General features: G+C 40.7%; 3 protein-coding genes and 1 long non-coding RNA gene across 4 annotated transcripts; 2 read left to right on the top strand and 2 right to left on the bottom strand.

Moving 5' to 3' along the window:
* The first annotated feature begins 18,890 nt into the window (after nt 1-18,890).
* Nucleotides 18,891-63,411, top strand: INPP5F (inositol polyphosphate-5-phosphatase F). The gene is made up of 20 exons (XM_061364203.1): nt 18,891-19,037; nt 33,371-33,451; nt 40,608-40,744; nt 41,054-41,182; nt 41,908-42,075; nt 42,426-42,482; nt 44,098-44,296; nt 45,962-46,141; nt 48,439-48,506; nt 48,942-49,066; nt 50,177-50,254; nt 51,025-51,145; nt 53,174-53,302; nt 54,971-55,088; nt 56,218-56,416; nt 57,425-57,496; nt 57,591-57,664; nt 58,874-59,002; nt 59,698-59,785; nt 60,746-63,411. Exons 1-20 carry the CDS (start codon nt 18,941-18,943, stop codon nt 61,878-61,880), a joined length of 3,384 nt encoding a protein of 1,127 aa, XP_061220187.1. The 5' UTR covers nt 18,891-18,940; the 3' UTR covers nt 61,881-63,411.
* Nucleotides 63,412-65,450: 2,039 nt separating this feature from the next.
* On the bottom strand, nt 65,451-83,070 carry MCMBP (minichromosome maintenance complex binding protein). Its single transcript, XM_061364252.1, has 14 exons — nt 82,936-83,070; nt 80,133-80,273; nt 79,778-79,819; nt 77,338-77,554; nt 75,811-75,962; nt 74,689-74,789; nt 73,087-73,256; nt 72,589-72,712; nt 70,596-70,713; nt 69,438-69,603; nt 67,833-67,966; nt 66,677-66,841; nt 66,187-66,275; nt 65,451-65,831 (listed from the first exon to the last, which is right to left on the bottom strand). Exons 1-14 carry the CDS (start codon nt 83,068-83,070, stop codon nt 65,705-65,707), a joined length of 1,881 nt encoding a protein of 626 aa, XP_061220236.1. The 3' UTR covers nt 65,451-65,704.
* A 124-nt stretch (nt 83,071-83,194) lies between these two features.
* On the top strand, nt 83,195-108,807 carry SEC23IP (SEC23 interacting protein). The gene is given in 20 exon segments (XM_061364206.1): nt 83,195-83,377; nt 83,379-83,670; nt 88,196-88,722; nt 89,191-89,386; nt 89,887-90,080; nt 90,411-90,500; nt 91,388-91,508; nt 91,838-91,927; nt 92,095-92,236; nt 93,237-93,445; nt 94,092-94,210; nt 94,805-94,972; nt 95,342-95,437; nt 95,977-96,183; nt 96,793-96,948; nt 97,687-97,789; nt 98,628-98,813; nt 101,308-101,470; nt 105,016-105,115; nt 108,239-108,807. Coding segments are annotated over 19 exon segments (3,321 nt in total). The 5' UTR covers nt 83,195-83,197; the 3' UTR covers nt 105,098-105,115; nt 108,239-108,807.
* Nucleotides 108,808-146,244: 37,437 nt separating this feature from the next.
* Nucleotides 146,245-147,629, bottom strand: LOC133218126 (uncharacterized). The gene is made up of 2 exons (XR_009727059.1): nt 147,388-147,629; nt 146,245-146,687 (listed from the first exon to the last, which is right to left on the bottom strand). It is a non-coding gene; the product is annotated as an uncharacterized LOC133218126 (long non-coding RNA).
* Nucleotides 147,630-243,937: the final 96,308 nt, after the last annotated feature.

Below are 243,937 nucleotides of genomic sequence, written 5' to 3'. Positions count from 1 at the left end.
CTCACCAGCAAACTGCAGGACAAGCAGGAGTAGAGGATCTGATGGTGAATTTCAGATTAGAAAAAGTCCATTTGGTACACATATTTCAGGAAAGGATTCCAAAGGGCACCAACTAGCAAAGACACACTTCATGTTTCAGAACTAAAGATGGTACATGGAGTCCTTAATTTCTGGTCCCATTACATTTGTACTGTCCTGTTACACAAGGACCATGTAGTGTTCTGTGATGTGTTCTGCAACAAATACAGAAATCACTGTTAGAATTTGCACTAACTGATAATGTTATCGGAGGTCTCAGTAAAAAGGCTGGAGACTTGAAGAGACATGAAAATAAGTAGCTTCTAATGAGTAATGGTACTTGTTCCAACAAACTCTGAACTTCTGTTGTATCTACTGCAGATAGAGGATGTGTTTGCAGGGCTGTTCAGCTGCCTTCACAAATACAAGATTAATTTTAAGAAATGGGGGTTATCTTCGTTTTAAAACACTAACAGAAATACACTGAATTTAGCAGCAATGGCTCTGGAACTTTGCCTGGCTTTACTGTATTTCTGCAGCACCTGACAGTGAACAGATTAGATTTGCAAAACCATCAGCATGGGTTACCTGAAGCCCTGATTTCTGCTTTTCAGCATTTGGTGAACTTTGAGTTCCCATCCGTTTGTGTCTTGCCAGGAAAGCTCAGCTTTCAGTTGCAGACATGAGCACTGTCTGGAGTAATTCCCTTCTGTGTTTCCCACAGGCTTGGTAGGTAGATGATGTATGTTTTCTGCAGCCCACATAGATCTGTGGCAAAGAACATGAGGAGTCAGCAGAGTCTCTTGCCTCTCCAAGTGCAAGGTCAGAGGACAAAACCTATTAGCAAGAGATACAACATTCATCCCAAGTTAAATGTTTTAGACTTTTTCTATTTTATTTAAATAAAATTGAGATTACAGCAAGGAAAACCTGCAGCAGTGTTGCCCAGCAGACAAAAATATGTTGATTTTACTTCCAAAGGACTGATGAAATGATAACACATACCCCTAGTTAAACATTTCAGTAGGTGTTGGTGATTCCTTGGTCCTCAGGACCTTCCTTAAGAGTCACTATTTATGATGAGCTCTTGTCTCATCTCCACTCCTTCTCTATTTAACTGCCTTTCCAACTACCATGAAGCCTCTTTCCTTCTCTTGGCCTCTTAGGAACAGGTCTGCATGTGAAGATTTCTCTCCAGCTAGAGGTAATCTTGATCCTCAGCCATTAAATTCAACCGTTTATCACTATTTCTGCATGCCTGCAGACTAGGTAGAAAGCCAACTGTAGAGATGCAACATGCCTGGAAGCATGAGAACGAAGATGAAGGTAACTGTAATTCAGTTCAAACCGGGCTTCTCTCCACCCAAACCACTGATGATTTACTTTGAAACTCTGGAATTTTCTGCTTTTGGAACATGTAAGCATTTGCAATAGGTGCTGAAAATGCACAGCAGCATTGCCAACTAGTAAATGGCCTTATTTAAGTATTCTGTTCACTTTTGAAGTGTACTAAGAATGCTAGCAGTACATCCTGACAAAGAATATATCTACGTCAGAGATATTTTATCATTCTTAACAGTAGCTTCAATACTTTAATATGCTACTCTGTGAGAAAAACAAGTCTCAGGACCGAAATTTAAGTGTATGGGTTATTATATTAGATTACACTGAATAAAGGCTGTAAGGTGGAAAGGGTTGTATAGCAATATCATAAACAAATATTGCTGCCTAGAAACAACAGGCACAGATACATTAAAATATTTAAGCTACCTTAAATATTAACTACCTAGCAACAAGTCCCTGATTACTTCAAGGAAAATATGCACCATGAGGGAAGGCAGAAATCAGAGCAATCATCATTATTATTATGCTTCCCTTTGTGCAGTAACAATTAGACACATCACTCTTGTTACATAACACACAATTAACATGCATAGGGGATCCCTGCCTTAAATAGTTTATGCTTGACTACACTAAGAAACAATATGAGGCTATGAAATTACAGGATACTTATTTGATAGAGCTGAGAAACTGGCTCTCTGCATCACTTGAGTTCTAGTTCCTCCTCTGCCTCTGATTTACTCTGATTTATCAACTCACTCATGTCCACACATTCCTGTTATGGTGCTTGTGATCAGAATGTAGTTATGCCATAGCAAAGGTACATTACATGACGTTTGACAGGAGAACCAGGATAGGCTGTGAGTCTGACTTCCCTTGACATTGCTCACATCACTTAATGCTCGTGTATGTCACTCTTACAGTGACTTAGAGTGCACTCCCATCAGGAGCTCCCCCTAATTCTTCCTGCCCCACCATGGCACGTTCCAAGCCTATGCGCCCAAAGGCAGAATTTCCTCCTGCAGTATCTGTAAAACAGCTGAAAGGACTGTGATGGAAAATGGTTTCCAGCAATAGTTAAACAAACTTTCTAATTGTGCATGTGTTCATTACAGCAGTGAATAACCATGTTGGCAGGATGCTTACATGCTGTGGTGGCAGGCTTTAGTAGATGCCGACATTCCTATGATTTTTTTCCAGGCTTATAAAAGGTGTCAGGTTAATGCAGGTTTGCAGGGTGTTGGAGGCCCTGGGTTCCTGCAGTCCTACTTGTAACAGACAACATTGGCATATCCAGCTTTTTAAAACCCGGGATACTTTCAGATTTGACTGCCAAACTAGGTTTTGTGGAACCTCCCTTACACACGATGCTCTCAAGCTTTGCATAAAACCAATGACCTTTTCCAGTCTGGAACCTACATGAATCATAGAATGAACTCAGTTGGAAAAGACCTTTAAGATCATTGAGTCCGACCATTACTCCAGGCTTGCCAAACCCACCACTAAAGCAGATCACTGAGGGCCTCAACTACACAGTTTGTGAACACTTCCAGATCCCATCAGGAGCACCCCCTAATTCTTCCTGCCCCACCATGGCTCCAGCTCTATTGCCCTTCTCTGGCCCCACTCCAGCACCTCAATGTCTTACTTGTAGTGAGGGGCCCAGAACTGAACACAGGATTCCAGGTGCAGCCTTACCAGCGCCGAGTGCTGAAGACATCAGTCTCTTAGCAGAGGGATTAGAGTTTGGTTTTCTGTTTGTAAACCAAAAAGAAAACCATTGGCTCATACCTGCACCTCTTTATTCCATATCCACAACTCTAATTCTCACTTCAAATCTGAATTCTAACAACAATCCATCAATCTCTACCTGCCTCAAAAGAAACACAAGCCTGTAGCCTCAGGCAGCACAAGCCTTGGATGCTTCCAGCAGCACTGGACTGAACACCAGCAGCAGTTCTTCAGCTCCTGCAGGCTTAGAACTGAACACAACCCAGCTAAGGGTAAAGGTGCTAAGTTAAAGTGGAAAAAACACTTAGCAAAGGTGCAGTTTCGAGTACCTTCTTCTCAGCAACACCTACTTTTGAGATTTAACATGTTTGTTTTTGTATGGCAGGTCTGGCTTTTCAATAGGAAGGAATGAGTCAGCCCATTATAAAAGCAGGCCCTATGTTCATCTAGAAAAGGCTGACAGCTTTTACTCACTCACTTGAATTTGTGCTTTTATTCAATGAGAAACATGGAATTTAGCCATGTCTTTATTATTTGTGAATCATTTCAGCTTTCCTGTGATAAACCAGTACTTTATTTTTTGGTAGTTCTTGAAAGATGCACTAGTGCATAACTCACAAGGGTGTTTTAGATGCTTAGCTCAGCTGGGAGGTACAAACTGCCCCTCCTCTGCCTGTGCTTTGTTACCTTTAGGACACACTGACCTTTAGGATCTGTATATAGATGGCATGCCGAGAAGGGTTATGGAAGAAAACATGATGCCGGTTCTGGTTGCTTAGAGAATGATGTGTTCCTTATACTCACCACTCTAAGAAATCACCTTAGATTGTTGTAATTCCATTCAAATAAAACATGTTCTCAGATTCTTACAGGGAGGCTCAAAGCACTTATTTTGAAATGGATGGAATCAGATTCAGTGATTCAGATTTTGCACCATCCAAGAGAGATGCTCCAGTGTCATTCTTCCAGTGTCCCCTGGTGATATCTCTGCTTTTCATCCGTAAGTTTTCCACTGGGAACTCTGTGAGTCTCCAGTAGTTGTTGACAGAGCCTGATCTCTCAGCCTGATCCACTCCTGAAGCATTCTTTCTTCTGCATCCAGAGGCAGGAATGTCAGGGAGCTTTGTGTGCTTGTAATTTTCCCTGTTCTCCTTGGTGGATTTTCTGTCTCATAGATTGCACAACTGAAGCTTCTGTTGTTGCCAGAAGTTGGATCAAAATCTGAGCACATTTATGTAAATGATGGAGGAAGAAAAGACCAATTTTTTGTATGAGTTCATATGGGTATTTCAGGTGTGATTCGAGCAGGTCATGTGCGGAAGGGCCATCTTGGCACAACCAACCTCTGAGAATCTTTCAGGTTTAGAATCTAAACCCCTAAAAATCCAACATTTACTTGAGTTTGAGCCAAGAAACAGGATTCTAATTAAGTTTATTTGCTATATGGTGCTCTGGTAAAGGCAAAATCCAGTCAGTGGAAGAAACTGACAATGTCAGTACGTGGTAATTTAGCATTCATCATACAGCCAACAGCAACCTACAGAAAATGGGCTGTTTAACGGCATTAGCATTAAAACCCGCATATATTGTGTAATTTTATAAGGTCACAAATTATCATTCTGATACACTTGCATTACTACAAGTGGCAAATACTGCCCAGCCGCTCGTTCCGGCCAAATGTCGCCGGTACAGCTTCATTTATGACGTTATTATCAACGTGACGTCGAACTGGGGACGAGCAGGGTCCCCATCGAGCAGCAGAGGGCAGCAGAGGGCCGGGGATGGGGCTGCTGCCGCCGGGTCCTGCCCCGGGCAAAGCCGGGGGCTCGCTGCCGGCTCCTGCCGCTGGAACTGGGGCGGGGGGGTCAGGGACCAGGCATCTTTCTAAACCAGCTGCTTTGAGTCACAGAATCATCGAACGGCTTGTACGGAAGGGACATTACAGCTCATCACGGGCAGGGACACCTTCCACTAGCGCAGCTTGCTCCAAGCCCCATCCAACCTGACCTTAAACTCTGGCAGGGATGGGGCAGCCACAGCTTCTCTGGGCACCCTGTGCCAGCGCCTCAGCACCCTCACAGGGAAGAGCTTCTGCCTAAGAGCTCAGCTCAGTTTCCCCTCTGGCAGGTTCAAGCCATTCCCCTTGGCCTGTCCCTACAGGCCCTTGTCCCAAGCCCTCTCCAGGTTTCTGCAGCCCCTTTAGGCACTGGAGCTGCTCTAAGGTCTCCCCTTCAGGAGCCTTCTCTTCTCCAAGCTGACCCAGCCCAGCTCTCTCAGCCTGGCTCCAGAGCAGAGCTGCTCCAGCCCTCGCAGCATCTCCATGGCCTCCTCTGGCCTTGCTCCAACAGCTCCACGTCCCTCTTGTACTGCTGCCCCAGAGCTGGATCAGGGCTGCAGGGGGGGTCTCCCCAAAGTGCAGCAGAGGAGCAGGATCCCCTCCCTCGACTGCTGCTCACGCTCTGGGGATGCAGCCCAGCAGATGGGGGGAGGAGGAGGGAGGTTCTGGGCTCAAGTGCACACAGCTGAACCAACACCCCCAAAACCTTCTCCTCAGGGCTGCTCTCAATCCAGTCTCTGCCCAGCCTGTGTTTGTCCTTGGGATTGCCCCACCACCCAGGTGAAGCATACTTTTGATGAAGGACAGAGGTTTGTATTGCTGGAACGATGAGCAACACAAGCTGCCAAGAAATGAGCAATCATCTGACTGTAAGAATTGCTCCAACCTTTTTGCTCCAATAGCTGATGCAGCCTTATCTTTAACACATAGTGCTGTAAGAAGAGATCATGTAAAGCACAGAGTGCAAAGTGGTCTTTGCATAATGGAGCACCATCCACATAAATCCCTCCTATTATCACAATGGTTGGGGATTATTTTTCACCTAGTTTCCATCTCAAGGAAATTTGCTCTTATGTGTACTTATCTAATATTTTAATTATATGATTCCAAAGTGCTTTCCAGTCATAAAATACTCCACAGGGACAGGTCATACACCTATTATTTGAATTTACAAGTGGTAAGGTAATTTATTTGCAGTATCAGTAGCACAATCCAGGAGTTTTAATTCCCAGTCCTTCCCAAATCATTTTCCCATAGGCATTATACTGCTGTGACAGGAGATCAATTTTTATCTCCCATAAGCTGAATCCAAATACATTGAAGAAAACGGAATGTTACATGACTATTTAAAATGACATACTCCAACTGAGAATGAAATCTGTGACCACAGCTGGGTTTGGTAGTGTTAAATTGCGTTTGCCTGTGGATGCTGTGTTGGATTCAGAGTAGGGCAGAAGCATCTATTTTTAAGATTGTTAGCAAATTTAAATTGAGTCTGTATTTAGCTTTTCACTGTAATTAACATTGAGGCTTGAGGCAAATCAAATCAGCCAAACAGAACAACCCCATGCATAATGCACTAGTTAGTCTCAGAAACCTGATTTCAAACCATTTTAGTTGAGCAGGAAAGATATTTGCAGTCTGGCTCACATTTGCTTTCTTCTTTTTGAAATAATAGTGTCCTCAACATAAGAAGGACACAGAGGTGTTGGTGGAAGTCCAGAGGGGGCCATGAGGATGATCAGGGGCTGGAGCACCACTTCCTATATGGAGACAGGCTGAGAAAGTTGGGGCTGTTCAGCCTGGAGAAGCTGTGTGAGGACCTCATAGCAGCCTTCTGGTATTGAAGGGCACCTACAACGATGCCAGAGAGGGATTCTTTATCAGAGACTGGAGAGGCAGGACGAGGGGTAATGGGTTCAAACTTAAACAGGGTAAGTTTAGGTTAGATATGAGGAAGAAGTTCTTTACCGTGAGGGTGGTGAGGCGCTGGAATGGGTTCCCAAAGACGTGATAAATGCTCCACCCCGGCAGTGTTCAAGGACAGGTTGGGCAGAACCTTGGGTGACATGGTTTAGTGTGAGGCAACCCTGCCCATGGCAGGGGGTTAGAACTGGGTGATCTTAAGGTCCTTTCCAACCCAGACCATTCTGTGATTCTATGATTTTTTTAGGGGTTTGGAGTTTTTTGGCACATTCAAAGTTACTGCTTCTGTAAAGAAGTAAGTATGGCTGAGTGGAGAAAAATGGAATGCCAGCCTTTTTCTCTCTTTTGTCCTGTTCTGTGTGTGAACCTTTTTCTTTACTTTGCTCATTCATTGCCTTTTTGTTTGGGTAAAAATTGACAATAACTCCCTCAAGTTTGAAAGTACATTTGGACAACAGATACAAAGGAAAAAATCGTCAGTAAACAGCACAGAAAGAAACAAAATTCCTGTGAAGGAGGTACTTTTTCTTAATTAAAACAAGAAATTGGGACACTATGAATCCTACTGTTTCTCACGTGGATCTGGAGCTTAAGTTCAGTTTATTTATAATGAGGCAGGTTTAAACTGAATAACCTCACAAGACCTGAGCACAGGACATGACACTAAGGCCATCGCTCTGAAGACTCAGAACCCAGCTGGAAGGGCAGCAAGCAAAGAGAGGTAAGCAGGATGAATCTTGAAATTTCTGATTCAGTAGCAAGTGGTTGTAGTTCTGTGGTGTTGAGATGCCTTGACGGGAGCTTCTGACACTGCTTGATGACACATGCACTGACACTGACACATGCACAAGAGAAGACAGAGTGTGATGGATGAAAAGAAAGTTGAGGCAATGTGGAGATGGGCAAAGAGACTGAGATTCAAAGAAATAAGGGTGCCACAAATCATCCTAAATTGTGACTAGGAAGAGAACATTACGTCATTCCTGCCTTGCTTGACCTGTTCTTAGAAACCACTAGTGGATATTGGCCTGCTAATGTCAGTGAGCAATCTATTCCCATGCTTATTTATCCAAATTCTTAGTTGCTGCCGATTATGCTGGCTATGTCTTATTTGGGATAAGACCTGGGATTGTTTAGACTCAAAAAGAAATGGCTCAGGGGGGATCTTATCAGTGTGTGTAAACGCCTGATGGGAGAATGAAAACAAGATGGGGCCAGATTCTTCTCTGTAGTATTCAGTGACAGGACAAGAGGAAATGGGCACAAACAGAAATACAGGAAATCCACTTCAAGTTAAGAAAAAACTTTTTCACTGTGAGGGAGGTCAAATACTGGCACAGGCTTCCCAGAGTGGCTGTGGAGTCACCATCTGGAGACAGACAAAACCCCACTGGACATAATCCTGAGCAACCTGCTGTAATTGAGCCTGCAGTGAGCAGAAAGGTTGGACCACAGGTTCCTTTCAACCTCAACCATTCTATGATTCAGTGACAGTGAACAAAGAAATTATTTTTCTCCTCTTTCCAGCAATTTTCATGTATTTCCAGACTGTTTTCCTGTTTCCCATGAGAAACTAGTCAAAAGAATATGAATTTTTCAAATCATAAATCATAGCTTCTAAAATTCAGATTATTCTGAATAAAAACAGGCCTTTGGCCTGTTTTTCAGTTGGTAGCTATTGAAATGGTTGTATCAAACTGAATATAGCATTCCCACTGAAGTCTTACTCACAGTAAAAGGATTACTGCATAGGTCTTACGTGTAATGCTACTGTGAATTCATTTCAGTATAACTGGATTATTTATTTGACCGTTTTTGTTCCTGGTTGCTTGATCAATTTATGATCTGGGATTACCCCAGAATTCCTGATTATCCACCTGTTCCTGAGCTAACATTGATGAGGATGATCATTCCTCTTGCCAGTAATTTCATTCATTTCAAATAACTTCTTCAACTTGCCACAGTAATCTGATAATGGAATCCTGATACCCAGTGGGCTCTCAGGCCCTTCTAACTCAATAAGTACACTTGTTATTCCGTTATTTGGGCCATCGGTAAAGAGTAACTCAGGAGTTAACCATTAGTAACCACCCTGCAAAAAAAACTTCCCAACTATTTGGGACTGTGGAGGTGTTGTCACTGCAGGCTTTGTCCTTAGTCAGTCATGGGAGAACCGTAAGAGACAGGATCAGAGGTCATATTAAGTGCAGATATACACTATTGCCCAGGACTGGCATAAGAAGAAAGGGTATTGATTCCATCTTAAATTGATTATGTTAACTGGTTCAGATTTCACTGACAGGCGCAAACAATAGTAAATTAGAAGCCCAAATACATTTTCTGCTTTCTGTGGCTTCTGTTAGTATTCAAAGATCAATACTTACTTCTCCAAGGTTATCATGTCTCCACCTGGTCCTACTGGATAGATGACATAGTGTAGGCTCCTGCAACAACAACACATGCTTGTGATTCTTCCCTTCAGTAGTTACTCAGAGATCTATTTCCTCCTACATTGTGTATGGTGTAATGGTGTATATGGCAAGCTTATGATGCCTTAATAAATGAAATGGGGTCTTGTAATATTTTGTATTCCTCTTCACCCAAAGAGGTCATTGACTATTTATACGAAGTTTCTAGGAGACGTTAAGGTTTTGTTCAGGAATGGCATTGACCTTTTCTTAGAAACATCTCCTGGTAAAGCTGAGTTATCTGTGTAGCTATCAGTCACAGTGTTACAGTTCTCTCATTTATCACACATAGTCATAGGCCTAAGGTGTAAAGCTATTACAGATATGCAGTATATATATTATTCAAATGTATATATATGTTGTAACATGATTAAAATGTCAAACAAAATGAAAAGCACATTAGTAACTGCCAAGTGTTACATGTGGCTCTGATTCCACTTTCAATTCTCACTGGCATTCCCCTTCATCAAATGCAAAACCTGACTGATTCCAATGACAATCCAGAACTTCCCTGGTTTGTCTGAGGTATAGTTTAATTTTTCCATAAAATATAGAGCTTGCCTTCATTCATCTGCATATAAATATGGACATAAACTCTTTCACCATAGCAGTTTAAAACATTTTACATGTATTAATATAGTCAGGCTATAGCACCTCCTATAGTAGGGGAAATACTGCCTTTAGTCATATATGCTAGAATGAGGTACAGAGAGCTTAAGATATTTATCCAAGGCCAGGCAGCTTGGTCAAGGATTCAGACTTCCTGATTTTCAGTCCCACATCTATCTTCTTTCCTAGGTTTCACAATGACCTATGTATCATTGCTCAAGAAATGCAAAGCCAGCAATAAACACTTCTAGCCTCTCTATCATCTCTCTATCAGCAATCATCATCTCTCCTAGTTATCCAAGTATAAAACATATCCTCTCACAGGAAAAGAAAGTTCTTTTAATCTTCTGGTTTAGCCCTTTGAGAGTCATAAGAATTCTAATTACCGGTACAGTACTTAACGAGCATCAAGAGCTTGAGGACTGCAGAATCTATACAGGACTTTCTTATCCACATGCCGCAGATGAGGAAAAGCTGATACAGTGGTTTTGACCTGAATTATCTCTTAGCAGCTAGAGATTCTGCTCTTGGGAGAAAAGGATTCAGTGTCCCTCTTAGAACTTCATACATTCCTACTCTTAAATACTTGCATGTTTATCTGCAGTAGAAACATAGCTTTATGTAGAGGTTGGGGTTCTGTAAAGATGAGTTTTACCTGAAAAGAGTGAATATGAATTTCAGTAAGGTTTCATTATGGCTTTAGATGTCTACTAGAATAACTTCACTAGCAGTGTTAAAAAAAATCAGCCCTCCAGCCAGCCTATCTGTGCCGGTGAATCTGGCTGAGCTACAGCAAGTCTTACAGAAGCCGATCCTCACTATTCCAGCTTGTGTCATTTGGGAAGGTGATATAATGGTCACTGGAAAAGCTCTTTTGGATGGCACCTCTGTGTCTTACCACAGGGTTCTGCTGCTCCAAGTCTGGATGCGCACATGGAGTCCTTACCGCTGAAACAAAACCGGAAGATGCACTCCAGGATGGGTGCTCCAGTTGGGGAGGGGACAAAACTAGATCAAACCTTAAACTCAGAGTGAATTGCCAAGTGAATGAAATTCTAAGCCTAAAAACTTAGGCTGTTTCTGTTCAATAAGGACCAGGCAAGTTTACTATTACTCTGGTTACTGTTATTTGGAGTCCAGTTTCATAAACACTATTTTAGAAGGTTATTCTGCATCTGTATTAGTTCCCTGAATTCAGTTCACCATGTGCTGCACAAATGCTTGTGGCTGTACAGGGCAAGGCATGGTACAGGAATAGAAACACACAGCTGGGAAGGAGGAAATGATTATTTAAGCTGCCGTTAGCAGAATCATTGCTGAATGTCACAGCATGGCAAACCTTACTCTGCAAGTTCACTCTGGAACATCTTCTGGGGTAAGGAAAGAATTTTACCCCAAATTCACTTACTGCATAGACTTTTGCTGTAACTATATAAATACATCTGCTATTTAAGAAGCATGTTAGTACAGTATAGAAAATGAAGTCAACTAGAGTGATAGAAATGTTTTGTATTAAAAATGTAATAACTGAAGTACTACAGTATGCTTTCCATCACAGCTTGGTAGTGCTTAAAATCCTGGAGTGCTGAAAGCACTGGCTTCCAGGCTGATCAATAATGTCTCATTAGCTTGTGTTCCATCCTTTAAACCTCTCTTTCTCTCCTTGTTCCTTGTCTTTTGTAATGGTTCTGAATCTCTGGAATGTGAACAGGCATTCCACACTGGCTTTGTAAAGCATAACACATCAGGGGTCCTTATCCATAACAAGAGTTCCTGGGCACGAGAGTAATGTAATTAATGCATAATAACTAGTAACTATTGTACAAAAGAGTAAGTGCCATGATAAAGGGGAGCAAGAGGAAAGCAATTTTAAAAGAAACCAAACCCAGGGAAGGTAAAACTTATCCTGCATTTATTCCCATCACGTTCAACTGACAAAGATTTTTGCAGTGAATAACTAATAAATTCCTTTTACATAGCACAGCCAAAAACGGGGTGAAAAGTGACAGAGAAATGTAACAACACTTCGGTACTTGGCAACTATTGCTATTCTTCAGGCAATACTTGATGCTCAGCCTCAACAGTATACACAACAGGGGGAGTTAGTTATATGAAGAATGGAATACATCTATTCTGCTATTTTACTACCAAATCGCTGCAATACTCAGAGAAACTGAGTAGTCATATTTATAAATAAAGACATAAAATAAGCTAAATCTTTTGGAAAAATCTAGATTCAATGAACCCCAATAGCATTATAAAGATAACTGGGGCTTTTTTCTGTAATATTCCATCCCATTTTTACTAAATGTATTCTGCTCCACTCCCAAGACACAGAGTTAAATACTGATTTGTAGCTGGAACCACCACCAAGACAAAGTTGGTTTTGGAACATTTCCATAGAAGCCCTGACTGTGACCTTATGCCACACTAATGAAGATACATATGGTTGTGAGGAAGCCTGGTTTAGAACCACCCACACTTAAACTTTCTGTGATCAAATATAGCTCTAGAAAGGAAAAGTCTCTTGTAAGGCAAATGTGCAAAAACCCACACTTTGGAAAAATGTTGTACAGATTTCCTTGGTACTTTCTAGCAAATGGGATTCATCAACCTTTAATCAATGAAAAGGCAGAAAGTGGAGTAAAAAAAATACAGTCTACTTGGTGAAGGATTTTCTGTGTCTGGTCTACTTGGTCCACTTCTAAAACCACTGTGAAAACAGCATGCCCAGGTGATCAAAGGAGGAAAAGCAGGTAGAATCTGTTTTAAATTAGCTGTGATGTTTATTACAATGGCCATGAAGAGCAGCCTGTCAGCTTGGAGCCTCCTCCTTCTTTGTCAGTCTCCTTTACCTTGGAGAAATGAGGAATTAAATGTGGCCTTAGTATACTATAAACAGTATTTTAACTGATGAAGGCAGATCAATAACACAGTAAGGAAGCTTTTCATGTGTCATTGTGCTAGCCAGATAGACTGCAAAGTGAAGTTTGCAATTGTAGAATAAAAGAATTGTAGGCAGTCAAAACATTCTCATTTCTTTTTGCAAATGGTCTCATTGATTTGATTGTAACAGTAAGTGCAGCAGAGGGAAATCGATACATTACCCACAAGCCATGTAGTACATTGCAGATGGTAACCACATACATATGGCTTTGAAGGGAAAACGTTATTGTTTTCCTCTGTGCTCAGGGAAGATTGTGAAGTCAGTGGAAATTTCTCATTGGCAAGCAAGAGGTTTTCATGGGGAAGGAGGAAATACCAATGTCCCTCTTCTTTTAGAGATAACAACTACAGCTGCCATATGAAAAAGTTATTTCAGTGGAAAGAAAGCTTAAAATAAAATCAGGCAGAAATCTGTATGCTGAACTGCTTTCCCTGGGTTTGAGAAAGTTGTCATTTTCTTGCCAAAAGCTCATATTCATGCCAGTGGTTTTGTATTTTTCTGTTCTAAAACACAGCATACAAGTATTTTTCAGAGTATTTAATACTGAAAGTACATTTACAGGTACTTCAGAAGTATCCTGGTGGCAACTGTTGGCTGTCACAAACAAATCTCTTTTTATCTGCTATATTGCCAATGTGCAGAAGTTACTGTTACTTTTGTTCCGAGGAGGCTCCTTCTCAAAGCAGGCTTTTCAGAGTGTCTGGTTAATAAGTGACACAGCCTCTTTAAAAGCACATAAAAGCCTTAAAAAACCCTATTTCAGAAGAGGAAGGTAACCCAAGAGTCCTTCTCGCATGATAATTTATCAACCATCCCACACAGCTGGGGAGCTATCAGGTTAGTAACTGTGATGAAGAATAAGGGATATTAAAGAATCTGCTGGAATATTGTAGAAGCCCTGATCCATGCATGTGATTTAAGATATTAAGAGTACAGCATCATGAATTAATTACTCACATTCCTGTATTAGTAGGAACACATTAGAACCATCTGAGTTAACAGAATCAGGCAAACCAGTTTGTCTTGTCTGCAAGATAACCAGCAGGCATAACAGGAGGCTGAATGGGGACAAGTGAATGGAGAAACCTAAGCTCAGTTAAGGAAGTATAAAGGAAGCATATGGAAGCATATGGGAGGCACAAGTGGGTAGAGACTACTCAGAAGGAATACAGATGCATTGCCTGGGCACACAGGGATGCAAATAGGAATGACAAAGCACAGCTAGATTAAAAACTGGCAAGGAGTATGAAGGGGAACAAGGCAGGCTTCTATAGTTAACTCTGGCATCAAGAGATGACCAAAGAAAGCTTAAGCTCAGTGCTGAGCAGGGTGAGGACACAGAAGAAGCTGAGGCCTTTTTTGCCTCAGGTTTTACTGGATGATCTGCCTTCAGGCCTCCCTTTGCCTCTGTGTCTAAGAGCAAAGGTAGGCTACAAAAGTTCTACCAGCAGTAGAAGATGACTGAATTAGGGGTTACTTGAACAAACTGACATCAAATAGTCCTTGGGACCTGATCAAATGCATCCAGAAGTGCTGAGGGAGCTGGCGATGTCCCTGCAAGATTGGTTTTTGTCATCCTTATGGCACTTAATCCTGTAAACAACTAGACTAAATATACCTCCAATAACCAACAAGGCAGCAAAAATTCTTTACTCTCATTGTGGAATAGATGGCTTAACCAGTCAGGTGAAAGAAAAGCTGCAAATGTCCATAGTATAAAATCTCCACCAACTCCACCTGTGAGTTAGTATCTCTAATAGCAAAGGAGTAAGCTACCTATAAGGATATTGTGCAGGATGACAGGAGTGCTTCAAATACGTTATAGGTGTATTCACTGTCAAGGAAGATTTTTCTGATGGAAAGCTACCAGGAGCATGAAAGCCAAACAAAAATGCTCCCCACCTTCTCAATCATAGACATTTAGAAATAAAGATCATCACACTCTCCACAACATCATTTCCAAGATGGGTATTCTTCACCCCAATAAGATGTGTATTTGTTCAATCTATCCAGACAATTGTACTTTCAAGCAGAGAGTGTTGCTAAATCAGCACTTCACATTAATCAACATTTGAACTTGAAATCAGGTGATACTGAGAGTGAGAGCCCATGACTAATCGTCAGCCTCTGCATTTCCTCACCATTAGCTATTGACAATGAACTGCAAAAATGAAAAGCTCCCTTTCCAAGTCTTCTTTTTCTATGCTAACTGCAGCTGACAGTGTCACAATCACACTGACCAGCTGTGAATCTGTGGAGAACATACAGAATGTGAACAGAAAACTAGCAAGGGAAAAAAAAAAAACCCCAACAACCCAATCAAAGGGTGAACAAGAGTGAAACAAAATCTGTTCTTCAAATCTCTGCAAGGAGCTCCAAATTATTTTAATGGCAACTCTCTGCATTACACAACACCAAACCATTTGGAAAATGCATGCAGGATAGAGATGATATTGCAAGTGGCAGTGACAAATACTTAGTAAGATAGTGCAGACTGCATACACTTAAAACGCTTTTCTAGACTGGATGCTTCGAAAATCAAGCTCTTGCGTGGATCCTGAATGTTAACATTTAGTAAGGACGTTTCTCATTTCTTAATGTCCTGTCATCACATGATGTTAAGGTCTTTTCCAATCCTAACCATTCTGTAATTCTATAACTCATATATATATGAATAATACACTAATAGAGAAACATTGTATGAGAGAGAAACCAATCTTTTTAAAGAATGGTTTCAGAATAGTGCTGTACAGTAGTGGGTAGTTTAATAACGGTGAATCTGTTTGTGAGTTGAAGAGGCTGACCTCTGCAGCCACCCATACCTCTCTGTCAGCACTCTTCAGTGCTCTCAGCCAGAGCTGTGTCCAAAGGAACTTTTGATTTGGCATGATAAAGGGAAGCAGAAACTTCTGGCAGGGGGATGAAATTCCTAAATTGATCTGCCACTGACAGAACAGGCTCGTTCTGGAAATCTCTGCCCTCAGCTGCTAGTTCCCATGCCCCAGCTGGAGATTCCCACTGTCCTGTTGTGCGACAAATGCCAAGTGAACTGTTGACGGAGCTACTCTGAGTGGGTGGAGTCCGTACTAGGGGCAGGACATCTTTCTTAATGTCATTTTCATACTGATTATCATTTGTTCTTACAGGACAATATTAACCACCTTAGTTAAGTCTTTATAGGTTTCACAGATAATTCAATTAAAGTCAACTGCTGACATCTGCACAATGAAATGAAGGAATGGTGCCACTGCATAATGTGTTTATTTGCTCTGTCCAGGAAAAGACAACAAAGTATACAGGCACATATGTACAACTGACAGCTAAAAGAGATTCTTCTACCCAAGAGAACTTCTCAAAAATCTTCCTCACCCCCCATGTTAGTAAATCTGTATCACTGTAATTCTCAAATTTCTTTTTTCCTTAAGGTTTCACATGTGTCTCTATGAAGAGGGGATTGCTGCAGCTACTGCCACTAAGATGCCTGCTGCCTGTGACTCATTTAACTGACTGCTGTCCCTCTGCCCTTTATAGTGCAAGGCAGAGAAGAGAGAGTGAGAGCAAAACTCAAGAATCTCTGTCAGCAGACAATTGCCAGCTTTCTTGCAGGGTCACAGAGGGACTTCTCTCCAGCAGAATATGCACAAAGGATTGTACTAAACTGAGCATTTGAAGAACCTGACGCTCTTCCCGCTCCTCATTCTTCCCTTCCGACAGCTAAAACTAAAAGACGGACACTGGTTTCTTTGCACACCAGAAGCTTTCAGTTAGAGACACAAAATACATCCCATTGTAATCACAGCTCTGTTCTCCACTTATTTGACCTGAAATTTCACAATGCCCTCTTCACTTGGGATAGGCTTCATTTTATGGCACTATAAATGTATTGATTTACAAGTGAGGAAACAGCACTGCACTGTTCTGGTAGGAAACAAGCCATGGATCAATCCATCCCTGTACTGCATTTCTGTGTATGTTTGATACAAAATCAAGAAGTAATTAATTCAAAAGAGATCTAGTTATTAAAATGCTGAGAAGCCATTCAAACTCTTTTCTTGCCCAGTACTCACAGGAGTGATCTGAATTACTAGCATTCTGCCAGTGGCACTGATTGTCTCATGCAACAACTGGCCAGGACAGTGCTACACTGGAAGCCATAGGGCATTCACGATCTGTAAGCATGTTTAAAATCAGGATCTGTAGCCAAGAACAGTGCATCTTTTGTATACCTGCCCCAGGGAAAACGTTAAGAGATACCAGCCTCTATTATCAAATCGAGTTCCAGTTTCATTCATGTTCCTATACTATTTAAGTATACTTAAAAAGCAACATCAGAGGTCAGACCTTATATTTGAAAGAAAAACCTGAAACTGCATTCAAAAATAAGATAAATCCAGTATAGTCATTAAATTCTTTTAAGAAGGGTAGATGGAAATAAATGAAAATATGGGAAAATTGGTTTCCTGGTATAACGTAAAACTACTTACTTGCATGCACCATTAATTTTCACGATATACTGAAGTTATTTTTTCAACAACCCAAGCTGCTCCCAAATAGCTGTAGTCATGATGGAATGCTATTTGTCTATGTCCACGTCTACTTCAGTTTTACAGGGAGCGGGACTTCAGCCTCTATAAACAAACAAAAGCTCTGGAAGCCTGTGGACAAGCAGCCAGTAAGCCTGTAGCAGTGACAGGCTTGCTGGTATGCTTTCCAGTCTTGTCTGGAGAGGAGAGAGTGTGTAACTAATTATACTATACTAATAACTTGTATTAGGAGGGGCTCCTCTCCGTATAAATATTTAAAATCATGAGTGCTAGATATTGAGATTTCCTATGACCACTGTATCGGCTCCTGCCTGTTTCCACCACTTACTAAAGTTGCTCCCTCTTGGGGAAAGCCGGAAAACCTTGGGGGATGCCGGCTTGGTTGTTATCACCTCGCCTGTAGCGGCCGGCTACGACCCCCTGCGGCTCTGCGGGTTGGGCTGCTGAAGGCTTCCAGGCCCTGCGGGGGTCCGGTACCACTGCACCCATCGAGAGAGGGCCAGAACGGCCGGGGCCAGCCGGGGCCACCGGGGAGCGGGACGGGGCAGCGCTCCTCCCTCAGACTCAGCCCCAGCCGCTGCCGGCACAGGGGTTATCACAGAATTATTTACGTTGGAAGGGCAGTTACGATCTCCACGTCCAACCATTCGCCAGCACTGCCAAGGCCACCACTGAAGCATATCGCTGAGGGCCTCATATACAGTTTGTGAACGGTTCCAGAGATGCCGACTCCACCACTGCCCTGGGCAGCCTGTTCCAATGTCTCACTACTCCTTCGGTGAAGAAATTTTTCCTAGTATCCAATCTAAACTTCCCCTGGTGCAGCTTGAGGCTGTTTCCTCCTGTCCCATCACTTGTTACTTGGAAGAAGAGACTGACCCCACCTCAGGACAATTTCCTTCCAGATAGCGAAAGGTCCCCCTGAACCTTCTCCACACTATACCCCACGCCCGTCCCTCAGCCATCCCCCATCACACTTGTGCTCCAGGCCCTGCACCAGCTCCGTTGCCCTTCCCTGGACCCGCTCCAGTACCAGTTAACCCCGCCGCAGCACCTCAGCCCTGCCCCTGCCCCTGCCCCTGCCCGCTCCTCACTGTGCGCGCAGTCCCGAGCCGCCTCTCTCCACGGGGCTGAACTGAGCAGAGCAGCCGGCTGAGGGGTGCGGGAGCTCCACCCCTCGCGCTCCTCAAGCCCCGCCCCTGTGCCGCGCGGAACCAATGAGAGCGCTGAGAGGCGCTGACGGACAGCGTCACGTGGGGAGAAGGAGGCGGGGCCGGAACCCGCGCTCGTACCCGCCCGCCCGCCCCGGGGAGCGAGCCTCGGCAGAAGCGGTGGCGGCGGCGGCTCTGGTACTCGGCGGGCTTCGTGCGGAGGCGCGCGTGCGCGCACCCGCTCTCGCCTCGGGAGCGCGCCCCGGCCCTCCACACCTCCTACCGGCCCCTCCGCTTTCCGCCCGGCGCACACGGGTGCGGAGCGGTGGGAGTGCCCCGCTCGCCCTCCTTCCCGGCTGTGTGCGAAGATGGAGCTGTTCCAAGCCAAGGACCACTACATCCTGCAGAGCGGGGAGCGGGCGCTGTGGTGCAGCCGGAGGGACGGCAGCCTGCAACTGAGAGCCGGTGAGACCCCGCCGCTGGCGCTGCTTCCTGTGTGGGGAAGGGCCGGGGTCCTCTCGCCCGGGGGGCGGTGGCTGAGAGCGGCCGGGGAGAGGGTCGCTGAGGGAGGGGCAGTGGCGGTGCCGAGCCCGGGTGAGGAGTGGCGGGGCTCTGTAGTGGTACCGCGGGTGGGTCCGGTGGGGCTCAGCCTCCCGCGGGCGCGGGAACCGCCTCTGCCCATCGCCCGCCCAGCGGAGGGTGAGCCCCGGTTGCTGCTGGCCTCGGAGCCGTGCCCGCGGGGCGGGAGGTCACGCGTGTCTTGGCCCTGCGTGGAATTCCAGTGAGGAACTGGGGTTTTATTGTACCGTGTGTTTGTTTCTGTGTAAAATCAAGTAGGGCTGCGTCTGCCACCACCCCCCGTGGGGAGCCTGGGTGGTTCATGATACTGGAAATGGATCTGGGCACCCTCAGGGGAGCATCACCAAACCAGAAGGGCCATCTTGTGCTGGTGTCAGCCTTACGTAAGGGATGCTGGCCACTGTTCCCGGCAAACGGTGATTGCGTCTTGGGGCAGTTGTGTCCCCGTGTCTCCTCTTTGAGGAGAGGTTGAGCAGGGCTCTACACTTTTAAATTGCTCTCAAATTTCATTAGTGTAAGTGGTGGTTACAGTGGGGTTAAGTGTATCTGTATCAGGCTGAAGAGAAGGAAGGGGGATCAAAAATTGTGGATTTGTGTTAAGAAAAATGTTTGCATAGGGTTGCTTTACAGAAATCTTGAAACAATGGTAATGGTAATACCCTGTCCTGGAGGTGTGTCAGTAAAAGTGTCTATAAAATGAAATACCATCCTTAGAATGATAGAATCCCAGAGTGGTTTGTGTTGGAAGGGAGCTTAAAGCTCATCCAGTTCCAACCCCTGCTATGGGCAGGGACACCTTCCACTGGAGCAGCTTGCTCCAAGCCCCTGTGTCCAACCTGGCCTTGAACACTGCCAGGGATGGGGCAGCCACAGCTTCTTTGGGCAACCTGTGCCAGTGAAATCAGCTTGCTTTGAGAAATAGCCTTAAATGTAGAGGACAACAGTGTACCTGCTTAGAACTTAAAAGTACTCTAAATAGCTGGATGTTTCACCAAATGAAAAGTCTTCTAAATTTGGGATCCATTTGTGCTGATAAAGCCAGTTCAGCATGCATATGACCAGGTTGGCTATCTGAGCAGAGCACGCTTCATGATCCCTGTCATAAAAGGCTGGAAAAACTTTATACATAAACATCAAATACCATTGTTATCTGTGTTTATCCAAAGAGCTGTTTTCCAGACTGGTCTGCCTTGTGTTATGGTTTTATACTTGGGTCATGTCTTGTCAGTGCAAGTGTTTTGCATCTCTTAGATAAAATTACAGTCTGCCTCAAGTGACTTATTCTTGTCCATCAGCTTCACTTACAGTTGAAAGTCCAGTAATACTTTGGCGTATACATCACCTTACAGAATACTTGATGTTAACCTAACAAACAATACTGCTAGTCAGAGAAATGTGTTTTTGTGTATGTGTGTGTGTGGAAGCCTTCAGGTTTAGGTTTGCAAGTTATAGCCATCTGCAAAAGCATAAAAGCTCTTGCTTGACCCAGACTAATGAAAGCACAAACTAGTGAACTGTAGTTATGGGGACTGGGGTTTGAAAGCTTTAATTTTAAAAGTATCAATTTTTTGATACTTTTATCAAAATAATGAAAAATCATGAACATTTATTTTTTATCAATTTTTAACATTTTATCAAAATCTCAAAACCAAAATCACTTGTTTTCATGCAGCCATTGCTGTGATTTTTTAAATACACTTTTGTTTTCTCAAAGTCCATGAACCTCATGGAGGCTTTGCCAGTGCCCAGCAATGCCTCTGTGCTGCTCAGCAGCGTTTTGTCCTTAGCTTTCCTTTAGGTTTTCAGCCAGTATACTTGTGATCCCTGACCTACAGATGAATGAAAGGTGACATGATATCAAAATATCTTAGTCTGCTTGAAACTCTTGACGTTAGTCATGCTTTCCTGTTTCAGTGTGTTTGTAGTCTTGTTTTTCCAACGCTGCCTGTGGATCATCTTAATGGAAGTGGGCTCTAGGGCTGTGAAATGAAATACCTTACAGTGTTGAAAGCAAGCCCAAGACAGAAATGGTTCTCTGACAAGAAGTCTTTCTTGGCTCGGTAGCTCTTGCATGTATGAAAACAAAGCTGGATATCCTCAAGTTTACAAGTTTATTACAGCTTAATTTCATTAATCAAGGCCACTGACCGGAAGTGAGTAACTGGATTATTGTGTGATGAGTCACTGCCGCATTAAAAATCCTAAAATCATAACTTGTGTTCATTGACATGTTTAATAGTCTGTCAAAAGGCTGTAATTTAACTGTGTCTTTGCTCGGCTTTGGAGGCCTTGGTTTTATTCGGTCCCGCAGAGGCTGCTCTGAATTAATCTTCATACATTCACAGATTGAAATAGATAACACTGGCAAACCTTGCAGAGTGCTGTTTTCTATGATAGGTCTGAATCTAAAGAGCTGATGCTAAGCCTTATAAAACTCTCCTCCCTGAACTGCAAAGGCATGTTCAGAAATGTGCTGATTTTTGAAAGCTGTATTTCTGACCTCTTTGAATCATGGAGAGAACAGCTTGAATTTAAAAAGGCAAAAAAACCCTTGGTAAATATTTGCTAAAAGCAAAATCTGAGGTTGGCCCTGGTTTGAAGGATTTCTGCCTATGTTTACAAGATGTTTCTGGTGTTTTTTTCCCCTCTGAAGTGAAAGCACTAATGAGTCACCTGCAGGAAATCTATGAATCACTTTGGCATCATAGATTTGGTGAGGAATTTAGCAGTCTACAGTGTACTTTCATCAGTGTTATGAAAAAACATGTGCTGTTCAACCATGCTTTAAACACCTTACATCAGCTCTTGATCGTGATTTCACTCTTGGTTTACTCTGTTTATGCTCTGTTTGACTGCTCCTGCCTGGTAGTTCTATGCAGTTTACAAACATTGTTTTATTGATGTTGTTGGTATAAATTATGTATTTATAGACACCTGTGTATACACATATAGAAAAGAGTGAAAGTCTTGAAGACACTGAATTCTTGCTGTTTCCTTAGCAGCAGGAAAAGGAATGGAACGATTTTATGGGGTAAACACTATTATAATCATGTTGGCCTTGATAATACCCTGGATAGTAATGCTACACTCTGTAAGTTTCGGAGTTGTTACTAAAACTATTACTAGTTCTTATGCTGCTTCCCACCACCTGGCAGGAAAAAGCCTCCAAGGTATTTTGCGTGATACATGGTTTGGAATTACCTTAACACAACTTCTGTGCACTTACGCTCAAAGACTCCATCACCTCTGCCTGCAAGAGTAAGGTGCTGTTAAGGTGTGTCCTACTTCTGGAGCTATAACTAGAAGCAAATGAGCATGTTTGTTCTAAATGCTTTAGGAAATTAGTGTTACAGCACTGACTTTCATCTGTTGTGAATCAGCAGCTGAAGCAATGCCTCTTCAATGTTTTGGTTTTAATGAGAGGCATGTTACCAAACCGCATGTCAGAGTATTGGAGGACAGGTTTCAGGTTAGGTGTCTTACTGTGATAGTGTGAAATCTCTGCATAACAAACCATAAGGCCATCTAGTGTGTTACGTGTGCTTGCCTTACTCCTCAGAGACGTTGCAGGAGTCATGTTGGAATTGCTTGTCAGAATTCCTGAGCTGCTGTTCGTGATTGTAGACTGGAGAAGAGGGGTACCTTTGTTTGAAGTTTGTACATGCACAGGTGAAGGCCTTGGTCTACTGAACAGTATAAGGAGTAATGCCACAGGTACCTGTAGGTGGATTGGTAGGTGTAAGCCTACAGAATTGTCCTGATGATGGCCTGAGTGTGAACTCATGCTACTCAATTAAGTATTTCATACAAAACTGACTTCCTGAATTTCTGTATTATGTCTTAGGAACCGTCTGTCTGTTCTGGAAAATGAATTCCAGAGGAGGCAGCTGTAGCTTTAGGAATAAATCCATATTCCAAGTTACTTGTTAAGGAATCTCAAGCTGTTTTTTGACACTTCTTTAGCTGCAGTGGTTACTGAACTGTTTCTCCCCCTTGCTGGCTCATTCTGTTCCTTCTTTTCTTTACCCTTTCTCAACTGTCAGCACAACGTATTTGTGGCGTATGTGACAAACCAGATGTTAGATCTGATCTGTATTAGCTGCAACCCAGCAAGAATGTATGCTTAAAAAAATCTTCAACACTTAGTTTCCTGTTGCTGCTTGCTCCTTCTTGCAGAAGAGAATAGAAAGGACTAGGGTAGAGGGGTGGGCTGCTGTGAGTCCTTCATCTGATTGAATATTACATACAGTAGTCCTTTTTTTTTCCTTGCTTCTGACTGTGAGGCAGGCATTTCAAATATATTTACCACAATTAAAATAAATCTGTAATTCAGGTGGATTTTTGTGGCTCATATTTTAGCAGAGGTTGGACTCGCCTTTGATCTCATGGCTTAATATGAGCTAAATGGTGAATAGGAAATTACAGACTACCTACAACTAAAATATTTAGAACAGAAGGCACTGACAAGTAGCAGCCCTTCAGTTAAGAAGGTCTGTATCAAAGGCTTGTGGTTTTTCTATCTGTGAACGCTGCGATTAGGTTCTTTCACAGTTTAGCAGTGTGGGTGATATTTCAGCTGTATGTGTAAGGAAACATTAAAACTTTAGGTGACTTACGTTTTGAACTGCAGTAAAAGGCGACTATTTATTTGATATGCCACTTATGTTCTTTCAAAACAACTGCTGTAGATTGGAATGTGTTTTATTTAATGGTGTTTAATTGATACTGTTCAGCATACAGGAGAGCTCTTACCTTGCTGAAGTTATGCCCCAGAAAGAATAGTTAATGCTGTAGCTTCTTAAGGGACTCTGCAATAGCTTCCACCAAATAGTTCCCTCGAACTATGAGTTTTCTCAACTGGTGGGTTAGACTTTTCTTTTAGAAGCAAATCCCTCAGTGCAATATCAAACAGGTCTCAAATATAGCTTAATTACATATTCAATTATATGTTTCAGAAACTCTTCCTGTTAGAGCTGTCTATTGAGACTTGAGGCCCAGAGTTTGGCAGACTCTACTTTTTTCTCTTCAAATGTCTAGAAGGTTTGAGACTATTGGCAAAACCTTTTTTTTGACATTGTTTAGAGGTTTCATGCTTAATGTTATAAAGAATAGGGATTTTTAATATACATGGAGGTTTTTAGAGAACAAGGTGCAAACTTGGTGCTAAAATTTGCTTCTCAAGTGTTAAACTTGCTATAAACTTGTGATTTAAAAAGTAGTTCTGTTCATTGAGTGTTCTGGATTTGTTATACTAATTGGATATGGATCGATATATATATTTATATATATTATATATATAATTGGATGTCCAATTTGGATATGATTATTCCAATTGAGAAACTTTCAAAACCAAATCTGTCTTGAAAGCCCCCCGTCCTGCTGTGGCAATTTAACTTCACCTGTATGATTTAACTCTTGACTTAAACAGCAAGAACAGCACTTTTCCCAGTTTATTTTCAGTTGTGATTGAGCCATATCACTCTTGCAGGAATCACTTGCAACAATTTTAACCAGGAAATAACATTTGTTGTAAGGTAGAATATGAAAACAGAGGCCACGGGGAAGTGGTGTGCTTATGGGTATGTGCAGGTTTTTCTTCTCCTTCCATCTGTTTAAACCTTTTGTGAGGTGCTTTTACTCCTGTCTGTGGAGCTAACGCTTCCAGCTGATGGTCATTGGATCTATCAGCTGATCATGTTCTAATTATATCCTTATTCGTTAAAATCATTTCACATGTCTTCATAGGAAACAAAGTCATAGGAGCTGAGTATCAAGGAGAGAAGAAATTGTTGGACAGGTTTCTAGGGGAGGAACTTGGAAACAATACAAACCCCTGTTCTTTTTGAAGGTCCTGCTTTAGCAAACAGGAGTATTAATACTCAATGATCGGTTGTGTATTCTTGTTCCAAACATATCTGATTTCTCCCCAGTGAGAACTGGGAGAGGATTTCTTTTCCTGAAAAGCTGAACCAAAATGAATGGGATTCCACTTGAACACTTAAATTTCTTCTTTAAAAGGAAAACCCCTACTTGAATAGAAGCCATGGAACCGTGTTTATTGTGTCTTTGGAAACCTGCAGACACGGTACTTTAACATACTTAGAGCTCAAAAACCTATGCTCTGTTTTGGGTAATGAAATAAGCCTTTATCACTAATAAATTACAAAGGATAGTAGGTAAGATCATATTGAGATGCTGAAGTCAGTTGCATAAAAGATGCCAGCATTGTGCAAAACAGAGTTCTGAGCCAAATTTAAACGTATATGGCCTTGCCTGAGAGCTGGTTGCAAAATGTACATGGCAGATGTGCTGCTCTATCATTAATTGTTAACTTTCAGTTTGTTTTTTCCTGTCTGTTTCTCAGTTTAGGAAAAACAGCAACACATGGCTGATGCTTAAATGTTTTTCCCTATCCTGACATGTTTATGATACATCGCTTGTTGTCATTTGATTAGATAGTCAATTTGTTCCCAGCAGTTAAAAAGAGGGAGGGAAGGAAGGAAGCAAGCATGTGGTGCTTGTGGCATGAAATAGTTTGTTCTCTGTTCCTGAAACACATATGCCAAGTTCTTGAGTGTAACTCCCTTATTCAGTGTATGAAATGGTTGTTCCCAAGCCATAATTCTTTATCTACTTTGAGTGGGATTGGTTGTGTAGTCAGGAAAGTTAATTATGGAGTGAGAAGGTAAGGTGACAGGGAAAACCTCACCTTACTTAGATTTGGCTTACCACAGCTTGTACCAGTATTGCTCTCATGGCTCTTAAGAAGTGTTAACATAAATCACTTCAGTGATAAGTAAAGGAGGTTATTTTTCATAGTCATGAAATCCTTCTGCTCAATTAGTGTTTATATTCAAACCTTTTGAGTATAGGTGAAACTGTTGAGCAAACGTTTTAGAACAGCATGTCTGCAGAAGGACTGAATGTAGTGTTTAAACTGTTGGTTTTAGAAGCAGGTAAACCTTCCTCTTGCCTTTGAGAGTTTCCTTCTTACAAAGTAAATAGGATTAAAATGCAGACAACCTGCTGCTTTCCTGGTTTGAAGGTATCCTTACCAACAAACAGCTTGAGCTTTGTTGGAATACCAGCTGAAGATAGGGATGGTGCTGGTCTGTAATAACATTATTAAGCTCTTGTTACTTTGGGAAAGATGAAAGATATTATTTCCTTTGTCAGAAATGATAGAGGTTATGTTTACTAGCAAAGTTCAGCAGTGGAGAAGAATAAAAGGAAATCCTACAGTAAAAAAAATGGCAAAACCCCTGAGCTTCAGTGGCTTAGTGCCTGTCTGCATTTAAAGAGAGTCACTGCTGAGCACTTACCTGAATGGGTTGAGGAGGTGATTCTAATTTCAAGTGGTTGAAACTCATCTTAACAGCTTGCTGCACAGTTTGGCACACCTTTTGCCTCCAAAGTGGGGTGCACACACTTACAAGAGTGCACAAGGCAACACATTGAGGTGTGGGAAGAAATATTTTGTAGCATTAATAACATAATTTTAAAGTAGTGTTATTTTATCTTTATTTCCTCCATTTAAACCTTGTATTTATGTGTATTTGTTGTAAATGCATTTAATATTAGTGCAGTAGAACTTGTATATCACTTAGCAACCTGGTCCTGTGGAGGGTGTCCCACGTGGCAGAGCGGTTGGAACTGGATGAGCTTTAAGGTCCCTTCCAACCCAAACCATTCTGTGATTTATATATAAATATATGTATATTTGGAATGCATGTTAAACTGATTTTTACTGATGTGGTGTGTGGTAAGAAAGTTTGGTGACCACTGACCTAGAGGGTCAAATCCCATTTGGAGAGATGTTTCACCTGGTAACAACTGCTGACAGTTTGCTACCACTTCTAGTACAGGAGTTGCCTGTGCAATTACTTGTAATACTGGAAGCTCTCCAGGCTCTCCAAGTGTTCAGAGCTCTCTGAACGTTTTCCGTATGTTTTTAAGTTTCCTGAGCAATGCCTGGTGACTCAGGGGATTTTATGACTGCAACAGAATACAAAGAAGTGTTCTTCATCAGAATGAATGGTAAGGATTCACTTTTGTTAGGGACTTTCTCTGGGACTTGCATCCTTGTGTTGTATACTCCCAGCTCCACTGCTTCAAATCTGTTGCTCTACAACTTGAATTGTATTTGAACTGTTCCTGTTCATTTAGTCTAACTTGGAGATACTGAAGCAAAGTGTCCAAAGAAACTAAACTGTCGTCATTTTCTTAGATACAAGTGGGTGGATGTGTACTTTGTAGTGTGCTGTGCTTCTGACGGGGGAGACAGGCACTCTGTGAGAAACCTGCATTGCATTGCCGTTTGGAAAAACATGCTTCTCGTTACTGGAGATTGGAGGATAAGCAGTCTTTCTAGCAAGGCTGTAGGGTATAGTAGCAATGAGGAGACTAACTGGGATGTTTTGAAATCCTCCTAGTGTAGCCTAGCTGGAGGCTGCTTAAAGCTGTGAGGATGCAGGCAGAATGGAGAGCAGTGTTGTTTATGTGTCTCTAGTTTCAGTATCTGAAGGGGAGCTATAGGGATGCTGGGGAGGGACTCTTCATTAGGGACTGTAGTTATAGGACAAGGGGTAATGGGTTAAAACTTAAACAGGGGAAGTTTAGATTGGATATAAGGAAGAAATTCCTTACTGTAAGGGTGGTGAGGCACTGGAATGGGTTGCCCAGGGAAGCTGTGAATGCTCCATCCCTGGCAGTGTTCAAGGCCAGGTTGGACGAAGCTGTGAGTGATATGGTTTAGTGTGAGGTGTCCCTGCCCATGGCAGGGGGGTTGGAACTAAATGATTTTAAGGTCCTTTCCAGCCCTAGCTATTCTATGATTCTGTGATTTCAATTCAAACTGATTGAGGGCTCTCAAGGCTGTAACAGAGTGCAAGCTGTATAAGTGACAAGGGTAATTCAAACAGGTGATTAGCTGAAGTGACAACTTGTTCAAAGTTTGGGGGAGAATATGCAAGCAAGTGAAGTTAACACTTCATGACAAGATCTTGTAATACTAAATGTCTTCATACTCCACCATCTTTCTGTGATTATAGTAGCTAATATAACCTTAGAAATCTGTGCTGAAAGGAAAACTCAATTAGCCAAGTTTCATTTGGATAAGTAGTACTTTATTTCCTACTAGAGAAAGAAGTTCAAGTTTATACGCTTAAGTCTTCCCAGTTAATAGATAATCTCTTAATCCTGGCTAATAATTCAGAACACAGTTCAAAGATGAACTGGAACTTGGAAGCAAGCTTTCTGTTGAAAGAGGTCATAGGGGTCAAATACTGCTAATAATAAGTTGTCTCTGATCTAAAGCAGACACAGTTATAGAAAAACCACTCCATCTAAAAATAGTATTGAAGTTGAGTCCCCCCCCCCCCCCGAAGTTAATGCTTCAGGTGTCGAAAGTTATGTTAGCAGAGCTGAAAGATTTACATCGGTTATTTACAGTGAGTTACTCAGATTTACTTTTTGTATATAAATGTCTCTTGCTTGTGTTGAATCTTGTGAGTTGTGAATTACTGCTCTGTCAAAGCCATGGAAGGAATTCCTGAGAGATAACGTGTCTGTGTTTATACACTCACATATAAACTGAGTTTGAAGCTCTGTGATGGTTTGTATGTTTTTGTACCAAGTGCACTGACAGGAAACACTTTCTAACCAAGGTGCATTCCTGAAAGCCAACAACATTTGAGGAAGGTAAGAAGAGTATGCTCCCTGAGCTATAGCAACATTGGAAGATAAATAGTTAAAGCTGTTTGACGAACTGAACCAGGCAGTGGTTCACTAGTAAGGGCTGGATTCAAGTGATTACAAATGAAACCTTTTATTCTTCCTGCCTTTTCCCCAGCAGCCTGCCTCCTTAAACCCGTCAGGCTTGCATAGGGTCATTCAGTGCAGAGCAGAAGCTTGTTTTCTTATCAGAATTTATGCCTGACCTAGGATCAGTTCTGCTGATGGCAGATTGGAGAAAGAACTCGAAAGTACTTTTGGCTTTTGACGCTCTTCCAACCTGCTTTTGAATCTGGTTTTTCAGGGTTACATTTGTGTAAACACGGAGATTTAAAGAAACCTGATTGGGCATTGCATGGCCCTGCATCACTGCTGGTAAGCTCTGAGGGGTGGTGGTGGAAGTAATCACATCAAAGTTGGTTTTGTTCTGAACTGATGACAGAAGTTCTATTGTGCTGCAGCCACAATGCTGATACAATCACTGTGACTGGTAAATGTATCTTCAGTGATCGTTAATCTCTAACAGGAATTGGCAGAAAGAGGCGATGCTTATTTCAATAGCTTGAATTTAGTTATTGGGATAAGGGAAAGGATGAACAATTTTGTATGCAGGATGGCAACTTGGTAAGAAAGTACATACCTCAGAGTATTAAGGGCATGTTTAAGACCTGTCAGACTCTGGCAGTCCTCTCAAATTAAAACATATTGAGGACACCAGTGAACTCCCCATGTCAAGGAAGATGCTCCATGAGGCTCAGCTCTCTGCTTGTAGTGACTCTTTCTGCTTTTGACTATTTTGACAGTGGTCATTATCACCAGCACAATGCTGCAAGACATCTGTTTCAGCAAGATTGTGTTGCAGTTTCAGGTTGAGAAGTCTTTATTCCTGGTTGGCTGAGTTTTGAGGGATCACTAGGTGACTAGTATGACATCTATAGGAAGGTAGGTTTGTGTGGGGAAGGAAGAATAACTGTATTGATAAGTTGTACTTAATATCTCAAAGCATTCAGTCTGTTTTGTGTGTAAAAGCCAGTGTTTCCTTTGATAGAACCTTGTGCTAGTTAATTCTTATTGATAAAAGCATTTATATGAGAAAAATCAAACTTGACAAGTGTTGTTTCAGCATTCAGTAGTCAGAAGTGTGGCCAGGTCTCCTATATATGCTATCCAAAAAATATTAACTGAGGATTTTCAGGTTTGTCTTGTATGGTTACTTTCCCCTTTGGCTTTAAAAAGATCTAAATACTTTTTGTAACATGTCTCACTGGCTACCAACTTATGCTGCCTCTTAAATTCTGTTATATTTTGCAAAGACTAATCTTCAGGCTTGCAGTTAGCTTATTTAGATTTTTGTATATTTAACATTGTGACTTAAGCAAAGATTAATTGGCTATAGTTTTCAAAGATACAGATGGTGGCTGAAGATGCTGCTGCCTGAATTGCTGCACAGACTAAATGACTGCAAGTGAACAGACTTGAACAACTTTACAGGGTTAGACAAGAGATGGAGACAGCTTCTTTGAAACCAAGTAACTAAGGCCGTGCTCAACACAAAAGCCCATCTTTGAAGGTGGATGCGTGAATGATGGTTAAACCTTTTAACTTGGTTCACCCATCTCCATTTCCAGAGTATACTCTTGAAGAGCAAGAGGTTCATCAGTATGTACTGTAGTGATGTATATTCAGCACGGCTGGGGGTTGTCTCTGAGTTGAGATAAGGCTTTCACACAGGAAACAAAGCTGTAACCAGTAACCAAGTTTTAGTCAGAAGGTCAGAACCAGATGTGTTATATTTAGTTAAAACAACTTGCTTGCCTCAGTGTTGTCACAGGACAGAAAGTATGATGCTGTCACCAAAGAAATCCAGTGCTGCCCAGCTGGTGGATCTATAGCTGCTGTCTTTAAACTCTCCAAGTGCAAAGTGCATTTAACTCCAAATGCATTTTTTTCCCAAAGCTCACTTGTACTTTAAGTGAACACAGGAATCAAAGTTTAGAGCCAGTTCTCATTGTGCCTTTTTACTACTAGGGAGATGTATTCCTATGGATGTTCTGTATGCTTATGTCTAGGGCTACATCTGTCAGAGTAACACACAAAACTGATAGAACACCTATGTAAGACCCACTTGCTCTACAGTCCCTGATACCAGTTTCCTTGTGTCCTTTTGCAGGCAGGTTGAAACGATCATTTCCTCATACCTATAATTAAAACAAAGTCTTGTTTTCTCATTTAATATCACTTGTAAGCTCCTAGAAGAAAGCTTCACTTACTATGCAGAGATTTCCTGTTAATATCTCTTATCATGGCAGGAAATCAGTGGTTTAAAAATACTTCAATGGTATTCTAGATTGCTGGGTTTGTAGCAGCAGTGGTGAACCTTCAGGGGTTTGGTTCTTTAAATTCCTCCTGTGCTTAGCTTTTTTTGGTTGCTTGATGTATCTAGCTGGTTTCTAGCTCTCGCAATGGAATATGAATGTAGAAATCAATTGCAAAGACGGCAAAAAGCAGATGAAGTCTGAGACAGTACAGCTTTAGAACCAGGGAGGAACACAAGATTCTGGGATTGTGTGGATGAACTGGGAAAGAAGGTGGTAGATTTGACTGAGGAAGCTGCTTTTGTCCCTCTTCCCTGTAAGTTTGATAGTGCAGATTTCCCATTCAGCATCTTATCCAGACTGAAACTCTGAGCTCAGGCTGTCCTAAACTTGTTTTATATGAGCACAAGTCTCTGTCATACTGATACAAAATGAGTTTGGGTACTTCAGCAAGGTTTAAGGGTAGGTTGAATTGTTCCCACTCTCATAGACACTTTTTTCTTGGTGCTCATCTGTCTGTGTTAGTCTCCTTATGAACTTCATTTCGTTATGGCATGATTCATACTGGGCTCGGCTCTTTACAGACCAAGTAACTGTCTGTAGCATTCTTACAGTGAAATGAGAAGAACCAGGAGTTTCTTTGCAGATACAGCCCATTAAATGGTACAGCATGATTACACACATGAATTGTATCTCTGTACTGCCTCCTGAAAACATTGCTTTGAATTTTGCTCCCATGTGCTCTTAGTTCTTTCTTGTCTATATACAAACACGTGGTATATCCCATTTAAAGCAGCTCAGTTTAGATCTACCTTGACTTCAGCCATTTCTACTGTATCTTATCTAATTGCTTGTATTTAGTGGTGAAATTAACTGAGTCTGGTTTAAATGTGTAATGCTGAAAGCTAGGAGTAAATGTATGTTCTGGGAATAGCAAAGTCTGAATTACAAAAGTTTCAAGGAGGATACAGTGCTTGAGAACAAGTACATAAAAATTATCAGACTATCAGTTGTCACTTGTGGATCTTGGACTTCCAAGAGGAAGCTGAGGCCTTGTAAATAGTGTGTGCAGGTGATGATTTGTACCCTTCTGTGTCTGAGAATGTCATATGAGTTTGTTCTTTTGAACATTCATCTACTTACACTGGGAGCTAAGATATTTAATTTGCCTGCATGTAAAACTGGAGAAACAATTCCGCCTAGGAACAGGTAGTTTTGGTAGATAACTTGTCCTTCTTGGTGTAGAAAACCCCTCTCTTCTTTGCCTTTGTAACTTTGTTCTCTCCTATGCAGATGTTAATTGTTTCTGAGGACTTGTTTTCACTTTAAGGATTTGCTATACAAAATTTGTTCTTTTGCAGTCTTCAACAGGTACTGCTGTACTGTTAGAAACTCAGCAAGCTGAGTATCAACAGTGTGTGTCTGTGAGACCACAGGAGACTTACTCTTCATGTTTATACTACGTTACTGACTTGAATCAAATGATGGCTTGAGTGCATCTGAAGAGGAGTAGGCTTCACAAATCAGACAGTTGATAGTGTTGCCTTCCTGCTTTCTCTTCTCTTTCTTATGAGGTTCACTGGAAATTCTTAACACTAGGAGAACTAGAAACCTAAACCTCAACTTTGTATACTTTGGTATTCCATGTAGTTGTTGAGAGTGTTTTAACAGAAGAGGAAGTGTGTGTGTGTACGCATGTATATAGAAAGACGATGTGAAACTAATAGTAATGGGATAGGTATGTGAGAGAGCTGGGGCTGAAGGTTAACAGCTGCTAGGTTTTTGAAGCTACATTACCACCTTAATGACCTGTATTCAATTTCACTATAGCCATGTAAAATTTCAGTTAAGCTACAAATTCTAATGGTTGTTAGAAGAATTGAGCCTCCTTTGAATTGGATTCCTGTAGCCAGTATAATCACACATATTTTTGCTGAAATATCCGGGGCAGGGCTTTAAATTAGTACTTAGTACGTATTAAATTAGTTAGGAAGTTAGTCATTTGGTCATAGTTACTTGTTAATAAGCTACAGTTGAACAGCAGATGCATCTTATTGCAAGAATACTGATGTTTTTCTACCCTCTAAGGTAGGTAGAGAGAATGCCCATCACTGGGTTATCTGTCCTGTTGAGTTTACTTTAAAAAACCAGGTGCTTTGTTCTTTTTTGCAGCCACTGATCTCCTTCTGGCTTGGAATCCCATTTGCCTGGGCTTGGTAGAGGGAGTCATTGGTAAAGTTCAGCTCCATACAGGTAGGTGGTTCATGCTGGGTTTTTGTTGCGTATTTTCCTTACAGTGCTAATATACTTTGTTTTGAGGTCAGTGATACTACAAACAACACTGTGTAGTTCAAATGCAATTACACAGTGGTCTTTGCAATGGAGGAGTATTCCCCAACCATATCAAAGTGAATATATAATAGCTGCAGATGCAAATCCCCTCTACTTTCCAGTGTGTGTATTTTGGTTTGTCACTGCCTTGTAAAAACGGGAGAGCTGCATCCGTAAAGTAGAAATTTGTGTTTGAGGCATGTGAGAGGTGTAAAACTCTTGCACCTTTTTGAATCATCCTTTCAAGTGGATTTTGTTGTTCTGCTGTGGTACAGTGCAAAAACTAATGATGGAAGTTTTCACAGAGCTATAAATCGTGAATTCTCAATGCTGTATGGAAACCGCAAGAACAATTACTACCTTGGTAGGTGACTATTTGAAAGCAAAAGGAACACTTAAATTTATTTGTAGTTAGATGTAGGACATAGCTATGAAGTGAAAGAGAAGTAGGATGTATTGTGATTTAATGTTAACTGATCCAAGTCACTTCTTCCTGTGAAATAAGGTCACTGCTCCTTTAGCTTTAGTCAACTGCAAAGTCCTGTAGCCATAGCAAATATTTATTTTGATATATGCCAACTTTGTCTAGAAAGATTCTTTTGCCAGCAGAGCTCTGGATATCTGTTTCCTGACAGGTAGGAAAGTCGGCCATAAACTCTGCTTGACTTACTGTGTGCTTGTTCTTTTTGTGAATGCTCAGACCCTGCATTTAAAGTAGTGCCTGGCAATATGATCAATACAGGTAAAGTTTCAAGTGTGTTCCAGGCTCGCAGGATGGATTAAGTGCTGAAATGGATCAGATGTTTCATCTGTCGAATAGAAACAGATTAGTCAAGATGGCAGTGGCATATTAGCATTAGGGGAAGAAAGAAAACAGGGACTGGTGCACCACTGCATGAGCTTGTGACAGATCTGGTTCTGGGAAATGCTTGGCTGCATAGTTACTGTCTCGTTTCTGAGAGTATTAGTTGAGAACCCATCTCTCCATAAAGTTTAGAATCATGTCCTCTTTCAGCTGTATCACTTCATCTTCTTTGAATTTCACCAGATAATTTTGTCTGTGCTCATTCTGCAGACCTATTCAGCCATCCTTTTTCAGATCTGATGATATGAAGGGGCTCAGACCCTGCCATTTCACTTTCTCTTCTCCCCATCCAGGTTATCTGTACTGTTCAGCATGTGCTGTTCGTGATGAATGATGGCTAAACTCCAGCAATGACTTGTTTCTGCTGTGGAAAAATACTCAATGATTGTTTTTAGCATGGTTTTTAGCCTTTTTTCAAAAACCCAAGCACTTGGGTACACAGTGGCCTTCCCCCGCTTCTCCCTAGGGAGTCCAGTATAAAAGCCTTTGAAGAGAAAGACCTTATCAAATCCTTTCTGGAAGGTCGAGTATGTTATGGCAACCAAATATCCTTGCATGTGTGCTTACTGTGAGACACTTCCTCTACTTATGAAAGCTGAGTTAAAACTTCCTGCAGTCTGTGATACTTCAACAGGTGCCCACTTGCTATTGTAAATAAGGTAAATTAAGATCATCAGGTAATAAACCTGGTCGTCTTTCCACATGTCCTATAGAGCTGCTGAATCAATGTTGCTCATCATTTGGTTGTTGCTTAGGCCGGTGGAAGCATTTTGCTTCCTCTCTGCTTTGTTCAGGTTACATGGTCACAAACTGTTCATAGACTATCCTTGTTGTAGATGCTCTGATATTTAGGGGTGCAACTCTCCTATGAACAGACATTTATTTTCTACCATGAAATGTCTGAAGGAACAGTCTCCAGCTATTTATCCTTACTCTTCTTCTGAGAAGTACTGCTCCCTCAAGTTTGCTAACACTTGATGTATGCCTTCCAATGGGCTGAAGTCAAAACAAGAGGGCTGAGTTGTTTGTCAGAAGTCTCTTGGAACCTGTTATTTCTGATGAACTCTCCCTTGATCAGATTCAAGTGTAGCTTCATGTAATCCTCTAGCTGAATCATCTAGCACACTGTAACAGTAACCTGTCTTCATTACTTATTCTTCTATCAATCTTTGTCCCCTGGAAACTTTATCAGCAGAAGTTGCATAAATATTTAACATTGCTGGACCATTATCTCTGGACCTGGTAAGAGAACTGTGCTGCAGAAGCTGGGCAAAATGCTTTTTTTCCCCTCAGAGATGATCTAAGACAGAACTGTTGCTCTGATTATTTTCTTTCCTGCCCCCAGATTGTAAGGATCAGAAAACTTAAGCTCTTTTGACTAACGAGAGTCCTGTATGGGCTTGCCCTGCTCAGAAACTTGTTATTAGCTATTGCTGGAAAGAAGTACTGATGTCTTAAAATGCTTAGCACACACTGACTAATGTTAGAAACTTTCAATACCTTTTTAAGCACTGAAGTTTCTACCAGTACACTATAAATCTGTCACTAAGCCTATGTATGTTTTAATGTCTTGGGCATAGATAGATCCTTTTATGTTCTTGAAAGATTTGCTTAATGCAACAATGCTGGAGTAGCCTTAAAATGACCTTGAAATGTCCCATAGTCTGGCTTGGGCTCTCCTTAATTTTGCATTGAATTACCCTTGCCAAAATGCTGTAACTAGGGATGGGATTTAATTTACTTTTAATCTTGCTGGTTGCATTGCTGGCCTAGTACAGCAGAATGGGTAGGAAAGCTTCTGTGGCAGAGAAGCAGTCTCATAGAAACCAGCCAGACAATGTTACATGGCTTATTTTTGAATTCTTTAAAGAGGTTTTGCCTTGAAAAGGTCAGTTGTACATCTGGACATAACTGTACACCCACACTGGAGGTGACAATCTACTTCATGTATCAGCTGGCTCTTCCTCAATACTGAATTTTCTTAAACATTAAGATGCTTTTGGGGGAAAAGGAGGGGAAGCTAAATAACAAAACTTTAACTGAGTATCACAATGCACGTATATGGTTTTTTTTTCTGGCTCATCCCAAGATGACTTGTAAGAAAACGTGGGATAAAAAAAGGGAATAGAAAGAAAAGGATTTTAGGATGTGTTGTGGACATATGTTACTGAAACAGAACATTGCACATATTCTTGTTACAGATGCACAGTCAAGATTGCCTCTGCGTGACCTTCCCATACAGAGGCAAACACATAAACTGTGTCTCCTTTACAGGATATTAATATTGTTTTATGTTTTAGTTAATATGAATGCATACAAATACAAATGTAGCCACTCACGTTCTTTTCATCAAAATCCCAATACAGAACTAAAAAGGTGGTTTTATTATTTTTTTATTAGAATGAGAAGTAAATACTTTAATCCACTAAAATAGTTAATGGTAGGCTGAAGTCGAATCACTTTTGATCAGAGACTACTTAGTAAGTTGACCAAACACTGTAGTGCTAGCATATGCCCACAGTTAATACTGTAGGTATAACTATAACCAAAGCTGGATTTCTTAACCAGTTCCAGCAACTTCCCATTAACTCATTCATTGCCACCACATGTTTGTCTTTCTTGATCAAAGCACCTCTCCTGTGCAATTTAATTTCTGTACTTGTGTCAATTTGGTGGGCTCTTCCAGTGCTGGCTAGGTAAGACCCAGATGAAATGCTGCTGGCAAGGTTCTATAGACTCAGAAAAGAGAAGGGAAGTGGAATTCTTCCTTCCCTATCCCTAGGAAAGGAAAGCTTTTTTTTGTTAGCGTGCCTCTAATTCTTGATAGGAACAAAGGGGGGGTGGTGGTGGTTCAGCATCTGACATAACAACCTTCAGTGAGATGTAACTGCTCCGTTTCAAACTTCATCCAGTCAATAACTTAAAACATGCTTTTTGCATGCAGCTGATTTCTAAGTTATTCAAGTAACAAAAAGTAAGAAAACGTAACATGAAATTTCTTGGCTAAACTCACAATACTTGCAAAAAGCAGCATTTATAATCAACTTCAGCACAGTTTAAGAAAAGCTACTGCCATAGCATTTGGAGAAGCTAAATAATAGTTTAGGAAGTGTTAGAGCAAAGCAGCAGTGGTGTGCTGACGGTGTTGAAGCAGAAGAGGAGTTAGGTTTCTGTTCTAGTGAGGAATGGGAGGGAATAGCTTACTTTAGATGCAGTACTTGAAATCATTCATTGTCATCTGTTCTGCCATAGTTTGTAAAACACTAAAAAAGAGCATCAGGTGTTAAGAGATGATTTAAAGTGTGCCCTTTTCTGGAATGACGTAACTGTAGTGTGCTGTGCACCCCATACGTCCCACACTGAGTAGACAGTAATTAATTTTTTTTTTTTGTTTTAAAGCTATTCTATGGAATTAATGTGTTTTTTTTAACTGCAGAAGCACACACTCTGTTTAGGGGTTCAGTTATTTAGATAGTGCTGGCAATTTTAATGTGCTGCTTCTATGACTATTGTTGAAGCTTTCACTTTAGGGCATACTTTATCTGCATAATTACTTCCTGACTGTTCTCTTTTGATCCGCAGGGGAATTCCTGTTTTCTTTCAGTGTTCTGTGGCTCTGGCTATAATACAAATAAAGTTTAGAAGTGTACACCAAGATGACTTTGAGTTCACTTTTAAAAAGGATAAAAGGCTACAGAGCTCACTTGGCTGTATTAAGCTCTTTTGTTCTTATTTACTGCTACCAGGGTTTGTTAATATGAGGGAAACTGAAGAGTACCCAGAGGCTTTTTCTTTGCCAGTTTTCACTGAAGTGAATTTGCTTAAAATGTCTTCACATTATGCGTTTGTTTTCCAGTGGAATCATATTGATTATTTAACTGAAGCTCTGGACGGTATCCTTTCTCAACAGAGGATCTGTTTAGTTTGTTGACATACATTGGTGATCTCCTCGTAGGAGTAAGTAGCATAGCTAACCTTCTGTAGGTGGGAACAGATGAGATGGTAGGACTAGGAATAGCTGTCTGAATGCCCTGTTGTACTACCCTTCTGTTAAGCTTGGATTGCCGTGGGTTTCCAGAGACTGTATTGATTTTGCCTATGGAAAGCAATATGGTAGACCTTCATTTTCAGTGAAGCAGTAGTCATCTTCATCTGTTGCTGGTTGCTTTGGTAGCTTTTCAATTTCCTCTTTTTAAAAGGTTTTTCTTACCTGTTCATTGCTTTTCTCACTGTTGCATAGAATCTGCCCTGTTTTCCTCAGCTTCCCTTTTCTTGTTTCCCCCTAGTTGCTAGCTGGAATGGTGGAGGCAAAGGTTTGTCAGATCCTGTTGCTTGTACCTCTATATAAAAGCTGTTCCAGCATCTGCTGTCAGTGAGGAAACCTGTCTTGCTGACATTTGCTGTCAGTCTCTTGCCCTTATTTGTTATTCTTTGACCAGTGTTTAGGAGACTAGGCTCGTGTCACAGCTTTGAGTAACCTGGTCCAACCTGAGAGCTGACCCTGATTGAGCAAGATGACATCCTGAGATCCCTTCTGACCCGACTTATCTCTGTGATCCTAAAGACCCTGATGCTGTGTTCAGGAAGCAGTGCAGGACTCCCTACAGAAGATCACATATGTTAAATATGATGTCCTCATTACCTTTCCCCTTCTCCCATTATGGGGGGCAGGCTCTGCTTCTCACAGTGCATTTGTAGTCATGAGGATCTGTAATTTTTAAAGGCTTCTTAGTACCCAATATAAGCACATCCTTTTTCTAAAAATAGTAATATAGAATCAAAGAAAGGAGTGGAATGTCATAATGCACTGTAGCCTGTTTACAATGATTATTTGTTTCCTTCAGGTAGAAGAAACTGCTGCTTATATATATCTTGTCAAATTTGGGTTGACGTGTTCAAGGTTATTTAACTGTAGTTATTCGGAAGATGTTCACAACTTTGATAGAGTTTTAATTATCTTTTGAGACTACATTGGAAATTCTGGGAAAGAGAACAATTCCGGGTGTGCTGGGGCTTCGAACAAGTTATCCTGACTTTTCCTTAAGCACTCAGAAGACAAAGTATTGGTTAGAATTTACCGAACAAGGAAAACAGATGTGTTTGCTATAAAGCCTCTAAATAGGCTTTTCAAAGGCTGTATGTTATATTCAAAGGCATAATACATGATACAATCTACTGTCCTTAAGTGTGGAAGCATATTTAAGTCTGTTATAGTGCGTAATGCCGGTATATGACCTCTTCAGTTAAATTCGATTGCTTCTGAGCTGGGAGAAGTAGTGTATGTGTGTGTCCCTAAGATGTTCTGTGCCTTTTACATCTGTCTCACCAGGACTTTCACTTTTGACTCATAAAAGCCCAGCATGCCACTGATCTAACCAAGGGATTAAAATCTAGGAAGCTCATGTCCAGACACTGTTCATCAATGAGTGGGAATGTCAGTTGTTCTGTTCCTGTCTGTTTAAAGTGTCAAAGCTAGATTCGCAGATGTTTTAGATTGCACGTGTACATGCTAATACCTGTTAGCAATATCTTCATTAATCATAGAATGGTCAGGGTTGGAAAAGGCCTTAAGATCATATACAGGCTTTTGAAGCCTGCTATGACAGATTTAAATATGCATTCACACTTATGCCAGTAGATTGTGCCTTGTTTTATGCCTTTGAAAAGCCTACCACTTAGATGTGTATACTTCAGGAATGATGTTGTGAAGCTTTAAACATACACGAGCTGCTTTGTTGTATAGTCCATGTTTGCTCACCATATTTTTTAAGTCATGAATCTTGTAATCAGATGTTACCTGTGTCTGTCTTGTTTGCTGTTTTATACACAACAGAAGGTACAAAGGGGAAGTCTTAGCTGTTGAGTTCTAGCTATTCTTGTCAAACTGTACCGCCATTAGTGACATTGGTGGGAGTATGCATCATCCTAGAGATTGCCTAACTGCTACAGATGAAACAGTGCTAACTTTACCTGCAACAAATAAGTCTATGAAATAGTTTATCTCCTTGTTACATCAAAGACTGAATAAGTATTTTTAGTGTATTTTTATTACAGTGCATAACAACACAGCAATAGTCAGTCGTCATTCACTGAAGTTTTCTAGTTAAATGGTTCCTGGCAAGGGTTTTACACTGGGGAGAAGCTTCTGCCAGATTAATCAATGTAAATGCCTGACAAGACAAATCAAAGCATTTGCTAATCTTTTATTCCCAGATTTACCCTGGTGGCTACTTTTAATTCGTCAGAAAGCATTGATTGGGAAACTTCCAGGAGACCATGAGGTCTGCAAAATAACAAAGATTGCAGTGATTCCACTTTCTGAAACAGAGCCTCAGGATCTGGAATTAGAGGTATGACTGTCTTCTATGAACTCTGTCTCCTCCCCTTCTGCTTCAGTGAAATTTGAATGTGAGACATAATAGTTAAACAAATTCATCTTATCTCATGATATACACAGACATATTAAATACTCTGTGCTTTTTAAATACCATGTTATTTATTACACTGGAGATGAAAATCTGAATGTCCCCCCTGTATTTCTGAGTGTCTGCCCTAGGATTGTGGATGTTCCAGTCTCATTTTATGGACTTTAAAGACAATTTCCTTGAACTTTTTAAAGTGCATGTAAGTACTGGCTTTAATTCAGTATCATTATTTAGCTTTGTAAAAAGCACCATTTTGGGATAAACAAGCCGGAGAAGATTACGCAGTCCCCAGATGACACAAAGTTTCTGCTGAAGACTCTTACTCAAATTAAATCAAATGTGTCTGCTCCAAACAAAAAGAAGGTAAAGCTTCCTACTGTTTCCTTGTTTCTTTCCCAAATGTTTAGTTGATAATTCAAAGGTTGTGGTGGATGATCAAATGGAGCACTAAGACCTAAGAAGAGAAGTAGTGCAAAACTGCAGGATGTGCAGCTGCTCTGTCTTGAAGTTCTGTGTAATTTTTGATACTTTAACTGTGGCTCTTTATGATCTTTCATTTTGTAATTATAGAATTTGGGTAGAATTACTCATAAAGTGCATTTTTTTAGGCACTTTTAAATTTTACCGGGATTAGGCTCTAGTGGGATTCCAGTCCAATAAAAATCACTCTGCATAAGCATCTCGTATAATGTAGAATTAGAGACAAAATTCGGTGCACAGCTCCTCAGAGAACGCCATTCAGTCTTACCAAAAAGCTTTTACCACAATAATGGTTTGGATTAGAAAGTCCAAATATTCATTAAAATTAGAACAAGTAAATGCAATATTTCTTAAACTCTTGAGATTGAAACCTGCTACTTGAATGTAAGCTCCAGAAGTCTGAGTGCTTTGAATGCCTTAACTGCTAAAAGTAACAGCGTGATATTTCTGAGGATGCCATTCCTTGTGTTTCTCTCTGCTGGGAATTTTAAGATCCTGCTCCTCAGTGGGAAAATGCTTGACCTACAAGGCTAGAAGTGGCATTTAGTAATATGGCTGGAGTCTTTTTCAAAGCAAAAGATAAAAGAAAGCCATTGCTTTTCTTTCAGATTAAAGAAAGCAAAGAGAAAGAAAAGCTGGAGAAGAGATTATTAGAGGAATTGTTCAAAATGTTCATGGATTCAGACTCTTTTTACTACAGCCTCACCTATGACCTAACAAATTCTGTGCAGAGGCAGAGTACGTGTGAGAAAATCAACTTACCACTGTGGCAAAAAGTAAGTTATGGTTTGGGTTTGGTGTGTGAGTGCCTTCTTGTTTTGCTTATTCCCCTTCTTTTGGGATTTATGGTGTTCAATAATGTATGTGGTCCAAACTTGACTGGTCACATTCTCTGCAGATATAGTTTACTGCAACTGAAGATCTTGCCCTGTATGAACCCACTTCTGTGCAAGGAAATGAAACAAAACCCTCCAGCAGCATGTCTTGAACTGAGCTGTTATGTTCAAATGTAGTGAACACTAGACTTGTGTGTACAGTTGTAGTGAATAACACTGGTGTCTTTACCAAAGATATTGCCAGACTTTACTGAAATTATTGCAAAATCTGCCGTTTTTGTTTGAAACAGGTTGATGACAGATTCTTTTGGAACAAGCACATGATTGAAGATCTCATCACCATTGATGTGAGTCTTATTCCGAACAATAGCATGTGTATGATGAGAACCTTTACTTTTAGTTGAAATGTTTACTTAAGGCTTCTCAGAAGTTTACTTACAAACCTGCTTGGCAGATGGGTCAGGATCAGGGCTGTGCCTTATGCAGCTGAGTAGCTGGCATTACTTTCTTCCCCCAGCCAGCCTTCCAGCAGCCTTTTGGTTGCTAATGAATGAACATTAGCTGAATTAAACATTTTAGTACTATAAAGCAATGCAGGTGTTGGCAGTCCTGGGGTAATGGTTGGATTTGATGATCTTAAAGGTCTTTTCCAGCCTGTTTTATTCTAAGATTCTATGTGGGGTACGACTGTGCTGATTTCTGAATCCTTAAGATGTATTCTTTTGTGAAATGGATTATCCCTGGGCAAAGCTGAACTTGGTAAGGAGGAGCCAGAAAAGAAACTCTAAATTCTGGCTTTCTTGAGCTAAGATTTTTGTCTTCCTAAGTGGAGACTACTTTTTTCCCTCCTTGACCAGGGCAGCTGATTGATGTAACAGTAGCATGGAACAAGTTGTTCTGAGCAGTTATTCAGAGTAGGTAAAGCATTTTTCTGGTTAATGAGCACATGAAGAAACAGAACAACCACTCTTCTCACTCACTCATGCACTCATTCCACTGATAAATTGAGATCAATATATGATCTCAGTTCATTTTAAATTAACCTTGTAGGTAAAGTACTGAGTTAATAACTACTGTTTGACACTTTAGGCCAAGTCTTAGGTTATTTTAGATTAGAAGGCATTTTAGTCTATGCCCTGTAACTTTCATTAATAATTTTATATACTCTGATGATTATAGTAGACAGAACAGGGTATGATCAAATGATTAAATCCCAAAGGATGCTTTGGGAGAAGTTATGTATAATGCAGGAGTTTAACTAGTTGTATTTTTCATTCTGTAAGGTATAAAGGGATAACCTTGAACTAGGAGGGAATTCAGGTCTTGATTCTGCTTGAGAAATTGAGGTTTTAGGGTGACAAAGCACTGAACCAGGGGTTTGGGTACTAGGTTGGCCCATATAAAGCTTTTGCTAGTATGTTTTGCTGAAGTCAGGGTAACAACATTACACATATAAGTAATATACTCTATGTCCACACAGAGGTTGTAAAACTACCTTAAAGCAGAAACTAGGTAGGAACTTACCTGTATTTCCTGTTATATGTGAACTGCCTGTCCTTGTCTTTGAGATGAGAAGTTACTGCTTAAGCTTTCAATGTTCTTAAACGTCAGATGTACCATTGTACTGAAAAATCCCTCTGTGGAAAGAGGAAAAGAAGCTTTTAAGTATTATAGGAGTTTCATCTATCCCTAGATAGCTGGGAGTACACGAGGGCTTTTTGCCTTGCCTTGATTGAGCTTGCTTAATCTCCACAGAAAAGTCTCTTAAGTTGCTTTCTCTTTCTTAAAACCTCTATGACTAATGGAAATAAAATACTTACAGAAATAAGACAAGGATATGGCAAAAACTTCTTAAAATATGAAAAACGTGCAAAGTAACTGTTTATGAACATGTGAAATGGCAGAATTATTGTAGGTAATGTAAAACCAACAAGAATGTAAATGTTTTTTTGTAACCTTTAGAATGCTGAAGTGGACTTCTGGATTATACCCATCATACAAGGATTTGTGCAGATTGAAGAACTTGTAGTAAACTATAGTGAATCTTCTGATGATGATAAGAGCAGTCCTGAAACTCCTCCTCAGGAATCAACTTGTGTAGATGATGTTCATCCAACATTTCTGGTGGCACTTATTTCACGCCGGAGTCGGCACAGAGCTGGTAGGCAAACATAGTTCAAGGTATTGGGGTTGCTCCTGAGTGCTGGAGAGGGTTGCAAAGGATAAAACTTGCCAGAATGCTGTTCCTCATCAGATAGTCAACTGTTACCAAAGTATACACTACAGCCATTCCTGTTCATAGGAGGAAAAGAAAAGGCTGTAGTACATATAGCACTACACAGCTGTTACTTAAAGCAGTTACTAAGTGAGCTTCACTAGCCTCCTCTGGAACACTGAATGCATCTTTGGAGGTCATTGTTCTGAGATAAAGTTCCATCTTTGCAGTAGGTCGGGCGGGGAGTTACATTTTCGAAGGTCTTCCTTTGTGGACTGTGACAGCAGCTCAGAGACTTGAAAAAGCATGAGTGTTTGTGTGAGTGTTTACATCTCGAGATACTTACGTAGGGACAGGGCGTGAAATAAGAACCATGATTTGGTCTTGCACCTTATTTGACTTGTTCTAACAGTAGCAAGGCAAAGAAATTATTCCCTGTCCTTAGGAGCACAGAAAGAAAGACTGAATCCCTTTACAATTTAATAGGTCCTGTTAACTCTAAGCCTTTCAGTCTATCAGATTTAAAAAAGCACTCTCCACCATTTCCAGCTCCTTTCCTGCATGGTCAGATGTTTAACATGTCAAAAGAAGCCAAGAGAAAATAAACTGGTGAGCTGACCCTGACATGGCACTTGCCTTGTACCACAACTCACTTTCATGCATTAACTTCAGTTCCCACTGTAAAACCACTATTGGTGGTGGGACACAAGTAAAGGGTGTCTGATGCCTTAGTCTAAAAGCCTCTGCTGCTTAAAGGCTGTAATACTGCTTTGATGTTTTGTAACCCTATAAAAGTACCTAAGAGAGATATTTTTCGTACCTTTTGCTTCCTTGTTTCTACCCTCTTCTTTCCCATAATCCTTACTTAGTGCTGTGAGATTCAGGCGCTACTTCAGGGCTTGGAACATAGTTGTTCCACTTCTGTGGAACTGAATTTCCATGCTACAAACTATGGTCTTGAATCTTTCTCCAACCCTTTTTACTTACTTCCTTCTCATCCATTGCTGCCACCTGCATCCTCTCTGAAATAGTGATGTACTCTCCTTTGAGTAAAACAAATGCAAATCTGTTCTGCTTAATGATTATATCAGAGACGGCTAGGCAAAAACTGTGTATTTGCAAAAGTAGTATCTGTTCTTAACATGCGGCATTAGCTATACAGGTTAAAACAAGGTGGGGAAGTGTTCTGTTTTGTGGAACATGCAAGTCATCTTGGGCTGTTTGTGGGATCTCCTATTGTGAGAAGTAGAACATCTGTTGGTAAAAGTGGCTTTTAGTGCTCAGTATTTTCCATGAACCTAAAGTAAAGCTTACTGCTAAACTTGACAGAACAGGAAGTAATGTATCCTTTAGGGTGGATGAAATGTATTTGTGACTTTATAGTGCCAGTAGATTGCCTTGCCCTGTGAACTTTCTGCTGCTCATAGGATGTCGGCAAATAAACTTTATCCATCTAGTCAACATAACTTTTGGGGATTAGTGTTAGATAGGAGTTACTTTTACCATTAAGCATGGCTTTTGGCTAGAACTATCTTCTGTTGTCAGAAATGGTAATAGAAGTTATTAATGCTCAATAGCTAAATATGAATTGATCATTCTCATTCCTCCTAGGAATGCGGTATAAGCGAAGAGGTGTTGATAAAAATGGAAATGTGGCAAACTATGTTGAGACAGAGCAACTGATTCATGTTCATAATCATACTCTTTCATTTATACAAACAAGAGGCTCTGTGCCTGTGTTCTGGAGCCAAGTTGGATATAGATATAACCCACGGCCCAGGCTGGACAAGAGTAAGTATTGAGTGGAATATCTGAAGATCAGAGTTCCCTTAGAAATAGGCTCATTGGAGTGTTGTTTTACCTGTAGCACTTTTACCTGTGGCACTTTCTAGAAGCCAGGAGTAGCAGTAATGACTCCAGTTAACTCCTACTCTAATTCCAGTTATGTAGAGCTCTGACTTCTTATCCATTATAAATTCCAACAGGTCTTGGACATCAGTATTTAATGAAGAGCCTGGTTTATGTGTAGTCTTATTTGTTGTAGTGCTTTCTGGGTTGGGAACTGAGACAACCTAGTTTCCTCTTTTGAAAGGCTCATTAGACATTGGGGTCTTACAAATATCTTTGTCCACAAAGGGAACTTATGCTGAGGTTCCTTCTGCATTTTGAACTGCTGTTTCAATGTGGGAAAACAGACATTTCCTCTAACACCAGCTTTGTCTTAACATTTTCCCCTCTGGTACTTCACACTGGGAGGTCTTTGCCTTCACTGTCATTGACTTTTGGAATCATTTGTTCCCTATTGTGTAAACTGTACTCACGGGAATATGTCATCATTTTGCACACACCTACCCTGCTATCTGCAGGAATCATATCCAGTATACCAGGATTTTTTAGCCTGGATATTCTCAGTAGGACACTTAAGAAACAAAGTGAAAATCAAGTTGAAAGACCTTTAGTTGCTTGACCTGGAAGCTTCAAATGTAAGTGCCCCTCAGCAGAGTCTGTGTGCCTTGGCTGCATAAATGTGTTAGCAGTCACTGGCATCAAAGGCTGGCTCTGGCACTGGTTTTTGACATGCTTTTGTCTTCTCTGAAATGAATTACTATGTAGTGGGTTTGTCAGATCTAAATTGCTTCCTTTTCCACTTAAAGGTAATGGAAAAGCCAAAACATGTAAGAATATTTATGAGACAGTGACAAATCGGGATGCTTGTGTGAACTAAGCATTCATAGTCTGTACTTCCTTGAAACAGAGAGGTCAACAGAATCTTCTGTAGGGTTAGCATTGTAAAGCAGAAACTTTTCTCAGAAGGAATCTAGTATGCTTATGATCTCCCACTGGATGAGGTTGATTGGCATCCTAGAATCATACATATGTATTTCTGCAAGTTCAGTTTGTGTATTGGCTTTGTGCTCCCCACCAGCACTAGCAGGTCTGGTCTTCTGCCATTGATGACTATTTTTAGGGCTGGAAATATTCTGCTTTTCAGAGGGGGCTGCTATGTTGGAAATTAAAGGCCTGTTTTTCCTGTGTCTTGGGTAAGACCTAGTAAAACGGTCTTTCAACTTGCTTAAGAACTTGGGCTAAGCACCTAAGTTAAGTTGCCAAGCAGTTACTGTCATTGCAAACTTAAGAAAGGTGTATCAGTGTTTGAGCTTCTTGTGATTTTCATGCCAAATAACCTGGAGGTGATTGAAGAGGGATGTCTCTTTGCCACACCATAGAGAGGGAAATACTTAGTAAAAGACAAGCGAGGGAAATAATAATGAAGTAAAAATTAAATAATAAAATAAATGAACAAAATAAAGAATAAAAAGTAAATACCTCCACCCCCTTGCCCTGATATTTGGAAGCAGCACTTGGTTAGGTCAAACTGAAATGTTGTACCATGACATCCGTTTGTAGAGCTGAGCAGTTCCTTTTGACCATATTATTATATTATAATAATTATTATTAATATTAATTATTATTATTATTATTTTCTAATAGGAATAGTTTAAAAAATACTGAGGAGTTGCATTAAATTTGATAGATTTACAAGTAGGAATTAAGACCTCAAGGAATTAGTGGTGCCTGGAATCAACTGGGGTTTTGTGGGTTTGGGTTTTAGTTGCAAGTAGTTTCATCCTCTAGAGCTGTATAACACTTTCAGTATTATCCCCTGTCCTGCATCTCCCCCTTTGCAAATTGCAAACCTTCCTTGTACTTCAGTTTGCTTTGCCAAAAGATGCAAAACAAATACAAGCACTCTTCTTTTGGAAGTGATGTTCATGTGGGTGTGTGGTGCATATATAGAAGGATTAAACAGGCTTATTAAGTTAAATTTTTATCCTATCTGCAGAAACCCCCTAAATAAAGCAACATTTAAGACTGGTGTTTCCTTTACACTGTAGTAGTAGAACAACAGAGTTGGGCAAATTGATGAAAGACCCTTAAAAGTAATTCTGTCCAATGTGTTGTGTGTCTGAGTAATTTAAGTGAAGGTATCTTAGTTTCTTTAAAGTATAGATTTGGGCATGATGCAATACTTCAAAGGGGACTTGTTGCCCATCAGGCTGTTTCTAACAATTCTCTCTGCCTTGTAGGTGAAAATGAGACAGTGTCCTGTTTTCGTGCACATTTTGAGGAGCAGCTGAAAAATTACAAGAAGCAGGTGAGTACTACATGATAAAATAGTCTTCTAATGGAAATGCAAGGGATGAAAGTTACTGGTTTAGTTTTTCTTGTTGCTGATATGTTATGTATGCGTATTACGGTTTAGAAGCTGTTGACATTGGAAAATTGCTACATGAACAATTTCACTAGGCTTTCCAGTATCCTTGTAAGTAACTGCTAGAACCAGCAATAACTTACAGATATGCAAGACCAACTCTGTGTACCTGTCTTGTGAATGCATAGCTTCTTTGCATGAAACGTTGGGTAGGCAGGTAGCTGTTGGAGCTTATTTGATCTTGAGTACAAGCTAGTGAAGATTGTAACTTCAGTAAGACTGCTTACAAACCCCTTGAGCTGTTTGTGATTCCATGGTATCTATCTAAGCAAGTCGTGTAGCAGATGGCAAGTGTTAATTATTTAAACTTTTGAACAGGTTATTATTAATCTGGTGGATCAGACTGGCAGAGAGAAGATTATTGGAGATGCTTACCTTAAACAAGTGCTTCTGTACAATAATGCAAATCTGACTTATGTTTCGTTTGACTTCCATGAGCACTGGTAAGAAACCTTTTACAAAGGTCATTTTGCATCTTTTTTTGTTAGCATAAAGGGAGAGTAGAAAAGAGGAGAAGCATTAATATTATTATTCTATTTCTGCATGAAACATTTCTTTCAAATAGGAAAAATACATTTTGTAAACCAAATCAGTATAAAAGTTCAAGTTTGGGTTCTTTCAGGAGCCTGATGCTGTTTTTCTGTTACACACTGGATTTTACTTTAATCTATTAGAACTAGCTGCTGTTTTAATAACTCCACTCTGATGTTGACATTTTCCTGTGCCGTGTTCACATGCCCAAGCATGTGACCTCTCACACAGGCATGTATTTCTCCTGCTTCCCTCCAGCAGGCTGCATTTGTGTACTGATATGGGGTCTAAAAACTGTTTTAATCTTCAGTTCCTGACTTAATCTTGGGATTGCATCTGGCCTGGGAAGGTATTACTGCCTGAATCAGTATGTCATTAGTAGATATGGTCTGAGAGGGGGAGGGAAGAGCAAAAACCCCATCAAAATAGTGATGGCCTTTGAGATGCCTTTTCTAGGTGACTGTTGGCATCCTGAATTGATTTGATGCTTTTGTTTAAATAAGCGTTCATTTTTGTTTGTTTGCTTTTCTCCTAAGGACTGCTGTAGTGACCAGGACTCCTTCTTTTTGTGCTGTTAGCATAAGTGAATTGAGAACAATGCTGAAACCCCCCTGGTTGGGTGGGAAGAGGAGAGAATGTTGTGTCTGTAGGTGATTTTTCCGTAGAAACAGAGGTCATGCAGAGCAAGCCATCCCAATTTCTATAGTGGTTACTTTGGTTGAGACTGCCTAAAAGGAGAACAGAATGTTGCACATGCTTGAAGAGCTGTGCACTTTGTCTTCCTTATGGAAGCAGCATTCAAGAATGCAAAGTCTTGTGAGTTTAAACAGCTTAATTTCTTTCCTTGGATTTCGATATTCAGCGGTGCTTTAAAATAGTTCAGAATATTGGCTGTGATTTAAAGGGGAATGTCTGTGTCTCCCACTTAGCCAAAAATACTTGGTTGACATTACAAATAATATAAGTAAGAAAAAAACCACTGCTCTAGTCCAAACTAACTTCTGTCAAATTCTGTGTTTTAGCCGAGGAATGAAGTTTGAAAACGTTCAAACACTGACTGATGCCATTCATGATATTATTCTTGACATGAAGTGGTGCTGGTAGGTACTGACCTAGTATGGAATATTTGTATTAAAAAATAAACCAGTACATATTCAGAGGCCTTGATTTTTGTCATATCTGGTCTGTTTTATATTCTTCTCTTGATGTCCAGCCTGTGTCAGAGTTTCTGTGGTCTGAAGCAGTGGTGTTCTGCACAAGTAACAGCAGAAGTTCTCAGATGCTGCATTCTGCCTGGGGCTTACTGCATTTAACACTGTTAGGGTTTCTTATATTTAGTATAAAACACTATGCATTTGACCCACAAACCCTAGAACTCCAATCTTCCTATTGAAAACCGTAGGCATGTTTGACCTTTAGTTTCTGATGATTAAAGTTCATGCATTTCGGTAGTGAATATGGCTGCAGTTTTCACTTACCATATATATTATGATTCTATGATTCTATGATACAGTTCAATGTATTTTGTGAGTGAGGTGTTGCTGTCGTTACTGTTGGCTTCTGTGTTCTTGAAATTAAATGCTTTTTCTCTTGAAAGCTCATATTATATAGGTATGAATTGAATTCAGCATCTGATTATATATCAAGTTTATGGCCCCAGTAGGATGCACTTTGGATATCTAGTATAGACTGAAGAGGAGGGTAGGTGGGAACAAGAGTAGCTAATTCAGAATGAGGTGCGGCTGGGGTGATGGATGCAACGATAAATAGTACCTCATGTGTAGAGTTTTCTGCTGTTTCTAGGAGCTGATAAATTGCACTGGATTTTAAGTGTCTCAGTATGCTTGTGCTCTATTTTTTCTGTTGGAAGGGTTGACCAAGCTGGTGTGATTTGTAAACAGGAAGGAATCTTTCGAGTTAACTGCATGGACTGTCTGGATCGTACCAATGTTGTACAGGCGGCTATTGCAAGAGTGGTCATGGAACAGCAGGCATGTATACATAATGTACTTTTTCAATTCATTGTTATTCACTGGCAAATCTGCGTGTTTGAAAATGCTGAAGTAACCTCCACTGCAAAGCACCTTTGCAAACTACTTGGAGAGCTAAGAAACTGGAAGTAGTATGTACAACTAGGAATCATTCCAAACCAGTGATGCTCAATGTCCTGCTTCAGAGAGGAGATGACTGGTGTCTGTCCACATCTTGGAGAGAATATTCTCCTTTTGATTTGGTCAATTTAGGTTATGTAGTAATGCAAAGTTTGAAAACAGACACCGTCCTCCCACCCCCAGTGAATTCCTGGCCCAAACAACATGTTAAAGGTCTAAACTCTAACTACAAGTTGGATGCAATCTTAGCTGCTCTGAAGTGAAACACTGGTGCAGCAGTTAGGGAGGTTAGTTGTCTCCTCTTTGTGTAGGGGAGTAATTAATTCATGGTGTAAATACCCCAGATGGGTGTGACTACTATGCTCTGGAAGAGTTTTCCCTGTATAGAAAAGGCATTTCCAAACAGACTGAGAGTCCTTCCTTTAGTCTTTCTCCTCTGTGCCTTTCTTCCCCATTACTTCCCTACTACTAGCTTCCCTAGCTGCTTTCTGATTAGAAGCTCAGTGATGATATCTTCCCTTGTGAAGACTTACATAGTACTGTAACTGAAACTTTGAAGCATCAGTTACACGTCAGCCCAAAATGAGCAAACCTGTCTATGCTTGGAGTGAAGGATAAAGAATGAAGTGGGTCCTTCATAGGAAGAAGGGTGAATGGCTCCAGCCATTGTATCTGGCAGTTCCTGTTTGTTATCTGCTTTTGAATTCCTGATACAGAAAGAGTAATGGGGACAAGGGGTGGGACCAGCGATTCTATGGTTGTTATTTTAGAATAGGATTTCTATATATATATAAACTCCAAGAGTTCAAGAGTTGCATAAATTGTTGTGAAGAGGACTTCAGTAATCATGGCTATAGTATTATCTTGTGTTGGGTTACATCATTCTCATAGCTGAAGTACTTCCGAATCAGTTCATAACTGGGAAATGTCCTAAGCATTGGAAGGTGACTGACACAAAGTGGAAGACTGAGGGTCGCATGTACCTTACCTTTCCACTTCCTTGGAACCACAGGACTTGTTTTCTCTCAGCTGGAAACTTGATAAGGTTTTCAAAGTCAATCAACAGATGTGTATCAATTTTCATCTTACTTGCAAAGAGTGCTTGAATGTTGTTTTGTTGGCTGTAAATTGGGGTTTGCCTATGATTTAGTCTAAATTATCTGCAGTTTGCCTAACATTTAGTGACTATATTGCAGTTACATACGTGTTGCTTTATCAATTTAGTATGTGTAAGAAGACTAAAATTTGTATTGTACCCAGCCTTATCCTGGGAAAACTGAAGTACTGCTTCTTCTGAAGAGTAACATATCTTAGTTTTGGTATCAAACACTAACTGTCCAAACTGCACAAGCATTAATAACAAACACAACATATAAAATTGTTTTAAGGCTTATTTAGGGGGAGGAGTAAGTTTGAAGATGGAGCTGCTACATTTGCTTTAGTGTCTAGAAGCAAAAGATTCCAGTGTGCTTTTCCTTGTAACTGGAAAAAGATTCCATTTCTTTATCTTCAGACCTTTGAGGTCCCAAATGCCTTTGCAATAGGAGATATTAATTTGTTTATCTGTGATGTGTGTTCTTTTGATAGCTCTCTATAGAGAACAGGAACATTTCCTGTCTTGAGTAACTTAGAGCAGCTTGTTTTACCTGAGCAAGTCCTTTTGAAGATTAACTCCTACATTCATAATTAATGTATTACTGCTGCATCCAGTGATAGGATGTTTAACAACGAATTAGAGATTCATTGCTAACAATTAATCTGACAAATTAGCAGAATGGGTTTCTTTTTCAGGTCTCGTAAAATTGAACAATGAACTGCTTGGCAGTGTTCCCATTGCCTTTATCAAGCTCTGCTATTGAGAATGATTTTTATCTTGAACCTTATATTAATGTGTCTGTCAAATTCCAGCTCAAAAAACTGGGTGTGATGCCACCAGAGCAGCCTTTGCCAGTGAAATGCAATAGAATCTACCAGATAATGTGGGCAAACAATGGAGATGCCATAAGCCGGCAGTATGCTGGCACGGCAGCCTTAAAGGTAAGGGGTGAACAGTGTGATCTGTTCTGATGACGAGTAGTACCTTATCTGAGTGGTTTTATGTCCCATGGAGGACATGTAACAAAGTTAGCCAAATATTCTGCCTGGTTTTGTCTTGGAGAGACATGAGACCTTTCATTAGAGGGGTATTTTGTATCACACTTGGTGTGAATTGCAGAAGAATTGGGTGTCCAGGCAGTGCTGGCTGTCGTTTTAACCTCATTCTGTTAGTTTTACACCGAAATACAACGCTGGTTAGATACAAGGAAGAAGTCCTTTACTGTGAGGGTGGTGAGGTGCTGGAACAGGTTGCCCAAAGATGTGGTAAATGCTCCATTCCTGGCAGGGTTCAGGGCCAGGTTGGACAGAGCCTTGGGTGCCATGGTTTAGTGTGAAGTGTCCCTGCCCATGGCAGGGGGGTTGGAACTGAATGATCTTAGTGGCTGATGGAACAATTTTTAGTGTTCCTGGTATTTGGCATTGGAAAAACCTTTACAGTGGAAATGCTTACCCTTAAATATCTCTTAAAATCTCTCTACTGAACTGATTAGTCTATTACATTAATATTTAAAAGAAAATATAATAAAACCCAGCCTGGCATAGAATCATAGAATGGTTTCGGTTGAAAAGGACCTTAAGATCATCTCGTTCCAACCCCCCTGCCATGGGCGCTTGTCTTGACTGTGAATATTTAAATCTGAATCATAGAACTCTATTTATACATCTACATTTTCAGCCATCCTGCTTGAAGATTTCTCTACTCCCTCTTGAGGTTCATGGATTAAATATATTTCCAGTTTGTGATATTTCTTTTTAATTTGAAAGTGAAACACTGGAAATGTTCTTCATAGTGGTTGTTGTGGCTTTTAAAACTGCACTGTGCCAGTGTTCAGAGCATCTCTGAAAATAGAATCCTCTGATGGAATGCAACTACCAAAACTGCTTTTTATGCCATTTCTAAGCCTTCCATGATTTAGAAACTCTTGTTTTCTGAGCTCATGAGGATATGTTCTGTATTTTAGTATGTTATGCTTGTCTTGTTTTGGTAGCAGAAGCAGAGATGGTAAACAGTTTTCAGTAGGTTCCAGTCTTCTTCATTGCTCAAATAGTGTTCCTTTTACATTAAAGGCCAAAACATAATTCTTTTTGAGGTATTCAAGTATTGCAGTGACTGATGTCTTGAAAGCTCTATCTTCATGTTAGCTGGCATTTATGCCCATATTACTGTTTTCTATTAGGACTTCATATAGAATCATGTCTGTCACAAGCCTAAGATTCTCAGGAGAGTCAAACGCCATAAGAAGCAGATGCTCTTTGAAAATCAGTATTTTTCTGTACAAAATAGTTACTTGAACGTAACTTCTGAGCTGTCATCTGTTCAGTTCAGAGTTTCATAGAATCATAGAATAGTTAAGAGTTGGAAAGGGCCTGAAGATCATCCAGTTCCACCCCCCCTGCCATGGGCAGGGACACCTCACACTAAACCATGTCACCCAAGGCTCTGTCCAACCTGGCCTTGAGCACTGCCAGGGATGGAGCATTCACAGCTTCCCTGGGCAACCCATTCCAGTGCCTCACCACCCTAAATTTCAGAATACCAAAGCTTTTCAGCTGAGGCTGTTCCCTCCCAGCTGCCTGTGTGCATGACTGCCATGTTCTGTGTGACAGGGTGACTTCACAAGGACCGGTGAAAGAAAGCTGGCAGGGGTAATGAAGGATGGAGTTAATTCTGCAAACAGATACTACTTGAATCGTTTCAGGGATGCTTACAGGCAAGCAGTCATAGGTGAGAACAGAATTTCAACTCCGTTCAACTATCTGTTTAGCAATCATCTTGGCTTATCTTTTTCACTGACTTTTACTTTTCCTGAAGCTTAAAAGCACCTTGAGTGTATATGTTGTTCAAGATATATGTACAGAGACGTTTCAGTGAGTGTATATGTTGTTCAAGATATATGTACAGAGACATTCAGTGAGTGTATGTGTTGTTCAAGATATATGTACAGAGACATTCAGTGAGTGTATATGTTGTTCAAGATATATGTACAGACATTCAGTGAGTGTATATGTTCAATATGTATGTAGAGACATTCAGTGAGTGTATATGTTGTTCAATACGTATGTAGAGACATTCAGTGAGTGTATGTTGCTCAATATATATGTACAGAAACATTCAGTGAGTGTATCTGTTGTTCAATATATATGTAGAGACATTCAGTGAGTGTATATATTGTTCAGTACATATCTACAGAGACATTCAATATGTGTATATATTGTTTAATATATATAGACACATTCAGTGAGTGTATATATTGTTCAATATATATATACAGAGATATTCAGTATGTGCATGTATTCAATATATATATACAGAGACATTCAGTATGCATATATATTTTTCTATATATATACGGAGACATTCAGTGTGTGTATGTATTGTTCAATATATATATATACAGAGATTCAGTATGTGTATGTATTGTTCAATATATAAGGAGAGAGACATTCAGTAGGTCTCTGTAGTGGACGCATTGAGCAGTCACTCTCCATGTGGAGATTAAACAACACTCAATTCACAAGGATTACATGCAGTTAATACACCTCAGAATTTACTCCTGACTCCATTTTAGCATTATCTGTCTTGTATCACCTCTCCTTTAGACAAAGTTAAATTTATGTAGCAAGTGTTTCTTAAAATGATAAGTTAGCCCTTGCTTTTCACTGAGAGAAAATAGTGTTCCACCTACTGAGTTTTCAGTGTCAGGCAACATTCTATTCAGAAAGAATAACCATTTCCCAACAGTATCTTTAACCATGAAACATTGGGAGGAATTTACAAGGTACTCAACAAACTGCTGGTGTGCATCACTTTTAACTGCTGGTCTTTTGTTTGGTATCTCGTGGGATTCATTTAGATTTGATGCAGGGTATCCCTGTGACAGAGGATCTTTACTCCATATTTACAAAAGAGAAAGAGCATGAAGCTCTGCATAAGGAGAACCTGAGGAGCCACCAGGAGTTGATCAGCCAGCTTTTGCAGAGCTACATGAAACTGCTCTTACCAGATGATGAAAAATTCCATGGAGGATGGGCTCTTATTGACTGTGATCCAAGGTTTGTCAAAGTCATAATTGTTCAGCTGCCACTATGGCACCTCTGTTAAATGCTACTGATGCTAAATGATTCTGGTAGCTGATGAGTTAACACAAGTGGGCAGTTTTGTGGAATGACTAGAGTTCTTAAAGGGATTGAATCCTTGTAGTTGTAGAAGTAAAGGTTACCTAAACATTTACTTTTCCCAAAATGCCGTAAGGATGGTGCATGCTGGAATTACCTGCATTGCCTTGGAGACAACACCTGGAAATGCGTGCGTTCAGTTAATATTGCCAAAATGTGGTAGGCATCATGAAGAGAACTTCTAACTCCCCTTTGCTGTCACAGAGGCTGTTTGAGGAGCTGTTGTTCCTCACCGCATTATAGGGAAAGTGTAACTTAACTTCAAAGCCATATCTGATCAGATTAAATTCTTGTGTAATGAGTCAGTAGTAGGAAAGCCTAGGTTTCTCTTCATTAAGAGTAGTGAGCGTGAATTCAAACTTCACTCAGAAGTCTCCTTATCAAGTTCAGAGTTCTCTAACTAGGTAGTGATCAGATCTTCAGCAGGTTATGTTGTAGTGTCTAAAAATAGCAAAGCAGGACATTCCAACAGCTATTCAAAGCACACACTCATCATCCTAACAAAGTCTGAGACATTTTTCCACTTCTCTGTTAGCATTTGCAATAGCTTGTGGGTTTCCTCTTTATTTTTGGACCTGCTACTGACCTATTTGAGCTATTGGGTAACTCCAGGTTTTAGAGGGAGTGTTGCTTATGTGGATTCACTTATTCTATGGCAGTCTAATGACACATCACAACTTGTTAGGTGAGACACTTCACAAGCCTTGGTTTTTCAGTGGCTGTGAAGAGGCAGCAGCATCACATAGCTACCATACCATAATGGAAACTTCTTGTTGTAAAGTGCCCTCAAGTGTAAGAGTGTCCTTAAAATACACTAGGGGTGGGTTACAGCTTTGTGAATACACTTCTCTGTATTCATTCCTTTTTCTTCTTCCCCTTCCTTAGTCTCATTGATGCCACTCATAAGGATGTGGATGTTCTGCTGTTACTTTCTAATTCTGCTTACTACGTGGCCTAGTAAGTTACCGCTTTGCCTTACTATGTGCAGTTCATTTCTAGTAGCTCTGTTTTAGAATGGTAAAGGCATTAAATTCTCATTCTTTTTTTCTAGTTATGATGATGAAATCGACAAGGTGAATCAGTACCAAAGGTTAAGTCTTGAAGCTCTGGAAAAAATAGAAATAGGTAAGAATGTAATCACCAGATACCTCTATTGAATGCTCTTAACAATAGCTTGAGCACTTATCAAAGCATCTTATAAATGTATTGAAACAGCCAGCCTCACTGTATACCCTGCGTGGTCCACCACAGCTAGAAAGATGCTTTCTTGCTGATAATGGATGCAAGAGTTGAGCTCGTGTTCTCTCTCAGTCCTGTCTTTTGCTACTGCTTGAAATAGAAGCTTTGATCAGTAGGGGGGATCTGATAGTTTTCCCTGTTTCAAACTCTTAAACCCATGGATTCATCAAAACAGACTTCACAGTTTATTAAATGGCAGTAATAACTGCATCAACTTCTAGAATAAATCACAGGTTTGTGCACTCTTTGATCCAAATACAGCAGCTGGTTCTGAATTGTACTTTAGATCTGGTTCATAGCTTTCTAAGACTCTTCTTTCTCAAGGTCTTGTAAGAAACGTGCTGTTATGAAATCGCCTTGTTATCCCAATTTAACTTAGTGGCTAAAGGCTAACATCTGCAGGCTAAATCCAGCTTTTTAAGCTGAAAGTATTAAAGATGTAGTATTTTTGACTTTCTGGATGAAAGTGGTGTTCCTGCTGGAGAGAATGAAGGGATATTTCTGTGGCTCCCAGTGTTTGCCCCCCTCCCTTTGATAGTTTACTCCTTCATTACACAATGCATAGTGTTTTCATCATCTCCTTATTGTAACTTTCACTCTCTTTGTGCAATTTCTAACAGCTCAGTGGAAAGGGGTCTCACTTGTGTGTTGTAGAGATCTATAACACATCCTGATGTACAGAATACAGATGAAACATCTAAATACCTTATAAAAGCAAGCAAAGGTATAATACAGTGCACTGAAGAGTGGAAGCACTTCATTTGGTAAAAATTGATTAGCTTTGCCTTTAATCCATGCAGGAGCATACCCTAAAATACAGGATATAATAGGTGTACTTTCTTTCTCTTCTATTTGAAAGGGTGATCTGTAATAAACAATCAGGCTGAGTATAATAGACACAGAGAGAGGCTCTGATTACTTTGTGTAAGTGCTTGTTTGGCTGTTGTGACAGTCATTCAAAATGTCTATGCTACTCCAAAGACAAACCGAAGCCTTTTATGCTGAAAAAGACTCTCAGCACCTACGTTTATATACAGTCTTTGCAACATCTCCGTGTTTGGTTAAAGGTTTCTAACCTCCTGGTTTATTTCTCAGGGCCTGAGCCTACTCTCTTCGGCAAACCCAAGTTCTCTTGCATGAGGCTGCATTACAAATACAAAGAAACGAGTGGCTATTTTCACACTCTTAGAGCTGTGGTACGCAGCCCGGAAGAAGATGGAAAAGGTTTGTTTCATATGGGAAAGCTTTATACATAGAAGCATATTCAAGTGTTCTCTAGGAAACACTTTCCATTGCTCTTAGAATAACTTCTAAAGGATAGATTTTAATATAATCCAATTGTATGGGGAGGGGAATCCACAAACACACTGTATGTGGCTTTTAATACAAAGGAAATTGGTTTAGATATGGATTTAAAGCAACATGTCTCTCTAGGATGGAGACGTTTCCATGTCCAGATCTTTCCTGCTCCAAAACCTGATTAAACGAAATTAAAATTAGCTCCTAAAGAACGGAAGGAATTGATTTGTTTAGTGAAATCAATGGCTGAAAATGTTCTTGCTTGTTGTTTAAGTGAATTACATGAAAACTAATAAGGAAAAAATAGCACTTCTGACCTGGAGCACTGCATTTTGTGAACAAGGATTAGAATGAGTATAATTGCTTCTCTTCCTTCCACAAATGGTGAATCGTGGCAGTGATTCACTTACACACAGTATTTAGAGCTTAAGGAGTGTCTATTCTCCAAACTTTGTAATCTTTAAATCACAGTTACAACTTGTAGGGTGAAAGAAAAACCCAACCAGCAAACCCAAACAAATTTAATTACATTAGAATCAGACTTATTTCTCTGTGGCTTTTGGGAACAGGGGGTTTTGAGGGTTTATTAAGGGTCTGACAGACCGCTGCTTGGATTTCAGACACTCTTCAGTGCATCGCAGAAATGCTGAGAATCACAAAGCAAGCGATGGGATTAGATGTGCCCATTATTGAAAAGAAGCTGGAGAGGTGAGTGCTTCAATGATGTGAATCTTCTGTGTCCTACTTTCACTCTCTTCTCAGTGACTAACAGTACCTGGTAACAGCTGTGTATGTGCTACCTGAAAGGAACATTCAGATCCAGCTACAGTGCTGGGAGTTAATTCCTCCATGTGCTGCTTCCAATGGTAACAGCCTGCAGGTGTTTATCTAGAAGTATAAGCAAGAACACTGGTTTATACTTGTGTGCTTATAGACAATAGACACTTCCAAATGTAAATAACACACTGCAAATCATGGTTAATACGTCAAATCTCATTTTTTCCTATCTGAACTTGATTGCTTCTGTCGTAAGAAGGCAAAACTGAAGGGTGAATCTGGTTTGGATGCCACTGCAGCTGAGTGTTTAACAAATCAGGATCACATTACAGGTCTTGTGTAAGGAAATGGCTGAAGTTAAACTTCTGAACTCCTCAGTGTTAGTCAGAGGGGAGCAGTTCTTGTTGTGCAAGCCTGTTCAGACAAGAGGGCACACAAAAGCTTAACAGCACTTGACAAATACTTACAAGAACCTTTTAGTTTCTAATAATAACTCAGTTGTCTATATATCAACAGAAGTAACCTGTATGTACAAATACTGCTGAGGTGTTAACAGTGAGGCAATCATTTACATATTAGTTTCTGGAATGTCAGATTTTTTCTGCTTCCTTTTCACTTTGGGCCTCTTTTCAGTAGCAAAACTAGAAAGGGCAGAGTTTGCCAGGTTGGACACTGGGGCTTGGAGCAAGCTGCTCTAGTGGAAGGTGTCCCTGCCAGTGGCAGGGTTGTTGGAACTGGGTGAGCTTTCAGCTCCCTTCCGACCCAAACCATTCTGGAATTCAATGAAAATGTCCATCTGTATTATGGAAACAGACTGGAAGATGCTAAATAGTTGCTGTTTATGAGACTGGCTTGATTTTTGCATTAGAGGTTTCCTTCTTTTTCTTCCAGGAAGAGCAGTAAACCTCATGAAGACATCATTGGCATCCGGTCTCGGAACAGAGGGTCCCTGGCCCAGGGCAAGAACTATTTACTGAGCAAGTTCTCATCTCTCAATCAGAAAGTGAAGCAAACCAAATCCAATGTGAACATCAGTAACCTCCGGAAGCTGGGCAGCTTTACCAAGCCGGAGGTGAAAGTCAACTTCTTAAAACCAAATCTGAAAGTGAATCTCTGGAAATCAGACAGTAGCCTTGAAACGCTGGAGAATCCGGTGGGAGATGCTAAAGTCCACACGGAATCTGATACAGAAGGGTCAGATAATGACTCCTTCCACTCGGATGACTTCCTGACCAATTCTAAATCCGATGAGGACAACCAGCTGACTGACTCCCTGGAGAACATAGGGCAGGCAGACTATGTGCTGCCCAGCTGTGGGATCATTGCCTCGGCACCACGGCTGGGCAGCCGCTCCCAGTCCATCAGCAGCACTGACATGAACATCAGCATTCACGTTCCATCCGAGATCCACGTGTCCCAGGGTGACCGCTCTGACTGTGAAGATGTAGCCATGCCTTCTGCTGACAACGTGGAGATGGAGTTTGCTAAACCGATGGATGAGTACTGCCAGAGGTTTGTGCACGATGCTCAAAACAAGGTGTCCGATGTTTTGGAGGCTGAGGCTGGTTCTCAAGAGCCCCATCACATAGTAAATCAAAGCAGCAATAATACATCTAAGGCAGCAGAAACCAAGGCTGAAGCTGTCGGAGATGCTCCTTCCAGGCCATCCAAGCTGGATGTACAGTCTTCTGAGCCAAATCCTCAGCTCTTAGCTGTTGGTGGGTTTGACTTCACCAGATCTCATAAGAGCCCAGGATCTGCATCTGGTAACCCCGAGACAGGACTCCACATGACTCCCTCTCCAGCCGAGAGCAGCAGCAGCAGAGCTGTGTCTCCCTTCGCTAAGATCCGCAGTTCCATGGTCCAGGTTGCTAACATCACACAAGCAGGATTGACTCAAGGGATTAACTTTGCTGTGGCAAAGGTCCAGAAGAGCCCTGCGGAACAAGAAGCTCTCAATGAAATTAAACAGAAAGAACTGAGAGCAATGTTCACCCAATGCCAGACACGGATCATTCAGATCTAGTTGCTCCTTTAGGAAGTGTTCCTTTAGTTGTGGCTTTTAATACAATAGTAAAGAATACGACATCAGGACTCACTGTGGCATGAAGTGCTACTGAATACTGGGATCAATAATACAGGTAACTTGTTTACAGGCAGTGAGAGATGTGAATGAATTTGGTTCTGACCAAGCTTAGGCAGGTGAGATGAGGACGGTAAAGCCCTTATTTAAACAGGTAGCTTAGACACTGGGATGTATTAAGCATGCTGTCCGTCTTATATGTGTTGCACAGTTATTTTTGGAGACTAATTTTGTAGCTCTTCTGACTTCTTGTAGAAAGTATTTATACTGGAAAGGTGATACTGCACTTCTGTGACCTTACTACTTACCTTGCACTACACCAGCAAAAGAACTTAACCGGTAAATTACACCTTATTTATTTTTGGACTAGTGTTTTTACTTGTTTCCATTGAAGTTTTAGATGCAGCTTTCTATGAATTGTGCCTCTCCAATGGGAACGGATGCGTTTCTGTTCCATTGCATTATGTTAACCAGAAATGAAGATTCCCTTTTTGCTGTCGTTTCCTTTCCGCACCTCTTGGGTCACGTTCAGTCCACGTAAAGCGTGTCGATCCCACCTGCAACACCCACCGTCCTGCGGTGCACGTTCACTCCGTGGATCTCCTTGGCTTCTCACTTGTTCTGAGGTGAGGGCAGATGGAGCAGATGTCCTCTCATTGTCTTGCCCATGATGAAGAGATTCCGATTTCTTTCTTTTCCCCTAAATTTCAAGCACTGGCAATTCACTCTTATTTTTTATCACTGTATAAAGCAGGACAAGGCCAATACCTGCCCTTCAGGCATTGTGTCCCTCTCTGTGCTTATATTCTAACTGTTCAGATGCATAAGTCCAACTAACTTCTAGAAGAGAAGGCAAATGTACTGTTCCATGGAATCAGTGTTGCATTACAGCATAGCTGTCAGCATCTAATCAAAACCAAATTCATTACCACCTCGAGCTTTGCATACTCGCAGGATAAAGCAGGCTAAGCATCCGCTCGTGCTGGGAATGGGATTAACCCCCCCCAACCCTTATCTATGTGTGTCAAAAGATTTACATCTACCTTAACCACCCTTTCCCAGCAATGCCTTGCCACGCTGTTCTAGTGTAGGACATTACCCAACAGCTCCTGTACAGCAGGACCTCGCTATGCTGTGGTTTGTGACTGTAACCACCGTTGCAGACCCTGGTGCCTTGGTGTTCTTGTCCATGTACTGTAGGTAGGCTGCACGTGGTGTTCAGAGAAAATAGTGTCATAGGGGTAGGGTAGTAACAGTGTCTTAGAGCTTCTAAGTGTGTCTGAAATGGTTCTCCCCTGTCCCTGGTGGTCTGAGACTTCATTAAACAGATCTGGTTTATTTATTTTATGACAAGTGCTGTGGGTTTGGGTTTTTTGAGTGTCTCTACTTGTGGCTCTATTTAAAATCAAACTACTGCTGTATTTTAATGTGAGCAATATACAGGAGCTATTTTAATAAAAAAGTGGAATCCAAAGGTGGCTTTTGGCTGTGATGTGAAGGGATGTGGGACAGTGGGGCTGGAGGGGGGTAAGTTTCAGAGATGGGGAGGTCATCTGGACTTTCTCTGGCTTGAGAGTCACAAAATCACAGCAGCGTTGAGGTTGGAAGGGGTTGGACTCATGTGGTCAGGACTATGTCCCAGGTATCTCCAAGGGTGGGAGGCTCCAGCACCTCTCTGGGCACCTGCTTCTAAGGCTCAGTCACCCTCATGGTAAAAAGGGGTTCCTGATGCTCAGAGGGGACTCTTCTGTGTTTTGGTTTGTGCCTATGGCTTCCTGTCCTTGCACCAGGCACCACTGGGAGCAGCTGGGCCTTACACCCTCCCCATCTTATTAATATTCTATACTAATACTATATGATAGACTTCTTAATATAGGCATATTGGTGATGTTATAGACATGAATAAGATCCCCTGTCAAGCAAGGGACACATACATGACTTGATACTCTATCCTTCTATCATTGCCCTGATGCAATGCTGGCCTCAAGGAAGTTAAGGTCATAGACATAGTGAGGGGACTCCTTAAAAGCTGCCCAAGCCTTGGAACTTGTAAAGGGCTGGAGGAGGGACAGGAAATTCCAAATATTTGCCATTATTTAGGTAGGAGAAAGAGAAACTGGTTTGTAAAACATCACACACATGTTTGGCCTGTACAAGCACATGTAGTGACTTTGACAGCCTGAGAGTCCTGCAAGGCAGGATACCAATAGCTGTAAAATCACTCTTGTGTTCTAAAACTAGTGTTGCTCAGTCAACACTCAGGACAGATCCCCCTAGAAATGAATTCCTGACCTGGTGCACTGGTTCCCTGACTTCTACTCGGGGACCCAAGCATGCTGTGTCCTTCCAGCTTAGGCATTGCCCAATAGTTATGAAATACCAGATGGTCTCACATGGCACTGCGCCTCAGCCCCTGCTGTAAGCAGCACTGAGATGACATTACAAACCAGCTGTGCTCCAGCCAGGCTTCCTTTTGACCAGAGGCTTCATTTTCTCCTGTTCAGTTGCTAAACTTCATATTAATGTAGCACAAGGCAGATGAAACCAGGAATACTGAGCTTAGTGTTCAAGAAGAGGTGATTTGAAAGGGCATTAAGCTGGGCTAGCTTAAGGCAAACAGTTGTTGTCTATAGTACAAATACCTGAATTACTGTGAGAGTGCAGAGATGAAAAGGACAAGGCCAGGGTGGCTGTGCTGCAACAACCAGTGTCATATTTAGACTAGAAATGCAGTGAAAAAGGTGGTTCCTGTTCACACAATCTCAGTCATGACACAGCATCAAGTGAGGGGGGGTTTGGCTTCATCTCAGTTGGGCAGGAGCCTTTGTCCTTGTTGATAAAAGGATGAATTGAAGCAAGATGTAGAATCAGCTCCAGCACTGACTCCTGCAGGCTGCCTCCACAAGCACAGCACCGTGTTTCTGGACTCTCCCTCTCACTGCTTAACCCGCCCTTGTTAAACCAGTTCTGCAGGTGGTATTAGTGGCAGGGCGGCCTCTGGAAACCAGCTCATACTGTACACTGCAAGTTGTATAGTACTTGTATAGTACTTAATGGCTATTATTCAAACAGTTTAACCACCACCTTACTGCTCATGCAAAAAGCCTGATATGTTCTGTACAGGTACATGAATATCACCAAATCTCCAGTCAATGCCTTTATTCCCCCCTCTTAAACTGTGCCAGAATAAAGCTCCTTAGAGACACTGAAGAAGTGAGTCATGGTGTTGTCTGACAATAAGGATGTATTTCATACTGGAAGCTCAGCATGGATAAGATAAGCAAATTCTACTACTGTTGTGCTGCTGTGAGTGCAACGTGCCTTTACTCACGGGACCAGCAGTGCACAGGCCCAGATAGCAACAGTCTGGTTCTTTCAGCTGCTGCCAGCTCTGATACTCAGAACTCACCACTCGCAACACAAACTTACTCCAGGATGGAGCCTTACCCATGCGGTGTAGGAAGGGCTCTGGGTTCGACTTCCTCATTGTTAAAGGACAGGAGTTTACACAACTTCAGTATTAAAGTTTAATATCAAACAATTTGCTCATTGTTACCAATTTTCAATTACAAAACAGGCTCCAAAAAAAGGTCATAAAATATGGTGAACCGGCTGAACGGGGTTACGTGTGCTCAGCCTGGGAGGGTAAATAGCCATAACTTCTTTTGGTATAAATTATCTACAAAAACTGGTATAAACAATATTCCAATCTTAGTAGGGGGATTCCATCTAGGATTAGACAAACTCATAGCGACATCCACAGAGCGTTAAAGTTCATTCCCATTGACACATTTCTGCTGCTGCAGCCTGGCTTTCCGTAAGGCCTCCAGTTGTTTTGCTCTCAGCCACCTCTCCCTGGATAGCGTTGTCTGCCCCACGCTGAGAGACAGGAACCTGGATGAGCAGAAGCAGGGGTTAAGAGCTTGGCCATGTGTGAGGTTTGATAAGCTTTAACAGTAAAAGTGTTCCTTCAGTATTGCATGAACTAGGGAGCATGGGAAGAAATGTGTGTGGGGAAATACTTTGCCTAACTATGAATCTGTGACAAGGCACAGCAGAAGAGGAGATGCCATCGTTTGAAGCACTGGCCAACCTCATGAAACTACAGCTAAAGTTGGTCTTGACCTTAAACAAGTGGTAAAGGTTGGACCTGATGATGTTAAAGGTCTTTTCCAACCTGGTTGATTCTATGATTCCACAACTCAACCTTGCCCGAAAGGCTTCTGTTACAACAACCAGCACCACCCACCTTGCTACAAGCAGTGTTCTGTGCAGGTCATCAGCTGTTACGCTCTCAGGGTCGTTCTTCCTCATTTCTACAAAGTCTTCTTCTACTGCCTGTAAACAACACAACAGATAACTGTTGGCAAAGAATCTTCACTCAACAGAAGCTTTGAAGGAGTTAAAACACTGAAAGTACCCTTAGATGCAGAACCCCTGCAACCCACTGCTGTCAGGAAGCGAGTCAGAGTAAGTTACAGCTCATCTTCCAAAATTAGGTTTCAAGATGAGATATAGAAAAGAATTAGGTTTCAAAATGAGCTTTAGAAAGCAGGATATGAGTAAGGTATGGACTGAAATACTAAAGAGCACAAAGCCTTGAAAGGAACATTGAGTCTTTGGTTTCTTAGAAAACATCAAGGAGAATCACTGACAGGGAGAGCAATGGGAAAGCACATCCTGTCCAGCTGCTTTTATCTGAACATACAGTTAAGAGTTGTTAGTGCAGGCTTCCATACCTTGGTCACTTCGTCAGAGATGCTGTAGTCCAGCAGCCTCAACAAGCTGAGGTAAATGCGAAACTTGTTCAGGACAGAAGGGAGCACTGCTGTGAGGAGGCTGCTCATGTACTCCTCCATGTTCGGGGGGATGAGTTGTGGTTGTAAGTGGACTTGACAATCTGACTGAAAAACAGAATTGCATATCATCTCTTTCCACATCCTGTCTATTCCCATTCCAAGATGGATTTACTCTCTGAAGCAAGTCACTGTTGACCAGAATTAAGGTAAGACAATGCATTCCTTAAATATTAACAGTTCCCTTTTTGAAGGCTTGCATGAAGTCCTTATTCAAGCAGGAGCCAGCTTCATAGAATCCTAGACTGGTTTGGGTTGGAAGGGACCTTAAAGCTCATCCAGCTCCAACCCCTGCCACAGGCAGGGACACCTTCCACTGGAGCAGCTTGCTCCAAGCCCCTGTGTCCAACCTGGCCTTGAACACTGCCAGGGATGGGGCAGCCACAGCTTCTCTGGGCACCCTGTGCCAGCGCCTCAGCACCCTCACAGGGAAGAGCTTCTGCCTAAGAGCTCAGCTCAGTCTCCCCTCGGGCAGGTTCAAGCCATTCCCCTTGGCCTGTCCCTACAGGCCCTTGTCCCAAGCCCCTCTCCAGGTTTCTTGTAGCCCCTTTAGGCATTGCGAGCCACTCTAAACTCTCCTTGGAGCTTCCTCCATGCTTGAACAAAGCCCAACCCTCTCAGCCTGTTCACGTCAAAGGTGAGAGAGCAAATGCTCAGTTCATAAAGCTGGAAGGCAGGAGACCAGGTATTGTAAACTCGGGCTGCTCAGTGTTTCTAGGGTCAACGCCAGTTCCATCACTCTATTCCTGGGCCCATCACCCCCTAGCTATTTGTCTAGAATAGGCTTGGAGAGTCACAGCATAGCTGCAGGCCTTCCCCATCATCTTAGTCCAGGAGGAGGGAAGGTCAATCCCTGTTTTCCTTGGGCAGGCTTAGCCTGCCTGCAAGCCAGGAGCAAGCAGGCAGTAACTAACACCAGTGTCATACCCACCCCTCATCACAAGGCTGTTTTCCTGCCTTCACTCCTCAGGAATGGCATGTTCTAAGTGAGCAGCTACCACCTGTAGTTACTCCCCAAATTCAGAAGCCTTTGCCATACCGGTAGGAGCGATCGACCCTCAGAAGTGATAAGAACATTAATATTGCACGGGAATTCCATCTGGTGGTAATTGAAGTCATAATCCACCTTCTGCCAAGTGATCAGGTTACCCAGTGCTGTCACGTTATGGACACCTAGAAGAGCAAGAATAAATTCTGACAACAGGACCTAAACAAATATCAGATCTGATTTGCTTTCTTTCCAATCTGTCTTTAGTGAGCAGTTGGTAGAGAAATTCTTGCAAGCATCCTGCTTCTTCTTGTGTCTGGGGTGTTCTCCGCATGGAAACAGCCACATCTTCAGCCTAAAATTCAGACTTGAAATCAAGTCTTATCTTTTTTTACCCTAAATTCAGTAGGGAACAACATCAACAAGCCCTTTTTATCTGCAACTTTTAAGACTTAAAATAGGACTTCTCGTTAAATGTTGGGGTTTCTTTAGACATTAAGAACACACACTTCAGCAAACCTATATACCACAGGGAGATTTTTCTGGAAATGGGAGTTTTTCCATGTTTTGACTTATTTTCCTGGAACAGTGCAAAGATTTCTATTAGTTTTACTATTTCTGTAGTGAAATTCACTAACTTTTCCAAAGCAGAGTAACACCCCCCCCAAAAAACTCAAAACCAAGTGAATCATTTCAGTGAATTACTTTTAATAGCAAGAAATGAAGAAAGAAGTTTCTAAGTAGAATTAACCTGAAATCTGAACCTCACCAGTTCTGCCAGACTGAATGCTTGAATGAGAGTCCTGACACTCACTGGGGAGACCCAGGAGGCTTACAGCATTGTGCCATCTAGCAGGGCTCTCAGGACAGCATTTTTAGCTTAGGATAAAGTCACTTCCAGTGATTTCCTGTTCTCCTTTCCTTGAAACCACCACAGGTATCTGTACTAAGCATCCCTCAGTTACCAAGCTTTTAATAGGTATCACAACTTAACTCTTATGTAGCTTCTAATTAAAGTAACTGCCTAAAGCTCTGCAGGAAGCACTACACAGTGCACATCATTCTGTTCCACAAAGGAATAGCTATTTGTTTAATCTGTTTTTCAGCTGGATTTTCAGGGATGGTTTCCATATAGACAATACAGGCATAAAGCATAAGGTAGCAGCACATAATTCCCCCTCTTCTTCATTCATTATAGCAGGAAAGTAAAAGGCCATTCTAATGAATCAGAGGTATTTTGGTCTAAAGAATTAACTAAATCTGTGGCCTTTTCCACCAAGTGACAGACACTGTCCAGAGTTCTCTACAATGCAACCAAAGTGAAACTGAACAAGGAACCACCTTGTTTCGTTATCGCTCATTTGTGGCCTGCGATAGGAATTTGTAACTCCACAGAAGCATTTCTGAGCAGAACACCAGAAACTTCCAGGAAGTAAAATAGGGAAAAAAGGAACATTCAAATTACAAGAGATCAAGCCTTAAGTTGTCCAAAAAAGCTGCAGATGAGCAGGAAGCAATGAAATAGGACATGGAAAGCACAGTTTTGTTACAGATAATTAGCCCTGGGACACAATTAGCATCACTGTGTTAAAATACATCAACTTCCAACCTGTCAGATGAGATTGTCTTAATATAAAACAACAAAGAAATGTCTACCTTTTGTGTCAAGCTGCCCTTGCTCGAGCTGAGTCTCATCCACGACAAGGGAAGTGTTGCTGGCAAGCTGTAACACTCCACTGACTAAGCGATTCGCTGTGTAGTCCTTATGTGGGATGAATCGTGCGTGGTTCATGTTTTCAATGGTCATTTGCAGGCGATAGGACTGCAATGAGAAGAGAAACTAATCAGCACCTTTCCTCTCCTCCAGCTTCCCTAATGCTGCTTCCTTTAGCAAGAGAGATAACCATGAACCTTCATAGCAAGTAAAACAAAACTTGTTACCACAATATAGAACAGAATTTATCCACAGTTCCCAAGTTCTGAATACTTAAAATAATGCTCTTAAGAACTCCTACCACCTGTATTCACCAGGGACTGTAGCGACAGGACAAGGGGTGATGGCTTTAAACAGTGGAAGTTCAGGTTAGATATGAGGAAGAAGTTCTTTGCTGTGGGGTTGGTGAGGCAGCACTGAAATGGGTTGTCCAAAGTGGTAAATCCCTGGCAGCGTTCAAGGCCAGGTTGAACAGAGCCTTGGACCACATGGTCTAGGGTGAGGCGACACTGCCGATGGCAGGGGGTTGGAACTGGATGAGGTTAAGGTCCTTTCCAACCCAGACCATTCTATGATCCCAAACTGAATTACTATGAATTTTCTGCAGAATGATATCCACAAACTTGTGAGCAAACATTAACAGTACAATAACTAAATGGCCTAGATCACAGAATAGTTTGGAAGGGTTGGAAGGGACCTTAAAGCTCATCCAGTTCCAACCCCCTGCCATTGGCAGGGACACCTTCCACTAGAGCAGCTTGCTCCAAGCCCTGCCCAGCCTGGCCTTGAACACTGCCAGGGATGGGGCAGACACAAGAATGTCTAAATATATTAAGCCTGAAAGACAAAATTAAGTATGCAGCATCTGACTGCCAGTTTCATACCTTCAAGGGTATGAGTTTGTTTCATATTCACCCTAGATGACTCTAGGTAAATAAAGACTTCAACTGAACAGGCAAGCCATAACTATTTTTACCTGCTCTGTACACAGACAGCAGAAGCCTTTAAGAAGCCTGGCTTTTAACTAAAATATTGCTGGAACAATTAGCCCAACATCTCTCATAAGCAATATGAAAGCACTCTAATGCCATTGTCCTTACTGCAGGCACAAGCTGCTGGATGATGCGGTATACGTGCTCCGTGAAGACGTTATTCCGTGGACATCCACTCAGGTTGACTGCGAATTTTCCCAGAGGGAGCACATCTCGTCTTGCATAACTAAACCAGAAACAACACAGGTTAGGCAAGCACTGGTGAATACAGTTATCAATCAGTTTGTGTGTTGTGCAGGATCTCTGATAGCTAGCAGGGCTTCACTGCTAATACATACATAAATAGTAGCACCCTATTTCTTCCTGCTCCAGTGTCCAAGGAGCTAAGTTAGGCTGGAGGCTGCTTTGGAAGGCTTTGCAGCATGGCACAAAAGCAATGCATTTACTTCGCTTGAGGTCCTGCAATGTGCCCTCCAGACATTCTGTTCCCTTCGTGCTCTACTATTACTCAGTGTACATACTTCATGTACTTCATCCTTTTCCTTTCTTGCTGCCCAATCTCAGTTTCCCTGCTTATCGTGCTTGTTCATTTCCTTTACCTGCCCTCAGCTTTCCTCTCCCTTTTCTCACTGTATATCTTCTCCCCATTCTGGACAATGTCAACTTTTGTGTGATACAGCTAAGAGAGAAAACACATTCTAATCTAAGTGTTCGAGCATTCACAGTCCCACTAGAAAGAACAAAGCGTGCACAGAATGAAAACCCCCACATATTGATATGAAGTACTTGTATTTACATGGGGACAGGGTTCAGGGCAGACTGTAAACACAACCCAACCATAAACCTTAGCTCATAATTATGCTGTCTCACTGCTACTGAGGAATGTCTTAGGGCTTTTTACACATCAGTTGCAGGTATCAGAAAGGTAAGACACTGAGTCCAATTGCAGATCTGTGAACACTTCTTTTAGACAAATCTGAGCCGTACTATTCACTCTGCAGCAGAACGGAACCTTTGAAAACCCTAAAACAAGGGGTTTCTTTACCAAGAAATCATTATTATTTAGAAAAGAGAATCCACTTTTACTCTGAAGAAATCTGAGCCTTACAATACTTAATTTAATCCAAACATACTGTCTGAAGTTTCCCACCTGAAATTTTCATGAGTCAAAGGATGCTGCTCTTTCATCCAGAGACAGTTTAAACCAAGGTAAGAGAACGTTAAGATGCATTTTAATTAGCCATGAAGACAGGTCACAGTGCATGCACATTCAGCTATGGCATCAGCTCAGGTGGTAAATTTCCATCACATGCTAATGGGGGTCACCTGAACTTACCATTAAACATATGTCTACATTTAATTAAAGAAATTCCCAGAATGTACCTTTCAGTGTCTCTTAATACCTCAGCAATAACTACTGCAGTTTGTAAATGCCATCTTTGAGGAGTCAGTTGCATGTCCTAATCAATAAAAGGAGCTAGAGATAAAAAGATGTTTTCATACCTCTGTTTAAAAGTAAGGTCCTGGACTTCACTTGTGGATCTTCCTGTCTAGCTCTCAAATGAACACTGAAAGAATACATTGCCACAAAATGGGCCTTTTAACTAAACTAAGACAGGGGCCTATAAGGATGCTGGGGAGGCACTCTTCATTAGGGACTGTAGTGACAGGACAAGGGGTAATGGGTTAAAACTTAAACAGGGGAAGTTTAAATTGGATATAAGGAAGAAATTTTGTTACTGTTAGGGTGGTGAGGCACTGGAATGGGTTGCCCAGGGAGGTTGGGAATGCTCCATCCCTGGCGGTGTTCAAGGCCAGGTTGGACAGAGCCTTGGGTGACACGGTTTAATGTGAGGTGTCCCTGCCCATGGCAGGGGGACTGGAACTGGATGATCTTAAAGTCCTTTGTAACCCTAACTATTCTATGATTCTATGTTACTGTGTCTATTATGACAGGGCAACTCCAGCTGGACAAACTACTAGTGAATAAGTGCTATGTAAGCTATTTCTGCCATTTATTTGCAGAGTGGTGAAGACCCTCATAATAGATTTCCTTTAAAAGATGAAGATGTCAATTCTCAGCAAGCATCTCAATACTTACACTGTAGAGATGAGATGCAATATAAGGTATTCAGCAGCCAAACTGTCTCCCAAGAGGGCATGGGTGAGGAACCCAAGCAACTCTGCTCTCACTGGTGACAGCTCCGACATGAAATTAGACACAACTGAGACAAGAGAGAAGACAACAAATGTCAGGAAATACGCTGTTCTTACCCTCTTCCCTCTATAGAAATCTTACTTTCTACTGCAGTGTTATCCAAAGCAATTTAGGACAAATAAATTCATTGGTTTTCCAACTCAGCAATTATTGGCTTTGGATAACTGGAGTCACTCACCATTGCCTTGGAAATGCTTTATTTTTTTAATTAGACACTGTGTAACCTATTTGCAGAAGTCTGAAGTGTTGGATGGTTCCTCTAACAGGATTTAAATTCAGACCCTGCCCTTGATGTCTCTGAGCAAGTAAGCATTGTTTCACATGTACTAGGAGACCATAGATTTACATGTACACGGAGAGAGGTCAAGTTCAGATACTCACAAGTTTTACTTTCCTCTTCATTAAGGCAGGCAGGCAGTAATGGGTTAATGTGCTGTAATTTCTGTGCCAAAATCACATGGATTCTGGGAACTAATGAGGCTGGAGGACTGTGCACTCTCTGTTCCTCCGCCGTGTCCATAGACTCCACAGCATTGAGGGTTGAGCTGTCCCTAGGAAAGGGCACAGCACAACTGGACTTAGAAACATTCCACACAAATTTCTCTCCAGCTGACTAAGAGCAGCTGGAAGCAGGCCAAGAACTGAGCACACTGGAACAAACAACATCCACTCCCAGCTACTGGTAACTCCTCCCATATTCCAACTACCTTCTTTCTGACTTTTATAAACACTATAAATACTGAATCACAATTATATAATTATATGATAGCCTTCCATAAGGCCTAAAGGGGACAACAAGAAACCTGGAGAGGGACTTTTTACAAGTGCCTGTACAAGACAAGGGGGATGGCTTTAAACTGACAGACAGGAGATAGAGGCGAGCTCTTAGGCAGAAGTTCTTCCCTGTGAGGGTGATGAGGCAGAGAAGCTGGGCACCACTTAAGATGTAGCTTCAAACAAAATATCACACATGTTCTGTCCAGCATGTGCTGAATGCAATCTAAGCAGGAACTTTTAAGAAAATAAGGTAATGATTTATGACACTGGTGTGTGTATGCACATCTTCCACCAGGTTCCAGAGCCTGACAACAAGATCTTCTAGACAGTCACATAACACCTGTATGACTGGCTGAGTAACAAGAAATGAGTAAGTAAATCCTAAAGTACCTCAGCTCAGACTTGAAGGTGTTACCTCCTAAGAGTTCAGATACACAGGCTTTGCTCTTCCTGATGATGCCTTACAAAATTCCTTCCAAGTGGTTTTCATTTGTTATATAGGAACTAAAATCCCTGAAGTGACTTTATCAGATAATAGTAAAGCTTAGAACAAACTGAATCAACTTCTACTGGTAAAGCTGAAAAGCTTTATAGCTTCAAAGCCTCTTCAGCAGTCTAGCACCGGACTATCCACTCTTTCCATTGAAAGAACTGTCTTTTGCTTACATTAAAAACATTGCTAAATGCGACCAGTTTGTCTATTTGTGATAGAATGACAGGCAGGAAAACAACCCAACAAGCTATGAGACAGACCAACTGAGCTGTCGGTCTGGTATTATCTGTCAGACAGCTGATAACCAAAAGCAGCTGACCAGGCTGAGTTAGGTTTTCAGAAGCTGGCACTATGAGGGATTCACACTGCACTTGCCATATTGTACTTATCAGAAAGATAAACAAAATCCCCAGCAGAACTGAAGCACAATGGTTCAAGGCATCAGTAGTACATATGTTACATCAGTCAGTGGTTTTACTTTCCAAATTGACTTATTATGTCCTTCTGGATTAGTTTGTATTTTGTCAAGCAAGTAACTGATCAGAATTAGCAGGTTAAGTTTCTACCAGTGGTATAATGTGATGATACACCTTAAATAATGCAAAACACCCCACAAATTTCTCTCATTTTGGTCATTTTCACTCCCCAAAATATTTTCCTCATTGAAATAAAAGTTCCCCGCATTTCAGGATCATGCATCCGGGGAGCCTTACCTCTCTTCATTGTTTACTATGCTCAGCACTGGATCCACAGACAAAATGCCGTATACCTCCAGAACATCATTGACTTTGAAGCTATCCCAGCTCTCATAGACCTGCCACAAAGAGACGATAATAAAATACAGGGGCAGACAGGCCAGGCTGCACACAAACACAAGCAAAAGGAAATTACATCTCAGAAGACTCAGCTGTAGACTGAGAACACTGTGTGAAGATATCTCTCCTAGTCCCCAGTGTCAGTAAGCTGACACTGAAACAATGAGTTTCTACAATTGCATGCTGTTTCCTAGTGGCATTCTTTTGCTCCACAAATGCAAATCGGTGTGTTCTAATCTGATTGATCAAGATTTCCTGAATAAGGGAGCAGTCAACACAGTAAAACCCTAGAAATTTTGTGTTGGAAGTTTCAACACAGGGTACCAAAGACTATTTCAAATACAACACAAAAATGTGTAGCTTATTGTTTTTTTGTTTGCTCCATCACACCTTTCTTCCTCAGAGGACAAATCCTAAAAGCAAAGTATCAGGAGTCAATCCCATCTACATCCTCAAGCACCTAGTAACAGAGTCTTCATCACGGACTGTAGGATAGGACAAGGGGTAACAGGTTTGAACTTAAACAGGGGAAGTTCAGGCTAGATATAAGGAAGAAGTTCTTTACTGTGAGGGTGGTGGGGCACTGGAACAGGCTGCCCAAAAAGGTGGTAAATGCTCCATCCCTCGCAGGGTTCAAGGCCAGCTTGGACAGGGCTTGAATGATGTAGTCTAGTGTGAGGTGTCCCAGACCATGGCAGGGGGTTGGAACTGGATGATCTTAAGGTCCTTTCCAACCCAAACCACTCTGTGACTCTATGACTTTTTATAACTAAGTGTAGTGAGAAGGTGCAGGCTCTAGTAAGCACTGTTAAAGCATTTCTACTACAGCACTTGTGAAGAGAAACAATGTATTATTTAAGAGAAATAAAATGATTATCTGTAGAAACAAAATTCTGGACCTCAGAGCCAAGTTCCCTGCCTTTATAACCAATGCAGGGCTAACTACTTACACTTGACCTCCAGATTCTGCCTGCCTCTCTGAGGCCACAGCCATGCTCATCATCTCTTCACTTCTGTTACCTTTACAAGACATGCTGGTCCCTTCTCTCCTGGCAATGGAAAATTTAAGTCAAGTGGAGGGGAGCAGTTGGGAGAAATGAGATGATGACCTGCAGAAGCTTCTGTTTCTAATCTCTTTGGCTCCACACATCCATGGATATCACCTCCACTGCCTGAAAAAATAGGATTCATAAGCAGAAATGCAAAAATGAACTACTTTCTTCAGTGAGCAACATAGAATTAGCCTAATTTAACAAGACATCTGAGACAAAAATATTTAATAATATATTTGACAGAAAATACTCTTCATCAGAATAGAAAAATCTCACAAATGCATACTCTGTATTACCAAGTGTGAGAGAGTGTACTAGTAGAGAACTCTGTGTCTTAGAAATCTAAACATGGCCAGAAATATGATTTTCAAAGGTAATGCGAAAACTGTGTGAATGACTGGTTTTCTACATTCCATAGGACTGCAGAGGAAATATTGTGCATCTAAAAAAGACAGACCTCAAAAGGTGAGAGTGTGCATCAATGAAACAGTTTACATTAAAAATTTCTGTATCTGTTCTGCATAATAAAGCTATAAACATGTATTCTACCAGTGATTAGTCTGAGTATGAAGAGAAAACTGTCTAAACTGTCTTGCAAACTGGTAAGAATACAAAAGGAAAAGCCTGAATTCAGCTAACAAACCCAACAGACAGAGCAGCACCAAATAAAAGAAAGTGACAGATTCTTGTTCGGTTTAGTTTTCTTTAACAGGACTGACAATTTTAACTAACCACATTCTCTCGTTCAAAAGAAACCTCCAAGAAACCCCCCATATCCCACATCTCAAAGAAACCCCCCACCTTAAGTGACATCTCCACAGATGAACAAAGCAAATAGTTCAGACTTACTAAAACATAAGAAAGAATTGCACACCACCTGAATGCTGCTCGTGTTCCAAACACCATCCTCTTAAAAGGTTAAAGAGCTTTCTTCAGGATGCTACAAGTGTCTGGTATTAATCTGGTTCCTTTATGAAGTTGGGTTAGTAAATGATGTTAGAAAACAGGTAATACTGGAAGATCTTTTTTAGATATAAACTACTGTTTGTAGCAAAGCAGCACCTAATTGACTTGTTTGGCTTCAAATTACACAATGAGATCCACATACAGCATGTGAAAGAGACAAGAGAGTCCATGAAATTGGCAACAGAGTGGGAAATTAAAGAGGAACTCCTAAACTTCATCCTGTTGCTATGAATTGTGTGCCGTTACATACAAAAGATAATACACAAGTGCTGCTGTATAGAACATTAATGCTAGAAATTAAGTCTAGAAAGTGAAGTCAACAAGTCATACAATACACATGCAACATCACAGGCTCTCCCACACTGCTTCAGTTTAAACCACTGATGGCTTCAGCAAAGCCACGAAATTAGTTCTGAGGGCTGCAACAAAACCACTGATCCAGACAGCTGCAAGTGTTTCAGGTTTTGAAAAGGAAATCTTTGCAAGTTCTGGAAAGATATCACAACTATTCCTTAGTAACTACAATTACCCATATGTTGCTCTTTCTGTTTAGATGGATGTAGATCCATGTCCTCATCTTCCTCATAGCTTCTCTTATGGCGACTTGGTGTGTAGGATGTTGAGGGGCTGACTCGAGCTTGGCTTGCACTGATATATGCGTAACATTGTGGATTAAGGACAACCACAGACTCAGTTGAGAAATATGAAGCAAAGTGAAGGTTTTGTTTGCTTGTAGAAACAAAATGCTATTATCCTATTCTGAGCGAGACATTAGAATAATGATTCAAATTGTTATGTAGACATCACCTCTTCAGACACATAAATAACTTGCTTAAGAAGTGTACAGCAGTCACTGGCTTTGTTGAAAATAGAAACTGAAACCTACGGAGTGCTATTCCACCATCAGTCTCTGAAGAGAACATGCTTGTGCTCAGGTTCAACTCAGAATCTCAAGGATTTTTTTTCTCCCACATCTCAAGCCTAAAGAGCAGACATTATATATATTATTATATATATATTATTATTATATTTTAGAGCGAGGTGTCCCTGCCCATGGCAGGGGGGTTGGAACTTGATAATCTTAAGGTCCTTTCCAACCCTAACTATTCTATGATTCTATAATAATGAAGACCTGCTCTCTGGTATCATTATTACTTTAAAAAGAAACACACAGAAGATGTTCACAAACTTGTCAGGTACTGGCAATACTACACTGGTAAATGCATTTTGGAAAAGCCAACACACTTCTTCTTAGCACGATGGGCAAACACTGAAATTGTGTTTGCTGTTTTTGTAAGTCCTTTTCACTTTACATTTCCATTGCTGCATTACTCTGTTGTGAGCTCCATTCAAAGCCTAACTCTTAAAAATAATTTTATTACATATATTGTGTTAGCTTCATTTGAAATTGCATCGACATTCTGTGCCAAAGACAAGCAGTAGTTTTCTTAAATTCTGAACTGAAGTATCAAATCATTATAGATTTCCCATCAAATTCATGTCTTCTTCACAAATGCAACATATCTCAAGTTTTCTAGACCTCTCCCCCAGTCCCTTAGGGCAGAAGTAAATATAAAATTACTAAAAGGTGTTCAAATAGGCATCCTGAATCCATTCAATTCAGATAATTCAAATTCCATTTACTAGGAGAAACTTAAGGTGATTTCTTTCTCCCCAAAATGTTTCCTGTACTCATTAAGAAAACGTCATACTGTGGTTAAACTATCACACCCACTATACCTCCAGGAATTATTGTTTTAACATGCTCAGCTACAGGTGTTCTTACAGGTTCTCGCAAAAGACTCTCACTATGCAACAGTGTTCTAACTTAATCAGAAAATGCCAATCCAATCAGGATGCCAACGGTTTGACTGAAGTTTCTCTTTTTCTAAGCATCTGCAAATAGAAATTAAGAGAAATTTTCAAGACCCTCCCAAGCAAATATGAAGATCTATTCCAAACCCCTACTAAATCATAAAGCAATGCTCCTAAATTCATCTACATCCTTCGTGCATAGAGCACAGCATACAGTCGTAGAATGGTTTGGGTTGGAAAGGACCTTAAGATCATCCAGTTCTAACCCTCTGCCACAGGCAGAGACACCTTTCACTAGAGCAGCTTGCTCCAAGCCCCTGTGTCCAACCTGGCCTTGAACACTGCCAGGGATGGGGCAGTCACAGGTTCTCTGGGCACCCTGTGCCAGTGCCTCACCATCCTCACAGGGAAGAACTTCTTCCTTGCATCTAACCTGAGCTTCCCCTGTTCAGTATTTCCTTTTTCTACACCTACCACCTCTCCTGATTCACTCAAAGCAAAGTTTAAAGCTATCTCCTTCAATCTAATGAATTAGTTGGTGATCACTTTGTATAACAGAGCACTTGCTCAGTCAAAAAGGATATTTCTTTCACCCATGCTGATTCACCAGGCACTGGAACGCAGTAGAAAGTCTGTCTTTCTGAGGTGACTGTTTGTGAGGAGTTCAAATCAATTTCCTGCTGAGGCTGAAATACCAAGAGAAAGCTTGTTAAAAACCTGATTTAGAGTTTGATTTCTTTTTTCAACTAATCCCACAGATTCAGTTACTCAGCCAAAGTTCCAATGAACATGTAAGGCTATATACTCATGAAACCGTGAATCCATTCCGTGTTTGTAGTGCTTTGAATGTAATTGCACTGCATTACCAAAAGTAAATTGTTTTCTATAGCAGAAAGTTCCAAGATCAAGAGCACTTCCCCTCTCCGTGAAAGCAAACCAAATCTGAAATACAACAGAAACAGCTTGAAGCTGTTGAACTTAAGAATGCCCATGAGCAGTAAAGGATACTCTGCTTTCCAAACCTGAGATTAATTTTGCTTTTTAAGAGCAGTGTCTCCAGGAAACCACTGGTGAGTACCAAATAAGCTACCAAATAAACTGCACCTTTCTGTCTAATATTTCACCTCAAAACTCATATAACTTGTATAACTTACCCCACATTCTGCCACATCTCTGTATTTGCCAAAATGCAAAACCTGTCAAGAAGGAAAAGGCAATGCAATCATTCTGACAGCAGCCTGAATATGAATGATTTACACCAAAATCACTGCAGTCAAAGTCCCTCAAAGACACACTGCCAAAGCTTTCATCATTTTAAGTCATTTTTATTCCTCAACAGATATGTAAGAAATGATGATGTATTACCAATGCCATTTGAGCCACACAAATAGAGCTACTATTAATAACTTCCAGATTCCATAGGTTTAACTCAGAAACTAGTGAAATATGAGGACTAGAATAGATAGAATGGTAAATGGTTACTGAAATAATAATCAGCATTTCACTTACACGTGCATTTGTGTTTGGGTCAACAGTTTCGTACACTCCCATGTAAAACTCAGGATCAAACATATCTTGGACCATGCAGCGAAATTTCACTAAACTGTTGGGCTTTAGGTAGTGTACAGGAACATCATTCAGTGATGGAACCTATAAAAAAAAAATGAGCTTACTCTAAACAACTGGTATATATTAAGAAATGTTCTGAAGTAAGCCAAAAACCAGTGCAAAAGCTGTCACTGTGTTATCACTTTGATCATCCAGTATATCCTACTGTCCAGTTACTTGCCCCAACCCCAGTGTTGTTGGTGTTGATATGATGCCTCATCAGGTAACATACTTCCTATTTTCTGAGTACATCTCCCATCCTAATCCAATCAGTAACAAAGTGTGTATATCTCAACACAGAGATACACATGCTGTTACAGACCTTAGTTACAATTATCAGACACTTAAGAGTTCCCAAATTCTTCCAGTTCCAAAGCCCCCAGTCCTGTTAATTTCTCAGTCCTGATACTGGACTACAAAAGAAATGCATTTCAGTGCAAGAAAACTGCACAACATTTAGAACTAATTCTTAAACTGGGAATTATTGCAGCTGCAGTATTAAATAGAATTTACTACTTATCCTATTTCCACTTAACAGCACTTTCAGCATGTATTATGCACCACTGGTACCATAGCAATTGCATGCACAATTTCTTTAACAAAAGGCTGTGGAAAACCTGTATGTTAATTTCCAAGTCCACACAAGTCCACATGTTTACATGACAATGGAGAAAGAGAAGGAGAAAAAAAAGTACAAATCAATGCCTCAGCATGTGGTATAACTTGAAATAAAGAGACTTGCAACAAGAATAGTTGTATGACTTGGAAGATAAATTCTTTGTTGGAATAAAAACCCCTACAACCCACATTAAAATGCAACAAAACCTAGAAGTGGCCCTACAGGAAACAGCATTTTAACATATATTCCCTTGTTTCTCTTAACTGAGAAAATGAACTTTCAATTCCTTCTAATGTTATAAATTTAACACAGTTTTGCCATCTACACTTCCATTCAAACTGCCATTGAAATATTAATTACAGAATACTCTGACAGAGGAAGAAAAAAAGGAACCAAACAATTTCCACTTGGGTTTTTTTTAGCCTTAAGTAGGGCAGATTTGATATGAAAGTTTCTAATCCACTTAGAAATGTTCTTCACGATGCTGTTTTCAGCAGTCTCTTAGAAAGATATCAGCTGATGAACTCAAGAGTGCAGACTTTATTTTTAAATCTAAAGCAGACCTTCCCTGCTCAACTGTGAAAACCAGGCCTGATCCAGCCCATTAAGGCACAGTTTTAGATGGAAGTATTTTTTCCTAACACCTGAAAGCCCAAGCAGCTATTTGATTCAACCCACACAAAGTCTGCAGCATTGCAATCAAAGATCATGAGAGAATCATAGAACCAATTCGGCTGGAAAAGACCTTTAAAGATCAAGTCCAACTGCTCCCCCAGCACTGCCACCACTAAACCATGTTACCAAGGGCTTCATCTACGTGGTCTGCGAACAGTTCCAGGGACAGTGACTCCACCACTGCCCTGGGCAGCCTGTTCCAATACCTGATTACCCTCTCTATGAGGAAATTGTTCCTAATATCCAGTCCAAACCTCCCCTGGTGCAGCTTGAAGCCATTTCCTCTTGTCCTATCACTTGTTACTTGGGAGAAGAGACCAACCCCACCTCACTCCATCCTCCTGCCAGGCAGCTGTAGAGAGTGATAAGGTCCCCCCTAAGCCTTCTCTTCTCCAGACGGAACAACCCCAGAGAAGGGGTTTATAAGCAGCAGTTCAGAAACTTGTGGTGCACAAATGCTCACTGCAGACACAGCAGGCAGGGCAGGATTTAACACCTTCAGAACTGACAGCACTTGTCAGCTCCTGCCATCTACTGGCTTGTACTACAAATAGGCAGGATTCAGCAGTTACGGCCCAGGGCGAAACAGCGCGCTGAAGTCAAGTGGATTCGCTTCTCCGGTTTCAGTCAGGATTTTAAATCTTTGCTTTACATGGAGATTAAAACCAATTCAGATGCAAATAACGTATCCCAAAGTGAAAGCCTAGAATTCGTAAGTGTACTTATCGCCAAAAGGAAGTACTTCTCAAAAGCATGTCACTGCAATAACCGAGAAACAAAAAGAGCTAAACTTAGGAAAGTAAAGAACTTTAAGAGAAGTGCAACTCAGAAAGAATAAGTCTTACCCAGTTAGTAGCGTTGTTTTCTTTTAATTTCTCCTTGAAGTATTCGGTTACCTTCTTTTCCCAATCAGAGTTTGGAACATTTTGGGCTATAAACAAAACACATTTACGTGTGGATTAGCATCACATAACAGACGTCTAGTTGCCACACTCCTAACTCAGCACCCAATTTAAACATTTACTTCTATTCTGGGCAACGGACTGCATTTTAGACTACTTCATGCCTCTTATAAATGCACTGACTTCCTACCTTTTATCTTTATAGGCAAACCAAGATGAATATAGCTATTCTTGGAAGTGAAGGAAAGCTCTGAAACACGCCAGTACACCCAGCCAGAAGCAGAGGACGTAAGGTACCACTGCTTTACATTCACTGCGGATATCGTACGTAGCTAAGATCAAGCCCAGAAACAGCTTCAGCCACTAGCACTGGTAACACTACCACTGATCGGTATTCCACGTAGCCAGCACACGCTGTTCCCGAAGCCCAGAAGATGATGAGTTTTCGTTTTGAACCCTACCCGGCCTGCCAAGCCGCGGCAGACATCGCTGCCCTCCCGTGAGGTACCCGCTCGGCGCCAGGGCAGGACCCGCAGCCGGCAGCCTTCCGAGGCCTCGGGCAGGCGGGTCCCGCCCGCTCCGGCGGGGAAAGGAGAACGCGGCCACCCGCAGGTGCTCCCTGTCCCCGCGGCCGCGTCTCCATCCCCGCCCTCACCGACCTCCCGCCGCCGCCACCCCACGAGGGGAAGCTCCGTGCGGCCACCGCGCGGTTTCAGGCGCCCTCCCGGCGCCGAGAGGCCCCGTCCCCGCCCGGCCCGCACTCACCGAAGATGCCCTGCACGATGCTGAAGGGGTTGTTGAGCCAGTCGGCCACGCACGGCATGGCGAGGGCAGGCAAAGGGCTGCCAGCACCCTGCTGCCGCCAACTCCCGCTCGCAAGCTTAGCACGGGGGCTCCCCGCTTCCGCCCTCCTTCTCCTCCTCCTCTTCCTGCGGCAATGGCGGCACTGCCAGCCCCGGACCCGCCTTCTCCTCTTCACCCGTGCGCGGACAGGCCGTAAGGGCGCGGCGCCGCCGCCGCCATCTTGAAAGCGGGCAAAGCGATGAGGGCGGAAAGGGCGGGGATGTCGTGAGGGAAGGGACGTGGCCGGGTGCAGCCATGGCGGCGGCGAAGCCTGGTGTTACCGGTGCTACCACCAACTTGCTCTTTTCTTCCTCCGCTACCGAGTTCAACTTCACCGTGCCCTTCATCCCGGTCAGCCAGGCTCCGGTTATACCGCCGGACTCGGCTCTCCTGGCAGCCGGTAAGGGAGGTGCTGGGGCGTTGTTGTGGGGGAAGTGGAGGGGCACGGAGGGGTCGCGCGGGACCCGGGCGGAGCCCTCCGTAGCCCTGGATAACGGGCTTGAGGGGTCAGTGGGAGCTCTGAGGAGCCGAGCTGGGGCCTGCCCAGAGCGGCTGCGGGTCTCCCTGGCGTCTGGGCCCGCTACGTGTCGGTTAGACCTTCATCTTCCGTCCGAGGGGCTCCCGGAGCTGGTTGTCACCGCCGGGCGTTAATGCTTCAGGGAGGATAAGCTGCCCGAGATGTGCGCATCCCGCTTTCCTGAGCGTATGTCATGGCTATGTGTTTGACTCCTAGCTGTGTGTGTAAGGATAGCGGGAGGTTATCGTGTTTTCAGTTCATTGATCAGCATGTTTGTTTCAGCAGTTAAAAGCTGTGAGGGGTGTATTTAATGGTTCTGTTTTTTTAAGTTCCTCTTCCATGTTGTCCGTTTTCCCTGTGTGGAATTACTGAGTTAAGGAGGTACCTTAAGTTCCGTTGCTAATTTAAACGTGGCTTTAATATCCTTACCTTTTAAACCTTTAATGGTGTTGCAGTCTAAAAACCTGATGCCCTATGCAGAAGGACTTGGGGGTGCTGGTCGATGCGAAAATGAACATTGAGCTAGCTTCAGTGTGTGCTTGCAGCCCAGAAAGCAACCGTATCCTGGGCTGCATCAAAAGGAGCGTGACCAGCAGGTCGAAGGAGGTGATCCTGCCCCTTTATTCTGCTCTCGTGGGGCCTCACCTGGAGTATTGTGTGCAGTTCTGGTGTCCTCAACATAAAAAGGACATGGAACTGTTGGAACAAGTCCAGAGGAGGCCATGAGGATGATCAGGGGCTGGAGCACCTCCCATATGAAGACAGGCTGAGAAAGTTAGGGCTGTTCAGCCTGGAGAAGAGAAGGCTGCATGGAGACCTCATAGCAGCCTTCCAGTATCTGAAGGGGACCTATAGGGATGCTGGGGAGGGACTCTTCATTAGGGACTGCAGTGATAGGACAAGGGGTAATGGGTTCAAACTTAAACAGGGGAAGTTTAGATTGGCTATAAGGAGGAAGTTATTTACTGTGAGGGTGGTGAGGCACTGGAATGGGTTGTCCAGGGAAGCTGTGAATGCTCCATCCCTGGCAGTGTTCAAGGCCAGGTTGGACAGAGCCTTGAGTGCCATGGTTTAGTGTGAGGTGTCCCTGCCCGTGGCAGGGGGGTTGGAACTTGATGATCTTAAGGTCCTTTCCAACCCATCCCATTCTATGATTCTGTGAAACAGTTTCAGAAAGGAAAAGACTTCTGGAAATTCATTCAGTCTGAGACTAAAACCTTAAGCATTAAAATTACATCTAGAAGTCAGATAATCTAAGTTTTACTGCATTGGTATGTGTTGAGTCCAAAATCCAAGTCATTATTTCAGCAGTGTTGTATCTTAGCTATACTAAGTATTAATGCAGATGGAAATCAGTGGAGTATATCTATGTAGATGCAATAAAATGTTTGGGCTTTGAATCACTTTTTTTGATAAGCTACATTTTTTGGGGTGAGACAAATAAAAGCATTACGATACTTGAGGTATTTGATAGATGGTATGTTACCACTTCCATTATGCAATCCTAGTGCTTTTTCTTTCTTGCACATATACATAGTTTCTCATTTAAAAACAAAAGTAATTTTGAAGTGCCTGTCTGGCTAGTGGCTTTGCACAGGTGACTGCCTTGTTGCAATTTCCTGAACACTTAGAAGCTGCCTAGGAAGAAGAATGTGATGTATCATGTACTCCCCATCTCACTTTAAATTTGACCAAATGAAGATTCACAGGTTTGCAGCTGGGGTGAATTCTAGTGCCGGGGGGTTGTGCTGCATTCCATGTCTATCCGAGTGAGGCCCCTGTCCTGTTAAATGTTCTGTTTCTCTAGCCCACTGCACTCACCGGGGATCTGGCTGTGTAGAACAGTTTGCATCTTGAATTTACATTACATTTCCAAGAGTGTTTATGATTTGCAGTTTGAATTCTTCCCTATGAGGGTGCTGAGGTGCTGGCACAGGTCGCCCAGAGAAGCTGCGGCTGCCCCATCAAAGGTAGTGCTTGAGGCCAGGTTGGACGGGGCTTAGGGCAGCCTGCTGTAGTGGAAGGTGTCCTTACCTATGGCAGGGACTTGGAACTGGATGAGCTTTAATGTCCCTTCCAATCTGAACATTCTGTGTTTCTGTGACAATAGAAAATACGTTCCCTGGCTCAAGTGTGGGTGAAGTAACCAATATACTGATTGTAGATAGAGAGGGGTATTCCCGATGAGGAAGTGGGCTAATGTCACTTATGGCTGTCAGGTGACAATTTGTGAATGACAAGGTTCAACCGTATATAAGGAGGGATATATAGGAGGTTGTCACAGTCACTTTTGAAGAAAGACTGTTTTATGTTTGGGAAGAATACTGCCTTTGTATGTCCAAGCTGTTTACTCATAGGTTATTTTAAAATGTGTATGAAGTGCTTGTTTTTCTGCCAGTCTGGGTTTATGTTGCAACGTAGGCTTTGAAAAACTAGAGATGGGCAAAGTATGAAGTAATGAGTTGAAAAACTGTGTGGGGCATGTGTATGTATGCACATAGAATTTTTGTGTTTGCAAAACTTTTTCAAGGAAAGATACAGTGAGACTAAATCTCGAAAACCTAGTTGAAATTGGAGAGCAGTAAGTGTTTTGTGAATGGGCACTTAGTAAAGGCCTTAAACTCTTCAGCACATTGCTGTGTGTTTATTGTGATTTGAGATGGTGAATTGCCTATTCTGCAGTTACTTTGGAAAACTGAGAACTGACACTTCAAGTGTTCAAAAACCGTGTAGATGAGACCCTCGGTGCCATGTGTTAGTGGTGGCCTTGGCAGTGCTGGGGTAACGGTTGGACTTAATGGTCTTAAAAGTCTTTTCCCACTGAGTTGATTCCATGATTCTATGAGAGTGCAGCATGCGGTATGCTTCTCTGTATTCTACAGTGTTTATGAGGTATGAAAGAAAGAAGAGTTTTATTGTTTAGCAGCTGAGACCTTTTATTTAGTATAAATGGCTTTTCTGGTCTGTAGTTGGGAGATAATCCATAGGCCTGGCTTCGTAGTGTTCTTTGCTTATAAAGAGTTTTATTATGCTCCACGTCATGGCTCACACACGTAGGTTTTGGGTTTTGTTCCTCAAAGTGGGATAAAATGTTAGAGGTGAAAATAAGGAAAGTTGGCAAATTCAGCTGATGCCTCAGATTTCCAGTCTGAAAAGACTTCTAAGTAAAAGGTGATTAAAATAGTCCTTTTTACTCATGCTGCTTTTATGATTAATTAATTAGAACAGCAGCTTCCTAGGGAGACTTCTTTGTGGATTCCCCTGTGCTCCCTTGATACTCTATGTTACAGTTCTGTTGGCTGAGGATAATGACATTTGTTACTGGCTTTTTGTAGGTTCAGAGATGCTTGGCCCTCTGGCTTTGGCAAGGGATGAATAGTAGAGAAGCAATGATAGCTCTGTGGTTTCTTCCCCACAGCCTAGGGATTATCTGATTGCCAGAGCAGATAACACCACATTTAGGACTTCTGCAGATTGCACTGGTGCTTGCATGGTGCTGTTCCCTCAGCAGACAGGCAGTGATGCTCAGATGTCACAGGCTTAACTGAGGTTACTGTGAGATCTGTGATTATGTCAAACCACTTTTTCTTCCCCAGTTGTTCCTAGGTTACTACAAAGCAGAAAACCAGGATTGACCAGGACCTGGTTTGTGTATATTCTCAGTATGAAATGGTAGTCGTGGCCTTGCACCTTTTTAAGCCCTCTCCTGCACTTATGCAGAATGGGGACTTATTTTCTGTGCCAGTCTAGAGTAGGATTTTCAGAGAGAGCTGGAGTCAGTTGTGCTTATCAATAGCTTGGAACGATGAGTTATGGCCACCTTGCAGGTCAAATGAGAAACCTTGTGAGGGATCTTGCCTGAAGCAGCAGGCCAGGATGGATTTGTTAACCAATAGGTTTGGCATATTTGGGAATGTCCTTAAGATCTGCTTTTGAGTTTGATCTTGGAAGTCTAGAAATTAAGAGTGTAAACTCCTGTGCTTAATAGCTATTTTCATGGTGAAAGGAAATGAACCAAGGCTGCGCTTGCATTTATTTGGTAGGCGTAGGGAAATTGGAGGGGATTTTTGCACCCTGGAAGCAGGGATCCTTGTCAAGTTGGCTTGGAAAGGTCCTGTCTTCAGTCATACTTTGGTCTCTTATTCCAGATTTTTAACTTTTATTGCTTTATCTGGGTTCACTGAGTGACTGTTATGGTCCATTTTAAATGTTCTTGAAGACTTGGTGTATTTTGTTTCATTTTACAATGTATTTAATCATCAAGTACATGTAAGCTTTGTAATCCTTTTGACTTTATGGGGACCAACAGAGTTTTGGTAATAGCTGATAATTACAGAACATTTTGACTACATGCACTAGCTGCTTTGAACCTCTCGTTATAGCTGTAGTTATCTTTGTGTTTTTGCAGATGATTCTGCAGATGTTGGTGAAGAGGACAGCTTCTTGGGTCAGACTTCTGCCAGCCCAAATCCACCACAGACTTTCAACTATTTCTCTCAAGTACCTAGTAGCAGTGATCCATTTGGAAGTATTGGGCAGCCACCCTTAACAACTGTTGCACCACCTGTTGGAGCACCAGCCTTCTCCAGGCCTTCAACTTCATTTCCACTTGTTTCTGGGTCACAGGATGGGCAAAATGCCTTTTCACCACATATTCCACAGTCACAATCCTCTTACAGTGCACCACCTCCTTCCCAGGTGGGAATCACAGCATATCAGACTCCTCAGCAGAGCTGTCCTCCACCTGCAAGTGCATCTACTCTTCCCCAGGGAACATCTCAGCAGGGGTATAACCCTTACCGGCACACCAGCCTAAGCAGCAGAGCTAACCCATACCTGACTCCACCACAGCTGCAACAGAGTCATCCTGTTCAACCTCCATGCTCTGTGCCACCTGTCCAGATGTATCAGACACCTCCAGGGTCATTGACACAGGTACAGACATCATTTCTGTTGGCCTGCTACCAGAACAAACCAATTCAAGTCAGTTTCCTCTTTGAATTGTGTATTTTGTCTTCTGAAGTTTTTTTGGAACCATTTCTGATACCAAAATCTTTTTGCTAGAGCTGTCTGCTTTAGGAAAACTAATCTTTGAAGTGAGCATACCCTAAGGCTGTAGCTAGGTAAGCAAAGCCAGGTGGTGAAGTTCTGTTGCTCTTTTCTACCTGTTACTGAGTTTGCTGCTGTTTCAACTGTGTGGCTGCTTTGTGCCTCTGCTGTAAATAAGGTGAAATTGAGCCATTTGCAAGATATGAGCTAAAAAATTGGTTTGCCATTCATTCTGGTAATGATATTGAAGAACTAAAAAAAGAAAGAAGTAAAGGTTGTGTTATCTAGAGCAAAGTATAGATCAGTTCTGTAAAAACTGTGAGATTAAGGTGATAAGCCCATGTGTATTTTCAGTTTCCAGAGTCTCAGTCAGAGCTCTCAGGTCCCAGGCCTTCAGGTCCACTGGTGCAGGCACCTCCTGTTTTGCTGCAGAACCAATATGAGCCAGTTCAGCCCCACTGGTTCTACTGTAAGGAGGTGGAGGACAAGCAGGTGTGGATGCCATTCAGCATACTGGATTCTGCAAAATTAGAGGAAGTCTATAACTCTGGTAAGTTGTGTCTTACTCAAAGGTGAACAGGACTAGAAGGAAGATATTAGAGTAATGCCATGTATGAGAGCATGATATGGCAATAATAAGTAATACTAATACATGTCTTGAAGATGTATTTTGTGCCACTTATTTTATTTCGTTTACATTATGTGTTGCTTGATGCTGTCATTTTGTGAAGATGTTCTATGCCTAGTGAATATCTCATTTTTATGTAGAACTCCTTTGTTATTTGTCTTGGTTTGCCTTCTTGTTAAACTGTCAGCTCTGGAATAAGATTTTGTATCTGGGAGTTGTTCAAAACATTTTTTTTTGCACAGAAGACATGTAAGTGTTTTAGAGGCAACATGGTGGTTGCCTGACATTATGAAGCTTCTCTTCCATGTTGTAATTATCTGTCTTAATGGCCTAATACTTGTAACAAAGGTGAGTGGGGTTGGTGTGAGAGGGAAGATATGTACATGTTAGTATTGTAACAGAGTGTGACTTTTGTGTCGTAGTCCAACCTGATCCTGAGAGTGTGGTTCTGAGCACTGACGGTGGACGCTATGATGTGTACCTGTACGACAGGATGAGGAAAGCTGTCTACTGGGATGAAGAGCCTTCTGAAGTGAGACGCTGTGTGTGGTTTTATAAGGGAGACAAGGACAGCCGGTTTATTCCTTACACTGAGGATTTTAGTGACAAGCTAGAGGTTAGTGTTACCTTTAGATAAATTTCACTAAGTACTTGATAGTTCTTCGTATTTATGACTTTAGAAATGCCTCCTTGTGTTTCATTAAAATGACTTCCAGAATGCAGTCCCTGGAGTATAAGTAAGCAAATCCTGCACAGGGCAGTGGCTAGAAGGCCACATTACTCATACACTGCTGAGATCTAAAATCAACTTGTGTAGGGCCTCATGTGACACTTTTGTATAAGCAAAGTGATGGTAATTATAAACTTAATATCACAGATGATGCACAAGGCCAAGAAATAGTTTGAGAAAGCATACTGACTTTGTGTAACTTGTTTACTCTTTCAGGCAGAATATAAAAAGGCTGTCACTACAAATCAATGGCATCGGCGACTTGAATTCCCAAACGGGGAGACAATTGTTATGCATAATCCCAAGGTAATGGATTTTGGTAATGGATTTTGGGAATAGATTCTCATAGGATTCATTAGGAGTGAATGAGCAGATGGATGGCAGCATAAATTGAATGCAGTCTTCCTTGCTTGTTTCAGTATGCTGTAGGTTATTAAAAGATGATGCTTTTAAAACCTAAGAGAAGTAAAGGTTTGCATAGTCAATGTTTCAACTGAGCATCAGCTGGCAGCAAACAGGAGGCATTTTGAATTGGTTTAACCTCAGACAGTCTGTATCAAATGGAAGGTAATTTAGACTAAGAGCTTTCATGTGGAGAAGAGCATTAATCTAACTACAAGGTAATTAGTTTGGGTACCTAAGCCACGAGAAGTTTCCACTGCAAGCAACTATTTTTATGCCATAAGAAAGTCTAGCAAATAAAGCTTTAAAAGTTATTCTAAATACTTTGCCATCAGTCTCATGGGATTAAAACTTGGACTTCAGCCTTATTGACCAATGCTGTTAACTGTTCACTTATCACAGATGCAGTAATAATAAATACATTCTGTCCCTTGGATTATTTTCTCATGGTTGCTCCTTGTTTAGGCACTTAATAATGCTGGTTGAGGAGTTCTGTCTGGTAAAAACCTAGAAAAGGAGTGCTAAAACCACTTGGTGTCATATTTATGAGTTCAGACTACACTGAGTCAGTGTAAGTCTTACCTCACTAGTGGCAGTGAAGCTGTCATTGTCACAGGGAATACCCTTAGGGTTTGCTAATGCTGTTTTCTGCGTATATACAAAGTAGTTGAATCTCAGGTGCAAGGTAAAGCAATCAAGCAAAAAGTGTGTCAACCCATGCAATGCTTTCAGACTAATAGTATGGATCATAAGTTTTTTGTGTGTTTATAATTGGATAATATGTTTTCCAGGTCATAGTCCAGTTCCAACCTGCCACGCCAGATGAATGGGGCACATCTCAAGATGGTGGTCAGGCAAGACCAAGGGTAGTAAAGCGTGGAATTGATGATGACCATGATGAAATTCCTGATGGTATGTAATTGCTCTGTGTGGTCTGCAGCTTGTGCAGTTAGTTTGGTTCTGCGCAAAGGTAGTGCACAAAGGACAATAGTGGGTGGAGTGTCAATGCACTGTTCATACTTAGAGTCTAAAGATTAAAGTTATCCCTCAATATAAGCTGCCTGAAAGAAGTTACCTGGGGTTTTTTTTAATCAGAGAAGTCCTGTGGGCTGTGTTATGTCCTGAGCCATGTTGTATGAGAAGCTTTAGAAAGCAAGTATATCTTAAAGTTGCTGGACTGTAAACTTTACCACTGTGGTACACACTGGTATTCTGATCTTTTTTATTTCCTTTGTCTACAGGAGAAATGCCCCAAATTGACCATCTGGTGTTTATGGTTCATGGCATAGGTCCTGTATGCGACTTGAGGTTTAGAAGTGTTGTTGAATGTGGTAAGTTTTTGCTTGTTTAATGAGCAGTTGTATTCTTAACTGTTTAAATGTGGGTCTCTTGTATTCACATAAGCATGTCCTTGAGGAAAACCAAAAGAGAATATTTATGTTTATGTGTTGTTTGAATACTGGTACTACTGGATTTTCATTACTCTTCTTCTCTACAGTTGATGATTTTAGGACTGTTTCTCTGAAGTTGTTACAGACTCACTTTAAGAAGGCTTTAGAGGAACACAGAGTGAGCAGGGTGGAATTCCTCCCAGTTCACTGGCATAGTTCTCTGCACGGAGATGCAACAGGTGTAGACAGGTGAGTCCATTGCTTGGTTCTGAGCATGAAGACATGTTGTACACCACAGCTAGATACAATTTGGAGTGAAGAACTTTCTCTCCTGTATCTTCCTGCAGTCTGATTGGGTCTGACATGAGGAGATGAGATGTTAGTGTCCTCTTCCTGAGGAAGGCATTGAGCCCTCTGTACAGTCCTACAGTAGTACCTCAATTAGGATTAGGCACTGGAGCCGAGATTATTTTACTTAATTTCAAAATAAAATTTAAAAAAATATCTATATTGGGTAGGACTGTTACTATATTTTAAGATGTATTTTAAAAGCACTTCTTGGAGCCTATCCCTTTGCTGTTGCTTGACATTTCAAAGTGTTTTCTCTTGCTCAAAGGTGGGGAAGTAGAAATCGTGAGGGTAGCAACCTGTACTGCTTAGAGCGCACGCTGGTATTCTCCAGGCTGTTGTAGCTCAGTCAAGTCATACTGCTTTCCTAGAAGCTTAGTCTTTTTTTTGCATTTGAACTCTGCCTTATCATGAGGAAGGAGCTTTATTCTATGAACCAACCCAGACAATGCTACCTAAGCAGTTTCAGTTCTCTACCAATTCCAGCTGTCTTAACGCCAGGCAAGCAGATGTGATGCCTGGTGATGAGGATTATGTTGCCTATTTCTTCAATTTCACCTTCAGTTTTTATATGCAAGTTCTTTTTTCATCCACTTTGACCAATCTGGTCACAAAACTTCCTGTTTCTAGGTAAGAGCAGTGTTGGAACAGAGAAGAGATTATTTCAGGCATCCCTTCAGACTGGAGGGGAAAAAGGAAGCTGTATCTTTCTCAAGTACATGTAATCAGTAGATAGCTCTAACGTATGAGGATGCAATGATATGCTTTATTTAATGTCTGTAGATCCCATATGTGTGCTATTTATATTGCAGTTCCACTACCTGTCATTTCCAAAGTTAACAAAGTTTGTATCTGCATTTCTTTAAAGGCATTCACGTTTCTAACGATTTTGTGTTACTAGGAACATAAAGAAGATCACTTTGCCTAGCATTGGACGCTTGCGGCACTTCACCAACGAAACCCTGCTCGACGTCCTGTTTTACAACAGCCCCACCTACTGCCAGACCATTGTGGACAAAGTGGGGCTGGAAATGAATCGTTTGTATGCACTATTTGTGAGTCGTAACCCAGACTTCAAAGGAGGAGTCTCTGTGGCTGGGCACAGTTTAGGTAATTCTCTTAGGAACTGATCTGGGATAAAACCAGCATCCCTACACTAAGGGAAATGAAGCCTTCATTAAGCATAAGGCTAAAATTAGCTGTTGGGGGTGGCTGTCTTTCAGAGCATGGCTGATTAAAGTCAAATACCTCTCAATACCTAAGTTCATTAAGCTTTGAGAGAAGGTTAGGTACTTCATGTATGCATGCATTTCCCATTCCCCTTTAGCTTCCTACATGAAGACTTACTGTCTATTTTGTGTTTAAAAGTTGACAGGTTAGTTGGTGTCATGGTAGGTGGGCAATTTCTGTATCTCAAAACCCTCACTTAGTAAAAGTAAGATGATTTTTTTTTTAACATAGATTAAGTATTATAACAACATGTGGCATAGCGGTTGGGGCTGGAAGTTGTTCCATTTGGCAAGCAGTCTAAGATGGTTAAATAAAGAAAGTTTGATAATGGTAACTATGAAGCAGGAATGAGGAGGGAAAAAAGGTTTGTTTCTTGCTGAGAATGATCATGTCCAAGTTAATATATAGGTATTTTAGTTTGGAATACAATCAATCTATATGGTGCTACTGCATATAAATTTTGCTTGGGATTTAGTGACAGGAAAATCTGACCTTTTTCTCAAAGAACTTTAATTCCTGTTTCCAGGTTCCTTAATTCTATTTGACATATTGTCTCATCAGAAGGACTTGGCATCATCAGTAAATACTGGACCATTCTCTGATGTTAATGGGACTGGAAAGGATGTGGCTGGTCATGATAAACAGGTAATGTCTATATGTTAGTCTTTCCAGGCAAATGGTTCTGATATTTTTCAGCAGCTTTCTTGAGTTTTAAGAACTTATTAGCTGAAACACAGTTGTGGTTCTGATAGGACATTTTAACATGTGAATGGAAATGTGCAGTTCTGTAAATATTGTCAATCCTCAGGACAAACTATTGGCATCTCCTTCAAGTTTGAAGAAGGCCCTAAAGGGATTTGATCAGAACATTAGCTTTGACCCTTGTGGAGATATAACTTGGTTTTAACAGTATCTGAATTGTAGGGTAGATGAGTAAAAGGGGAAAGAACCTATCCGTGTTCATACTAGAAACAGTGATGAGTTGTTTGATGATGAAAAGGAATATTTTTGAGTATTGGAAAGCTCAAGAAACCTTTTGCCTCTTAAAAGTTACCAAATGTGTATTCTGCTGATCTATTATTAGTGGAGAATCTGTATCCTGCTTTAGTGAAAATGGACATAAATTTATAAAGCTTATATAATAAAGTTTTTAAGATAAAGGAATTAAACTGTTTATCTTGCTGTGCATTTGTTTTTTCACTATTAAATGATGTGATTCTGTTTCTGTGCTGTTTTAAGATCACTGAAGATACCAGTTCCTTGGGCTCCTCTATTACTACTGGTGATGACCTTTGTGAGCCTGAAGTAGATGATGATGTTCCGACTTTGCAGAAGACTCTAGAACTGCTTAGCTTGTCAGAATATGCTAGCACCTTTGAAAAGGAGAAAATTGACATGGAGTCTCTGGTACAATAGTATTCACTTGACTTTTGGGGATTGCCCAGTGTACAGAGGTTGGTTTGGGGTTTTTTGTTTGAGTTTAGTGTACTGTGAGGCATGAAAGCAGTTGCAAAGGTAAGAGAATTATTGCATGACATGAGGACTGATTGCTGTGTGACTCTTAGTGTGGTGTATAACCCCCCCAGTTATGTTAAGGTACTTTGTATCATGTCTCTTTTCTTTTAAATTCTATAGCTTATAAAGTATCTTTTCTAGTTCATTAGTTATTGCCAATAAGAAATCATACATAATACTAGAAAAGTTACAAAGTGAGTGTTGATATGTGTTTGATTTTACTTTTTTTAATTTTGTTTTGCTTGGTTTGGGTTTTTTTAGCTCATGTGTACAATTGATGACCTGAAAGAAATGGGAATACCTCTTGGACCAAGAAAGAAAATAGCTAACTTTGTAAAAGACAGAGCAGCTAAGCAGGTAAACACACTTTTCAGGAATGAAACGTTGTCAAGCAAATGTAACTGAATTCCTTGCTGTGGAGTAACATCTGTTTATTAACACACTTGGTAATATAGAATCACAGAATCACAGAATGGTTTGGGTTGGAAATTACCTTAAAGCTCATCCAGTTCCAATTCCATGGGCAGGGATGCCTCACACTAGACCATGTCACCCAAGGCTCTGTCCAGCCTGGCCTTGAACACTGCCAGAGATGGAGTGTTTACCACTTCTCTGTTCAGCCTGTGCCAGTGCCTCACCACCCTCACAGTAAAGAATAACTTCCATATATGTAACTTGAACTTTTCCTGTTCTCGTTTAAACCCATTTCCCCTTGTCCTATTGCTACAGTCCCTGATGAAGAGTCCCTCTCCAGTGTCCTTGTAGGCCCCCTTCAGATAATGGAAGGCTGCTATGAGGTCTCCATTCAGCTTCTCCAGGCTGAACAGCCCTGGCTTTTGATCACTGTGAAATAAACTTTTTTTTTTTCCTCTGTTTTTTGAAACTTTTCTCCAAAGGAACAAAAGAAGGCACTAGCAGAAAAGAAAGCAGTGCTGGCTGCCACACTCCAAACTCAAGAAGATGCCCAGAAAGCAAAAGAGACAGTTAGTTCTGTCTCCTCTTCAGAGTCAGGTCAGCTGCATTCAAAGAGGAGGCTTCCAGTTGGTGCATCTGTTTCTTCAATGAACATTGACTATGAGTATTTTGAGGTTGGAACTGGCCAGGTGAGACTGTGTAAAGTAAAATGATTCACTTGGAACAATCCCGTCTTTTTGCTGGGCTTCGTTTTCTTAATGTTGATGATTCTGCTGCTTCTCTTGTACAAAAGCTATACTTACACAGAACTTTACCCTTTGGTGGGAGGATTGGAGAAGTGGGTTAGATTACCGAAAGCAAAACTTCTTATAACAAGAGTGCCACAAAAATTCATTTTCAGCAGTGAGTGAGCTGTAAACACAGTTTTGTTCCAGAAGCAGAACTGCCTGAATGACATGATATTGAATGGTCAGCCTAAACTGATCCATCTATACTGTTACATTTAAGATTTACTTCAAACTTAAAACTCAAACCTCAAAGACCTTATGTTTTAAACATATGTTTAATTTTTCTGGGGTTTTTTAAGTTTTTCATTAAGAATATTTTAATGTTAGATTATCAGTATTCACTAGTACCATGGTAGTAGTGTGGAAGAGGGCAATGCAACTGAAACTGATAGGAATTATTGTGAGCATGTGTTTGATTTAATGCACTGCTTGTTTTTCCTTCCCAACTAAGCATTATGTTGACTATCTTGGCAGTCCTGAGAGATTACATATCTGATTTGTGTCTGGTAGGTTTCTGTGGCTTACAGTCCGTTGGACTTTGAACCAGATATTTTCTTTGCTCTTGGTTCTCCTATTGGTGTGTTCCTTACTGTGAGAGGTGTGGAGAAGATTGATGAAAACTACAGACTTCCAACCTGCAAGGGATTCTTCAATATCTATCATCCAGTGAGTAAGCAATACTTTTGAGATTTGCTTTTACTTGATGCAGATGAGACCAATGCAGAAGACTTAAGCTTTAACCTCTGAGCATTACCCCTCCTGTTCCACTACATACATTTCCCAAAACACCCTTTTAAAAAGAAATGACCCATATCAAATATATATTCCAAATATCTGTGGTGTTTACTGCAAAAGTGAGCTGGCTATAGGTTCCATACCTAGCACTTTAGGTGTGGATTGGCTTGATAATATTTGCTATGTTCAACTTTTTTCTTCTCCCCATTAATGTCAAGCCCCTGTTGTAGATTTTTATGAACTGTTTTAGCTGTTTATAGAACTCTTCTGAGTTGCCAGTTTGGATTCTGGGAAATTTGGAAATCCTTGGAAATGTTTTGCAGTACATACAGCACATTTGTCCTCTTCTGTCCCATCTTCTTTGACAATTAAACAGTGACATGTTGAAAGTAATCACCAGAGTGCAAGAAAAACTTGCTGTTCTTTGACTGTTGTGTTTTCTCCTTAGAATCTCTGTCTGTAGGAGAATAAGTCTTAATTTATTAATAGAACCTGTTTAATTTTATGATTAAATAGTCATGAACTGAGTTTTTATAAAACTGAAACGGCATAGAATTCCAGAATGGCTTTCTATTCATAAATAAGGATTTTATTCTTTTTTTTTTCTGAAATGTGATAATTAGAATGCCTTTTAAGTTAACTAAATGTCAATGTGTTGTTTCTTCACAGCTTGATCCAGTGGCTTACAGGTTAGAACCAATGATTATTGAAGACCTGGATTTAAAACCAGTTCTCATTCCACATCATAAAGGCAGAAAAAGACTTCATCTGGGTAAAAAGAAAACTTCTTTTGTATATGGATCGCATTCCTAATTTACTCATTTGCTTTAGAATATTGTAAAATTTCAAATGACTAATTAATGTTCCTGGATATCTGCCTCTATATTTTGCCTAAATATCAGAGGGGGATTCCTCCCAGCCCTATAAATTGGATATTCACAGTTGCATTCAGATGCAAGAATTGTAATTCCTCCAGATTTGAGCTTCTAAAGTTCCTTTTAAAAATGGAACAGTTGTGAGCCCTGATCTAACAGATCCTGGTGGTTCTGACCAGTTACTGTGAAGAGCTCCTTCAGAGTTTCCCACCAGTATTGAATGGCAGCTTAGTTACTGGTGACACAGTTACTGAGCTGTAAAAGAATTACAGGCTAGAGGTGTCTGGGAGTGCTTCTCTAAATCACTGCTACTGGAAGTGACTTTGGCAGATCTTGTAGGCTCTTCTGCTCTGCTGGAGTTTGAAACTGCTCTCTCTATACTCTTGCTTTAGTGTAGGATGTTAGGAATGATTGTGGGGGGTGGTGTTCAAGGATTAGTTGCTGAAGCTATTTTTGTGGACCCTTCTGGATTTGGAGGCTGTTGGACTGTTTCCTGTGCTAGTAGGTTTTAACTCATTGACCCATTCAGTGAGAAATCAATGGTGCATTAATTGCATTTCACTTAATCCTTTTTGAATAGAGAAGCAAGAAAAACATGTTCATGACATAGCAGCCTGTTTCTCAGCAAAAATCCCAATTATTAGGAAAAGCAGGGTTTCATCATTGTGGTTTTTGTTTGATTTTGCATCTTTCTCCTATGGTGACTTTCCCCCCTCCCTTTTTTCACCTTCTTAGAGTTGAAAGATTCTCTCTCTCGTATGGGATCTGATCTGAAACAGGGTTTTATTAGCTCTTTGAAGAGTGCGTGGCAGACCCTGAATGAATTTGCACGTGCTCATACATCTTCATCTCAACTGCAAGAAGAGCTGGAGAAAGTAGCTAACCAAATTAAAGAGGAGGAAGAAAAACAAGTGGTAGAAGGTATGTGGACACATCATGGTTTTTCTTCTAACTTGTCAATATCAGATGAGAAGAAACTTAAGTATCCTAGTGATGACTTGCTATTGGTTTTCCTGACCCTATTAAGGAGGCCTCTGTGCTAGGTGCCAGCTGCCCACCAAAGCTGCTCTCTCACTCAGCTGACCAGTGGAGAGGAAACATATATGAAAGGCTCATGGGCTGAGGTAAGGACAGGGGGAGATCATTCACCAATTACTGCCAAGGGCAAGCCAGACTTGACTTAGGGAAACTACTTAAACTTACTACCAGTCACGAGTGGTGTCCCTCAGGGATCGGTGTTGGGACCCGTCTTGTTCAACATCTTCATCACTAACATGGACAGTGAGATTGAGTGCGCCCTCAGCAAGTTTGCCGATGACACCAAGCTGTGTGGTTCGGTTGATACGCTGGAGGGAAGGAATGCCATCCAGAGGGACCTTGACACGCTTGTGAGGTGGGCTGATGCCAACCTCATGAAGTTTAACCATGCCAAGTGCAAGGTCCTGCACCTGGGTCAGGGCAATCCCAGGCACAGCTACAGGCTGGGCAGAGAAGAGATTCAGAGCAGCCCTGTGGAGAAGGACTTGGGGGTGCTGGTCGATGAGAAAATGAACATGAGCCAGCTTCAGTGTGCACTTGCAGCCCAGAAAGCAACCGTGTCCTGGTCTGCATCAAAAGGAGCGTGACCAGCAGGTCGAAGGAGGTGATCCTGCCCCTCTACTCTGCTCTCGTGAGACCTCACCTGGAGTATTGTGTGCAGTTCTGGTGTCCTCAACATAAAAAGGACATGGATCTGTTGGAACAAGTCCAGAGGAGGCCACGAGGATGATCGGGGCTGGAGCACCTCCTATATGAAGACAGGCTGAGAAACTTGGGGCTGTTCAGCCTGGAGAAGAGAAGGCTGCGTGGAGACCTCATAGCAGCCTTCCAGTATCTGAAGGGGACCTATAGGGATGCTGGGGATGGACTCTTTGTTAGGGACTGTAGTGATAGGACAAAGGGTAATGGGTTAAAACTTAAACAGGGGAAGTTTACATTGGATATAAGGAGAAATTCTTTCCTGTGAGGGTGGTGAGGCACTGGAATGGGTTGCCCAGGGAGGTTGTGAATGCTCCATCCCTGGCAGTGTTGAAGGCCAGGTTGGACAGAGCCTTGGGTGAGATGGTTTAGAGCGAGGTGTCCCTACCCATGGCAGGGGGTTGGAACTTGATGAACTTAAGGTCCTTTCCAACCCTAACTATTCTATGATTCTAATCAAATCAGAGTAAGGTAATAAGAAATAAGCTGAATCTTAAAACACCTTCCCCCACCCTTTTCTCTTTCCTAGGCTTAACTTCACTCATAGTTTCTCTGCCTCCTCCTCCCCATTGGTGCAGGGGGATGGGGAAAGAGGTTCATCAGTTCATCACACGTTGTGTCTGCTGCTCCTTTCTCCTTCCCCTGCTCCAGTGTGGGGTCCCTCCCACAGGAGACAGTCCTCCGTGGACTCCTCCAACATGAGTTCTTCCCACGGGCTGCAGCTCTTCATGAACTGCTCCGGCACGGGCCCCTTCCATGGGGTTCAGCCCTTCAGGAACAAGGTGCTCCAGTGTGGGTCCCCTGCAGCGGTCATAGCTCCTGCCAGCAAACTTACTTCAGCATGGGCTTCCCATGGGGTCACAGCCTCCTTCAGGCATCCCCCTGCTCCAGTGTGGGCTCCTTCCTGGGCCGATCTACTGCTGTATTTTTTTTGTCTATTAGGAAAAGAGAAGTTAACTTTTATTGAAGGGTATTTTAGGCTTGAGTTTCTGTAACTTTTCAACTTTCTGCTGGAAGGGCAGGTTTCTAAATCAGTTGTTTTCTTTCTTCTCAGGGCAAATGAATACAAATAAGTATTTGTGAGATTTAATCTCTTTAGTAGTGTTCTGCTGAGGTTTTGGGATGAGCTAAGAAGCATTTAAGTGTGTACTTGGAAGAGAAAAAAAATGCTGTTGAAGAAAACAATTTTAAGTTGGATATAAATATTACCCGTAATGACACCAAGGGCAGCTTTCCCAGTTATGAATTAACTGTTGATGTTTCATAATGCTGCATTTGTCTATACTTACAAAACCAAAACATTCCTTCTAGTTTAAATTGAGGATAGTGATTGACTCTATGCAAGGAGGATGTAAAAATGTGTTATTTCAAGTTATTAACTTGTGGAATGACTGGATCTACTATATATTAACACGGGTTTGGTTTTAAAATTGCTCAGCTGCTAGTTTGTGAGCTATTCTTCAAATACACTCTGTTTATACTCTTCTGAAAGGAATAAGCCTATAGTTCCAATAACCTTTCTCAATTATGCAGGGGTGTGCTTGTTAGTTAAGGCTGTTATTATTGTCTTATTGGAAGCACTTGGAAACCAAACCAGGGAAAATGGGTGATATTTCTTGATTACAGTTGAGCAGGCTATGTTTGAAAAGAGTTTAAATCTTAAACTCTTTAATTTCAGCTGAAAAGGTCACTGAAAGTCCAGACCCTCCAAAAGATGAAGATTATCAAGTGAAGGTTGGAATGCTAAATGGAGGCCGTCGGATTGATTATGTTCTACAAGAAAAACCAATAGAAAGCTTCAATGAATACCTTTTTGCTCTACAGAGTCATTTATGCTACTGGTAAGAGGGAATGCTTGTGATTCTATAAGTATTGCTTGTCTGAGATAACTGTATATCTTTAAATGTTGGTAATAACATGCCTGCCATATATCTTGCTTCTATTGTCTGTTATTTACCTGTGACCAATCTGATAATAGCTGCAATCATGTTTCCCATCTTGGTGTTTATGATGAAAACTCAGGTGACGTCTGTCAAAAATCATGCCCTAGTATTTCACTTCAAGCACGTTTTGATGAAAGTAATACAGATTTATATACACAGATCAATTTTTCAGGCTACTGCTGATTTGAGAAGAGTTGTAGAAGGACTAACCAATTATAAAGCAACCAGAAGAGGAGCTGTTCCAGTGGTCAGGACTTCAGTCCTGAGTTTTCTGGGACTTTGAATTTAAACATTCGGAAAAGATGACTGCAGAGTTGGATAGAAGTCCGTATCACTTAACTCTGAAATAACCTCTTGTTTGGAAAGATGCTGCCTTCTTACACAGGCATACTGTAAAGATAAGTTCTGTAGAATCATGGAATGCCAGGTTAGAAGGGACCTTAAGGATCATCTGGCCCAACCTTACTGAGCAAGCATGACCTGGTCTAGATGTCCAGCCAAATCTTCAGTATTGAACAATGGGAAATCTCTCACTCTTATAATCTCTTGGGAGACTATAAATTTGTTACGCTCTAGATGCTTAAGTGTTACAAAAGTGAGACAATTTGGGTATGAAGGTAAAAAGGGTATGTGTGACTCTGCAGCAACGCCAGTCTCAAGGCATCACATCTAGATGTCGCTCTTAGCTAAACTAGTTCTGCTTTAGTACAAACTGAATAAATGCATTATCCTTTTCACAGTAAAGACATTGCACACTGAGACTCAAAACCTTTAGCTACAGTCATTTCCAAAACAAGGCGAGCTCTGTGAGCATTTTGGCAATGTACCTTTTCAACTATAATTCCTTCATGAATTGTTGTATTAGACTGCAGTGTGTAGCAAAACTTTATTACTTCTTTGTGTTGGAATGAAATTGCTCAACACTGATGCTTTGCTATCACATATTAACAAAAGGAATAAAAGAGAAAATGCACAGTGAAACTCCCTGTAAATTCGGGTGGTTCTAATTTACCACTTGTATACAGTGGTTGCTCGTATACAGAGCCATTTATAGAACAAGAAGCAGAGTTAGGCATTTTCATGTAGTCAGAGCTGTAGTACACCATTGCCTTATCTGGATTTGGATTTACTTCTTTTAAGTGCTTACGTGTTTCAAATGAACATGAAAGCCAGAAAGCCAGCCTTATCCTGAGCTGCATCAAAAGAATAGTGACCAGCAGCTCAAGGGAGGTGATTCTGCTTAACTCTCCACTTAACTATCATGGGACTCTCCCTGCAGTCCTGCATCCAGCTCTGGGTCAGCAGCACAAGAGGGATGTGGAGCTGTTGGAGTGAGTCCAGAGGAGGCCACAGAGATGCTGCAAGGACGGGCTGGAGCAGCTCTGCTCTGGAGCCAGGCTGCGAGAGCTGGGCTGGGTCAGCCTGGAGAAGAGAAGGCTCCTGAAGGGGAGACCTTAGAGCAGCTCCAGTGCCTAAAGGGGCTGCAGGAAACCTGGAGAGGGGCTTGGGACAAGGGCCTGTAGGGACAGGCCAAGGGGAATGGCTTGAACCTGCCAGAGGGGAGACTGAGCTGAGCTCTTAGGCAGAAGCTCTTCCCTGTGAGGGTGCTGAGGCGCTGGCACAGGGTGCCCAGAGAAGCTGTGGCTGCCCCATCCCTGGCAGTGTTCAAGGCCAGGTTGGACACAGGGGCTTGGAGCAAGCTGCTCTAGTGGAAGGTGTCCCTGCCTGTGGTGTGAGGGTTGGAGCTGGATAAGCTTTAAGGTCTGTTCCAAATCAGAAGCTGTTCTGTGATTCTATCACTCAGGTGGAGAAAGATGTAATTCTAATTACAGGAACAGCAGTAACTATTGGTCTGTTGTATTTGCCCTTTTTAACAACGTGACAACATCTTTATATGTAACAGACAAGCTTGGTGTCAGTTGCCAAGCTGTGCAGAAAGGTGCTGGCGAGGGAGGAGTGCCTGGTCTCTTGTTTTGAGTTTAGCAGGTGCCGAACGTGCGGTGTTCTACACTGCTTTTAAAGGTTTTTATTTACAATAGCTGAGAAGTTTTAGAAGCAGGCATTTTTCCAGAGGTTAAAATAAGGAATCGAAAGCATTACCTGAAGAATCCTGTTAAAGTATCAGTATTGCTCACTACGTTGTTAAGATCAGTAGCAGCCGGAGGAGCGGTTTTCAGGCCTATGGTACTGATGCGCGCGGGCACGGCTGAGCGTTGAGCTCAGGCCGGTCTCCCGGTTAGTCTGTGACCTGGTGGTGGCAGTGCTGTTTCACGGGTAGAGTTGAAGAAACATGGAGTTCTTTTCCACAAGGCGGCAGCCGATCCTTGCTAGGGTTTACAAACCTGCTACCTATAGCTTATTTTTTGGTCGTTCAAGTAAGGAAGCACGATTGATGACCAAAATGTGAACAAAGCTTCTGTGTTGATCCTTCTGCTTGCTTATTTGTTTACTCATTTAATAGCAGAGACCACCATGAAATGTGTTACTATCTCTGTGCTTAAATGTGGATAATACCTGTAGCTCCTTGGCTTGCACATGTGTCTCTTCACTGGAGCTCTGTAAATGAAGTTCTTCACACTTGGAGGATAACAGTTCTGACCATCTAAATCGCCTTTATTGTCTCCCTATATAATTTCTTCTAAAATCCCAGGAAGCCGCCCTTACCTCCAGCTTTGGAACTTTGTTAACATTTGCCTGTTTCTTTGTTATTTTTTACAGGGGTTGTCTCTGTTTTATGTTGCTATTGTTTTGCATAACACTTTATAGATGCATAAGATAAATCTCTGGATGTTCAGCTTAAATTCAGATAGCATCATGCTTTACTTTGAAAAGATGGAAAACAGCCACTTGGAAGCATGGTGCTTGAATTATATTAGGCTTTAAATTATTTGAGAACTTCCTTACTTTTTAGTGGTAAGGAAGAGATGAAGACTATGGCCTATTATATAGTCCCTTTACAAGGAAGGGCCAGCCGGTTGGGAGAGAAGCATTAGAATATTGCTGACACAAGTGGGAAAGGTGAATTTCTACATGGGCTGATAGGTGCAATAGCATAAGTAAAGGAAGAAAGCCTTGACAAGTAGAATGTGTTCATGGTGGAATATATTCAGGAGCTTACTGCAGACAAAAAGCGATAGATTATTTGAGGAAATTTAAGCCAAATGAGTAAGGTCAAAGAAGTGAGTGGAGAAGGGGTTTTTGAGTTGGAGCATGGTAAGTTAGGGAGGACAGAGTAGGCACTGAGGAAAGGGTAGCAGAAATAATGCAAAGCTGATGAAGAATTGAGCTTGAAGGAAGTTGGTAGAGGTCATGTTCCTGAAAGAGAAGTACCAGGGCAATAGGGTGCACAAACGTTTTAGAGAGCTGGAGTGGGATGAAGCATAGTTTACAAGAAATGAAACATGGGCAGTACTAACATATTTTTCTTTTTCTTTTCTTCACAGGGGATCTGAAGACACTGCCTTGCTATTTCTGAAAGAAATATACAGGACTATGAATATCCAGCCTGAGCAGCCACAGCATTGATGTACAGAAACATGAATTGTAAGTTTGTTCTAATATAACTTACGTACTCATACCAAACTCAGCTGCAACTTGGGTGTCCTTACATCCTGTTTTTCCTTCAGAGTTTAAATTACAAAGCAGGCAGCCAAAAAAGTGTCATTTCGATGCCAAAACCAATTTTTAGACTTAAATACAGGAGAAGTATTCAAGTTCTTCCCTCCTTCATTTCCAAAAGATACCTGATGTTAGAGTTTTTGGTATGGGAGAATAACTGCCAGTACAAACATGTCAAAAAATATGACCTCTCTTTATCATGTTTCTCCCCCACTTCAGTTTCAGTGAATGTTCAAGCATAGGAAAACTTGATGATATTGGACATGATGAAACTCCATTTACAGTGAAGTAAATTAAAGGATGCCAACAGTGTTCTGCTGTTATGTCTGTATTGTTATATTGGTTTGACCGCTTGTGCACACATATGCCAGGGAAGAAGTTGCTTGTCTCCCAAAAAGGTGTTAAACATTAATATTGATAAACTACTGAATAAGACCTCTCTATATGCCAGTATTTTATTATCTTTGTATAGCTTAAGAATTGCAGTAGAACAGATGAAATGATATAGCATGGAAGTTGGTTCACTTTGAAAAGAAAGATGCAATATAACAGAGTATCTTAAATCTGAAATATACTTGCAGGCATTTTTAAGACCTGTGTTTCCTAACTGAGGGTCTGTACCAGACTGCACCACTGGCTGTTGTAGAAAAGACTATACTCTCTTTTGAGAGGCTTGGAGGAAGAAGCATGCATCTTGCCTTTTTGGAATTATACAACATGATAGTTTCTGATGTATTTCTCCATTTTTCAGAAGAACTGATAATGTCACAGTGCACAAATACCCAGTATGAAGAGAAATACTTGACATTTGAGAGGAATGTTCTAGATGCCTTCAATGCTAGCATAGTTTTAGTAGTCTTTTGAAACAGAATGCTCTGATAGTCAGTTGATAGCATCTTTTTAAAGTGCAATGTCATAGCTGATCCAATGCAGTTTTGAAAGCATGGCCAAAAAATGGGGAGAAGGCAGTGTCTGGCTGCACAGCTCTGCCAGTGGTGTGTCAGTTATCACAGTGCCTTATGCAGAGTCTCAAGTCACAGCTGCAGAATATTTTTCTCTGCTTTTATTGATGACTGCTTAGGGTGAAAGCATGTGAAGTTCAGTGCTGCAGAAATAACTTTCAGTCTTGTGGAGGGGGGCATGGGAAGTGATAATTTATCACTGCAGAGCTAAAAGTGGGTTTGTTGTTGGGATAATTCTATTTTTCATTGAGAACCACACAGTCAGAGGAAGGATTAGGAGGATGTCATGCAACAAAGCAAGTCTCTGTGATTGTAATACCCTATGGAATTGCTCAGAACTTCTCTTGACACTTCCTTGACTGAACAGCATTTGAGACTAGGATTCAGATCCCAGAGGCTTAAATGAGAGAGCACTTAGGGCCCACTGGAATGTGCTTAATGACAGGTGGTATCTGGGGAAGGCTGCATGCTACAAGACCGGGATCTTTTTTACATAAGAAGAAATGTCAAATATTACCATGTAAGTCTTCCAGCAGGGAAAAGAAACATTGCCCCCCTGTGTTAGGCAGCAATCAGGTAAGGTTGGCATAGTTTCTTTTTTCCTTTAAGACCTTCCAATGTGAAGGGTGGTAGTGTGAAGGTAATGGATGATACAGCAGTGTTTAGGACAGCAGCATTCACTTACCTCTCTAGAAGTAGAGTATGTGAAGAAACAGCCTCTCTCTGTTGTGGGCTGCTCAAGTTAAATAGTGAATGCCAAAGGTGGCTCTGGGCTCCATATTCATACTTTTCATGTTTTGAATGATGAGGCCTGAGCACATCCCTGCTTTGACGTTCAGAGCTGTCTCTTGCTGTGCAGCTTAATTTCATGGTGCCTGCTGTCAGCAGAGTGGAAGAGACAGAATCTACAGTCTGCTTACCTCTTCCTGGGAAAGTTGATCTTAAAGGGATCTGCACTGTCCAAGCGCATCATGAGCTTCTTTGCGACTGTGGTAATTTAGCAGAGGCAAGCTAAGGGAAGGAGCTGTGTGTTTGATTTTCTCTCTGGTCTGTGTTAGCTGATCCTTTTCCTTTGGAAGGATAAAGGGAGTTGACCAGTGTTCTTAAGAGCAGAAGAGGAATGAAGGTGGTCACTGTACTTTATTATATAGAGGAGGGTCATTACTGCACGCAGTCTGTTGCACAGCATGTTTGTGTAGTGTTCTGTCTTGGAAGGTTTTCTTGACATCTACTAGTAACTTACTCTTAGCTACATTGACTCAGTAACATTAACTATCTTGGCTAAAATTACACATGAGAAGAATTTATTGCGTTTAAAGCTGGTGATTAGCTACCAATATCTGTTTGCTTCTAATCACTGATAAGAGAGTACCCACTGGATTAAAACCTCCTGAGTTCTTTTATTTTGTATAAATGACTTGATTCAGCTCTTCTAGGTCATCTTAAAGCTGTTCTTAGTGAGCCGATAATAAAGGGTTCCATATAAACAATGTAGAGAAATCTTTGGGACAACTTAAACACGTAAATTGGAGTTTTATTTTTTTGTATCTATTTTGGTTAAAAGGAAGCTAAAAGCACAGATATTTCTAAGTGACTTCTGCAAATGAGAACATAGTCCTTTAGTAAAGCATAGCCACCATTAGCATTTTTTGCTTAGATTGATAGGAGTATCTTTCACTGTCTTGGTTAGAATATTTGTTCAAGTCGCTATGCATTCTATTACTCCTATTTTTATAGCCTTTTAAGAGGGCCCCAGAGAGGGAGGAGAGTGCACCAGCATATTACAGCTTGGATATATAAACTGTGGCATCTTTATTTCTATCTCTATTTAGAGTAGGATGGTTTCTTACCATAAGTTAAAGAATCTAGTAGGTAATTACAATGTATAGTGATGATATCCTGTGAGCTCTTTCTGTTTGTAACTGATTGCCAATTTGTGTCCATAAAAAGTATATTGCAGAGCTTATGGTATTGAGTCTTCTTGAAAGTGAATGTTGGCATGTTTAATGTTATTAGTACTGCAGGAATAGAAAACTTGATATATTTCATATTTCCCATGTGTACATGTTCTGTTTTCTCTGCGCAGCCATACCTGTTGCCCTGAGAGACCTGGTGAAGAACTCTTTGAACAACACCTAGTGTTTTCATAGGTACAGATGACAGCATCAGCATCAGACTCTTTTTCTGCCAGTCCAGAACTTGCTCACATTCTACCTTCTTGTGTCACTTCAAGCAAACTTACATTTTGAGATGATCAGCACTGTCATTCAAGAGATGAATGGAATCACCCAATGTTGACCTGAAATCAGTTTAATTGTACAGTTGCCATGTATAAAGTGATTGCCGAAGAGGAGGTTTGCTTTTGGCATGCAAATCATTGCTTCTCTCCTTCAGCTTTCCTGTCTCAGCTGGCTGTCAAACATGCTTTGCCTATCAAAGCAGCATGTCCTTATTAAAAAGGACGTGTTGAGAAACATCAAAAATCTGCTTTTCTTGATACATTTGTTCATCCATCTTTTAGAAACAAACTGTAGTTGTAACCATCTTTAATACAGATTACACCAAACAGTTCATATTTACTAAAACCTAACAACCATAATAATTTTCTTACTGTTGTGTGATGGAGATTATTTTATAAAGACCTTTTTAAGCCTCTGTTAAGAGTTTTACTGTGGGGTTTTTTTTTAGGCAAAAATGAACCTTTGACTTTGAAAATATTAGAAGCTTGTTACAGCCAGCTCAGTGTTCACCTCTCCTGAAATGAAGAGCAATTTAAAACAACATTTTGATCTGGTAGTTAAAGTAATCTTAGAGAAACTAGGCTGCAGGTGTGAGAACTAAAACACCTTGACTTTGCAGTTTAATACCTCAAAACAGTTAATGTAAATGCAGTAATCTGAAGCTTATGGGTACTAGATAATGATGTAAATCCAGATCTGCAATCCAGACTCTGTTCTCATGTAATGAAATTGAGATGAGTTGAGTAGTATGAAATACTTTGAATACTGAGCTTCTGTAGCTTTCTTCTGGCTTCAACTGACATGCGAACCGTGGCTTTTCTTAATATTAATGACTGAACCTTGCTGCTGACTATTTGCCTCATTATGTCAGTAAATGAATGTTGAAAGGCCTTTGGGTTGGGTTTTTTTTTCTTTTTGGTATATGTAAAATACACATTGTTTATATATTTTGGTTATAATTAAAAATACCTTATTTCCAGTGTGTATATATAATAAGGGTTTGTATTTCATCACCAAAAATAGGTTGGAAGGCACCTTTGGAGAGATTACTTAGTCCAACTTGCCTGCTCAAAGCAAGAGTAGCTTGGGGCCATGCTCAAGGATGGAGATATTTCTCCTTTCTGGGCTCTGTTCTGATGTTTGACTGCTGTAATTGTAATTCTTTTTTCTAATATACAATTGCAATTTCCTGGTGGAGCTTATGTCTGTTGCCTCTTGTCCTTTCTCTGTGCATCTTCAAGAATAATGTCTCTGTATTCTCCTGTACTCCCATGTTAAATAGTTGAAGACAGTAAGATTTTCCTGTTTGGCTTCTCAAGACTGAAGACTTTGCTGGACATCTTGCATTTTATCCAGAAAAAACATATTTGCATCTTTGTAAATCAGCCTCTGAAGGCCAAGTTTCCTAGGCTTTACAACCCAACAGAAGACCATAAGCCTCAACCACTGGCTTCCTTTCATCTGAAATATCTTTGGAAGGTTGTACACATTTATAATCTCTGTGCAATACTGAGTAATTGATGAATATGCTTAAATACCTCTGGTGTCTTGTTCACTTTCTTCTACTCTAGATCTGATGGGCTGTGATACAGCCCCCAGGTTAGGCAACAGCAGCACCAAGGTACAGTAAAATTCTCTGGGTGTGTGAGAAGTGGTGCTGCATGGGGGGACCCTGGCTGGCAAGGAGCTTATTTTGCGATGGAAGGATGCACAGGAGGATATTGCTAAGTAAATGAGGACCATCTGGATGGGGGAATTGTTTTGGGAATATAGCATTAAAATCAGTTCTAGTCAGACAAAAATTTGACTACAGCTACAGTAGCTAGTGCTTCCTCAAAAGAAAAGGGAAGTTCAGACATTAAGGAAGGAAAAATGGCAGCATAACAATGATTATATAGACCAAAGAACTGTAAAACAAATGGAGTTTAAAGAGTGAGTTTCCATTGCTACAGATGGATGTATGACTTCCTTTGCATGGTGCAACAACTTATTAGGCAGACCATGCATAGCACAGCCTCTGATGTGTGTATATATATATATATATGTTATATATATATTGCTGTAGGCTTGTTGGGTTTTATTTATTTTGACTTATAGATTTTACTTTTTTAAAATCAAAGTATCTGTGTAGTACAGTATAATAGCACAAGAAAAGAAGGGGAAATATTCACCTACCCCAGTGTGCTGGGAATTAGAACCATCCCATTGTTACTTTGATTCTGCCCTGGCTTAAGTACTGCTTCACTCTTCAGGGAAAAGAGGATTGAGAATTTAAGGTGAAACTGTCTAAATTAACATATTGGAAAATAGAGGCAGGAGTGGGGAAGGAGCAGCTGGTGTGGTGTGGTGGGAGTGAACTGCTTGATTCTGCTGTGGTGTTGGTACTTACAGCATTCACATCAGTACTCTTAGGCTCAGGGCTCTAGGATCCCCCCAGAAAACAGCACCCACCCCTAGTGGCTTTTTAGTTGCTTACCTGTGGGCTTTAAATTAAAGATTTTCATGTGAGGTGGGTAAATCCTGGCTGTGTTCTGCAGCCCTGATGGTGTGTCTACAGCTGGCACTAACATGAGAACACCGACTGAGCTGATGGGCAGTGCTGTATTGAATGGAGTTGTGCTAGTAGGCTCATGGAGCTATGCAGAAATACTGGAACAAGTACGGTGTGAGGTGCAAAGTGATGCTGGCACCGCCTGCCTAACCCAAGAGCCAGCTCCCGTGGTATAGTTGTACTTGGTGCTTAACGCATCCTGGAGATAGATCACCATGCAGAGGCAAAAGAGTTGAAGTCTCTCATAGCAGAAGGTTAAAAATGTGTGAGTAATTCTTGCTGACAGAAACCACCTGATGATAGGGTGTGAAGTGGAAGATTCATCTTGCCCTGTGCAGCTCTGTGGCTTTCCTAAAGAGCCCTGTATCCATCTCTGGGGCAGCAGTACAGGAGGGACGTGGAGCTGATGGAGTGAGTCCAGAGGAGGCCACAGAGATGCTGCAAGGGCTGGAGCAGCTCTCTTCTGGGGCCAGGCTGGGAGAGCTGGGCTGGTTCAGCCTGGGGAAGAGAAGGCTCCTGAAGGGGGAGACCTTAGAGCAGCTCCAGTGCCTGAAGAGGTGACACAAAATCTGGACAGTGGCTTTTTATAAGGGCCTGTACAAACTGTTCTATGATTCTGTGACTTTAGCTCCCTTTCTGCTTCTGAAAACCTGCAGTGTTATTTGGGGACAGATAGTCATTAAAATCTTAACAACAAGCTCCTCTAAGAAATGCTGCAGTCACAGAAAACAGGTCCCCTGGGCTATGAATGTGGTGCTCTAAGTAATGCCACCTGTGGCCTACCCTAGGGAGAGACTGGTGCCCTGAGGTTAGCTGGGCTATTTAAATCAATATTTCCTACAATTAACATGTTAATGCTAAGTGTTCTCTGGAGGATCTTCTGAACCTGATCCTTCCCACTGCTGCTCTGATGCAGCCTGATTTTTATTTGTGTAATGGGAGACTATCTCAGTGCCCAAACCCATGTCTGAAGGCTGTTGAGAAGACACGGTGCTTTATTTGGTGCAAGTGTTGAAAAGCAAATGCCTTGACTCTCCTGTGAGGGAACTGCTGTGTTGAATGGCATGAATGCTTCCGGATAAGCCCATTGGTAACAAAGTGTTGATTTTATTTCTCATCTTTAATTCTGTTAAATTGTATATTCTTTGAAAGTAGGTTCATTGAAGGATGAAAGTGCTCCCACTGACTCTTCTTTTCCACAAGGGCTTCATCCTCATGGCATTGCAACAGAGAATGTGTGCAGGAACCAAAGGTTGTTGGGTCTGTTTCCCATGCAAAGCCAGGGAAAAAGTGGAGGGCATAGACAGAAGAAGAACACAATGTGCAGAATAAATTGATATAAAGAAACAAGCAGAGAAGTGAAAAACTAATCAGCTTCCATTCAAAGGTCACATGTTTCTGGATACTCCTTCCAAATGCAAAGTCCAGTTTTGCATTAAGACTTTGTGGAAGACTAAATCTTCAGGTGGAAAGTTTTATACATGAATTCCAAGACAAAATGGGAGGCTCTAATTTCCAAAAGAATGGATGAATGAAATTGGATCTTCCACTGCAAACTTCATTTGAAAGACCTTTTGAGCGCTGCTCCTCTGCTGCTGCTTCACAAGCTGTTGCCTCCACTGCCAGGGAACGTTTCTGTGTTCTGGGAACACCTCCTTGCACATCTCTTTGGAAAAGAAGCATAATCAGATAAATTTGCCTTATGCTAGCAGATGTGTAACACTGCACATTTTCAGTCACTGTGCTTCTGGACTTGTTCTGGTCCTTTCCCAGTAGATGTTATTTTAATATTTATAACTTCATATCTGCAATATGATAGATGTGTTAGCAACTCTGCCTAAAATGCTGTTTCCATAATAACACTGATTCCTCCCTGTATGTTTTTGGGAGTGCTGTCTTCCTCAGACCAAACTGAGCATTCCTGGGCTTTTTTTTCAGTCATCAGTTTGAATTAGGATGTGTTCCCCAGTGGTGATAGGACAACATCCCGTGAATTCTTGCTCAATAGTGGGAAATATTGTTTTAAATGCCTGCTCCCATTTCAGTGCTCTTGGTGTAGCTATTTAACTGAAATGGTGTAAGTCACAGCTTACTTTAATAGGAGCAGTCTGATGGTTGTTTTCATACCCTTGTAACAGCAGCTCTTAAAATATGAGCTTGTCTCTAGATTTCTATCTGATTTTCATAATTGTGATTCAGGCTCTTACAGGGAAACCCCAAATCTTTCCAAAGGCAATGGAACCACTCCAGTATAAATATGATTACGAAGAGACCAGCTGGGACAGCATTTCCACAGTCAGTGAGGGTTTTTTATTTGATCTGGTTGAAGGTTACCAGTAGTGTTGTCTAACAGATTCCCATCTTCCCATGATGATAAGCAGATGAAGGAAAGCAGAAGACAGGCTGTGGGTACCACACAGCTCCTGTGTGCACCCCACTGGCATAGGGAAGGGGGCTGAGGGAAACATGAGCATTTCTACAGTTCATTGGGATCTGATGCATTACTTGAAGTGTTCTCCACCCTGCATGTGGGGTTTTGACCAGAGACCTGCAAGTATATGAGTGAACATTATGTTCTTTTGCTGCATGATGCAAACAGTGGTAAAGCAAGGGTGCAGATGGTATTCACACCATTCACCAGGACCCAGGACTTGTTCTTTAGCGCTGCTTTCCCACTGGTCAGCCTCTAGGCTGTGCCAGTGCCTAGGGTCGTTCACCTCCAGACCTAGGGCTTTGTAGTTGCCTTTGCTGAACTTCACAGGACTCCTCCCATTTCTCCAGCCTGTTGAGGTCCCTCTGACTGACAGCACAACCATCAATCAGCACTCCCATTGTCTGTGCTTCCTTTTAGAGTTTATTCCTAGCTGCAAAAGCAACCTCTGGACAGGAAAAGCAAACTTCTATTTCCTTTGTTGCAAAGCATACAGATCTTGTCTTATTTCTGCAGTGGAAGTTTTCAGCAACCTGAAGAGAGGTGATCATCAGTTCAGGTTTTGCTCACAGCAGCAAGGCTCAGCTGAGCTGCTTTGGATGGTACAAGAACTCTGTGTAATGCATCTTCTTGAAGTTATATGCATAAGGAATGGCGCTTTCAGCTTCATGGCTTTCAAATCCTAAGACTCTCCAGGCTTCCTTTACATATGGAGTTTATAAAAGAAGAAACATGTTTTGTATGTCAATAAAATAGCTTTGAATCTGTACATATTCAGGCAATCAAAAGTGAAGTGTGTCTGGTTAAGAGCTGGTAATAGAGACCAAAGGTTAGAGAGCAGAAAGCAAACAGCTGGCCTTGTGTCTCCTTTTCTACCAGAAGAATGTTGAAATAACTTTTAATGTAATCATGTTAAAACAGCCTGATGAATGCAACTGAAGCAGTAATTATGCTGGAGACTGCTCTGAGTGCATGAGTAGTGAATGGGTTGAATCAGAAACTAGAGAGAGTGCAGGCAGAGGTAGAGTTTTCCTAAGCCAAGGCTTGTTATGGATATTGTGAAATATTTAGTTATTCATCTGCTTGTAGCCCAGGGGATCGTGATGTTCTTTGCATTGCAGGATGCTCAGATACGATCGTCCTTTCCCCAGTTTCTCCATCTGCACAACGGACTGAAAGCACAGCTCTGAATTCCTAAATAATGAGCAGCATCCAGGGAGAGTCTCTTAAGTGACGAGGGAGGGGAGCTATGGAAGGGAATGGAGAAACAGATCTCGGTTTTCTGTTAATGTAAAGTAGCCAGCTGCAGGGGAAGGGGAGCACAGCTATGTCATGACAAATACTTTCTCTCTGTCTTTCCCCCCCTCCCTTAGCTTCTCAGTGGAGGCTGCATGTGGAGAAAATAATGACAGTGGTACTGAGTGAAAAATGGGAGTTGCAGCCGTAGAGTCGAAACAAATAACCCCAAAGGCTGCTTTGTGAAGGTGGCAGTATTCCTGCAAAGCGTCTCAGCTAAAGGATTTGTTCAGAAACCACTTTTTCAGACCCGAGCTCTGTCAATAAACAAGGCTAAGGTGGTTTTTCAGACCGTCCTTTCTACAAACATACGTGGGTTTAGCCGGTGGGAGATCCTTTGCTAATAGGATTGTGGGACAAGAGTATTGATTGAAATATAATGACATCTCATATTGAATGATATGTGGAATCCTCTCAGGAGATAACACACTTAGAAAATAGTGATGCTTGATTGTTGTATAAAAAGAGCTATTGCCAGAGACTAGTAACTGAACCAAGATAGTAACTATATAGAACTAACAGGTAGGTATAAATGCCTATGTACGTTGATGGACGAGGCCTTGGGTGATATGGTTTAGAGCAAGGTGTCCCTGCCCATGGCAGGGGGGTTGGAACTGGATGATCTTAAGGTCCTTTCCAACCCTAACTATTCTGTGATTCTGTGATTCTATGATTCTATGTACATATTACATGTGTATCTGTGCACACACATCTATATTATGATGATCCATATATTGATGTGAATATATATAAACATATATGCAATGATCTATATATTAGAAAATAGAAACAGACCCAAATTGTACCCTAAAAACCCATTAGCCTAGGCCCATGTTTGTTATTGAGAGATACTTTAGCTCCCTAGGCATCAGGTAATCATAGTGTGGTTTTCTTTATTGCCATCTTCTTAATAAACTAAGATGTGGAAAAAGGTTAAATTACTTTGAAATTCTTTAAAATGTGTGTTCATTGAGCTTTGGTGGATTGTAAGGTTATATGCACGGGAGCCCTAGTCCCCAGATAGTGGAGCTTCATGGTACTTAGATGCTAAGCACAGCAGCACAGGTGAACCATTCATGGGAGAAATCAACCTAAAGTCTACAGTAACATTCAAAGCCATGTTCTACCTATATCAATACAACTGACCTAAATTTGTGTGTGTTAAACTCTTCCAGGATGGTTTCTCATTGCTTCCTGTCTCACTCCATCATGTTGCTGGTTTTAGAACATGGATTAAATTGAAGAACAATGCTGATTTTGCATGAATCAAAACACAAAAGCACGTGTGAAGATAGCCTGGGGGCCACCTGGGCTGTAAAGGGGGCTGGGAGCTCCCTAAGGAGAAGGAAGTTGTATGAAGGTTGAAGTATTATTAGTTAGTGATAATCATAGAATAGAATTATAGAACAGTTAGGGTTGGAAAGGACCTTAAGATCATCATGTTCCAACCCCCCTGCCATGGGCAGGGACACCTCGCTCTAAACCATGGCACCCAAGGCCTCATCCAGCCTGGCCTTGAACACTGCCAGGGATGGAGCATTCACACCCTCCCTGGGCAACCCATTCCAGTGCCTCACCACCCTAAAAGGAAAGAATTTCCTCCTTATATCCAATCTAAACTTCCCCTGTTTCAGTTTTAACCCATTACCCCTTGTCCTATCACTACAGTCCCTAATGAAGAGTCCATCCCCAGCATTATTACCTCCTGGCTATTAAATTGAATTTGTGAATATTCATGAATAAGGTGAATTCGTGCTCTTCAGAGCTAAAAACCAGCGCTGGATCTTGGCAGCCTTAGCTGTGGGCATAGAGAACTGTGCAGTTCCTTACCTGTTGTGCTTATTGCTGATTCCAAATGCTTAATATTTAAATCTCAAGCAGCATGAAGTTATGTTCTAGTGCCTGCCTGAGCAGAGCTTTCAGGTTATAAATCAGTGTCACAGGCAGCTTCTGTGTAACGCCTGCCTGGCACAATACAAGTCTGATCAGGTAATTCAAGGTCACTGCATTTCCCCTCCCTACTTAGATGAGCTGCTGCTGAAATCAAGAGGCATTTTCTCTATTGACTCCAGTAGGAGCCAGGTAAAAGGACATAGCCACAGCAGGGTTAGCTTGCACATACACACTGCGTATTCACTGGCCAGTTTGAGACTGTATAGAGTTGTATTATAGAATGGTTTGGGTTATAAGGGACCTACAGAGCTCATCTAGCCCAACCTCCCTGCAATGAGCAGGGACATTGTTAACTAGATCAGGTTGCTCAGAACCACATCCAGCCTGCCCTTGAATGTCTTCAGGGACAATCTGTCCAGATTGTTCAGGTATGAGTTTTGCAGTCTTAAGGTGATGTCCTGTTTCCAATATATAAGCTAAGAGCATGCCGAAAGGAATGGAATGAAACTGAGGCACTTCTTTGAAAAGTCCTGGGTGTTGAAGATAGAACAGGCATCTCTCCTGCAACATCAAGTCTTGATTTTAGACTGCCTATACCTTCCCTTTGCACTGGAAGCCACAATTGAAGCAGGAACACAGTGCAGCCTCAGTGCCTAGACATGCAGTGCCTAGACAGGAGCTGCAATAAACTGGTTTGTTTTGGCTCTCAAGTCATCCTAAGCTCAGTTATCTGTGCAGAACTGCTCCATGCACCCAGATGCCTTATTACTCACAACCTGGGAGATGAAAACATGAAGTGCCAAATAGACGTGCAGCCTCTGCATTGCGTCTTCAGCCTCGAGTCCTTTGTTTTGATAGTAGATCCCAAGTCTGACTTTTCCTCCAAGAGAAATTGCACAAGATGCAAAGCCTGTAAGATAAATCAAACTGAAACATCCCAAGTGATTTTAACACATATTTTAATATCACCTCGACTTGGTGCCTTTCTTTTAAATGGATCAAGTTCAAAATGCCAGCTGCAGCAGACCGCTTATACAGCATAATTCAAGGTTGGGGTGGAAACAGTCATGCTGTGTTCAAAGGGCTTGTGTCAGGGCTGCTTTTACTCGAGTGTGAATTTTACTTAACTCAATGGACTCAATTTGCTAATTGATTCTGTGACCACTGATGGTGTTTTGACAGATTCTGAGTAGTAACATCACCCTTACAAGCCCCTTCCCCTATTTTGACCACTCAACTGCCTACTTGTTAGTGTCTGTGTTGCTGTTTGTGAGGCCACCTGGGTTAAATGTAACCCAGCAGAAAAAGGCTTTTTCACCAGGTTCAGTTCCTGATTCTGGAGAACCAAATGACTTCTCAGCCACAGCAAAGGAGGCAGCGTGGGGCTGGGTATGCCAGCAGCACTGCCAAAGGCACAGGCTTGCCAAGCTGTTCCTTGTGAGGTTTATCTGGTAACAGCTGAGAGTCCTAAATCCTGGATAAGTTTGGTCCACACTTTGCAAATGATCCATTCTATCCTCCTGTATTTATCAAAACATGCCTTATCTGTTGGTGTTCATCCAACACTGAAAAATGTAGGAACTGCATTGGCAGACTGGGAATAGCACGTAGGGGTAGTAGCAACCATCACTGAACGTTTCCTCTGTGAATGGCAGGATGCTTTCCCCTACACTGAGAACCAGATGCTGCTTTCCAGCACCATGCACCCCAAAACCTCAGGCTGAGAATGAGGAGGGGGAACCACCTCACAATCCTCCTCACCAGAGCACAAGAGGCTCTTCCAGGTTCACATCCCATAGGAAGGTGCAGCACAGCTACTCACACCTGCCTGCACATCAGCAGGGTGCTTGCCCTCAAGCAGGAGCAAACATTCTTCCCTGTGAGGGTGCTGAGGCGCTGGCACAGGGTGCCCAGAGGAGTTGTGGCTGCCCCATCCCTGGCAGTGCTCAAGGCCAGGTTGGACACAGGGGCTTGGAGCAAGCTGCTCCAGTGGAAGGGGTCCCTGCCTGTGGCAGGGGTTGGAGCTGGATGAGCTTTAAGGTCCCTTCCAACCCATGGAATGGGTATAACCTAACTGGGGTCCAGTTTACAGACTTGTCTTCTTTCCCTTTAGGAGCTCCTGAGTCTCTTCCCGAGAACTCAGCAAAGGGACACAGTGGCTTTCAGAGCAAATCACGTTACTTTGGCTTTGCAACAGGAAGTGGGGTGCTTTGGGGAAATACGTGCCTATTGTGCCCAAATTTCCTTGGTAGCAATTGTAGGTAAGAGCTGAAGTTAGCGGGTAGCTGTGGACAGTAATGCACACTGACAAAAGCAAACTCTGAAGATGTTACCTTTGGTGGGAGATGTTCTAAGCTTGGAACACCTGTGTAGGAAACAGCCAAAGCAAAGAGTTACTGTCCCTCCATTGATGCTGGTAATGTCTGAAACAAGAAAAGAGGGCTGGGTGGTAAGAAGTTAACTCAAGCTATTGAATAATAGATATGGAAAATGTACGTTGCTGGTGACAGTTAAAAAGGAACCAAAGGAAACTCACCAAAAATATTTATGAACTGCAACATTATGTTGTGAAATACCCATAAAGAAAGAGATACCAGGGCAAAACAAAAAGATTGCCTGTGTGTATCTGTAACTACAGGGAAACCTCGCCTGGAGTATTGTGTGCAGTTCTGGTGTCCTCAACATAAAAAGGACATGCATCTGTTGGAACAAGTCCAGAGGAGGGCCACGAGGATGATCAGGGGACTGGAGCACCTCCTGTATGAAGATCGGCTGAGAAAGTTGGGGCTGTTCAGCCTGGAGAAGAGAAGGCTGCATGGAGACCTCATAGCAGCCTTCCAGTATCTGAAGGGGGCCTATAGGGATGCTGGGGAGGGACTCTTCATTAGGGACTGTAGTGATAGGTCAAAGGGTAATGGGTTAAAACTTAAACAAGGGAAGTTTAGATGATTGGATCTAAGGAGGAAATTCTTTCCTGTAAGGGTGGTGAGGCACTGGAATGGGTTGCCCAGGGAGGTTGTGAATGCTCCATCCCTGGCAGTGTTCAAGGCCAGGTTGGACAGAGCCTTGGATGACATGGTTTAGTGTGAGGTGCCCCTGCCCATGGCAGGGGGGTTGGAGCTTGATGGTCTTGAGGTCCTTTCCAACCCTAACTATTCTATGATTCTATGAAACACGTTGCAATGAAACCTGTCACTTACGGTGCCTAGATCCAAGTGTCACAGCATTGTAGAACAAATATTCAGGCCCAGAATTCTTTCCTTTTTGCTATCTGTGCTAAGAAACATTGAAGGGAGAAATAGAGGGTCTGATAATACGCAGGTGATAACTGTGAACACTGAGTGGACTATTTCTTTCTTATTCTTCTAGGTAAAAACACATGAGAGGACTATTTTGTGTGACAACAGCTAGTCCAGGTATCATTTGACCAGTACCTGTGCTGACTGGACTACTTACCAAATATCATTTGCATCCTTTAACCTGAGTTACTTGTAATGTATAAAGGATTTTTGTACACTAAAGATATGGGAGGTTTTATCCAGGCAGTATCCTGTTGACCACAAGCCTATATCACTGGCAGGATAACAGGTACCATTAGCACACTAGTAAAACCCCCTTAGACCACGTGTGTGTGGTGAACTCACGTTGTGCCTAATTTGCTGATAAATGTATCTTGTTATGTACCATTGTCACTAGATTTACACTGACCTTTCCTTGGATTGCAGCAGGAGGTTCGTAGTTAAAGCACAAGATAATTAATGGCACAGCTAATCATAGCAGATGTTGTACTGGAAGCACTGAGGGTGAAGCAATTAGAGCTCAGCTAAGTACAAGTTAAAATCATGTGTCAGCTAAAAGCATTGCAGGGATTGTGCGTGGCCACCGGTGGAACTTTGAAAGCTGGTGGGTAGGACAGCAGTGCTTCAAACCAGGCAGGAATCCACTGTACCTACCATGGCCCTGAGGAGGAGCTTGAAAGGTCCTGTGCTTTTGCAGGGTGTCGGGGTTGTGAAGTTCACCAAATTCATTTGCAATAGAAGCTAATGGCAGGATTGGGAAGGAAGGGAAAGTTCATATGACCTTAACCTCTGGAAACTGGGAAGAAAAATAATGTGAAGAATGGATATGGGGGAAAAGTTTCAACACCCTGTGTAGAAAACCAGTGTCTGCAGGCTAAAATTAACTCTATCCCAGCTCAAATGAGGACACTGGGATAACACTGAGTGTCTTTGGTGGGGGAGCCGGCATGCCCATAACCAGCATCACATTGTCCCTCTTCCTGCTGCACCCTGAATGGTGACAGAGGCTCCAGAGGGGTCCCTGGGCAAGGAGCCCATCTCCACAATGGTTTCTGCCATCACTATATGCACCATCCACAGAGACTGCCAGAAGCAAAGACTTGAGGTGATGTCCTTTGCTGTCTCCCCTTCTTGCTGCCAAGAGCATCCAACACTTCCCGTACGTTCTGGGCTTCTCACCTCCTTATCCTGCCAATGCTAAATGCCTCATTTCAAAAAGCCTGCCTTGCCTGGTGCATTTCGTCTAAACTTATTTCTTCTTGGTCATGGAGTAAGGCATCTTGTCTGCAGGATAGATCTCATAGCAGCCTTCCAGTATCTGAAGGGGGCCTATAGGGATGCTAGGGAGGGACTTTTCATTAGGGACTGTAGTGATAGGTCAAAGGGTAATGGGTTAAAGCTTAAACAGGGGAAGTTTAGATTGGATATAAGGAGGAAATCCTTTCCTGTTAGGGTGGTGAGGCACTGGAATGGGTTGCCCAGGGAAGTTGTGAATGCTTCATCCCTGGCAGTGTTCAAGGCCAGGTTGGACGAGGCCTTGGGTGATATGGTTTAGAGCGAGGTGTCCCTGCCCATGGCAGGGGGGTTGGAAATGGATGATCTTAAGGTCTTTTCCGACCCTAACTATTCTGTGATTCTATGAGGATGAGCAATGCCCACGTATGATGTGTCTCCTGTTCATTCCAGGTGTCTGCATATGTAACACAGACGCTCTGGTACATCATGGCAGCACTTTGCTAATCAAAGCAGTATTCTGCAATGTGTTGTTTACACTGCCCATATTTGTTATAATACAAACCTCACTAGGAGAGAACAGCTAATCACAGAATCACAGAACGGTTTGGGTTGGAAGGGACCTTAAAGACCATCTAGTTCCAATGGGCAGGGACCAGTGCAGCAGAATGGTTACTATAAATGCTCATGGATCTGGATCTGAGTGGAACAAGCAGGATCTGGTCATGATACAATACACCATACTGGATTCAAATATCAGGGCAGTAACATGCAAGCTATTCATTCTATGAAGAAGGAATCCTACCAGCAAATGGTGATGGAAAAAATCTTCATTGTCTGGCTTCAACTAGACGTGATCATTACAAATCTGTAATTTACAGACCAAATTAGGCTTTTAACTTGAAAACATTATTTCTACCTTTAACATAAGGATGTGGAAGCAGAGAAAACACCAGAAGTCGAGACAGATGGGTTGTCATCTTTGTAAGCAGCTCCCTTAGGAATATACCAGGTTTCAAATGCACCGAACAAATGTCACTTGCCAATATTTGTTAAAGAGCTTCACAACTCCCTGCCTCCAGGGCTGTGCAGACAAGGTCTGTGTGAAGAGCATAGCTCTCCAGATGAATGTGTTTTGAGGCACCTTAGAGAGTGATTGAAAATCCCATTGGAATATAGAGAGGAAAAATGTTGCTTGATAAACCACAGAAATCATGCACAGTGTTTCCTATGACAAACAAGAAGAGCGTGTTAGTGCTTAGTGCTCCCAGCAGCTCTGGATGGTATGTCTGGCCATGTCTGGCTCTGAAATACGCCACCCGTGTTTTAACAAGGGTTTGCTACTGGTAAAGAGTGTTCCCATCCAACCTTCCCCATTACCCAGTGGTAAACGTCATGTACCAGTGGAAACCTGCAATGTAAAGGTAAAAGAATTGTCATTTCTTGCTCTCCTGAGTGCACTTTAAAATAACAACGAACTCCACAGTCTTTTAGCTTTTCATACTGAGTGTCAAGAAGGGAAAGGACATAGGAATTCCTCAATTCTCTTTAATACGGGAGTTTCAGCACAGATTATGTAGGACCACCTCCAGCGCAGCAGTGAGTTAAAGACTTTGGGCTAAGCTGTCTGCTGCTCTACAGTGCTGAACTCCAGCTAGGACAATGGAGCTCCAGCAGTGCCTGCCAGCAATAAGAGCAAAACTTGCTTTTATCCTGGCAAGACCCTCACTTGCATTCTATCCAAGGCAATTAAATGCTAATATTAGCCCTGAATTCATTGCTTCTGAGCAATGAGTTTCCAGATTCAATTAGTGTGTCATTAATATACATAAGAGACTGATTCTAAGTACCGTTCTCAGTAAAAGATAATGACAATGTCTTTCACTCAAGCAAGGATTGCATTCATGAGATACCTTCCCCTCCAAAAAAGAGGCCTTAAGACTATGGCTATGTCCGTGGTGCATACTGCAAAGATACCACTTAGCTGACACATAGCTGAGCTGTGCCTTCAGCTATGTACTCAAACACAGACCATGTACTGCCTTTCATTGTGTCTCTTGGCAGAAAAGCAGCACTCACTGCTTGCTTACTAGCAGAGCAAATTGGTATGCAGTGGGCTCCTAAACCATCTGATGATCATTTGGGTAGATCTGTGCAGAAATGCCACCCATACACACAGAAATCCTTACCCTGGGAGCACTGGGACAACATCCCCGGACCAAGGGAGCAATGGCTTGATGGACCTTGTGCTGAACAGGAAAAAATCATGTTTCCTTTGAATATCCTTTATGATAAGCAGCACAGTTGGACTGGAATTCACATGTGTGAGCTGGAGTAAGGGAGTGTAATGGCTATGAGCGAGTTCCTCTGATGACATGTGCATGGTGCTGACTTGCATAATGTGACTTGTTGCTCTGCGTGATCTCTGGAACCGGGTTCTGATGGTTCCACAGGACACATCACTTACAAAACTCCCATTTAGCAATGAGCTTCTTTCAGAGGCTGTTTCCTTCATGTTGTAGAGCTCTGAGCAGGTGCTGGAGCTGCTAATAGCCCGTGTTAGCTCAGAGGCATGCCAAGCACCAGGCTTCTATTGAGGGTCTCAGCTTTGCAGGCTCTCCAAGCTGTGGAGCTGCTCAGAAACACAGCACAGGGGGAAATAAAACAACTTTAAAGCACTCTTGCTCCATGACCTTAAGCTGTTCCTTAGCGTTTCCATAACTCAAACAACCCTTAGGAGTTAAGGTACAAGAGCCACTTATGGCTCATAGTACTATCTGGCATATCCTTGGCACTGACAACTCACCCCCTTCCTTCAACCCAACCCCAGAAGATACCCAGAAGAGTCTGGGAGCAGTTTTACAACTCTAGTATTTCCCTCTGCGGTGGAGCAATGGCTTTTAGGAGCTCTAATAACCCTTTAATAGAACATATTGGCAGTTCAATATATATTTCAGATCTTCTTTTGATTCTGTCTGAAGTGTGCTTGAGCAGAAATTAATTAGCTGTTTTCCATCCCAGTACTGAATGTGGGAAGTGCTATATAAAATTATGATTAATTGTATCAGAAATAGAAATATAGTTGAAAGACAAGCATTTCTGCTGACAAACAAGGTGTTCATTAGTGCTTCAATAGGACTTTAGAGCTGACTTGGGGTGCTTTCAGAGAGACAGTCCTAATGGCAACCTCCCGCTGCTCTCTCCATGGCCAGTTCAGTCTGCACCTCTGCAAAGGCACTGTGTAAAACCACAAAGAGAAATGGATGTCCAAGAGTCCTGTTTGAATGTGAAAGTAACTGTGACAAGTCCTTCACTGTAAGATCCAAGATGTCATGGGGAACAAAAGCGCTTTGGCATTAAATGATCAGATAAGGAATAAAGGAGGTAAAATCATAGAATCATAAGTTAGGGTTGGAAAGGACCTTAAGATCATCCAGTTCCAGCCCCCCTGCCATGGGCAGGGACACCTCACACTAAACCATCTCACCCAAGGGTTTGTCCAACCTGGTCTTGAACACCATCAGGGATGGAGCATTTGCCACTTCTTTGGGCAACCTGTGCCAGTGCCTCACCACCCTCACAGTAAAGAACTTCCTCCCCTGTTTAAGTTTGAATTCATCACCCTTTGTCCTATTGCTACAGTCCCTGAGGAAGAGCTGCTCTCCAGTTTCCTTGTAGGTCCCCTTCAGATACTGGAAGGCTGCTAATGATGCCTCTATCTTGCTCGGATGTGGCATAAATCCAGTATTCTCACACAGACTTTTCCTGAGAGGATGTGTCACAGAATCAGCACTTCATCTGTACTTTTATTGAGGAATGGGAGAAGATTTTTTACTACCACTGTGGAAATTCATGGGAATTCCTTCTTTGACATGGGAAGGAAAGACCAATTGCAAGAAGCTTTTCCAGAGACAATAACAAATGGGTGTGAAAGATGTATGGTTTGTGCCAGTCTCCCAGTAAAGAGTAGCACCCTGTTGTTCAGAGGGATTCTTCCACAGGGAGGTTTCACCTATTAGCAACTGCCTTAAGTGCATTTTGGAGGGTAAGATTCCCCAGTGAGTCTCTCCTGCTTTCCTCACGCACGTTTGCACTGGCAGCAGACCCTTTTTGTCAAGAAGCAGGGAAATAAGCAAAGGAAAGAGCCGTGTCAAAATGCAATCCATTCATCCTTTTTGTCATCCCTCTGCAATCAAGCTCTCATATTTCTTGAGGAGACGTGAGGGCCATTTAATCCACTGGAAGGAAGAGGTAATGAGCCAGAAAATGAATGAATTATCAGCAAGTGCAGACAATTCATGGGAGAACAATACACGCAATGTTGACCTTGTAGTAAGATGATTTGTGTGTGAGATGTGAAACCAATAGTTGGCATATTTTTCCTGCTTTGGTTTTGACTTTAAGGAGTAAGGGAAGGAGTACAGGCTGAAAGTCTATTGGAAAAGGATTAAGGAAAAAGTGAGCCTACTTAAAAATAGCTCGATAGAGCCCCTTCTCTGACCACACAGCATAACAGCCTTCATAATTTAAAGGAGATTCATATTTACTGTCATTGCTGTCTTCATGGGGTTGGGCATTAAAGTTCTCCTCTGCTGTACAAATCTGGTCCAGCTGCAGCCTCCATTGGATAAGTGACCAGTGCCCAGCATAACTGTTGTGCCAGCAGCATTTCCCTGTGTTCTGTCCAGCCCAAACACCAGCCACAGCTGAGACAGAGCTTCTGCTAAACTGCCAAGAGATCCTAGGAAATTCTTTGGTGTCTCCTGCCTGTAAATCCCAGTTCACATTTCTGAACAACAGCAATCCACTAGAGCAGCTTGCTCCAAGCCCCTGTGTCCAGCCTGGCCTTAAACACTGCCAGGGATGGGGCAGCCACAGCTTCTCTGGGCACCCTGTGCCAGCGCCTCAGCACCCTCACAGGGAAGAGCTTCTGCCTAAGAGCTCAGCTCAGTCTCCCCTCGGGCAGATTCAAGCCATTCCCCTTGGCCTGTCCCTACAGGCCCTTGTCCCAAGCCCCTCTCCAGGTTTCCTGCAGCCCCTTTAGGCACTGGAGCTGCTCTAAGGTCTCCTCTTCAGGAGCCTTCTCTTCTCCAGGCTGACCCAGCCCAGCTCTCTCAGCCTGGCTTCACAGGAGAGGTGCTTCAAGTCACCAAGTTGGGTTAACAAGTACACACGTGTCTGCAGACATACATGTTTTCAGACAACATGCTAACAGTTCGGTCTGGTGTTCTACTTGAGAGAAGTGGGAGAGTAGAAGGAAGAAGAGGGTTAGGTGTTCACAGCCCCTTTGCAGGCATCCCATAGACATCTTGATGCTCAGAGGGATTTCTATTTCCATTCACAGCCTTATGCTGGCTACGGGAGTTCAATGTTTGGACAGCCTATGTTAACTGTGCTGTCATAGAATCATAGAATCATAGAATAGTTAGGGTTGGAAAGGACCTTAAGATCATCAAGTTCCAACCCCCCTGCCATGGGCAGGGACATCTCGGTCTAAACCATATCACCCAAGTTCTCGTCCAACTTGGCCTTGAACACTGACAGGGATGGAGCATTCACAACCTCCCTGGGCAACCCATTCCAATGCCTCACCACCCTAACAGGAAAGAATTTCCTCCTTATATCCAATTTGAACTTCCCCTGTTTAAGTTTTAACCCGTTACCCCTTGTCCTACCACTGCAGTCATGGTGGCCTCTCAACCCAAACTTCAGAAGATTTCTCTCTCACAGAGTTCCGTTGCCTCTATTAATATAGTCAGACAATTCATGTTCTGTGAGAAGGCAAAATGCATTTACAGGCTCTGACATCGATTAACATCTTTTATCTTTTATTTTAGCGAAAGGAAACGTGTGACGTGTTTGCCTACAACCCTCTCTCAGCACTTCACATGTTGCAAACCCCTGTTAGAACATGGCATCCCAGAAAGCAAAGTAACTACAGATACTTTTATTGCCCAAGACATCTCATGTGTGAGTGGTGAATTACTGAAAAGTAAATGAGATTTTAAAGCATTCTTTCAGATTTAATAACATGGAATGTTATCAGCAACACAGGGAGGGTTCTGCGTTAATATTTTAATGACATTTTTTACTTGTCCATTGAAAAGATAAAAATCCATAATTTATAGGCAGAACAGCTGCCACAAAATAAGATGCCAAGAAAAACAAACCCCTGTTTAAAAGGAGAACAGTTATCCTTTTTCTTCATTTCCATGCTTAGCATTTAATTCCTAGAACTAGTCTGATCCTGATTGTAATTTACATCTAATCAGAAACCCATTCTCTTTGGAAACTCTCTTTTGGCATGTTGTGTAACTAACATTGTTCATGGAAATCCTAGCTCGGTTGTCTGCCCATCAATTGCTGCTCCTTTTGGTTGGGTAATTTTTCCTTTCTTCTCTTGATTTATTGGTTTCTTGTCAGAAATGGAACATTGAAAGACAGCTGTAATTATATCCAATGCAGAACATGAAACTGTGACACCTGTATTATCTCATGAGCCTCAAGATGTAGTCAATGCAATGTGGTTTTGCAGAGTATAGAATTACATCCAGAACATTTATATCAATAAATGGAAGTGGTCTAATTAACATAGCAAACCCAACACACATTAAAGCTTCATTCAAAATGAGTCATTACAATATAAGTAAAGAATTAGAATAAAATCCTCAAACTGTTTGGAAAAAAGAAGTATTAGCCGAATACATTCATACTGATGAGGAAAGGGCAGCTTCTACTATTACCAGTCAGCACAACATGATATTTTCTCCAGTACAGCTGAATCATCAGACTATAAACTCATCTGTACAAAGTGGCTGTGACACAACTGACAAGCTAAACTGTTAAATGCAATCTTTGTAGAAGGAATAAGGTAATTTTACACTGCAGCTTTAGAAATGAAGATCTGAAGTTTAGCCAACTTATTTTTTCAGTCATGCTGGTTATATAGGAGCAACGATTCCACTTTCAAACAGCTTGGTGCTTCCAGACAAGGAGCGTAGACAGGAGGAATGCAGTTACACTTAAGTCATACTATCTGCTAAGGAAGTTGCATATAAAATCAACTATGTGTATACAAAAATGGGTAGAATTCTGCCTACAACCAGCATCTTCTTTCTGGACGTTATGCCCTATCCCTGGTAGTGTTCAAGGCCAGGTTGAACGGAGCCTTGGGTGATATGGTCTAGTGTGAGGTGTCCCTGCCCATGGCAGGGGGTTGGAGCTGGATGAGCTTAAGGTCTTTTCCAGCCCTGACTATTTGATGATTCTATGGTTCTTCTGTTAAAAGTGGAGCTATACTAGTGTGTAGAATAGGATCAGTTTTCTCCTGCAAACTGAGTGGCAAACAAGACAACATATGAAATTGCTGTGGGTGCTCTTTGCAAAATCATCAATTTCACTATCACCAGTCACTTTTTTTTTGGTCATTTTCTTTCCTATTAACACCATGAAGATCATAGAGTACTGTAATATATTTCATTATGCTATGAAATTTTTAGACTTAACAACATTTTTCTCATCCAATTGTAACAAGTAAGAAAAGGATTTCCATCTTCCTTTTCCTAGCTGTTTTAGCAGTCTTCTCTCATAAACCAGTAACAAAACTGCCATGGAGCTTCAGGAGCAATTACATCTTATATGGCTAACTTCTGCACATGGGACCCATTGACTCGAAAGCTGGAAGATCCAAAAATATAACCTAAATGGTGTTCCTGCCTATGGCAGGGACTTGCAACCGTATGATCTTTAAGGTCCTTCCCAACCTAAGCAACTGTATGATTCAGTGATTCTTTTCTGTCTTTTATTCCTCTTGTCATTCATGTGACTAGGGAGTTCATTTGTAATCTCTACCAGGGCTCTCTGACATGTAAAGAACCTTTGGCATGTGAAATAAACCCACTGAGGACATGCAGCATCTGTCTCAGCCCCTTCTCCCTTCCCTCTGCCTTCCACCTCCTGCGGAAGAGCAGATTTAGGCAATGGAAAATAATTCAAGATGCTGAAGTCTGCACCATTCCTAAAGCAACGCCAGAGCTAATTTGCACCACCTGAGAACCTGACACAGCTTGTCTGCAGAGAGCTGCATCTCCTACAGCATGTTCCACTGGCCCTGCACATCAGAGGGACCAGCGATACTCAGCTCAGATTCATGTAACACAGGTACTCTGCTCGCTCTCACAGGCAGTAAACCAGATTGCTATGCTTGCACATGGACCCTCTTCTCCAAGGAAATAACAGACACAGTTTGATGGAGAGTGTATGTCAGGGTCCTGAAGGCACTAATGAGCCTTAATGGCACTAATGAGGCTTAATTGTAAAACCAGCTTCACCTGGAACCTCTATCCCACCCCAGCTCAGGGAGTCTATTTAAGCTTAGCTCTGGGCCTATTAAGGGTGCCATAGTCTCAATAATGCTGTAAGAAAGTAATGTCTGTTGTGCTCTGTGTGGCTATAGAGCTCCTTGATCTTGGCCTCAGCCTCTGGGTTTACTCTCTGCTTGATTTTATCACCATGGATCTGCCTGGTCCTGTGATTTGACCTCGATGAACGTGGGACCTGCCTTGTCACTGCTATGTTGCTTTGTGATACAGGCTCTTGATTGGACCTGGCTACTGCTCCTGGGTCTGCTTTGCTGGGTACTGTGGATGGGACCTGACTGGTGAGGCTGATGTCCTGTGGCCCTTTGTCTTTTAGGGAGCAGCCAGCCCTCACCACTTGTTGGTGACATCTTCCTGTGTCTGCTTCCATATGGTGTGCAGAAGGCTTTTTTCAGGTAATGTTCTTTGTTTTGCTTTCTCCATCTTCAAAAGCTGGGGCATCTACTGACTTTGCTTAGAGCTGGGGAAAACCTATAAATGGAAAGACCTGTAGAGGAGCTAGGAGTTTACTGTAATTAAGCAGAGCTTAAATGTGGGACACAAGCTGGGTATGGTGGTTGGTTAGAAGATGTCTCCTGGGGACTTTTGGTTGCTGAAGAGTTGTTAAATATTAAAAGTGTGACCACTGACAAACGGCTTTTATGAGCAGCAATACAGGTAATAACAATCAGTTGGAACTCTCCAAGTGCTTCCTGGTTGGCAAAGAAAGATAAGAAGTTGCATCACTGTTCCTTGTGTCTCTTGTACATGGTTCTTTAAAGTCAGCTGTGTTTCATCCTCTTCATTGCAAGAAGACACACAAGCCTCTGAACTTCAATGCATAACCTTGTTTGGCTTGGCCATTGCACCGCTTTCTGCTTTTCCTGGCATGTAGTAGTCAAGATCTTAAGTCTACTGTGGTCTTTTTGGTTTATGTGTCTGTTTCATGGTTGACTCCAAGATTCAACTCTGTCTCGATGGTTATTCCTTTAGGCTACAACAGCTTATACCTGCTCCTGGGGAAGTCAGTGGCAAGAATGTCAGTGCAGTTAATGTAAATGACATACAGGAATTCTTCATTCAGCAAAAACTTTGGGCAGCTCAGTTATCCCACTGAGTTCCTATGACTTTTGGTGAAGTTTTCAGTACTAAAGAAAATATTTCATAGCCCCAAAACAGCAAAAAGCAGGAAGCTGCCCCAAAGCCCAGACAATATGATGTAAGATATGAAAATGAAGCAGTTGCAGCAAAGTATCCTGGATAATTATGCTGATGTGCCCCTGTGTCATTAAAGCCTGTGGGGAGATATTTAGGGAACTAGTGAATTGCTATAATGAATGTTTGTGCCCCTCAGAGCAATGCACATGCCACTCGTGATAGCTCATTTTAGTTCCCTCTCTAAACTCATCATATGCTACATGTTCTGCTGCTGACATTTAAACCACAGCAGCATACTAATGAATCCAGGAGAGGGAAGAAGCTTTCAGCAGTGGATTTGCAGCTGCAGTGGTCTTAGCAAGAGAAATAGCACCGAGTTAGTAGCCTGCTGCTGGATTCATAGATGACTTTGGCAATTTGCATAGTGGCAAGGAGGGTTTGGGGTTCAGTTGGTGAATCGCAGAGTAATGGCTCATTTCCAAAATCATTTTGAGTTGCTTTCTTCTGCTGCCCACTTAACTGGAATTGCATGGGTTATTATAGAAACAACACTCGATTAAAACAGGCAGGGATGGTGTCTCATCAGGAATCTGGCCTTAGTTTATCTCTGAAGTCACTACAACAATATGACCACACATCAGCTTCTTAATCTTCAATGAGCTCCATCTCTGGGTTATTGTGGGTTATTTACAGGCAATCCTGTGCATCTGAATAGATAAGTCCTCCCATGTGTTCAAGGCCAGGTTGGATGGGGCTTGGAGCAACCTGCTCTAGTGGAAGTTGTCCCTGCCTGTGGCTGGGACTTGGGACTGGATGAATGAGCTTTAAGGTCCCTTCCAACCCAGACCAGTCTGGGATTCTATATATGTGCCAAGCTGGGTTCTGTATTCTCACAGTATCACAAAGTCAACACATGTTATTTGCAAGCAGTGACCTAAAGCAGTATTCTATTCCACTAGTACTTCTTAATGGCCACAGACTGCACACAATTTACCTCTTGCTACATGATTTAAATGCCTCATGTGAATGATTGCTACAGCAAGGCAAGGGCTGGGCATGGGGGCTTCTTTCTGCTGAACCATCCTCACAAGCTATGGGCTCCATTCTCAGGGGATGCAGCTTAATCCCTGCTGTGACACTGGAGGGATATGGAGCCTTGCTCTCTGACCCCTCCTGACAGGCAGGGGGAGAAATAACTCCTTTCCTGCAGGGGAATTGAGGGAACACAGCAAACCCAAGGATAAATCTCTTTGTTTTCCAAAGAATGCCACTCCTATCCACCTGTATACTTGTCATAGTATATACCAAGTATATATAGCATATACCTTGCCCTTTGAAAGACCTCTGAGGCCATTTCAATGTCATTATTGCTACTGGGAGTTCAATACACACCTCAAGTTGTCTTTCTTGAACTGAAACATTTCCTTACTTGCAAATAATAGGTTTAAAAATTCAAGGAAATAAACACAAAACTCTGTCTGGTGATTCTTACCATGATTCACAGAAAAATCTGTCCTGGAAGACTGGTTAAATATGCTTTTTTTGGGGTCTAGAGCTCAACGTGGGATATAATGTTTCCTGAAGTCTGGTGTCGTTCGTTAACATGAATAGATTTCCTACTAGGCTGATTTTATCACCAGTGTGCTAAATACTGCTGTGTTTATTGTGTCTCTTTAATCTCAGTTTGATGTAACCCAGTGGGAATTGTTGCATTCCTCTTGATTTACCCTGGAATGAGGAAATCTAAACAGCTATGAAATCAGTGCAATTTTTGCAGACTTTGAGCTACATATTACACCCTCTGAATGTGTACAGAGAAAGATTTCTTAAGGAAAAGAATTTGATGAATAGAAATTGTGAGGCTTCTTTGCAGTTAAGAATCACACCAAGTGTAGAGATTACAGCCCCATCAGTTGCTATGCTTTTAAATTATAGTTTTATTTGAACATTGTTTTCCTTCTAGTAGCTAATGTTGATAAACCGGCTGCCAGTAGCAATCCTACCACCGGTTGAGCTTCGTTTTTCATCCCCAAATACCAACAGCACAAACAGAAAGCAATGGAAGAAAGAAAAACGGGAAACAGGGGTGCCTGTATCTAGCTCTGCTGTGATTCGAAGAGCAGAGCACTGCTTGGTAGCATCGGGGATATCTGCACCCCATTTAAACATGGACCCAACATGGTCAGGCAACAAGTGGCCTCTGAAGACAACAGCAAAGCTAAACATTTTTAAGCAGAATAGAAGGTATATGGTACAATCTTCAGCTGTTGGGTGATGGTTTTTCATTTCAAACATCAGCATCTCCATATTAGCCATTAGAGAAGCAGAATCCATGCTTCAGGAAAGCATTGGTGTTTGCCAGGCTACTGAGTTTGGCTTAGCATGTTACCTGTAATAGTCTCTGTTCTCAGAATGGGAAGTGCCATTTTGGTGTATTTAGCTGTTAAAAGGAGTAGTTATCAATACCTGAAGGGAGCTATACAATTTGGTGTATTTTTAAATGCAAGGCACATATTTGTTCATAGAAACTTGTGGTCTTTGTTTACTACAACAGATGATGAAGGGCCCAAGATGCAAACATTTATCTCTTTCCTGTATCTGTATGTGAAAAACCCATCTCTAAGTTGGTGTAGTCTACATAGCTTACAGAAAAAGGACAAAATCAGTAAGAGAAACAAACTGAAATATTGATGTGTGTCACTGTGGTACCACTACAGCAGAAAAGGTTAGGTGCCCAAGTCTTGAATACTGACTTTAATGAGTTTATCTTGAGAAATACAGTATTTTTTTTTGTTTCCCCTCTAAAGATTAAAAATCTTGGGTTTGTACAGTTACATAAAAGCATAGTTCCAAAGCTGAATAGTATTGTATGTCCAAGCAATCAAGGTTTTGGTGTTTTTTAGGGAAATCAGTCAAAAGTCCAGTTTCTATTGTTATTTTCAAACTGCACATAAGAAATTGCCTGTAACAACTTTATTATTTCTGTGTGTCACTGCTATGATATAATACTCTTTTAAGGCTAGAGTAGGAACATACTAGAATATGCAAGTTACTGTAGGTGTTGGGAGGCAATACATCATTGTTGGAACAAGCCCAGAGGAAGCCACGAGGACGACCAGGGGCTGGAGCACCTCCTGTATGAAGACAGGATGAGAAAGTTGGGGCTGTTCAGCCTGGAGAAGGCTGCATGGAGACCTCATAGCAGCCTTCCAGTATCTGAAGGGGGCCTATAGGGATGCTGGGGAGGGGCTCTTCATTAGGGACTGTAGTGATAGGACAAGGGGTAATGGGTTAAAACTTAAACAGGGGAAGTTTAGATTGGATCTAAGGAGGAATTTCTTTCCTGTGAGGGTGTTGAGGCACTGGAATGGGTTGCCCAGGTAAGTCGTGAATGCTCCATCCCTGGCAGTGTTCAAGGCCAGGTTGGACAGAGCCTTGGGTGAGATGGTTTAGAGCAAGGTGTCCCTGCCCATGGCAGGGGGGTTGGAACTGGATAATCTTAAGGTCCTTTCCAACCCTAACTATTCTATGATCATGATAAGTGTCAAGATCTGATCACGGTATTGTCATCTGTTTTTGCAAGTCAAGGCCTTCATCCAAAACCTGCTCCCATTTTCCCCATAAAGATAATGGATCAAAACTTTGTTTTTACCATTAATATCAAATTTGTTTTTACCATTAATATCAAAGCTAGTTCCATTTAATAATAACAAAATGAGTAAAGCCAAATTAAAGTCCTTCTGTTGAAGATGAAAACAGTTAAAAAAGTAAAGGCCAATAGGTAAAATGGCATTTCCAACTCTAAATTTGACTATCAGCCCCCTCAGTGAGATGTCAGGATAGTATCCCCCACAGGGTTTTGCCCTTTTGTTTTCTTCTTAATCTGCTTTCTGCTGTGCTGCTCATGATGGCAGTAATGTGCAAAATTATTTCTGTGCATGTATGAATATTGACCTGAGACATTGTGGCTACAAATTCAGTGGGGCCCTTTAAAAGATAGGCACACAGAAATTACACCATTTATAGGCATCTAAATCAACCATGGGGTAAAAGTCTAACATCAGTGAGGAGAAATGTTGTGTTCAGTGTTTGCTGGAAGATTTTTCCTTCTCTGACTTTGAACCTTTTCAGTGTCAGCTCACATCCAGTTCTCATTAGCGCAGACGAAACTTATTTGTTACTGAAGAGAACTTCATTAATGTCCATAGGATTTTAAAGGGAAGAGAGAAGTTGTTATTATGAGCTTCTTAATTTGGAGCCCAATAAAAATCAGGAGTAAAAGATTTCACCTATGGGAACACAAACAGTGATTAAACTTAAGCAGAACTTTTCTACTAAGTTACTAGATAATACAGGGATTAAATCTGTCAGATCATTAGCATTGCTCAGCATGCAGTATATACTTAATTAGGCAAAGCTGAATCAAAATACAGCTCCTTATTCTAAAGAAAGGTATTGAACTGAAGCTGGTTGTCTCTTCGGTGATTTCTTCAGTCACATGGATGAGAAGTGGAGCCCCTTAAAATATCCTGGATTTAAGGGTCTGTATTTCAGGTAGAGCTTGCTCTGAAGTCCTACATCTGATACTGTTTTTCAAAAGTCAATGCTCATCAATACTGACCTCTATTAATTTCTGACTTGCTTCTTTTAGAGCCCTCAATATGGGAAAAGTTGAAAGACCCAATTGCATAAAACAAGTTCTTTGGTGGTTCTCTGGATATTTATATATTCCTAGATGTGATTCTTGCAGGTTAGGAACAAATATACATGGACATGTCTATTTGGGAAAAGTGGTCTAGCCTTAAACTATGTCCAGTTGAGGTTCCTGAGACCAGATTATGGTTTCATTATGGTTTCATTAATGGTCCATTAATGTTGGAAACAGTCTGTTCTTTGATATACTTTAAACAGAGACCTAATTAAAAGCTTCAAAGCAAAGTGATGCTCACAGAAGCTTTGATTCTTTTAAAAAGTCCTTTAATATTAAAAACCTGTGCTTTTGTAATTGCTGTTTTTTCAGATACCTTCCTATTTGCTTACATCCTTTAAAATACTAATTCAAACAGCCTCAAAGCTAAGAGTATTTTGAACACCGTAAGATAATCTTTCACCTTCTGAATGGAGGAATCACTTGGCATTGCTAAATGATGGAAGAAGAGGCAAAGAATGAAGTTTCTTCTAATCTAGACATTGAGTGTTTTTTGGGGGTACATGCAAATGTTAGCGATGTACTTCTTTGTACGGCTGGCTTACGTTGTTGTAGATAGACGTTATTCATCGAAGCTCAGGTCTTGATCGAACTGTGAGGGTGCTCAGGTCTAGACTATGGGTTTGGGACCTTCAGAGTATCTGGATATTTGAAAGAGCATTTTCCTCAATCACAAGAATAGGTTGCTTCTTCCAGAAACAAAGGCTCCTCTATTTTTAGTACGTGGAAATTCAGTCTAGACCTTTTGACTCCTTTCTTGAAATTGCAGCTGCCTAAATGTCTGTAAATCCCCTGATGTGAACTAGGAGATGGACCCAACTGTCTCTTCAGTCCTCTTTTAGACTTGTTTTGTGTAGCTTAAAAATGTTTTATCAAGGCCAGGTTGGACGAAGCCTTAGGTGACATGGTTTAGTGTGAGGTGTCCCTGCCCATGGCAAGGGGGTTGGAACTAGATGATCTTAAGGTCCTTTCCAACCGTAACCATTCTATGATTTTAAGCAGCTCTCCAAATGTACTAGGTAGGAATCACTGTCTTGTGGATTCAGACTGTGATAGCTTGAGGTGCAGAGTGAAATTCAGGTCTACAGCTGGTAGATTTACTCCTGAAGCAAGATCAGCAATAGGATAAGACAACTTGAAAAGAACAAAACCTCTCAAAGAGTTTTTTGAACGTTTAACACTTCCATTTTAGTATACACTGATTTATATTTATACCAAATATATCATTAGTCACAGAAACAGTGTGGCCTTGAATAAAAAACAGTAAAATTTCATAGTTCCATCAGATTCTCTTTGCCACAGAAGACACTGCTATTGCATGCACTGTTTCTTATTGCATTCTGCTACCATGGGATAAACCATTGCCTTCTAAGTTTTGCCCAGCTGCTGGGCTAAGAGGATTAAGAAGATAAAAACTCATATACTGGGAAAGTCATTCTGAGAAACCCTGCAGGTAGCTGTAAGCAACTGCTGGCTGTGATGGGGTGCTCAAATGGAGCAAGACTATGAAAGGGGAAAAAACTGCTAGTTCCAGCTTTCTTCAGTCATTGGAATTTCATCGTTGAGGATGACCCAGAATTAGGCACACCTCTAGAAGGTGTGTCTTCTAGACCCCAGCTTTTCCTGTTGCCATGGTAATATTTGGCTTCTTTTCCCTTAGTGGGAGGCTGTGCATACTACTTTAGGGTTTTATGGAGTAATATATCCCTTTACAGCAATACCAACTCTGAACTACCTGGTTGGGTAAGGTAGAGATGTGGTAATGCCAATTCTCAGCTTTGTGTGACCTCAATTTCTTTGAATTCAAACAGTTTCTAAAAGCTTGATGTTATCTTTTTGAGTGTCCTTAGAGCTTTAAAGGTCAATACTGTTATCAAAAGCATTGCTTCAGTGCATTTTATCTTCTGCTGAGCTAGCGTTGGCCTCCTCGTCTGGGTTAGAAATTCCAGGCTAGAAGTTGCTTTGTATTTATTGCACAGATGAGCTTAAAATATTAAAGCTGATTTCACTGTCTGGCTTTGAAAAGGCACTTCCATATTCTTATGATGCTTTGCTTCATAAATAATCAGAAGTGAGTGTTTCAAACTCTACAGAAATCATTTGACGCTCCCTGTCAAACTCTAACAACTCTATGTCAGGTTCTTACTTAGAAGCCATTCAGATCTATCACACCAGCTTCAAATTCACTTTAGTGACCTTCTGAACATGAAAGGAAGTCAGACGTTGCTCTCAGCTACTCAAAAGGTTTTAATTGCTTCTGCAGTATCTGTCACTAAACTCGGTGAGCGGTGGCTCTGTTATGAGTCCTCTCAAGACTTCAGGGTCTAAAAAAGCAAGCAAGAAATCTTTTTTGATACCAAACAAATTAAAAAGTACACCTTAGATTTTTTTTTTTTTTTTTTTAAACATGTGTCTTTCAAGAGTTCATTTCCAGCCCATTAAAATTAATGGCAATCCATCCAACAGCTTTGATGAATGGCAGGGCAGGCTGTTGTCTCCTAGGCACTTTCTGAGCTAGCTAGACATAGAGAACAAAACCTAATGAGATATCATTAAAATCTCATTCTTTAATGTGCATTACTTGGCAGGGTTGTTTTTGGTTCTCAAGTTCAAGTGTGGTTCTGTTCCAGAAAATCACTCTAAGAGTGGCACAGGGAAATGGCATGTTTAATGGTTGCTTTACTCTTCCTAGCTGAGTCTGCTCAGTTCATAAGCAAGACATTACTGCTTGCCCTGTAAATGGTGTACTTGAAATGATATTTAAGCCATGTCCTTTGCTGCTTATGATTCATCATAACTGAACATGATAAGGCCCAGAGAAATCATAGTTGAGATCAGAAATGTGAATGCAAGCTACCTGTTGTAACCCTGAATTAAAGATATATCAGTGATTTGGAATGCAGCTTTCTACATTGACTTCGATTATCTTTCCACCTGGTGTTTGAGAGCTAATTCTGAAGTTGTTTATACATGTATTTAATCCCCATGCTCAAAATATCACAGTCAACAAGTAGAAACCCAATCGAGTTTGATTATGCTAAGTGATATATATTGATGTTCTAAACTTCATGTGTAGAACTGTTATGGAGGGAAAAAAAAAGGGTAAAATTAGGAATCCTTCTAGTTCTGACACTGTATATATCTCACATCCATCTGGTTACTCAGTTGACATTTCCTCATCACACATGTTTGCTGAGGAACCTCAATGTGGCCAAAGCAGCTGTACAACCTGCTCCCCAGGCTGCTGCATGCACGAGCACCCTCATGGGATGTCAGAGTTCAGGCCTTAAAGAGCATGCTAAAATCTGGCTGGCAGAAAGGTCACAGAACATAATCAGAAGCAAGGAAATGTCACCAAGTGGATGTTTTTGTGTTGTGTCCAGCGGGATTAGTCCTTAGGTCTTTAATCAATAGAAATGAAAACAAAATCACCATTGGGCCCATACGTTGAACAGGAGTAGGTGCTTACACAGTATTTCTGCTCTCATCTTGAGGCTAGGACAGTTATCAAAGGGATGGCAATGCTGAAGATAGACATTATTAATGGGAGATTTCAACTAGAGTGGGTAGCCAGGGTCAGTAGGGAGTTTATGACTATTCTGTGTGTGCTGAATGGCTGTACTGTGACCTGCATCACTGCTGCTCTCATCTGCTCCTGTGATCACCATACATTTACTGTAACATTGGGAAGGCAGTGAAGAGTGAAAAGTGGATTAATTACTGTGAAATAAGTCTCACTTAAATACACTGTTGCATTTCTTTGGATCAAAGACAGTCCTTTAAATGGAAATATAAAAGAAGGGTGTTAATCCTTCATTTCTATGAGTTCAACAGCAGAAAAAACATTGTGATATAGAGAAAAACATAGCAGATATTTGAAACTTTCAATTATCCATCACACATCTGAGTCCTCTGGAGCCCGGCTGCTTGCTGACAGATGCCTTTGCCATTCCCCTAAGTGAAACTGTCACCACAACAGTTCTCAGGATCACCCCAGGGCTGCTGGAATTACACAGTAAAAATGTTCATTTAGGAAATTTAGAGACCCTCTCATTCACTGTCCCTGCACACAGTAATGTGGAGCTTAAAACTGGCTCTCTGAATAAGGAAAAGATAAATACAAGGAGGAGAAAGGACCTGAGGGCAGTTTGCAGCTATTACTTACCAATAAAATGTGAAATTATGGAATGCTGGTGCAGGAGCAAAAAGGCAAACTGGGGGTGACAGGGATTAATCACCCCTTTTAATCACAGAATAGTTTGGGTTGGAAAGGACCTTAAGATCATCAATTTCCAACCCCCCTGCCATGGGCAGGGACACCTCACACTAAACTGTGTCACCCAAGAGCCCAGATTCCTTCCTGCTCCTGGAAAGGGGCTGCCCCTCACAGAGCCAGGAAAGGGAATTTCGGCATCCCTGGACAAAGCAGTGAGTTTGGGCAGGAAACAGAGGATTTGTGAGTTTATCACATTCAGAGCTATTAAAAGCTTCCAAGGACAGCACTATCTAGCAGCCAGAAAGGTCAGGTTATTTCTCCACCTCTGCCTGGGCTGGGTGAAGTGCTCCCTCCAGGCTTGGCCTTGCTGATTCCTGTGCTCAGGCACAAGCCCACACAACCATCACCCGTGGTCATGATGGCTCAGGAGCTGCTCTGTCTCCCCCTGAGTGGTGCAGAAGCCCCGTCCTGCCCACGTGGTCTGTGCATCCTCATAACAAGAGCCATAGATTCTCATCCACTGTGCATGTTAAAACTCCCTTTATCACTTATGTGCATGATAACCCTTCAGACCCATCTTTAGGAACTCTGCTGAACTGCTTTTTAGCTGATATTTGTTTGCACTTAGCAGTGTTTGTGCTTTCTGCGGAGCAAGATTTAAGTTGCAGCAGTTGTAACAGTCACAGGACTTACAACCCTGCTGTGTGCTCTAAAATTAACAAATAGCATTTGGAGCACTCTGCAAAAGAAAGGACTAAATTATGTTTTATGTGTACATCTGTGCAAATAAAGGAAAAAAGCCAGATGAAGCAAATCCCTAAGCTCTCAGATGAAAAGACAAGTTAGAAGGTGACAGTATCTGTAGTAAGTGCCTGGGAACACAGCCCTAGCAAATGTGACATGATTTGGAATGGGCCTCTTTTATTGATGACCAACATGCTAACTCAAATCAGCTGCCGTGTGCCTTCAGGTACTCCCGTGCACTCTACATTAACACCCATTAGCTGACCATGGCACAGTCTGTGCCTTCAGAGCTGGAGGCACATCAGTGCACTGATCAGATTGGGAGATGAAAAGGGAGTCAGGAGAGCTACTAATCAGAGCTTGGAGTGTCGTGTCTGTTCCCATCAAGCCTGAGGGCTTTCCTCCACATGTTGGAAGTGCGTGTGCTGCAAGGTAATGGGGGGAGAAGGAAGGAACTGGAAATGAGGAAGAAATCCCTGAGAGCCTGGTTACAGCTGTGTGTCCATTTCTTAAGTGAACACCACATAGCATAAGTCAGTGTAGGGGGGGCCTTTACTTGACTGTAGAAGTGTGATACCCATGGCCCTGGTGCATGCTTAGTTTTGGACAAAAATTTGATTTTTCTTCAAGTTTTAGTTGGAATACTCCACTCTATCACACAGCATTTTGCTCTGAATGGGAATGCATCTTCATAACTTAACATTTCCTTCTCTGAGCAAAGCCACCCCACTGAATGTTAGCAGAGCATTTGGGGAGGAGCTGAAGATAACTGCAAGGCATCATCTGTTCACTGGCAAGGCTGCTATGGAAAAGCACATGAGGAAAATCAGCTCTCCAGTCATAGATGTGAATCTGCAGGGACAGGTGGGTGTGGAAAGTAATGACAGCCTGTAATAGCCTTGGCTAGCCATCTGGTAGGGGTTTATTTGCTCTGTAAAACAGAGTGAGTTTAATACTGAGTGTAGGAAAAATGGTACTTGTCTGAATGTTCAGTCAGGAAAATGGACTTCCGGGAGGAAAGGGAATTTATTCTATCCACAAACCATTTGTAAGCATGTATATGAATATATATACGTATATCTGTGTGTATATATAATATACATATTTTTACACACACACATATATATGTAAATTCTTCAGAAAATTGACAAAGATCTCAATGGTGTTGTGAGTAGTGTTGGGTTTTAGTGGGTTAAAGAGCCAGTCACAGAAAAAGAGTTTGAAATGTATCTTTTACGCACTGGATAAATTATAAGGCATATGGGGAGGAACTTAAACGTGGTCTGTAATTGGCAGCTTTAAAAAAAACACTTAAGAAGCTGAAAAATCAAATACTCAAGGTTTCAGAAATGGGTGGCTAGCATGTGTATACCTATATGGCATTTCACAGCCACCCAAGGTTGGTCTGTATGCGACTTCGAACATGAGTTTGCTTTGAAGGCTGCATTGCAGGAAGGCTGCTGATCTGTTCAGGTCTCCATTAACCTGCAGCTATGTCATTTCTAGCTCAAAGCCAGAATTAACTCATTCAAGGCTTCTTCATGGAGCTGCTTGCATTTGGAAGTACAATATTCAGCATATCATGACCCTACAGTTATGCAAAACAACCACCCGAGGCTTTCTGACTCTCGTCGTGTTTTGTGATGTGAGCTTTGAGCCAAGATAGAAAACCAATTCCTAGTGTATCAGAGTGAGGATAGATCAGCTCTGATTAGTGTGATCTTAATGTGATATCTGCTCCCAGAGAGGGGTCAAGGCACTCATAATTGGTGGAGTAAGCACATAACCAGAGTAGAGTCAGGTCACTCCATGCTGGAGCAACTCCTGAGACACTTCTAGAAGCAAAATCACTGTTAGTGGTTACATCCACAAAGTGTGCTTAGGTCTATTAGCTGTTCAGTATTTATAGTACCATGAATAAGCATTGCAAAGCTATTCTCTAACTAGAAATGTTATAAAGTGCAAATCCTCACCTGAAGAACAGACATACCACATTTTCCACATACATTGCAGAGCATTTGGCATAATGGCCGAACTAAAATATGACCTTAAGGATCAATGAGAATCCTGGATGTTGATGTGACATTAGTTTGAAGTAACTTATACTTGATTTAATCCTTAAACTTTTCCCCAGTGCTTAAGAGACAGGATCTGACTCCTTAATGTAATTTCCACATTCCAGTACTTACATTTCTGATCTGAGGTGATCCTGCTCCTTTATTCTGTTCTCGTGAGACCTCACCTGGAGTATTGTGTGCAGTTCTGGTGTCCTCAACATAAAAAGGGCATGGAACTGTTGGAACAAGTCCAGAGGAGGCCACAAGAATGATCAGGGGCTGGAGCACCTCCCATATGAAGACAGGCTGAGAAAGTTGGGGCTGTTCAACCTGGAGAAGAGAAGGCTGCGTGGAGACCTCATAGCAGCCTTCCAGTATCTGAAGGGGGCCTATAGGGATGCTGGGGATGGACTCTTCATTAGGGACTGTAGTGATAGGACAAGGGGTAATGGGTTAAAACTTAAACAGGGGAAGTTTAGATTGGATCTAAGGAGGAAGTTCTTTCCTGTTAGGGTGGTGAGGCACTGGAATGGGTTGCCCAGGGAGGTTGTGAATGCTCCATCCCTGGCAGTGTTCAAGGCCAGGTTGGATGAGGCCTTGGGTGATATGGTTTAGAGTGAGGTGTCCCTGCCCATGGCAGGGGGGTTGGAACTTGATGAACTTAAGGTCCTTTCCAACCCTAACTATTCTATGATTCTATGATATTAAACACATCAATTTCTAAAAGTAGCTTGAAACTATTCAAAACTTATGCTACATAAAAATCTTTCTGAACCATTTAAAAGTAGAATGCATCAATGCAAAAAAGAAGAGGGGAAAAAGAGAGAGGAATAACAAGAAAGGGGGGGGGGTGTGGGAGTTTCTAGGGTAGTTTCCTTACTGTGATTACTTGGATGGTTTCTCTGCATAATTGTTCCACCAAGACTTCAGCAGATGGAGTAATAGGCAAGCTTTAGGCTCTGATTACAGAAAACAACTAGTGCAGGAATTTGTCTGTTTTGTCGATTCAGAGTTCTTTCGTAACTGTTCCCAGAAGGCTCTTATGCCAATATTACCCAACAGACTGACACCGTGTGCCAGGCTGCTTGCAGAGATTAGCCCTTACATTCCCATCGGAAGCAGAGCTGTGGCAAGAGCTGTCACTGACCCGGTTCATTTACTCTACAGGAAGGACCCATATTCCTTAATTCAGGGTTCTCATATCTCAATGCAAATAGTCTGCCACTATATTTTCTCATGATATATGGAGATTTTAAGACTGATGTTAACAATAATTGCTAGAGAATCAAGCAACTTTTTGTTTCCAACTGTAATATTCTGAAAGCATCCCATACTGCCTAATAGTTTCCTTTACCCAGATGTAAGAGGACAGCAAAAAACCTCTTTCTGTTTGATCTCCTTTGAATAAAAGCCAGCGGGTGATCACTCTAAATGCAGAAAACCCACTTATGAATTCAATATTTCTATTGAAGCAGTTCTCAATGTGTTCACACCAGAACGAGCATCCAAGTTGTTTAATAGGAGAGGCTATTTTCGAGACAATTGTTAACGATTTTAAATATGAATGTTAATGGTGGACTTTTTCTTGTTCTAGTAATATGGAACTATACCAGAATCCATCTTTTTGCTCATTACCAGTCCAAGAACAGAAGAGATGAAATAAAAACGTGTGTTGAGTAACAACTCGGCTTTCTAAGTTGTGATGTTTACGGCACAGGAGATCATAAACACAACTTGAATGTGTCTTATCAGTGTTAGATACAATATAAAGATTTGGCTTTTTATTCTTTCAGTTCACAAGCTGTCGTTTGCCCATTACTGGCTTGTTTTTAGTGAATTATCACTGCATTTAGTTTCTTTTAAAAAACATTTTCTTATATACTCAACTGAAATGCCTTTACGTCTGCATGCTGGGAACATCCACATTTCAGCTCTCTTTGATCTTCCTTACATTTAATTTGTGTGCTTTTCATACTCGATGTACTAATTGGCTTTTCACAGCCTTAGTTTTCAACTCTGCGTGATAGACCTTATTACATTAAAACCATTTTTGCCCATTTCCTTTCTCATTCCTAGCTTAGTATTTTCCTTTTTATTAGTTCTGTGCCACCTTATTCCCTGTCAGCAATGTGTATGCATGTAGATCAAACCTGTTTCAAACTAATACCTCATCTTACTCTTTTCCTACTCTATGGAAACTTATTTAATGACTAATTGGCCAAGCTTTTTAGCTTATTTAAGTTTTCTATGTAGGCTCTTCTGCAGCTGTGCAGATTTACAGCACCTCTCAGCCTGGCACCCTGACCAAAGCTGTGGGATAAATCTGGAGTTTGGGCAGTAGGTGTGAAGTCATCCATTATTTGCCTTGCGACCATCGTCAGTGCTTGCTCACATATATCGTCTGTCACAGGAGAAATGGTTTGTGTCTGAGATAAGTCAGCTGCTGAACTAAAAGTAGGGTTACCCTTAGTTTCAGACATGGTTCTTTCTGTCAGGGAGAGCTTTAGTCCCTTTAACATCCCATTTAACGCTGTTAACGTTGAAGTATGTTCATTTGAACTATAAGGATCATTGAGCCTTCTTTGCACAGGCTCAGACCTTTTCCTAGATATTTGCTAGCAGTAATTTGTTAAAGACTTTCTTTTTGCCCATATTTACTGAGCAGATTCTCCTGCAGTCCAAAGAAAACATTTCACAGGTGGTAGTTGCTGCTAAAAAGAGGAAGGAAGCGCTAATGTTGCATCTGTTCTAATCAAGTGTCTACTCTCTCATTAAAAAGTAGTGAAGGCATTTATGTTTCACGCAATATTTACTTCCCCAATCTGGTCTCTTACAATCCTTTTACTCTTAAACCACTTATTTCTTCAAAAACATGTTTTCCAAAATGATTATTATCTTTTTCTGAAAACTCCTCCCACCTAGGTTTATCTGAGCCCCATATAGATGATTCTTACTTGGCAAAGAGGCACATGGGGCATAGCTCAGGTGAAAGAGGGCATACATATCAAATGAAGCTTTACTAGCATGGCTACTTGTGATGTTAACTATAAAATTGCTCCTAGTTGATGGTTATTGATGGCATAATCCATGGATGTCCCTGCCACCTGCTCAGCAGAAGCATTTGCTGCTTGTGTGCTCATGGACACAACTAAAGGGACAAACTGGCCATGAGGAGCCTCATTGAGAGACGCCCACATTGTCTCCCACCATGGCCCCATAGGACTGTGCCATGCAGGCAGAATGCCTAGGCCTTAGATTTAGGGTTTCCAATGGCTCAGCATTTGTAAAAGCAGGCTTTGGAGCTCCATCAGCTGGGCATAAGGAGAAATACACCATATCCATTTAGGGAAGCCAAACGGGATTGTGGAAAACCAAAATAAACAGTTTCAACCACTCCCAAAGGAGTGTTAGCCTATTAAAACCTAACAAGCTGCAATCTTTTTCCTCACTTCTTAAAGTTGTTCCAATATCTGATGATGACTGACAACAAAGTAGGGATTCATTACACATTGCAGAGGGGAGAGCGAAAGGAAATCCAGTTGTACATAGGCCAATGTTCCTTACTTGGCAATATAGAGAAGCTAATTTTGAGACAATGCAGTCATGAAATCAGTTCAGTCATGCATTGCGCCAAAACGATCTATGTGCTCATAAAATGAGAGATGAGTGGAAGTGAAAAAGAAGTTGAAAATCTTATGGCTAAACTGGAATATATTTAATCTCTCAATATAAACACTTCTGTCCAATGCATTACTGTGTTGTTTTTCAGCATGTTAACATTATTTCAGATACAAGCAACAGAGCCTGGATTTTACAGGGGAAGAAGAGCTGGCAGTCAATACCTGTTTCCTTCTAAAACATTTCATTAAATGTGCACAGTGAATTAATTAGAAAATACAATAGAGAAAATCAAAGATATGCTGTTTATTAGGCTTGCTAAATAGACTGATTAATGTGCTAGATCTCATACTGGGATTAGTGATGAAGTGGGCAATTCATCACTAAGCTGACTGGAAAAATACCATAAGGCAACTGGAACCTAAATCATAATGATGGGATAAGGACCCTGAAATGGAAAAAATGAGAAGTGTTGGGCTGTGGCATGTGAGTTAATGGTGTGACTATCCATATCACAGAGGTTAATTCACATACTGGGCACAGGAGCAGCAGAACACAGGCTCTGGATGCAGCATCAGTCCTTCCTCCACTCTGCTGCTGTTTCTTTTTCAGCACCAGCTTGGGAGTTTTATCCTCATGTGTAGTTTAGAAGGTAAAAATAGACAAGAGGAAGATAAATGATTTAGTGAAATGGAGAAGATTGGTTTTACAGCTCGTTTGAAAATCTTGGAAGCCTGAGGAGAAAGAATAAAAAGCATGTTGTTGTTCTTCGGAACACATTGCTCATGTGTCATCATACCTTCTCCAACACCATGCAGAGTGCACTGCCCCTCAGCCCCTTGCATGGACCTTCCTCCTTCAAACCTGTGCTTGCCTCTGCTCCCCAGTTCCATCCTGATTCCCCAGGGTACTATTCAGGACACTCCTGCTAGTCACATGTGCTGGTGACCAACACAGAATCATAGCATCATAGAATAGTTTGGGTTGGAAGGGACCTTAAAGGTCATTTAGTTCCAACCCCCCTGCAATGAACAGGGAGATATTCAACTAGATCAGGTTGCCCAGAATCACATCCAGCCTGGCCTTTAATGTCTTTAGGGATGGAGCATCCACCTCCCCTCTGGGCAACCTGTGCCAGTGTTTTACTGCCCTCATCGTAAAGAATTTCTTCCTCTCATCCAGCCTGAATATTCCCTTGTCCTGTTGCATCAGGCCCTGTTGCATTTCTCTTCCCATCTTTCTGGTTGACCCCCTTTAAGAACTGAAAGGCCACAGTAAGGTCTCCCCAGAGCATTCTCTTCAGGCTGAACAACTCCAACTCTCTCAGCCTTTCCTTATAGGAGAGATGCTGCTATCTGATCATCTTTGTGGGCCTAGATCCAAAGTAGAGGAAGAAAAGGAGAAAGGAAAGAAAACAAAGTGAAATAGGATCACCAACCCATGGATCCAGCACCATCTTCTCTGTCAGCAAGTCCTTTCAGTCAGTGACCCCACTGAGGTACAGGCACACACATCCTGGGAAAGGATGTTTATTCTAGCAGCCAGTCCTGAGTTTGCAGATGAGGGAGAGGTCAATGGAAACCACTCATACTTTCCTTCCCTGTTTTCAGTGTGAGTAATTAAAGATCAGCATTGTATTCCAGCACATCCAATGGGTTGCTCAACTGAGCATCACCGGTGGAGCTGCTCATTTAGCTCTGACTGGTTCCACATGGTGCAGGCTCCAGCCAGCTATTTCAGCAGGGCTAATGGGATTAAAGAGCAAAGAATCTTTCCCCACTAAAGTAAACAGAAATGACAGGCTAAATAATATGTAGCTTTTAAGGTTACAGTTTAGATGGTTCAGCTGACAGAAATTTTACCCTGTTTGTCTCAAGTCAGAATCTTTTCCACTTAAATTAATGTAAGTGCAGATTTATACAGTCAAGGCAAAAGCTGAAGCGAGTTACATGGTCTTATAAGGTAATCACTTAAAAATATCTAACATAAATGTAAATGCTTGCTTAAAATAGGCAAAATATAACCTATTCAGCAAGAAAAATCCTTTTGATACAGCCATCAGCATGCAGGAGAAAAGCAAGCTGTACTTACCACAGCATCTTCCATTAGTTCAAACACAATATGAGATATGAAACACTTAGGAATGTTTTTCCACTACTTGGCTTGCCTTTATGTATTCATGACAGTGTTGCACACGATTGTTACTGTAGATTCTCAGATACCTTTACACCTTGCATTCTTCAATGCTTTATCCAGGACTGGAAGCAAAATGTTCTGAATAACAAATCTAAGCATTTAAAATAGCTTGGGAAACTTGTCTTTAATACGAACACCTTGGATTTTGCACTGTGCCATAGCTCAGTATCGCTCTACTCAACACGTCCCTTTCTGAAAGGATCACAGGTTTACAAAGCCATGTCAGGGAAATGTCCATGTCATCAAATAATGGAAAACAAATCTGTGCACAGAAATGGCTGGAATTTTCAATAATCAGAAAAAAAGAAGTCATCATTTAAAGATGAATTCTAGGAAAAGCCATCAGGTTCCTTACTGTAATATATGTGAACAAGTCATGATGTTACAGGAGTACAGTGATAATCATAAGTCTGGTTTCCAAACTACAGTGTGCAAAGGATCTTACAAACTTGCTGGATGGCCAGGCTGGTAGTTTAGCAGTTTATTGTGGTTTTAACTTGTTATTGTAATGTATTTTGTACAGCAAAATTATTTCCCCGAATATTTCCTATAGATTTCAGGGTGGTTTTCTTCTTCTGTTGTTGAACAAAAACTTGCTAAAAGTGATTTCTCAACAAGGCAAAAATTGTGAAGCTTTTCCAGTGAGAAGTTTGATTTAAATGTCATTTTCTGCTCCAAGAAGCAGCAAACGAGACCTGCTTTAATTCTGTGAAATAAAAAGGCAAAGCCTACTGTAAGACTTCAGCTTTTTATTGTGGCTTTTTCTTTTTTGTCATAACTGTAGAAGTGCTTTAAAAGTTATAATGAACCTTGTAACTCGGAACAATTTCAAGCAAATGCCATTTGCTTCAGGACAGACTCTGCCCTCACTCACATCTTGGTGAGCCTGCTGTAGGCTTTCAGTGGAACTGTTTCTAATGATTTCAGCTCCCAGTGATTGACGCCTGGGAAAGCTAACAGCCCTGATAGCCTGACAAAAGAAATGGAAACCTAAATTCCATCTTTGTCATAAGTTTTTATTCAAGAAAGCACTGTGCCGTTTTATGCCTGCTTCATTTCTTACCGGACACGTTTGTGTGGATGTCAAAACCAAATTGAAGTAGCAGTGCGTCTCCCATGCCAAATACCTTAATTCCTTTGATACTGCTTTGCCAGTAATGATGCTATTCTTCCTCTTCTTTTAGAGGAAATGGGTGCTTTAGAAGGCAATGGTCTGTGTTAGCAAGAAGTCTGTGAATACTTATTACTTTAACCCATAGTTCCTCCTCTTTATTGGTAAAGACAGAGAACAGCATTAGACTTTGATGAAGTTGTTGCCACTGCTGCCTCAGTACAGTGCAGTGACCCTTCAGTTTGTGTCATCTCAGCCTAGCAGTTTCCTTCCCAATCTAAAAGCCTCATTTCTGAGAGGGACCATAAATGGCAGAGTGAATTTAATAAAATGAATTCAAACACATGGAAGCAGTAAATGTAAAGGACGAGACCTCTGAAATAGACCTTTTAATCCAGGGAATAAAAGCCAAATCACAGCAATACAAATAAGTCTCTGAGACAGAAAACATTCGCTATTCAAGCTTGGTGCTCTGGCACTTTAACTTGTATGCCAGACCTGCTGGCAGGGGGAAAGCCAGAAGTCAGTCATTAGCCCTAATTCCCAGCAGCTGATTTAAAAGTCTTCTAGGCCGACAGAGAGGTAGCTGGTGTCCTGGAGGGAGTAGAAAGGTCAAAATCCACGCAGTTTGGAAGAGGTTGGTGTTGCTTTTCTTATTCTTTTCAATTTTATGGAAATCAAGTAATTTCTAATGTGTTGGAAGTTGATGTAGTGCTTGCTGCCTTGCTGATGTGTGTGCCCGTGCTCCTTGTTGTTTGACCAGTCTCTGGGGAAGGCTGCGTGCGGTTTGGTGGCCCGGGTAATTCAGGGACCAGGATGTATAGCTGTTGTTTGGCTTTAGACTCCACAAAATAAACTGTATATTAATATTTTATGATTGAATTTACTACTGTCTCAGGAAAGAGGGAACAATGCTACAGATATAACCATTGGGCTGCTGGTTGGCTTTTTCTTGAGGGCAAAGACTGGCAGGGATGGGTCTGCAGCTGAAGTGTATGTATAGTTTAATTCTCTATGGCTTTTGCTGTGCTATTTTATCCACCATCTCTTTGCTTTTCTTTCACCCTGTGACCTGAGCTGTTTTAGGAAGTGTAGGCTCCCCATTAGCTTCTGTTTGTGAAGGTTTTGAGAAATAATAAATAGATAAAAATGGAGGTAAGAACTTAATTCTCTCTTTGTGGTCAGGATAATAAACCAGGCAGTGACTGGTTCCCAGTTCAGCCTCCTCACTCGTATGACACCATACACCCGCAGCTGCCTGGTGTCACAGCTAAGGTGGGGGCTATGGGGAGAGTCGCTCTGTCAGGGTAACAGCAAGGGATGGCTGATGGCTTTGTAAGCAGCATGAAACCACTACATCAGCCCTTGCCCTTTCCTGCTGTTAGTTCTGTTAACTCAAGCTGTGCTATCCTTAGGGCATGGAACTAGATTCTCCTCTCCTTTTTGGGCACTCACAGGTTTGTGCTGTGCAGGAAGCTCTGGGTGGGTTCCTGTGATGGGGTGATGGATTTCACCTGCCTTGGTTTCTGATACAGATGCAGACATGCTCGTTGGTTGCCAGCTGTGTGCTTTTCCACCTCAATTACAAGCTGGCAGTTAAGGTATTGGATGTATTGGTAAGTAATGTGGCCTATGAGAAATATTACCTGCTTCCCTGGGGTTGATGGGGCTTGAAAGGAAACATTTATCAGAGCTGTTCCTTGTTTCCTGTCTTCTCCTTGCTCTTCCTTATGCATTGCATTAAAGTAAATAAGTGGCATGAGATGGAAGGGTGATGAATTTGTTTAATTGTGAGGTTCTTTAATAGACTCCCTGGGGTCCCATTAACGCAGCAGGGTTGCTCTTCAGCTTATCTCCTCCTGGGCTCTGATCACCAGCACTTTTCTTTACAAGAAGACCTTTCATCTTAAGCTCTGTTAGTGCTTTGCAAACATCCATTTCCCAACACTCTCCCTAGAGAAAGAAATTACTGTCTCTTACCCAGTTATAACTTGCTTAAAGGGAAAGCAAGGCACAGATAAGTAGGGGAGATGCTGCTGTCACATGGATGTGCGGGGATGCATAGCCACTCCTGCTGTGTCATGTAACCAGTTAGAAACTATTTCAGCAACCTGGTCTAGTGGGAGGTGTCCTTGCTCATGGCAGGGGGGTTGGAACTAAATGATCTTAAGGTCCTTTCCAACCCAAACCACTCTGTGATTCTTCCCTCACAGAGTAGCTCATTCATACCAGACTATAAAACATATCTGCCATAATAATGAAAATATCTTTCTAGGCCCTTTCTTGTGTCCTTTCCAACCCCAGTCTTTTAATGAGCTCTTCCTGCTTAGACTGGACTGGACTTCCTGATTTGGTGTGCTAATGGTTCAAGCATATTGCCCAGCCCACTGAAACTTCCCATAGTATTCAGCATCAGTGAGCAAAGAGAAAATGTAAGTGCTCTGTGCATACAGTGCATAAAAATAAGTTAACTTTGTAATATGTGATGGTAGGGAGAGACAAGAGGGACCCAATACACCTGGGTTGGACTCCCTTTTGCTGAAGCTCTTGAATATCTGCTCTGTGTTTCTGTTTGGCACAGCTAGATGTGGCTGGTTAAAAGGCACTGAGGTTTTGCTCCAGACATTCACGTACAGAGAGCAGTCAGATCAATATCAATCCCTGCAGCCCAGTGCTGGTAAAAAGACTCGCAAGTGCCTGTTGTTCAGCTGTGATTGTGCCTTCAATAGAGATCAAACCGAGTTGAATGATGTTGGAGCTCCTGGGGTGCTGCTACAGAGATACAGAGGGTGGTTGAGACAACAAACTAAGGAAGATTTAAATAAGAGTGAATGTGTATTTGCAACAATGAGTTAATTAAGAATGAAAAAAGACTGGAGGAGGAAAAGGATCTCTAATGCAGATGAAATTAGTCTAATACAGTGTAAATAGTATTGCTATGGTGTGTATTGTCTATTGCTCATATTATACTTCTGTTTAAGGTGGAAGTGGGGCAGGTTTGAGGGCTATGTGCCAGTAACTAGAAAGGAGGGAGTCTGTGCTCTGCAGCAGGGGCTTTCGTACCATCTGGCAGCACATTTGCACCATGGACCAAGTACTTGGTCTAATACAACTGGAACAATACCTATGGCAACTTTGAATACTGTATTTTCTATTACACTCTTTCATATGAAGAGCAGTTTCTACCTCTGCCTACCTTTCTTTAGTTTTGCCTAACCCCCCAGCAACAAAAACCAAACCCAAAACCAACCCAAACCAAAACAACAGTTGAAATCTCTGGAAAATAAACTCCTCATCAGTTCATGGTGAAGTGTGAGTGCTCTATAATTACAGTGCTTTAATGTTGTAAGTGTGACTCGCCTGTTATGTTGATTGTATCTCTGCAGAGTAAAACAATAACTCGTCTTTCATTGCCTGATCAGAAGGAGATGAAATCTCTGTCAAAACATGCTGGCGTTTTCATGAAGATAAATACAGCAGTTAAGTTCTAAGAAACTTTATTGGATCATGAAAGTGGTAACAGAGGGAGAAGGAAATGCAGGTGATGACAGCAGGAGTATTTATTAGCATAGACAGCCAATAACAGAGAAATTGCATAAGCCTGTCTGAGGAGCTGCAAGGGCAGGAGTGCTCTTTGGTTGTGTGTAGGCATCTAAATAAGGCAAGCGGAAGAAAAAGAAAGAAGCTGGAGTCCAAGTTATTGTTCCAAGATTGTTAAATCAATGATCTGAGATTCCTTTGGGAAACTTTATGCTGTATTTCCTTTCCTTTTTTAAATCTGTATATTAGTATCTTATTAGAAGGTATCTAAAACCACTTTGTCCCTTTTCTGGACAAGTTATTGTTGCTGCAAAAATATGAAAGTAATGAGCTGAAATGGGAAGAGAAAATGTTCTTGCATTGACCTTTGTATTACTAACAATGTCCTTTCTATCTACAAGTACCACTGCCCTCCTCAATTCCAGGGCCTGATTTGCATTGTGATATTACCGGGCACCAGTGCAGGGGCTTGGAGACAGTGAGGGTCAGGCTGGTAGAAGTGACTTTGATTTCAGGGATGCAAAAGAGATGCATATGTTCTGTGGCAGAAGGGAGTGGTCAGAGGATGGAGATGGTCTGGAAAATCTGCAGCTGTGAGTTTGCCTTTCTTATTTTGGGAACAACTATTGATGCCCTATAAAGGAATAGGGTGGCTGGCGTGTGAGATGCAGAAGGGTGAGGAAAGGAAGGGGAAAAAGATGCTGTTCTGGGACTGAAGGGTAACTGTTGGTGGGAATGACTGAATTTGGCTGTAGGGAAGAGCCAGCCCCACTGCTGCCTCACATGGCAGGAAGCAGCTGTAACCCTGCTGTTGAATGTGTGATAGAGCGGTCGCTTCTGCAGACTCACTGCTGGCACATCTGTGCCACAGCTGTTCTGCAAGCCTCATTGCTTCCTCCCTGGGGAAGTGGGGTAGGGAGGGGAGCAATAGACTCATTATTAAGAAGAAAATAGAGCCCTGGCATGGTGTTTCTAACAGATTTAATGCTGGCTGAGCCTTGTTGAAGTCCATGAGAAGTTTTTTTTATAGAGCTTGAAGGGGGTCAGCTCTGTATATCCTCCTTCATAGCAGCTGGTAGAACTGGAGGATAGACTCTGGGACTGACTGGCATGTAAAACAGGGCTTGGCTGGTCTTGCTTTCTTCATCCACATCATTGCGCTGGAATTGCATGAAGTACAGTGGCCTGAGAGTCCAATGTGTTCAGTTAGATAGCAACAGGAGCTGGCTTCAGAGCTGGTTATGTGGTGGAAGTATCTTTACTTGTCTAGCCAGCCATGCATCTAGACACTGGTGCCTTGACAAGCCATGGATGCTTGGGTAAGTCCCAAACGCCATTGGAAATAGCTTTGATTTGACAGAGCCTAGAAATATATTTGAAAATCAAAGAATAGAATAGTTAGGTTTGGAAAGGACCTTAAGATCATCAAGTTCCAACCCCCCTGCCATGGGCAGGGACACCTCACACTAAACCATGTCACCCAAGGCTTCATCCAACCTGGCCTTGAACACTGCCAGGGATGAAGCATTCACAACCTCCTTGGGCAACCCATTCCAGTGCCTCACCACCCTCACAGGAAAAAATTTGGTCCTTATCATTCAGTCTAAACTTCCCCTGTTTCAGTTTTAACCCATTACCCCTTGTCCTATCACTACGGTCCCTAATGGAGAGTCCCTCCCCAGCATCCCTATATGCCCCCTTCAGATACTGGAAGGCTGCTATGAGGTCTCCACGCAGCCTTCTCTTCTCCAGGCTGAACAGCCCCAACTTTCTCAGCCGATCTTCATGCAGGAGGTGCTCCAGTCCCCTGATCATTCTCGTGGCCTCCTCTGGACTTGTTCCAACAGATCCATGTCCTTTTTATGTTGAAGACACCAGAACTGCACACAATACTCCAGGTGAGGTCTCACGAGAGCAGAGTAGAGGGGCAGGATCACCTCCTTCATCCTGCTGGTCACACTCCTTTTGATGCAGCCCAGGATACGGTTGGCTTTCTGGGCTGCAAGCGCACACTGAAGCTGGCTCATGTTCATTTTCTCATCGACCAGCACCCCCAAGTCCTTCTCCACAGGGCTGCTCTGAATCTCTTCTCTGCCCAGCCTGTAGCTGTGCCTGGGATTGCTCTGACCCAGGTGCAGGACCTTGCACTTGGCATGGTTAAACTTCATGAGGTTGGCATCAGCCCACCTCACAAGCGTGTCAAGGTCCCTCTGGATGGCATTCCTTCCCTCCAGCGGATCAACCGAGCCACACAGCTTGGTGTCGTCAGCAAACTTGCTGAGGGCGCACTCAATCCCACTGTCTGTGTCAGTGACAAAGATGTTAAACAAGACAGGTTCCAACACCGATCCCTGAGGGACACCGCTCGTTAGGTATGGGTAGCTGTTCTTCCAGTGCGCTGGACAAGCTCGTGGACTTTCAGCAGTTAACTACAGTAAAGCACTGAGGAAGACCTTCGGGACTAGGGATGGTACTAGCTGAAGTTGGCCTGAAACAAGGTTTTGAAAAGTTACAGAAGGTATGAAAAAAATGATAAGCTTTAATATTTTTCCCACTTTTATATGACTGTAAAGCTGGAAGATTTCTCGTTTGATGGACTGTGGTTATAGTGCATCTAAGAGTAAATTTTGTTTCCTCAGGGCTGTTTTTTGAATGCCTCTGTTGTGCCTTGTTTTTGATTCAGGCATGCAGTAACTGCAGCCCAGTAATATCAGAATGCGAAAGCAGGTCTTGAATGCTTTTCCTTTGAACTCCTTCTTTAAACCATTTTCCTCTGTTTACAATTGTTTTAAACTAGATAGAGTTCAGTGTTTAACACCAATCAAAAGGGATCCATCTATAGTTTTCTTCCATGTTTTCTTGACCCATAGTCTTCATTTTTTGTCATTTTAAATAGATCATCCTAAAGTCTTCAAGCTGTACTACTCTGCCATGGAACATCTTGATTACAACAAGCACAAAGGATGTACTCCAGCCCTCAGATCCGATATTTCTTGTAACTTTGATGCCCTCATTGGCATCAGGTCTGTTTATAGTGCTGACATTGATTATTAGTGAGGTAGTTAATGGACTCCGCACAGCAATTTTATGTTGCGTGTGACTTTCATTGATCAGAGACTAGTAAAATTAGGGGAGTGGCATCAACCTTTTAATTTCATACATTCCATATTGCTTTCTAATTTAAAATGGGATTTATTGTTGCCATTATTATAAACTCACCTTCATTGTTTTAATAAACTCTGGTTGTGAAAACCGGCTCTGAAAGAATGAATTTCATTGCCTCCTTGGCGTGTGGTACTTTGTTCTTCCAAGCGTTAGCTTTAGAGTTTCTCCTTAGTAAGACAGAGGTTTAATCTTGTTACTGCTGGAGTTATTGGAAATATTGCCTCTGATTCAGGCCTCCATGAGACTGACTTTTAGGGATGGTTTTTAGACTGCATTCTGGTTCTGTAAAAGAAGATAGATATATATGGCTTGCTATTCAAGCATTTTTTTCTTCCCCAGCCACCTTGTGGGACACATAGGGGTCACTGAATCAATGTGTATTCAGGCATGTTTCATAGTGTTAAACTGAAATAAAACCACCCTAGCTCCTATTCAGATCTCAGTGTATTGCATCAAAAAGGCCCATAAAAAGCCCTCAATAAACCAAATTATCTATATAAGTCCAAACTATAAATATGAGTTGTGGGTGGAAATATGTTAGCTTTGAAGTATTTCTTCAGGCAGCCCCATAAAGGGTTGGGAGAGGCTTTTTCATTTAATACAATCTGGAGAAACAAAAGTCTCTAAACATCCTTCTTCTCGCCTAAATGGTTATTCTGCCTCTGCAAGGTAATGTGCTTGTGGGTTTAGGGAGTATTCAGGCCTGGAATCCTGCTAAGAGTGTTTGCAAGTATTTCACAGCAGTCTCTTACAGTGAAAAAACATAATTGTTTGACTTAGAGTTGCTCTTTCTCCCCAAGAGAGGCACTGCAAGATGAATTGGAGAATATTTTAATCCTCACTATTAAATGACTTATTTTTTTAAAAAGCTGTTGAAATTTTTTAGTCTTGTTTTCTTGGTGCTTGTGGCTTCCCATTGAAGCATAAAAGACATTTCACTGTGAAGGTCTGTTTATGTCAAGCTGTATCACTATAAAAAGAATCTAATAAGGGACTGGTCTTTGAATGCTTGCTGTAATCAGGAAGATTGTTTTCATTAAAAGGAAATGAAGATTTAATGGCAGAAGAGATGACCTAAATTCGATAGAGTACGTGGTGATATACTTGTGTGCAGGCAACTAAGTCTTTACTGGATCTAGTCCAGGTGATCCTAGGTTTTATGGCAGCTGACTGATAATTATCTGCAATTAATTGTACTTGAGGATTAGATTGCTATTGGTGAATGGCTGTTTGGTGGTTTGGAAAAAATCTCCAAAGGGGAATAACATTCTCTATGAGAGTGCAAACTATCCAAATAAGAAATTATCATGGTTTAAGCCCAGCTGGTAACAGAACCACGCAGCAGCTCACTCACTCCCCCTCCACCTTCCTCCCCCTGCTCCTGGAGGGATGGGGAGGAGAATCGAATGAATGCAACTCCCATGGGTTGAGATAAGAGCAGTCCAGTAACTAAGGCATGACACAAACGACTACTGCTGCCACCAATAATAATAATGATAAAAGAAATAACAAGGGAAGAGAATACAACCGCTCACCACCCGCTGACTGATACCCAGCCTGACCAAGCAGTGATCTAGCCCTTCGAGGTAACTGCACCCAGTTTATATAGTGGGCATAACGTGCTGTGGTATGGAATACCTCTTTGGTCAGTTTGGGTCAGGTGTCCTGTCTCTGCTTCCTCGTGGCTTCCCCTCCTCCCTGGCAGAGCATGAGCCTCACAAAGTCCTTGGTCAGAGTAAACATTACTGAGCAGCAACTAAAACCATCAGTGCTATCAGCGCTGTTCCCAGGCTGAAAGTCAAAAACACAGCACTGCACCAGCTACTAAGAAGGAGAAAAATGACTGCTACTGCTGAACCCAGGACAGTATCCACCGCTTATTCCATACCATTCCCGTCATGCTGGGATCCCACATTTTTCAGTATACCAACGCTCTTGTCTCATATATGTGTGTGTGTGTGTGTGTGTATACATACATATACACATCCACATCCACACACACGCAAAGAGAGAGAGAGATCATTCCTTAGTGCATGGACCAATTCCTGTGGAGCTGCTGTGAGTTCATCCTGTCCATGATATTGGGCTCCACCTCTTGTAACATTTTTTCAGAGCAGGAGAGGCTGTGTGCAGTGTTGTATTGTTGCCTTCTGATGCCATCATGGAACTCATCTGGTCACTGCTGAGCTCATTTGGTTTCGTCAAAGTTCATTCTTTGTTGAGATGATGATTGGAGAGAAGGCAGGGCCAGTTGCTGGTGACCTGAAGACATCCAGTTGGTGGGCTGTAAAAGTGCTACATAGCAAGCAATAACATACAGTTGAGTTCATTGGCTGTTTTCCCCTAAAATCAAATCCCCTTGAGGTACACATCGGACTTCCCCATCTTCCTGCATTACCCATCAAGTATGTCTGGGTCCTTGAGCAAAAGTGATCCCATGAGTGGGTTTGCCTTTACCTGAAGCAGGAATAACCCAGACTGTCTTCCCCAGCAAATTCTTCATGTGCACCACAGGAACTTTATTCCCTTCTACAGTATGTAAATGTTCCGACTGGGCTGGACCAGCCTTGTTGGCAGATCCTCTGGTGTTGACCAACCAGGTGGCCTTTGGTAAGTGTGTATCTCAATGTTTGAACGTCCCACCACCCATTGCTCTCAGTGTATTTTTTAACAGCCCATTGTACCTTTTGATTTTCCCAGAGGCTGGTGCATGGTAGGGGATGTGATATACCCACTCAGTGCCATGCTCTTTGGCCCAAGTGTCTATAAGGTTGTTCTGGAAATAGAATCATAGAATAATTAGGGTTGGAAAGGACCTTAAGATCACCAAGTTCCAACCTCCCTGCCATGGGCAGGGACACCTCGCTCTAAACCATATTACCCAAGGCCTCGTCCAACCTGGCCTTGAACACTGCCAGGGATGGAGCATTCACAACCTCCCTGGGCAACCCATTTCAGTGCCTCACCACCCTCACAGGAAAGAATGTCCTCCTTATATCCAATCTAAACTTCCCCTGTTTCAGTTTTAACCCATTACCCCTTGTCTTATCACTACAGTCCCTAATGAAGAGTCCCTCCCTAGCATCCCTATAGGACTTCTTCAGATACTGGAAGGCTGCTATGAGGTCAAATGAGTCCCATTGTTTGACTCAGTTCTCTCTGGGGTGCCGTGTCACCACAAGATTTGTTTCTCAAGGCCCAGGATAGTGTTCTGGGCAGTAGCACCGAGCACATCTGTCAATATAAGCCTGCATTTAAAATTAACACAATAACAGCAACACACCTCCCGAAAGCCCCACATCTCTCTCTGGTTCATAAACCCTTCAAACCACAACCCTATAGACCTCTGGGGCAATTAGCAGTCTTATACAATTACTCTTCATAGCTGTATTTGTGATACTCAATTACGACATTAAGGCCAGAGGTATCAATGAGTTAGATGAGTTTCCAAGGCCTGTGTACCTTTGAGTTCTCTTCATGCTTCTGGAAGTGCTAATAGCTGGTCAAGATTTCTTCAGGATACTATATCCTATGTATCTAAAGACCATTTTCCTGAAACAAGATGATATCATAGTCTTGCTCTTCTCTGAATGACTTTGTGCTGAGGTCTGTTTTGGAGCTTCTCACCAATGAGGGCAAAAGCGTATCATCTCCTTTCTCTATACCAAATACAGTGCTCAAAAATGTAAGTTGCTGCTTTTTCTGGTTGGCTTTCTGTTGTTGTGTGCGTTTGGCTTTCAAGGTGGCAGCTTTGCATTTTTCTGTATTATTATACAGGGTATAATTATGTATTGCTTTGTCTTTAATCTTTCACGTTGTCATTAAATGGAAGAATGACAGGCTTCTGAACACGAGACAAATCAGCTTTCTCTCTTAAACTAATTACCAGGGGACTGAAAACAAATTTATTAAAAGAGGCACTCCAGATGGTTGAAGGTAGACTTGCACATTCAGAACATTCTCCATTATAGTTGCAATACCACGCACAGAGGTTCATGCTGATGCTTTAGGGAATTTACAGATGAGATGCACTACAATCTGCTAGGAGGCACAATATTCACAAGGCTTTATTGTCACAGAGAAAGCATAAGGACTATTGAAAAAACTAATTGCTGACTGTTTTTTTGAGCTGGTTTTGGTGCACAATACATTTGTTCTGCCCTGTAGATCCTTGTTTCAATAAATAAAGTACACATGCAAATAGCAACATATTACTCTAATCTCCATGGTGCTTATGTACAATTTTCCTTAGACGACTCCAAGCTTCTTTTGTCTGTACAGGTGCTCAGTTGGCAATGTGATGCTTTCAGAGGTTAAGTTTCAATGCAGCTCTGGCAAGATACCCTCAATTATACAACTCAGGTGCCAAATAAAACTGATGAGAAAGGCTTTAAATACTGTGCTTCAGCATATCCTTCTCTGTTTTCAGATGGCAGCAACCAAATATACTAGTTCCTTTTCTCTGCAGGGGAAGCTCTGGGATGCTGCTGGCATCCAGGTCAGGACTCTGACCCAGAAACACCTGCAAAAGAGAAGGAATTCCCCCAGACATCTGTGTTTCTGTTCTCCAGTGACCACAGCAACATGGCTTTACTGACAGTGTTTTTCTGATTCTTGTTTTGTCCTTCTCTTGTTGAGTAATATCCAGGAGGCTGTGTTCCATGGATTGTTAATGTGTCAGTGTGACTTCCAAAACTTCAAATACCCACTTCTAGCTGACTTAACAGATATCCAAATTGCATCATAGCTGCAAAGGGCTCATCTCTGTGTCAAAAATGAGGGGGTTTTGTGCCACAGACTAGCATCCCTATGTAAGGGTATGCAGAACAGCTACTAGCAGATAACTCAATGTTAGCAAATGCATATTTGATAAGTGACTTATACATGTGGAAAAGCTCAGACTGGTGTTCAGTATCTTCTCCAGGAAGCAAGCGGATTCTGTAGGTTCAGTGAGGTGCCTTTGGAAGTGTTCTTAGATGGCACCTCGTGTGCTTTAATTTGTCCACATGTGCAGCCTTATTATTCATTCCTTGCACAGGGAAATGGTGCTGCATGTTAAGCCTTTTATTGAGCTTTCAACCACAGTCTTGAAGGAGTACTGTGGTGACCAGTGAAGTGTGCCTGGTGAGTGAAGGTCAGCTAATGTGTTGTAAGAATCGAAAGGTGGTCAGTCTTGGAGTTGTGAATGGGTACTGGAGGCGTGCAAGAGAATTAAACACATAGACAAAGTGTTTGTGGTAAATAATTCTACCTGCTGTTGGCTTTTGCTGATGAAAGATAGAGATTTCTTTGGTCTTCTGGTTTGATTTCATTGTCTTGGACACTGAAGAAAGTCATGCTTGTCACTGGAATAGCTCCATTGGTGGGGAAAAAGACTGTCAGTGTGTGATTCATACATGAAACAGAGCAGTTGTGCATGAAGTGAATGAAATGGAGCATGGGCAGAGTCCTGCCTGGGCTCAGAGGAGGAAGGAATAATTTTGATCCAATTAATCTGGGAGGTGGTGCCTGTGTGATGCCAGTGGAACTGGAAATCTCTGTGTTTCAGTGAATTATAATCATAGAATAGTTTGAGTTAGGAGGGACCATATAAAAGGCATCTAATCCAACTGCAATGAGGAGAGACATCTCAGCTAGATCAGGTTGCTCAGAGACCCATGCAACTTGGCCTTGACTGTTTGCATGGATGGGGCGTCTACTGCCTCTCTGGGCAACCTCTTCCAGTGTTTCACCAAATAATCCTAGCAATGCCTATTGCCTGTGTATATATGGTCCTCTAAGTAAAATAAAGCAAAAGCTGTAATAATAAGAAATTTAGACTCTGGAGAAATTTCTTTGCAGTATTAGTGTAGAGACCAGATAACGTACCAAGGAAGCACTTCCAACAGAAATTTGACAAAAGAATGAGTATGGATTACAGGAATAAAACTATTCAACCTCCTTTTGGCTCCTGCTCTAATCCATCAGAGCTGTGGGATATTCTAACGTATAAGAGACTGCTGTAACAAAACAATCACTGTTCGTTTCAATTCCAATTTTAAAATTGTATGTGCCTAGTTGCAGGGGAAAAATCCAATAAAAGGTCTGAAAACTGTTACAGATTTATCTCCTGATTTATTTAAGGAGCTCATGTCTATGAGAATGGAGCATTTTAGTGCTGAATATTGATTTCTGGACAAAACAGGGATTAAAGAGGTAAAAATTGGAACTCAAACCATGTTTTCTTCAGCAGCCAGACTTCAGACAACTGTACTGTGTGAAGGCTTAGCGGCAAGTTGAGCTGTGGTTTGATGATATGATAAACCTGGTTTTTCAGCCAGTGATGGAGGATCATAACTGCTGTGCCTGCAGGATACAGGGCTCTGATCAAGAGAGCTCACTACGAAGGCTGAAGCTTTGTTTAAAAAAAAACGTTTACAGATTAACTTTGTAGTGGGAATGTTTTATGCCATGTCAGAAGCTTTGTCACTGGGCATAAATTCAATAGAAAGTAGTGAGAAATTCAGGCTGTGTACTCTGACTAACCAGAAATGCATTTTATGTGCCACGGTTTTTATAGTCAGTGATTCTGTAGTGCACTACATGACTACGATATTAAACATTGTGGAGAAGTGTCCTAAATTCAAGTCCTTAATCATGGCTAATAGAATCTCTGCTTCCTGCACAATGCCAGAGAAGCATAATGTTAGAGATGTTTGCTGTTTTTCTTGGGGATAATAATAATATTAATGTTATTAACAGAAGTGTTTGCTGGTTTTGGTGGTGGTGGTGGGGTTAGGGGAGGACAGGGATGCTTCTTTGAAGGTGCTTCTGCCTTGATGTATAGCAAAGCTAAACATATCTTTAGAAATCAAGTGATTAATTCTCTATTAAAGGACACCTATGATTTCCAGAGAGGTTACACACGACCCTTGTGAATATTTCCTTGTGCATTGCATAGACTCTGTTATGTCACATGATTTTCAAATAATGTTTTAGTGTATATTTATAACAGTGTGCCATAAAAATAGACTGAAAATGTAAATGAAACGACACACTTATTTTGGAACAAAGCTTTAACTGACTTTTGGTTTCTGTTTAAATTGTAACATTATTCATCCACTATTATATCAATCAGTTATTTTATGAGTTGCACACACATTTTTAACTAGAAGTATTACAATATCTTAAAAGCAGACCTGAAGAACAAACTATCTATGAAGTAATCTTCATCAGAAGCACATAAAATACTATCTGTGCAATACTGTTACACTGTAGATCCTGGCAATGATGGTGTTGAAGTATGAGATTTTAATACTGATCAGAATTTGCTAATGGAGATAGGAAGCTGATGTCCATATAAAACTGCAAGGTGGGGATTTTCAAGACCTTTGATCAAAACTGTCTTACTGGGTGTTGTAGATTACTTGTACAGAAGTAAAATGATGTCAATGTTAATGAGTGTTAATGACGTTAATGTTAACATCCTGTTGGAAAGGTCATTTGCTAAAAACAAGTAGCTGATAGATAATGACAGTCTGATAGCCTTAAGTAGGTTCATAGACTGTGCTTATTACAGCTGACCCTACAGAAACCACAGAATACGTAGTTTTCTTGAGTGATGTTACGTATGTAGTTCAGCGTTGAATCTGAGACCTTTTTTTTAACCAAATTCTAATCTTAATTTTCTAACAGAAATCAGTGCAAATATAAATAAAATTTCATTATAACTCTGTTCATACATCTGCTCTTTTTCAAGTTCTAGAGACAATGCCCAGTCATAAACATTCTTTTCTGATGATAATGCTAACCAAAGTTGCCTTTCTGATGCAACAAGTTTAAGGGAAAAGCAGTCTACTTTTTGCTGTAGAAAACCTTATCAGGCACAGACAAAGACCAAAGGCTGATGGATTGAAGAAAAGATTCCTAATATGAAGTAATTTATAAAATATAAGGTTTGATCAGCTAAATAAGGTAGGAGTGGCCTGTTGATTAATCATCCTGCATTATGGTATGGCTGTAAGGAAAGGCATCAGGGGATTAAATGAATCTTTTAATCCCAGGTTTTGTAATTATGTTTTAAATTGATGAATGAAATCTGGGGGTAGTGAAAACCAGTCCACAACAGAAGGAATAGCAAGTCTAATGTTACTTATTTGCCTTTGTCCCCTGTAAATCAAGGAGTCCATATTAAATTAATAAGGTTCTGGGAAAAACACTTCGAAAATGGCATAACCTTTTCTCTCCACCTCTTGCAGTTGAGGAAGTGTTTCTCTCTTCCTCTTTCCTGAAAGAAGACCTTACTTATACCCGATGACATAAATTGTTTTGCTCATTTGGATCTTTATTTTGCCTGTCTCTGTTATTTCATATGGCTATATTAAAATGTTAATCAGATAGAGGCTGACCTCTGCTAAGCTTGCATGAATTTCATTTCCTCTGCCCTGCTTATGAGCTAATTTTTACAAAATGCCTAGAAAATAACAAATCTGGAGTCTGTCAAATGCAAATCCTCCTGCATTGAAAGGATACCCAGGGAGCATGCAGAAGCCCTGGGTTATCAAGTACTCTCCTTTAAGCACCCCGACTGTAATTACACAGATCGACAGGCTGCTTCTCTGAAAAGTCAACATAACAAAGCCTTTAGAGCTTAGTTCATTACCAGCTGCAGCTCTTTGCAATTTCCTGCAGCCTGAAGTGCTTAAGGATCCGCTTCTTAAACCCTGTTCTTAAGATCACTGCCAAAGATGGCAGAGCATCAGTCTGTACCTACCTATTTTCAAGTCTTGTACCTATCAGAACAATGTTACCACCCCAAATTTACACTGGTATTATCAGTGTTTGTTTTTGTTTTCCTCTTACTCTTTCTGTTTTCCATCCCCCTCAAATCTTCTGTCTCTGGGCCTTGCCCTCCAGGGAGTGTTGATGGCTTGTAAGAGAAAATTGGTATCTCTTAAGAACTTCTGAATGAGCAAATACTGAGCTGTTAGGAAGTTTGCTGTGAGATGGAGTGCTTGCCACAAAATGACAAATTGCTCAGTGTTGTTGCCTTCACTTTCTATACAATTAAAAGATTATTTACTTTAGGAGTGGCGGTGGAAGAGATGTGTTTTTCATGATTACTTAATCAGGCTATGATGGAACAAGCACAATGCCACCAGTCAACCTGATCTAGTTGAAATAGCCCCTGCCCATTGCAGGAGGGTTGGACTAGATTACCTTTGAAGGTCCCTTCCAACCCAAACTATTCTACGATTCTATACTACCATGTTGCCTGTGGACTTGGTGAACCCTTCTAGTGCTTTTTGCAAGGTTTCACTATTTATCATTGTTATGACTTTACAAGAACTCTATCATAATGTGTGTGATTTGTCTGTCTGGGCATTTGCTCAGGACACATTGGGACCATTATATGGATCATCAGTTGGTATTTCGTAGTTGAGTGAAGCTAGCAGGTTACAGTATAGAAAATAGAGTGCTATTAGAAACTAAAAATAACACCCACCAGGGTAAAAGAAAAAAGATGGCTTGTTAGAACAATGATCTTCATAAGTTTTTTTTACATTGAAATGATTGAATTTTGTTTTCATTTTATGTTTTGTTACCACTTATGCACAGACACGTGCCCATTTCATTGGTGCAAATGGTGTTGTACAGCCTGTTGAAGGACGGTCTTGGAGCACAATGACTTCCAGTTATTTAAACTTGATTTAAGATGTGGTTCAGATCCCCAAATTGAATATCTTTTGAAATTTCTGTGTGATTTAAGAGACTTTCAGGAAGCAAATGCTAGTCACACTAATGCTTAGTGGTTTCATGAGCCAAGTCTTTGAGGACATTAAGCCCTGGTACAGGAGAAGTACCAGTAATGGGCCACTTGCTGTGTTTAATATTTAGCTATCCTGATTGAAAAGCACTGGAAATATGTTTTTCTCAGAGTATAACTAGCTCTTCTTTGATGACGGATATCATGTTAGTTGCCTGAAAAAGATAACATTTTTAGTGAGGTAAAGGAAAGAAAGAGTACTGCTACTTTGATTTAGAAGGGTGCTTTAGTCTTTACAGAGCGATTAGCTCCTCTGCTATCTCCTTGACTAAATTAGAGTTGGTAGGAATATGAAAAGGCTTTCAGAGGTGGGGAAATGTTCCTGTAAGAAATGCAGTTATTTCTTTTCAAGGAGGATTTTGAATGTAAAAGTAATCTTTCCAACTATGGTGATAGTAAAGACTCGCTATCCTCTTGTGTTTATTCCTTTTTTAAATCTTTCAAAGGAAGATGTGTATGGGTGGTGGTGTTAATTTTCTTATTTTTTTAAATCTCAGTAAAGGTCCAAAAAATAATGCCTTGAAATGGGACAACGAAGTGAGGATTGATAAACCATTGCTAATTATTGGTGTTCTATTCTGTGTTGTTCACTTGCTGAAGCAACACTAACCATAATCCATTTTTCAATCTTTTCCCATGGCTTCATACAAATAGATGTCAAATACCAAATATCTGGGTGGGAAGCATTACTGTCACACTTTGGAACAATGTGCTGTACCATCAATGAGAAGTTTCAGCTCCCACCACCATTGCTGTGGGAGGCAGGGAGCCTAACGAGATGCACACGCTGTGTCAATGACATGTTTTCTTGGGGAATTTCCAACAAAACAGTTGGTTAATCTCTACCCTCACTAGTTTATCAATGTCTTTCTCCATTGAATACTGTTGCTTCAGCCAGATAGCTTCCAGACTTGGTGCTTCTCTCTTGTGATGTGTTACACCTGGCACTTTATGACGAGAATGTAGAAAACAGTTTTCTGAACTAGGTGATCCTTATATTTAAAGCAAGTTTAGGAAATAATTGTTGTGTATAGATGAAGAAGCTAACACAGCCAGCTCTGAAACCTGCAGTCCAACAGCCCACTGTGTTCAACCATCACTGAATGTGTTGTTCTTATGACTGATCAACTTTTTGGCTGTCCCTGCTGCTTATCAGAAAGGCACTGCCTTTTATACCAGTTGTGGAAAACCTATCTGATTTGGTATTCCATGTTGTTGGTCATCAAACAAATTCTAGAGGATTGACAAGTGAAACAATCTATTTCCAAGTATTTCTAGGTATTTCCATGCTTGGCCTCTGTTGTAGGTGACCCCAAGCCATAACCTGTGTAATCTGAGATTGTGCAAGCTAAAATGTGGAAAACACGTGGGTTTTTTGTCAAACTAAAGCAGAACATCTGATTATTTAAACTCTTGATCAGAGATTACAAATGAACAGAGAAAGAGATAACCTTAGAATATACTTGTCATTTGTGTTTTTTCCAGCTACAGTTTGAAGGAGATTGTAGATTATGGGACAGAAAGGTTAAGGGAACATTCAACAGCTCTTTCTCATAGAGGGCAGAGCACCTCTTCCTGAGCACAGTACCTTGAAAGTATGGATGTATGCCAAAACTCCTTTTTTTTTTTTTTTTCTTCTACTTCTGTGGGATCGGAGTTGCACCTTTGTAATTAAAAAAAGTAAATTTGGCATCTTTGATTTTAAGGAGGTCACCCCTTGCCTGTGAAAGGCGGGTCTTCAAAATCTCAGTTCTTTGATACATGCTTCAGACTTACTTAAAACGTTATTAAAGCATGTTTTGAACCCAAGAAAAGGTTCTTGAATTAACCTGCTTCTTGCTGTTCCAGAGAGTATTAATTTCATGTGTTATTGTGGCTTATGTATGGTTGGTAGGTGGAATACAGTAAGATCATCTACCTGTGGCACTTTGTGGGATGTAACATGTCAATCAAAAGAATTATGAGACATTTTGGACCACATCGGGATGTTGAGTGTGACCCAATTATGTTGTTTCTCCCTAACCCATGATCTAGTCCTGTATATGATTCATCTTTCTGTTTGGTAACAGCACATGTCTTGGTTTGGTATGAATCTGGTGAAAATCTCAAGTCCCCAGTTCATCTGTGTATTTGTCTCCTAGAGGCAAATAGCTCCATTTAGCTGTCATACTTAACTGGTATAAAGCTTGAGTGGATAGTCTTATCTGTTGAGTGGATAGTCTAAATCCATTGAATTTAGTAAATGTGATATAACTCCGGTGAAGTCTGACAATACTACTCTCGGCCAAGATGTTACAAATGTGTTTTATTTTTTTTCCCCATTGTTAAACACTATTTGTAATGTTATTTTTTTGTACTTGTCAGCCTAGTCCTACTGTTATTAATGGATTTATAGCAATGGCAATTTTGCTGTGTATTTTGATACGCAAAGGTGAACACAAATATAGTTTATTATTTCAAACGTTGTGGTGGAGAAACTAGTGGTAACTCACTTGATTTCAGCTAAAGTTATCTTTAAGCAGCTAAAGTAAAATGATATATTTTTGTCAAGCATTAAGAGAATGCTTTGGTACAAAGTTGCCCTTGTTTTTATGGAGCAATTATAATTAGTTTGTACTGTTCAAAGTGTCAGCCAGGAGTCGGTATGCTTCAGGGAAATAAGTCCGTCAAGTTTATTACTTCACAGTTTGGAGCGATGGCGTGCCTCTGCAAACGGCAGCATGCTAAATAGTTTCTGACTAGATGAAAACTCAGATTTTATTACTTCTGAAGGTCAGACCACATCATATGTATTGCAAATATATAAAAACAGCCATAAAATGCAAATCCACTTCTTCCATTAAGCAAAATTTCCTATGACATAATTCTAGCCAGGTTTTTATACTTGGCTTCTGCTGGAAGCAGGTCTCTGAGATTTTTTTACTGGATGAATTGGTGTCCATGCTGGAGATGTAATCTCAACTAATTGTTTTAATTTTTGAAGGATCAAATTGCTTAGGTTTACACCGCTTAGCTTCCTAGTTTGCAGATATATTTATAGCAGATAAATCATAGTGACCTTTCTTTTTTCCTTTATAGTGAGAAATAAAAGGCATTTTTAATAATAACAAAACTACTTTAGTTTTCTTAAACTGAAATCTGATTTGTCATGGTGAGTGACTAAATCTTAAATTTCACAGCATATGAGGTGCTATTTTCCTTATTAGCAGTTCAGTTCTGCATGTGACACAATGAAAAAACAATCAAATGTGTGCTGTGCTCTGCATATATTAATGAGCAAGTATTGACTGACATGTAGTACTTCAGGGACCAGAAAGACCCAGTCCAGAATGTTTTTCTCATGCTAGTATTTTAGCCTTCACATGTCTGGATTTAAAGTTTCTGGAGAGCTCACTTCAGAGTTTTCTTATAACCCCAGTGATATTTTTTACTGAGAACCAAAGTTATTTTTCTCTCCCAGAAACCAGCTCTTTCCCAATGCATTTTCCTCTCTTTCACAGAAAAAGTCTGAAAATAAGAGCTGCAGAAATACTTGGAGAGAAGAATAGCGTAATTATAACTTATGGCATCTTTTTTTGCCTGAAGATGTGTGTTATGTTTTATAAGCATTTTATCTCTCGATAAAATGATGTTCAGCTGCCACACGACATGACAGGCAAGTATTTTTTGTTCAATATATTGGGTTTTGAGTAGCTCTGGCCTGCCGGGTTATTCATGAAGGCCATTTTCTGAACTGGATGGCTTTGCATTCAGGATTATTCACTTGATTAAATTAGAATTAAACACTGTTTAGATTAGAGTTAAATACCATTTAGAGTTTGCCTTCAAACAATTTGTGGCAAATTTCACTATGTTTTGGTTTGGCTTGTTAGAAAAATCTCAATTAGCTTTTATTCTTTCATCAGAAGTTTGAAAGAAACCCAAGAACCTGCAAACATAACTGGTTTTCCCCACAAGAGTGTTTTTAGTGGTCTAAACCACGAATTGTGACCGTTATATATGAAATCTAGGGTTTAAATTAATAACCTCTTTTCATGCTCTTCTATGAATGGAAGAAGGTTGTCAAGCTTTCATGTATGTTTTGTGTTTGAAGAGAACTTGAGAAATTTGGATCCTTAGAGCAGTCTATTTCACTGCATATCTCCCAGTTCCCGAACAAAACATGTAGGCAATCTTATCTGAGAGTTAACGAATGTAAAGCAATAAAAAGCTAGGGTTTCCCTTCCCACCCAAGGCTTCTTTTAGAGAAAAGACTGGCCCTGCTGCTCCTCTGGGAGTTGGGGAGAGATGGGCACCTCAGTTCTCTTGCTTTCTAAGCAGTGTAACATGACATGAAGATGAAAGTGTTACTGATTGTGTGATGTGTAGTTAAGTGCTACAGTGAGAATTCCATAAGAGTGTTTTTTTCCAATTGAGACTTAAAAGAAGTTGAATTTTGGAGGAAGCTTCTTCCTTTGGAAGAGCCAATTTAAAGTCAGGCTTCTCATCCAAGTCATCTCTTCAGACAATGCAAACCGGTAGACCCTTGAGCAGGCAATTCATCCTATCTAAAGATAAGGTGGTGGGTGGGATGAATCATTCTCTGGTCCTGACTTTTTTCCTGGGTTATCTGTGGGGGAGATGGTAGGATGTGTCAGAGAAGGCATAGATCACCATCTTCAGACAGGTAAAACTAAGAGCAAGAGCTCTTTACCCTTAGAATAAGCAGCTGCAGTTTGATAACCTCAGTGTAATTTTTTGCTGTACCCATCACTCAAATTTGATATGCAGGTAAGCTGTAATCTTAAGTATGTAGTGACTAGCATCATAATATTTCTTCCTGCTTTTCTACTGCAGCTATTATTGAATTACTGAATCTTTCTACTTGTGTTTCTGGCTGCTGTCTGGGGCAGCGGTCTGCCTGCTGTGATTGATGACAGCTTTTCCCATCCCTGACTCCTTCTGATTTCATACTCCAGGCATGTCTACATCAAATTTTGTTAGGAAAGATTCTTGCTTTGTGATTTCATTATACAGCTATTGCAAGAAGGGAGGACTAGCAGCATAAACACTTTTGTTATAAAGCAGTATGTAGATTTTCAGATTCATGTTCTGAAATGCTTGCTGTCTAAAGAGAAAAATAGAGTGCTTCAAGCAGAAGAAAAGCTGTCAAGGAATTATAAGTGAAGGCCCTGGAGAACCCAGCTGAGGTCTCTGCCAGTACAAATAGGCAGTCAGAAAAATATCTGCCCCAAAGGTTTTTAGATTTATTGACAAGACAGGCAAACTGCACATAAGGAAGCAGAATGGGGAGAAGAAAAGCACAGAGAAGTGGCTGAGAGGACATGTCAGTGACAGTGAGCCATAAGGATGTGGTGGCACTGAGATCCTTGTGCTGCTTGTCAGTGGGAAACAAGGACATCTGCTGTGTGTGTGGCAGGACTCCTGGTTGTGACCTCGTCCCAGTTCTGGGCATGCAGCACACATGGTGTTCCAAAGCCTCTGCTTCTCAGAGCTAAAGGGCTTTTATTATGGGAAATGGGCAGCCTGAAACATCAGCACATGGGCTGTGATGTACTTGCACTTTGCTGTTGTACCGAGCAAACAGTGAGTGGCGAACTGTTTTGTGCTGTAGTTCTTATAACCTTTTGGAAAGTCACATTGAAATGAAAGCACTGGCTGTTTGTTGTTTATTTGGCCCTCCCATCTGCCTCCCTTTGTGTAAAAGCACTCCAGCCACTGCTGTACCTGTGGGGTTTACCGGCTTTGCACGCTCACCTATGTAGATTTTCATAAGCCCCATGAAGCTGAATCAGAAACTCCAGCAAAGGGTGGATTCAAGCAATGGAAAACAAAGCAGAGTTGTGGAAACAAAGTAAAATGCACCCTGGGATTTCTAAGGAGGTTTAAAGGATAAACTTGTCTAACTTGCCGTGAAATCTGACTGGGATTTAGAGCTGTGTCTCCTTTAAGCTCTCTTGAAAGTCAGAACTTGGAAAAAAAGAACAAGAAATTTTAGAAACCAAATGGTAAGGGTATATTTCACAGGTGGCCCAAGACAGAAGGTGCAAGCCTGACCCTGGCAAAGGTACGTGGCCTCTTGCCATGTGGCTCTGGGGAGGCTGGGGTTCAATCAAAGAGATGAAATACCCTTGCCTGTTCAATGATGATCCAAAAGCAGTGCCAGGAATGCTGTCAATGCTGTGCTATGCCCAATACCTTGTATTTTTACTTCTGTGATGTGACCGGCTCTGAACTATGAGCCTTTGGAAACCCACTGATGTGAATAAAACCAGGAATGTGTTCAGCGTGTGCTTTCTGAGGCTTTGGGGATCTGAGAAGGACAATATAGAGCTGCTGTAACCTTGCAGGAGAGTGGCTTGTGAGGAGAGCAGTAGAAGGCCTGTAACGAAAGACTGAGAATGCAACGAGGCTATGGCTGAGGTGTTCAACCCAACACTTGCTGCTATTTGACTTTCAGTGACCTTGGGGATATTTAATTCAATAACAGCTATTTTTTGTTGAAATAATAAAAATCCAATACTATACTTTTTTTTTTTTGTTTGTTTCTATACCATGGGAAATAGCACATGGTTAATTTAGATATATGCACCACAAACATGTTAGTCCCAGCTCATTTACTGTCAGTAAACTGCCTCCTTGTTTAAGAAGAATGATGATGACTGCAACTTTAGCTGACAAGCATTGCAAATAAGAAGCAAATAGTGTGGAGGAACTTGGGTTATGACTCTGAATATTCTTCCTGTGAAGTTTTAAGTGTTATCACTTAATGACAGTGATTATATGACCATGTGAGTAAGACAGAGCTAATGATATAATGGTACAAAGAAACAGTCAACCAAGAACTGCTCTAGTTATAATACAGAAGGAATGTATTCTACTACTGCTTCAATTAAGCTACCATTTGCAAAGTGCGTGCTAGAGATTTTGCTAACCTAAGCCAAAACAGTAATTTCTGCTTGAAATTCAATATGCATTTCTTGTGCAAGTTTGTTATTTCTTATGCTATTTCATGTTGGGTTTTATATTTATAATTTTTAACTACCCAACCAGAATTCTACCCTTGATTTCACTTTACACTTTTAAGACCAGAATAACTGAACTTCACCCAATCTTTCATGATGTTGATTGGCCATCAGGAATAACTAGAATAGAATCACTGCCCTTATCTTTAAAGAAGCATCTTATATAAAACTGTATGGAACAGCCTCATCATACTATAGTGTGCTCCAATTTAGGAAAATTCTTATAGCCCAATGAATGTGTATTATGTCTATTAATCATATGCCTCTGAGCACTGAGTCCTGCTGAGAGGCCTCAGAGTGCTTACAATGTCGTTAGTAATGTGTTAATCTATTATCCTAGAGGATGATTTGATCCTGTAAAGGAACACAACCTCCCAAATAAGCTAAAGACATCCAGCACTTGGCCTACGAATGCATGTGGTGTTTCACTGGAAACAAGCAAATTCGTTATGCTCCCAGCAATCCAGGAACCTTTATGAAATGCCATTGGGATATAATCACATCCATAACTCTGCCATGCAAATGTCTGGTGAGTGGACTCTCTGTGGTGAGAAACCATCTCTATACTTAACCCATGTAACCTGCTTGCAGTGATTAGATAACCCTCAAAATTCAAAGGAGTCATGATTAAGACTTTTAAACATAGAAAACTCATCCTCCTTCTGCCCTTATATTTGCTCTCTACTCTGCAGCCCATAGGAATCAAGCTGGTTTTGAGAGCCTCAAGACTGATTTATCCTCATTCCTTAGACAAAAGGAAATGAGGATTCTTACAGAGCAATCTGGTCTTAGTAATTGGGGCTTTTAATAAATATATTTGGCTCTTAATCTTGTGATACAGCTACCATAGTATTTAGAAATAGGCCTTTCATCACCCATTATATCTCAGCAGTTCTAAACACTGAATGAGAAGGGAATCAATCCACTGGTCTGATGATTAGACACCTATGACTGAATGCATCCTCAAATAGATGACCTTATACATTTGCAAGGTTTATTTCTGTGGCTGAATTCACAGCTCATTTACTTACCACTCAAAGAAAAGGGGCTGGAAAAAGATAATCTAGCTTTTCTTCTTTGTTTAAAGGAATCCTGGCTGACTGAGATGCGTGTGGATTTCTTCCAAAATAGCAGTATTTAGGCATTGAGGTGTGACTGTCAGTATAATAGTATTCATCTGAATAGACCACTTCAATTTATTCTGTTTTATAGAGACAAAATACCCATATTCATTTACTAAGTTTCAATTTGTATGAGTTAGCATCTCTCTCCCATTCCCAATCTGCAAAGCATACAAATAGTGATATCAGTGCATGAAATTAACCCTGACCAAAAAGAACAGTGCACAGCCTGTTGTATAAACAGACTGATTCCTTCCTTCCTATCTTTTTTTTCTTCAGTTCCCTTGAAAATGAAATTCTGTGAAGTATTAAACACACAGGGCTTATTCACTTTTTTGTGTTTGGTAAGTGAATTCGGTGCTTGTGGGAGATGCCAGATGGGCTGCATGACAGAAAGAAGGTCTCTGTCTCTCCAACAAGCAACAGTAGTGTGAGCGTCCCAAATTATGTTGCCAAGTGTGTTAGACCTGACCCACAGGTAAGAGGCTAATCTTGATACCCCTACAATCTCTAGCATCGTTGACACTGAGAAAGCTTTGATGACCTGAATACTCCATTTCTTCCTGGCATGATACTGCTCAGCATCTATGCTTTGATATTCCTCAGCTTCAACCATTCTTTGAGATAAACATGCTCTGATGTCAAGAAAACATACATGAATGGTTATGCTGTTTGAGCTGATAAAAAGAATAAAATAGAAGGAGAAAAACATAATTCACTTCCTTTTCAACCATGGGTGGTTGAAAACAGCATACATAAATTTCAGTTTCTGGCAGCTTTTGCTGTTCATAGTGTTTTTATTGGTAAGTAAATGCATTAATGTCATAAGTGTATTGTAACTAGATGCAGTAGGAAAGCAAGAGCTCATATTAATTTAGAACTGAAATTTCACCTTAGCTTAATAAAAACTTTGCCATTAAGAATGTTCTTTCTTTGGCAATTTTTTTGTTGACTATACAAAGTGAAGATAATAGCTGGTTTTGCTTTAAGTGATACGCTAGCTTAATTTGTTCTCCAGTTGTCATGAAAGAAGAAAGCTTAATGAATGTCAGGAAGATAGAGACCTACACTATACCTTCTTGAAAAATATAGAGTGCAAGTATTTGCAGTGATTCTGTTGTTGCATATATGGAGCAGTCCATTTCACAAAGCTTAGTGGATTTGGTGTCCTACATTGAGATTTGCTAGATCCACCTGGAGAAGGAAATGCCAAGGGAAACTTTTCTTAGGTTCTGCTTTGTGGTGATCTTCATAATGCTTTTGAAGTTTGAAGGAAGATGATTTATTTGTATATTTGGGCAGGAAACAAAAGCTTCAAGGGAAACAAATTGGATTGTGTGAGAGAGATTGAAAGGGGACTTCGGTTCAGAAAGAACAAAACTTGTAATTATGTATTATTATCTTCATTAGGGACTATAGTGATAGGACAAGGGGTAAAGGGTTAAAACTTAAACAGGGGAAGTTTGGATATAAGGAAGAAGTTCTTTACTGTAACAGTAATGAGGCACTGGAATGGGTTGCCCAGGAAGGTTGTGAATGCTCCGTCCCTGGTGGTGTTCAAGGACAAGTTGGACAGAGCCTTGGGTGACATGGTTTAGTGTGAGGTGTCCCTGCCCATGGCAGGGGGTTGGGACTGGATGATCTTAAGGTCCTTTCTAACCCTAACTATTCTATGGTTCTATGATTATTTTATCTATTTCACAGTATAAGACTTTCTGAACAGTCACAATAGGATGTAAATTGTTGTATGTATTAGAGGATAAACCAAAGTTAACAGCTTTTCTTCCTGCAATATGCCTTGTTAGTCAGATATATTCTTAGTTAATCCAACTACAGGATGTTTACTGGATTCCAAAAGGATCAGTCTGTGTATGTGTAGGAATGGAGCTGAGTTTGAAGTAAAATTCTCTGTTAATTCATAAAAAGACTCTTTTTATTTTTTTTGTCATTATAGCTAGTCAGAAAACGTCAGCATTTTTTATGGGAATATCTGAGATAATGCAGTATTTCATTTATTTAGCTCTACTTTCTTCCTTCATGTCAAAGGCTAATGCCAAAATCCAAATATAGATGTGTTTTTCTTTTCACCTAGAATTTCAGAGAGTACTATCAGCAAAAGAGGAAGTGAAATGTGAAAGTTTCATCCAAAGTAAAGTTTTAATCTTTGAATAGAAATTCTTAGTAAAACTAACTTGATTCCGGTTTCCAAAACGCATCAGCCATGTGGAGTTCTCCAGAAAACCTTTAGAATAGTAAAAATAGTGGGACTATTGGGGGGTTATTAGTGAGCAAAAGTTTTATTCTGAGGAAAAAAAAACAGCTCTATATCTTACCTTGCCTTGAATGGCTTTAACTTCCTGGCATGTCCCGTCTGTAGCTAGACTGGCATGCAGTTCTTCCTAGCACATCATTATGGTATCTAAGTCAGGGCTGTGTCCAGTTGCTGTATCCATCATTTGATAGAGACAGAGCCACTGGTGAGACTTTGCAGTGTTCCCCCACCCAAATTCCATTCATGTGTAAGCTCTAAGTCCACCCCAGAAAAGTGGTGCTGGCCCCAGATGGGAGAGTTTAAGCACATTTTTACTGCTTATGTGTTATTGGCCTTGAGAAAAGAGGAGGTGAGGAATTAAAGCAATAGCTTGTGGCTGTTGTTCTGTTAGGGTAGTTAAGAAGAACAAAGAATTTGTACTTTTTAATTGGGCATTAGTGGAAAAGTGTGTTTAAATGAGGCAGTTCTCAGTACTAAAGACTGTTTTTTTCCTACTTAATAACCTGGGGGAAGGAAAAAAGAAAAATCCAAGTTTTTATCGTTTACCTTTTAAATTTTTTTCCCACTGCAAAGTAAATTTCTTATCAGTCTTGAACAGGCAGCTTCTGTATCACAGATAAGACCTTTGAGTACTGCCAAAAATATAGGACATGCAGATAAAGAGTGGACAACAGAATGGCATATCACAGCTTTAACAAGAGGAACAGAAGCTTCCTCTGCTGGTGTGTTATTAAAGATCATCTTCCATTGTGAGCCTAGATCCAGGGAGTAAATCTGAAGCAGAGAAAAACTCGAGAAGAAAATTGGTAGCTAAACCAGTATTAAGTTTCTCTTCTGTATCATTTCTTTCACATACCCTCAATTGTATTGAGCACTCAAGCGTGTGTGGTTTCCTTCAGCTTCAATCACCATATACAGATTCTGATCATAGTATTTTATTTCTTTGTGCCACTCTGCCTGTAGGAAGGATATTCTCCATCTGGCATTTGCATGTTGTCATCTGCAAACCTGCGCTTCTCCAGTGAGTGTAGAAATCGGGTTGGATTCAGAAAGAGTTAATCCTTTGCAGCCCACTGTGAATAATTTAGGTTTAATGTCTGTTTTCATCTTCAGTGCACAAGCCCATGTGAAATTATAAAAGCAAAGCAGTATCTTGACTGCTCTCTGATTCAGAGCTTCAAAATAAGCTTTTACACCCAGGTGGCTCAGCCAGCAGAATTCAAATGACGGTGACATCCTACTCGAACTGTTAGATCAGTGTCTCATACTAATGAAGTTACTTCCTTGCAGTTCGAAATACCATGGAGGCAAACCCTAAAAATTGATCTGTTTGTCTTTAGACAAGAAGCAGAGAGTGTTAAACATCCATTCCTCCTGCTTCTTAGTATGGAATTTCAATTCACTGTGTTAATTATTGTTTCAGCCTTGTTAATTATTACTTCAGTCTTGCAGGCTCCTGAAGTTGCTGTTGGGTTGGTTACACAGAGTGAAAGAAGGGAGGGGAAGAATCCGTCCTAAGATGCTCAACTCCTGGTCCCCAGAGCACCAAAATAAGAAAGGATGTAGGGGAATGAAAATGAATAAGCAGGAAAAGAGAAATGAGTGAGTTCTGTCTGTGTCCTGGGGGGACCTGTTCAGAATTCTTCTGACAAAGTCAAATTTCACCCCCAAATGCCTTTTTGAACTCAAAATGTTTTGTTTTGAGGCACTGTGATCTCAAACACAGCTTCAAAGCCAAGGCAAAACTTTTTTTCCAGATAAAACCTTTGGCAGACCTTGGGAAGAGCTTGGTGTATATCTCAGCATCTCTTTCTTGGGTCCTGGTTGGGTTTTTGGCTTAACAGAACTTATTGGGAGTTAATTTTTCCCATAGCAGCCCTCAGAGTATTACCACACAATGATAATGGTAAAATGGGAGTAGGGCTCAAGGCCTTGTTGCCTTAAAAAGAACAAAGGCAAGAGCCAACTCTTCTCTTTGTCTTGCTTACACCAGCATCATTATTTCTGTCAGTGCAGATGTATTGGACGTGCAAGGTGATTTTCCCCTGGTATTAGTACATAAGAACCTGTAGATGCAGCAGATTTCCTGGGAAAGCCCATGTCGTGCTGGGAACTAGAAAGAGGCTGTGCCACCAAGTGTGCATTAAGGGGGAGCATGGCTATGAGTTTGCAGCATTGCATAGCCCCTCTGGGGTGGTAAATGGGATCAGTTTTGAGTCAGTTGACAGGTGAGCTTGTGGAATCCTCCCCTTTATTATCCTGGGGCTAAGTGGATGACTGTAATGAACTTTGCTTGCAAGCACTGCAAGCATTAACTGCTTTAATGTGCACAAAATGCTTTGGAGACAAAAACGAGTGTGTAAATCCTATGGTTGTTGATATTCACAATACTGGTTTAAAAGACCTTTTTTAGTCTTTTTCAGCAATGAATGAAAACATAAGGGTAAATTAGAGACTACTTTACTTGGGATAATGGACACATTTTGCTTTATTTTTCTGTTGGGTTTTACCCTTCAATGTAGCTGCACTATAACTCTCAACTAGAAGTACCACAAGATCTAAAGCAATAACTGTTATTTACTCAGTTCTCACTAGATGCCTCTGTAATAGCTTCTGAGGATAATGTTTCTCCCAAACTGTGAATGCTACCACTATACACAAAATGGGGTCCTCAGCACTACAGAATACTCAGATTCTTCAAATACCAGTCCTTTTGAATGCAGTGAGTTTGTAGATGGGAGATGGGAATTTAATAGCAGAAAGTTTCTAGATTTCTGATTTTTATACAGTGTTAATTGATTTAGCTGGAGCAATGCCAGTTATGTAAAGTGGATCCTCAATTTCTTTTCCATACCATTGATTTATTCATGTTTTAAGTAATAAAATATTAGAACAAATAGAGTCAATCCTATTATCTGAGGAACCAAAAACATACTCAGACTTCAGCACACATCACTTAATTCAACTTATAGTGACAGCTGTGTATTTACATATTAGGAAACGTATTTTAAAAGTCTGGGGAATAGCTTACAGAAGTTTTTTAAGCCATTCAAGAATTATTACATGTTGGCTTTCTGGGTGTTGGGTTGGGTTTTTTCTTGTGTTCCAACAAAATTCCAGGTTTTCTTGTAGGGCATTTGTTTGACAGTGACTAGCAGTGTACTGTAAGTTTATTTCTCTGTTATGCTAATGTATTATTCACTAGGATGATTTGTCACCTGCCCTATTTTCTGTTCCTAGGCTTCAGTTTTGCTTTCTATTTGCTTTCACCTGTGTCTCCAGTATGTGATCCACATGTTGTTTGATGTCTCTAATGATCACGGATGCACTTGGCTCCTGGGTCATTCAACTATCAACTCAACGTGACTGCGTCACTGTTCAGCTCTTCAGGCTTAGGGAGATGTGAACTTTGAACTCTGTGTTTCACAGACCCCAGCAAAAAGCAATTGCTCTTGAGAGCTCTGAAAAAAGCTCACCAATGAAGTTGACCCTGCAGCTATGGTCAGGATCTGCTTTGTTCTCTGCTTGCCCTCCTTAGTTAATTTGGAGATGCTCAGCATTGCTGACCCACTACTATTAACAGTTTTCCTTTATTTTGTGCCTCCTCTGGGCTTTTCACTTGACATTATCAAACTGCCCAACAGAGAAGAAAGGTGAGAGTAGTAGAACTGAGGCTACTTGTTCCAGGCAATTGCCATGCAATAGTGTTTATGGAGCTTGAATGTCAAGCATTTTAATAATTTCATCTTGACCTGAACAAGATTTAATTATTAATAAAGATGTTCCACAACTGCTAACCCTCACTGTTCATAAAGAGATATTGCTATTTTTATACATTATCCATTCTGTTTAGCATTCCAGTGTTTAAAGGCCAATGAAGAAACTGATCCCATTATGCCTAGCATACAGTTTTAAGAAAGTAGATATTCCCTGTCCGATAGTGTAATGGGAAGTGCCTTGTGTCATGTTCTCCATTGTTGCACATAATCAAAACATGGGCATCTCTGTTACTACTATACCAAACTTTAATTTGTTAATATGTCTTGGAGGTGCTTATGTCTGGTTTATAGCCTGTTAATTTGGTTGTTTAGTTTTCTTCCAGCTCAAGGGTTGCTCAAATATGTTGACATGTAGAGGTGGTAGAGACCTGTAGAGAGGACATGTAGATCATGATCCATGATGCATTGTTTGTGAATATGGCAGGGATAATAGTCTATCAACAAAGCAAGTGCATCCTCAAAGAGAAGCTCTGCCAAGATCAGTGGCAGGAAAATATTCCACAAACTAAATCAAGCAGCAGTAATTACCACAGAATTGCTATAAGTTATACAGAAGTTCCTTGGTTGTTCCTTGTAGCAGCTCCAAGACAGCATGTTAGTAGTTTTTATTACAAGAACATGCCTCTAAGAAGGGAGCTCTTATAACTTCCCTTTGTACTTAATAAATATGAAAATACAGAAAAGAACAAAATGGTTGATGCAGGAATAAAATACGTCACAGTATTATATGTAGTCGTTTCTAGACGGTACTTAGTTGTGACACATTTATCAGCCTTGTTTTCTAGAGGTTGCCCATAGTTAAAATTGTATATCTTGAGACAGCAACGCTTTGCACGTTGCCAACAACATACTGCTTGTTGTGGAAACAATTGAGTTTAAAAGGCATGTTTTTGCTGCAGCCTCTGTCTTAAGCCATGAAAATACAACATGTTTTCAGTAATTACCCACTATAGTTCTTAATTAGCAAACATAAGCAGAGTGCTTGAGGGTCTCCTTGCAGATCTCAGGACAGTTTCCAGCAGAGGAAACTCAGTTGTTAAAATCAACAGGAGAGATGGAAGACAGACACAACCCCTTCTCCATTGTGCTTATTGGCCTGATCTGTGCTGGATTCTGACTTGAACACAAGAGTTTGGGGCTCCAGTGACTATATAGCCACAGGAGTTGAAGAAGATGTGACTGTTTAATGGTTGTTACTTCCCTCTGCCCCTTCCAAAATCCAGCACACAACTTTCAAATAACTTTGCATAATGAAAGACAGTCAGAGTGCCAGTTCAATAACCATTGATCATCTCAATTGCTTATCTCCTGCTACCCTTGTGCTTAAAAGACAGTTCCCCACCCCCAGTTTATGAAAGATTTTTACCGAATCTCTTGTGCATGATGATCAAATCAAAAGAAAATCCCATATCTGAGTAGAAGGAAGAGTGGGAAAGGGATGACAGGACACAAACCCACCTTAGCAATACGGAATGAACATGAGCTGGCAGTGTGCGCTCGCAGCCCAGAAAGCCAACCATATCCTGGGCTGCATCAAAAGGAGTGTGACCAGCAGGTAGAAGGAGGTGATCCTGCCCCTTTACTCTGCTCTCGTGAGACCTCACCTGGAGTATTGTGTGCAGTTCTGGTGTCCTCAACATAAAAAGGACATGGAACTGTTGGAACAAGTCCAGAGGAGGCCACGAGGATGATCAGGGGACTGGAGCACCTCCCATATGAAGACAGGCTGAGAAAGTTGGGGCTGTTCAGCCTGGAGAAGAGAAGGCTGCGTGGCGACCTCATAGCAACTTTCCAGTACCTGAAGGGGGCCTATAGGGATGCTGGGGGTGGACTCTTCACTAGGGACTGTAGTGATAGGACAAGGGGTAATGGGTTAAAACTTAAACAGGGGAAGTTTAGATTGGATATAAGGCAGAAATTCTTTCCTGTGAGGGTGCTGAGGCACTGGAATGGGTTGCCCAGGGGGGTTGTGAATGCTCCATCCCTGGCAGTGTTCAAGGCCAGGTTTGACGAAGCCTTGGGTGAGATGATTTAGTGTGAGGTGTCCCTGCCCATGGCAGGGGGGTTGGAACTGGATGAACTTAAGGTCCTTTCCAACCCTAACTATTCTATGATTTTATTCTATATATTTGCTGTAGCTGTGCTCTTCAGTCATCTTGCAATATTCGCATCTACATTTTTTACCCAGTCATATCTTACTTTGGTATCTAAACATTCTGCACAAAGAATTGAAATGAAAGTTTCTCGTGCTAAATAAAAGCAAACTTATTTCCTTTACTGTGATTCTCAACACACATACCCTCGTGGGCAGTATCACTGAGTCTTTTGATTTGTCTGAGGACCTTTCCCCCTTCTTTGTCTCTCCCACACGTGGAAGTGGTTGAGATGAAGTCTGAGCTCCAGAGCAGCCTTTTCTTTGCTCCCTTTTCACCTACTGGCAATCAGGACACTCTTGGTTGATGTGAGAAGGCATCACTGTAAACCATCTGTCTTAGGGGCAGCTCTGAAAAACAGCAAAAAAGGGCTTTTGTAGCATGACTTTAAATTATGTTTTGCAGTCACTGTGAAGCCAGTTTAAAGCATAAAATTAAGGTAATGTGCTGCCAGTAAGCTGAGTTGAGGCCAGCTGATCTGCTGCCTTTGTGCCGGCCACCTTGGGGTATCAGACTAATACCTTTTCATACCTGTGATGCAAAATGGTTGGGTTTCATTGTCTGCAGAAAGTCACCATAGGCTGTTCTGCAGGGGGTGAGGCTTTTGCTTTTCATGGCCAGCAGTACTAACCCAGCTGTCTCTTGCCTGTGTTCGCTAATCTATCACTTCATGCCAGTGCAAGCTCTGCGGGACAGAGCCTTTCTTCTGATATATGGTCTGTAACATAACAGTGTTCAGCTCTGCAATGAAGGCTTCAAGCACTATATACTTGCACATTTTCTCTGTTAAAGGGAATGCAGGCACTTTACAGAATGTTAGAAAGCCCTTCTCTGAAGGGAAAGGTGTAAGTGAGAGTGCAGGAGCTGGTGTCAGCTGCCCAAAGGGATAGGTGACAAGATATGACACAATACATTTGAATGCATTCATAGTAGTGCTAAACAGAACATGAATTCTCATATGAAGAGTGTGAATTATAACAAGACCTCTTTTTAACCAGTTTTAGTGGCTAAAGACTTAGCCATTGGCTTACACCACACATGTCTGGCTAAATTCTTTTTGAGCTGCATTTTCTTCAGTATCACAACGGATGATTTCTCTATCCTGCCTGTAATCTCAGCCTCAGTCACCTACACTTTACAAGCTCAGACAGCTATCTTTATGTATTTTCCCATGGTTTCATCATTTTTCAGAGATCCTGTAAACATCTGCATTTAGTTTCTTGTGCTGTTTAAAAACTCTCTTCACTTCTCTTTTGTCCCGTTCTCTCATCTGTTTTTTGTTTTAGTAACTCCTCATGCAACTTTGCTTTGAGATTGATAGGCAGTGAAATAGAAATGGGACCAAATAAAAGAGCTGTTTGACTGCTTTCCTAGGCTTTGCCCTAGTTTTACTTGTAAAAACGTTTCTCTCCAAGTGGAAATGTTTATTAGAGAAGTAACTGGATTCAGAATGCAGCTGTTAAAAGCATAATTGCAGCACCAACGATTTGGTTATGTTTTTTTCTTATATATTTGGATACTTTTTGCCTTCTCAAATTTACCTTCATGAAAACTGTTTTATTTTCATCTAAATTTCTAACTCTTGTAATCCCACTGCTTCTAAAATAACAAGACCTTATGTCAGAAGCTGGACTTGGAATATTTCTCTTCCAGCAGCTGTTTAGTCATTGGCATGCATCACCACTCCCCATGCGCATCATGTGCAGGGAAACAGCTTTAGGGAACTGTTCATCAGCATTTAGGAAACATGAACTTCTTAAGCTTTTTCTTTATCTGGAGGGTGGTTTGCAAAAGCGCATGCATAATGTTGTTTGAACTTAAAAATGAGATTTTGTGCATAGGCTCTGGCTTAACCTCATGTTATCAGTTTTCCTCTCCCTAGAAAATACTGCTATTATTACAGAAGATGTAGGACCAGGTGAGACGGCTGCTACAGACCCATGTGCTGAGCAGCAGCTGAACTTGTAAATCCTCTAGCTGCAGAACCAGAGCTCTGGAGATGCTCATGGCAAGAGTGGGAGTATTTAACTGGACCAGGTCTTCCATGCTCATGTGAGAAGGGAATTGAGATTAATTATATTAACAGAAACTACTTTTTGAGTGAGGCAGGACCTCAAATGCTGTAAACCATTGTAGCTCCGATAGCGAAGAGCTTAAATGTGAAATGTCATTCACTTTCCCTTTAAATATAGGAGTTGAGTTAAACTCAGTTATTCTTGTTCTAGTTTATTGCCGATTTCTATGTTTCTATAAAAAAATCTGTTTTAAATATAGCTGTTAACTTTTTTATTGTGGAAAAAGTTGTAATACAACACATACAATAAATCCCATGCAATGGGCAGGGGGGATCAATGAATCAACAGACGAACAAAATCAGCTTGTGGAAAGCTGTAAAATCTCCTCAGTTTTGTGTGAAAATGCCTTTTTTCCTTTCTGTCATTTGTACTTTGATATTTTATTAGCTACAGAAGTTGTTCAAGCTTGATCATACAAAATTACTTACCTCTTTTCACTTAACTCTTTAAACATCACAAACCCCATTAGTGTTAATATATTATAAATATGTCAATATTTATAATATTCAATATCAATATAGTTAATTAGCACTAATCATTTTGAGAGCTTTCTGGGAGGAGAGTAATGTCTGTCCAGCTTGGGGAAAGGGACAATTTCTGATGCCCAGGGCTGCTGTGCTCCCATGGCTGGGAAGGTGAGTGACAAGGTACGTGGTTGTATGTTGTTTCATAGCTTTAATCTTGGGGTTGTTTGTCTGCCTGGAGAGCTGTGTGTTTTTATATAACTTCTCATAACTACGCAGACCTAGTCTGCCTTAGGGCAGCAATTTTCTGTGCTTCAGAGAAATGCTAGATAACTTAAAGGAGATGATAAATAAATACATTGGTTAGTCAGCCAAGATAAAGTGTAGGTCTGCTGTCACACAATGTCTAGCTCCCAGTATTTATAAAAACAAAGCAGAACCATTTTGAATCACTTTAGGTTCTCCAGGGGAATAAGAGGATTTTTTCTGGGGAAAAGCAAATGCTTCAAGAGAAAAAGTCCTTTTCTTGTAGTTACCTAGATCATAATATGCAATGGTGACTATAAGTGATAATTCTGAGTGTTTCTCTGTACATCAAGTACCCTGATAAAAACACGACAACAATCATTAAGGTTGTATTTCTGATCAGAATTTAGGGAACTCAGGATGCAGTTTTCCAAAGTAGTTGAACCCCTGATCCTGCTGTATTTCAGTGCAAATGTTGTATTCATATAAAAGCTGGATATCCAGCAAAAGACCAGACAGACATCTAAATGCTTAAACAGCCCTACTACCAAGCAGCAGGAATATAGATCGGGCATGCAGTGGTATTAATCATCTTCACAGTATGCAGGAACAAAAGTAGAAGCAGTCAAGTGGCCTTTAGGCATGATGGCTGTGCATCGGCCACCTAAGTGTGTCCCTTGGAGAACAAGGTAGGCACACAGAACTGTCTTGCAGCTTTCCCCATGTGTCCCTGCAGGTATTTGTCTGCATGTTTAGCAGCCTTCAGCCAGTTCTTTTCCATGGACTTGTCCGTATTTTTCTTGAGCTTGTGAGCAGTCTTTAAAGTGAGCAAAACCATGTGGGGGTAGCTCATTTTAAAGGTATAGCCTATAAAGCCTATAGGCTTTATAAAGAACCATCTCTTTATTTGTTCTGAAATTGCCATCACCTAACTTACTTTGATGTCCCTAATTTTTATACTGAAGGGATTGTGTGCAAAGAATACCTATTCTCCACCTCTGTAGGATTCCAGACTTTACATCCTTTCACTATATCTCCCTTGAGCATCTTTACCCCAGGGTGAAGAGTCCTAGCCTCCTTCGCTCTTTCTTGTAAAGAAGCCATTCCTTTTGCACTTCCCCTAATAATAGGGAGGTGAAGAAAGATGCAGACATTTCTCTGATATCAGTATCTTAAATAATGTAACTTGGTCTGGAAAATCTTACTCTTTTTGCTCACGCCTGGAAGCTCTTGCTACATTTAACAGCAGCAGGTACTTATCAGCCTCATGTATGTACCTGCTTTTCAGTACTCCTGTAGGTTAATAACTGTTTCCAAGGCAGAATATTCATTTATCTTCATACTGGGTATCCTGGTCATGTTGTCTGATTTCAGGGGCTTTATAACCACTTCTCAGCAAGCTGTTTTTATGGATGACTGTTAGGATCTAGATAGACGTAGCACTGTAGGACAATTCGAAATCCTGTATTTCCAAAAATAGAACTGAAGCATTTCAAACAGAGTTGGGATTTGGGGGGGTGTGTGTGAAAGTCTTTAGGAAAACAGAAGGCCTTTTTGAAAATGCAAAGTATTTTTAGCACTGTTCTGTTAAGGTGTGGGTAGGAGGTGCGTGTATGGGGCGTAGTTTTCTCAGCACCTAAAACACACACTAGCTCTGCATCGGTTTAACCTTTCAGATTGTGTTTTCATAAAAGAAGGTGAAAAATCACAGGCAATTTTCATTGAATTTGAAAAAGAGCTATTTATTTTTAAAGTTTTGGAAAAAGCATGTTGATTTTGCTCGGATTTTATTCTTTTCTCACCACATTCATAAATCATAGAATAGTTTGGGTTGGAAGGCACTTTGAAGCTCATCCAGTTCCAAGCCCTCTGCCATGGGCAGGGACACCTTCTACTAGACCAGGTTGTTTAAAGCCCCATCCATTCTGGCCAATTCAACCATTTTCAGTTTTGCTACCGAAAAAAGGGCCCAAAATGAAAAGAGAGCAGAAAAAAAACTGACATTTCAGAAGCTAATGTGAATTTTCAGAAGCAGCCTGCTCTTAGTGGGGTCTTCTGATAAGATTTTGTTAATCTTTAGTACAGAATATAAAACAATTGCAGTCAGTCTTTGAATGTCTGGGGTGACCAGGCACTGTGATCCTGGGATGCATGGAGGACTGAAGCATGTGCCTTAGGGGGAACACTTGAGCTGTGTCTAATTCTGCATCTCCTGGATGGCTGATGCAAGAAGGAGCAGCAGTATATTTTCCATCTCTCTCTTCATGCAGTTCTCAGCAATTGTTCCCACTATTCTTCTTAATGGTGCTCACATGGAGCCCAAGAAATGATGGAGCAGTGGGTTACCCTAAGGCAGCATTGCAGGGGAGATGCCTTTTAACTGGGCAGCACTTGCTCTGCCGACAATCAGTCCCTTTCACATCCCCTCTGTTGCTTAGTTTGCAGTGTCAGGCAGGGCACGTGGTTGAATTGTACAATCCCTGCTTCTGAAATGAGATTAGCTTTTCCTCCTCTGCATCTTTATGGCCTTTATGACTTGGTTTTAAACCAAAGGCTAGGTTAATGCAAGATTCTCGTACTGAAACCACTCTTTTTGGGGTGTTTTCGTCAGAAATACTGTATTGGATCCACTGATTTTTCACAGTGAAAACTTTTCATAGGAATGTGTGATTTTTGGCTGAACTGTCATTCGGAAAATTCTCTGGTCTAGGATGTTTGGATTTTTAGGTATGTCTACACAAATAAACGTGTTTTCATACACCAGGAAAGTGAAAGGAAGGTCTGCTCAGTGTCTTTTATTTCCCCCTGAACTCACATGTGTTATTTTTGAAGGGAATCAGAGCTATAAGAAGTGGACATCTGATGATATTCCATCAGAAATTCCTATTTCCCAGACTGTTACATTTCCATTACTTTAGTCACTATATTTTCTTTTATAGGTATAGTATGAATAAGCACCACAGGCCTTAATCCTATCAGTGGTGGCACTGGGGGATGTGAGATCCAGTGGTACACATGGACAGTTTGCTGCCCAAGAATCTCAGAGCAACAGACTTCTAATACCAGTGTGCTGTTAATCCAGTGCTGGCTTGTAATGACACCCTTCAACACTTTAATTTACATTTTAGAAAGCACACAAGCTGAGTATTTAGCAAAGACTTCGAGCTGAGTGCTTTTACAACAGAGTTGAGGGTGGTTTTATGAGAAGACCAAATAACAGTGGTGTTCCATCAGTAAAACCTGTGGTTCTCTGCTATATGCAGGTAGAAGAAGAAATGGAAACTCATGGTGCAGGCTTTGACCTTGTGTTTCTGGCTCAGGATATGTTTAATGGTTTCTTTGCATTTAGTGCATTCTACAGGTAAGAACACAGGCGCTGGGTCTCTAAGGCACATCTCTGACACAATACTCCTCTATTGTGATCTGGGTAACAGCCCAGTTCTCACATGTACTGCATGAGCAGCCACTCACCAGGCACAAGAAAAATACTGGCCCCCTTTCTTTAGATTACCTTCAACCCTACGGCATATGAGGTTGACTTCTGCTCACACTTTCTATCCTGAAAGATGAACCCTGTTTGCCAGACTCTAAACCCCAGTGGTAAGCAAACATGAAGGATGAAGCTAAAGATCTGAAGTCACCTTGAATAATGGTGCTTTGTAGAAATCAAAGTTGGCATTGCTCTTAATAATTGAGTTGCATGCAGGGGTTGGGCTGTAATGAAGTTTTGTGCTGTAGACCAGGGAATCTGATGTAATCAGATTGATGGAAAAAATTCCAGGGAGAGGCAATTAATCCTTCATTTAAGGACACTCAAATCAGCAAGGCATCTAGTGTTAAGGATATAAATGAGTTTTTAATGTGGGCTTCATGATAGGTAACTCCTGCAGAGGCATCTATCAGCTGTATATGATGGCAATTTGCAACTCCCTGAGGAGCTGGAGGCAACAGCTGACAATTTCTCAAGCTTTTGCTGCTAGTTATTTACAACAGGATTAGCCTCTTGCTCAAGGATTAGCCCTTTAGAAGACTGGCATCATACTGATTTTCTTAAGGTAAAAGGTTGGTTTGAAGAAGGTAAAAGGTTGGCTCTAAGAAAGGATGTGATGAAAACCTCATTGTAGTGGTGTCCAATGCATAATCCAGGAGGCTGCCTTCAGTGCTTAGGTTTGGAACTTTGGCATGAGATTCAAAATAAGCTATATGGTGATATGAGAGCTGCCTGAAGTCAGCTGTTAGCTGTTTGGGAAATGGTAACTGTAAGGGGGTGGTTTAAATCCTGCCCTTCATCCAAACTTCATTATTGCACTCAGTGCCTCAGAGGAGCCCTTCTTTAGACAGCAAGACCAAGATCTCCTGAGAGCAGCTCTTTGCCCACAAAACAAGTAAAACTAGATAAAGCTAGCATCTGTTTTAAAGTGTTTCTTATAGCACATATTCAGAAGCACATCTACCAGGGGAACATCCTCATCACTGTGAATTTGTCTAATTGGAGTACATGGGTGCATGTCCTCCTAGGGCTCACTCCCAGCTGAGATCCTCGTGTTCTGATTTTTTTGCTATTGAAAGAACACAAGATTCAGTGGATTAGAGATAACACATGTGAGAGTGGTCCTGTAAGGAAGAAGATTATTGAAAGGGAAATGTCTCTTCTAATGCTGCCTGTGCTCTTAGCTTTGCAAAAGCTCTTTCTGATATTCCAACATTTGAACTAAAGCAAAACCCCATAAAGCCTTGTGATCCTCTTTCCTTGATCAAATTACCTCATTACTTTAATGCTCAGGCAATAGCCTAACAAGTAAGGATGCAGTTTTTCTCAGGTATTAAATGTGAGTGAAGGTATACTTTTGGTGTACTTTTGGCTTCAGTCTGTCTTGAGAAAGAGATTTAATACTTATTAAATCAAACCCTATAACAGTTGATAGGAGATGACTGAAAACAGTATGTTATTCTTGATTATTTTTTTAAAGGGGGAGGAAGAGAAAAATAGTTTGCTGAAATATTTTAATTTAATTTTGGTTTTGAGAAACAAGGATTTTGTGTCCTTTGCTTATTTGCCAAAAATCTTGAAAAAAAATAATTTTTGAAGGTGTTTCAGATATTGATGCCCTCTTTGTCTCATCGTTACGTATTTTAACTTTACTAATATGACCATCCTCATGGGAGTCCACATAGAAGTATTTTGTAAGGAAGCACATACAAGACTGAATGGATACACAGCTGCTGTGGTGAACTCTGAAAACTGCTGTAGATAAAGAACAGATAGTAATGCGTCTGTAAAACCTTTCATGAATAAGAATGAAAAAACAGTGAATTATCATGGAAAAAAGTGATTTTCATAAATATTCAGTTAAATCTCTAAAAAAGTATTGATAATTTTTGTAAGCCTATTATTTCCAAGCTTACTAAAAATATCTAAATCAAGCTTGTAGCTCAGCTGTGAAATAGAAGAAAGGATGGCCTGCTGGTTGCTTAACCAGAAGGAGAGAACTGCTGACGAAGGGAGGCAGGACTGCATTCACTGTGCTCATGGGTGCTTTGAGACAACTCTTCAGAAAAAAAAAGGCTGAAAATCATGGTCTCTTGCAGTAGGTTTCAGTATTGAATAGTGTGCAAGTTGTTTTTTCTTTTGTGGAAAGTCTTTTGTATTTTCCCTTACCTTAGTTTTACTGAGATTGGAATCTGTCATGGCCTTACGGACTTAACCAGCCATTATAAAGCCTCTTTAACTAAAGAGAAAAAAGTCAATACTTGCTCTTAGTTGTACGTTTATAAAACCTGAAATCTATTAAGCTTGGTTATATTTTTTGCTCTCCTAAATTCTGTACTCTAGTCAGGGAGCAATGCTGCTGCTATGAGCTTCTAAGCCCTTTTTCTGTTGGAGTGCAGTGTGGAGCACAAGATTGCAGGGCAAGTGGTTCACTTGGCAGTTGGACACCCATAAGCAGCTCCCTACATCTTTGAAGACCAAACTGTGATCAGTTGAACCATTTTTTTGGCTGGTGGGTGGCAAGCCTGTCCAAGGCTCTCTGTGTCCAGGGAAAAGGAGTTTCCAAGGAGTTCCCTGAAAGAATTAGGGCACAATGTTATCCATTAAAGCTAGAAAATGAGTCAGAACAACTTCACACAGCATCCACACGCAATAACGCCAGCCTCATTTGATGAATTTACAAGTGGTCACTGCAGGATCTCCATCAATGTGATCGTTACTGAATGCAAAAGATTGATCTACTATCCTAGAAATAATTGAATAAAGCATGTAAACATAAATGTTCACTCTGACCCTTTCTTCACACTGTAGTGCTATTGCACATAAATAAAAGTGAAGTCAGAAGAGGAACTTTGTCTACAGCACATTATAAAATCAGGCCTTTGTGGTTAATTAAACATTTAATATAGCTGCTTTATTCACAGTGATTATACAGGCTTTCACAACTACTAATGTAGGTTTATTTTTATACCTTTGCAGTTTATTCCTATCTTTATTACCCAATCTGATCTTCCTCACGAAAGCCAGTTGCTGTATTCTATACAAAATTAAACCTCTCATGCTAAAGAAAGAAAAAGGAAAAAATCCTACTGTAGATTACTCTCTTTCTTTCCTTCCATATTTCCTGTACAGTCAAACTTCTTCTCTTTTTATTAGTAGCTTTCCATGCTCATGAGCAATAAACATAATGTTTTGGAGAAACATTCACCTTAACAATAGTCTATGCACGTTTTGTGCAAAGGTGGTTAAATCTACAAGTTTTCTGTGTTATTAACAGAAATGCTGTCCTATTTCTTGTTTGTTATAAATATGGATAGTCAGTTATCCTGGATTTCTTCACAGTGTGATCTAGCATGCTCAAGAACTGTGTGATGTCTCTCTCAGTCTTTTCATCTCTAGGTTAGAGTAGTTCCAGTTCCTGAATAATTTGTTTTCACTGCAAAGAATACGTGGTAACTTTGTTGTATATCTATATCTATATCTATCTATCTATATCTATATATATGTATATATGTATATGTATATATGTATATATATGTTTTTATATATATATCTGCAAAATGTTATTCTGAAAGTATGTCTTAATATGTGTATGAGAAACTATCAGATACTAACAGACTACCAGAGAAACTAACAAATATGCTATATAAATAAGTATTAAATCATAGAATAGTTAGGGTTGGAAAGGACCTTAAGATCGTCTAGTTCCAACCCCCTGCCATGGGCAAGGACAGCTCCCACTGGACCATGTTGCCCAAGGCTATGTTCATTTGGCCTTGAACACTGCCAGGGATAGGCCAGGAGAGAATAAAAATTATATAGTAGGGTATAAATAATGTATGTACTGCCACTGTTTAGAAATAACAGTAAAGAAACATAAAAGGGAGATTGGGACTGGGATATTACACTATACTTTCAGGAACCTTATCCAGCCATAAAGGAAGGAGTTTGGCATGTTCAGGAAGGCCAAGGATAGTCCTAAAGATGTCACAGCTGCCAAAGGGTGACTCATCGATTCATAGGATGTCTATCAGAGAGACCCACTTGTCAAGAATGTAAATATATAATTCAGTGTTGAAGAAATTGTAAAGATAGAGCAAATAAAGAAATGGAACTAGGGAAAATTCTGGCTCCTAAAGGAGCAGAGATTAACAATAACTGTGTCAAAAACATAAACCAGTGAAATATCAGTGGCCTAAGGACAGGAACTGGCATGGGATTTGGAGAAAAGAACCCAGACTGGAGGAGACAGAATCCTGGAGGGGAGAAGATGGATCAGGGTACCTCGCTGGGAGGCTGCCTGTGGTTTCTTCTTAATGAATAACAGCTTCAGTGTAAGAACCATGCAGTGCTCTGTTTTTTTCTGCTCAGAAGCTTTTATCTGCCTTTATGACAGTGTTTGGGCTCTTTCAGATACATAGACAAGAAAGTGTTCAGTCCATCCTAGTTAGGGTGAAAAGGTTTGAGACAGTGCTGGTAACTAATTGAGAATAGGAAGAAATGATGGATCACTAGTTTTGTCTTCATCCAACAAAGAAACAAAATGGGCTGAGGTGAACAATAAGTGAGGCCAAAATGAACCCAAGAGAGACAGCATGAAGTGATAATGAAAGTTATACCCAGTGTAGTCCACTAGATAAAAGAAAAAACTTAGTCTCACAGTAATTAGATCATTTTCCTGTAAACTCCAGTTCCTTTTCAGTAAATTAAAAGTTGATTGTAAGAAAACAAGAAACTACAATTGCTTCTGAAAGTTATTAAAAGAAGGTTTCAATTTCCTAGGGAAGAGATAAACCAAGCATCAAAGTACAGCAACGTGACATTTCTTTTTAATTTTTCATGTCAGATTTTCATTGGACACATCAGAGACAGCAGCAGGCAGGGTGTTTTGGCTTTAATGTCTGAGAAACAGAAGAAATAGATAATTCAACTTCAAGCAGATGTAAGATCAGCATAAAAGATGCTCTTTTCTGGGAGCCGGTAACAGTAGATAATCAAGTGTGGAAACCCCACATTTTTGTTTAACTGCTTTGCTTTGCTGCATCTCTTGAGGTTGCCAACAGCAATCGCTTTGTAAGCCAGAAAACAAAATGGTAATTGAAAGTTCACTTAAAAATTCAATTTTCAGAATAAAGCCAGGTCTACGCAGCCCAGAAAAAGGATTTATGCAAACCTAATGGATTATGTTAAAAAGAGCTAGTGGGTGAGATTAATAGAAGTGAAAAAAGCCAAAGGAACTTCATTGGATGTTTGAGGAACAAACAGTGTGCATTATTAGTGGATAAAAACCCCAACACCCAAACTGGAGTAGAAACCAGAAAGCTTTAAAATGTGAAGTTGAGAGAGACCTGGGGGGGGAGACTGATGGAAAAGCTGAGATCCCCTCCTTCCCAGGGGGAATTTATGGTAGACACTGTGCTTTCAGGGATTAACTGCTGCGCTAAGGGAGAGGCACAGGCTCCATGGACCCAGCTGCTGGTGAAGGCATGGGCTTGCCTTTTCTCAGTCTCATGAATATGGAATTGCTTGTGTGAGAGGCTGGGCAGAAGAGGGAAATGAAGAAACCTTCAGCTAATCTGCAAAGGAGAAACAAACATCCCACCCAAATACACAGAAACCACCCCCTGAACCCCAGCCGATCTCTATATTTCTGCCATTCAGAAGTCACTGTGACTAGGCCTACAGATATTTAAATCAGATGAAAAAAGCATGAACTTTCAATAGTCCATGCCAGTAATATGATTATCTTCAGAAGTGTTTCCATTGATTTCCTTTGCTTGGAGTTATATTTGAAGCTGAATGTTTTCTGGGGTTTCAAAGACTGTTTTTCCTCAGTTTTAGCCTTTGAAACAGAGCAGTTGCATCTGATCTACTGAGACACCAGCTTTTAGTGCTTGTGGCCTTACAGCATTCCCATTGCAGCAGTCTTGGTGAAATAATGTGCAGGATGTAGGGAGGACAGAATGCAAGAATGGGTTCAGAGGAAAGATTGCCATGATGGTGCTGCTAATGCACACTCATGCAGTATGAACTCATGACATCCAGGTTTTCATTTTAAAAGGTTTGTCTTTCCAGTTTTCTAAGGAGGAAAGAGAAGCTTGCAAATATAACCAAGTGTAGAGGCAGACCTGATGAGTTTGTACTGTTGTAATAGGTTAGTTTTTCAACTTATCAGGAAGGTGAGCAACTTCTCTTGATGGTTAAGTTAATTATTTTATTTCTTTTTAAGACTTATTTCTGAATTTAGATGTATAATTTCTTTTTCTAGGACCTGCACACTAATTTAGATACCTGTTGCTTGAGAGAGATAAACCCCTTTCTCTTTACACACTGCATTCAAGCAGGAGTTTTGTGGACGTGGTCCATTGTCCTAAGGATTAGGCCTAAGGTGGAAAAATCCTTATTTTTTCACCTGAAAGGCTACAGTGATATATTCAAATTTGATTCTTCTTATTCTTTGGGCTCCCCTGTATGTCTGCTCGAGGAGCAAAGTGCTGAAGTATCAACCTTGCAGGGCTAGAACAGTTGATTCCACAATTTAACCACATAGCAGGATCATTTTCTTTCCTTGATGTCTTGTTTGGTCCAGATGTGTTCTGTTACAAAGACTCCATTGTTCTTGAGATCCTCTCCTAACAGATTTGCATTCCCCTATGGGAAAGTATAACCTATCAGTTTAGCTATGATGTTGGCAAAGTCCCTAAGTAGTAAATTCTGTCTGAATTTACTGATCTGAATGCTGAGTAACTTGTTCATTTTCAGAGTAGATTTTAACTCTGTTAATGAATCTGTAAAGCAATTGTATACACATGTAAAGCCAGCATGCTTTGAGGAAACAACCAGAAAACCAAATGGATTAGAAAAATAGCTACAAGGCATAAACATGTTAAATTCCCAATCTTTTTTAAAGTAACCTTGCAAACATATAAACAGTCTGTTAAATCCTACAGATAATATGATAAAATACATAAAACAAAGTTAATAATTTTTTCATTTGGGAAGTTTACATAAAATAAATTAAATGATTATTTCTACATACTGAAACTTGCTTTGATAGATAGATTGGTAGACTCTATTCTTTGTTCATGCCGCATTTACCTCTGTAAATCCATCAGCTGTAGCCTATTACACCTGATTTATATGTGACATTGTGCCCTACTGTGTAGAGGCTGAGCTCTGTTTTGAATAGGTCACTAGCGGATCAATCCTGATTAACTTTGAACATTTCACTTATGGATCTGCTGCTAGTCGAGGTGTAATTGTGACTACACAGCATAACAGGGTCATGTCGCTGCAGATCAACTGGCCTGTTCACTTTGACTTCTATAGGGGGGATCAGAATATATGGGAACATTTGCAGTTAAGACTGCAGACATTTTAGTTCCTGTAAGCCTTAACTGCGGCTGCTGCTTGTAAATCACTGTATGACTGCCATTTGATTGTAATCTATACATGTAATGTTAATAATGAGTAAAAATCATTAAGACTTGATCTGTAGTATATTCACATGAGTAGTTTCATGGCCTTTGATAGAATTATTCATATGAATAAAGAGATGGACCATAATGTTTGTGGAACTGAGGTTCGCACTGCACGTTTTCCAAGGCGATGTTTGTTTTACTGATGTTGCATTCTGATTTAACTGGAATTGAAGACAAAACCAGGTTCCACAAATGCTATGGAGCCATTTCTTTAGGCTTAACATTTATAACAGGTTATTTTGGAAAGCGTATCATTGCTAGTTAAAACATAATTAGAACAAAGTACTGCTGCTTTGTAGATATGGTAGAATTGGGCTTAGCAAGCTGATATGCAGAAGGCATTTTGTGCTTCAATGAGTTAAATTCAGTTTTTCATTTAGGAAAATGAGCAGATAATTATGTTTAGTGCATTGCAGATGTATAAGATCAACTTGTTGCAGGAGAAGTCAGGCTGTACTGCTAGCAGCTTTGGCTACTGGGCTGTGCAATTAGCTGTTATCCCTGCGTTGGGTCATGAGGGAGCAGATCTGACTGGCATCATTAAATTCAGATATGCACATACTGTGTATTTGCCTTAGTTTTAGTGTACAGACAGTATATCTCTGTGGTCAGATGCAGATTTTCCTGTACTTATTTTGCCTGTGCCCCAAGCTTGCGAAAGGGCATTTGGCTTGAACATGGAACCCATATGGCACCAAGCGTATACTTGTTGACATCTGTCACTACAGACTTAACCTCAGTCTCTGGCCCTCTCCCACTGGTATCCGGTTTCCTGAAAGTGAATTGTTAGCATCTTCTGAATATTCATCTTATTTGGGAATTTGCATGTTGAAGATGTGAAGGTTCAATAGTGACTCAATAGCCAGTCACCAGGGACTTCTGGAAATCTCAGCTCTTGGTTATAACCTTCAACCAAGCTGCTCTCCTCTCTTCGGAAGGTAAATGTTTAATGCATATGGTTGAACGAGTGAAGATTTGTGTCTTTCTCTATAAATCCCCTGGCAAGTGTTAAAGGCATCATTCTAGGAGGTGAATAACCATGGGAATTCAAACTGATGCTTTTCCTATAACTCTTCACAAAGGCTCAGTGAAGTATCTACCTAACTTCCTTGCCAGTAATCCTAGTTTTGGCAACATGCTCTAAAGGTGATGTAGAAGATGCAGAGACTGGTCTGTTACCTGAAAGGAAATAAAAATATGTGACAATACATATTTGTAAATAGAAAGTGAATGAGTTGTGACCATTTGTAGGTGGTTCAGAGCCCTTTGTGTAATTACTTTCTCACTATGTAGGACATGCAGGTGGGGTGAGCACTGTTCAGCTCAAGATCATTCAGTACACGCATTGGTTTCACATTCTAGCCAGGTTTTATGGAAGCCAGAACATGAAGAAGCAGCTATTTTGAGCTAGGGTAGGCATTCTTTGGTGTAAGTTATATAGATGACTAAGAAAGATAAGAAAAATGATACTACTGAGAGATTTGAGGGTGATACCTAGTTTTACACCTAACTGCAAGATGGGGTTCATTGGTTTTCTTTTCTTCTCTTTTAGTATACTGACCATCATAAAAAAGCATGAAAGTGATTTTTTGAAAGTTGAACGTGGGGGATTTACATTGATATTATGGGCTGTTTCAAAGTAGAAATTGACTTCTTGATCCTCATAGGCGATGGCAGGAAAAGAGTTTTATGAAAGCTCTACTCCTGATACAGTCTTCATGAATATGGAGATTGGTACAGTCCTTCCTTAATGCCACAGCAATGAAGAGAATTTAAAGGGTAAGAATTTTAATGATTTGCAGAAAACAATTTGATGTGCCATTGGATCAAATTCTTTCACTGGTCACAGCACTGCCATGGTATTTTGAATTTAATAGTAGGAAAAGGAATTGGTGGGTATTCCTTGAAAGTTAATTTTCACACAAAATACAATTTTCTTTCCTTAGGAAAAGGTTATTTTTAAATGAAATCACTGATAAATGGATCTGACAAAAGAGCAGGCTGCCCTTTTTTCTCCTGATTTTCTGTTTTCTATTGATTTAGGACTTCTGTGTTATAAAGATACATACTTGATAATAAAATATTGAAATTAAATATTTAGCTTTTCAAAGGTCAGTACATTATATATAATGAAGATTGTAAAAATATTCAAAGCACAGAAGAGTTGGACTAAGAAACACTGTCACCTTATTGATGCAAAAAGTCCAGTCACAGGGACTGAATCTGTAAGCAAGTAGAATACACACGAGTCAAGCTGTAAAGAGAATTTGAACATGAATTAATCTGTAATTGTTTCATATAACACCATTAGAATTTTCTCTACAAATAAAAATGAATGTGGCTTGAATTTGCTTTATTAAATATCATATTAAACGTAGCCAAATAGTTCAAATTTATGAAATTTGGTATTCAGAAATGTTACATCTGGCATATAAGAGTGCACATAGAAACATGTGAAAGAGTTGTTATAATCTGTAAGAGAACTTTAATGAATTACAACTTGGTTTTTGCATGACAGAGCTAATTAATGGTAAATTCCATGCTTTCAGTTAATCTGAGGTTATATTTCTGTTAAAAAACCCAAAGAATGCCCAATTTGCTCTCAGTTTGTTCTCTAGGCCGCAACCTTTCTTTACAGATTTATTTGGTGTATTATGAAGTATTCTTCCAGTAAATATATATATATGTATGTGTGTGCGTGCATGTATATAAAAGCTTGATATATGGTGTATAGAAGGTACCCAAGAGGAACATTAGATGCCTATGCAACAGATACAATTATAACGTGAAATAATGCTATCCATCTGTAAACTCATTTGTGATATGCAGAGCAATTGAATATAACCTGGAGCTTGAAATATGATACATAGAATATATAATTCTGGTATGAACGCAGACAACATCAAGTTGGTCGTTAGCACATCTGTAATGGATTTTGTGGTTGGGTTTAGTATTTTTCCACAGGAAGGCTGACATCCTTGTTTGATGTTTGTTGTAATTCCTTGTTCTTCTGTGACTGGTCTCCATCATCTGAAATTTTGGGAGAATTTGTGCAAAATTTCATAATCAGGAGACAAAATTGCTCGTGATTGTTTTCCCAAAGGATTTTCTGTTATTAAGGCTTAAAACTATAATAGATTAATTCTTTTTTTGATCCTGTAAGTCTGGTACCACTCTCCTAGGACTTGCCTTTGAGATGCATTAATGAGGTCCTCTCTCAGTCAGTCTTCTCTAGACTAAACAGGCCCAGCTCCTGCAGTCTCTCCTCATAGTAGAGATGCTCCAGACCCCTGGTTATCGTTGTGGCCCTCTGCTGAACCCTCTCCAGTAATTCCTTGTCTTTCTTGTAGTAAGGAGTCCAGAACTGGAAACTGGGATGGGCTGTTTCTTCTGGTCCTCACATGTAGAGATCCTGTGATGTGCAGTTCTGCTCCTTTTTCCACTTCTGTGCATCTCTGTATGCCTTTGGATGTTATCCACTTAGGCTTTTCCTAAGTGTTATCTGGTGACATCCGGCTGTTCTTGTCTCTTACAAAACTGCTCCACTCCTAATGAGAGATTCCTGTTATGGAGACCAGCAGGATCCTTCAAACACTTAGCGCATATCATGGCATTCAAAAGGTGGGAATCACGGTTTTCCCCATTCAAGCGCATTTTCCCAGGCAGAGTGGCTGCAGAGTGAATTAGGTTGTGGTGGTCTGTCCCCATCATAATCATGGGAAAAACCAAGAGCTTGCAGCTTTCCTGCAGCCAAAAATAACAACTTTAGGTTCCATCACAATCTTAAACATGAATGATTTTACATTCAACATTCTGATGATGTAAGCCATAGTACTCCTGAATATTGTGATAGCCAGTTGTAGATGATTATTTAAAATGTTTTTGTAATTAAATTGCTCAATTCCATTACCTTATAACTGTCTACTACTCAGCATAACTAATAGGAATTTTATGGGGAATCAATTAGGATGTGAAAGCATATTCTCTGGCTCTTATCATCTGGAAAGATAAGAATTCAGGAACAGAAATTGAGGGTTCTTATATCTCAGAATTTGAGCAAATTATAAATTTTATTCAGGGAACAGGTATGAACCTTAACCTTTTATAGAAAAGCTGTTTGGAAAAAAAAAACAACCCACAAACTTAAGCCAATGAAACTACACATTAAATGACATGAATTGGGTTGGATAGTATGACCCAAACAAATGGAATACATGGTTAGAATACTAGTGAGATTGTGGCAATGGCTGAGAATAAGTGAAGTACTCACAAAAAGCTTCTTAGTACTTGGGTTAGAGCAATGGATGCCTTGAATTAGACTGATTTGGTACTTAGGGTAGAAATGCAGGCTCCTAAATACACTTGGAAAGGGGTGTGGTTTTGTGGGATCATGTCGTTGCAGTTTTATTGCTAAACATATTTGTTGAAATGTAGGACAAAACCAAGAGGATTTATAACTATGAGTTAGGAACCAGGATCCAGTAACAGTAGGGGCTTTGTGTGTAAACTGGTGGTGATGGCAGAGAAAAGTTGACCATCTAAAGCCCACATTTTAGCTAGAAAACAATTTAGTCTGATATGGGGTTCACTCCCTTTTTCAGTCCAAGTGCATTCTGTGGAATGCTTCTGAGGTACAAATTTAAGCACAGACTGAGAGAATTATGATTCTGAGGGTCTGAGCAGCCTGTCCGGGCTGAGATTTCAGGCCTTTCAAGTGGCAGAAGAGATTGTTTTGAAACTTTCTGCTTCTGCTTCCCCAAGGACTGGATTTTCTCAACATCAAGGAATATTGTACAGACAAGGCCCCCACGTCGTAACTTTCCTTGCCTGTTTTACATGTTGTAACTGTTCTTTTCTATCAGTTAAGATGTGCTGCTGTGAAATGTTTTCTTTCTTCATTTGATTTTGCACTGTAGGTACACAAAACGTCGATCTCCCAGGTTCTGACTTGCAGCCAAGACACAGAATGCACAAAGAAGAGAAACATAAGATGTTTCATTGAAATAATCAACCTACTGGTGCTACACTTAGGCCTTAGAGTATCTGGCATTGAATATGGCTAGTGATATTGCCTGATGGTTAGGATTATTAAATGCTACTTCTACTACAAAAGACCATGTAAGAAAATGTGTTTTACACTTTAACTGTCTTTGAATTTTGTACCAGTAATACTAATGACAATAATAACAACAGTAATAATGGCAACAATATAAAAGCCCCAAATATTAAGGGTTTTGGTGAATTTCACATTCCCATTGTCTGCAGTAGCTTTAGTTTCCTCACACTCCAGAAGGTTTTGCTGACTTCCTTTTTACTTCCTTATATATTATCTGGAAAATGGTGCCAGGTCCTTCCAAAAGCCACTGGAAGCAACCCAGGGAACAGGATGTGTAGCTGAATTTTTGTGTTTGTTTTTGATCTTTAGAAAACTGATCACCATTCCTTCTAAGAAAAAAGCATCTTGTGAGAGAGCGGAGTGCTTCAGATAGCTACAACACTCATCTCTCTCTGAACTTTATATTATGGGCAAGCAATAAAGTACTTTTCATTGATTGTAATTTAAAACAACTTGCTACTGTCCATTTTATACGCCGGTCTATCAGGAGTTTTCTATGCTTGGGATTGGTCCTAAGATGACTTTTTCACGCATCCATAGATGCTTTGACCTGAAAGCCAGTCAGAGCAGTTCCACGAGGACTCTAATTTTGACTGATTCCAATCACTCTGAGTACTGTCAAACCTCAAAGTCTATCTAAAAGCATGCTCTGTCAGTGCCCTCCTTATTCAGTGCCACATACTAAGAATATATGTGGAGACTGATGGCTTTGACATATTCTGGTGTTCAGAGAACACATCTAAGTCTCACAGAATAAGATATAAATTAATCAGGGGATACTTCTATCTCTGCTCTTCATTTTAGGGCTATGAGAGGGTTTTAGGTCCCATGGGCACTCTTAAATTAGTATGTAAATATGTACTTCAAATTGCAGTAGTTCTGTCCTTGTACCCTAGGGAGAAATTTGGCCCCCAAAGGGGGCAATTTACTGGGATGGACTGGAATGAAGCTTGGTAATTCTGGTTCATTTTGACCAGTTTCATTATTTTTAATGTGTTCTCTTAAATGAGAATTGTAAATGGGGACCAGATCCTCAGAGCTAATTCCCAGCACAGCATTTTTAAACTCTTGGATGTTGGACCCAAATTTGTGGTCATTTAATTTCAGTTAATTTCATATTTCTTACTTGATGTAGCTGTGTAGGATATTAAAAGAAAGTCTTGGAGGACATGAATGTGTCTGTAAGATGCTATGCTGCAAATCCTGTTGGCTTATAATATTCATTATTACTTTGCTATTCTGTTAAATCCCTTTAAACTCTCCTGTTTCTTCTTGAGCTTAAGGCTTTTTAACCAAGATTAAGAAATTATTAAGATGCTTATCTGTAGGTCTTTGTTTGATCAGCTGTAATTTATGACACATATTAGTAAGGAAATGAGCATGCTCATTGACAGTGATGGACTTCGTGTGTTTCATATGCAACATGTACGAAGGCTCATTCCTCTGGCAAAGTTGTTCACTATTTATTGCTTACAAGGTCAGAAGAAATGCTTCAGTTTAGTTCTCTAGCCTTTGACTTGTGTTCCTAGAGCACCACGTGTCAAATGCACTAATTTGTGTTAAATTAGTGTTATTATTATGTTTTTTTTTTCTCAAAACCTTTTCTAACTGGTGACTCCAGGCCCAGGTAACAGCAAAAGTCAAAAAGCCACAGAATAGCTGAGGCTGGAAGGCAGCTCTGCAGGTTGCCTAGACCAACAGAGCAGGGTCAGTGAAAGCAGGTTGTACAGGGCCAGCCCAGTTGGGTTTTGTGTATCTCCGTGGATGTAGTCTTCATAACCTTTCTGGGCAAATTGTGCCAGTGAAAATGTATTTTCCAGTGTTTAAGTGGAATTTCCTGTATTCCAGATGGTGCCCCTAACCTCTTGTTTTCTCACTAGGCGCTAGCAAGAAGAGTCTGTCTCTGTCTTCTTTACTCTCTTCCATGGATAAAACCCATCCTGAGCCACCTCTTATCCATGCTGAGCAGTCCCAGCTCTCTCAGACTCTCTTCATAGCTCAGATGCTCCAATCCCTTCATCATGCTTGTGACCATTTGCAGACTTGCTCCAGTCTGCCCATGTCTTGCACTGGAGAGCCCAGAGCTGAACCAGAGCTTTGTCCCACGTGCTGAGTAGAGTTCACTTCCCTTGATCTGATAGCAGTGGTCTTCCCAATGCTGCCAGCCTTCTTTGCTGCAAGGGCACATTGCTGGCTTCATTCAAGTTGTTTGTCCATCAAGTCTCCCCAGGTCTCTGAAAAGCTTTTCCAGCCAGTCTGTCTCAGTCTGTACTGGCACATGGAGTTATTCCTTCAGCTTCAGGAGGCTACAATGGACACAACATTACATATGAATGCAGACACCAACATAAAATACATTTTATCGATAAAAAGTTTTGTTTCAGCTACTATCTTCAACTCCACAGCAATGCCTGCCCTTTAAGTAGTAATGTCTGATTTTTCACATATATTTCAGTCAGTATTGTTCGATTTTGGTGTGCTTTTTTGCCATCCTTCATTTTCCATTTCACACAAGTAGCATCTGGCACTGTCAAATTCCCAGACCCCCCAGTATGAAATGTGATTTCTTATTGTTTTCTACCAGGCATCTATTACATAAAGTATTATTGCTTTTCCTCCTCTTCCTTTCTCTGTCCTCTAAATTTTCCAGATTGCTTTCAATTTCTGTATTTTCTCTTTCCTGTTTACTGGTGGCTGCCACTTCTAATTCAGTGTGTGTGCTAAGGAGCAGCCCATCTTCTTTCATCACAAACATTTCCTTTTCCAAAAGGTTTAGGTCTTGGCCTTGCCTGAAATTTTTCTCATTGCTCTTTGAGATGCTGCACATAAGAATTTTGTGCTGCAGTTGGGAGGAAAGTTGAGGTGTTTTGGTACAACATGGAGAAGCCAAGCTTTGGATGGGATATTACTGGGGAAAGCAGAGAAATGGCATGGTGTCAAAAAGGTGAGGAAGAGGGGAAGTCATACATGGAATGATTAGGTTGAAAGGGACCTTAAAGATCATGCAGCTCCAACTCTCTGCCATGGGCAGGGATGCTTTCTACTAGACGAAGCTGTTTCAACCTCCATCTAACCTGGCCTTGAACGCTGCCAGTATTTGCCAGTATTGAGCTTTGTTAGTGACTTGGTGCAAGCAGGACATTAATTGGATATTGCTTTATACTTCGGAAGTTGTTTTACTGGGAGAAAGCTCTATGAAGGCTTGAAATGGGTGAGCAACTCTTAGAAAGACTATGAATGTCTTGATATGAGTCTGACAGCAAGGAAGGAAAGATGGAGCAATTCACAGAACCCTTCTTTCCACACACTCCCTTTCACTCCCCCCCAGGCAACAGGGGGGAAACAGATGAAACATTAGATCTTGGAAAGAAGTCTGAACTATATCAATTCCTAGAGCTATTTCTAGGCTGCTGGAGTTTATATTCCATTAAATTCCCATTAAACTTCTTTCTTGAGACTTTTTTTTGTGCTTACCAGCAGGGATAAGAAAATACTGGGCTCTGCAGCAGCAGATCTTCACAGGTTTTCTCTTTCCAAACCCTGGAGAGTAGCAACTGCTATTCAAAGCTATGGGACTATATACACTGAGCAAGCCAGCTGGTCTGGGAAAATATCACTCCCCAGTTTCTGGATCTTTTGACCTCACTTAACCAAAGAAATGCAAGTCAGCAGCTTGAGATATGGAGCTTTTAATTAATTACTGCAAGGTAATTAATAAGAAAAAAAAATTATGCATGCACCATATGTCTGGTTTGACAGTCTGTCCCTGCAGTGTGCAGGCACACTGGTAGGTAGTTCTTGTGTCAAGTCAATGGAATGAGCCCATGGCATCAGAAAATCAGGCCTACTGAGGATGAAGGAAGGCGTTTTCAGAGCAGTGGCAAGCTCTTAATTATTAGTTATTTGATTTCTTTCAGGATGCATTATCTTGCTTATATCTTTTTTTCTTTCTCTTGGGTTGATTTTTCTTTTTGGGTTGATTTTAGGGGGCCTACAGTGATGCTGGAGAGGGACTTTTCATCAGGGACTGTAGTGATAGGACATGGGGTGATGGGTTCAAACTGAAACAGGGGAAGTTCAGGTTAGATATAAGGAAGAAGTTCTTTACTGTGTGAGGGTGCTGAGGCACTGGCACAGGATGCCCTGAAAGATGACAGATGCTCCATCCCTGGCAGTGCTCAAGGCCAGGTTGGACAGAGCTTTGGGTAACATCATCTAGGGTATCCTTTCCCATGGCAAGGAGGTTGGGTTATTTTTTTGGAGGCAGGATAGGGGTAGTAGAACAGACTTACCTATGTAGAGGAGATTGGATATAAGGAGGAAATTCTTTTTAGATTGGATATAAGGAGGAAATTCTTTCCTGTTAGGGTGGTGAGGCACTTTAATGGGTTGCCAAGGGAGGTTGTGAATGGTTCATCCCTGGCAATGTTCAAGGCCAGGTTGGACAAGGCCTTGGGTGATATGGTTTAGAGCGAGGTGTCCCTGCCCATGGCAGGGGGGTTGGAACTTGATGATCTTCAGGTCCTTTCCAACCCTAACTATTCTATGATTCTATGAAATATGAAAAAATCAGGAAATAACAGATACTTTGAAAGAAGTGGAGCAAAAATCCTTTTGCCTCTAGAAATTTGGGAATGAAACCAAATTGTCAATATCAACATTCTCCAGTAGGAAACTTCTGTTGAAATTAAACATTGTCTTCTCAAATTACATTTGTTAATCAAAATCTGTCCTTCATGATGAGAGCTAGAAGGAACCTTAGAAGTTTCTCTCCATTCTGGGCAATGAATTTTTGTCTCATATTTGCTTCAGCAATTTCTTTTTATGGTGCAATGGGTTTATTTTGTTAATTCTATTTAACAAGTGCTTTTCCAGGGTCTTACTGCTTTCCAAAAGACCTTCTTTTTGGGGAGAAGGTAAAGACTGGTACTTTGTAACACCACCTAGGTGTAATGCAGTAAAAAGCTCTAATTTTAGTAAGCAAAGGATATTTCTAACCTAAAGTAATGAGGTACATTATGAAATGGTATTGATATCTAAAAAGTCTTTTCCTTTGGTGTTGTGAAACTGGTGGGAAATAAACCAAACAACAGCTCTGGAAAAATGTAGAGCATATTCATTTGCCTGGAATACTTTTTGTGGGAATGAAGAGTTATAGACCAACAGGAGGTTAACCTATTGCAGGATGTGGCCTAGGATGGATTGATCTAGGTTGGATTGAGATAGAGAGGAATCACTATTGGTATAGAGCTCTTCCTGACAGAGCTCCATTTTAGCTGTAATTAGAGGATACTTACTGCTCATCTAGCTCAATGCACCGTTCTTGTGTTTAGTGCATGTTTACAGGCACTGTGGAGATGAAAGCTATTATGAAAGTGTTGAGTTTCATGATTAGTTGCCATGATTAATTGGACAGCTCAGTGGTGTTCATGGTGCATGTTCTCTTTTAGGTATATGGAGTGTGTGGGAAGGAAGCGATGGCAGTTGCTGTTAGATTGAAGGTGATGAACCATTGCAGAGAAACAATTACTGTGTGCAAAGTGCTATGAAAAGGCAAGTGCAAATTGCTATTTTATCACACAATTGCCATTATTTTCTATTTATCAAGCAAGGAATACTGTAGAATTTATGGTGCAAATCCTTCACTCTGTGCCAACAGGTTTAATTATCATGATTTCACTTGTCTTAGACTGAGTTACACTATCAGAAATCCTTATGTTGTTATTTGTAGAAAGCTTCCATCTTCTCTCAGACCTTGTCTAAGGTCTTGTCTAATTAGATAAGGTCTAATACTTGTGTACAGAAAAGGAAAATTCCTTTTTTTTTTTAATTGCACATATTTTATTGAGGAGGGAACAGTACTGGAAATCCTATATCCTGACACTAAGGTTAATTTGGCAATAGCCTAACAGCAGTTACAGTAGTGAGGTTAATGCCTGATATTTGGTGCTGTACATCATGTTTCTAGACACACAGAAAGATGAATAAACTTATTTCATGAAGTGAAGCTATGTAAAAGTAGATATGGAGACTATTCCATTTAACTAATTGTGAGATGAATTAATGAATGGTAAAATGATTGAATGATGCTCGAGTTACAGAATACTCATCAGTATAAAGATGCACTGCAGTTCGAAGTGAATAATAGTTCATCTTAACGTTAAAAATGTAATTTCTGTTTTCTATTGAACTATAACAATTTTCACAGTGCAGTAAGTGAAGAAAGGTGATTCTCAATTGGGCTTGTGGAAAGGACATTTCAGTCTGCATGACAAAACGCATTGTTTCTACCTTGTTTTTAATTAGGTTGGCACTAAGCCTACATGTACGTACCTGAAAGAAGGTCTGTATCAAGTGATAATGCTCTATTCTCCCCCTGAAAAAGCAGCCTCAAATTTATTACAGCCAGACAAAAGGTGAAAAGACCGTTTTGCCACTTCAGAATTCCTAAATCATTCCATAGCTAATTTGTGCTGTTAAGCACATTATTTAAAAAACATAATTAGACTGAATTATTGTTCTCTCTGTGTTGAAGGTGAGAGAAGATGAGGTAGTAGAATGAAGGTTTGACTTTCTAATTGTTTAATGTTTTACAAGCTAAGTATATCCAGAAAGAAAATCAAAATACAAATGTGTGGTACAGAACTTTGCTCCTCAAGTGAATTTCACTGCGTCATTTCAAACAAAAACTACTGAAATTTTATTAAATAAAGCCTTTATTTAAGCATGTATAAAAAATATTTAAAGCTGTTTTGCTGCAGTAGCGTCCGTTCCTCAGTCAGGTCCCATGTCATTGAAGTACTGCCGAATTCTAGTAGAGAAGAGAAATAAAAGAAGCTGTTTGCATGTTTTTATCATAACTTTAAAAATTAATGACTGCTGCTACCACAGATTCCATTTTGTTTTCATTGGTTTTTTATAATCATCTTCCTCTTCCCCATTGGGAAGAGACAATTTATTCAATGGAGCAATCGCTGGGAGTGACATTGACCAATCACACTGTAGAAAAAAGTGGAAATAATCCATTTTCATAGGGTTTTTTTCAGTGTTTCTTTTCTTATGGCATTTAATTTGTTTTCATAAATTATAGAATAAATGGAAACAACCACAAAACATTTAGAGACCAAAATGAAAACTTAATTATTAAGCTTCGGTTTTAATACTTAATTTCAAACAAAACAGAGTTTGTCATTCTGCTTCAATTCTGACTGTGAAGACAAACTGCAGTAAGAAATGGAGCTTAAAGCTGTCAAACTGCAGCCATGAATAGAAAGTTCTGAAATTTCTCTTTTCAGCAGCAGTAGTAGCCGCAACTCAATAATAATCATAGAATAGTTAGGGTTGGAAAGGACACTAATATCATCAAGTTCCAACCCCCCTGCCATGGGCAGGGACACCTCGCTCTAAACCATCTCACCCAAGGCCTCGTCCAACCTGGTCTTTTCAGTATTTTTTCCAAATCTTTTCAGTATTTTTCAAGTTGAAAGAGGGGAGATATAGATTAGACAAAAGGAAGAATTCTTCCCTGTGAGGATGCTGAGGCGCTGGCACAGGGTGCCCAGAGAAGCTGTGGCTGCCCCATCCCTGGCAGTGTTCAAGGCCGGGTTGGACACAGGGGCTTGGAGCAAGCTGCTCTAGTGGAAGGTGTCCCTGCCTGTGGCAGGGGTTGGAGCTGGATGAGCTTTAAGGCCCCTTCCAACACAAACCAGGCTGGGATTCTACAATATGGTAGAGCCGCAGAGAGCAGAATTTAGCATAACTAAAATCTGCTTGAACATAAAACCCTGTTTCAACACCTTCTTGTTACTTATTGTTCCCGTACAAATGCAAATAAGACTCAAGGAATGCAAATGGTTGCTGTAATGTCGCATCCTAATACTTGTGTGTTCAGTAGAATTATTTAGTTACATTTATATAAACTGCTTTGAAAGAAATAAAGTGCCCAGGAGCTTTCAAACAGAAGGATGATGGTTGAATTTGAGGTCAGCTGAACCTGATTTTGGCAGCAGAAAATTTGATATCTACAATTTTTCAGAATCTGTTAATTGCAGTGAATGGGGATACAGTTTCCTCTAAAATCTTTCAGAAACAGAATGTATCTTTTCTTCAGCTGGCACAGAACACTGAGGAGGATCTTGAGTACTTTTGCTTGTTTCCTAATACTAACTCCTGATAGCAAGTTCTTATTCCTGAATTTGTTACTACTTTATTATACCTAATGTGCATTATTCACTTTTAGAAGTGGTTTGAATTGCTGCTTGTAGAGTTGGTTATGATGATATATATACACTTTGTAGGTTAGTTCTTCATGATATCTTCTGTGATGAAAGGTACAGATACAGCTTGAGAGAAGCCTTGTCAGCTGGTCCTTTGCAGCAGCTTCTTGCTGTCTCTATAGGGCTGACCTTGGGAGGGCTCTGTTGCAGGGATACAGAAAAAATCCCTTAGCTTGCAATTATATATACCAGCGTCTGAGTGGAATATTTGGCAAAGGCACTTCCAATCTGGAAGATTTTGACATTCACTTGTAAGTCTTCCTGTTTTCACTTTGAATATATACTTAAGAAGTTAAAATGTCTCTAAAGATTAATAATGAATTAAACGGCTGAACAAATGTAATCTATAGGGATGCATACAGCCACAGTATGAATACATGGGGTGAAAACCCAGTCGTTTGATCTGACATAATGAGATCTTGTGATCATATGTGCTTATGTCTTACCGCTTACTTTCAGCAGGGAAACTACAGTCCTTGCCAACACCAGTAAATTTAAAGCTGGTTTACTAGTCAGTGGGTATTGTTGCAGTTAGGCTTGTGTGAAGTGAGTGAATAGGTCTCAGCAGAATTCCTCCCTGGCCAATGTCATTAAATAATACTGACTTAGCTCACAGTAATTATTCCCTGTTGATTGTATCATTTGAACAGCACACATGAAGAGTTAGCTATCCCTTCTACCTCTAAAGTTGTGCTTTTAAAATGAATCTAAAGTAAATTGACTGGGTACTTAGGGTAAAATCCTGCAATTGCTTGTGTTGCTTTTAAGATCCACATTCTCCAAAATGGTTGAAACAGCAAGAAATTCTCTCTGGCAACAAAATTATAATGGGGGGAAAAAAAGAAAATAACCACTCCGAAAAATATATTTAATCTTTATTAAACCAGGCTGCCAGTGCCTCAATGCTACCTACAGGGAAGCAGAGACTGAACACACTGACCGAGAGAGATGTAGTTGACTTGCTGCAAAACTTGAATGTGCTCCATTCTCTTTCCAAACATCTTTTGTTATTCTTGGTTGAAAAGTTGCCAAGAGGAAACGTGACTCCTAAACGACTTTTTTTCTGTTGAGTATACAACTCAAAATTCTTATTTACAGATGCCAGTAATATCACAAAGTGAACGGGGAGTTCTCTTTATATCACTCTCCATACCTCTAATCGGAATGCTCAGAAGACCTAATGGAGTAAACCACAGATTCCTTCTTGCCTGTGGTTCCTCTCCATGGAAATGAAGGGTCAGAGACAGAACAAGTTTGGTACCTACCTGGATCTTGCGTGATCTTTGTTGATCTTTTACTAATTACTAGATCTGTGAACCTTCCACATGTTCGAGGGATGTTGCTGGTCCTTTGTTGCTTCTAATAAGGTAATGTGAATAGGGTAACTATATAGAGCTGACCTCAGAAAATTGCAGTCTAGAAGAAGGACGTTGCTATAATGAGATGAAATTACTTGCTTTCGTCAGGTTTCATGTCACTATTTTCTGACTTGATGACTTACATTCCACTTTTTATCTACCTGCATGTGATAACTGAGTGTAAATGTGCTTAATCTGTTTTGAATTTCTACATTAAACTTTATGGGCTTTATCACTTCAGTTCATGTTTGTTTGTTGGGGCAATAAAACTGCTATTAACTATATGAATTGATTTTAAGATTAGTGAGTTTTTTCTTTTCTACTAGAAAGTGTGAAGTGGTATTTGGCAGAAATCTCTTTGTCCTTTAGGGTTTTCTTTTCTTCTTAGCAGCCTTTATTACTTTAGCAGAACCACTGCTGAGTTTCAATTTTGCTTTCAGTAGCATAGCCCTATTCACTGAACTCCTATTTTGGAAGAAATTGCATTAGCATTACGAGGTAGAAAACTAATAATTGCCTTTTAAGTTTTAAGCATGTTTTTCAGTATGGCAAAAATTGGAAAATTAATTGGCTTTTTTCTTAAGATGCCTGTCAAATTGATGAAGACAACAACTGCCAGGGGAGGCTGTCTTCCAAAACCTTCTAAGCAACTTTCTATGTTTGCAGTTATTTTTCTGGATGAGCATATTACATTAATTTTGCTGCTTCTTATGGTCCTCTTGGAACAGAAAGGGAGTCTTCTGTCATGGAAATTGTAGTGTATTAGTGGAGACACTTTCCGCCATTGCATAGCATGAAGAGGAAGAATAGTTGGGGTGAAGATGCAGAAGTGCTTAAAGAATAGCTCTTACCCTTGCAGAGTATTCGGACAACCTGTGAAACTTCTCTGACTTTCTGCTGTTAATACAGCTGAAATCATCAGGGATAACCATGGCAGCTCGGAAAGACTAAATATGGCTGGTATTTGGGCAAATTGGGTCCTCTTTTTAACTTGGCCATTTATTTCCAAGCAACCTTCAACTAAAGCGCTTCAGGACAAACTGAGGCCACAACATGTTGCAGGAACGCTACTCAAACGTGCCTTGCTTCTTTGTGCCATCTAACCCCTAGTCTTAATTTCTCATGTGTAAATGGGAATGACAGTATTTCCAACACTTTTTTCTCCACTCAGTATTCTCTGTTTTGATTGTCATTCTAAGTTCTCCACTGACCTCACAGATTGTGCATAGACTGACAAGGGCATTACATGCAGGAGGTCTTTGATCATGATTGGTATTTCTAGCTTCTACTATAGCTGTATATCATAATATAAATACTGTTGATATTTACACAAAGTTCCCTAATCCAACAGGTATTTTTCTGCTATGGTGTTCACAAAAATATTGCAATGGTTAATAATAATGCAAATGTCCTGCAGATGTTTACTGCAGGACAAGACTGTGGGAGCAGAGATGGGAGCGTGGGAAAAGGGGAAAGGGAAAAGTGAAAAGTGATATTTTTAACTGAAACACTTTCAAATTAATTCATGTAAGCCTTCTTAAATCCACCTTCTGTGTATCTTGTCCACACATAATCCTGACTGCATAAGTAGCTGATAAAGAAAAATCAATGTTGTCTTATACCATGTCTTTAGAAGGAGGAGGCAATGTAGGATGTTTTCTTCTACATGTCTGTAAGTCTCAGGAAAATCTGACCTTCAAAGATGCAACAGTTAGCACACTCCTTTGTGCAAGCAAATTATTATTGTAACATCTAACTGAATTCATTCCTTTGACCTATGTAAAAGGGACTGGACAGTATATTTTATTAGGGAAGGAGGCTGATTTCAGTTCCCCTTGGCTACTGCCCCACATTTATCACCTGTGTGTCAAAGGCTAGTAATTAAGAGAACATATATAGAAGACTGATTTCTGTCAGGTTTTTGTAAGCTGCCTGCAAGACAGAGATTTGACAGATATTGAATAAACCTTGAATTTTTTTTATTGGATGTGTTTGAGCAACCATTGTGGGCAGGTTTGGAAACCACTGCTTTTCATTAGTGTGAAAAAGCAGTAATGTGAAGGCAGAAAGAACTTGGCTCCTGATGGGGCGATATCCAGCCCATTAGCAAATGCTTTGATCTTGCCTAACAGCATCACAAAAATGAACAAAACCATGCATAATAATTTGGTTTCAGTAAATGGCCATCTGGACATCTGGACAAGTAAGTGTCAGCGTGTGCAGAGAGGCACTGCAGATCTCTGAAAACTCTCCTGACACCCATCTGAGAAGAATGTGATGCTGAAATGCAGAGATTTAAAGAGGACTGTGGGTTTGTAAAATAAAACAATTATCGATAATGGTCTACTGTAGACAAATACAAGTTGATGTTTATGGTCATGCTTGAATAAGTACCACCCATTATTTAAAAGTACTGTTTTCCTCCTTACAGATGTACTGTAGAGGTAGACCAGGCATTCTGGCAGTGTGCTGTGCTACACTGCTATGCATCTAAAATCTGCCACCTGATTTGGAAGGACTTAGCATTGCAAACTGGGTATCAGAGACTTGGTTTGTGTAACTGATCAAAGAGGAAATCCCCACAATGGAAGAAGTCTTAGAGGAGATGGGCAAGGGTGATGTGTCTATAAACCTCAGAATCATGTAGTAATGACCTATCATGGCTGTTGCAAAGGCACCTGACATTATTTCAACAGAAAGGGGACCAAAGGGTGGCCTATGTTTTAGATAAACAGCTCTTCACAGAGTGGATTAACTGGTGGTGTAAATGGCTCAGTCCAGCACATAGTGTAAGCATTAAACAAATGAATTTTGAAGAGAGGAATGGGCTTGGGCTGGTTTAAACCTATGTATTCCTTCCAGGGCACAGTCAGTGTCATGATGGTGAACACGTAGAGTTCACACTGGTATTGCAATTGCTATATTTTACTTACACTTGTATTGTGATTTCAGCATATTGCAGTACCACTCTGCTAAATCAAAAATCACATGTATCTTCAAGTATAATCAAAGAAGTAAATCTGATACTAAACGTCACACCATCTACATGTGGAATATCTAGAAATACTTGTTCAGAAAGTATTCAACTCTGTCAATTTGGAAAAAACATAGCTCTTGTCTTAACAGCTTATATTTAAAGGTAAGTTTACATCAGCAAGTAAATCTTGCCATCTGTTTTCTAAACCTTGAGAAGTCTAGGTCTAAATTTCATAGATCAAAGCTGTTACTTCATATCAAATTCTCATCTGTCCACCTGCATCCAAACTAAATTAACAAATCAAGTGTCCCAAAGGGAAAAGGTAACCTTTGCAGATATGTTGTCAAAGTGGATGTTAATCAGCCTCAAGCACTCTACCTGAGTAGTGGTTTAAACATAGATACCTTGCTGTGTGTGTCATTTGTCTGATGCTGAGGCTGTGTGAGCGTAGAGGATGCAGCCTAATCTGAATTTGGAGCAGGGAGAGAGGGAAACCTATAGACAAAGTACTAAAGGCAGTGGCTTCTGTTGCTCTCAGGTGTCACTATATGTTCAGCACAGTAGCCCAACTGGATGCCATCAACTGGATGAATGCTTTTTTGTGACTTTTTGGTTCAAGCCTTCCTCATTCACAAACAAGGTGGTCACCTTTGACAGTCCAGAAACTTCCTTAATATAAACCTGAATCCATTAATAAAGACTCTATGGTATAGATTTAAATACATGCATGCATGTATAAAAATATGCTTTAAAGACTTGCACATTAACAATATGCGAGATATCTGAAAATATGTCCCTTAATAATCCACTTGTAGTCAGTCATTGGATAATGCCATATCTGGACCATGGTAAGAAATTCAAGAGAATGAAAAGATTTTGTAAAGTGTGGTTACCCACTTAGAGAGACTTCATAATAGAACACGATCCAGAGTCCATAATATTGTGGAAAAGCTTCACCTCGATTAAAAGAGCTCTGGCTGACTGTTCCAATGTTCACACAGAAACAAATTGCTCAGATCTGCTCTTGCCTGGAGGACAAGAAGTTAATTAGATTGGGACAACTGGGATTGCCTGCAGCCCTATCCCTGTGTGTCTCTTTGGATGTGAAAAAATGTCATGTACTATGCTACCAGGAGCACTTGGCTGGAAGATCTTTCAGAGCGATTGGCTTGACATCTGCAGAGAGTAGGTATTTTCCTTTGAAGCATCTGGTCACAATGATGATGTACATCTGCAATGCTGTATATTGATCAGGCTTGATGATTTGGCAGAACAAGGTTATAAAATGCTGCTCAGTGTGTGAAACTGGGGTCTGGCAATGGGAGCCAACTCCTGGTGCTTGGAAAAGTTACTCATAAACAAAGACTGCTTTAAACTGCTTTGACTTTCAAAAATGTTGGTGTTAAACCCTCATTGATGTGCATGTTGTGGTTTTGAGAGAGAGAAACACACTCGCCAATTTATCAATGTTTCCAAGTCATCCATAGAAATTTTGAGCTGTGTTTTTCCTACTTTAATGATAGTAATTATCATATTATTAAACAAAAAGCGGTACAGAGAATTTGAATTATGTGGTATTTTTTCCTTAAAATTTAATTCAGTGCCATAATGTACAGGACAGAAAACATTTTCAAGGTATGGTTTTCAGGAAAAAAAGTTCAAAAAAGCTAGTAGATTCTTCCCTTAAACAAGGAGAAATATAACAGTATACACATTGTACATTGTGTCTGCAACAACAAGGTGGTGGTGGTGGTGGTGGTGGTGGTGCTCTGCCCAGACCACAGTGATCTTTGGAAGCAGAAAAGCCGAATGTGAATCTAGGTCTGAGGGCTGGAGCAGCTCTGCTCTGGAGCCAGGCTGAGAGAGCTGGGCTGGGTCAGCCTGGAGAAGAGAAGGCTCCTGAAGGAGAGACCTCAGAGCAGCTCCAGTGCCTAAAGGGGCTGCAGGAAACCTGGAGAGGGGCTTGGGACAAGGGCCTGTAGGGACAAACCAAGGGGAATGGCTTGAACCTGCCCGAGGGGAGACTGAGCTGAGCTCTTAGGCAGAAGCTCTTCCCTGTGAGGGTGCTGAGGCGCTGGCACAGGGTGCCCAGAGAAGCTGTGGCTGCCCCATCCCTGGCAGTGTTCAAGGCCAGGTTGGACACAGGGGCTTGGAGCAAGCTGCTCCAGTGGAAGGTGTCCCTGCCTGTGGCAGGGATTGGAACTGGGTGAGCTTTAATGTCCCTTCCAACCCATACCAGTCTGGGATTCTGTGATTCTAAGTGTGGGGTTTTACCTGCTGATACCTGTATAAAGCAGTCTGTGCCTAAATAGGAAGACATCCCAGAAAAGTATCTGTTATATTCTTTGGTCACTTCTTACAATGGTTAATGAATATCAGTATTAAAAATAGCTAGAGTATAAACTTCATGTGCCTCCCAGCCATCAAGTCTTGCTTTAGATATGTCTATTACATTAGAAAAATTAGTAGTTGGGTTTTCAGTGTGAAGGCAGTCGGGCACCATGGTGAAATTACTCTTGATTTATCCCAGTATAAGTGACACAAATATTCCAGCCTGCAGTGCAGTCATTAGTTTTTATAGCTATCAGTACAGAACGTAACCAGAAATTTAACTTTAACATATCTGATAGAATCACACATGCTAAAAACAGAAATGAGTGGGCTCAGCTTGCTCATGTTCCAAAACATAAGCATGTATTTCAGCTACTGACTAACTTGAGGGCACGATTGTTTATACGTTGTATTTGGCATCTTTACATTTTAGTCATATCAGACTGTATTGACTATATAAGAATCACAAAAAGAATTTCCATGTACTTTGATGGAGGTGATATTAATAGCTATAATTTCTTTCATTCCAAGTGATTTTGGAATTGTAACTCTGCTGTGTGCATGAGAACAAATAAGCTAATATAGAAATTCATGAATTTGTTGTTATATATCCTCAATGTACTGCTTCTAGGTATTATTAAACTTGAAAATAGAACTTTCAGCTGAATAGGAGCATCCATTTTGAACCTAACAATTTTAGATACAGTCATTGTGTTATATTTTAAATGCTACAGCTCTTGTCACGTAAGAAAGAGGAGTGATATAGAACATTGGTTTTAGTTTGGTGGAAAACTCAGAAAAGCCATTGGAAATTCCTGAGTGAATTACACGTGCTAGTTCGCATTCCCTTGTAGGTTTTGTGAAAACCTGTTCACAACTGGGGTACATGCTTTGGGTTCTCTCTGTCATTGCAGGCTGATAGAAAATCCTTGCTTGTGAATTTTTTAATACAACATAACTGAATTTCTGATTATTAGCTTTTGTATTCAGACTGTCAAGTGCTGTAGTGAGCATGATGACTGTAGATGAATACAGATAAACAGATTGGTCATTTAGACTATAGAGGGTTTATGTAATTTTCATATATGTGAATTCACTTGTGTGGTTTTTGCATGATTATTCTCCTGAGATTGCATCCTGTGACACCTGAAATGGACAAAACCAAAGTTCTGGAGTAAGCTTCCGCAGATCTTTTAAAACTGAACTGACACTGAAGCTTTGTGAAGTGTGTTGGGTTTGCTTTGAATGCCAGCACACCGCAGCACGCAGGCATGCTCATGCTCAATCTCATCTTTTGGCTAGTTGCTCACACATTAATGCTTGCAGTAAGGAATAAAAATCCTCACCTGCTAAGCCCTTCAGGACATAAAATGTCTCTCTTTGTTCTCAAGGACAGTGTCTGGCTGCTCACAGTGTCGAGTGGGTCTCCACTGTTAGAAGTAACTGATCATAAGGTTGTCTTAAGAGTCATAACTAATTTGGACGAAGGGTGACCTCTGCCTTCTCAGGTAGATGAAAGAGAGCAGAATGAGGGCCCTCAGCTTTCTTATTTATGAAAACATTTATAGAAGGGCATGCTTGATATCTAGGCAGGCTTTGACCTACTGGGAATGACACTGAGACCTTATAGCCCTTTCATCTTATCAAATGTCTATTTTCCAGTGCTTGCCATTTTAGCTTGGAACACCTACATGAGAGCTGGGGCAAAATGATCTTGTTCTGAGGGATAAATCCACATCTTAGCTCAAGGGAAGAATTACAGAGCAAATAATATATACCCTGTCCTTACCCTAGGACAGGAGTGCTCTGAGGTGTGTTATGTGGAAATATGGGCCTATCATTCATGTGGAACAGTTGCCAAGAGTAAAGATTTGTGGTATTTTTCTACCACTAGTATTACTAATAGGACAATTCTGCACTTTTTTTGTCTTGCTTTGCCTTTTATTTTTCAGAAGAATGTGCAAGTCTGAGATTCTGTGCTGTCCCAATGTCAGCATTCACATCCATATTTCAGGCAAGCATGAGCTTAAACCTATATTCTTAGTCTATCCCAAAAGTCACATGCGTGTTATAGACCATGGGCAATCTCAGCAGCTGCATTTTCTAGTTTCTTTTGCATTCCTGCAATCCTAACAAATAAATCCTGTCTCAGTTGATCTTCCCAACTCTATAAGCAATTAATTGATCTTTTAAATCTTTTTCAAATCTCTTTAAATCTCTCTTTCTCTGTTATACTGCTTACCAACACCTAAGCATTTTCATCGGTTAAATAAAGGAACCACAGTAATTATCCCTTGAAAAGAGCTAGACCTAATGAGTAGGTTTTACATGCCTAATGTAAAATGATAAGAATCAGGTTTTGCTACAGACAAACTAAAGAGTCCTTTTGTTACTGAAACCATCTTATGGAAGGGAAGTATGTGGAGGGGGAAACTGAGGTTACTCTCTGTATAAAGCCATACTGCTCTCTCATACTTCTCTTAAGCTCTCCTCTTAATAAGGACTCAGTTTAGAAGACTAAGTTTGACCATATGGTACAGGAAATAGCATGAATGATGAAAGCACCACCCTCATTTCACCAAGGGGTTCTGCTGCCCTGTGAAGGCTTTGTCTTTCTGTGCAAAACTTCTCCTTAGTGACTAACGAGGTTCTTGCTGCTTCTAATGTCACTGGTTCTTTGTCACCATCAAAGTATTTCCTGCAAACTAAGTACTTGCCTAATCATCATGCCATATTATTTTGGCTTTCTCTGGAAGTTCTGTTGTTGTTGCCCTCCCTCTCCCTTTTTCTTGACTGGGTGTTCACATAATTGGGCTGTTGCTAAATGTCTGCTCTAAAAAGAATAATTTAAAAGGTACTAATGATTTCTGTCAGCTACATGTGTATTGTAAGGAAATAGCCCTGCATCTACATACAATCTGGGTCTTCACTCAGTAGATGGAGACTTGAGTCATTAGATGGGCTGGAACCACACTCCTTTCATCTTAGTGATTTTTGCCTGAGATCTCTTCAGTTGAACCTTCTCTTCAAATCCGTAATTCCTTCAGCTTTGTGTGTGGGGATATAGGACATATCAGGCTTGAAGTTTTGACAGTTCTTGATGGTCAGAAGAGGTCCTGCAGTAGCTGTTAAAAGTGGGGATATCCAGGAATTGTGGTGTAAATTTTTGTCCTAGGAGTCCATGGTTTATTTCCTCACCCTTTTAAGTTGGTGCAGAGCCCATAATTGGTTAATTTAAAATATTTGTATATCGTCTAAATGTTTGAGGATTTGCAAACTATGAAAAAGATCTCTATTACTAGAAAAATTTATCTTAATGCAATGGGAGTCATTAGAGGCTAAAGGACCAGGGAGGAGAAGATCAGGTGGCGATTCATTACAACTTGGATAGAGCCCCAGGGAGCAGGTCTGCTTTCAAAATGAGACTCAAGAAGATGTGGTACGTTTGGCAGCAGAACTGAGCCACTTCAAAGGTTCAGTTGCATAATGCACTGTGGATGTAAAAGAAGGTAATTTCAACAAAAAGGAGAGTTTTTCATGATCACAGCCTGGGTAGGAATGTGGGTGCCCTCAAATGTGGTAGTTTTTTGAAGATCTGGAGTAGTAAAATGTTTTAAAATCAGCATGAAAGCTCTTGTAAGTCATTGAAGAGATAAATCTTCAGGATGGTAGATATGAGGGAAAACAATGCTAAATCTGAGAGAAGTAAAATTCCCCTCTAAACCAAAAGGCAATTTAGAAAAATCTAAACCATTTCAATAATTGCTATAAGACAAATATGTTAGTTGAAACACCTGAACAGGGAAAAGATGTAAAAAATATAGCTGAAATCTTTATTTAGACAGGTAGATAGGGCATGTGATTGATAAGTTCATATTTTTTGAATTTGCAGATAAATCAGATGAAATATCGTTTCATTTAATTTAAACTGAGCACTTTGGAGTTTTATGACTCTGAATGTTCGTTCAATAGGAGGTGGATGCTTAAGAAAAAAACCCAAACAGCTCTTAGAATAAAGACAAAGTCATGCAAAACACTAAGCAATCAGGAAGTGGAGAAGGACATTAGTTAGGTGAGACAAATTATTGATAGGCCAAAATCTGAAAAGGCAAATTTTCAAACTTATGGACACAGAAAATAGCTTATAAGATATTAGACAAATAATAAAACATTTTATTGCCAAGGAATTATGTTTTTATCCATTGAGACGAAGAAGTGAATGCATGACAGCATTTTAGGTGGCCCATGAAGTGCAGTCAGTCATGTTTAACAGCCTGGCATGTGGACACCTATTGCTTTTCTGGCAATGGGCTAGTGGAAAAAGTGATCTGAATACATTTCCATTAAAAAATTAGGAGCTTAAAGAGCAGAAATATATTATGTTTTCTGTTTTCTAATAAACAGAAAGCTTGTCTTTGGTATATGGAAGGAAGAAGGTTCATTGCTACAGAGAACATGAACATGGCAAGTGGAAGTGCCACAGAATTTTACACAGAGTGATGCTGCTCTCTTCACAGTGTGGTTTTACCAATTCCATTGTACAGAAAAATCATCAGTTGCTCAAGGAAAGAACACCCAAAAAAAATAAAGCCTGCAAAAGAAATTACAGAGCAATTTTGTTTCACCATGCCTGAGATGTCTTTGATGTGTTATGCTGGGATTACTTCTGTGCTTTTATTGCGGTTTGAGCAATTACTGTCATTCTGCTCAGAGTTGTTGCTCTTAATACGTCACTTCAGTGGCTAAATTAACAAGTAGTGCTGTAATGGACATTTCATTTTTGAAAACTAATTTGAGCTCAGCCTAAGATTTAACAAACCATGTGCTGGAACTGTACATTTATTCTCCTATTCATTTTCCCATCCTACACAGGCTAAGGAAATTGTATTTCAAACCCTGAAATTTTAAGTACTCGGGTAATAACATTATTTAGCGTTGCAAAATACTCTTGTAATCCTTTGTGATTCTTAGAGCTTAATTAGTCTCTTCCAAACCAATAATGAGAGAAGTTATTAATACCTGGTTTAGACTACTCGCATCTCCTTCTATCTTTATTATTTGCTCTTTAAGGGGAAAAACTACACTGGTGGAGTCTGAAGCTTCTACAAGTAATGTCTTTAAAGAAAGAGAAGCTAAACTGGGAGGTTTGTGGCATGAAGGTATCAGTGCACAAAGGTCTGTGTGATACCCAAGAAGTGCACTTGAACTCCCTGTGCTTGAACTCTGCATCATTAAAGTGAGGAAATGTCACTTCATTTTCCTGTTTCTGTGCTGTCTCAACATGTGATTTTGGAGTAAAGGCACACAGTGTGTTTGCTATAATAAGTAGAACGGTTTGACTATATCATTTGCAGTTTGAAGGCTCTGCTGAGAAAAAAGAGAAGGCTCTAACAGGGGAATAGTGTTATTAAATCAGGGGAAATGTGCTATTTTTTCCCAGGTGTTGCCTTGAAGCGTGGCTTTTCAAGATGGTTGATGCCACTCGTTCTCAAAAGTCTTCAAGTTTTCAAAATATCAAAATCATTGTTTTAGACTGACTGCTTGTATAGACCCTAAGGTGCGTCTACAACCTCAGCAAGCTTGGGTTATGTTTCTCAACCACGAAGCATTCAGACACGGTTTTTGGAGGGGGTTGTTACTTTGTATTTGTAGCTTTTGATGAAATATTTTATAGTTTTATGCTAAAAGATAATAAAGCAAAATACTACAACAGCAAAAAGATCTCATTGGGTTTAGTGATGTCTGACAAACGCAGTTGCCCTTATAGTGAACTGACCCATATCCTCAAGCCTAATGTTAAAGCCTTATTTTTCTGCTGAGATAACTTTGACTTAACTATAATGTTTCTGACTAGTCTAGGTTCACATGAAGTGTATTTTATCCATATCTTAAGATTTATAGCCATTGGATTTTTTTTTTTGTTACTTAAAAATGTACATGCAACGTTTCTTTAAGCTGCCTTGGATTCTGAGTTATTAGAATCTGAACAAATGGCATATAATTATTCTACATTTAAAAGTTGTTAATTGTAGATTAGTAGTGTTCTAGAGGAAATAGTAATGAGAACGGGTGGTTTTTGGTACCTTTTTTCCCTGATTTCCACTGCTCTCACTTTAGTGAAGTAATTTTGTTGCCTACAAAGATTTATTTATAAAATCTCACATTCTGGAAACAAATACAGTAAAAACTCTTTGGAAAAAAAACAAACCCCAAACAAACCCTAACCACTTTGTATCAATAATTCCTGAAAAGCCAATTTATATCAAGCAGCTTGAGAGCTAGGAAGGTGCAGTTTGGGTCTTCTGTCTTTGTATTGATGTTCGGAATGTTGATTAGCGTTTAAAACCTCTGTTGTACATCAGCAGCTTTGATATCTCGTGCTCCTTTGATCTCTAGAAAGCTTCTAACTTGAGGATAACTCATGCAGTTGTCTACAAATGTTACAAGATCTATTCTATTCTCTTTAATGAATGCAACCTTCTTCCCCATGCAGACATCAGGGCTCAGTTGTGCTAAGTATTTATTGTATAGCACATGTTTAAGTTCTGCTGTGACACAGTCTTTGGTAAATGCTAAAATACTACAGAGAGAAATATGTGTAGTTGTGATTTATGGTTTACAGTGACTCATGAAATTGTCAGTCTTCATCAGCTTCAGTTAAGTGCAAAAACCTGTGTCTTTCTAATGAAGTTACTCACGTTGTTAACATTCTAACTGCTCTAGTCTTAGTTTGGAATAGATTGGTCCTATCTGTTTGGAGGTAATAGAAAATGTTCTGTTTTTTTAGTATGTTTTTTAGGTAATATAGCAACTCTTCCTTTAATTTAGTAGCTTACTAAGCTATACAGGACTTTGAGACATGGTTCTCATGGCTTTTTAAGGATATGTTAAAGAAATGTTTATATCTATTTTGACATTTTATTTCAGCTAAAACCCCAATTTAATTTACGAGGATTACATCACTAGTTAGCCAATAAAACCCTGAAGCAATGACTTGTAGTGAGAAACAACCTGTGCGCTGCATAAATCTTAATTATCCACAAAGCATTACCCACTTAGAATCCACCCACCCGGCACTAGATAGGATTAGATCCCAAAAGCTGCTTTGCTTTCAAGTCAAACCTATAGGGAGAAGATAATAGGCTTTATACTGTGGCCTCCTGGTTTTAGGGATTTTCTAGTGGGTTTTATACTTTGGACCTTCTTAACTAGACACAGTGTCAAAGTACTTGAGAAATGCAGGCCTTCAGGAGAGATTGAAGTGGGACTTTTAGCTGCTGTTACAAATCAGCTTTCTAAATATGGAGTGTGATTTTTGTGGCCAAAACCCACAACACCTATCAAAATGGAATTAAATTTAAATGTACTCAAGACTGACTCTTGCAATGTACTTCTCAGCCCCCTCCTCTCCATCTGTAGCTGGTGGGAGTTGAGCTTACTGAGAATTTTGCTGAGAATGCCTAACACCTTGAAGATGTTTCAATTTGAATAGCATTTTTAATAGGATATAAAGTTATTCTGGTTGGCCGTAAAATGTAATGTATTTGAAAGTAATGTTGGAAGAGCTGTTTGAGAAAAAAACGTGGATTCTTTATTTCAGCTGCCTTTGAACTTCTTTAGATGAAATCTCCAAATCTGCACAGTTTCTTACAACTTTTTTTTTATAGACTGGGTACAAAGAACTCCTTTATACTTTTTAAATCAGTGAAAGAATTAGTTCATGGATCATGTGAGTAGAGAGCTGATCCTAAAGCAAGAGCAAGATGGTTGGAACTCTTGAGAGGTGGAGCGTTTGTACAGGCATGAGCCCAGTATAGTAGTGCGTGCATTCTCTGAACACTTCTCTAGCTAACCTGGGAGCAAGAAGTGGATGAAGAAGGACATAACTGGATCCCCACCTCTGCCTTCGGTATTTTAGGCAGCAGAAGAACAACCTCAGGGAACACTGTCCCTCTCTGAGGCGTCCCCTATTTCCTTTCTCCTGTAGAGCAGATGAGTGAAAAGAGAAAACGCTTTTATTTTGTTGTTTTCACAGTGACAGCAATAACAGCTTGAGAGGTGCTGGATACAAACGCTAGTTTTACAAAGGAAAGGCTGATTTCATGTAGTGGCAATAGTGAATAAATCATAATAGGAAGGCATCCTCGGGAAAATGATTTTGCAGCACTGTTATATAGCATGATCAAAATGCTGTAAAACTTTGCCCTAAGTTAATAACTGGGAATATCACTGAAGAAGAGCAAGCATTTATAAGGAAGATGGATGTTTGCTGTGAACCAGACATCTTTTTATAGCTTGAAGGCATGAGTGGTCCCTTCAGTATTTGCATTGCAAATATGAACCTGGGTCAAGAGGAAAGAAATCAGACTACAACATCTCTTGTATAAGGCTGTTGTCCCTGGCATAAAATGTTTAGTGCTATTACAAACAATGCTCAAACAAATTGAGAATGGAAGACCTTTTACTTGCCTGAAATTTGAAACAAGTCTTTATTTGAAACAAGTCTTCTATTTTCTTTTGTTGTCTGATGTCTGGTAGTGCGCGTCAATAAATGCATTGAAGTATGCACTGTACTAATGTTTTAAGGTCGTTATGTTATAGTTAAGGTTGTGTCAAATCTTCTTAACCAGTGATTAAAGGTCCACACCCCTAGTTTGTCAAAGTGAATGCAAGTTATTCTGTTGACTTTAGTGGGCCCATTTAACTCAAGCGTGCTGTAAGGGGGAAAGTGGATATCTAGCTTCTGTGTTTTATGGAGGTATTTCTAATGTTTTTATCAAACCTCTTTTTACTACATCTAAAAGTCACTTTATTCCATTAGGGTGAGTTACTAGCAAATAGAAACATGGCCAAGAAGAAAGTGTATTTACAAATGCATTTGAGAACAAGAAAATGCTGGCATTCACAGATCACTTACAGGGTCAGTCAGATCAAATGCCTCAGAACACCTCATTACACCACCAGAAGTGTCTCTAATAGTGCCTACAGCTTTATATTGAAACTTGATTGAACCTATTTCTAATAATCCTTTCCACAGAGAACACCAAGACTTCAATTTAACAGAGACTTTGAAACAACTGCATTAGGTCAAACTCTAATTGAAGCTGGGAAAATTACATTAACATCATAGACACCCTAAGTCCCAACTCTCTATTCAAGTTCCAGGGACCTGATTTCAGCTGGATCATTCAAGTCCTTATAATGTGATAATAAAGACAGCATCATACGTGCTGAGTGCTTAAAAGCAAGCAGTGAATGACCTCTTGGTACAGGACAAAGAAAGGACAAGAACTCGACCTATGAAGCCAATTGGTGTGTAGGGTGAAGGATGTGTAAACCACTATACCATGGCACCAAGGACTTCCACAAGGTTGCAGCTCTTCTTTCCACATACGACACTGACAGACTGGTAAGCAAAGTTGTAGAACAAGGTGAGGCCTGGTGTTTTTGGTCTGCCAGGACACAATGGCCGGACAAATGCCAAGGGAGAAGCAGCTTGTAATGACTTTATTCTTGAAGAACATTTTGAAAGGGACTGTTTTCATCTTGTCTTCCCTTAGGACAGTGCAAATCAATTGGATCTCCCCATCTTTTTGACTGTAAAATTCACATCTGGTTTATAATAATTACATTTTTCTTTGTTTTGAGAAAAAGATTCAAAGGACCAGAGAAGCAAAAGCTATAGCAAAACTTATTTACGTCTCATGAATATTTTGTTAAAAAATTATTTTATTTGACCCAGGGTCTAAAACTATTATTAGGTTCTAGTGGTTAAAAGCAATAGCTACTGTAGCACTTTGAATTTGATTTACAAAATGTAGAGGCATGGCTTTCTGGTAATAAAGAAATAAATGTATAGTTGTTTCAAATCATGACAGTTTCAAGAGTAATTCTATTTTCTCAATATGAGATAATGTTATTTCTTTGTCATCTCTATATCATCACCCAGTGCTGTGTCAGGACTGTGGGTGTCGAGATCGCTGTTCTCTATTGAGTGTGAGAGATGAAAATACATCTTAGAAATCTTTTTCTACTCTAATTTCTGAAAGTGGCAATGACCAGTGTATGTGGGCTGTATCTCATCATGCTGCCTCAATTCAATGTCATGCTATTGAATGTCACAATGTCACAGTGTACTCCTTCTTAGCTCCTACTCCTGTTTTGGGACTATAATAGAAATGAACTAGTCTTCTCTTTATTCAAAGAGATTTGAGTCTCTCTTCTCTGCTGAGAGACATCAAATGAAGAAGCCCTTTTGTTAATAATGAAGGACATCAAAGGTAGGGTTGTGCAAAACCCTGAATAGCACTCAGCTCCACATGGACTGACACTAGGACCCCACATCATTTCAAAAATTCCACCATTCCCACCATTTCCCTTTCATTTCCTGACATGTCACTGCACTATAAGCTTCGCCAAGTGCTACTTGATTGGACTGTAGAAACTAGGGGGCAAGTTTCCAGCCCATTGTGGTAGCCTGAATTACAATGAATTATCAAAAGCTCTATTTAGTTACAGCTAATACTAGGGCATGATGCTCCTATACACTCAAAAATTTCTGAGTGTTTCTAAGCTTAGAGTTATACAAATAAAGACTATGAAAAAAAGATTTGTGCACGTATTCCTGTTTGTATTGCCTATAATGGGATCAGAAATGTTTTCATTTCCCTTTTTAGAAGGTATATATATTCAGAAACTTGTTCTTTGTCATACATCTTTAATATTATCCTCTTTTCTGAGCTAGTGATTTCACTGACAGGGCTGATTGTCACAATATTCCATACGTTTGTGAAATTATTTTGTCTGAATGGAGCTCAGCACTCTGAAACTAAAATGATGGTGTGAGACGCTCACAGTAAAACTAAAACGCACAGAAAACACGACTGATGGATAACTACTGCTGCAGGAAGAAACCTCCAGTCAAAGGAGCCACCCTTTGACTGCTGATGTTTCAAAATGGTTTTGATTTCTGGGACAGCCTTTCCTGCGCAGGAAGGTTTCAAGTGTTTTGAAGGTTTGTACAAAACCAATTTTAATGAACACAAAGAAAAATGCCTGAAAAGATTCAAAAGATTTTACGATACTTGATGTGTTGACAATTTTTTCATCAAACCACTATAAAACTAGTTTAAAATATAGCTCAAAGTTCAAATCCTGTCTTTTGACTTATATTTTTTTTGCCATTTCAATGGTTTGGGGGTTTTCTTTTTTTTTTTTTCTTCAACAAACTAAAGGTTAAAGCTCTTATTAAATTTGAATTCTGTATCAGGACCTTAATCATAGTGCTGCTGCTTTGGTACTGCAGCATAAATAATCACCACTATGATAAATTCGACATTGCTGCTCACTGAATGTTGCAGTTACTTATTCCTGCTAACTTGTTCTTATATCCCACTGACTTATTGTTGTCATAGTCAGGTGTTATCAAGGCACAAGTCCCATCGCTCTCACTGAATTTCTCAGGGATGTCCAAGGGCCATATAAATCTTTTTTTAATATGTTAAGCTGGAGTTTAGGCTGCCTCCAGCATGTATATTTTTGATCTACGGGCAACCACAAATCTCCTTAAGGATGATGTGCATGCTAGATATCTGTCACTTACATTAAAGTGATGAACAATTAGATGATAGATGAAAAAGGCCAAGGACTTCCCATCATGTAAATGCTGGGATTGGAATTTAATAGCTTGCAATCTCCTTTTTCCCTCCCACCCCCCACCTCCATCCCTCCACAGAACAGGATCCAGTGGTAAGTGAAGAAAAATCAGAGAATCAAAACCACAAATGGAAAACAACCAAAGGAATAATAAGAAACTCAGTTTTTATCATGGCCTTTGGAGAAATGCAGCAGATGGAATTTCTTTTTTTAGAGAAGTTTTGGAAGTATGGTTGGAAACACAAACAAGAAAACTGGCTTATGTTTCCTGTATTCAGCAGGAGAAGTGTTTGCATTCATGGATTTTAAGTCAAATGAAAGGGATCAGATAAGTATGATTTGCTTCAACAAAATATTTCCCAAATAAAGCCAACTCGCACAGATTGTTTATAGCTCAGCTAAGGCCTTGACCTGAAATATGTCTCTTCTTCATCTGAAATTCCAGGCTTACTGAAACAAACCCAGATTTGTGATTTCTTTCTAATCTTGGTTTAATGTTTTAGTTATCTCGTGGTGCACGGGCCCTTCTAGATTTATTGTGTAAAATACAATTTTGAATTATTGACAGATGTTTTTACAAATGAAAAGAGTTTCAGTTGCTTTGTACTTCAGTTCCATAAAGACATTTAATTTAGGGTTGGGAACCTCATTGATGTGACTGTTATATGACTGTATTATATGACTATGTGCTCTTCGTCATCTCTTAAGAAAGGAGAAAATATTTTCTTCATTCTCTATTTGCAAGAAGAGTGCTTGTTCCTTTGTGCTAATTCACATTTACTCACTGTGCTTGTCTCAAACCAGACATACTTCACAAAAAGTTGTAAAACTTTATGCTCAGGGAGTTGGACTTCCACAGCCAGTCTTTGTCTGTTTATTGTATGGATAGTGTAAGGGACTCAGACACCACTTATTCTCTTCCCTCATTTCCAAGTGCTTTAGTTGGTGCCATGATATCATGGATAGTTTTTTATCTTAGAAACTGGAGTTACATATGTTTTGGAAAGACTTTTAGTTTTCAGCATCCTGATTGATGGTTACTAACTTCATACCTGGTTCTGCAAACAGCACGTTGTTGTGTTTGCCTAAAAAAAGGGCCTAATTTTTGCTTTAGATTTACTTCAGTATCAAGAAAAAAACATTATATCCTTCAATATTAGGAAGTTAAATGGGAGAAATAGCTGCACCTAATATTTCCTGAGTTTTATTATCTAGTAGAGAAATGATAGCAAATAATAGACTAATAATAGGATTTAACAAAAAACCAAGACAGACGTTGAGGTCAGTGGGAAGGCTAACGGGATTTGGATCTTTTCTAAATTAAAAATAATTGGCAAATGTTAAGCCCTAGTTACCAAATGCCACAGCAGCACCTGTTAAACAAAAGGCAAAGTTACTGAGATATTTTTATCTTTGACTCTTGTTGCTTATATAAATTAGAAAAATTGGTTTCAGCTGAATTCAGTTATACCATGTTACATTTCCACATACAAAGGGAATGAGTCTTATGAATCATAGAATCATAAAACAGTTTAGGTTGGAAAGGACTTTAAGATCATCCAGTTCCAACATCATGCCATCACCCTCACCCTAGACCATGTCACCCAAGACTCCATCCAAGCTGGCCTTGAATGCTGCCAGGGATGGAGCAGCCACAGCTTCTCTGGGCACCCTGTGCCAGAGCCTCAGCACCCTCACAAGGAAGAGCTTCTTTATATTTAACCTGAGTCTTTGTGATATATCATGTGTTGATGCTGATTATTGCTACTTGTTTGACTGTGTTTGACCAGTTTCCTCAGAAAAAGTAGTTTTATTTTGTTTGTTTCTCTTCAACTATTTAGCAAAGACTCACCAGATCCCATATGCAGAATTAACTGAACAATCAGCAAGCATGAATTCTGTAGCATGCTGTTCTTTGAATAATTAGATAACCTGGTATAACAGAATTAGTAATTTCCTTATACTTGCTATTTTAATTAATTTTCTGAAGCAGTTTAATGGTGCTGATTCTGTTAGGATGAGCAGGTCAAAACAAGGCCAAGACTGGACTTGCATGGACAAGCCAGTAGACAACAACTGCATCTCTTTTTAATCAGGTTTGCCCTTAATTCCATTGAAAAAATGTGAGTTATGCTTCAGAAGCCCATTTGTTGCTATTCCTGGGGGCCATCTCTGCCTTTACATCATGTAGGTGTATTACTCAGAACAGCTCTATGGTACTCTGACAATACTTTGATGGATTTATTTTGTTTCCATGTCTTTCCTCTTTTAGTAATGGTTCTGGATGCCGAAGGACATATCTGATTTCAGTAGGAATGTATCTGATAACTGATATTATAGTGGTTTGCAGCTCCAAATTAAATCATCAGGCATCAGAGTTTGCAGCAACACAGATATCTGCTTAGTATTATAAGAGAAAGCAGGAGACCAGATTCTTCTGGGGTTTGACTCTGCTCGTATCAGTTGCACTGAGAGAAGGGACAGGTACTTGGATGTTTTCTGTGGGGCAGCCTGCTAAACCCAGTGAAATCAATGCAGTATTTCCAGCTGTTTGAATGTGGCTAGACTTCTCCCAGATTTTCTGATGCCTACCACAGTCAATATGAAAAGAAGGCTACTGTGATGTCCTGTACAAGATAAAATGGGATATGATGAGGCTGACTGTAAGTGATGCTGACCTTGTGTTGGGCAATTTGGGCTATTTTACATGTAGGATCTATTGATATGTGTAGTGTTATCAGGCCAAAAATTTAAAGTCTTCAATCTGGAGTGAGCATTGGTTTGTCACTGAGAGATGCTATGGGGATTGGAGGCAAAATGAAGAGTCACAGTACCTCAATTCGCTGTCAGTCTGCGATATTTAGAGGAAAACTGTAATTCTGCTTATGTTTTTCCATGTTTTCACCATTGCTTTTTCCTTTTAAAGTGTAGAAATGAATTATCTGGCTTAAACCCATGCGTCTTTCTTTGTCTCCTGGGCCTGACAGTTTTAGGCACCCAGGTGGTGTCTGACGTCAATCAGGGCTCCTTCTGGAGCAGATTTCTGCACAGGGTGGAGGGTTCAAAAGCTCCTTTTGAAGGACATTTTTTTGTGGAGGTTCTTTGATATTCCAAGGAATTAAAATGATGAAAGGTGATTCTGGTCCATGAAAGGAGGCAGATGATTGTTTCAAGTGATCCGTGGATTTCACAGCTTGTGCATTGACTAGCTATTGCTATAAAATACATTTACTAAAAATGCAATACAAAGAAAACAAGCTTTTTCAAGCTATGAAAAGCTGATAATAAAACCTATTAGAAGCTTTTCTGATCTAAGCATATTTTGTTCATGATGGGTTCATGTTCTAGTCAGTATTTTGTTATTGGAAAGGACTTATTTCCTGCAGGAAGAAGAGCCTCAAACCACAGATTTGTTGAACTGCCTGGTTTAGGTATAGTAAAAGCTGTGTACAGGCCGTTTCTTATGAGGAGGTAATGAAGGAGAGTAGGATTTTTCTTATTGATTGGTAATAGCTATCAATAACTCTGTTTTTCCATGCAAAGTACTGTTTATCCAAAAAACCTCAGTAAGATGGTAAGGAAATGGAAAAAAAATAAATAAATGAAATTGCATAATTTCTCAAATAAGCACAAACTTCTTTCAGCCCAAGCCCCGTAATTTTTTTCATATCCTCTATTGGAAACAGACAGAAAAGAGAAGGAAAAACCTTTAGCATCTTCATGATGTTCTTCAAATCCTTCCTTCTACAGTCAGCAGAAGTTTATCTCAGGGAAAAAACATAGCTGTAAGCCAGGATATTATATAAAGTATATTTAATATAGTATATATTTATTACACTAAGTATAAATTAGTAAGCACAATTAACCTGCTGCTTATTAAGATGCTGTCTTTCACACAAGCAGTTATATTTTCTGTGTCAAGTATTAATTAGGCAGCAACTAAATGTTCTTTTTGTTATCTGTTGCTGGTAATAGTCCAGACTTTAGATTCTCTTACTGTGCTTGGTCCAAATCTAATTAATTTAGAATCATAGAATCATAGAATAGTTTGGGTTGGAAAGGACCTTAAGATCATCCAGTTCCAACCCCCCTGCCATGGGCAGGGACACCTCGCACTAAGCCATATCACTCAAGGCCTTGTCCAACCTGGACTTGAGCGCTGCCAGGGATGGAGCATTCACAACCTTCCTGGGCAACCCATTCCAGTGCCTCACCACCCTAACAGGAAAGAATTTCCTCCTTATATCCAATCTAAACTTCCCCTGTTTAAGTTTGAACCCGTTACCCCTTGTCCTATCACTACAGTCCCTAATGAAGAGTTCAACCCCACCATCCCTATAGGCCCCCTTCAGATACTGGAAGGCTACTATGAGGTCTCCATGCAGCCTTCTCTTCTCCAGGCTGAACAGCCCCAACTTTCTCACCCTAAATGAATTTGAAATGAAATTATGTTACATTCTTCTCCTGCGTGCCAAAAACTGAGGTTTTAGTTCGGGCAGAAGCCCCCACAAAGCACAGTTATGCTCCAAGATAGAGATTTCCCAAAACTTAGGCTCTGTAGTTAAATTGCACCTTTCAGGACTTTGAAGCTTATTTCAGTTTCTGTTTCCAGTTTAAATGAGGCTTCTCAAAGTATTCCAGAAAAAACAGGGAAATATTTTCCTATATTTACTCCAGAATGGCCAAATAGCCAGGTGCTCGTGGGAAACCAAGCTTTGTGGTCTTGGTCTGCTGAATTTTGGAGAGGCTTTGATCTTAATCTGTCTAGACAAGAGCCCTTAGTATGTGTGATCTGTAGTAAACCTGAACAGACTCTGCCACTGCCAGCTCCCAGCTCCAATGTATTGCTCCTTTGTTTGGACAAAGAGTTGCGTACTGCTCTGCTGATCTGCTAACTACTAACTTCAGCATTTCTATTGCTCCCTGCAGAACTGCTGTGATTTTGAAATCAGCTATGGAACTTTATCTTCTTTGCAATTTATACTGATAACAAATTCCATCCTAGACCAGAAAAATCAGCCTGAGCAAAAAACCTGTGGTGAAACCAGTATCTGTGTAGAAGCCAGACTGCACTAGAAGAAAGAGAAAACCATTTATTGCAAACGTTTCTGTCTGTTCTATATATTATAAAATGGTTTTATTTATGGGATCTAAGCTGTTTGGGTGATACACTCTGTGCTATTAAATTTTCTGCTATTTATTTGGTTTTATGGACATTTCTGGTCACATCTGGGTTTTTTCTCAGTTAAAAATCCCTGGTGTTAACTTTCCGTGTATCTCAAAGATCCTTCATAATGTTGTGCTGCATTGAATGCAGAATATGTGTCTGGTGTCTTACAAGTCTACCTGAATTTAAGAAACGTGTTTAAATGAACAGGTATTGCTATGTGATTTAAAATAACTTTTAAGATCTTTTGAAGCAGGTGTGAGGGTTTCATTACTAAAAATTCCTTCCCTGTATGATACTCTACAAATGAAACATCTTACAGTGTTCCAGCTTCATCCTATGAATTTTCAGAAGTTTAGCTTTGGGCTACTGTGAGTGTTATCTCAATAGATTATCCAAGTATATTTCTCAATACATTATTCAAGTTAATATTCCAAGATTACCCCATCTGATAGTGCCACTGCTCTGAAGGTTTCTGTCCTTAGCCCTGAGTTATTTTTCTGTCTGTGTACTTTCAGTCTCATTACTAGACTCACTTTCGACATGTGGCAGCAAGTGTATTGTTCTGCTGATGCTCTTTCATCTCTAAAACTGTTTGCTCCAGGCCTATCTCAAGGAATGTGCAAATAGGTGTTTTACTGCAGAGCAAACACTTTGCAACCATGCTGAGTTCTGGGTATGACAGGAACACATGGATTTCTGAAATACATATTCAGAGAACAGAACAGCAGTAGATCCACTGCCTGAGAGAAATCACTGCATCAGTTTAGTGGTTATGATGAGAGCTCTCTCTGGCAGGGGAGCTAAGTCCTATCTCAGACTTCTAGTCTAAAACTATGAGCACATCTGGGCCCTAGGGCATTTTGCTGTCTCTGTAATGGCTCATGCCAGCTCCCTACACAATCTCCAGAACAATCAAGGTAAGAGGAGGGAGAATGAGAAAGAGGATGGGAGAAATGAAGTGCAGGAAAGGTAGGTGTGGATAAGGAATGACACGCACTTGGGAATTCTTTGCTAGTAAAATTGCTCTGAAGCAGCTGCTATAATTTAGCACAATGCCCTAAAGCAACTCTAAATTTCAAGGAACTAAAGTTGTTCCTTAGGTTCAGCAGTGTTCTGTGTATTCTGTCCTATCCCTATTGCTCAGAGCATTTAAGAGAAAACAAATTCTGTCTCTTTTTTTATCCCTGGAGGTACCAACCTATCTCTAGAGTAATGCAGTGAGAGATCCATCCGCATGATGAACAGTTTTACTCTAATATCCTCCCCATTACCATCCAAATGGACCCTTGCATTTTTCAAAACATTTATCCTCAAATGTCCTCTGCTGGAATTTAAGTCCTATCCAAAGCATCTTCTTATTCCATCACATTACCTTTTGAAAAAATAGGAAAAAAGGCTGATTGCCTTTCCTGAACTAGATCACCTCTGCTCTTCTCTCTCTTTGCATTCAGGGTTGCAATTCAATATATATGTCTAACTGACCTCCAGACTGCAATCCCTGTCCCATGGACACCATGCTGTGACATGGTGGGTTTCTATAGGTATGCTCAAACGGTCAGCAGTTTCCTTTTCACCTGCTTGAGTCAACTGACCTCATGGAATTACTCCTGTTGCTGTCAGTGAATGGAGGATCAAGACTTGTCCCTGTGGTCTCATCATGTAGGTTATTTTATACTCAGTGAACTGATGGCAATTATAAAGTAGTCATGGTAATAGTATAAACTAGATAGTGAAGTGTCTGTGCAAATGTGAGCTGGGAGCACGGTTCACATAGGCTTGCAAACAGTTACTCTGACATAACTGGAACAGGAATTTAGGAGTCCTCACACAAAAAGTAGGATTTCAATTTCAGAAGTAATCAAAACCGAATGGTTTTGACTCTGACCTCACAAAATCCCCAAATTGGAAAGAGCAGATGATCCTCCTGGGACTTGGTAACATTTCACAGCAAACAAAGGTGTGACTCACACCGCTCCTGAGGGCTGGATCCTGTATCCTGTAAGTCTCAGCTCTCTCAAGGCTCGCTCCAGGCTCTCCTTTAAGCATGCAGGTAAAAACCACAGGGTGGTCCGTGGCTTGCTGGTGGGACTCAAGCCCTCAACCTTCGAATGACTCCTGTCAACACATGCTGCAAGTCCAGTGGGATATCCACTGGGTCACAGAGACATCAAAGATGTATACTACACACAGGTGTATACTGGGCAATTAATTCAGAGAAGTTCATATACTGTTGGTGGTGCTGCCTCATTCCAGGTCATTGATGCCAATGAGTGGGCATATGATGATGGTGCACTCCAGCTGAACCCAGGACTTGCAATGAAGTGTGCCAACAGGAGCAGCTGAATGTCCTTGACTGCTTTACTATCTTAACTACTTAGACAGTTTTCAGTCACTGAAAGAAATGCTGGAAGAAAATCAGTGCAGAAGTAATGTCACAGAGATTTTAATCCTGTTTTCTCCATTATATCTAAACCCATATTGTCAGAAATTGTTTTCCAGAGGGAAAAAACCCCAAAAGCTTCTTTTTTTGGGGGGGAGAAGCTTCAGGTTTATGGGGGAGGAAATGAAGTTTCCTCCATCACACTGTAGCTGAACCTACATTGAGGTCTTGTGTATTCTGGTAGTGCTCTACAAAACTTCCACCTGGATTAGGTACCTTATTTGCTTCGTTTCTGTTTTCCCCATTCCTTAGTTTCAAAGCAGTGATCAGTCTGGATTTTGGAGCTTTTGACTTCCAAACTTTCCATACTTAGGCCTAAACTTCTTTTGCTTTCTGCAGTACTTTTACTTCTTTGGGCTTCTAAGCATATACACACACAGGGAGATATATATATTTACATACAGTACATACATATATGCACTGTATTTTTATACAGTGTATATATACAGTTTATATATGTATACACATTTATATATGTATATATACAAAAAACTTCAGGAGTGGTGATGAGGAGCAGGAGAAAGTCAGGGAGCATACTGTGAAATAAATCAGAAATAGCAGTAGCACTCTCTTTTATACTGTGTCTGCAGGCAGGCTTCAAAGAAGAGCAAATGGGACTGAGAATACTTCTTGTGACAAAGCATGTGTGAAACTTTTCTTCCTTAAGGCAATATTTCAGCAAAACTTATCTAAAAGACCAAAAATTCTTGGTAAGATTTTGAATAGAAATAGAGTGCTGTATATAGTAAGTTACATTATATAAGTGTGGTGCATTTAGTGGGCATCTCAGTTTGTTTTCTATGTCTGCATTCTAGTATTGTATAGTATGGTATGCAATATATATATAAAATAATAAATAAATCAAATAAAGCATAGAATAGTTGCATATAGAAAGGGGAGTTGTAAATATACAGGAGGCTGATAGACAACCCTGAGCATCCAGGCGAAGGCTGCAGGTCTGCCAGCCAGAAAGTCTTGTGGGATCTCTCAAGCTCTGCATGTGACAAGATTTGTGTCACAGCAAAACTTGGAGCTTTCAGAGCCAGGAAGATGAAACAAAAGCTGTGCTGGCAGTTCAGAAAGCAGAGTGCTTCAATGGTAAATCACATTTGGGAGTCAGAGAAACCAATAATTAACAAGGAAGATGGCTGTGTTTATTCTGTTAAAGTAGTATTTATTGGAGTCTCTGGGAACATTTTGTATGTGAACCAGTCCCTGCCTGAAAATGGAAGAAAAATGGTTTGTTGTGAAATACAGGCCTCTGTGCTGAATGTGATCCAGGATTCTACTGTTAGTGTCAGACTGGTAAGCACCTCCTCTTTGCTGCTGGGTTTATAGCATTTGTCACTCTTAGCGCAAGTAAAATGTACCCAGAGAGTCTATTATCTACCAGCTCATCTTCAGAACTTATTCTGACACTATGCTTGGAAGATGCAAAGGTATCAGTCATGTAGTCCATCATATGTATGGGACATTTTTGGCACTGAATGTTACCTGTAATTCTGTCATCAGGGGAAAGCGCATTGTGCAGCAACCAAATAGCAAACATCACAAAATGTTAAACTGTTCTAGGAACAGGGCATGACCATGTCATTCTTGGAGTGCAGGCACATAAAGCAGCTCCCATCTGGAAAACAAGAGCAACCTAGAACTGGACAATATAAATGAAAAGGGTTATAGAAAATATCAGTTGAATTCAAGGGCAAGAAAGCTCAGCTGAGCAGATAACATTCAGGCAGCTTTGAAACTGTTGGTTTTACTTTTGTGCTTTCTATGTGGTGGCATGAAGGGAGTAATCTGTACAACTGAAAACAACTTCCCAGGGGTTAAAGTTCAGCTTTCTAGATGAGATCATGCCAAGCTCCAGTATGTAAGACTCAATTTGCATTTTTGTTATGAATAGTTAGTTTCTGTGCATGTTTTCTGAAGTTAATGGCATTCATATTGTCTTCATCTCACTTATATTAATTATGTATTGCTGAAACTGTTAATGAATGTATACTTTTAATGGATAGTAACAATTAAAGATAGTGATCAAGATCAGAAGGCATTTAGGCAGCAAGGTTTTTCAGTGTTCAAACCCTGCTTCCTTTGCTTTTTGCTATCATATTGCTGCGTAATGTAATTGACACACAGACTTGCATGCTTTCCCAAAGCACACAGGGAAAGCAAGCTAATGTGAAAGCACAAATGAAAGAGGGAGAAGGCACCCAGGATCACAGGACCTATGCTGGAAGGCATCCTCACTGTTACCAAATTGATTCAGTGCTATTGCAGGGCTAGTGCCTGGTATCTCTCCAGAAAGGCATCAGGATTCGACTTAAAATTTGTTGTGATTTTTGTGTTGACTTTTCATGTAGAAGAGGCTTCTGGAACTACACCCTCCTTTAATGATTAAAAACTTTGTAATATTCTGCATAAATTGTTCAGTTTATGTTCAAAGTCAGTTTATAGGAATTTGTTTCTTTCTCTTATCATATTTTTGTTATCATTTTCTAATGCATTTTGCCAACCTGTTAGTCTATATGGCTTAACACATGTAGGTCTTACTGTATTTATTCATTGCTTATCCATGCATAAAATACCAGCTCACATATTTATGTACCGGTTCCACAACATATATATCTAACCTAGGTATGTGGTACCTAATCACACATACCTATTTCCCTCATCGTAACCTGTCACATTAATTGTACAAGAAAGAATGAACTCAATAGCTTTAGAGACACTTATCTATTTTGTATCTGTATTATCTAATTTTTGAGTGCTTGACTTTGCCAGCCAAATAACTATAAAAGTAAGTTGACTTTAAATATACATGATTTATTGGAGCTCTTTATGGTTAAAAAGTAGCTTAGAATAAATTTGAGTAGATACCATACTCATTATGCATCATTACAATAAAATACGGTCATGCATTAGCTATAAAGGTTGAAGTATTTTTATTTTCAAATCCGTACACTCTGAAGGTGATGATCCAGCCTTCTTAATGTGAAAGTATTTATTTTAATGAGCCAAGAATAAGGTGGAAATGGAATCATTACACGCACTTTTTGACAGCAGAAAATCAATGAACTTGTGACAGCAGTAATCAAAGTAACATCATAGCAATTTGCCTGTGCATTATTGCCAGCTTTTGATACTTTTCTGTAGGGCCAACATACTCATTAATTTATCTTCTCGTTGCAGTTTTCTCTCTTGGGCTGATAATAGTGATCTTGCACTTTGAGAGAAGAAATATGGGTGGCAGCATTACATTTTTTATCAGCGGAGTCTTTGCAAGCCACAGGTAAGTACATTTTTGCTGTGCTCTTGTAGGCATTAATAAGATGCACATCTACCAGTGTACTGCAGAACTGTCATGTTGTGGACACTCTTTAATGACCCAGCTATAAGATATATGTTCTCTGAGCAAGTTGTCTCTTTTTTATTTCCTTTACCCCTAAACAGTGTTGAATTTCAGCCAACAGCACAGGTCCAGTTTCTGAAATGCTTCCTGGTGCCTGTTACTTCTGGCCTCTTGCAATTTGCAATTATCATCAGACCTGATGAATATAAAAAGTATAATATTAGTATATATTCTCTTATTTATGAAGATATTATATGATTTTATTCCCTAAAAAATAAAAAGCTCTTGAGACATCCTTATCTTTTCAGCTTGAAAATGAAGGTTGTTTTTTGTCCATGGGCTATTAACTTAGGTGTGTATATTCCATATATTTTATACTTTTGCAAATGAATCTCACATATTTTGTACTGTTGTTAATTCTACTGTGTGCCTAGGAGCTCAGAGGCTTTAATAAAACACCTATACGTGGCCTACTTCTGTCTTCCTATACTGGCATTCATTAAAAACAACTCCACTGAACTCCATAGCACTAATCCTGAAACAAGAAAGCAAATTAGGCCAATGTGTTTGCTGTGTCCCTTCACATACTCTACATTTCCAAAGTGTTGTGGCAAAGGTAGCCAAGTAATTTAACTAAATATGGGAATGCTAGATGTATGAAATCATCTGTTACATATTTATTTATATGAAGAAAGGTTTTTGTGCAGGATTCTTTGCACACCCATATTTTGAACAGGTTTGGAACCACACTGGAGTGATATTTTCTGTAACATGTAATTACGTGTCCTTTGGGAAGCTTGGCTCTAGTGAGAAATCCAGGGGAGCGTTGCAGATGGAAATCAATAGCCAAAGCAATACTTCAGATCTGCAGAGCTGAAATGCTGGATTTTTTGCATCTAGCAAAGTGAAAAACATATTTGTCAACAGTAGAGATTCCTGTTAGCATCAATGTTGTTGCTCTCTACAACTGCAGATTAAGAACTGAATAGATTCATGGTACCATGGTAGCTACACAACTTAAACTACTGAAGATTAACAGAGAGATGGCCTGAAATGGGAGTAAGTGCTCAATTTAGCTCTGAAACTTGGCTACATCATATGTGAAAACTTGAATCAAAAATAGCACCAAAAGCTGATGAACATCTTGGCACAGAGATGAGCGAGTTTTAGAAGCAGGTATTGTTGCCCAGTCTGTCCATGTTTGGAATAAAACCGTCTTCTCCCATGGGTGCCAATGCGTGGTGTGCATGAGACACAAAAATGACTGTGAAAACGTCAGGGTACCACGTAGGTAGTTCATTGTGGAAGTGCTTAATCACTTGTCTGCACTGGGGAAGAGGGCGAGATAACCAAAAGCTAATTGGACAGTAGCCATTTGGCCTTATGTAAGCTGCATGTGGACAGACAGAGCTTTTGAGAAATCACTGGGGGAATTTAGCTTTTGCTAGGGAGGCAGCTGGTGACTCACCTTTCTAAATCAGTGGAGATGAGGGAAACTTTCCGAAAGGACCAAGGAATGGCTCAAGCTCTTCCTATATTTCATCAGGACTTTTTGAATGAGTCTTGTGAAGCAGAAAATATCCCCAAGATCATGTATATTTGCTACAGGAGAAGATTTTTATTTTTTTTTGAAGTTGAAATGGATTTTTTTTTCCCATTTAAATGAGATTAGCATCAAAAAGTATATGACAGTTTGAGTTTTGCGTGGCTTTCAAGTAACTATTTTGCAGACGTCTCCAGAATGTCAGCTTTAGAAAGCTAAGCATGAAAAATGAAAATTGCCATGTAAAATCCTTGGGTTACAAAGTATAGATACTGCCTTAACTGTACTACTCTATCAATTTAAGAAAGCAAAATACAGACCTGGGGTAATGAGAATTAACAGAACACAGCTAACAGTTTCATTCTGAAAACTCTTCACCATCTGATGTTCAGTGTCAGCTGCAACAGGAACTTCTGGAGATGTTAATGCTTGCCCTTTGATTGAAACACTAATGACCTTTGTGATTAAGACCTTATGCATCTAATAGGGATTGGCTTGTTTTTTTCCTGGTGCCCCTTTGCAACATTTATTAGCACAGTTATTTTGCTGTGGAATACGGGGCTTGGGCCCTAAGCGTGCTGAGCGTTCTCACTGAGTTTGATGACCAAAGAACTTTTGAAGTTTGAGTCCCAAAACCACTTACTGGTAGCCAGTAAAGTACTGCTCATGCTGGGTGAAAATGCAGCTGATGTTGGTTTGTTACCAGGCCTGGAAAATGAATGGCATTCCCAGGCAGCCCTGGGGGAAGCAAAACTCTTGTTTAGGAGCCACTGCATTGCTGCTTAGTCTTGTCACTGAATCTATAAATAAATCTTGGTAAAGCCCTTTTGGGACTATGTGCTTTAGGAAAGTTTTTGAGGTTGGTTTGTCATTTATTAGTATTCTACCCTTCAGCAGAAATTATGACAGATGGAAAAACAGTTGCAACAGTACTTGCTCTTGTGTTTAAATATCATTAATGTATGCTATAATCTCCATAATGCAGGCTGTATTCAGAGACCCATTAGGCTTTGATTTATGAATTAGTAGTTAGAAAATAATTCGTTTCAGCAACATTCAGTTTATAGACCTGGATGGTTCATTATAGCGAACGCTGTTGCATTCATTATGTACCACAGAGGAATATAATTTATTTAGGACAGATGTTTTTTTAACCAGCTAAAATACCAAAGTGTTTTACTAACCTCTAAAATGCCCTGAAAGTGGAGATATTATCAGATTTATTTCTGAAGAAGTTGCCAAGTTAAGTTCAAATTAGTTCAGTGTTCTGAGTAAACACCTAAATCTGTATAAAATCTGAGTACAGATAGTGCCTTTCCCAGATGCTTTATTGGGAGCAGCTCTCAGGAAATATGGGGGAGTCAAAGTACATTATAAAGTTTCACTAAGTATCTTGATGAATCTGAGCAAGCTACAGGACTTCATCATTATCCCACTATTTCCTAGCATTGTCTTTTGCAGCAAAAATGGACTTCATTACTTGTGCCCATGGGAAGTAAATACAGGTGAGAAAGTGACTGATGGATAGACCTTGGCATTCCTTTTTCAAATAGTTTTTAAATTGGAAGAAAACCCTAATATTTCCCAGAGGAGCAAAGAATGTTGATTTCCAAAATACAGAAACAGAAAAGGTTTCATTTTGGGGCAACTGAGACTTTTCTTAAGACTTGAAAACATTTAACGTTGATTTCAACCCCTTAATTTGTAGGTAACAATAATAAAAAAATCTGTCAAAAATATTAAGAGAAAAGGTAATTTCAAAGCAGGGAGGAAAATTATTTTCATTTCCAAACACCCAAATGGAAAGTACAGAGTGGATGAATGGAAGCTATTATTTTCTTGCAAATCCTTTTTTTTTTGGCAGATTTGGTTTTTTTTTTGATGAAAGTTACTTTAACTGAGTATTTCATAGACTGACTGTACTGACAAGCATCAGACTTGCTCGGCGAGCTGCCTAGTACCTGTGTTAGCGTGCTCTCAAGGGCTGGATGAATGCCTGGCGGAAGCATCAGTGGCAGTAGGGTGCACAGACGTGTGGTTCCTGGGGGTGTAATAGCCAGCCTGATGTGTGCTCATGAGGATACAAGTTTGAAGAGGATTTTAGAATCTATCTTAGGGACTGGGTAATTCTGACGCACTGGAGCTTTAGGGAAAATTTAGAACTTTAGAAGTAATTCAGTTCTTCCCTGTGAGGGTGCTGAGGCGCTGGCACAGGGTGCCCAGAGAAGCTGTGGCTGCCCCATCCCTGGCAGTGTTCAAGGCCAGGTTGGACACAGGGGCTTGGTGCATCCTTCTCTAGTGGAAAGTGTCTCTTCCAACCCAAAGCATTTTATGATGATTCCGTGAATCTTGGGACTAAATGATATTCGTGATAGTGGGCTTGACACAACTCCCTTATATCATATAAAGTAAGAATTAGTCTACAAACTTGAAAGGGATTATGGAACAAGAGGCGAATTGGGTTTGGTTGTGTGTTTTTTTTTTTTTTCTTTTTCCTAAGGAGTAATACTGATTAATTTATCAGCTTTTATATCTTCAGAGTCTTGTTAATGTTGCTGCACAGTGATAGAGGACAAGTGTATTAATATTTTATTATGGCTATTATTATTATTATCTGTTATTAGTACTGTTTTCTTTGATGTTAGTACTATCTTCTTTTCACCAAGTATTTCTTAATACAAGAAAGATGTGAGGTTTGCAAAAAAGACTGGTTTTTTTTGTTTGTTTTTATTACAGATTAATTAAGGATCAAGTTTTAGTTTTCTTGTGAGAAGAAATCAGGTTGTAATAAAGGTAGAAGCTGCTAAAACTTGTGTCTGAGAAAATCAGCAACTGTTATCCATGTGGGATAACGCAAAAACACCCTGGCCTCTTGTGACGCCATTGGAAAATACATCATAGGTCAATACACATCTGTGAAACAGGCATGGTTTTACTGGATTTGGTGGTTGGTTTTTTCTCATTTGTTTTTAACCTATGAACTGGGAAATGGATTTAAGCCCTGTCATTATTCTGCAATAACAACTGGTATGTCAAAAAGTAAAGGTAAGCAAGGCCCGCTGTGCCTTGGCTGTGATGTACCTCTTGAAAATATGCAATCCATGAATATGTTAGTGTGAGATGAAAGCAACAAGACTCAAAGGCAGGATAGTTTCCTTTGAGGTGAAAATGTTTCATCCAGTATTAATGAATTTGCCCTGTTGTAATTGCTACAGGTCAAACCCATGCATGTTGTGAAGATCAGTACCCCGCATTTCTGCAGGGACACTGATTACAGTAGTTGCTGCTACAAATTGGCATGAAATGACATTGGATGTCAGAGAGCAAAGCTTTGTCGCTTTAATTCCTGGGTTGCTCCACATGCATTTCAATCTTCTCCTGCCCCTGAGAAAGAGACCTGTAAGCAAATTGAGAGCAAATACCTAACTGGATATGTACATTCAACATCAAGAGTTGCTGTTCAAAATAGCTTTTACCATTTTTACCCAAGTTCTTGATACCTAACTTCGGGCTTCCAGGTTCAGAGAGATCTGAGTCTAACAGTTCACAAATTACTTGCTTTTATGGGTGTAGTTCTGGCCAAATAATGAACAGCAGCAATCATTCTGAGATTGAAATGGTCCAAGAAGCTTCTTAAACCAAAAACAGCAAGAGCAGACGGGGTTTTGATCCCAAGGATGCTTCCTGATAGCCTTTTCTGGTGAATGGGCTGTAGATATAGAACTGTCTTTTATGGTAGGTTCTATTTTTAATTACTGGACAGCACTTACATCCTATAGCTATAGGAGCAGAGATGGGCAACCTCCTATACTCTTATGCCATATGTATACAGTGTTCCTTTTTCTT

This window comes from Neopsephotus bourkii, unplaced genomic scaffold (assembly GCF_033783945.1).
Source record: "Neopsephotus bourkii isolate Nb327-2 ecotype Australia unplaced genomic scaffold, CSIRO-AGI_Nbou_v1 NB_1189, whole genome shotgun sequence".
NCBI classification, from domain to species: domain Eukaryota; kingdom Metazoa; phylum Chordata; class Aves; order Psittaciformes; family Psittacidae; genus Neopsephotus; species Neopsephotus bourkii.
This window is presented reverse-complemented; position numbering and strand designations above follow the sequence as displayed.

Excerpts from the sequence above, each read along its gene's own strand:
- INPP5F (XM_061364203.1), top strand. The coding sequence starts at position 18,941 with ATGGAGCTGTTCCAAGCCAAGGACCACTACATCCTGCAGAGCGGGGAG. Across the intron at positions 56,417-57,424 it reads CTTATTGACTGTGATCCAAG|TCTCATTGATGCCACTCATA; the intron begins GTTTGTCAAAGT and ends CCCCTTCCTTAG. Across the intron at positions 59,003-59,697 it reads CCCGGAAGAAGATGGAAAAG|ACACTCTTCAGTGCATCGCA; the intron begins GTTTGTTTCATA and ends CTTGGATTTCAG.
- MCMBP (XM_061364252.1), bottom strand. The coding sequence starts at position 83,070 with ATGGAGACGCGGCCGCGGGGACAGGGAGCACCTGCGGGTGGCCGCGTT. Across the intron at positions 72,713-73,086 it reads TGAAGAGGAAAGTAAAACTT|TTGTGTCTAATTTCATGTCG; the intron begins GTGAGTATCTGA and ends CTCTTGTCTCAG. Across the intron at positions 65,832-66,186 it reads AGAACACTGCTTGTAGCAAG|GTTCCTGTCTCTCAGCGTGG; the intron begins GTGGGTGGTGCT and ends CTGCTCATCCAG.